The sequence below is a fragment of the Squalius cephalus genome, assembly GCF_949319135.1.
Source record: "Squalius cephalus genome assembly, chromosome: 7".
Classification (NCBI taxonomy): domain Eukaryota; kingdom Metazoa; phylum Chordata; class Actinopteri; order Cypriniformes; family Leuciscidae; genus Squalius; species Squalius cephalus.
This window is the reverse complement of record NC_137128.1, coordinates 30856077-31137623: the sequence shown is the minus strand read 5'-3', so window position 1 is coordinate 31137623 and position 281547 is coordinate 30856077. Positions and strand designations below refer to the sequence as shown.

The 281547-nt window shown below is 37.1% G+C and overlaps 19 protein-coding genes across 52 annotated transcripts; 11 read left to right on the top strand and 8 right to left on the bottom strand.

Annotated features, from left to right (window-relative positions):
- Positions 1-8407: 8407 nt before the first annotated feature.
- On the bottom strand, positions 8408-10686 carry tmem53 (transmembrane protein 53). Its single transcript, XM_079875589.1, has 3 exons — positions 10465-10686; positions 10149-10252; positions 8408-9441 (listed from the first exon to the last, which is right to left on the bottom strand). The coding sequence occupies exons 1-3, from the start codon at positions 10517-10519 to the stop codon at positions 8743-8745; spliced, it is 858 nt and encodes a 285-aa protein (XP_079731715.1). The 5' UTR covers positions 10520-10686; the 3' UTR covers positions 8408-8742.
- Positions 10687-11205: 519 nt separating this feature from the next.
- opn4.1 (opsin 4.1) lies at positions 11206-13183 on the bottom strand. Its single transcript, XM_079875571.1, has one exon. The coding sequence runs from the start codon at positions 13040-13042 to the stop codon at positions 11528-11530; it is 1515 nt and encodes a 504-aa protein (XP_079731697.1). The 5' UTR covers positions 13043-13183; the 3' UTR covers positions 11206-11527.
- A 1855-nt stretch (positions 13184-15038) lies between these two features.
- On the bottom strand, positions 15039-16876 carry pxdc1a (PX domain containing 1a). Its single transcript, XM_079875590.1, has 6 exons — positions 16588-16876; positions 16198-16440; positions 16010-16110; positions 15794-15908; positions 15596-15692; positions 15039-15472 (listed from the first exon to the last, which is right to left on the bottom strand). The coding sequence occupies exons 2-6, from the start codon at positions 16436-16438 to the stop codon at positions 15259-15261; spliced, it is 768 nt and encodes a 255-aa protein (XP_079731716.1). The 5' UTR covers positions 16439-16440; positions 16588-16876; the 3' UTR covers positions 15039-15258.
- Positions 16877-17482: 606 nt separating this feature from the next.
- On the bottom strand, positions 17483-23379 carry LOC307161070 (uncharacterized protein). Its single transcript, XM_079875543.1, has 8 exons — positions 23147-23379; positions 22410-22926; positions 21347-22052; positions 20791-20872; positions 18827-19051; positions 18343-18476; positions 17806-17880; positions 17483-17714 (listed from the first exon to the last, which is right to left on the bottom strand). Exons 1-8 carry the CDS (start codon positions 23155-23157, stop codon positions 17695-17697), a joined length of 1770 nt encoding a protein of 589 aa, XP_079731669.1. The 5' UTR covers positions 23158-23379; the 3' UTR covers positions 17483-17694.
- A 331-nt stretch (positions 23380-23710) lies between these two features.
- On the top strand, positions 23711-35446 carry prpf4ba (pre-mRNA processing factor 4Ba). 2 transcript variants are annotated; one of them, XM_079875541.1, is made up of 18 exons: positions 23711-23982; positions 24327-25496; positions 25931-26071; positions 26730-26876; positions 26960-27041; positions 27469-27676; positions 28684-28757; positions 29088-29178; positions 29274-29421; positions 29621-29758; positions 29850-30003; positions 30089-30203; positions 30289-30440; positions 30538-30624; positions 31018-31830; positions 32858-33357; positions 34785-34833; positions 35224-35446. In XM_079875541.1, exons 1-15 carry the CDS (start codon positions 23936-23938, stop codon positions 31219-31221), a joined length of 2958 nt encoding a protein of 985 aa, XP_079731667.1. In that variant the 5' UTR covers positions 23711-23935; the 3' UTR covers positions 31222-31830; positions 32858-33357; positions 34785-34833; positions 35224-35446. The 2 variants fall into 2 exon arrangements, with proteins under 2 accessions (XP_079731667.1, XP_079731666.1); XM_079875540.1 differs by having other exon boundaries at positions 31018-34833.
- A 186-nt stretch (positions 35447-35632) lies between these two features.
- On the bottom strand, positions 35633-38688 carry LOC307161081 (uncharacterized protein). Of its 4 annotated transcripts, none has more exons than XM_079875583.1 (5): positions 38460-38688; positions 38201-38243; positions 38033-38102; positions 37219-37301; positions 35633-36793 (listed from the first exon to the last, which is right to left on the bottom strand). In XM_079875583.1, the coding sequence occupies exons 3-5, from the start codon at positions 38057-38059 to the stop codon at positions 35770-35772; spliced, it is 1134 nt and encodes a 377-aa protein (XP_079731709.1). In that variant the 5' UTR covers positions 38060-38102; positions 38201-38243; positions 38460-38688; the 3' UTR covers positions 35633-35769. The 4 variants fall into 4 exon arrangements, with proteins under 4 accessions (XP_079731709.1, XP_079731710.1, XP_079731711.1 ...); XM_079875584.1 differs by lacking the exon at positions 38460-38688 and adding an exon at positions 38355-38431; XM_079875585.1 differs by lacking the exon at positions 38201-38243.
- A 5292-nt stretch (positions 38689-43980) lies between these two features.
- ccr9a (chemokine (C-C motif) receptor 9a) lies at positions 43981-49095 on the bottom strand. Its single transcript, XM_079875587.1, has 3 exons — positions 45714-49095; positions 45398-45465; positions 43981-45133 (listed from the first exon to the last, which is right to left on the bottom strand). Exons 2-3 carry the CDS (start codon positions 45449-45451, stop codon positions 44084-44086), a joined length of 1104 nt encoding a protein of 367 aa, XP_079731713.1. The 5' UTR covers positions 45452-45465; positions 45714-49095; the 3' UTR covers positions 43981-44083.
- A 90-nt stretch (positions 49096-49185) lies between these two features.
- On the bottom strand, positions 49186-57218 carry LOC307161079 (thread biopolymer filament subunit gamma). The gene is made up of 9 exons (XM_079875581.1): positions 56047-57218; positions 55862-55922; positions 55661-55756; positions 54963-55142; positions 54743-54868; positions 53321-53541; positions 52712-52749; positions 49475-49507; positions 49186-49335 (listed from the first exon to the last, which is right to left on the bottom strand). The coding sequence occupies exons 1-9, from the start codon at positions 56685-56687 to the stop codon at positions 49292-49294; spliced, it is 1440 nt and encodes a 479-aa protein (XP_079731707.1). The 5' UTR covers positions 56688-57218; the 3' UTR covers positions 49186-49291.
- Positions 57219-59884: 2666 nt separating this feature from the next.
- On the top strand, positions 59885-64748 carry bfsp2 (beaded filament structural protein 2, phakinin). Its single transcript, XM_079875582.1, has 8 exons — positions 59885-61602; positions 62044-62126; positions 62239-62395; positions 62473-62634; positions 63688-63813; positions 63923-64158; positions 64351-64436; positions 64578-64748. The coding sequence occupies exons 1-8, from the start codon at positions 61177-61179 to the stop codon at positions 64619-64621; spliced, it is 1320 nt and encodes a 439-aa protein (XP_079731708.1). The 5' UTR covers positions 59885-61176; the 3' UTR covers positions 64622-64748.
- A 1-nt stretch (position 64749) lies between these two features.
- On the bottom strand, positions 64750-75378 carry klhl18 (kelch-like family member 18). The gene is made up of 12 exons (XM_079875568.1): positions 75107-75378; positions 73298-73428; positions 73062-73202; positions 71158-71356; positions 70842-71002; positions 70053-70189; positions 69736-69958; positions 69485-69589; positions 68117-68228; positions 65780-68018; positions 65615-65680; positions 64750-65531 (listed from the first exon to the last, which is right to left on the bottom strand). The coding sequence occupies exons 1-10, from the start codon at positions 75239-75241 to the stop codon at positions 67632-67634; spliced, it is 1731 nt and encodes a 576-aa protein (XP_079731694.1). The 5' UTR covers positions 75242-75378; the 3' UTR covers positions 64750-65531; positions 65615-65680; positions 65780-67631.
- Positions 75379-129594: 54216 nt separating this feature from the next.
- Positions 129595-162305, top strand: nrbp2a (nuclear receptor binding protein 2a). Of its 2 annotated transcripts, none has more exons than XM_079875569.1 (18): positions 129595-130148; positions 154775-154897; positions 155076-155177; positions 155273-155362; positions 155488-155528; positions 156164-156258; positions 156680-156703; positions 157060-157143; positions 157305-157360; positions 157456-157551; positions 157643-157775; positions 157956-158058; positions 158159-158209; positions 158303-158438; positions 158846-158899; positions 158985-159048; positions 159334-159389; positions 160352-162305. In XM_079875569.1, exons 1-18 carry the CDS (start codon positions 130026-130028, stop codon positions 160448-160450), a joined length of 1530 nt encoding a protein of 509 aa, XP_079731695.1. In that variant the 5' UTR covers positions 129595-130025; the 3' UTR covers positions 160451-162305. The 2 variants fall into 2 exon arrangements, with proteins under 2 accessions (XP_079731695.1, XP_079731696.1); XM_079875570.1 differs by lacking the exon at positions 129595-130148 and adding an exon at positions 146033-146062.
- A 1440-nt stretch (positions 162306-163745) lies between these two features.
- On the top strand, positions 163746-176529 carry puf60a (poly-U binding splicing factor a). Of its 22 annotated transcripts, XM_079875562.1 has the most exons (15): positions 163746-163879; positions 164696-164767; positions 166002-166110; positions 167549-167644; positions 168448-168537; positions 168717-168785; positions 169088-169249; positions 169355-169447; positions 169552-169765; positions 170073-170263; positions 170556-170612; positions 172386-172463; positions 173113-173224; positions 175039-175286; positions 175645-176529. In XM_079875562.1, exons 4-15 carry the CDS (start codon positions 167564-167566, stop codon positions 175942-175944), a joined length of 1695 nt encoding a protein of 564 aa, XP_079731688.1. In that variant the 5' UTR covers positions 163746-163879; positions 164696-164767; positions 166002-166110; positions 167549-167563; the 3' UTR covers positions 175945-176529. The 22 variants fall into 22 exon arrangements, with proteins under 22 accessions (XP_079731688.1, XP_079731686.1, XP_079731687.1 ...); XM_079875560.1 differs by lacking the exon at positions 166002-166110; XM_079875561.1 differs by lacking the exon at positions 166002-166110 and having other exon boundaries at positions 163746-163885.
- Positions 176530-177008: 479 nt separating this feature from the next.
- Positions 177009-196323, top strand: LOC307161086 (cystatin-like protein). 4 transcript variants are annotated; one of them, XM_079875592.1, is made up of 4 exons: positions 177009-177260; positions 194828-194932; positions 195045-195110; positions 195228-195615. In XM_079875592.1, exons 1-4 carry the CDS (start codon positions 177084-177086, stop codon positions 195342-195344), a joined length of 465 nt encoding a protein of 154 aa, XP_079731718.1. In that variant the 5' UTR covers positions 177009-177083; the 3' UTR covers positions 195345-195615. The 4 variants fall into 4 exon arrangements, 3 of the variants coding, with proteins under 3 accessions (XP_079731718.1, XP_079731719.1, XP_079731717.1); XM_079875593.1 differs by lacking the exons at positions 194828-194932; positions 195045-195110 and adding exons at positions 185087-185191; positions 185310-185375; XR_013821677.1 differs by lacking the exons at positions 177009-177260; positions 194828-194932; positions 195045-195110; positions 195228-195615 and adding exons at positions 184666-184904; positions 185087-185191; positions 185310-185375; positions 185493-187283.
- Positions 196324-199448: 3125 nt separating this feature from the next.
- fastk (Fas-activated serine/threonine kinase) lies at positions 199449-213484 on the top strand. The gene is made up of 10 exons (XM_079875542.1): positions 199449-200080; positions 202454-203273; positions 206349-206822; positions 207760-207908; positions 208068-208284; positions 209217-209376; positions 209463-209554; positions 210436-211105; positions 211204-211318; positions 211765-213484. The coding sequence occupies exons 2-10, from the start codon at positions 202496-202498 to the stop codon at positions 211849-211851; spliced, it is 2742 nt and encodes a 913-aa protein (XP_079731668.1). The 5' UTR covers positions 199449-200080; positions 202454-202495; the 3' UTR covers positions 211852-213484.
- A 669-nt stretch (positions 213485-214153) lies between these two features.
- Positions 214154-227354, top strand: tmub1 (transmembrane and ubiquitin-like domain containing 1). The gene is made up of 3 exons (XM_079875588.1): positions 214154-214487; positions 218975-219543; positions 226417-227354. The coding sequence occupies exons 2-3, from the start codon at positions 219020-219022 to the stop codon at positions 226766-226768; spliced, it is 876 nt and encodes a 291-aa protein (XP_079731714.1). The 5' UTR covers positions 214154-214487; positions 218975-219019; the 3' UTR covers positions 226769-227354.
- A 1200-nt stretch (positions 227355-228554) lies between these two features.
- Positions 228555-249988, top strand: smarcd3a (SWI/SNF related BAF chromatin remodeling complex subunit D3a). 4 transcript variants are annotated; one of them, XM_079875573.1, is made up of 14 exons: positions 228555-228777; positions 233078-233265; positions 235452-235541; positions 238429-238471; positions 239803-239925; positions 240017-240139; positions 240606-240701; positions 244929-245030; positions 246480-246641; positions 246726-246823; positions 247255-247390; positions 247516-247638; positions 247871-247972; positions 248648-249988. In XM_079875573.1, the coding sequence occupies exons 1-14, from the start codon at positions 228766-228768 to the stop codon at positions 248699-248701; spliced, it is 1452 nt and encodes a 483-aa protein (XP_079731699.1). In that variant the 5' UTR covers positions 228555-228765; the 3' UTR covers positions 248702-249988. The 4 variants fall into 4 exon arrangements, with proteins under 4 accessions (XP_079731699.1, XP_079731701.1, XP_079731698.1 ...); XM_079875572.1 differs by lacking the exon at positions 228555-228777 and adding an exon at positions 230510-230775; XM_079875575.1 differs by lacking the exon at positions 235452-235541.
- Positions 249989-250265: 277 nt separating this feature from the next.
- Positions 250266-256642, top strand: abcf2a (ATP-binding cassette, sub-family F (GCN20), member 2a). The gene is made up of 15 exons (XM_079876688.1): positions 250266-250464; positions 251386-251569; positions 252157-252369; positions 252483-252665; positions 253077-253248; positions 253470-253565; positions 254057-254159; positions 254254-254349; positions 254463-254582; positions 254691-254780; positions 254884-254994; positions 255114-255176; positions 255591-255719; positions 255806-256009; positions 256130-256642. The coding sequence occupies exons 2-15, from the start codon at positions 251425-251427 to the stop codon at positions 256244-256246; spliced, it is 1842 nt and encodes a 613-aa protein (XP_079732814.1). The 5' UTR covers positions 250266-250464; positions 251386-251424; the 3' UTR covers positions 256247-256642.
- Positions 256643-257624: 982 nt separating this feature from the next.
- faim2a (Fas apoptotic inhibitory molecule 2a) lies at positions 257625-265579 on the top strand. 2 transcript variants are annotated; one of them, XM_079875832.1, is made up of 12 exons: positions 257625-257709; positions 259302-259464; positions 259613-259746; positions 261580-261644; positions 261732-261785; positions 261886-261936; positions 262077-262116; positions 262241-262278; positions 262937-263024; positions 263108-263203; positions 263745-263798; positions 263881-265579. In XM_079875832.1, the coding sequence occupies exons 2-12, from the start codon at positions 259308-259310 to the stop codon at positions 264025-264027; spliced, it is 924 nt and encodes a 307-aa protein (XP_079731958.1). In that variant the 5' UTR covers positions 257625-257709; positions 259302-259307; the 3' UTR covers positions 264028-265579. The 2 variants fall into 2 exon arrangements, with proteins under 2 accessions (XP_079731958.1, XP_079731959.1); XM_079875833.1 differs by having other exon boundaries at positions 257632-257709; positions 259305-259464.
- A 1119-nt stretch (positions 265580-266698) lies between these two features.
- Positions 266699-272232, top strand: ttc19 (tetratricopeptide repeat domain 19). The gene is made up of 10 exons (XM_079877251.1): positions 266699-266990; positions 267177-267262; positions 269239-269349; positions 269932-269970; positions 270091-270147; positions 270333-270394; positions 270501-270595; positions 270674-270828; positions 271014-271176; positions 271703-272232. Exons 1-10 carry the CDS (start codon positions 266720-266722, stop codon positions 271867-271869), a joined length of 1206 nt encoding a protein of 401 aa, XP_079733377.1. The 5' UTR covers positions 266699-266719; the 3' UTR covers positions 271870-272232.
- The last annotated feature ends 9315 nt before the right edge of the window (positions 272233-281547 follow it).

Below are 281547 nucleotides of genomic sequence, written 5' to 3'. Positions count from 1 at the left end.
TGGTACGATAACAGATATGCTGATAAGTGATGTGTGTCCAGGGGAAATGTAGAGGTTTCTTTTTAAACATCAGGCTGGTGTGATGTTCTAAGGAGGTGGGGCCCATCATCGCGGTGACATATCTAAATCTCCTTAGTTGGCGAGGTCTAACAGATTATCAGCCAGATTTGAGTAATAGACTCCTCATTTAGCCTTAATGCGTTTTGCATAGAGAGCAACCTCCTCTCATCATTCTTAAAGATGAATCGTTGTCCCAGGCAAAATTTTAAAGATATTAGTCTACCGGCAACTGCATAAATCATAAGATTTTTACTAATGGGACCAAAGCTAAACACAGTCCTACCCTCTTAAGCACACAAAGAAGATTATTATAATGATGTCAAGGTTGTTGCTCCACAGGAGCCTCTGTTATTTACATGAGGTGTTTTCGCAGGAATATAACCAATTTAAATAAAAAAAACATGTAATTTGTAAGATGGCTACAGATCATTTTAAAAATAATTCTTTATAATTGAAATAAATGTATGCTTTTAAATATAGATTTTTCATTCAGGATTGATATACAAGTATTTCTCAGAACATAACACATTGGCTATGCAGTGCACACCGTTGTTGAAAATAACAGCGTAATACACTAATTAAAAGATGAAAAACATTATGGCAAAAAAAAAAAAACATAATAATCCATGGTTCAGATGAGTCACTGAACAAAATGTCAAGGTTTTCTCTTGGCTCAGCTACCTGACACTGCTGAGACAGAGACCACTGCTCAGCCTCAGTCAGTCCAGATCTGTAATAGTGGGAAAATGTCAGAATGCCCACTCAGACTAATGCAATGCTGAAGGGCCTCTCATTAGACAAGAGAGCAGAGCCTAGTCTGAAACAAATCCAAGAGAACAAAATATTTTTTTTACACAAAAAAGTATATATATATATATATATATATATATATATAATTTTTTAGTAAAAAAAATATTTTGTTCTCTTGGATTTGTTTCAGACTAGGCTCTGCTCTCATATATATATATATATATATATATATATATATATATATATATATATATATATATATATATTAGTGCTGTAAAATACACACATGCATATATATATACAGTACTGTGCAAAAGTCTTAGGCATGATAGTATTTTCACCCCAAAAAATGGTTTCAAGCCAGTTATTTATATCTCTTGCTGTAGAGTGTGAGTAGGAAATCAGTTTACATTTGCAAACATTCCTTTTGCCATTAATTGTAATAATCCAGTGAGATTTTTGTATGAGTCTGACAACAGCCGGTATGCTTATGATCTGATCTCACCATCATCGAGTCCATCTGGGATTACATGAAGAAACTGAGGGAGACTAAATCCAGAAGAACTGTGGCAACGTCTCCAAGACCCTTGAAGAAACCTGCCTGCAAAGCTACAGTACTGTGAAAAGTGAGGATGCTTTCAAAAAATAATGTCATAAATGGATTTTATCAATCAACTTCTATTAACTAAATCAAATCAATATTTGCTGTGACCACCCTTTGTGTTTAAAACAGCTTTTGTCCTAGGTAACTTGCACATCATTTTTCAGGTAGCTTTGCACGCAGGTTTCTTCAAGCGTCTCGGGGACGTTGCCGCAGTTCTTCTGCATTCAGTCTCAGTTTCTTCATGTAATCCCAGTTGGACTCGATGATGGTGAGATCAGATCTCCGTGTGGAGCACCGGCTGTTGTCAGACTCCTTGTGCATACAAAAATCTCACTGGATTATTACAATTAATGGCAAAAGGAATGTCTGGACATGTAAACTGATATTTCCTACTGACACACTAAAGCAAAAGATATAAATAACTGGTTTAAAACCTTTTTTTGTGTGAAAATACTAACGTGCCTAAGACTTTTGCACAGTACTGTTTATATAAATACATATCTGTGTGTGTGTGTGTATATGTATGCATATATAGGCCTATATATATATATATATATATATATATATATACAGTGCTGGTCAGAATTATTTGCCCCCTAGGTAAATATGATCAAAGATGGCTATAAAAAATAAATCTGCATTGTTAATCCTTTTGATATTTTATTAAAAAAAATAGCAAAAATCTAACCTTTCATTGAAGTAAAATAATTGAAAGTGGGGTGAAAATCACATTAGGAAATAAATGTGTTTTCTCCAAAACAATTATTTGCCCCCTTTTATTAAATACTTTTTGCAACCTCCTTTTTCCAAGATAACAGCTCTGAGTCTTCTCCTATAATGCCTGAAGAGTTTGGAGAACACCTGACAAGAGATCAGAGAACGTTCCTCCATACAGAATCTCTCCAGATCCTTCAGATTCCCAGATCCATGTTGGCGCTTCTTCTCTTCAGTTCAGCCCACTCATTTTCTATAGGGTTCAGGTCAGGGACTGGGATGGCCATTGCAGATGCTTGGTTTTGTGCTCAGTGACACATTTTTGTTTTTGATGTTTGTTTTTGGATCACTGTCCTGTTAGAAGATCCAAACATGGCCCATTATAAGGTTTCTAGCACAGGTTGTCAGGTTTTGATTTTGTATCTTTTGGTATTTGATCGAATCCATGATGCCATTTATCTGAACAAGATGTCCAGAACCTCTGGCAGAAAATTAGGCCCACAGCATTAAAGATAGAGCAGAGTATTTCATTTTACACATGGGGTACTTTTTTATCCCTGTATGAACCAAACCCATCTTAAGTGTTTGCTGCCAAAAAAGCTTTTTTTTTTTCTTTTTCTTTTTCATCTGACCATAGAACCCGTCCCGTTTGAAGTTCCAGTAGTGTCAGTTACTTTTCAAACGTTCTAAGGACAGATTAAACTTTTTGGCAGCAAACACTTAAAATGGGGGTTGGTTCATACTAGGGATAAAAAAGTACCCCATGTGTAAAATGAAATACTCTGCTGTATCTTTAATGCTGTGGGCCTAATTTTCTGCCAGAGGTCCTGGACATCTTGTTCAGATATTGTTCAGATATTGTACTGGATTCATGCAATTGAAATTAAATGAATTAAATAAAATGTATTTAAAATTAAAAACGCAGTTATATAATACAAATATATAAATAGAAGTATGACCTAAAAGTGTTATACCTACTGGGAGGATTAAAGTCCTACATATATTTGTGTATTAATTTAACTATATGGACAGAACATGTTCAAATGCTTTTGCCCTAACCTAGGACAATCTCTCTGTTATTAATAATGTAATGCTCTATTTCTCTTTAAAATACATGCCACTGGGTTTGAAATGTAATGCACGTGACATTGATATATTTTTAAATGTGGCAAAAGTGTCCAGATACTTTTTAGGGCCACTCTATATTTCTTTGCTCTTATATCCGAGTATTATATAGGCCTACTTGAAAATCCAATAACACAGAACATATAACAAAGGGACTTCTACCGTTGAGAACAAGAGAAGCTGAAGTGTCGGCTGTACAGCAGAATCAAAAGCCTGATGCTTTGTTTCTGTGCCTCTGTAGAGCTTTTGTGAGCCCTTGCTTCTGGAGGGCTGTCACACAAGAGTACATCTCTCCCCTTCATTAGACATACTTCCGTCTGCGGCGCCCTATATCAGTCAAATTAAACACACCCCACGTGTGCTCGGGGACCAGTGTCGTCGCACTTTTACACTTTCAATCTTTCAAACTCTGCGCCGTTGAGGCACACACGTGCTCTCGAACCAAGTCCACCTCTAGTGTAGCATGGGTTTGTTTTGTAGATTTAATTCGACAGTGCTTTTAACAGGAGCCCGCTGCTTGTCAGATGCGATGGCTGTGAAGAGCCGGAGATGTTCTCTTGAAGGGGCTCTGTGAAGCGCAGTCACTTTGAACAATCTCGCGCAACCCACGCTCCGAGAGGTGCTGTTCGCACGCCGAGGGCCCCTCTCTCTTCCTTCACCCTTTCTTCTGCATTTCTCCTCTTTCTCATAAGTGGAAACTTGCAAGGGGGGTTGGAGAGGTCGGTTGCAAGCCTAGTCCGACTGGAAGCCCTTCTCTTTTCTCTGAGTGTCTAATTCCTCAAGTTACACACCAGGGAAGCTTTTCATGTTTGTCAAAGCGAAGACGACTTTGGTCATGTCTCTCTTACGCTTTCATCCCGAGTGGGAGGGGGGCCGACTCTCGATGTTCCTTTCAGTGGGACGCTTTGCTCATTAGTGGAAGGGACTTGAAGCTCCAACACAACATGTCTCCTCTGAAACAGGTGTGGAGGAAAAGGCCAGCGGGCCGGAATGGCCCCTGCAGGCTTACTGTAAGCGCCGCTGGTCGCTGTGCCAAAAAAGCGGGGGAGTGAAGGAGACGGAAGGACAAACATGGGCTGATGTGATGTGTCTGTTTCCTGACACCAGACATCCAAAGCTGCAAAACAAAAGATGACACATATACAGCTGATGGAAGAGGAAGCAGCAGACGGAGACATCGGCTTATGGTTAACCTCTAAACCTGAGACACCGCATAAAATACAACAGTGTTGACACAACCAGCTTCAGGAAAGACAGGTCATAACCCAGGCATGGGCAACAAGGCTTTAGAATTGACTGGGCTGGAAGTATCTTCAGTTCAAAAACATCTCAGCAGAGATTTCACGATGAGAGAGTTTATTAGAAGGATAGTATTCTGTATTCATTTACTCACCCTCATGTCAAAGCAGATATTTGTGGGAAAATGAAAAAAGTATTGTTTAAAAAGTTATTGACTTTCATTGTATGTTCCACTGGGGGGTAAAAAAACATGAGGGCGAGTAAATGATTGAGAGAAAATGAGAAAATTTTGGGGGGAAGTGTCCCTTTAAGAATTATTTAAAAAAATTCACCTTTAGGCATCCAGTATCCAGTTCCATTTAAAAAATATATATATATATTTTGTTCTGTTTTTATTTTGTTTTATTTTATTTTATTTATATCATCAATTTTCTGATTCTTCAGAAGGTATGTAGTTTGATCAAAATTTTAAATCCGATGAAATATTGAAACTTCTTCAGAGGCTATCAAATAACTTGCAGTCATGACAGATTTACCCATTTCCCTTTGGATAAGAGCATCATATCAGATATTGCTCTTCAGAAATGGAGCAATGAGTGCATGGTGATTGTATATGGCAGTATATCTTCACAAGCAGTCTATCTCAGTTATCCAAAGGGCAATGCATGTAAAAACAGATGTACGATTTGACATTAAACTCAAAGTAAAAGAGAGTGACAGTCACAAAATCCCAAAACAGATTTAGAAAATTCACAGACATCCCCCTCTGTGTTTGATGGCCATTGACTGTAAATGCCAATGCTGCAGGTTATCTTTCATTTCAAGGTATGCTCCAAAAAAAAAAGTTCTTCTGTTTTATATTGTCAAGAACATTACCAGCTGTCCATCAGCACCAGCAAAAAGAAAGTGCCACTACTAAAAATTGTAACATGCTATCATTAATAAAAAACATCTGAAATCACTGTGCATGTGATAACCTAATGTCTTCATCTCTCTTGTTTAGACAGCTAGACAGATATCTTTGACCGTAACTGCACTGAATAAATATAAGAGAAGTAAAAGCTGAGCCACAGGACTTTCGCTTTTCTGTGTTAAGGAAAGTGCATTCTAAGGGGTTTTGTTAGACACAAAATTAGACACATTTTTTTTAGGCTCTTAGCTTAAAAAAAAACAATGCTTTGGCCGATACTGCCATCTGTTGTTCAAGATTGGATATTACACCCAGACAGACCTACAGCACGGAAACAAGGTAAGTCTTACATGGATGTGTTCGTAATAGCATACTACCATAATACTCTTACTATTGCTTTATAGTATGTACATACAATGTATACTGTATGTATATTTTCTCTATTGAATACATGGATGAACCTACTAGCCTACATTTCCCAAAATGTGCTGCATACAGCAGAGCTTATTGCTTGGGTATAGGCTAATATCCCAAAATGCAACGCACTTATCTTGACCATCAATTTCTAATGCATTGAATGAACAGAAAGAATTTCATTAATCTCTTTCTTTATTCATTATTTGATTAGAAAAATTTGATTTGCACAAAATTGGATTAAAATAGCAAAATTACCATTTTTAGAGGTGGATTACTGGACAGCAATTTTGTACATGTGATGAGGTCATGTGACAACAATGAAGCACACTAATGTTCAAAACAGTTATTGAATAATATTGGAACAATACCAACTAATTCCGCTATTTAACAAAATAGTGTGCAGGATACACGTAGCAGTATTCGGTCGTAAGCTTTATATTCCATTCTGAATGTAGCCAGTGTTTTATGTATACATAACTGAAAAAAATATGTAATGTAAATTAAATGTTTTTTAAATGCACTTAATTACACAATCGTTTTCTATCTCACTGTTTCCCTACATTGAAAATTAGGCTTGTCTGCCAAACGCCTCTATTTTAAATCATTAATCTCTGGGCAAGTGTGCTATGTGGGCATTCAGAATCCCATAATGTTCGGCGGCTGACAGCAGCCATTTTCCATGGACGAGAGGGCTGAAGAGGCCTGTTGACCCCTTTCCACCACCACAATCTTCCCTCATCACACTGTGCGACTTCATTAACTCTCAGGGCAATTTCAGGACTTTTTCCAGGCGTCGCCATTATACAGTGTGCTGTCAATTACACATGCCTGCTGCTTAAAAGAAATCCAATGATAAAAGTTCTCTGAAAGCCAAAAGGTCGTCTTCTCCTCTTAACCTCAGATTGAATGTTTCTTAATCTTGGTCTGAGTGACATATTAGATGTGAAGAATAATATTAGCTCAGTTTACATCTTGTGCTTAATTATTTGGCATAGACATGTACCATCGCATAATAGAAAGTAGCCTATAGTTTGAGCCTCGAAACAACTGGGTCAGTGAAAAAGGACAGTGGTCAACACAAAACACTCAAAGGAAAAGGAATGGAGAGAAGGTGGCTTTGTTAAAAGCACAGCAGGTGAATCATGGAGAAATGCTGACCTCTACTGAAACGAATGTGCTACAGCTAAATACAGACAGAACTGTTACCATTACCAATGAACTTTAGCGAACAGTGACTCAAAGCAAAACTAAGGCATGAAGAAGCTACATAAAAGCATGTTCTTCCACAATACATGAAAATAATCCGAATAAAAATCATTTAAAATAGAAAATCACTAGTTAGGATAAGACAACTATATTATTTGATTGAAATTGGTTAAAGTAAAAGTCATACAACCATTCAATCATTTTTCAAGCAAGCACTTAACAAGCAACGCAAGCAGCTTGACCAACCAGGCAGAAAGTAGTTCGTTCATAATGCAGTCCAATAAGCGATGTTCATCTGTCTAAACATATAAATAAACTCCTCTCTTTCTCTCTTTCCTATCAGTGGCGCGAAATGATATATGAAGTGCCACAGACGGCTTTTCCAGAGAGACAAATGCCAGTGACTCGCTCTGAAATGTCAGACGTGACAGTCGGAGACATGCCATGAGAACCTCTGCCTGACCAATTTGAAGCCCCCCTGATCACAAACTGGCTGACTGTCAAGACTGACAAAGGCCAATTTTACCTGCCTGGAGTGAAATATCTCTCTATGACAAATTTGAGTGTAGCCTAGTGAACGTACTGCACACTTGAGAATATCCTATATGTTGGTATACAGGAATCGGATAGGATGTAGTAAGAATGTAGGCTCGTGATGACACAATTCCAGCCAGCTGAGCCAAAGAATCTTGTTAAATACTGGGCATATTCACAATATGAATTCAAAGAAGCATAGAAGTTATACAATGTAAGTGTTTGTTGCTGTAACGAGTGACCAGTCTAGTTCCAGTTTCAGGGATGAACAATGAATTTCCATGACCCATCCTTTCGTTTGTGATTGATGATGATTTTTTTTTTAAATATGAAAACCATCTTAAATCAAACCTGATTTCCTCATTGAATCGAATAGTTTTTGCTGCATTCTCATTGTATTTCCACCACATTTTCCACCAGATGTGCTTAATGTGCAGACAGTTTCAATTGATTTGCAGTTTTTAAGTCTCATCTTCCCATCACAAATGTACTGTATAATCACTATAAACCTTTTAAATTGTGTTACTTTCCCTTACATTTGGGGCCAGTTGCTGTTTAAGACACAATCTTAAGAACTAGCCAGAACAGCAAGGGCCAGATGCTTTAAACCAAGCAACCAGCAGTGAATCTAATCAGTCTTTTTTACTAAGGTCCAGTCTTAAGAGAAAAGCATTATATGACTAACTTGTAAGACTAGTCTAAGCAGTTTAGAAAACTGGCCACAGCCAGCAATTAGTCATTGTTTGTAAAATGATTTGACAAACTTGTAAGATTAGTCTAAGCAGGTTTTCCACAACCTTACCAGTACCACAAACTTCCATTTGGAAAGGTTGACAATAATCAAGTTTAGTTAACAGAAGCTTTTATTTAAGGAAGGCACATTAGTCAAATACATTAATACATAAATACATTATTCATTCACAATGTCTAAATACACAAATGTACTCATTCACAATGTCTAAAAGTCTCAATAATGTGACAAATCAATAACTCCCTAAATTACAATTTAATTCACAGCATAAGACAAATACATCAGAGATTTGGGTACAAATTGAACCCTGTTAAACTTCAAATTAAGCAGTTTGTTTAATTTATTAAACAGCAGTGCTTTTATTTCACAAATAGGATTAGCACATATACATTAACAGTGTGTATATTATATAGACGATCAAGAACTGTATAATCAGTGATGCACTTGGAGGCGCTTTTTCGCCAGGGTCTCCTCTGAAGTAGTCATGCAGCAGGTCAGAAATGTCCTGCACCTGTTGGAATAGTCCTCTGGACAGTCTCTGTACAGGCTCACATGGGCAGGGGTGATGAAATCAAAACTTTCAACTGTCAACCCTTTCTCCCGCAACACTTTCACCATCTTCTCCACATCCCTGTACCTGATCACCCGGTCTGCTCTGGAATAGAGGTACATCTGAGGCCAGGGCGCCGGGTGATCCGTCATGGCATCATAGTGGTTCTTGTGAAAGTACTTGGTCACAGGATACAAAACAATCCTGAGAAGGAAAACCGCCACAGCAAACAGTGCCAGGAGGAAGTACTGCAGTAGCACATTGACTTTAGGCCCTAAAGTGGTTTTGAGCGCTCTGAGCGCCCCTATAATGTTTTGGCTGCCCGGTGCACTGTCCACAACTGTGCCCACCACATGCAGAGTGCTGAACTGCTTGTGACTAAGCAATAACTCGACCATGTAGCGGTAGAGCATGAAGCCCCCATTGCTGAACACGTGGAAGAAAATTGGGTTGTTCTCCACCTCGTAGTCATACAGAAGTTCAAGTAATTTGTGCGCAGTGCTTCTTAGTTCCTTGTAGCCCAACGGTTCTGAAATAAAAACGGTCTTCAAAGGAGCCGTGTAGCGTAGAGTCACACATCCCTGCAAATAAATGAGAAGCTGTTGTAAGAACATTATACATGGGTGTAACTTCAACTTTTATTAAAACAAACCGATTTAAACGGTCTCCAATTATTTTCTTTTTTTATATATATGTATAAAGATCACATTAAAACTTTAGATAAAAAAATACTAAAATATTACAAAAAATATATATTAGACCTATGATGATCAAAGAAAATAAAACATTCAATATATATATTGTTTAAAAATTATTTATAGATTACTTTTTTTAATACTTTTTTTTAATTTTCACAACAAACTATTATACATTTAATAAAAAGTTCTGAAAGGTTATGCAAGTTATCATGCTTGATATTAAATATAAGACATATGCATGAATACAATAAATAAAAAAATATTTTATATTGTATTAGTAAGACTGAATGTGGGTATTCATGATACACAAAATAGTATGCCTGATTTAATCTACAGAATGGTTTTAAAGACTACATCATATCAGATGTTGTGAAAATTACATTGTGTGTAATGGAAATGTTTGTGACTGGGAAAATTTCTGGTAAAAATAAATAATAAAAAAAGACTCTGTGGTGCATGTATGTTAGTAGAAAACAAGCTAGCTAAAGTGTGTGTGTGTTTTTTTTTTAACTTTACAGGGCCAAAGGTGTCCATTATTAAAGAAACGCCAACATATGTATGTTTTCAAGGCCTTTAGGAAAATGTGTCACCTGTTCGTTATAAATGGAGCTGTATTTGGCGAGATGTTTGTCTCTGCTGCCTGCCCAGCCAAGGAGAATAACGACTGGCTCCTTTGATCCGCGCCAGTGTTTCTCTGTCAAGACAAGAATACCGTATCCATACAACACGGATTCAATGATACACACACCTAGTGGTTGACATGAAATCCCTATTATTATTAAAGCTCTCTAATTTATCGCCTATACGGTTATAAACACAATTTGCGCTGAATAGACTGAACATATCAACAAAGAATTAATCAAACAAACAACCCCGTGCGGCTGTCAGCCTCAGAACAACACTTACCTGAGATAAGTGCCTCTGGAAAAACTATGTTGTAGTCTATACCATCATCCCCCATATTGGCAGTTATTTCCTAAATCTTCTGTCTGCCATTAATATTTCGCTTCAAATGAGTGTCGCGTTTCACAGCTCTCGTGCGGCGGAGCGGACAATCACATACGAAGAAGATAACACAACACGAGTGAAGCCGACAACATCAGCGTGTCATTGTTTCATACAACATCCGGGTCACAATTCACAAGTCACAGTCAAATATTCAAAATAAAAGTCACTTTTCAAGCAAAAAGATTAATAGTTGATAATAAAAATTACATTAAAACCAATAGATATGCTGTTTAAAATTAATATGACCCCTTTAGTTCTGAGAAAAGATGCATTGTTTCATATTCTGTTTCTAATGCAATGAAATTCATACATTTTAAGTGTGTTTGAAGTGCCTTCATTTTTAGAGCAATTTTAGGAATGTACAATGAACAAAATGTGACCTCGTATTCTGTTTGGGAGATCTTAAGACTCTTTTAATTGGAATTTTTAATTGTTTAATTATTATTTTATTTATTTTTTTGTATATTTTTATTTTTATAGTTGTAGTAAAAGTTTGGTATTGACCCTATAAAACAGGCCACCACGTTTTTCTGAATTTGTTGTATTGTGGCTTCACTGAAATTTGAAATACAATTAGAATTAAATAACATTAGAATATAAATACACAATGTCAGAATAAGCAGGACTACTGATGATAACTGTAAATGCTGTTTTATTTAAATAAAAATTATGCCAAACATTATATTCATTTAATAACATTATATAGGCTATATGTAAACATTTACTCACACTACATGCCACAATATCTTGATCACACCAGAAAAAAACAAGATGGTTATTATTCCGGTTTTATAATTCAAATAATAATACATTTTCTAAGTTCACACATAACCTGGAAATCATTTCATCTCAAAAACAAAGTTCACAAAACTAACAAGACAAGGGTTGTTCACGACATGCAAAGAGTAAATAAGGACATCTATTCTTAATAAAAAATAATAGGTCAAAGCTACTAAAGTTACTAGTACCCTGCAGAGCTCCCTCCGAGGAGCAAAGCCTTTCCATCAGACAGAGACTCATCTGCTGCATCTGTTTCAAACGTAATTGACGGCACCGGTACACTTACAACTTTGTGGGCCTTCTCTGATTTCTGCCCACTGGCAGTGCTATTACTTGACCCTGGTGAAAGAATGACAGTATCTGTAGAGATCTCGGTGGACACACGACGACCAAACGTCAAGGAACTGACGCTGGAACCATCAGCCTCACTCTCAGTCCAGCAAGAATCACTATCTGAAGCAGAAGACAAGCGTTTCTTCCCCCAGCGGCCGTTAGCTCGTGCTGCATTGCCGATGCTAACTCCCAGGGAGCACTGGCTGGAGAGGGTTGGACGACGGGAACTAACGCTGCCGGAACTAAAAGAGGAACGGAGCTCCTTCTCTTTCACGCGTAAGATGGTGCGGAGTACTGGGATGTAACGGGCAATAGCCGCCCGATACTTTGGATGCGTAATTGCGTAGATGATGGGATTATGGATGGCTGAGGCCTTGGCAATCACAGCAGGTACTGAATTCATATAGGGGGTCAGGAGATGGGAATAGCCAGCCGTGGCGGTGAGGGCCACCACAGAGTAGGGCGACCAGGATATTACAAAAAGCAAAATGACCAGGAGGGCGATTTTCGCCATCTTCCATTCGTTCTGCATGCGTTCATACACCTTCTGCGTTTCCCCACAATCCAACTCTCTAATTTCCTTTCCCATTGCTCGGATAGCTTGGAAGATTCCAAAGTAGCAGCTGACAATAATGCCTAGTGGGATGAAGAACACAAAAATGAAGAGCAAGATGGTGTACGCTCGAACTGATGGAGTGAAGGTCATATAGTCCCAAGAACAGGAAGTCTGAAGACCCTCTGGAACATAAGCGCTCCAGCCAAAGAAAGGCGGAAGGCTCCAGCCCAGGGAGTAGAGCCACACAACGGCCAACACCGCGCCTGCTTTGCGTCGGCTAACGTTGCCCACCAAGGCAAGAGGCTGAGTTATGGCTAGGCAACGATCAGCAGCAATGCCAGTCAAAGTCATCATGGAACAGATCCCAAAAAGGGCACCACAGAAGGCGTAGAGCTCACAAATGCGCTCACCAAAGATCCAGCGCCTGTGCAGGCTGGCTGCAAAGAACACGGGCGACTGAGTGAGGGACATGAAGAAATCAGCCACAGCCAGGTTCACCACAAACATGTTCCCTGCAGTGCGAAGAGTACGGCTCCGGCAGAACACGTAGATCACCAGTGCGTTTCCAATCACTCCGGTGATGCCAACTATTAGAATTACAGCGCCAATGATGTAGTGAGCATGATCAGGAACATCCACGGTGGGAAACGGGTGTGGAGGCTCATGGTGGTGGCTGTGGGTCGGCCCATGGAAAGGTACATGGAGTAACTTGTAGTTCTTGCTGCCCAGGGACTCCTTAAAGCCTGCAGTGCAGTTGTTGTCTCCAGGGGCACAATGATGCCCTCTCCATGAAGAGTGATGGCTCATGATGTGTGGCTTGATGTCTCAGTCCTAAATTTATTTTTTATACAAAACTGAAGGAAATTCTGTTAAAATAACTGGAGAAAAAAAAAAGGGTCACATTCTTGTTTTAAATAAACAGTGCTGTTCTCCTCTTTGTGTCAGTCTGTGAATGGTGGCTCCCTACATTAGCTTTTTATATACTAATCAATGCACCACCAAGTGATTATTGATCAGTAAGTAGTTCACAACTTGTTGTAATGGTCAAAAAGTGTCACTTGGCCTATGGCAATGGTAAACAAAAACACTCAAAATGTTGACCTTGTTAAAATCATGTTGAACTATTTCTGGACTATTTTGCTTTATTATCAAATTTACCCATTATAAGATAATACTGCCTTATATATCTGAAATTAAAGTAAAATATATATTGGAGCATTAACAATTTATGAATTATATTAAATTATCAAACATATTGAAATAATAATATATAACAAAACAATAATATATATATAATTTTATTTGTATAGCACCTTTCAAAGAAGAACCCATTTTACAATAATAAAAATATTAAATTAATGTGCATTACAAAAGATGGAAGTTAAAACTAAGTGAAGTTTTTTTTTTTTTTTTTTTTTTTTTTTGAGACTTGAGAGCTAACATTGTATGTAGACTTTTCATATGCTTTGTTTTATTGTGTTTGATAATAAACGGCAATGACACAGAGAAAGAAGTCCCCTTCCACATGAATGGCCCTTTTTTCATAATATCATTTGAAGTTTGAATGTGTAATTATTTGAAATGTTGGCAAGCACCCCAGCAGTGAGTTGGACAAGCATGTGAGCGGTAAAGAGGTCAACAGGAAGAAATGTAGAGAGCTGTTTCGATTTTTAGAACTCATTAACTACAAAAATGCGTCCTTTGTTTGTTGTTTAGAGTAGTAAATTAGGCCAGATGTTGATGGAAACAACTCTTTTTGACCCAAAACTAAGGGTGTATGGATTGTCTGAGTGGTTGCAGTGAGTCAGATCAATCTATGCAATGTGAAAATGGAGCACAATGACAGTTTCAATAAGGACTGATTAACATCCCTCATCGTGAGAACTGCTCAGTGACCTGAATGTGGTCTGAAACGATTCTCCATGTTCCAGCTAAATAATGATCAGCCTATACTAGCCTTCAGTCTGTTTCAGGTTAGTGACTTGACCTACTTGAGAAAAAAAAAAAAAAATAGATGTATTTATCCCAACAGTCATTATTAAAACTGAATATAGTTTTATTTTGACCTTTAATTGTGTTTGAGTGAATCAAAAATTATTGTACCCTTAGTACTATAACACAGCACTACATGGAAAAACATATGTGAGCACTGCAGCTTCTAATTAATGGGCAAACTATTTGGCTAGGCCCTTTAATTCCCGGCAACAAAAATCTAAAATACAATGGCATTCTTTAGAATGTGTTTCCAAATTTTTGACAAGAGGGCTTTTTTGTCTTACAACATGACAATGCCTCCTTTGGCCACAAAGCAAGGCCCATAAATTAATGATTTACTGAAGAACTTGACAGGCCTAAACAAAAGTTCAGACTTGAACCCCATTGAACACCTGTGGAATAAACTTGACTGCAACGATCCCATCATTCATCTTCGGACACTGACATCAGATTGGGAGCATATCCCCATAGCCATGTTTGATGACTTACAAGGAGAGTGAAAACCATTAATGCCAAAGGGTTTGATATTAAATGCTCAACAAGAATATAAAGTGTGATGTTTGAGTATCAGCATACTTTTGGATATATAGTGTAAAACAACCTAAAGATATAGGTTGTGTGTGTGTGTGTGTGTGTGTGTGTGTGTGTGTGTGTGTGTGTGTGTCTGTATATAGTGTAAAACAACCTTCATTCACAATAAATGAACTATTAAAGCTATCAACTAAACATTTTATATGATTTATATGATTATATGATGATTTGTAAATGCCATAAAATGAACAGAGAGGGGGAAAAAACATTAATCAGACCTGCTTAACTTTTTTTTTATTAATATTACAGTTCATCTTAACATAGAAAATATGAATCATATAAATCTTAAAATTATTATTTTTTTATAAATCTTTGCAAATCATTTAGAAGTGTATTATTTTGTTTAAAAAAAACTTTAAAAGACAAAACTTTAAAAATGACAATATCTGTAGACTTTTAAAATAGAAAGATGTAATTACACAGTCAAGTGCATTATGTCACTCAAGGATGTCTGTCTCACTGGCTTGTTGGTGGAGGTAGGTCAAGTTGCTAGTGGTAATTTGTGATTTTTTAGGTTGATAGTCTGTATCTTTACTTTCAGTGGTACCAGGAGTCATGAAGCCCTTTCCAGGTTTGTGTACAGTTTCCTTGACACATCGGATTCCATGTTGAATTCTCGTTCTGTTCCATATCTGGGACTCAATCTCAGAGCTGGATGTGACGAAACAAAACATACATTTTGATTCCATACATGTTGATTCCACATAACTCACATGAGCAATATATCAATAGAAGAAATAGAAGAGTGACTATTAGGATGTGTCAGATATTTACTTTGAAGATGGCTCTGCTGCTCTTTCTGCTAGTAAATACGCATCAAAAATAACTGTTTCTGTATTGGCCAAACAAAACCCATTGGCCCTTCTGACATCTGTAGAAAAGCATCATATTATATTAGCTAAAAAACTTGATTATAATCCAAAATCAGTTCTCTGTAAGATCAAGAAAATAGGAGAATTCATGAATACAAACCAGCTACAGTGACAGGACTCTTGTTGAAAGGCTGGATTGGTTCATACATGGTTTTCAAGGTATAGTCAACAGGTGAAGTCTTGAAAAATGTAAGAACTGCCTCGGACTGAGAGAACTGTAAAGTAAATTACTTGCATGATTATTGAACCTATACAATAGGGCATCAATTCAATTATTATTGACATAGGGGATGGGCAGGCTAGTCTTTAGAATTACCTTTTGTGGCATTTTGATTATATTTCTCAATAATTTTTCCACTTCATCCAACCTGGTTTCAACATTATTATTTTCTTCTGCTTCCTTTATCCTCTGTAGTGCTGAAAAACATGAACACATACAACAAGTCTCCAATCAGTTAAATCGCCACTTATTTCAAATGTCATAAAGGCACATAAATGTCATACCATCAAGCATCAACAAACGTCCTCTGTCGTCTGGAAATGATTTGCTCAAATTCTTAACAAGTTTCACTAAATCGTGATATCTCCTTCGCAGATATGTTATGCTTTTTTCAGACCATTCGGTCCTAATCTCGAAAAATTCGTCTTCTTCTCCAGCAGGACCAACAGCGAAGCGGTCGAGCCCAACGACCCAGCAGTCATTTACGCTCAGGTGAGGCAAGAAATCCGTATCAACACCTGCCATAACTGAATCGTGTCATAAACACATTAAATAGAAATTATCTCGAAATTAAATTTGATATAAAGAAATAAGAAAAGAGAACATGCATTCCGCTTCAAAATCGAAAACCGGCTAAATATCCATCAAAATTAGAAAGCAAATCGTGGGATTACTTTCGTGGGATACGCAAATCTTCTGACACAACTTGTACAAACTTCAAACTCCTCCGCTTTCCTCTTCGCCTGCAGATAGTGACCTCTAAACGCCCCATTTGTGCGCAGTCCCTGTGAATTCCCATTCAAAATCATGAATTTCTCAAGTTCACACATCGACTGCAACTGTTAAAGGTCATCGAGTCTGTTATTCCTGTCGGGTTCTAGTGGGCGTTCCTATTCTGTCGTAGTATCCAATTGTATCAGGCGGCAGGTCACTAACGGCAATGTCATTGGTTGCCGCCGCTGCTCGTTTGCATAATGCATAGAGTTGAGCTCGAGGTGATGGTGAAAAGAAAAAAAAAAACAGTAATTAAAAGTAAACTACTTTTACCCAGTTTCCTTCTCATTACTCCAAAGTAAATGTTACAAATGTATGTATCCTAATAATTAAAACAAACATTTAAAAACGCCTACATAAAGCTTATAGTCCTCTGTGTAAAGTGAAATTTGGCTGATGGTGCACTGAGCAACAGGTTGGATAATCCAGTTTCTATTGGATTGCTAGTGGGATTTGCTTGTAGTTTTAAGCGCAGTATTACACTTGCTGTATCATGGCATTAGTCAATCCTTTCATCGCTTACTATTTTAAATCTATAATTAACCACCCAATGAAATAGAGTAAATTACATTCACCTATATGACTTTAATTACTGTGTCAATGCTGAGGTGATCAACATAATATTCCAATAGCAATGGTATATGGAATTTACTGATTTACTTTGTTTGCATAAGAAAACAATACTTTGCTCTGTCATTATAAAATAACTGACTGGAATAAAATAAGTGAGTGGAAAGAGAAAACTCCCAAGGCAAAGGAATTAAAATTTTATATAAAAAAATACATTTTATTTACAAATAATAAATATCACTTGGATGTCCGTGCTCTTTGAGAAGGTGCGGTTTGGGAGCCAGAACCAGAGCTGTTCCTCTGCCCCAGTGCGGCGGTTTGTTCGGCACTGTGATGTTTCCTCATGTGTCGCACCAGCAGCTGGCGGTCTGGTGTGGAATACTGGCACAGGTGACAAGGGAATGACTCTCCTGTGTGATGACGCCGTGAATGGAGGTCTAGGCTCTTCTTCTGGATGCTGAAGCAAAACGCAGAGGACTATTCTTAGCTAGAGATGGTGTATGAAACAAGTGTAGTCTGTCGACTTTATGACAGGCGAGTATATGTACCTGCTGTATGGACAGTACTGGCAGCAGTAAGGCTTTTCTTGTGTGTGCGTCCTTGAGTGTCGGCGCAGAGAGCTTCTGTCAATAGAAGCATAGGAACACTGTGAACACTTGTATGGCTTCTCACCTAAAGCAAAAAGAAAAACAAATCACTAGAATTCTCACACTCAGGGAGTGCAATGTCATGGCAACTGTTCTATGAGAACCAGTCTTTTGAAAGGAATTCCATTAAGCTTTAAATCTTTGCATGTCACCATGAGCCGTCTTTCTCCATATATTTGCTCCATTTCTAATTAAAGTAGCGTGGGAAAGTCATTTAATGGCCTGGCTCTGATAATAATCATTTCTGTTTAGTGACCAGGAATAATAAAGGAGAGATGGACAAGATGTGTGACTGTCATTCCGAAAACAATGATCTATTGCCACTGCAAGATTCATATATATATATATATATATATATATATATATATATATATATATATATATAAAAAAAAGTTTTAATATTAAAAGATGATATCTACAATGTGCTTGAAACTGCACCTGTGTGGACACGCAGGTGCTGTTTGAGTGAGGCTTTGAGACGAGTGCAGTAGTGGCAGTGTGGGCACTTAAATGGCTTATCTCCTTGATGAATGCCCATGTGACGCCGCATGGTCAACTTGGTAGAAAACTTCCTGTACAGAGATAGACAGAGGTAAATTATAGAAAACTGACAATCAAAAGTTATCGCAAAAGAAAAGGAAAGGCATGTTAAGCATGATTATTCTAGATATAATTTTTTTTTTTTTATTAATGTTTGGGGCCAGTAATATTTTATTCATACTTTTATTCAGCAAGGACACATTAACTTGATCAAAAGTGACATTTATAATGTTACAAAAGATTTCAATTTCAAATAAATGCTGTTCTTTTGAACCTTTTATTTATCACATAATAACAATCCTTTGAACAGTAGTGTATGCACTATAATATACGACCACATTAAGTCAAAATAATATAGCAAGGAAAGAAATGATTCTCGTACTTGTCACAGAGGTTGCAGCAGAACTCTTTCCGTCTGGAAACAGTGAGTCCAACAGATGTCTCACCCTTCAGGTGAACCACTCTGTCCTTTCCTCCTTCTTTGCTCTTTTCTCTTCCCGCAACCATGTTTTTCAACCTCTTCTTCCTAACCTGGGACCATGACTCTGGCTTCATTCCTCTGAGACATTCTGGGTATTTGGTGGATGAGTTAAGTTGCTGGTTTTCTCTGAGTACAGGCAAAGAAGTCGGTTTCAGCATTCCGACAGTCTCACCAAATACTCTTTAAAGCAGTGGTTCTCAACCTTTTTGACTCCGAGACCCCTGTCGTCCACAATCATTTTTGAATATATTAAAGGTCCCGTTCTTCGTGATCCCATGTTTCAAACTTTAGTTAGTGTGTAATGTTTTTGTTAGAGTATAAATAATATCTGTAAAATTATAAAGCTCAAAGTTCAATGCCAAGCGAGATATTTTATTTAACACAAGTCGCCTACAGTGAACGGCCGGTTTGGACTACATCCCTCTACTTCCTTCTTCAATGACGTCACTAGAACAGTTTTTTGACTAACCTCCGCCCACAGGAATACACAAAAAAAGGGGGCGTGTTCTTGTTGCGCTCCCACGGAGAAGAGGAATTGTTGCGTTTGTAGAGTGTGTTTGTCGCCATGTCATCGAGACGCTGTTATTTTCATCCCGGAGTCCAATCACCTTTGTTTGGCCTTCCCAGGGACACTGAACTTAGAGATCAATGGTTACAATTTATGCGCATGCATCTCCACGTTATAGAGCTGGTAAGTCCCGCCCCTTCCGCTAACCCTACTGGACCTCTAGGTTGAAAAATCGTCAATGCAAGTGAATGGGAGAAAATAATTATTTTCTGGTCCCGTTTGAATTTTGCCATGAATGTGAACATATGTTGTCTGTGAATTTTTAATATAATTTTTCGTGAAAAGAATGCTACAATTTAGCTGGTAGAAGTTTGATACGGTTAGACTTTGTGTGAGAGCACTTTGTGGACTACAACTCTTCGCTGCTTTCGACACGAATCTGAAGAAAGAACAGCCCATTTGGTTTGAATGTTGACATTTGGGTACAAAACACAGGCATCTCGATCTGTCTCCATTTATTATCGCAGCATTAGCACCGTGATTTGACAAGTGGAGGGAAATGTGTTATGGGGTGACGTCACATAGGCGACATGTAGTCTTTCTCGTTATGCCTTTTCCACAACTGCTAGCCAAATAATCCTACAATATACTGTCAAACTCGTAACATGAAAAATTATATAAAAAAATTCACAGACAACATATGTTCACATTCATGGCACAATTCAAACGGGACCAGAAAATAATTATTTTCTCCCATTCACTTGCATTGACGATTTTTCAACCTAGAGGTCCACTTGGGGTTTTACGGATGGGTGGGACTTACCAGCTCTATGGTAAGAGGCGTGACCTTTCCTGGCAACGTGCGCTAAGCTGCTGTCGAATCACAACACAGGAACCGCTGGCACAATCAGAACTCGTTACGTGTTTCTGAAGGAGGGACTTCATAGAACAAGGAAGTCATCAGCCCGTTCTTAGGACAGTGAAAACAGCGGTATACAGATAAGTAAATTGTGTGAAAAATACTGTGTTTTTTTACACGCGAAACATGAACACATGTTATATTGCACACTGTAAACACAATCAAAGCTTCAAAAACACACGAAAAACGGGACCTTTAAATCTATGGATACTCATTGTTTCTGTAAATTTCAGGATTCCAGAAGTTTCAAGAGCCGAATGTTCTTCCCACTCTTGTTAACCAATGAATTTGTATGACTTTCTTTTCATTTATTTGTGGTTTACTTAATAAAGATTAAGGATGAGGTTAATATTTTTTATAAATATTTAATAAAGATTAAGGATGAGATTAATATTTTATACATTTTATTTCTACCCGATGATAACACAAGATACTTACATACTGTGAGCAATCTGTTTTTCTTGATCAGCCTGTTTGTGTTGAGTGTGAATATGCTTCAGTGTTTTCTTCCATGACTTCTCTAAAAAATAAAATTAAAAAATAAAAAGATATAAGAAACAGCAAAATTCAACAGAAATACAGAGCAAGACAAAGAAAATAGCTATGAAATTTTTCAAATTATTAAACATTTTAAAGTTTATGATTTTCGGTGTCTGAGATGAAAAAGACTTTATCCAATATTGAATTAAAAATAAATTTCTAATTGAATGTTAAGGGTCTGGATAAAATAAATATTAAAAACACGTTAAAAAGAACAAACACTACTATTGTGATTATGCTTTGGATCACAACCAAGAACCAACTTTTAGGGTAAATCTAGCCCATCGATTCAGCAAAGACGATTTTGATCTGTACATCCTGCCAATACACATATTAATAAAATACTAGTTCAAAACGTACAATTCTTGTACTGGGGTCAAGTCTTTGAAAATGTGCACTCCAACATAGGCTAATGCTTGTCATACCTGTATAGCATACAGTAAATAATGTGTACCTTTGAAATCACAGTGTAAGCATTTAAATCCTTCTTGAAAATGACATTGTTGGTGTATTTCCCACTCCTTCCCTGAGTGACACGATTCCAGGCACAGAGAACACTGCACCAGCCCTCCAGACTCAGATCGACAGTGATGCCGCTGATTATGCCTTTCTTCATGTGCTTCACAAGAATCAGCTCTCCTAAATGTCCTGGGGCAAACACTACATTTATGCCTCTTTGAGCCTTTTCTTTTTCCATGTCCCCTCCAGTGTTGCTCCATATCAACCCACTCCTCTGATTCGCAACCGCAGCGAGGGCATCTGAAGCCTTGGTCTCCACTATGGCATTTTAGGTGCACCTCTAGCATGCTACGACTGGATGCAACTGTCTGGCAGAGGATACAGGCCAATCCGCCATCCTCCTCCTCAGACGGCTTCTGCATTTCAGCATCCATGCAGGTATCTCCAGCATCCTGCTCACCTTCTGGATGGGATAGGCTTTTTGTTGAATTTGCAGACTGAGGTAAACACTTAGTGCTTGAGATTCTGCACAACCCAAGAGTCATGAGATGAGCCGACTGGGCCATTTCCTCATCCTGAACTTCTGTGTCCATTCCACTGTTCAAAGGAACAGCCAGATCTGTGCCAGTATCCTCTAGCTGAAACACAGTTTCCTCCTCGCTGTCCTCATCATGCCTACCCTCCTCAAACAGTGTGCTCACCTTCATAAAACAAAAGTTTACATGTAAATTATCTAATATTTCAAACTAAATTAAAGGAATAGTCCACCCTAAAATGTGAATTCTGTCATCATTTACTTCTTGTTCCAAACCTGTATGACTTTCTTTTGTGGAACATAAAAGAAGATATTTTGAAGAATGTTGGTAACCAAACAGTTTTGGTTCCCATTGAACTGAAACTGTCTGGTTACCAATATTCTTAAAAGGATCTTCTTTTATGTTCCCCAGAAGAAAGTCCATCACACAGGTTTGGAACAACATGAGGGTGAGTAAATTATGACAGAATTTTCATTTTTGGATGGACTATCCCTTTAACATTGCAGGAATCTTTATAGTCACCTCACAAGTTTGTGCCACATGCAAGTTGCCATCAGAGTTGGAGCCCAGGCCAATGTCACATGACCGTGGGCTGATGTTTTGAAACATGCCGTACATCGGGAGGAGGAAAGACATACGCTCCATGTCCATCTGATCCTCGTTGCTTTTTGAGCCAGAATGGAGGTCGCTCTCTAGGTCGTATGGAGAGCTGTTATGGTCGACCTCATCTTCATCAACAACCCTCATTCCTACGCCCAAACTCTCCTCATCCTCTTTCTCCAGACATGGCAGATGGGGGCATGGGGACACTGGATCATGTCTTTCCATGACATGATGGCTAATCTTGGCTTTTTGGTTGCTGGTAAATTGACAGACTCTACATCGGTATACTTCAACTAAGAAAGCTTCCACTAAAGAGGACACATGAGCTTCAATGCCTTCGGCTGAGCTGCAGTAGAGACTGGAAGTGACATTTTCTTCTGCAATTCGAAGGGTTACTGGTTGAACGTCTTGATATGCATCTTTAAACCCACCCATTCTAGGAAACATTAGAAGAAGAAAATAGATCAGTTAGTCATTATACGGTCTTGTAAATTACCCTAAGTACGACATATTTATTGTTTTTTAATTAACAATTAATGTTAAATGAAGATTAAGATGCTTAAGTTGTGGTTGTGGCCAAATTATTGCACCAAGTGAGAGTGACAAATAGAAACAGGTCTTTCATTTTCCCGTTCAAAATCATTAGGCTAAATTACCTTTCTCCCATTCTGATGTTTCTGTTATTTTTGAAAGATCCTGCTGTGCTGAATTGTTTGACGAAGATAGTAGATTCACAATGTCTGACTGTGATACCAGTACTAACTTCAAAATAAACAATCAAACTGTCTTCCAAATATTAATTTAAAAGGTTCTGATTAGATATTTGCGAACAGGTGTACCTAATAAAGTGTCCGGTTATATGTGTAAAGGATGTGTAAATTATGTACGTACCTGCATCAAAAGAGTGGTGTCTTTAAATGACGTAGCTTGTGCTACGGAAGCAAACGTGCGGTTTAGGGACCACGGCGTAATTACAATCCACAGCATAAAATGTGACATTTGCTATATTTTTCTCTGTACTGACAAAATTAAACGTTGTTTTCGTGCTCGACCCTAATTTACAACTACTTTAAGTGTGTAGGCAAAACAGCGAACACTAAATCGATCACAACTGTTCGTAGACAAGACATTTTCTAAGATCCCTTCGTTCGTCAGCGTTTAATACACACTGCGCATGCGTTGTTTGGTAAAGAACGTCCCAATGAACTTAACCGATTAGTGTGTCGATTCAGTGATTCAGTCAGTTCAGTTAAAATTTCCCTTTGCGGATAGCCACTTTATAATGTATAGTGAGAGGAAAATGTTAAAACCCTTTTAAATTAATATTTGGAAGACAAGTTGATTGTTTATTTTAAAGTTATAAATGGCATCAAAGCCAGACTGAATTATGAATCGACTCTTTTTTTTTTTCAAACAACTCACTCAGCAAAGCAGGATATATCAAGATGGCGAACACGGACGCATTAGCCAAAACAATAGCGAAGGATTATGTGTAAGTTACACCATTACGGACTTTATATCGCATTATTTTGGTATTTAGATATTAAAATAATAGTTATATGTATTGAACATGAAAACGTTTCTGTACAACTGGTTTGACATGCAGTTTTTTGTTAATATCTGTTAACACTTCTGTCCGTCTCTGGTCGACGTAAACCAGCTGTGTTTTTCTATATACTTTAACGTTTAAACCAACAACAATGAATCATTAGTCTCGAATACCTTCTAATTGTAGACATTTATCATAATACATCCTAGAAAACCAGGCTATATCTTTCTGTTGTGCTTGTTGGAAAGTAGATTAATATCATATTACTATTCTCTACTCTTTTCCAGGGATGATATGGAGAGCTCTGACAGCGTGGATGAAAATGAACATGTATCCGGTGAAGATGGAGCTAGAAAAGCAAATAACATGGACTTCGCTAGGGTGGAAAGACACAAGAGAAAGAAACACAAACATCGAAGCAAGCACAGAAAACATAAATATCCCTCACCAGATGAGAAGGACCACAAACACAAGTACAAACACAAACATAAGCGGAAACACAGAGACTCATTCCATGATGATAAAAACTGTTCTGCTGGCTATGAAGGTGCTGTCATCTCTCCAAAGCGATCCAGATTTGATGACCTTGCTGCTCTGGAGGATCTGGAGAAACAGAGGGCCATGATTCAAGCAGAGCTTGATAATGAGCTAATGGAAGGGGCTGTGCAATCAGGTATGGGACTGATATTACAGGGTTATAACTCCGATTCAGAGGAGGATGGCGAGGTCCAGGAGGCTGTGCAAAATGGTGAACAACAGAGACAAGATCTCAATGACTATGTAATGGCTAAGGGACATGCTGAAAGATCTCGACAGGATTGCATAGATGGTGAAAATTTGTATTCTCTGCTGGAAGGCAGAAGCACGTCTGACGAGATGTCAGTCCAGGCTCATAAATCAGAAATTAGAGTTAGTAAGACTGGGTTAGATGTTAATATCTGTGAGAGGCCTAGTGGTCCCAGCCAGGCGAGAGAGCAGAGACGATCCCGAAGCATTGAGAGATCCAAAGACGGTGGTCAGAGGTCCAAATCTCCTGTGAAGTCCAAGGGATTGCCATCAACCAACAAAAAATCAGCTACACGACCCGAAGAGCAAATTGTAGACCACAGATCCTCAGCGAGAAGGAGCAAATCTAGATCTAAAGAAAGAAACACCAACTTGCTAGAAGCTGACAGGGAGAGAGACAAGAAATCAGAAAAGGCACCCTTAAAAGAGGCCTCATCAGGAAAAGAGAATCGATCTCCTAGCAGAAAACAAGGTCCAGAACAGCACAGCCCGTCTGTGCATCCCAGGGGCCTCCGCTCACCGGAACGCTTCCCTGTTGTGCAGAGCACAGACCGGGCATCCAGACAGGATAGATCTTCATGCCAAAACAGATCTCCTCCAAGGAGAGGGCGATCTCGGTCGGTTGAGCGGAGACGGAGAGAAGAAGAGCGTCAGAGACTCCCCAATGACAGGTTATTTTTCTTTCTTGCTCTGTTCATTTAAATCTTTGATAGAAACGATTGTGTCATTGCTCTAACTTTTCAAGCTGGCTAGAATTCCACCATACATTTTTTGTAATTGAGTCTGTATTCAATCAGTGTTGTTATTGTTTAATAAAACTAAATCTATAACTATTAAAAATATTTTTTGTTAATTAAAAATTTGCAATAAAATCAAATCTAAATATTAGATAAAAAAATATTAATATAAATTAATAAGTAATGAATAAATACTGTAATAGTATTTAAATAATAAAATAAAAAAAAAGATATAAATATTAGTTTATAAACACATTGTTATTATTAGGCTACTAATATTGTTTATATCGCAAAATCTTTTTTTTCTTTTACGCAAAATCTTTTTTTTTTTTTATACTCGTTTTCCTACTTTTTTGTTATACTCACAGGATGCGATCTCGTGATGAGGTAGGGGGCCATAGAGAGGAGAGTCCTTGTCTGAGCTCCAGACGAAGGTTAAACCACTCGCCTCTCAGACGAAGGTCCCGTTCTCCCAGAAGACGAAGCAGCAGGTCTCCTTTCAGATACAGGTGACTTGTGTACTGTAGCTTTTAAATCTGCAACTCCTCATTTAGAGGGTACAACTATCCAAGAGGCTTACAAATTTCGGTGAGCTGAAAATCGGAGAGCTTTCTGTCCCTCCATTGACAGCTACACAACTACCACTTTGACGCTTCAAAAAGTTCATAAGAGATCATAAAACGAATCCATATGAATTGAGCGGTTTATTACATAATTTTCTGAAGAGAAGAGACACGATTGCTTTATATGATAAACAGATTTTATTCACATAAAATATATATAAACACTCATAAACTCAGACATCAATTGTGGTAAATGGAAGCTCAAGCATGTTCGCTTGAACCAAAATTACGTTTAAGCTCCCTCAAGATGTTTGTTCTCGTGCATCAAGCAGGTTCGGTTGAGCTTCTGTTTATGTTTGCTGATTAATGTTTATATGTGAATAAAAGCCTAAATTAAATCTGTTCATCATATAAAGGGGATCAAGTCTCTTCAGAAAATCTGGACTAAACCGCTCGATTCAAATGGATTAGTTTTACACAGAATGTGTAAAGCAGATGATTTACCCCTACTATGATTAAGCCCCAAATTTGTGTGTTTCTTTCTGTTATGCCCTTTTTAATCTCTCAGTAGCATTAAAACTGCATTAATACTGTGTGGATGTAGGGAGCGTGACAGGATGGAGCGCAGACAGCAGGTGCGTTCAGGATCACAGGAAAGGCGGAGGAGAAGGAGCAGGGAAAGAGAGGACATGTTTAAGGGCAGTCTGTCTGAAGGAATGAAGGCTGAGCAGGAGGACTCAGATGATGAAGTGTGAGTATTAAGGAAAATTATGTTTTGCTTCAATGTTGTTGATCATATTTGGTTTAAATACGAATACTACAATCTGTGTCTAGGATTGAGGATTATGACGTTGATGAAGAGGACGAGGAGGCTTTGATAGAGCAGAGGAGGCTTCAGCGCTTGGCCATCATGCAGGTCAGAATATTTTTAATTTATACTATGGCTTTTACTTTGTTTTAGACATACACTAATGTTTGGGGCCAATAAGATTTTTTTGAGGGGAGAGAAATTTCCCTTCAGTCGTGACTTCATGGTTAGAGAGTCAGACTGGTAAGCCGAAGGTTGTTGGTTCGATTCTCAATATTGGGCCCCTGAGCAAGGCACCTAACCCCCAATTGCCCACTGCTCTGTGTGTGTCAGTTTTTTCAGTTTTTCCATCACAGGCATGTATTAAAATAGAAAACTGTTTTTTAAAATTGTTGTATAATTTCACACTATATCTGTTTTAGCATTGGTGAGCATAAGAGATGTCTTTTAAAAAAAAATTTTTTTTTTAATATCTTACCAACTCCAAACGTTTGTAGTATATAATGTGATTGTATTTGTAATATGTCCTGTACAGAAATATAAGCCAGAGAATGAGGACAGTAACATGTCAGGACTCTCAGATCACGGCAGTCCTCAGAGTAGCACTCGCAGCCGATCGCCGTCACCTGATGACATCCTTGAGCGTGTGGCTGCTGATGTCAAAGCATATGAGCAAGAGAACCTGGACACATTTGAGGATAATGTGAAGGCGAAGCATAGTCTTGTCTCTCAAGAAAAAACAGGTATGTCATCTGCAAAATAACCTTTAATTAAACATGTAGATGTCCTTTCCACTTAAAAATGTTTTACACAGCAAAGAAGTTGAAATTGATTGACAAACGTTTAAAATGATGTACACTCATATGGGAGAAAGACTTCAGTCAAATGAGTGGTTTAGTCCATTATTTTCATTATAAACAAAAAATATTGCGTTAGAATTAAATAAAAGACTGAATGGATTGCTACTTCTGTTACTTCTGCGGAGTGATTTACTCCAACTCTGAGCGAACTCTCTGCTCCTCACCACGGGGCTTCTCAGGTGCTGCGAGCAAATCACTCCGCCCAAGTAGCAGTGCTTCGCCTTCTGAGAATATAGTTCCCAGAATGTATACGGTTAGAAGATGGCTGTGTCTCATGTGACTTGTTATTTGTACACACTGTGACTATACAAATCACAACATGCAAATAGGAAAATGTTGGCGTTATTTTGTCACTTATTGGGAGCAGTATGCTAGCTGGAGCCGTTTACCTCTAGTATTGTGCTAAGCTAGGCTAGCGGTGGATGTGTCAGACAAAGTTACGGCACGCACCAAGATGAAAAGGGTATGTAGGGACTTATCTAACTCTGGGGGATACGGTGAATAAGATAAAGTCCCAAAAAGTCGGCGTGTTCCTTTAAAGAATACATGAAAAGAACATTTCAGCAATCACACTGGTAACTTCTATAACAAAGTAAAATCTCATAAGCCTAGAGAAGTCATTCAACTCATGTGATATTTAGAAGGAAATATATTGATTAATACCTTGATTATAATCACTCATTAGATATATATTGAAGCAGCAGTGGATTCCAGAATCCACCTTCAGTATAAAGTCCAAAACGGCTCTCATATTAGTTGTTTAGGAAGAAGAGGAAATGGTCATTAAAATATGAGACATGAAACATTCACTCTGATGTAATGCAAGGTGGTTTGATACATTATTAGCGATTTTACATTCCTTTCATTGCATCATTGTTCTTTTTATTTAGGTGCTAATCTGAAAAAGCCAGCAGCCCCTGATATGTTCACAGAGTCAGATGACATGTTCGCTGCTTACTTTGACGTGAGTAGCCAAGTTCCTGCTTTCCATTGTATAGGTCAGTGGCTTTGCAAGCCCCAGAATTTGATTGAATTTGTCCATGTAAGGGGATCTCTACAGGTAGAGTTGCATAGTCCTGTGCAAGCTGTTGTTTCTGTTCTGGAAACTTTGTTCAAAGCTTTTTTTTTTGAAGTGGGTAATCTGACTCTGTGGTGCTCACTGGATCTCGAGGCCTCTCAGACTTTGAAATGGTCTCTTACGGTGTCAGTCACTCATTCATGAATGAACGTTTTAATCAACTCTTTGAATTCAGTTGTGTTGACTGACAATTCCACATCTAATCTCTCTCCGCAGAGTGCCAGGTTACGAGCCGCAGGCATTGGAAAGGACTTTAAGGAGAACCCAAGTCTGAGAGATAACTGGACAGATGCAGAGGGCTATTACCGTGAGTTTGTCTTGTAGCAAATGCTGTATTTAAATCTGTAGAATCCATCTTAAAAGAGAAAATCAAAAACGTGATTGTTCTTTTAATGTATTCAGGTGTGAACATTGGAGAGGTGTTGGACAAACGGTACGGGGTGTATGGCTACACTGGACAGGGTGTCTTTAGTAATGTTATCCGAGCCAGAGACTTGCCCCGAGCCAATCAGGAAGTGGCAGTGAAAATAATACGCAACAATGAGATGATGTAAGACGCTTCCCTTAAAAGCTGAATGCTTAGCCTTTAAACATTTCTGTCTGGTACAGTTGGATTTCTTAACCAACACCATACATTGCGATTTGATGTGTCTAATTGTGTTGTAAAGATTTATTAAGACAAGAAATTAGATTTAGAATAGATGTGGATTTGGTCTTCATGTGACCGAAGCCCTTGGTTTGTCCCACAGGCAAAAGACGGGCCTCAAAGAGTTGGAGTTTCTGAAAAAACTGAACGACGCCGATGCAGATGATAAGTTCCACTGCTTGCGGCTATTTAGACACTTTTATCACAAGCAACATCTGTGTCTGGTGTTCGAACCACTCAGGTACATTAGTCAACAAGAATCTATGCATGTGAATCTATCAAGGCAGCTTGAGTTCTTTTATTAAAGCAACTTTCTTGTTTGCTTGCTTTAGCATGAACCTGCGGGAGGTGTTGAGGAAGTATGGCAAGGACGTTGGGCTTCACATCAAGGCTGTGCGTTCATATAGCCAGCAGCTTTTCCTGGCCCTCAAACTCCTCAAACGCTGCTACATTCTGCATGCTGACATCAAACCTGACAACATTCTGGTGGGTCACATTCTCTTTCTGTAAATATTGGACTCTAGCTTTCATTTCTGTCTTATAAGATGAATGTATTTGACTCTCCCTGAAGGTGAACGAATCCAAGACCATCCTCAAGTTGTGTGACTTTGGCTCAGCGTCTCACGTTTCAGACAATGACATAACACCATATCTGGTCAGCCGTTTCTACAGGGCACCTGAGATCGGTAAGTGTGCTGTGAATTGACCTAAGAAAGCAACTGTACCTAATTAAAACAAACTTAAATGAAATTCCTCTTCCTCTTTTTGTAGTAATTGGAAATTCATACGATTATGGAATCGATATGTGGTCTGTAGGCTGTACTCTATATGAGCTTTACACAGGAAAAATCCTTTTTCCTGGAAAGACAAATAACCACATGCTAAAACTTGCCATGGACCTGAAAGGAAAATTGCCTAATAAAGTAAGAATTAATTTACATTACATATAATGTTAGGAATTAAGGAAAATTAGAACCAAACATACTAAAAACTGACCAAAATATTATTTAATATTCACAGATGATCAGGAAGGGTCTGTTCAAGGACCAGCACTTTGACCAAAACTTGAACTTTTTGTACACTGAGGTTGATAAGGTCACTGAGAGGGTAAGTGTTATATATTTCATTCACGTTCATTTTGTTTTGTTTTTGACCTATTAACTAGGGCTTCATAATTTGGGGGGAAAAAATCATATTGCAATTTTAAGTTGCAAGTTTTTTTTTTTTTTTTTAGCTTCCGTTTTGTTGACAACATACCATTTATAAGCACTTCTAATTAGAATTTTGGCAAGATGGTTGGCACATGTTGTGATCACAAATGCATATTATATGCAGAGATGAGTGTGTGTGGAGCATCTGCCTGAGTGTGAAGAAAAATGACTGCGCTTTACTCTGAAAAACACAGTGCATATTATTATTTAATTAAATTGTAGCCTTTTTAATTTGATAATCTCCCTAAGCCATTTTGTGAATTCAGTTTAATTCCAATTAATTGTGCAGGAAAAGATCACGATCATGAGCACCATTAACCCAACTAAGGACCTGTCGATTGACATGGTGGGTCGCCAGGCACTACCAGAGGACCAGCGAAAGAAGGTCTTTCAGCTCAAAGATCTGTTGGACCAGATCCTGATGCTGGACCCTGCCAAGCGGATCACCATCAACCAGGCATTACAGCATCCTTTCATCCAGGAGAGGATATGATCAGCAGCATACCTCAGAGACTCATGATGGTTTTGTATCTGCAGATATGACTCAGACAACAAAAGACATTTGCATATTTTATTGCCATGCTATTTTATTTTCATTTCTGATTCAGTCATTTTTAGCGCAGGACACACTCAATATTTACTTTAATTATTTTTGTATTATTATTTTAGATGACCTACAATGCACCCCATAAAATGTAAAGAGTAAATTCTTTCAAGATAATCTATATTGTTCCGATTTCATGCGTCATACACAGCTTCTTGTAGCAGCTAAAATGATATTGCCAGATATATTTGATATTACGATCAAGGTTCAGAATGTAAGAATATCCATCTTTGTGCTAAGTTTGCACACCTTATATTTTGTATAATTCTAGAATTTGATGTAAACCAAATATTACTCAACCACCAAGGACTGTTTAGAGTGTGACATGAGTCAGGCCAGCATAAATGCTGTCTATATCCACCCTCCCTTAGGTGTGAGAGTGAGAACGCAACCTGGCGTGCAGGCCCGGCATGCCCCTTGCCCTAGGTGTGTTTCTGCTGAATCTGAGGTCTTGGGTCCTGCTTGACCTGGTCTGCAGGGAAAGCCTCCTCTGTAAAGGCAGGTTGTACACCTCTATTGGTACACTGAAGGTAAGCTAACCCTTCCAAAACAAACGGCATCATTTTGCACTCTTTTCAAGCCCAAAATAAAGCGTCATCAGGCCCTTTTGGCTGCTTCTGCTTTTAAAAAAAAGAAATTTGGAGAAATGGATGCCTATTAAAACCTTTTGTCTCCCTGTTGCTCTGTTCCAAAGCCTAGTGAGGCATCGTAGATATGCAATTTATTACCATTCAAATGTTTGGGGTTGGAATACATTTTTATTTTTTAATAAGCATTCAAGCATTTGATCAAAAATACAGTTAAAAACTGTAATATTGTGAATTACTACATTTTAAAATAAAAAGCAGTTGTGCTGCTTAATATTTCTTTGTATAAACCTTTTTCTAGATTCTTGATGAATATAAAGTTCAAAAGAACAGCATTTATTTGAAATATAAATATTTCAGAACTTTATAAATGTCTTAACTGTCACTTTCGATCAGTTGGAAGCATCCTTGCTGAATAAAATAATTAAAAAATATATATAATAAAAAAAAATTACTGACCCCATACTATTGATCAATTAAAAAAAAGTGTAAAATAATTAAAACCTGACTATTTTACCCCAAATATGACCGCTAGGCTGCTGCCTAAAATAGGTTTTGAAACAGAGCTTCTGTTGTGGTTTCTCACAGAGACAAAACAGTCTGAATGAATGAAAAGACTGACAGTTGCTGTCTCAAAAATGGTTGGCACCGTTTATGGTTGACATTGAGGGTAAGAGTGAATCCAAGTATTTGCAATGGACCAAGCACCTTCAGTGTACTGCCTCCGATAGACATACCTCACCTTTTTCAGAGTTGTCACACTTGTCATAGTTTTTGTATAACCTATTGAGTGCTTTTCAATATGCATGAGAATATGTATGGTTTCCAATGCACTACTGTACAACCCCTCTGGTGTGTTTTTCGCTATGTGTAGACAATTTAGATGTCTTTTTCTGTGACTGTTCTCGTGTTTGTGACCATGTTGTCTTTTGATACAGGGGTTTTCCTGCTCTGATCTATGAATCTGCTTGTTACAAGCGGTAATTGCTTCTTTATTCATATCTCAATTCCTTTAAGATACACCGGTCATAAAGTATAGCTCATGCTGGAAGAATTACCTGTTATCTTTTGCAAAGTCTGTCCTGCATGAAAATGGAATAATTTGAATTTATTGTAAATTCACATTATTTGTCATTAAACAACATAAAATAAAGATGTTTTGTGGAGCAAAAAACGCAAATTTATACTTCCCACAAGTTGTCTGTCTTTCAAGTTAATCTTAACGCTGTAAGAACATAATTCAGCGTCTTAGGAACCTTATGGTGGGTTTTGTTTCATCGACACTAACTGCTGTTTGTGCTATTTCTCCCATTGTTTCTTTGTGTTCGAGTATATTCTCTGGCCAATGGAGACACGTCTGTCCATCATCCTCCTGCCTGCCTCTGCTTTCAAAGGGACGAGACCTCTTCAAGGCCCTTTATCCAGGTCATTCCTAAAGGCATGTTTAGATCCAACACAAAGCAAAGCTCTGATTAGAAATAAACGGCTAGTTCAGAGCTGATGTGTACAGGATTTATGTTCCCATCTCATCTGTAGCATCACCAAATCTCTTTTTTATTAATATTTTTATAAAATCCATCTTTTTTGGCTTGAGCTGTAGATCTGTATAGTGATAATTTCTGTCAAGGACCACAAATATGATAATAAGGGCCCCTTTCTAAAATATAGAGGCAGCTATATATTTTCATGTATTAAAACCCTTGTATATTGCATGTGAAATGAAATGTGATGTTATAATGAAAACATACTATACAGTCAGGTGAAAAAGAAAGTACACCCGTTTGAATTCTATGGTTTTACGTATCAGGACATAAATAATCGTCTGGTCATTAGCCGGTGTCCTAAACGACATATTACACTGTGTCATTATTTATTTAACAAAAATAAAGCCAAAAGGGTGAAGCCATGTGTGACAAACTAAGTACACCCTATGATTTAATTGCTTGTAGAACCACCTTTAGCAGTAATAACTTGTAGTAATTTTCTAAATGACTTTCAGTCTCTCATATCATTTTGGCCCGTTCTTCTTCACAACGTTGCTTCAGTTCATTTGAGGTTTGTGGGCATCTGTTGGCAAATCAGCATTTCAATTGGGTTGAGGTTTGGGCCAGTACAACACCTTGATTCTTTTCTTTTTCAGCCATTCTGTTGTAGATTTGCTGGTTTCCTTGGCATCATTGTCCTGTTGCATGCACGTTCTGACCTTGGGGTGAATTTGGTCACGCTTGTAGATGATCAATTAATCAAAGACATTTGATTAGCAGCGCCTGACTGCTACTTACCCTCTTAATTCCTATGAAAGTAGTAAGGGTGCACTTATTTGTCACACATGGCGTCTCCATTTTGGCCTAGTTTTTGTTAAATAAACCATGACGGTGGTTAATCTGAGGTTGTATTTACTCTAATTTTAAGACCTGCCAACGGCCAGATGATTTTTTTTTTTTATGTCCTGTTATGTAAAATCATAGAATTCAAAAGGGTGTACTTTCTTTTTCACATGACTGTATATATATACATCCACTAGTAATTACCCAAGTTTAGTCCAAATATTCCAAGTTAATTTTGACAGCCCTAAAATAATCACATTTTCTGTACTTTTATCAATTCTATCTGCCAGCATTATTACTGGTCTGATCACAGAATAAACTGTCCATATTCAGCTTCATGAAAACCTTGCAGTCACTTTAGTTCGGTGTGAACCACAGAGGTTTGTTCCTGGAATTTGTTTTAAATCCAAGACCTAAATTGACTAATTTAGTCACTTTGTGTGTCAGCTGATAATTGTGTATTTCCCCAGGATATTTCAAGAACGTGTTCTTTATGTAATGTCCCAAGATACTGCTATATTTATTCTCTGTATTGTAGGTGCTGTCTGATAAAGAAGACTCTTTAAGGAAATCTCATCTGGAAAAAGGTTTCTGTTTTAGCGAGAGCTCTTAATGAGAATTAAGCTGTTGATTTTAAGTTGACTACAGTATTAGCCTTTAAACAATTTGACAAAGTTACAGATACTGTTGTTGTTAGTCTTCTCTAATCATTTGGCCACATCCAAATGTATTTATGCAATATAACACTTTTATATCTACATTTGCAAATTATAAGCAATTTATATTTGAGTGTGTATATTCCTCACAAATTAAATTATTGGCTCAACAAACATAAGTTTCAATTTGGTATTACACATTCTAAATTTATCAACCAAAAGGTAATGCTTCTCCTTTTTATGAAATGCATGTTTGCATGTCACCCACAAAAGTGACCTTTTCTTTAAACCACAACTAACCATTTTCAATTCTATTTTCAGGGTAAGTGTTAAAGTTTTCCCTACTGTCAGTGTGACTCCAAGTGTGTGAAAGATCCTGATGGCCAGCTGCTTTCCTACTCTATTATTGAAGTGCCTTTCAAGAGCTCATCTCCTCATCCACCCTTGGGGGAAATGATCTACATCCGTGCACAGCAAAACAATGTGTTCGTTTTGTCACATTATATAGCCAATATTGTCTGAATATTAATAAATAGTGAATTTTAAAATGACTTATCTAGTTTCAATTCATTTTTACGTAGCATTTTGATATATTGATAACACTGTAGTAGTTAGTTCTGCTGCTGTTTTTAATTTTATTTAATTTTATTTATTTTTTTTTAACTGAGGGAAAATTCAAGGTTATTTTCTGTGGTAACTGACTGCATGCCACACATGTTGTTGATGGAGCTTAACTTGTATTTAATTTGGAACATTAAATACAGTGACATGCACAGTTAATAACACACTGTCAATCTTCAAGCTTAAAACCCTTTCAAGATAATTATATCATGTCTTCCTACAAGGAGCTTTAACATGAACATTAGTCTATTCAGAGGAAGTCTTCTGAGGCTTTGGCATGCCTTTCTTTGTGGGTTTGCATCTCTTGAAGCTATTTGGACTATTGCATTTTGGTGACATACTCGAATGAACGTTATGATCATGAACAAGGGCATCAGTCTTCTTTAATTTGACCTCACCAGAGTGTGGCTTCTTGGGTAAAGCCGGTGGTTGCTGAAATCTAATCCACACCTTCCCAGCATTTGGCGAGGGACGATTTCGATGCATAGACTTTAAATGAGAGCTTGAAGAAAGTGTGAGTTTTGTAACTTCTTTTAAAATTGAATTACTGCCTTTAGTCCTCAATTGTTCTGTCTGAGAATAAGGGCTTTCCACCCGTCTCAGACGATTGTCGCTTCGCACCAAAGCAGTTGCTGGACGAGATCTGACTGCCTTTCCTTGTTCTTTCTGTATAGTCGCAGTCTGAAGTTTCTCCATCTTTATCATGCGTGCCGCCATAGCTGCAAGACAAGGGTCGGTTAAACAAACGTTGTGCTGGCTCTCCAAATCATCTGCTCTGGATAGCAACTGACTAAAGTCGAGGTCTTTGAGTGGAAATGGGAGAACCTCAGGATACACTTGCTCTCCTTCTCCAGTCTCTGTAGATCCTAGATCTCTATCAAATGAGTCCGGCCTCAGGTCCAATTCTACTGGAGTTTCCCATTTTAGTACAGGAATATTGTCTTTCTCTTGATCAGAGAGGTCACTGTTTTCAGACTCAACCGACACCTGGCTGGAGGGCTGTTTTGATGCATTTGCTTCAAGAGGTTCATTACTGCAACTCCTACAGCGATAATCGCTGATTGTCTTGATCTCATCTGGTCCTTCGTCCCTAGAAGAAACAATGCAGCTGACCTGTATGGGGTGAATTTCCAGTGCTGGTCTGGTTTCTACCTCAGGGCTATGTTCAGAAATGTGTTCTTGTGTGTCCCAGAGGATCGGAGGCTGAAGACCAAGCCTCTGCCATCTGTGTGACAGCATCCTTAACTGTGTTTTATGATGTTGCTTCAAGCTGAAGAAAATAATTTGTACAAAAGCAATTATAAAATAAATATTTCTCTAGATGCCATTTAACCTCTTCAATTGATATCCAAGCATTGTCGCATGGAGTATCAGTTCCAGGTTGCCAAAATGTGAGCAGTCTAGTGTTGCAGCATGAAACAAAGCAACATTCAGTTCAACAAAAGGTTAAGATTCCTGGCAAACACAGCAAGCCTCTGTGCCAAGTCCTGATCTACATTTCTAATATACCGGTACTCATTTTTCTAAGACCAAGATTTTAAATGCAAAGTGTTAAACATATCTGTAGGTAGCATTAATACTGCCACTGCCAGGGTAATTACTAATTACTGAATTGATTGATTTTCCAAAACACTCAGATGAGTATATCTGGCTGGCAATACCAGATGGGTTAGTAAGAAGTCAGTATCTACTTACACCTGGGATGATTTTGTTTGGCTGCAACAGGTGGTTGGTTCCTGTGCCATACAGGCATTGGAAATGCAGGCTGCTAAAGATACCTGCAAAATGCATTTAAATATACGATGACTTAACATGGAAATAAAGCAGTCAGTCAAGTTAAAGCTTTTAAAAAGGTACACTTTGTAACTTTTTTGTTCAAAATTAACTTAATTTAAATAATCAAATAGTCAATACACATTCAATGCTTTTGTCCAACCCTGATACCCTATCTATCCAGAGGGTCAAAAGTTACATAGTGTACTTTTAAGTATTTACATACAAATTATTTACAAATATAATTGTTACTGAATGTCACAAAACATTAAAACTAACTTCACTTTTTATTAAGTATTTTTAACCAGTTGGTCTCGAGGTAAATTTTAATGGATGGCAAACATCACATTAACTATCCACATCTTCCACTAAAGCTTGACAACCATAAAGTGTCCAGACATTTTTTGTTATTCATTTTGAACAATATTTCTATTGTTTCATAATTTAAAATGAAACAAATGCCTTTCTGTGAAATATTCTTGAAATGTGTGCTTTTATTTATTATTTATTTTTGTTAAAAGAAATGCCACTTGGTTTGCTACCTTGTCATTTAATGCAATGACATTCAGCCATTTTTAAGTGTGGCTTAAGTGTCCAAATATTTTAAATACATTTTGGAGCCACTGTTCAGGCATAATCTAAATATTTTTTTCAAAAATGATATAAACAGAATAATACTCATGTTACACTGGAAGCTCATGTAACTTCATAAGCAGCAGAAACACTATCATGATACCTGCTGTGCGTTCACTACCACAGACATGTGCAGACTTTCCAGTTGATGTACTAACAGTAATGTAGACGTCCTGTGAACACAGAATATTCAGACAAGAGTGTCAATAGAAAAAGGATATGTCATCTAAAGTTACCTCTCTAGACACCGTAGTAATATGAAAATATTTACCTTGTTTATTAATAATTGAAACTTCTTGTTGGTAGTTAAGTTTCTAAGTTTAAAACAAAAACAAGACATTTGCAACACTCCAGTTGATGACTATGATACGATATAGGCTCCACAAAGGTTTTGTTTCTTTTGGGTCCAAGAATAAACTCCTTACCTTATATTACTCTTCCGACGAAGAGGCACAAAGACTTGTCTAGATAAAACATCCCTTCAAGTCTGCAGTGCAACTATGAAAAGTGTATCGTAGACGTGCACTCACCTCCAAGTGGTGATGTGCGATCTTCCCGAAACCTGCCCTGGACCCGCCGGTTACACTAAAATGATACATTAGCCAAATTCACTGGACAAGTAAAGATAGTCCTCTAGTCAGTTATGCTCCACGAAGACACCATTCAAACTTTGGATTTGAAGATAATTTCTGTAAGGTTTTCAAGAAACCAGAAAGTACCCCACCGATACTTTCTGAACGCTTGGCAGGTAAATCATCATGACGCCACGCCAATATTTGCATACTTAAATGTGATTGGTTTTTATGTGTTCTTCTATTTACATATTAGATTGAGATTGTTTCCTCATGTACATCTATTTAACTTTATTTTTTCATATCCTCCTGGGACCCTTATTGTCCTCTGTAGTGGACATTATATTTCAGTGAATTTCTTCCACCATACATGTCACAGTTATAAAGTAAAGAGCACATTCAGGGCTTTTCAGAGATACCAAATGTTTGGAAGTTTCACTGTGAAAACTGCCTCTCCTTGTTCTTTAAAAGTAACTGACATTAATTTAGTGATCAAATTGAACACTCTTGTGGAAATATGATAATATTTGGTAATTATCATTTAAATCGGACTATTTTTTTAAATAAATCAACATCTCAGCAAATGTTATGGGGTTTTTAATTAAAATATGAGTTTCTGTTACGAAACAGCATATCGATTTCATACATGTCCACTGCAGAGGACACAAGGACTTAAATAATGTTCATCAGGCATTTTTGGAGACATTAAGAATAGAAATAAGAAACAATAAGAAATTATATTTCAAAAGGCTATTCCTATGAAATATTAGATATTATTAGTCAAGTCAAGTCAAATTTATTTATATAGCTTTTTTTACAGATACAGATTGTTTCAAAGCAGCTTTACAGAGATAACGAAAATAATGCAAAAAAGTTTGTTTCCAGAAGAAAATAGCGTCACAGTTTCATTTTTGTTTAAAAAAAAGTTATTAATTTAGTTCATTTATATATAGCCGCTCTGGAGTAAACCGTGATGTCATCGTCCAGCTCAGTTCTTGTATAATAGTGGCAATGCAGGCAGATCAATATTCCTGTTGAATTTTAAATTAAATGTTAAATTTAATGTCCCCAACTAAGCAAGCCAAGCCAATGGCAAGGTGGAAAAAGGCGACAGTGGCAAGGAACCAAAACTCCATCAGGTGTCAGAATGGAGAAAAAAACCTTGGTTGAACCGAGGCTCAGTCGGGGGCCAGTTCTCCTCTGGCCAATGAACGAACAGTATATGATTATGATTGAGGCAACATTATAGGTCAGAAGTCAGATTGGTTTGGAACAATCAGAATACTATCCAGTTCTATATCTGGTTTAAGATCAGAGTCATCACACCGGGATGGAGACGGGTTTGTTGAGGATCAGTGCCGATGGCTGTCGTGTCAATGAGGCCTTCACAGGGGAGAGTCTAGTTGACACGAATCTCTGCTGACACTTCAGGGATGCGTTGTGGTCGTGTCAAGGTGCAGGTCCTCCATCTGCAGGTGCACTGCCTGATGAGATACCGTAGTAGATGGTTGCATAGTTACATTTTCTCTCTAATATTATCAATCTTGTAAGTAAAGAAGTTCCTAAAGTCATTACTGCTATGCTCTTTGGAAACTTCAGAAGTAGAAGCTTTATTTCTTGTTAATTTAGCCACTGTGTCAAATAAATATTTAGGGTTTTGTTTGTTTTCTTCTAAGAGAGTCAAAAAATAAGCAGATCTAGCAGTGTTTGAGGCTTTTCTGTACGCAATAGCCTCTCTCCATGAAAATTCGAAAAACGTCTAGTTTTGTTTTCTCAGTTGCGCTCCATTTTTCTGGCTGCTCTCTTAAGGGCCAGAGTGTGCTCGTTGTACCACGGCGTTGGACTATTTTCGTGAATCTTCTTTAAACGCAAAGGAGCAACTGTGTCTAAAGTGCTGGAAAAGATAGAGTCAAAAGTTTTTTGCAATATCGAGTTCTTCTAAGCTATCTGGGATGCTGAGGAGATGAAACTCAGTCAGCTTTGCAACCTTGGCAACATTTTTATTATGAAAATGTTGCCTATAATTAGCCTACTCTTATTAGTACACTTCTTTTTTCATTAGGCTACATGTTGCCCCAAGAACTCATTAATATGCAAATTAGATACAGTGTATATACATTGTATATAATGGGAAAACTTGCTTATGGCCATTTCACCCACATATTGCATAAAGCAAAATGGTATATCAAAGCGTTCTGTTATAACCTAGGATCTTTAACCATCTTTATACAAAGTTTGCTATAAAAAAAATCCTGAAACCTATAAATTGATTGGTGAATTTTTTTTAAAAAACATTGTTTTTGCCAATTCATGTCTATTCATGTATTTTATTATTTTAATATAATTTTTCAAAAATGTAAAATTGCGCACGTGTGTTCGAGCGCGAATACCTGTGGACTGAACTCGTGGTGCGCATGTGCACGCCGTCGGCATTCTCACTGGTTCGCGTTTTTGAAGTTTGCGCAGAAAGAACTTAAAGCTACACTGTGTAACTTTTTTAGTTGATTCTTAGCAAAAAACACTTAGTTCTTTCAAAAATAGATGTGCTCATTAATGTATATTTACTTCTTTCAAGTAATAAAGTATTCTCTTAAGTTTATTATCTGCCATTGAAAGTACATACGGGTGAGGGGTTCGAATGCCGGTCGCCATGTTGCCCCTCCATCTTGAAACTACATTAGCCAAAGAGGGACATGCCTGTAAATTCAAGCTTCGCCTTTTGCGTTTTTCACTCACTGACACCGTGACGAATGCGAGGGGGAGATTACTCGCGAGCTCGCGAGTGCCGGCAGATTTGAAAAATAGTGTAGTGTGTGTGTGTGTGTGTGTGTGTGTGTGTACTCACATTTGAAAGAGAATTAAAACGTCAACGCGACAGACAAATCAGCAAGACCATAGTCAATATTGGAGTAACTTTTCCCAGATGGAAAGAGCTCATGAGGAGAAAAGATTTTAAAACGGACGCCGAGGTTGCCTGCTTTCTTCTCGACAGGTAATTCAGCCTGTTGTAATTCATTTGTGTAAATTCGAAGTTTTATAGTTGCTTGTCTAACCATAGCATAGTTGTGCATAACGGCAGAACGACCTCTAGTATAACTTCATCCTCGCGTCAATGGTGAAAAAGTATTGTTTACCTTGTAACATAAATCTGTGCTGCGACGGATCACAGGTAATGAATAGTTTCAGGTGCAATTTTTTAAGGTATATAAAAAAAAGGACACTGTAAATTTTAGTTATTTTTAATTGCTTTTACTTTGTACACATTGTAACGTTAGCCTAATCTGATTATGCTGGGATAGCCGATTCCAAGGGTGACGTTTACCTCCTGACATCTGTCCTGTAGTTTTATTCATTTTAGACGTATTGTTTATTATTGTCATGGACGAAGTCGATAACTGGAAGCCATGTTAATCTTGGAATAATACGGCCACCGTAGGAGTTAAAACGCCCTCGGAATTGAGAGGAACAGAAACTAATATTCACTGGGTAGTCATATACAATTTCACCGCTAGATGGGGGTAAAAATCACACAGTGTAGCTTTAAGAGTTCTCTGTTAAAACGGTGTCGTGTTTGCGGCCCCTAAGTTAATAACTAATGATCGTTGCGACGGAAGTGAATCAATCAAACTAACTTTAGCTGGACAATAACTTTATTCTAGAGCTGCTATAAAGCCAAAACACTTTACTTTAATTTATAACTTTAATTTACTTTAACAATCTACATTGTTAAAAGCGCTATATAAATGAAGATGACTTGACGACGCAGGATATAGGCCTATTTTGAACATCTGTTCCAAGATGGAAAAAATGTCCATGTCCACTAGGGGGAGTCATACAGTTAAACAAACGATAATCTGATCAAAATATTTAAATAAACAATAATATAATTTTTAAATTACTACGTCACAATGTGCGTGTAGCCTAGTGTTTATAGTTTTTATTGTATGTGTTTTAATATATATATTTTTAATGATATATTTAACCTCAGATGTATTGTTGATTGACAGACAGCGTCTGTCACTGTGGAAAGAACATGCTGGCTGGCTTGTCTGCCACTTCCTGCCGTAAGTTTAGCAGAGACATGGGTGTGCTTGTACTGTGTGGTTGTCTGACCCTATCTGCACTTCACTAATATATTTAAGAGCAGAGAAACAGAACATTTTGATCTTGATCTTGATCTTGATCTTTTGATTCCTTTTTTTAATCACCATAAAAAAGCCTATACTTATAGCCTATAGCTATTTTATTCACCAGTGTTTTTGTTTCTTTTTTAAATTAGTAGACATGGTAGGGAATTTTTGGTTTGTTTTTTAAATAATTTTTAAGCACTGTGAAAGTTACAGAAGAACCCCTTTTGAATCAGGTTTCATTTTAATAAGCAGATAGGCCTATATGTGGAAATTTATGTGATTTTCTGTGCCTCATCCTGTAGGTCTGTTGAATTCAAGGTACTTTTTGAGCACATTGTGTGTCGATTTTTGAAATGCCTGGGTAAGGTGTGTGTGTGTGCAATCACGTGTCTGTTTTCTAGTGAGTGTGTCTGTCTCCCCACAAGACCACATTGAGTAAACCAGACACATAGTGTACGTCACAGTCCCAACGGTTCGCACCACAGTACGCACTTGTGGCAATCTGCCAGATTCGAGTATCACAATTAAAACATCTTAGATACTCTCATGTCTTTATTAATAGAAGTATGCTTGTGTGCAAACATTGTACCTTGGCCTTGTCACTGAGGCAGTATCCTCAAAGTTACATATTTACCCATAAAAGGTGCATTTTGTGGAAAGTGCCCCAGTGATAAGCTGTTCTGGCCCTAAAGTAAAAAAAAAAAAAAAAAAAAACAATTCTGATGGTATACTTCCACAGTGATATCAGTGTATGATGGAGAAAATGTGTGTTTATGCATATGTGTGAAGTGAAAGGGAATAAGACTACAATTAAAAAGTCTGTATATCAGTTTTATTAACATTTTGTATTTTAATATACTGTTTGAAATTTTACAAAATGAGCAGCAAATATTTATACACATTATGTTTGGTGTGAAATGAAAACAACACAGATACAAAACCATGACTGTACAAAACGGGCTTTAAATCATAAAGAAAATTTTCACAGTTATACTTTTGCAGCAATTCAAATACCAAAAAAAAATTGCATCATAAAATAACATTCATAAACATTTTTTTTAGAAAAAAACACTTGTTATACAACATTTGATAAACTTAAAAATTAATGCTGAACAATAGATGGAAAATATTGTAACAGTTAAATGGGCAAATCCGTCCCTGCTGCAACCCTGTTTATACTGTATTCATAGAGTACACAATTATTTGATCAGGATTTTACTTTCATATTAACGGCCCAGTCAAACAGAGAGAACTCTTGTTATGCAATATTCAAAGTTGCAGCCATCTCATTGTGGTGAGCAGGTTACTTCAGCCCTCCTCCAGACAGTATTCAAGCATGCAAAGAACTCTTCTGGAACCTCGAACTTCTGTTTTGAGAATCAGATGCCAAGCACCTGCAGCAAAACAGAAGCTTTTGCTAAGCAAGCCTCACTGAGAGTGATCTGACCCTGTTCACAATGACAGCGCATTGGTGGTGTCTGTGTCCGACATAACAGATGGGCGGGGATGGCTTCCCAACAACGCCTTGGAGTTCTTCGGGGTTGGACAACAGCCAAGGTTTCGGAAAATTCGAATCACATCTTTTCGGAAACGCACTCCAACGAAGGCGTAAAGCAACGGGTTTAGGCAGCTGTGCATGTAGGCGAGGCTCTTCAGAACTTGGCCGGCGATGTCAAAGCGCTGGACCTCTTCGCAGTTTGTAATTGTCATATTGGCTGCCTGAGTGGCTTCCAAGACCAGCATGCCATTGTACGGGAGCTGAGAGATAACAAACACCGCCACAATTGCCATGATGACCCGCAGGGCCTTGTGCTTCTGGAAGTTTCTCGTCTTGAGCAAGGTGCGGATGATGTTGGTATAGCAGAAGATCATCACTATGAGAGGGATGCAAAAGCCCATGCAGATCTGGAGAACCAGGACCAGTATTTTAGTACGGTTGTTTTCATTGTTCCAGTAGACCATGGTGCAAAAGTGATTGTCCTCGTCATCTTGTTTCGAACGGGCAAAGAGAAACTCTGGAATGGACAACAAGGCCGCCAGGATCCAGACTAACACACAAATGAGCTTGCTGTACAAGAGACGAACCCTCTTGGAGTTTTGCGCCTGGGCAGTCTTTACGATTACAATGTAGCGGTCGACGCTGATGCAGGTAAGTAGAAACATGCTGCTGAAGAAGTTGATTTTGTAAATGGCAGAGACGATTTTGCAGAGAGCCGAGCCAAAGGTCCAGCCGTTGAAGGAATCGGCGGCCCAGAAGGGCAGAGTGCAGAGGAAGAACATATCTGCCAGAGCCAGGTTCAGTAGATAAACGTCCGTCATTGACTTCAAGCGGTTTGTGAAGTGTGTGTATATCCAGACCACCAGAAAGTTGCCAATGGCTCCCAGAATGACAATTATCCAATAGAAAGCAGGTTCGTAGTAGCTTCGAAACTGTCGCACCGCCGATCTGTCACACACCCCATCCTCATAATCACTCATAGTTGTGGAAGATTCACCATAATCCTGTGAAATATAGCAAAGCATGTGTCTTACTTAGCTTTTAGTTTATTAACCCCGATAATGTGCATTTTAACAACACTTTGTTGACGTTAAAGTTGCAGACAAACACCAGTCATCATTTTTTGTATATTTTACTGAGATGATGTAAAGCACATTGGTCAACATGTGTTGTTTTAATAGTGCTATATACAAATAAAAGTGAGATTGACATAATGAGACATAGAGTTGTCAGCATGCACTTAATGTAAATATTCAGATATCACTTACATATTCTGACGTCATATTGTCAGTGAATGCCGTCACAAGCTCGGTTATGTTCATCGTTGATCTCTGTTCTTAAAAAAGTAAAAAAATAAATAAATAATGTTTTTAATTAAATATAAAAAAACCTCATTAACAAAGATTCACTTATATTTCACTTAAGTACACTAAATATTAAATTCACAAATATCCACAACCAAAAAAAAGAGTGCATATCATTATTAATCAGTCTTTTGAATTTGGTCTGTTTATGAAATTAAGCATTAGCAACCTGTTCCTTTACATACTCTAAAAACTCTAATGATGTATAGGTAGTACTTACTTTACTATCTTGGAGAAAAAAGGGACTAGTAATAGAGATGAGCTGCTGTCTGCTGCCTTCCCGATCACTATGATCACTTTCACGTTGTTTTTGGCGCCGTCTGGAAAACGTCTGTTTTGCAGAAGCTTTTAAGGTCTGAGGTTTAACCACAGTGACGCACAAGAACTCAAGAACTCTTTTGACACTTTTTTTTTTCTCCCTCTCTTAGAATCACCTTCTAACACAACAGCCAGGTATGAAATGTTTATTTATGAGCCCATTTTATACATAGAGCAACATTAAAGAGAAAACTGTTTTGTTTTTATTTGATCATTTTTGGACATGCCTCAAAAACCATAATTACTGAGTTTTAGATTGGCTGCACTTGTTTACTCACAGTGTGTGAAAATGCTCCCCAATATCACAACTTATGCACAGCATCATGCAGTGTTATCTGTGGTGCAACACGCAAAGGACTAAAATGTGTTTTACAGTCATGCTCAACAAAAAAAGATAAATGGCACCTCTACCAACATCTTAACCAACTTTTCTGACTGTGAATGAAGAGTGAATGCCTTGCCTTACGCATGCCATATGTATACTGGACATCCAGGAAAGAATGTTGACACTTCGGATCAATCATTTCTATTATTATGCATCTTGATTAATTTAAAAGTAGGTATTAGTAGTCTTGGTATTGTCATGATTGCCATGAAATAAAAAAGAAAACAAGGAAGAACTGGAACTGTATTATCTTCCCTTTTTCACTGTTTTCTAAGGTTTGTTTGTCACTGTGTTCAGTCACATTGACATGACATGACCGGATCCAGAATTTTATCAACACAAGTAAAACACTAATCATTCGCTAGCTGATGAATTAGAGCAATAGCATACACAGCAACTTCTTTACCAACAATTTACGCAATACAGATGATACGTCAACACTTCTGATCCTGGCTATCGATAACGTTTAAAGTTTTATCATAAATAAGCTTTCATTTGCATTTTTTTACATGCCATCATTGCATGTATGGTTCCTTACTTAAGTGAGAATCTTCGTGCCCCAGACATCCTGTTTACCATTAAAACTGTCACCCAGACATTTATTACAATTATTTTTTTATGCACTATTATGCCATATCCTGTTTCAAAGGACAAATTTCCTCTTTCTCACACGTCAGACACTACTGCATGAAATATTTAATTTCATATAACAAGTGTTAATAAACAACCGTGATGCTTAACATAGATATGCAAGATAGTTTTTTTTTAGGTCATGCTGTTAGACGGCTTCTCAAAACAAGTAGTTTTGGGTTATCTTGGATCTGTTGTTGCCATTGCTGAATGCAATACTGAATACTGACATGATTGACAGTGACAAGATCAAAAACATGTTCTGTGTTGGTATAAACTATTTCTGTGCGAAAATGTGTTGGATATATTCATTTAAAGTGCAAACAACACTCTCAGAAAAAAAGTATACAAATTATACCTTCAGCTTGCCACTGGGGCAGTACCATTAAAAGGACAACTTTGTACCTCATGTAGCACCTCTAAGGTAATAATATGCACCTTTTATGGGTAAAAAAGGGCTTTTAAGGGGACTACCCCAGTTACAAGCTGTTGTACCCCTAAAGGTAAGATTTTTGCTAAATGTTTTTGAGAGAGAAGGTGTACGTCACAAGAGCAAGCGGTGATAGACCTTCATGCTCTGTGTCTATAATTATACCCTGCAGTGGCCTCCATAGATGACATTTACGCAAGCCAACCATAAACTGTTCCTCTTTCTTTGCAGTTTCCAGTGACCAGGTCAAACAAAAAAACATATGCACACACACATGCACTTTTAATCTGAGTTTTAGACCTTCCTCAAACTGTGGTTTGTGGCCTGATTAAAACTCAAAAAACTGAGGAGGTAGCATGTGATTCATGTTAGACTGCCTCCAAAACCCTTTCAATGTTAGCACTGCTAAAAAAAGAGCTAACTTTTACAGATTCCTTATCTGTAGGTTATTTCACTAAACTGAGGACTGTTATAAGTGTAACTAGCAAAAAGCTGATGCAATGCACGTCTTGCTTTAAATCAGTGTAAACTGACGTGAAAGTCAGTTGATTTAGGTGCTTACCCTCGTGGTACGTCAGTTTGCATGACAAACCTGCATAACATAGCAACGGTTGTGGCGCTGAGAGATGAGGACAAATGTCATTTAGTACCTTGTACTACTGAGAACATTCTGCGGTGAGCATTTGCACGACATGCTAAGACCACAAGGTTATATAGAGGAACAAAGCACAGATAATGCATCTCATACACCCCCACAAAACTTTAACTCTGAGTGTGTAGGGTTTATTAATTCACTTTGCCGAAACCAAAAAAATGCATTTTAATACTATTATGTGATAAGGCTAGAAATATTTCAGGTTGTTAGCTGGATGCTAACCTGTAGCTGCAATGCTTGTTTAGTTTTAGTCACTCACTCTTTTTGTTAACTCGCTGCTCTAAAGTAAGGTTGAATTGATGTGTACATCTATTTGGGTTTGTTTGTTTGAGTGCCTATGTTTCCATTATACCCTTCTCAGTCACATGATGTTTTGAATAGTGTCATGAGCCCTGTGGTATCACAGTGGTAAAGTGATAAATTAAAATAGAAAAAAGTGAGAAAAACAAATGACATGAGCGTGATTTCACAAAGCGTGACTTCCTCAATTTTTCGTCAGAGCAACATGAGATCTTCTAACAACAACCTTCTGAGAGAAAGCATAAAAGATTCTGAGGGAAGTTTATAGCATCATTGTGTCTAAAGAAGATAAGAGTATAGTTAATTTTGAAGATTTAAATCCACATGAAAAATATCACCAAATCTATTTTCTAAATGTGTGCTATAGATCTTATTGTGAACAATTAATCTGTGTTTAACAATTAATTAATTTCCTTCTTTTTTTTAAAAAAAATTCGTAATGTTTAATCAAAAGGTTATAACTGGACCTTCCAATGAAAATGACAGACTTCTCTCTGGTGATACCCAATGTATTGTGTTAATATAAGGGATTTTTCCGTATTGACTCTTCACAGGTGTTTGTTTACATTGTGTTGTGTTTTAGGGCTAAATGAAATGTATTGTGTAATTCCGTGTACTTTTGGGTTGTAACTCACTGAAGCATTACTAACTTTTTACTTTTTTTCAATAGCATTACCAACCAATTCGAGACCCTGTACTATGTATTTGACTCAGTTATGTAAATTAAGGTGCTTTTGTTGTATTTCATATTTACTTGTTCAAGTTTGATACTGTCACCCTAATTGGGATGTTCTTTCATTCAAAGAACAAATGTAGTTTGTACGTACTTGTTGTCAATCTGGCATTAATTTTGAGCAAGTAACTGTGCAAATAAATACAATTACACAATTTTTCATGAGAATTTTTTGCAGTAAACTAATGATATTGAATGCCTTTTACATATTATATTGAGAAAAACGAAACACCTATAGATTTAATCATAAATGCAGCTTTATTGAAGAAACAGCGAATGACACTCCACACTTTGGGCCAGGGGTCTGCATTCATCAAGACTGCATTGACTGAAGGGCCTCCCAGAATTCAAGAGGATTCAGTATCATCTGCATCAGAGATGACTGATGTCTCTGTGTAAGAAAGATGAGGAAAGTCTTGTTGATGACTGGTAAAAACAGTAAAGTCACATGGCGAATGCAAGGGCAGCTCATGGACAGCACAAATAAAAGTTGACTTCAAATCAAACAGTGGAAGTGATTGCGCACATACCTGTAATAATTTCTTTGACCTTTATTTGACCAGCTGTTGGTAGAAAAAAGGGACAATGGAATAAAGGCACACACAGTAATAAACAGAGAGAGAAAGGGACAAGGGATGAGCACTATTAAAGCTACACTGTGTGATTTTTACCCCCATCTAGCGGTGAAATTGTATATGACTACCCAGTGAATATTAGTTTCTGTTCCTCTCAATTCCGAGGGCGTTTTAACTCCTACGGTGGCCGTATTATTCCAAGATTAACATGGCTTCCAGTTATCGACTTCGTCCATGACAATAATAAACAATACGTCTAAAATGAATAAAACTACAGGACAGATGTCAGGAGGTAAACGTCACCCTTGGAATCGGCTATCCCAGCATAATCAGATTAGGCTAACGTTACAATGTGTACAAAGTAAAAGCAATTAAAAATAACTAAAATTTACAGTGTCCTTTTTTTTATATAGCTTAAAAAATTGCGCCTTTAAAACTATTCATTTCCTGTGATCCGTCGCAGCACAGATTTATGTTACAAGGTAAACAATACTTTTTCACCATTGACGCGAGGATGAAGTTATACTAGAGGTCGTTCTGGCGTTATGCACAACCATGCTATGGTTAGACAAGCAACTATAAAACTTCGAATTTACACAAATGAATTACAACAGGCTGAATTACCTGTAGAGAAGAAAGCAGGCAACCTCGGCGTCCGTTTTAAAATCTTTTCTCCTCATGAGCTCTTTCCATCTGGGAAAAGTTACTCCAATATTGACTATGGTCTTGCTGATTTGCCTGTCGCGTTGACGTTTTAATTCTCTCTTTCAAATGTGAGTACGCACGCGCACACACACACACGCACGCACGCACACACACCACACTATCTTTCAAATCTGCCGGCACTCGCGAGCTCGCGAGTAATCTCCCCCTCGCATTCGTCACGGTGTCACTGAGTGAAAAACGCAAAAGGCGAAGCTTGAATTTACAGGCATGTCCCTCTTTGGCTAATGTAGTTTCAAGATGGAGGGGCAACATGGCGACCGGCATTCGAACCCCTCACCCGTATGTACTTTCAATGGCAGATTATAAACTTAAGAGAATACTTTATTACTTGAAAGAAGTAAATATACATTAATGAGCACATATATTTTTGAAAGAACTAAGTGTTTTTTGCTAAGAATCAACTAAAAAAGTTACACAGTGTAGCTTTAATTGGCTGAAGTATTTGTCAACATTCATAAACCTGAAGCAGTTTCTGTCCTACACTGCCTTTGCATGTTAGAGTAAAACTTGCCTGTCAGGATGTATCTAGTTTGTATGTCCTTTGGGGCAGGGTTATGAGGGGAGTCCTGGGGGGTGCTGGTGTGGGGCAAAGCCCTCCCTACAGGATGGAAAAGCGCAGATGAGAAAGCGCCCCCCCCCCCCCCCCCTCCCCATGCCCCTGGACTTTTCTTTTCAATAAAAATGCCTATCATCACAACTACAGTGCTATGCATAAGTTTAGACACCCATTCTAAAGTTGACTAAAAAGAGGAATAAAAAATCATCTTTTGGAAATTGAACTTAATGCATTAATTAAAAAAATGAGGAAAAATCCAACCTTTAAGGACACCAATTTTCTTTGTGAATGAATGATGTATCGTAAATAAATAAATGTTCTTCCTTAAAATACAGGGTGCATAAGTTTGGACACCCCTATGTTAAATTCCCATAGAGGCAGGCAGATTTTTATTTGTAAAGGCCAGTTACTTCATGGATCCAGGATACTATGCATCCTGATAAAGTTCCCTTGGCCTTTGGAATTAAAATAGCCCCACATCATCACATAGCCTTCACCATACCTAGAGATTGGCATGGAGTACTTTCCATAAGATCATCTCTCAATGCAAATCAAACCAGCTATTAGGCTAACTGAAACAAAACCATGCCAATCTCTAGGTATGGTGAAGGCTATGTGATGATGTGGGGCTATTTTAATTCCAAAGGCCGAGGGAACTTTATCAGGATGCATAGTATCCTGGATCCATGAAGTAACTGGCCTTTAAAAATAAAAATATGCCTGCCTCTATGGGAATTTAACATAGGGGTGTCCAGACTTATGCACCCTGTATTTTAAGGAAGAACATTTATTTATTTACGATACATCATTCATTCACAAAGAAAATTGGTGTCCTTAAAGGTTGGATTTTTCCAAAATTTTTTAATTAATGCATTAAGTTCAATTTCCAAAAGATGATTTTTTATTCCTCTTTTTAGTCAACTTTAGCATGGGTGTCTAAACTTATGCATAGCACTGTATTTACATTTTATCTACATGTTATGGGTGAATATGCTGTTTTCCTCATAATTCCATTTGCTGAACAAGTGAAAGCCATTAAGTCAACAACCTGTGTCACTTTATCATGTGCATGAAAAGTTAAAACAGAATGATCATCCTATCCACTTTGTGAAATCAACGACAATTTGCATCGCTGTAGGGGTGTGTAGTAGGGATAGTTAACAAAGAAAAATTAAAATTCCGCCAATCATAAGTCATAAGAGTTTCCTTTTTCCATGGAACACCTAAGTGATTTTTTCAAGAATATGTTGACCACTCGTGAATGAGGACTGGGGCTGTCATGCGCTCATATGACTTGATATCATGAAATAATTCTTTTGATAATCCTTTTACATCAACTGGATTCCAGTGCACAAACCTATCTAAATGATTCACTCACAAATCGGACAGATCCGGTTCTCACTAAAGCAATGATGCTGTTAACAGCTCATTTGAAGATTAGCAGTAAAGTACCAACGGAAATTTTACTCAAAATGTGTGTTTACTATTACACAGAAGAAAAAACGTCATAAGGGTTTGGGATGACATGAGGGTGTGTAAAGGATGACAGAATTTTGAAACTTTGAAATCTATCTCTCTCTTATCTCAGATTGCAAGGAGATCTTTGTGTGTCATCTTCATCATCAAATTCACACTCATACGTATACTAACATTCTGTTGGTTTGAGCAGTCATGCAATGCGTATGCTGATGTAAATATAACAGTTTTGTTAACAGTAACCAAGCAAACACTCAATAAGATTCAACCGTCTGACCACATAAGTTTTCTAAGGTAGTCAGGAAACTCCCTGATGACTTTCCCTAATGCTTCTGATATCATTGTTGCTATTGGTCCTTGTGATTTGTTAAACTTACATAAACATGTGGTTTCCATTTACTCAAAGACATTGAAACTACAAAGGCAGCTCTCACCTGAAAAAGTGTAGGATGACTCTGTGAACTCAGGCATCCTGAAAGTTAAACAGTATGAATGAAAAAAAGAAAGAAAGAAAATGTAGCAAACAATGCAATCTCTATTTTACTTGACATACTAGTTTTAGAATTGTCCTGTGTTATGCTAACACTTTCCAATTTATTTATGATACCAATCAAGCAACTACACAGAATATTTGTATTTTGAAAACGTCATACCACAGACCATCACATTAAAATAAACTAGTGAAGGCAAAAAGGTGAGTATGGTGGAAAAAACTTGACATAAAATAGACACTTTCCTTGATCTGCACATATATGTAAATTTTAACCTAAGATCCTGGGGCCAGTTGCATAAGCTTGGCCTCTATGTTAAGACTATGTCAGTTAATAACTTACTAGTACAATTAGCAGCTATACAAGAGGTAATCACTCAGGTTCAGATTAGACCAAACTACCTTTTTATGTAACTTCAAAAAGTTGGGACCGATCTTGGAAGAAAAAAATTAGGTTACTAACTTTTAAGACTAGTCTAAGATGTTTATGCAACCGGCCACACTGACGTCCATGTTATATGTCAACTAGCCATATGATTATGACAATATTTACTTGAAGTCGTCTCCTTCCAGTAGCTTTCTGTAGGTGGAGATCTCAACATCCAGGGCGAGTTTGATGTCCAGCAGCTCTTGGTAGGCCAGGATCTGTTTGTGAAGGTCTGTTTTAGCCAACTCTATGGCTGATGTGAGGCTAGCAATCTGTGCCTGATACTCAGCAACACCCACACTAGACTGAGCCTGGGCTTCTGCTAAACTCTGCTCCAGAGACATGTTCTGAAAAGATAAACACAAACCAATGTTCTTCTTTATAGATGGCTGTCATGATATGTTATGTTTCAAAGACTAAAGGCCTATTCACAAGAATGATATAAGCGTCCGGACGATAACATTTTGTTTATTATATGTGCCTGCTGCAGTTTTGTTGTCTGCCACTTTAAATGCTCAAACTCTTTAAAGCAGGATAGATTCTAATTGGCTGTATGGATTTTAGCTAGAATGGATCAGCTGGAGAAAAAAAAAGCTCTGAAAGTGATTCCAATGATATCTTTCCTCTGTGTTGTTATTGATATAATTATGTGTGGACTCTACTATTTTCATAGAAGTAGAACCATTATTAAAATTTGTTATCAGTATAGTTATCGTCCTTGGTGTGTGTGTGGGCGGGTGGGTGGGTGTGTGTGTGTGTGGGGGGGGGGGGGATCCACTTCTCACTATTAACTAACTATTAACTTAAACTTTTGCCTCAATAAACTCATAATTGCTGCTTATTATAAGTTAGTAAGGTAGTTTTTAAGTTTAGGTATTGGGTAGGATTAAGAGATGTATAATATGGTCATACAGAATAAGATGCTTTATAAGTACTAATAAACAGCCGATATCCTAGTAATATGCATACTAATAAGCAACTAGATAATAGTGAGAATTGGACCCTAAACTAAAGTGTTACCTTTTTTTTATAAAGTGGTTTCATTGTCTTTTCATAGAATAATTGTCCAACTTTACCATACAGTAAACCAAAAACACCTAATTCATCAGCACTATGATATCTCATGTTCTCAGACATCGAATTTATTGTAAATGATGTCATAAAACTCTTGAAACGTCTGCGTTGTTTAGAAAACTGCCACTTTTGCAGCAGTGCAACTTCACTTGTGGCATTGGGGCTTTTGCTCCCAATTCAAAACGGCTGAGATCAATAAACCACTTCCTATGTAATCTGTTTCCTGTCTCAGACAGCTGTGATTTATTCAAGAGATGTTTTTAATATGCTGAGAACCTGCGCTGAAGCGTTTCACACTGCTGACGAACATTGTTTCTCAAGGGACCTGCCACTGTTGAGCGCTTTTACCACCTGAACAGTCCTAAAAATACCTTCCTCGTGTTTAAGTTGATTAAACTGCACTTCATTTCATTGCTGTCAAAAGTGCCTTGATTTGGCCAACATTACACATACTTTAGTAAGTCTAACACTTACTGCGGCCACAAGCCCTTGCAGCTCTAAATTCAGTGTCTGCAGCTCTTTCCTGGCAACTGTGATTTCTACTTTGGTCGATGACACGGCTTCGGTGTTTTTGGCATTGGTCGTCTGCATCTCATCCATCTAGATTCATAAGTAGAGAGTATAAGAGCTATTAGTTGGAATGCCAAAAATTATCGAAACATTCAGACAATGTGAGCACTTCTTGTGTGCAGACCCTGAGTTTGTAATAAGCCTCAGCCTCCTCTCTGTGTTGCTGCACAGATTTATCATATTCCATTCGCATCTTGTTGAGTGCTTCAGAGATGTCAAAGGACTTCCCGGTGTCTACTTCAATCATTGAGACTGAAGTGTCCATTGTTGTTGTGCCCAGTTTAGATTGCAAAGATGACAATTCCTAAAGTGATAGACATAACACACAGAGAGAAATTAATAAAAAGAAAGAAATACATACATGTATTTAGCTTGGATGCATTAAATTAACTCTTACATTTTTACAAAACATTTAAAAAATGCCGTTCTTTCAAACTTTCTATTCATTAAAAGAATCCTGAAAAAAATGTATCATGGTTTCCACAAAAAATAGTCAGCACTGTTGTCAACACTGATAATAATAAGAAATGTTTCTTGAGCAACAAATCAGCATTTTAGAATGATTTATGAAGGATCATGTGACATTGAAGACTGGAGTAATATGCTAAAAAATTCACAGTTACAAAATTTCTCCATATTAGTGTTTTTACTGTATTTTTGATCAAATAAATTTAGTCTTGGTGATCATTATTTTATTATATTATAAGTGAAAACAATAAAATAATATAAATATATCTGCTTTTTTTATATGTGCAAAATTTCACATTATCTTAATTACTCCTTGCATGTATGCATTTCAGATTTTAATTGACGGAAATGTACCTCCTCTTGTGTTTTGCTGACAAAGTCCAGTTCATTTTTCAGGCTGGAGAATTTGGCATCCAAATCGATTCTTAAGTCGGAGGCCAATTCAATGTCCTGAAAAGGGATACAGGCATTTGTGGTCAAAGTTTTGTCTACGAACAACAAATTAAACAGATCGTTTTTAGTATACATTATGTTACTGGATGTCATCCTGCTCACCTTTTTCATGGCAGCAATATCAGACTCAAGCTGAAACTTCACTCCTTGTTCAAAGTCAAGCCTTAGTGAAAATCCAAAAAAAGAACAATGTTATTTATTGACAATATGCTGTATAATTTCAAGTGTTTGAATAACATTTTAAGAAAAAGAAAAAAACTATGCCATTGAAAAAAGGAAACACTCACTTAGCCTTCAGTTCATGGGCAGTTCCACGGACATTGTCCAACTCAATCTCCAGTTTGACAGTGTCGATGGTGAGAGTTTCCAATGTGCTGCGATACTCGCTCAGCTGGGCCTCATACTCCACCGTGGCAGTCACGGATGACTCTTGGGACACATCCGTCCCCCCAGTCAGCTGGGACAGCTTGGCCTCCAGAGCTGCGTTCTCATGCTGTAGCGCCCGTACTTTGGCCATGTATGTGGAAAAGCGGTCATTGAGCCCAGAGAGTGTGTGCTTTTCAGCTGCTCTGGAAAGCGTTGGGGCCAAGGCAGAGCCTGATGCTGGACCGGAGGCGAGTGCGGCGCCTGCACCGAGTCCTCCTGCAGCAACGGCGCGACCCATAGCGAATGCAGGACTGGCAAACAGTGCACCACCACCACCACCTCCCAGTGCCAATCCTGCACCACCTCCAGCACCTCCACCAAGGCCAAGACCAAGGCCAAGACCTCCACCGGCTCCAAAGCCCAGTCCTCCTCCCAGGCCAAGAGCTCCACCTAAGCCAGCACCACCTCCTAGCCCTAGACCCAATCTTGCTCCACTACTTGCACCAAGACCTCCGTATCCCCCAGACATCCTGGAAGAGCCGAAAGAAACAGACAAAGCCATGGTGAATAGCTATGGATGAGTGCTGAAGGATCAGAGTCTGAAATGAGCAGGGAGTGCAGGCAGGGCGAGAGACTAATGCTCGCCGTTTAAATACACTTAAGGGAGGGAGGGCAGTGCAAAAAGAGACACTCTGTTGAGAAAGAATAAGCTGTAACTTGTCTCAGTGGCAAGGTATGGCGTCGGTTGTCTGTTAAACCTAAAAATATTCTCACCTGCAGGCATATTTTCCTTCAAGGATGGGACTTCAATCTAAATGCTGAGTTTGCAGTGACAACTAAAAGATGAATATCACCCTTAAATCTCACCCACCAAATTTTGAAATGGCCTTATTCTCTTTTGGAGAATCACTAAACTAAAATGCAAAAACAATGACTGTTTCCAAACAGGTTTCCCAAACTTTTATAATCTGCTGTATTTGCTTACTATAATAGAAATACTATAATAGTACATAGTCTTAAATACTCTTCATTAGGAAATATTCTGAGCTGTGACGTCAAAGGCAACAGACAGGGGAAATTACTTAAATATAATTCAATTAAAATGATAAAAAAATATATACAATCAAATATACAATTTTATGCTTTTAAGAGCCCTCCAAATAGAATCAGGCACTGGTAAAACATCTACTTTACTATAACAGAATAGTACAGCTGCTTGCATGTATATTTAATTAAATTTATTCAGATTACATTGCTACTTTAGACCGGTCAATGGTTCTTTTTAGAACCCACACACTACCAGACTTTCACGGTGTTCCGAACACAACAAACTCCCACAGAAGCATGAACCTTGCATGAAAAATGAAAACAATATGTGTTCTAAAATTGGCTCAATATATCAAACATGTTTGATCCACTGACTGGATGGAATCATAGTCTGAAGCTAAAAGGTCTGAGCACATCATACACTATGCAATTTTCTGTGAATTTTGTAAGCTCCAGCCTTTATGCAATTATTATCACAGATCTCTTACATAAGGTCAGTGCTTGGTATCAGTGACATTAATAAAATGTGAAATCTGCTTAGTCTTGAAAGTCTATGCTATGCTCAAGGGCAGACTCTACTGATAGGTTTGTGCCTGTTCTGATGGCAGGTGAAGCATACCTTCACTCATTTAGCAAATTCAAGGCATGCCCATGGCATCTCAGCTGCCACATCTGTGATTCATGTTAGAGCAATTAATTTTAGAAACCTTTATCGTATGAAGAGAAAGGCCAAGACAACTCAATTATTGTGAAAATGTGAAAATTAAATAATTCAATACTAGATTATGATCCCTGGATGCAGACACAGAATCAGACGTGAATATCAATGTAATGTATAATACAATTATTAACAATAATCCCTTCAACAATAAATGATGTAAGGGAAGGGGAAATCACACCCTGTTGTTCTGATCAGAAGAGGAATTGTCTGCTGTTCAGTGGAAAGCAATGTGACTATTTTTTTATATATATATAAATCCCAGAACAGTCTAAAGTGCACTATGCACTTCTCCCAGGGTTATTTAGAATAGGAAGAGGTTTTATTCCATTACTGATTATTCTGACACTTGGGGTTTATTGCAAGGGACAAACTTATAGGTTAGGTTAAACCTTCTTGATTTACATAACAGTACATTTATTCATAATGCAGAAATAACTAGTAGAACTCTGGTGACGAACTTGGCTGGAAGTAAAAAAGTACATCAAAATGTATGTGGTGTATCTTATTGGTTCAAAAGGCCCCTTTGAGCAAGAGCTCTTTGCTCTGAGAAACAATTGCAAAACCAAAGTTGAATCTGGGTTTCATACTAAAATGTTTGAGTTTCTTTCAAAATGTATTTTCAGTTTCAGTATAGGGCCTGAAAGCCCCTGAATTTACATACATGTCTTCAAACAAAACGGCAAGACAGACAGATAGACAGGCAGACAGAGAGATGGATAGACAGATAGACGGATACACTGTTAGACATTAAAAGGGTTTTTTACAGTAGTGTTGCCAGTAAGTTACTGTAATTAAGATTTACAGTACCATTAGCATATTTCAGTTTTACAGTAATGGCACTGTAATTGTGTTTTACAGTGGATTACTGTAAAATCCAAGCTAATCAGTACACTACTGTAATTATTTTTATTTGTTCTAAATATAAATTAGATTTCATAATTTTGATATAGAAATCAATTAGACAAAATTATTACAAAATACCTTCTTTTTTTTTCTTTCTTTTTTTTTAACATTTCATATCACAAAATAAACAGTCTGCCAATGCTGGAAATGTTGTGTTACATTTTTACACATTAATGGGTGAATTTAGGGACAACGTTTTTTGTGTTAATTTTAACTAATTCATTGTGTTAACGATTTTAATAAATATGTCAGAAAGGTTAGCACAAAGATGTGTAAACGTGTTAAATTAACACATTATGTGCTGCCCTTCACTGCACACATTGTTAAAAAACATCCATAAAACCCTAAAGAAAACATTAGCATTTGACAAAATGAATGTAGAGTCATTGGTTGTTTAGCTTATAATGAAATATCAACCCTAAAACTGCAGAATATAAATTCTTCATTTTTAAGCTGTCAAAAAGGAAATGTCTAACACACTACAAAACACAGTTCTTTTCACAATACATGACACATAAACCCACCTTCAAAATAATTTCACTTATTTCCAAAAAATGTGTTGGATTCATGTACACTGGTGGTGGCCAAAAGAAGTATGTAAGTATCTTAATGTTTTTGAAAGAAGTCTCTTCGATGCTCAAGAAACATATTATTAATGTCTGTCTACTCCTCCATCTTTTTCACAGCAAAGGAGTAAAAGTCATCATCACTTTCTTTAAAAAGCCAACACAATGTTTTTGTCCACCTTTGCGAATAAATGAACTTCTCCAAAGATTGGTTCCTGTTTAGAACTTGACTGACAACATCAGAATGTTCCCTGGAAATTCCATATTAGTTTAAAATTATTTTTAACCTCCTTTTTTCACATTTTTATTATTATTTTTACTATAACTTAAGAATATATATTTTGTCAATGGCATATTCAAACATTTCAGCTGAACTAAATTAAATTATATCAGATTAAATTTTAATACTTACATATCCTAAATTCTGTCCAAAAATGCTGAGATCCATATAGAGAGAAAGATTGAAATCGATGATTTAGGCCTTCCTGTTTGAGACAAATACACAGTAAGACACATGCAAGAAATCACTGTATGATGATCGTTCTCCTTCCTACAGTAGTTAACCCACCTGTGCGCTGATATTAGGTGGGACTGCAATGGTAGAAAGTCTTCTGCTAATCATTTCAGCAAACTTATGTCAAAATATATCAAAAATATGATTTCAAGTACAGCTTAGGTCTACCTAAGGAATCTTACTGGACGTCCAGAAGTCTAACAGTGTAGATAGATAGATAGATAGATAGATAGATAGATAGATAGATAGATAGATAGATAGATAGATAGATAGATAGATAGATAGATAGATAGATAGATAGATAGATAGCAGCAAAGCATCCTGGTGTGCCATACAGTTGCCATGTTTAATATGATTTCGAGTGTGATATTGTTATACAACAGTTCAATAAAGTTAATAATGTTAATATTGTTAATAAAGAAGTTAATATTGAGAAACTTACATTTTAGATATAATGTCATCAGAAACTTTGTCTATTTTGCTCTGCCAACAAACATTTCTAAAAGAAACCACCGCACTGATAGCAATACAACAACGCGTGACTGACGCTACTGAGTGAATCAGTGTTTCTGTAAGAATGAAACGGTTGCAATTAAACAAATGATTCAATGACTTGTGACTCCTGAATAAATCAATGTTGTTATCGGTCAGCACTGACCATATAAATGCAATATCTGTGATTAAAAAAGATACAGGCTAATGAAACCTTATCACTTTCTCGTGGGAAAAAAGTTCTTCTGACTTCTGTTTTGATGACAGTTGAATACATCTGCCACCTGCAAACAGGATGATGCGGTAAAGATTACTTATCAAATGCAAAATCGTCTTGTGAAGCAAGTAATTCTTTCTGTTGCCTTTTTTCCCCTCATTTACAACTCATATGAGGTTCTGTATAGCCTATATATCATAAACACATGGCCTACCACATACACATGTAGGCCTATACTCTCTTGGGTCATTGTGATGATAGTTTAGTTTCCCCACTGTCAAACAGAAAACATACTGAGAGAGGGGACCTGGATTGGTCCATAGAGCTTTCCTGAGAAGACCACTGTGCTGAGACAGCTGAAAACTGCCTAGCGGTGATGAACAAAGAGCAGTGACCAGCATCACCAGGTCTCTATCACAATAGTATTAAAACAAAGAGCCTGCTTTCCAGAAGGCCAGGCCACCATAAAGAGGCATGCACTGGTAGCTGTTGCCGTTTAGCTGAGGGGAGGTCAGTGGATATTTACGCTTGCATTGTGATCATGTCTATGGACTAATAGTGGTCTGTCACTTAAAAAGCATCAGGACAGGAATGCCTCTGCCACGACGTCGGTCCTCCTTCCTGGGCCAGGCTGCTGCGGAGCAGCCCGGTGGCGTGGGCCGCATGAGTGCAACAGGGATCTCTGCGCCTCGGGGAGTGTTTGTAGGCATGGCTCCCACCGGAGGTACCAGCAGCCTGGGTGCACGCGTGTCCCGCAGAGCTCTGGGCATCAGCAGCGTGTTTATGCAGGGCCTTAGAAGCACCGTTCCTGTGGTGAGCAAGCCCGGGGATCGAGGCCACCACTATGACTTCGACAGCCTTAACACGTGCCTGCTGGAGTATCGTCATAAAGTTCACGCTCTGGAACAACTCAACCAACAACTGGAGGAACAGATCAGACACTGCTTAGATAGGAAAGCTGTCAGCGCCGGGAAATGGACTGGCCTACAGCAAGACTGGGAAGATGTTTATACACAGGTAGGAGTTGGACTGTATAGATCAAGCATAGAGGTCAAAGAGCAAACTTTTAATTTAATTAGTTAAAACTTTTAATATCTTTTCAATTCAAATATGTACTTTTTTATTTATTTATCCTAAGATTTTGTTGTAGAGAAAATATCTTAAATTTAAGTTTACTTTTTTTTTACACCACACTGAAATTTTTTGTTTTAAACATAAATCTAACAAAATGTAGTGATATTTATGTTTGTTAAAAAAAAAACATTTGACCATTTACTTAGAGAATATTTGTTTATTTAGAGAAAGAGAGAGTATTGTCAAACTTTATATTTAAATTAATTTATATATGTTTTCTGGGAACAGGTTTTATAAAAAATAAATAAAAATGAACCTCCTAGTACTGAGGAGGTAAAAAGATACTCTACTGGCGCACATGCTAACATCTTCCTGCTTCCTAAGGTCAGTGAGGCCACCCTGGACAACGCTCGACTTATGCTCCAGACTGAGAATGTTCAAGCCAATGCAGAGGACTTCAAAGAGAGGTGTGAGTGTGCTTCATTGATTAAAACAGAGAAAAAGATTTTGATCGCTCTAGCATTTATCTGCATGAACAGATTTCCAGCAAAGAGTGTGTTTTTATTCACGATTGTGTAGGTACGAGAATGAGCAGCCGTTCCGCAAAGCAGTGGAGGAGGAGATTAACTCTCTGTACAAAGTCATCGATGATGCAAACCTGACCAGGATGGACCTGGAAAATGATATTGACAGCATGAAGAATGAGCTGATGAATCTGGAGCAAAGTCATATGGAGGTGAAATAAGACCAGCTCAGTGATAGAATTATCTTAGAGTTAGAGTTAAATTAGGATCTTCTTTTGCTCTTCTTTAGGATGTTAGAGTGCTCTATAAGCAGATGTCAGGACGTGATGTTGAAGAGCCGGAGACTCCCACTGAGACCAGCCTGGACCAGATTCTAGCTTTCATCCGTTCCCACTGGGAGAAGGTCATTGAGAGGAACCGTGCTGAGACTGACGTCTACCTTGAGTCCAAGGTAAACCATAGAACATGAATCATATATATATATATATATATATATATATATATATATATATATATGTGTATATATATATATATATATATATATATATATATATATATATATGTATATGTATACATATATATATATATATATATATATATATATATATATACATGTATGTATATATATATATATATATATATATATATATATATGTATATATATATATACATGTATATATATACTTATTGCTTATAATACACTTATTGCTTACATATGTATATATATGTGTGTGTGTATATATATATATATATATATATACACACTTGCCGTATATATTAATTTATAGATATTTACACTATCGATAGAAATTAATACTTTTATTCAGCAAGGATGCAATAAACAAAATAAACAGTAAAGAGATTTTTAATGTTGCAAAATATTTGGATTTCAAATAAATGCCTAAATTATCTAAGAATCCTCAAAAAATGATCACCATTTCCACAAAAATATCAAGCAGCACAACTGTTTTTTATCTTTGAAAATAATAAGAAAAGCCTCTTGAGCACCAAATCAGCATATTAGAATGATTTCTAAAGGATCATGTGACACTGAAGACTGCTGAAAATTCAGCTTTGCCATCACAGTAATAAATTACATTATGTATTAAAACAGAAAGCAGTTATTTTAAAATTTAATTAAATTTCACATTGTTTCTGTTTTTACTGTTTCTTTTACCAATAAATGCAGACTTGGTGAGCATAAGATACTTAAAAATCGTACGGTAGTGTAATTTATATGATCAAATAAATATATAAAAAAATATATTTTATTAGGCTACTGAAAATGTAAAAAAAATTAAGTAAAACTATAAATGCTGCACAACTGTTCATTGCTAGTTTATGTTAACATATAAAACTTTATTGAAAAGTTCAATAACTATTAAATATTTCCCTCAGGACCACGTTGGGGTCCCGATCACCTTGTTGGAATTTATTTTGTGATAAAGACCGAATATTATCCCTGTCATAAAATGAAAATCCCCTATGTGTGAATGTGCAACAGGCCGACAGAGTGAGCAGTAAGCTGAGTCGAGAAGAAGAGGAGCTTGAGAGTCTGAAGACTGAATGCAGTGATGCCGGGTGCAAGATTCAGAATCTGCAGGCCGAGACTGAGTCTATTAGAGCTCTGGTAGGACAACTTTCTCAAAGTGTGATGCAAAAAAAAAAAATTAATAATAATCATAAAGCACAACAATATTCAATTGACTGAACTTTGTATGATCCCTGATTCCCTGCAGAAACGAGGCCTGGAGAACGCCCTCAACGATGCCAAGCACTGGCACGACATTGAGCTCCAAAACCTGGGCTCTGTCATCGGAAAGCTGGAGGGCGAGCTCAATGACATCCGTGGGGACACCGAGCAGCAGCGTCGGGACTATGAAACCTTGCACAACAACAAGATGAAGCTGGAGCTGGAGATCGGAACGTATCATGGAATCCTGGACGGAGAGGAGAGCAGATTCCACACCTCAACGTGAGGCTCATTTTCAGTCTGCTTATGACAGGAGGACAAGGACTGTAAAAACAACTAAAGCCCTGACTCAATCTTCTTCCTCGTTCTCCCATAGTCTTAAGTTCTTTGAAACTCTCCCTAGTTTCAGTTTCTGTGATTCCAGACAGATCTCTCAGGGGATACTGTATGTAACCACAATGTTCTGTACTGTAGGTTCCCCGGTGGTTCTTCAGTACCTGAGGGACGAACTGAAACCACATTTTCCACATCTGAACCACAGAGCTGTCCACAGACGGAAGGTACTGTTTCAATGGAATATATTTTATCTACAAAAGATTCTCAAATGATCTGTAGTATGTAGTATGAATATTAAGCTTGATGAACAAGATGATCAAGGCTTTTTGGAGATTAAAAAACATGTTTTTGATTTCCTTCGTCAGGTTCTAATGCTCCTGGTGCTCCAGAAGAAAGAAAGAATGAATGAAATATAATTTTCTTGATTTTCATTTGTTTCTCCTCACTTGTAGTTTACAGCATCTATAGACTACATGATTGCTGTGCAGGTTAAGAAATGAATAAAAACATAAGACATAAATTGAAGATCCACTCATAAAACATTGACTTCAATTCATTTTTATTTAGCATTTAGCTGATTTTATATACAAAGACTCTCCAGTTGATTCTCTAGCCTCTATGATTCCATATCCTGATCCAATATGCCTATATTCTGTTTTACTCCCACGGGTACCAAAGCCATAAATGATAGTGTGGGAAATATGAATAATTGACTATGGTCAAAACTAAAGCTCCCTAACACGATAATGAGACCTTGTGGTTATAATGACACGTCTATGAAACTGCCACTTAGACATTACTTCAAATCCATGTTATCGTTCTGAACTATCATTTCTTTGTTTAGGAAATCCTCAAATAGCAGTTTACTGCATGCATGGGGAAAAAACACAAAGCTATAACAAAAGACAATAGCTGACTGACATTTCTAGTACAAATAGGTAACCATGGTGTGTTTTAAAGAAAACCAGTCCCACATTTACACTAATTTAAGCAGTTTAGTAAAAACGTATTGAATGTTTTATATATATAAAAAAAGTGCAAACTCATGCAAAATTAAGAAATGACAGTCTAACATAGTATACTAAAACATAGCTGCATAAACAGATTAAAAAACAAGTTATTCTTTCCAACAGAAACGAAATGTTATTCATATTTAGGTATATGAATTATGCAGAATTTGGACACAGCAGATTTCATTTCTCTGGTCTTGTTGGGTCTCCAATAACTGAGAAGCATCCAGCACAGTAACGGGCCGGTTTCTTTGTGTTAGCAGAATTCGCTCTTTTCAGACGGAATCCAAGACTGCTGACCCTCACGTCCTATGAACATCAGCACAGCTGTAATATTCGACATATATGAACAAAAAGGTCTGATTGTGTCACATCACAAACACACTTCTCACCTGTGAGTTTCCTAGTGTTACACTTTCTGACGGCTGTGGATCTGATGGTTGGACCAGTAGAGGTGTCTGTATGATGAACAACAAATGCATTGCATCAGTTTTTGCTATTCTTTTCAATATAACCAGTTTTAATGATATTCCCATTTAATAAAAAGATTCTTCTACCTTCTGAAGTGGCTCCATGGGAAAAGCAGCTGAGAAGTTCAGCATAAAGATGAGCAGCAACACCAGCAGGGCTCTTTGCATGTTCCCAGTCATCCTTCACTCTCAAACTAACAGTGAACAGGCACACGTCTGTTCAATTAAAACACCACTCAAAGGGTGTGACCCAAAGTAGTTGTGCGTCACAGGGAAAATTACAGCACAGGGCGGCATTGTGTCCATAAAATCAATGTTTATTTAAGACATTTAGGAATTACGCGAAAAAGAATATTTTAGTCCCACACAAAAGATCTGTTAATGCCGTTCATTCAGGTTAAATGGGAATGTTTTTAAAAGATATCAGGGCGACCGACTCGATATTTGTCCCTGTTGAGCTCTCCCATCTCATACAGAGGTAGCTGAGGAATATATTCAAACACAGAAAAATGTGATCTAATATATATATATACACACATATACATATATATATTAGATTTCTGTAAAACGTAAACTTGATTCTCATTTAAGTGACTACAATGTGCAATGCTATAAAAAGAATGATTACAGCTAATAATAAATTAAACGTAGAAATACTGCATCACAATTGGAAATTAATACAAAATAAATCATAAAATAAAATCAGCAGAGAAAAGCAGTATTGGTAATATGAGAAAGAAAATATAAACCGTGTTAAAAATTCACAGTCAGTAATCCTAATTTCAGATGGGTTATTTGAAATTAAAATCATACGGTAAAAATTCATACAGTCATAAACCATAATTTGGACATTTTTTGCACAAAGCACAAGGGAGCATTCTATTTATAGGCTATCTCCAACACTTTTACTTCAACATAGTAAATAATCCTGAAAGCACATATCGTTAGCCTCATAGCATAATTGCATAAGTTATATTAAAAAAAAAAAAAATGTAGGCAATTATGCTATGAGGATAACGATATCTGACAAGTTAATCATCAGTTAATGTCAATTTCACTCTCCCTCATTTTGGTATGTGTACTGATTCTCAAAAACACGAGAGAAAGTAAAAAAAAAAAAAAAAAGACAATGGATTAGATGCGCACATCACAGCCCATCCATCCAGTATACAGAGCCGGTGATCGGCAATCCCAAAATCAAAAAAATCTGCACATTAAAACCGGACACCAAAAAAAAAGAAAAAAAATGAATTCAAGTCAATAAAGTGGTGAAATAAAAAAACAGTCCCATGTAAAGTGGAAAGTCATGGCACATCTTTGTGCAGACACATTTTGCTCACATTAAATTTCCATCATGTTCTGCAAAACAGCAACATTCATTATGAGCAATATCCCAAATAACATACGGTTAGTACTTCTAAGAATTAAAAACATCTTTATCCTTATTAATCATACCCACTTGATTATACACTTTCTCCCAATTATGGCATGGGTTAACAGTGGTTAACTTTCACCTGTCTAGAAATCTAAATTGGCTTCCAGTTTAGAGGAATAAAAATGACAAATTTATATGTGTACATGATGATATTACCTAAAAACTGATGCTTAAAAGGGCCCACAACACACGCTATCTGTTAACAGTGCAAAAGTGTGTTTTTTAGCAGAAGTGCGGCCCAGTTGTTGTCAGTGTCTTTGAACGTACGTATGAATTCTACATTTGGTCGTCAAAAGAACAGAACAGGATTATGTCACCATTAAAGGTGTACTGGCATATCTGCTTTAGGCTTTTCTTAGAATAAAAGCCTGAATAATGGTACCTCTGATGCAAACATGTGAACCAAGGATCATGAGTGCATTTTGTTAGATTATTCAGTACAAAAACCTTTCGTTCTTTTTTTTTAAATAATTAAAATCCTTTTGGGCTGAGGGAGATGTGGCGTTAAGTTGGCTGTAAGGGTATACAGCCTACCCCTACCCCGCCCTCGTGGCAAACCATCGGTGTCATAAGTGTCCAGCGGTTCGTTTCTGGGTCGTACATTTCCAAAGAGCTGAGATTGGACTGTCCATCATAACCTCCCACTGCATAGAGTCGACCGCAGTTGGCTACTAGAGAAATGCGGCTGCGTCGAGTGTTCATGGCCACTAGGTGGCTCCACTGATCTGTTATTGAGCTGTACACCTCTGCTCCACTAAGGAACGCAGAACCATCATAACCTCCTGCCACATACAGATTGCTGCCCACGGCTGCAGCACCGTGCCGACAGCGCTTGTTTATCATGGGAGCAACAGGGTGCCATAATGCTGTATGCTGGTTATAGTACTCCACCTAGTGGCAGAGACATGAAACAAGGAACATTCACAACTTTACATATTGTAGTATTTTGTAACTTATATCCTGCCAATTGAATTATGATGTTCACTTACTGTGTTAAAGATCTGTAGACCATCATGACCGCCTGAAACGTATATTCTGCCTTCAAACACAGTAACACCAGCAGCACTGCGGCTTGCACTCATTTCTGTAACTATTGTCCATCTGGTAACAGAAGACACACGCACACACAAAATCAGACACATTGTGATTTCGAAAAACCACAGCAAAAACTTTGCTATTGAACACGTCTTTACATTAAATGTTAATATATTAACAAATTAAATTACGAAAATAAACTTCCTTGTAATAAGTAACCACTGCTTCAAGTAATTAAATAATCAGCCAATAATTTCAAATAATCAGCCAATCATAAAATGAACACAAATTATAATAACTAATAGAACAAACGATATTAATGACATTAATGTGCTATTTTAAACATAAACAAATTAAAAATTATTAAAAACCATGACATATAATAAGTAAAAAAAGGTATACTGTAATAATTACTTGGAAAAACAAAAAAATATATAAAACACAGAATAAATATAAACAACATCATTATTGATGATATAATAGACAGTGGCAAGTCTTTCTTTCTTTCATTCTTTATATAGCACTGCTAAATACAACCGAAGTTGACCAAAGTGCTTTACATAAAACATACATCTCACATTTCTCACATCACAGGCACCACATTGAGATTACCTGTTATAAGCGGTCAATGATAAATGTGCCTTAAGCAAGTTCCTGAATACTGATAAAGATTTAGCAGATCTAATAGAAAGAGGCAGTTCATTCCATAATCTCGGTCCCATAACTGCGAAAGCGTGATCACCTTCACTTAAAGTCTATTAGGCTGTACTTACACTTTCTATCATAAAGCAAAAAAAGCTCAAATACTGATCAGTGCATGAGCACCTTAAATATGTTCAGCCAAGATTAAATATGCATTAGATTTCAATAACATTAATAACGCTGTTGCACCACCTGCAGGCTAGACGGTGATGAAGACTTAAAATTAAAATGATTAAAATGATGACTATTTATTTTTATTATTAGTCTAACATATATGTATATATATATATATATATATATATATATATATATATATATATATATATGTATATATAATTACATAACGTAATGTATTTTAAATGAATTATTAAATAATGTTTAACATTAAATAATAAATAATTAAAACATTAAATAATGAAAACATTTTTGTATACTCTTTTTGATCCAAATATCATTGCCACATAATTATATATATTTTAAAAGCTACTTAGTTTGTTTGTTTTTTCAACAAAATATTTTCCATTACTTAAAATGTTGATTACTTGATTTACAAATTAATCGAGTGACAGCCCAACATTAATCCAATTTTCTAAACATTACCTAAAGAATGTATGACTCACCTGTCAGTCTCTGGGGAATAGCACTCGACTGAATTTAGAGAGGACTTGCCATCATATCCACCACAGACATATATATGGCCATCAACAACAACTGTTCCCATCGCACTAATGCAGAAAGAAGAGATGATAGACCAAAAGCATCAGATATGCATACATACATCACATGTACCTAAAATTCTTGGCTTAAATCCAGCTTCAAAACAGCTTTTCAAATAATATATATTAAATATATTTCCCTCACAATTTCTTACCTGCGTTGAGTATTCATGCTAGCAACTTTGGTCCAAGTGTCAGTTTCTGGGTTGTAAACTTCCACAGTTCTAAGCCGTGATTGACCGTCGTAACCACCAATGGCATAAAGCAGCCCATTCACAACAGCAACACCCACTCGACTGCGGGCTGTGCTCATAGGTTGGCATCGCTCCCAACAGTTTCCAATAGGATCAAATACCTCCACGACATTTAATGAGTCACCTGTGCATGAAACGTTGACTCATTAACAAAAACTGACACTTGACAGTAACTAGCACATGAGTTTTCTAAAAGGACAGTGTGAAGAAGGAGGTACCAGCACTGTTGAGGCCCCCGACCGCATAGATTAAACCTGCGATGGATGTGCAACATCTCTGTCGGGTCTTGTAGGCTGGGAGGTGCGGCCGTCGCTCCGGCATCAGATGGTAATCTTTTGCCTCATCAACAAGGTCCCTGTTGAGAGTAAAGGTCAAATGCATATTCATGCATGGATACTTTTGGAAACGCACAAACAATTCCCCAAATAATTAATCCCTACATCTTTTCAAAAGTATTACTAAAAAACTGTTACATAGTCTAAGCCATCAGCCACCTAATAATAATAATTTACATTACATACAACCATAAAGTCAACATGAAATCAAAATTGATCTTTTTTAATGGAATATTAAAGTATTTATTATAAATGATTTATCTATGCAAATTCTTTTTTACTTCATGTGCCCACATATTCTTTAATCAAAATAGCTCTTAATCAAAATTAATCTATTCTCTGATGACATGTTTTTTTGGTGCAAGGGCAAGACAACCTGTCACTCACATGAGATCATAATAGAAAACAACAATGATCCAATCAATTGACCAAAATAAAATCCACTTTGTTTCACTCAGTAATACAGTACATCACAATAGGCATGAAAAGATTATCACAACTACCGTTTCATGCTGACTTGAAGTACAATGGTACTCTTAGATATTGTATTGAAAATGTATTTACTCTAGATTTGGATCTGCAAAAATCACAATGTCTTAGTTTGGATTCGAAACGGTGTGTTTTTGCCAAAAGGTCCATTTATGGGGCATAAGTTATCTGAAAGAAACGTGCCTGCATTTGTGGCAGCAGCGTACAAGCTCATCTTGTTGGACTCGGTCAGCAAGGAACTGAGGTCGACATAGAGGCAGTCGGGTTTTAGACAGTAACTCCGGTAACCGTGGCTCACGATCTTCACGTGCATGTCGCACCCAAGCAAGCACGGCCTCAAACACCTACAAACAACAAAAAATATCAGATTTTCTCTAATTTTATAGTCTCTCATTAAAGAAAACACCCAAAACTGTGAAACAATGAAAATGTGTGATTTACATCCATCATTCAGTACCATCCTGTTCTTGTCACTTTATGTTAGTCATTAGAATCTGACCTGCTCCTCTGCTTGGACATTGAGCTCATCGCAGCCCACGAGCTCAAACACCTCCTCCGACCGAAGGGCCAGGAACTCCTCGGACAAAGATACCTCCACAAAATGCTGGTGAACGAAGATGTTGGCTGCATCGTAGAGTGTGGTGCACATCATAGTCTCTGCGAACTGCCGTACACCAAGGCAATTCTTTGGATGCAACCTGTTAATTAGGAGCAAGTCTAGAATGATCTGTATGTGAAATTAATCACTTTCATATCTCCTTTTTATAATCTTTATAACTCCATAACCTGAGAGAAGCATGTCACAGTTATCACTTCAAGGTGCTCTAAGCGATGTTGGGTGACGTCATTTCTTGTTGACGTTCGAAGTATTGTCAAATAAAACGGAGGCTAGCTCGACCCTGCTTCCTCCTCATCCCGTCCACTCCCCCTTCCTTCCATGCTTCCTGAAACAGGCTTTTCCGATGTAAATTTGGGACTTCGGCATTCCTTTTCCCTCTTCTTTGCTATTTGTTCATTGGAACGTCGTCTCTTTGGTCGTGTGTCGGCCATATCAAAATTCTCAAGAGAATATAATTCTGACGTTAGTCGTTGTCTAGGACATCGCTCCTCTAGCTAACTTCCCTCTTCATGCTTCTCTCTCCTCCACTCCCCACACCCCCCTTCATGTGCACGCGCACTAACCCCCACCCTGAAATCATTCTTGTCGGTTATTGGCTGGAACACTGTTTGTTATGTTTCGTGGTCCAGGCTGGGCCAGTTTGTTTTTGTTGCCGCTTGTGGAGTCTGGGCTGTCTACAGAGACCGCGTTTTTTACAGTGTGTTCAGGGGAAAGGCAGCTAGCGGATAGTGAGGAGATGTTTGCTGTATGTGACAAAAAATGTTTCAGCCTAAAAAACGTGTGACATCGCTTAGTGACATCCTATATTATTTATTGATTATACAATTATGTACACACATTATCATTCGAAGGTTTGGGATCAGTAATGTTTTTAATGTTTTTGAAAGAAGTCTCTTATGCTCACCAAGGCTGTATTTATATGAACAGAATCCAATAAAACAGTAATGTTGTGAAATATTTGAACAATTTAAAATAACTTTTTTATTTTAATATATTTAATGCAATTTAACGCATCCTTGGTGAATAAAAGTAATAATTTCTTTCAAATCATACTGACTCTAAACCTTTGAACCAGTAGTTAGTTATTACAATATCTATATCAGTAACACTTTACAATAAGGTCTCATTTGGTAACATTAGTTCAAGTGATAGGCTAGTTCACCCAAAAATGAAAATTCTTTCATCATTTACTCAACCTCAAGTTATTCCAAACCTGTATGTATTTCTTTGCTCTGCTGAACAAAAAAATATCTATTTTGAAGAATGTCAGTTGCTGGGCCCCATTGACCTCCATAGTATTTCAATGGGAACCATCAAGGTGTTTGCTTACTCATATTCTTTAAAATATCTTATTTTGTGTTCAGCAGAAGAAATAAATGCATACAAGTTTGGAACAACCTGAGGGTGAGCAAATGACAGAATTTTCATCTTTGGGTGAACTATCCCTTTAAATGTATTGACTAACATGAACTAACAATGAGCAATGCATTTGTTACAGTATTTATTCGTCTTTTTTAATGTTAGTTAATAAAATAACAGTAGTTCATTGTTTGTTCATGTTAGTTCACAGTGCATTAACTATGTTAGCAAATACATTTTTTTATTTAAATAATGTATATTAGTAAATATTGAAATGAACATTAAGATTAATGACGGCTGTAGAAGTGTTGTTCATTCTTAGTTCATGTTAACTAAAGAAGTTAACTAATGAAACCTTATTGTAAAGTGTTACCTCTATATCTATATTATATGTCATGAAGTAATCATAATTGTTTAAGCGGTACCTCTGCTGTAGAAAAGAGCAGCAGGCATCTTTGACATTTTGAAGCTGCAGGAAACTGGCCCCTATCAGGAGGGCCTGGACATTCTGTTGGTCTATGGCTATGTGTCCATTGTAGGCAAAGTTTATTAGGGCTTCAAGTGCACTGTTTAGAGGCAAAACAGAGATGAAAATATTAGCATACACTTACAAACAAAAAAAGACCATGTCTAGAGATCTTGATTGATTTTGTATCTTCACCTGGGATCCATGCCCTGCATGACGATCTCATCCTGTTTGCATTCCACCATGTCATTGGTAAACATGGCATGGAAGTACGGAATAGAAGCAGCAAGGACTATTCTGTGAGCACTGAATTTGTGCTCTCCTACCTGCATACACAGACGGGTGAACAAATCCTGATCAGAAATCATCTCATACACATAATACATAAAATGTCCTGGTTCAGTGTTAACGTGACATTCACAGCCAAATGAAAAATCTGAAACATTATTATCCCTCCACCCAAATTATCACAAAGCATAACCATTATCAAGGGCAAAATTAACAGACAAGTGAAATTTTAATGAATGAAGCTGCAAATGTGGGGGAAAAAGAACATTCAGGCATTAAGAAAACCTGCTATACTGAAAGTATACCATAATCCTTAGCATGATCTGTAGTATGTACTATAAGCCAGCTGTCAGTCAGCAAAGACATGCGTACAGCAGGTCAGGTGAAAGGGATAAATAGGATTATTGCTCTCTGCGACCCACATAAAGGGCTGATGATGCAACAGGTAAAGCACAGCAGCAGATCAGAGACTGTTTCATTAGCTGATGCTTCTACTAATGGTGCTTTATACAGCAACATAATAGCCTAATATATATATACACATCACTCAAAAATAAGGAGGCATCAGCAAACCACCTCTTTTTTCTTTTTGGTATAGAAAACGTAAGAAATGTGCACTATTTTTCATTGTTACACATTTTTACACACTTTCATATTAATATCTCAATGTTTCATTTTTAACGCTTCTGTCTCTATGTTCTATCAGCAAAAACAACATTTCTGTTCCTGCAATTACTGTTGCATGCTTTATTGAGATGCTTTTAATAAATGTACCTTAAGTTGACAAAGTAGGCTGAATTTTGCATATTATAATGAGTCTGAAGCAGTGGTTCTCAAATAGCAGTCTTGGACCCACTAGGGGGCCTCAGCACACTTCCAATGGGGCCTCAAATATGTTTAAAACAAGCTTTTAAAATAAACTTTAAACAGCAATTATTAACAGCATTTTTCTTATAATTAAATGATTATCTTTATTCATAAAAAATATTTTAATTCATTCCCTCAACAAAGTTCATTCACTAAAAAGTAATGAATATTTCAAATGAATATAAATTTTTTTCCAAGTTATGTCAAGATGTACAGCATTTTATTGCACTGAAATAGTTATTTGGGAGGGGGGGAAATAGTTTAAAAAATAACTAGATATATAGATACAAAGGAAATAGCTAGAAACTGTTGTTTAGAATAAGCCAAACAGTTCACGATATAGCCTATTGGATATCCAGCTCTCACGTGTTTCTATTAAACTCAGCTTGATAATATAACGTTAACTTAGTTAAACATTAAACATGAGGAAATGAAAACTTCTTAACAGACCATGGAAGGCGAGTTCACTCAAGTTACCCAAGCCGTTTATAATTTCTCTAAAAATAATAAAAATAAAAATAGCAATAAATAATAGCAGGATGTGTTGTTTCTCTTCCGTGCTTTAGTAAGTTAGTTTATAATATACAGCTGGATGTTAGCTACACGCTAACAAATAACACTGGAATACATCGCCTTCAAAATTTATACAAAACATAGAAAGATCAATTTCAAGAGATGTAAGTTATGCAATGAGACACATTAGCAAACGACCTGACATGATTGAAAATTACAGCTCTTCCTTCTGTTAACAGTGTCTGTACTTCACTAGCCTCTACCATGCTGACAGCCCAGTGCTACTTGGTTAGCATTTCACTAGCAAATTAACCCTAACAAAGAAAAGCACAGTACTTTTAGGGTAACATCACACAGTTTCCCTTGTCGTCGGATCTCCTCCATCACTGCATATCCACGAGCGGGCAAATCGGCGACAGAAAAATGCATCAAATCTTCTAATTCTTCAAAAATCGTGTCACCCATCGTCATTGATGGACTGGAGACGACACTTTTTGTCCAAACTGAGACGCCGTAGATTGAGCTGTTTAACTGAGTGCCCTCCACCGGCGGTGTCAGTTAGTGCCCTATCATGTAGGGGTCGTACACTGCTCACATCAGATTTATGTGGATGTACTCATGGATGTACTGGTCTTATTCATGTGATTCACACACGTCATGGCTTAGGTTGAGTTCAGCTCACGTGACACTTTTGCACAGCTTTTGATGACTCTCTATGAGACCAGACTAGAGTTCTTCACAGTAAACGGTTGATACTAATATACAGATCTATTTATGTCATATAAAGATATTTCATCATTTTTCTCTTGCTAGTATAAAGCAATGGACAGATCCAGAGTTAAAAGAAGTTAAGACTGTTGAAGTTTGAAATGGAGGTTTTTGTAGTCGCACAAGTAGCCTACATAACCGATTCTTGCAGTTGTAGCTTATCACAATCCACATTTTTGTATTTTTTATTAAATAAAATCATCCGTTCATTTCAAGAAGTTGTTGATATACTGTATCTGTCTTTCTTTGCTTTCTGCTTATATCTGCCAACACTAATTCTTGAGACGTGTCAAACTTTGACTTCAAACTTTATCTGCAATTATATTTTAAAATAACAACATTTTCATTTTTTGTTGTTGAATTAATTAAAGATGATCAATAAAATGTTCTTAACACAAATGTGCCATTTCATGTGATTTTCTCAATATGTATTGTTTAGTAAAATTATTACTTTAGTAGAATGTTTAGTAGAATGATTAATTCTTATAGGCCTAAATTATGCTGTCAGGCTGTCATGCTTTTGCTAACTTTTTGGAGGGAAAATACCTCCTGGAAAATCTTCTGTAAGCAGGAATGGACTACAGGACACTCGTCCTTTTGTGTCAAAGCAATGCAGAAGTTACAGGCACAGAAAGCTGGTTGTGGTCAAATCTACAATTGCAAAAACACAGCAAAATTCTAATCAGTCAATATTCAACTCTCCTCTGCTCTCCATTAGCTATTCTAGTGTGTTCCATCTAATCTCCAGAGCTGTATGCAGGGCCGGACTGGGACACAATTTCAGGCAAGGAAATCCCACACCCATCCAGGCCATCCCATGGACCCAAATAAAATTTAGAAACACGGACAACCCTATTTTTTCCTAAATTACATTTATTGGTCTAAATCCTTAGGATGGGGCCGTGTAAAATAATTAAAGGCTTTCTCTTGAACAGTATCCTCACTTCCCTTTTCCTTCTCTTCATTTACCCTAATATCTCTATGTCTCTCACTTCCACCAGTATCATCAGCTTCATATACTAATTAAAGTGGAGTACTAGTGTTATATATACATTTTTGGTTGAACTGTTCCTCTTCTAAGCTTCATGAACTCACCTCCCTCTGAGTTACTGTGCATACAGGGTTGGTTGGAGTTTGAGGTCTCTAGAGTAGATGAGCTGGGGGAAGACCGGTCCAGCTGATGTATGTCTACTGTTCATTACATATACATACGAAATTAATATAAATATTGCAAGAGAATTTCTGTTCATTATGTCACCATTGAAAAAAAAAAAAAAAAAAAAAGAATAAATTGAAAAACAAAACAGCACCAACCTCCCTTTATACTGACCATGATGGTCAGTGAGCAATGAAACTGTACTGACCAGCAGTATTGCAGGTTTCTTGTCCTGGAGGCACTGATCTATATAGAATGTCATTATATAGATCAGTGCCTGGAGGCATGTCTATAAAAAGTGTATACTAATGTCAAACTGCTGACTAGTTGTTTTGTTTAGAATTAAGCATGTATAATGTATAATGAAGGTTCTATGTCCCACTTGTCTTAAAACACTGTAGGATTTTCTCCCATCTAGCGGTGAAATTGTTTATGACTACCAATTGAATATTACTTTCTAGCCCCTCCCATTCCGAGGGCGTTTTAATTCCTACGGTTGCCGTATTATTTAAAATCTGCCGGCAGTCGTGAGTAATCTCACCCTCGCATTCGTCACGGTGCCACTGAGTGTAAAAACGCGAAAGGCGAAGCTTGAATTTCCAGGCATGTCCCTCTTTGGCTAATGTATTTTCAAGATAGAGACGCAACATGGCTGCCGCCATTCGAGCGACTCACTCGTATGTATTCTAAATGGCAGATTCTACGCTTACGAGAATACTTGATTAGTTGGTAGAAGTAATTACACATTAATGAGCACATATGATTTTGAAAGAACAAAGTGTTTTTTGCTAAGAATCAACTTAAAAAATTACACAGTGTACACTCAAAAAAATGCTGGGTTGTTTCTGTAAACAAATTGTTGGGTTGATTGTGCTGGGTCAAAAAGTTGGGCTGTTTGGGGTACTGTAAACACATTATTGGGTTGATCATGCTGGGTCAAATGAGTTGTAAGGGGGTCATTCACAAATAAACCGCTGGTTGGGTTATTTTGACCCAGCAACTGGTTACTTTTTTCATTCTTTGCGGAACTTTCTGGATTCTTCACTTCTGACTCGAGGAGCACGCCACTCGGAGCAGGCAGTGTTTTATGGTAAGTTAATATGAATGTTTACCTATATTTTTAATAAGTTGTGGTGGTAGCAGCAAGCTAATTTCACTGTTCAACATACAGTCTTTGATATGGAAGTGTGAGGGGTAACTATTTATTTCTGTGAAACATTAAATAGCCACAGCTAGCCGGTTAGAATTTTTTGACAAAATGCCACGTTAAATCCTTAGTTGAAATTAAACCAGCTATATCAGCAGCCTTTTTGAAATATGCAGTTTAAATTCTAAATTCATCATGTAATTATCGTAGGCCTATTCATTGTGGACGTTGCGTATTTAAAAGTGAGATAAGCGTTTTGTATGAAATCCATACGCGCACTTTCCTCACAGGGCTCGCACGTAAAATCAGCGGGAAATGAGTCTCTAATGTAGGCTAGCTAGTGAGTTGTGAGTGAAAAGTCTGCTGGCGTAGTTTTAGAAATACTCGTCAGAAGAAGTGACTGAGGTAAGTTCCAGCACAGTCTGCGTGTGTCTTCTGTACTGTCTGTCTCGAACCATCGTTTCTGCCAAAAAAAGGCTTTCAAGAGCTTGATATAGCCTAGTTTTTATTATGTAGGATATGACTTGCAATCTTTATAGGCTATACAGCGACTGAGGAAAGGAGAAATAAATGGACAGGCGTCAGTTTTGAGAAGAAAATTATACCCGTTTAGTTGAACGAATGATCGTCAATATTTAAAACTTAAAAAATGCAAACTTACATGATAGCCTACCCGAAGTATTTTATTGTGTGTAACATCTAAACGAGGCGATCATCAGCGCTGCCAGTCAGGAGATTACCCAGCAGCTTTGTGGGTTTGTGAGTTTTAACGTTAAAGACACTATCAACATTACAGTAATATTTTACTTTTCATAAAGTAATGTTTTATTTGAATGCCTTAATGTTGATAATATTTGTCCAAATTACTCTTTTATTACTATTACTATAATTCAGTTTGCAAATACTGAATACACATTTTGTTTGTTTTTCACATTTGGCCATTTAATGTTTGCAATATTTTAATTGCATATTCAATAATAAATTGATACTTCCACAAAAAAAAACTTAACTTGCATGTCAGTTTTATTGCAACTCTCTAAGTGATTGTCTGGGAAGCAGACACACTCTGTCAGTTTAAATCTAAACTAAAACACATATCTTTTACCTGGCATTCATATAGAACATTATACATTTCTATTATTCAAATCAGTTAAATGATTATTAGGCTGCATAGGTCAGCCGGAACCGGGGACACTTTCCTATAACACCTGATGTACTCATTATTTAATAAGAAGAATGGCATCTATGCTAATTTTTGTCTTTCTGTTCATTCTAAAGTTTACTGAAGTCAGCCGGATCCAGGCCATATCCAGATCAGATGGTAGACCTGCGCCTGGACCCATCCATGACATCCCTGAAGTGCCAGCCTCATCAGCCCAGTGAAGGCCTCATCGACACGACTGATCCTCAACAAACTCGTCTCCATACCGCTGTGATGACTCCGACTTACAACCAGATGGAACTGGATAAATATTCTGAATTTTCTTATTCAATCTGACCTCTGACCTGTAATGCTGCCTGAATCATAATCATACACTGTTCGCTCGATGGCCAGAGGAGAACTGAACGACTGAGCCTGGTTTCTCCCAAGGTTTTTTCTCCATTCTGTCACTGATGGAGTTTTGGTTCCTTGCCACTGTTGCCTTGGCTTTTGGCTTGCTTAGTTGGGGACATTTAATATTCAACAATATTACTGATTTGCCTTAAGGTGGACGATGATGCAATTTTCTTCTAGAAACAAACTTTGTTGTATTATTTTCATGTTACAGTATTACTGTGAAGCTGCTTTGATACAATCTGTATTGTAAAAAGTGCTATATAATTAAAGATGACTCTACTTGACTTGTGTAATCAACAGGTGAGGACCAACATGGTTGAATATTTACAAAATGAGATGACTGGTGAATTGCTGCACATTCTGTGCCTCAGGGATGAAATGAGGGGGACATGTCAGACCTTTGACATTGATTAACATTTGTATTCAATAACGAAAAGTATTAAAGAAATGTATAAAATTTAAAAAAAAAATTAAATGAGATTGAAATCACATATACTGTGGCCTCTCTGGTTTATTGTATTACAGAGATAATAATTATTTTACATTCGTAATATAACAAATATTTGTTACTAATTTTATTAAGGCAATGAGACAAGAAATAACCCAGCACATGAGTAAGACTTAACCCAGCAAGAGGGTTAATTTCACCCACTGGTTGAGTCAAATGAATGACCCAGAAATATGGGTTAAATGGTAAAACCCAGCACTTGGGTCAAACCAACCCAGCGCGTGTTCTGTCCAATAGTGACCCAGCGGTGTGGTTAAGGTTGGGTTATTTTTTAACCCAGCAGTTTTTAGAGTGTAGCTTTAAGCTTTCTTAACTGGTGCTAATGTGCTTGTGCTTGGCTTGGGCATATTTTGCCTTAAAGGGTTCAGGAAGTCAAAAGAAACTGACTTGTGCTCTGCGCGGACAGACCTGTGTCCCGCGAGCACGGGGCTGTGACGCACTCTCGCTACGCCCTAGCAACTGACTGAACTCGCTCGCTTGTCAAGTTGACTTTTGAGACTTTGGAGGCGGGGACAGTAGCTGATGTCTCCGCTCATTTGATTGGTCACTTTCACTTTCACTTTTTCATAGTCACCAAACAAAACAAACACATTTCAGCGCTAGAACGCCTCTTATTTGCGGAACGGACTAATGAATGCCCTGCTAGTTAACTGGAGATGTTTTATTTATTTGTATTAGGTACATCCATGCCCCGAGTTGTTTCAAAAAGTGGTGAGGACAATATCGACCCTGGCAAAAATCCATATTGCTCAGTGACGTGTGACTAGCTTTGGTCAGGTGGTATTTAAGTGACTAGGGCAGCGTTCCAGTCCACTTTTAGACACGCACTTGCAAACTTCCCTAAGCACTTCCCCTCGGGGGAATCCCTGCCACCATTTTGAAGTGCGTTCCACTTCCTGAAGTGGACGAGGGAAGTTTATATGGACAGACCCTCGTTCCCTCGATTTTGACCGAGGGAGTGAGTCTACTTCAAATGTACACTTCAGGCACCCACAATTGTCCCACAATGCAGTACGATTGTGATGTCACCACATATCTCGTCTAATCACCACCACAACAGACAACTCTATGATATATATTAAAAAATATATTTTATTTAAAACAACCCAAACACACCTATAAACATTTGGATGCTGCATTAAACAAATTCTTAAAGGAATTAAAAAAAAAAAAAAAAAATCAACTCCATTGCTGATTCCAAGTGATCAAGGGCTTAGGACATTCCAATTCAGCCCATTGCAGTTTCCGCCAGTAGAGGGCACTCGTGCAACGTAAGCAATGACGTACATCCGAGTGAACGAGACGGGGGGAAGTTAGCGAGTGAAGGGCATGACAATTTTGGACTGGAACGCAGCACGGATGTGGAGGTTGAACAAGTAGTTTTGAGAATTTTAATTCTGATCTGAGAAATGCACCAAAGCGACCGAGAAAAACTGTAAAAATGTTTCGATATTTGGACTGGAAACAAGACAAAAATACTATGTAAGAAAAGCATTTTTGCAGGGTGTGGTGCGTGTCTCATCCTATGGCTTCACACGCCTGTAACAACTGGTAAAAACTGCCAGATCGTTCACATGTACAAAAATAAGTGTCAGATGGACCGTAAGGCGCTGCAACACATTGCAATATTGATTACAACGGCTGCTTTCACAAGGTCAAACAAATCAAGCTTATAAATAGTGTCGCATTTCACTGATCATATTTAGGGGTTCAAGCATGTAGCGCAATATTGATAATTTTCCCATGATGCAGCATTCTCCATCTAAAACTGATCGGGCAGTCCGAACCGTAAGTCATAGAGACTTGAAACTTTGAGGGCTGGTAGTACTCACACCGCCTACAACGTCACCAAAGGCGCGCCACGAACGGAGGCGCTACAGCGGTCAAAAGTACGAAATGGCAATTTTTTTTGAAAAACCTACTTTTGCGAACTAGTCCTAGGTTTTTGGCCTGACCAGAACCAAACCAGTGCAGCAAGATTCTCTGGAGTCTGATTGTTAATACACTGTTCAAAAAAATTAAAGGAACACTTCGAAAACACATCAGATCTCAATGGGGAAAAATATCATGCTGGATATCTATACTAATATGGACTGGGTAATGTGTTATGAACGAACAGCCCGGTCTCACCCCAAAACGTCACATACTGACGCGTCTTGACCAAACGGCAATATACGACGAAAAGGGTACCCCTAAAACGTCCATATGAGACGAAGACATAAGCGCACCAGCAGCGCCTCTTAGCGGTACCCTAACGCATACCTAAACCTACCCATAACCCGAATAGTCACATACGGACGTTTTAGGGGTACCCTTTTCGTCGTATATTGCCGTTTGGTCAAGACGCGTCAGTATGTGACGTTTGGGGGTGAGACTGTGTTGCAACGAAAGGATGCCACATCGTTTGATGGAAATGAAAATGATCAACTTACAGAGGACTGAATTCAAAAACACCCGGAAATCTAAGTGAAAAAATGATGCAGCAGGCTTGTCAATTTTGCTGAAATTTCATTGCAGCAACTCAAAATGGTACTCAGTAGTTTGTATGGCCCCCACGTGCTTGTATGCATGCCTAACAATTAGGGATGCACCGATCCACATTTTTTCACTTCCGATCCGATCCCGATACCTGAATTTGGATATCGGCCGATACCGATACTATTCCGATACCAGAGCTGTGTTTGCTTTAATATTATTATTATCATTATTGTTTATTTTATATGATGCTGAAATAAACTTCTCTCAACAAGGAAGTAATGATATGTTATGTACGTATGCATGCATGTATGTCCCAAAAGGCAACTTGAGGTAAGTAAGTTATAAGGTCAGAAAAGGAAGTCAGAAAAACAGGAAATGCTGTTAACAGGAAAAATCCCATTCTGAAAACAAATATGCAACTGGGGTTTCAAATTGATTGTCATGATGTCAATATTTATTACATTTCCAAAATGTCAAATACTTGCGTCTTGAAATATAAGAAAAGTGCAAGTGTAACGTTAACGTTAAACATCTTACACACACACTATCTGAAGGGTGATCCTCGCTCCGATGCAGTAAATGCTCGATCAACGTCAGCATCGTGCAAACAAACAAGCGGATTTTGCCTCAGACGCGCGTCAATTTCGTTTCAAACTTTTGCTTTTTACGCACGTCAATTTTTCTCTGGACGCGTGAATGGATTCAAAATAGATGCGAATTTGACGCGCTATTCGCATTTGGTGTGAACGCACAGTAACGTGGTGCTTTTTTAAATGTTTGATTGCGTTCGTTGTGTTGTACGACGCGAGGAAGCTTCAAAAGACTCTGAATTAATGTTACAGCTTTGCAAACATTACATTTTGCTGTCTTGCTCTGCGGTGTTTTCCAGTGTGAAGTATATCCACACAGCAGACGTTGTTGGCTAGCCGCAAACTGCGGAATAGATTTCCTGAGCGGGGGCGTGTCTCATAACTCTGTCTCATTGAGCCGAGCCTCCGTTCAGGAAATCCATTCCACAGTTTGCAGCCAGCTAGCAGACTAGCCGGCGGGAATCACTTTTGGAGTCATTTCAGCAGACGTTAAAGCGAGCGCAGACATGACTCATGGATATCGGATATCTCCGCAGGTTGGATCGGTAAAATCCGATACGTGAATTACGCTGGTATCGGTCCCGATACCGATACTGGATCGGATCGGCCCCATTCCTACTAACAATGTTGGGGCATGCTCCTAATAAGACGATGGATGGTGTCCTGGGGTATTTCCTCCCAGATCTGGACCAGCGCATCACTGAGCTCCTGGACAGTCTGAGGTGCAACCAGGTGATGTCAGATGGACCGAAACACAATGTCCCAGAGGTGTTCTATTGGATGTAGGTCAGGTGAGCGTGGTGGCCCTTCAATGGTATCATTCCTTCATCCTCCAGGAACTGCCTGCATGCTCTCGCCACATGAGGCCGGGCATTGTTGTGCACCAGGAGGAACCCAGGACCCACTGCACCAGCATAGGGTCTGACAATGGATCCAAGGATTTCATCCCGATACCTAATGGCAGTCAGGGTGCCATTGTCTAGCCTGCAGAGGTCTGTGCGTCCCTCCATGGATATGCCTCCCCAGACCATCACTGACCCACCACCAAACCGGTCATGCTGAACGATGTTACAGGCAGCATAACATTCTCCACGGCTTCTCCAGACACTTTCCTGTCTGTCACGTGCTCAGGGTGAACCTGCTCTCATTTGTGAAAACCACAGGGCACCAGTGGCGGACCTGCCAATTCTGGTGTTCAATGGGAAATGCCAATCGAGCTCCCTGGTGCTGGGCAGTGAGCACGGGGCCCACTAGAGGACGTCGGGCCCTCAGGCCACCCTCATGAATTCTGTTTCTGATTGTTTGGTCAGAGACATTATGCTTGATGCTATTCTCTGATTAACAAGTGTTCCCTTTATTTTTTTGAGCAGTGTAGTTATAAAAAAAGTGGAAATTTCGGTTCACGGTCCCTAAGGGCCGTCAAAACGTTCGAAGTGGGAGGAGCCACTTTTACTAAATTGGCTATAACTCGTGAACATAACGAGATATTTTCACCAAACTCAGCACACCTATGTAAGAGCTCATTTTGTGGTCACGTGAAAAACACACAGCAAAAAACACCACATTTGCATGATTAATGAGCTGAAAATGCAAAAAGCTACCTTTTTCCTCTCTGAGACATTTTAAAAGGCTTGATAAAGACTTTGTAACCAGCAGCTCAAGCGTCAAGTGCTAAGACCCTATAGTTTCTTTTTTTATTGGCCTTTTTTAGGCCCTTTTCATTAGGGGTTCAAGCGCGTAGCGTGGTGACGTGAAACACAGACGCGCTACGCTATTACACTACGTAAAAAAAACTTGAGGTGCAGAGAGAAGGAAATGAAAAGTGGAATAAAATCGTTATTTTTGTTTGTTTTTGCACACAAAAAGTATTCTTGTCGCTTTATAAACTTAAGATTGAGCCACTGGAGTCACTTGGACTATATTAACAATGTCCAGAGTCAAGAGTTTCTACCCTCAAATACTTATACTTATATAAGTGAGGCTTGGCATACTGCCTCTAGTACGGTGTACATTTTAGGACATCCTCAGACCTCAGACATATGAAAACAAGGCATCATGCCTCAGACTAAAAGGCTTCAGTCATTGGACAAAATGGCATCGCGCCTCAGACTGAAAAGCTTCAGGTCTCAGGAAAAACAATGTCAGGTGTCAGGTCTCGTACAATTAGGCATCAGATGAAACATCCTCAGACAAAAAGGCATCAGACGAAACGGACTCAGACTAAAAGGCATCAGACGAAACGGACTCAGACTAAAAGGCATCAGACATAAAGGCATCAGACGAAACAGACTCAGACTAAAAGGCATCAGACATAAAGGCATCAGACGAAACGGACTCAGACTAAAAGGCATCAGACGAAACAGACTCAGACTAAAAGGCATCAGACATAAAGGCATCAGACGAAACGGACTCAGACTAAAAGGCATCAGACGAAACAGACTCAGACTAAAAGGCATCAGACATAAAGGCATCAGACGAAACGGACTCAGACTAAAAGGCATCAGACGAAACAGACTCAGACTAAAAGGCATCAGACATAAAGGCATCAGACGAAACGGACTCAGACTAAAAGGCATCAGACGAAACAGACTCAGACTAAAAGGCATCAGACATAAAGGCATCAGACGAAACGGACTCAGACTAAAAGGCATCAGACATAAAGGTATCAGACGAAACGGACTCAGACTAAAAGGCATCAGACATAAAGGCATCAGACGAAACGGACTCAGATTAAAAGGCATCGGACGAAACGGACTCAGATGGAGTTTGGAGATTCGCATTGCCCCGCCCCATGTGACATCACATGTACGCGATTCATAGCTCGAAAGAACGCTTTACTTGATACATTTCTGAAGTCTCTAAGGTTGATTAAAAACAAGAAAAGTGACAGATTCTTGAAATATTATGATGATATTTTTGACAATACCACTGATGCATAATGTTTCCTCTGTGTATGTCTTTTATTTATTTATTTATTTATTTTATATATGTGAAGCTTTACATATACTTGATATAATTTAATTCCTGTAGAAGTTCTATGTCCTTTATATCCACTTGTTATCTGATACATATTCAAGAAAAGAAAAAAAAGAAAAAAGAACGCTTTACTTCACGATAGTTTGCCAACACACAAGCTAGCTGAATATGTCATCTAACTTTTTAAACGTGCAAATAAAACTCATGAAATGCATGTTCTCTTCTGCATACAGCATAATTAGTGTAACATTTAATTAAAGCATATATATATAGGCTATATATATATTATATGCTTTAATGTTAAAACATGCACTCACGAAATGCATGTTCTCTTCAACATAATTAGTGTATATACAGTACAGGCCAAAAGTTTGGAATTATTACTATTTTTAATGTTTTTGAAAGAAGTTTCTTCTGCTCATCAAGCCTGCATTTATTTGATCAAAATGTAATATTGTGATATATTATTACAATTTAAAATGATTGGTTTTCAATTTATTATACTTTAAATTATCATTTATTTCTGTGATGCAAAGCTGAATTTTCAGCATCATTACTCCAGTCTTCAGTGTCACATGTGACATCCAGTCTATCACATGATCCTTCAGAAATCATTCTAATATTCTGATTTATTATGAGTGTTGGAAACAGTTCTGCTGCCTAGTATATTTGATGAATAAAAGGTTAAAAAGAACTGCATTTATTCAAAATAAAAAAATGTTTTCTAATAATATAAATCTTCTTTACAGGGGCGGATCTAGAAAAATATTTATGGTGTGGCGAGAGGGGTGCAGGAATTTTTGAGGGGTGGCAACATATGGCAGACGTATATATACTGAATTTAATCACAGTTAAATTGGCCATAACTTTTAATTTGTTGCTGTCAACTGGGGTGATCCGCCCCTGCTTCTTTACTATCACTTTTTATCAATTTAACACATCCTTGCTGAATAAAAGTATTGATTTATTTCAAAAAAAGAAAGAAAAAAATTACTGACCCAAAATTACTGACCAGTGTATATTGTTGTTACGAAAGATTTATATTTTTAAAACATTTGCTTCTTTTTTTATTTTTATTTTTTTACGTTTTATTCATCAAAGTATCCTAAAAAAAGTATCACAGGTTATGAAAAAATATTAAGCAGCAGAACTGTTTCCAACTTTGATAATGAATCATCATATTAGAATGATTTCTAAAGGATCTGGAGTAATGATCCTGAAAATTCAGCTTTGCATCACAGAAATAAATGATAATTTAAAGTATAATAAATTGAAAACCAATTATTTTAAATTGTAATAATATATCACAATATTACATTTTTTCTGCATTTTTTTTATCAAATAAATGCAGGATTGATAAGCAGAAGAACCTTCTTTCAAAAACATTCTCTCTGACCTAGCATGTATCCCATATTTGTATAGGGTTAACAACTTTTTTTGTAAAAAAAAAAAAAAAAGTGTATATGTTGCAAAAAATTTGGCCTGTACTGTATATATATATATATATATATATATATATATATATATAGTACAGGCCAAATTTTTTTTAACTTATACAATTTTTTTTTTTTTTTTACAAAAAAAGTTGTTAACCCTATACAAACAACTTAATTAGTGTAACATTTCATTAAAGCATATATATATATATATACAGTGTGTGCAGAATTATTAGGCACGTTGATTTTCTGATCATATTTTATTTCCAGGAACATTTTGCCAATTCCAAACCATATTAAACTTAATAACTACTATTAATTTTCTATTTAATCATGTATAAGTGATATATAATTGTTCATGAAGGCTGGAAATGAAAAATGTCTTATTTTCAGGTGTGCAGAATTATTAGGCAAGTTTTCTTTTACAGATAAAATAAGCCAAAAATGAGATTTTACAAAGACTGAAAAGTCAAAAATTATTAAATCCCCATGAGAAGAATGCAAAACTAATGCAATACTAGAGATTACAGTTAAGGCATGACCATTGGACAGTGAAATGCTCATTGGGTCAGCAGGGTCAGACAAAAACAGGTGGAGAAGAAAAAACACATGTTAACTGCAAAAGAATGAAGAATTAAGGTGAAGAATTAAGTGTGAAACCATCGGGAACCCTTTAGTCTCCAGCACCACCATTTTCCAGAACTGCAACCTACCTGGAGCCTCCAGAAGAGCAAGGTGTCAGGGTCTCAGAGACTTGGGTTAGGCAAAGAATCCTAAAAAATGACCCCCTCTTAATAAGAGTCACAAGCTGAAGTGTTGTTAAATACATGAAGACTGTTTTTTAATAGGCTTTATAGACAGACAGATTGAGAGTGACTCTTGAAGGACCAGCACCACATCCTCTTCTACCACTGTTTGAAGAATTCATCTTCCAGAATACGTTTTAATACGTTTTGTGAGTTTATTTTTAGTCCATCTCCTACCCTGAAGTCCGTTTTGCAGAGATGGACTAAAAATTAACTCCCAAAACGTATTAAAATGTATTCTGGAAGATGAATTCTTCAAACAGTGGTAGAAGAGGATGTGGTGCTGGTCCTTCAAGAGTCACTCTCAATCTGTCTGTCTATAAAGCCTATAAAAAAACAGTCTTCATGTATTTTACTACTCTTCAGCTTGTGATTCTTATTAAGAGGGGGTCATTTTTTAGGATTCTTTGCCTAACCCAAGTCTCTGAGACCCTGACACCTTGCTCTTCTGGAGACTCCAGGTAGGTTGCAGTTCTGGAAAATGGTGGCGCTGAAGACTAAAGGGTTCCTGATGGTTTCACACTTAATTCTTCACCTTAATTCTTCATTCTTTTGCAGTTAACATGTGTTTTTTCTTCTCCACCTGTTTTTGTCTGACCCTGCTGACCCAATGAGCATTTCACTGTCCAATGGTCATGCCTTAACTGTAATCTCTAGTATTGCATTAGTTTTGCATTCTTCTTATGGGGATTTAATAATTTTTGACTTTTCAGTCTTTGTTAAATCTCATTTTTGGCTTATTTTATCTGTAAAAGAAAACTTGCCTAATAATTCTGCACACCTGAAAATAAGACATTTTTCATTTCCAGCCTTCATGAACAATTATATATCACTTATACATGATTAAATAGAAAATTAATAGTAGTTATTAAGTTTAATATGGTTTGGAATTGGCAAAATGTTCCTGGAAATAAAATATGATCAGAAAATCAACGTGCCTAATAATTCTGCACACACTGTACATAGCATATATATATATATATATATATATATATATATATATATATATATATATGCTATGTATATATATATATGCTTTAATGAAATGTTACACTAATTAAGTTGTTTACAGAAGAGAACATGCATTTCGCAAGTTTTATTTGCACATTTAAAAACTTAGATGCCATATTTCAACTAGCTAGCGTTCTTTCGAGCTATGAACCGCGTACATGTGATGTCATATGGGGCGGGGCAATGCGAATCTCCAAACTCCATCTGAGTCTGTTTCGTCTGATGCCTTTATGTCTGATGCCTTTTAGTCTGAATCCGTTTCGTCTGATGCCTTTATGTCTGATGCCTTTTAGTCTGAATCCGTTTCGTCTGATGCCTTTTAGTCTGAGTCCGTTTCGTCTGATGCCTTTATGTCTGATGCCTTTTAGTCTGAGTCTGTTTCGTCTGATGCCTTTTAGTCTGAATCCGTTTCGTCTGATGCCTTTATGTCTGATGCCTTTTAGTCTGAATCCGTTTCGTCTGATGCCTTTTAGTCTGAATCCGTTTCGTCTGATGCCTTTATGTCTGATGCCTTTTAGTCTGAATCCGTTTCGTCTGATGCCTTTATGTCTGAGTCCGTTTCGTCTGATGCCTTTATGTCTGATGCCTTTTAGTCTGAATCCGTTTCGTCTGATGCCTTTATGTCTGATGCCTTTTAGTCTGAGTCCGTTTCGTCTGATGCCTTTATGTCTGATGCCTTTTAGTCTGAGTCTGTTTCGTCTGATGCCTTTTAGTCTGAATCCGTTTCGTCTGATGCCTTTATGTCTGATGCCTTTTAGTCTGAATCCGTTTCGTCTGATGCCTTTTAGTCTGAATCCGTTTCGTCTGATGCCTTTATGTCTGATGCCTTTTAGTCTGAATCCGTTTCGTCTGATGCCTTTTAGTCTGAGTCCGTTTCGTCTGATGCCTTTATGTCTGATGCCTTTTAGTCTGAATCCGTTTCGTCTGATGCCTTTATGTCTGATGCCTTTTAGTCTGAGTCCGTTTCGTCTGATGCCTTTTAGTCTGAGTCCGTTTCGTCTGATGCCTTTATGTCTGATGCCTTTTAGTCTGAGTCCGTTTCGTCTGATGCCTTTTTGTCTGAGGCTGTTTCATCTGATGCCTAATTGTACTAGACCTGACACCTGACATTGTTTTTCCTGAGACCTGAAGCTTTTCAGTCTGAGGCGCGATGCCGTTTTGTCCAATGACTGAAGCCTTTTAGTCTGAGGCATGATGCCTTGTCTTCATATGTCTGAGGTCTGAGGATGTCCTAAAATGTACACCGTACTAGTGGTTGGATCACTGTATCAGCACAGCTGATGCACACTCATCTATAGTGGGTATGGACATTTTGTATGGCAGCCACCTCTGATCACATGCCTGTGCTTATATTGATAAATGTTGAGGATATTCCAATGCTCTCTTGTGATAGTTATGATTGTAATACTGAATTTTTGGACTGGTCTACCCTTTCAAGGGAGGATATTGCTGGCTACTATGCTGATACAAATAGATTATTGAGTAAAATCAGTCTTCCCAGTGATGCAATCAGGTGTAGTGATCCTACCTGTAATGACTGGAAGCACAGGGAGGAAATCTCCTCTCTATATGATCATGTTGTGAGAGCCCTTTATGAAAGCAGTAGACCCTATTTTAAACGGAAAAACAAAAGGGGTAAAATGAGGCCTGGCTGGAATAAGTATGTGGCCGGATATCATGAGGAAGCTATGTTAGCGTTTAAATCCTGGGTGTTGGCTGGTAGACCAAGGCAAGGGCCGCTGTTTGAACAAAAGAAAAATGCTAATGCAGCGTATAAATATGCTGTCAGATTTATCTTTAAAAATGAGCAAGCTATGAGGGCAGAATCTATGGCCGAGAAGGTAATGGATAACAACACTACTGAATTTTGGAAGGAGGTAAAGGGTCTTAACAAATGTAGTATACCTCCCCCGTGCACTGTAGATGGTATCTCAGGTGTTGAGAATATTGCTGAGATGTGGAGACAGCACTACAGGACCTTGTTTAATTGTGTTAAAAGTAATATTTATATGTCTGATAATGTTAAGTGTGTTGATTTTAAGGCAATTTTTTCACATGAGGTATCACGCACTATAAATAAGTTAGCAGATAATAAAGCAAGCGGGTCGGATCACATCACTGCTGAGCACATTAAATATGCCAGCATGAGGTTAGCCCCCCTTCTTGGTATCTGTTTTAATTATTTTTTAATTCATGGTTTCCTGCCGGATACAATGATATCTGTCTTGCTTGTGCCGGTAATCAAGGATAAGTCTGGTAAGGTTGGTTGCTCTGATAACTACAGACCAATAGCCCTTGCCAGTGTATTGTCTAAAGTTTTTGAAAGAATCCTGTTGAGCAGAATTGTGGACATTATCCCCTCTACTGACAACCAATTTGGCTTTAAACCTAAACATGGCACAGATATGGCCATATATTCCTTAAAGGAAATTGTTAATACGTATAGAGATAAGAATTCCTCAGTTTTAATGAGTTTTATTGATGCCTCAAAAGCTTTTGACCGCGTCAATAACTACAAGTTATTTGACAAAATGTGTAAGAGAGGTGTATCTAAATGTATTGTGAGAATTCTGTCCTACTGGTATGCCAACCAGTCTATGTTTATAAAATGGGGATACTGTGTTTCTACCCCTTTTGGGGTCAGGAACGGGGTCAGACAAGGTGGAATCCTCTCCCCTATTCTTTTTAACATGTATGTTGATGAGCTCTCTGTCTGCCTGAATTCGTGTAACACTGGGTGTATGATAGGCAACACTTTAGTGAATCATATTATGTATGCAGATGACCTTGTGGTCTTCAGCTGGTCTTCAACAGCTTCTTAATGTTTGCTCTGACTATGGAACTGTTCATGACATGAAATTTAATACAGACAAAAGTGCGGTGATGATTTGCAGAACAAAGGAGGATAAATGTCTAATGTTTCCTCCTTTTAAATTGGCAGGTAATACCTTGAGAGTTTTGAGCAAATACAAGTATCTTGGGCATCTCATTACAGACCAGTTGAAGGATGACCTTGACGTTTACAGGCAATGCCGTTCTTTATATGCTCAGGCGAATAGCTTGGCTCGCAAGTTTGGTGGGTGCACAGATAGAGTGAAAGTTGCTTTGTTCAGAGCATACTGCACTCCTCTCCACAATGCACACTTGTGGTCTAGTTTTAGCAAAGCTAGCTTGCATAAACTCCAGGTAGCTTACAATGATGCACTGAGAATTCTGCTGAGAAGACCACGCTGGTGTAGTGCCAGTGAGATGTTTGTGGCTGCAGGTGTTAATACACTGCAAGCCACATTGAGAAATGTTATGTACAAATTTATATGTCGGCTGAATAACTCAGAGAATTACATAATTATGGCATTGACCAGCATCAAGTTTAGCACTACACGGTATAAGTCCAAGTTATGGAAGCATCTTCATGTCTCCTCTGAAGTTTTTTATTGTATTGTGTGTACTGTCTTGTTTTTATTTGGACCTGTGAGTCTGTAATAAAGTTTATTATTATTATTAATGTCTTTAATACATTTTCTGGGCCAGCAAGTTATAGTGTCCATAAGCCTGCAGGAGGAGTGATCCAGCACTCAGATTTCATCAAAAATATCTTAATTTGTGTTCCGAAGATGAACGAAAGTTTTACGGGGTTGGAACAACATGAGGGTGAGTAGCCTAATTACTGACAGAATTTTCATTTTTGGGTGAACTAACCCTTTAATTACATTATTACCACTTCACAGGCTTTAACTGTGATATTTCACAATATAATACCGTATTTAGACTTTTACTGTGAAAATAATGCAGGCGCGGGCTTTTACAAGAAACTACTGTGAATTTTTTCTGATTCAATTTTTTGTGTGGATGGACAGTATGGGATCAAGAAAAAATCCACGAGTCGGGACTTGAACTCAGGTCGTCCAAAGCCAAAAAGTGCTAAATGTCAGTACACTGACCAATTGGTTATCTGGGACAATTGTTTGACTGCATTTTGATGAATATGTGAACCTCACTGCTAAAAAACATGGGGGGAACAGAATCCGACGGCAAACAAACCAGCTGTTGGAATCGGTTCCCCCACTCCCATTATGAGAGGTGTTGATTTTGTGGCTGAAATAAGAGGCAGATTCAATTTTTTGTGTGGATGGAACTTAACTGCCATCAGTTTAAAGAATAATTTTGGGAGTTTTTGCCTTTTATTATGATAGGACAGTATGTGATCAAGAAAAAATTAACGAGTCTGGACTTGAACTCGGGTCGCCCAAAGCCCAAAAGTGCTAAATGTCAGTACACTGACCACTTGGCTATCTGGGACAATTTTTTGCCTGCATTTTGATGGATATTTGAATCTCACTGCTAAGAAAAACTGCTAAAAAATACAGCTGTCGGAATTATGAGAGGTGTTGATGTAATGGCTTAAAAAATGCTGATTTTATTTTTGTATGTGGATGGAGCTTAACTTGCATTTTTTTTGCCTTTTATTATGATAGGACAGTATAGTATCGAGAAAGTTTGACGAACTGGGACTTGAACTTGGGTTGCAATAAGCTGACATAAAATGAATTGCAGTGCAGAGTGTGCTGACCACTAGGCTATTGGGTTTGGTACTTAACTTCAATGTGATAAATATTAGAACCTCATTGTGTAAGAAACATGGGGAACAGAATCCGACGGCAAATAGTTCAGCTGTCGAAATCCGTTCCCCCACCCCAATGATGAGAGATGTTGATGTATCGGCTTAAAATATGCTTATTCTATTCTGTGTGTGGATGGAGCTTAAACAGCATCAATTTGATAAATATTAGAACCTCAGTGTGTCAGAAATATGGGGGGAACAGAATCCGACGGCAAAAAAAAAACAGCTGTCGGAATCCGTTCCCCCACTTCCATTATGAGAGGTGTTGATGTAATGGCTTAAAAAATGCTGATTTTATTTTTGTGTGTGGATGGAGCTTAACTTGCATCAGTTTAAAGAATATAATTTTTTGCCTTTTATTATGATAGGACAGTTTAGTATCAAGAAAAAGTGACGAACCGGGACTTGAACTCGGGTAACAACAAGCTGAAATACAATGTATTGCTGTGCAGAGTGCACTGACCACCAGGCTATTGTGTTTGGATATTAACATCAATGTGATAAATATTAGAACCTCATTGTGTAAGAAACATAGGGGGAACAGAATCCGACGGCAAATAGTTCAGCTGTCGAAATCCGTTCCCCCACCCCAATGATGAGAGATGTTGATGTATCGGCTTAAAATATACTTATTCTATTCTGTGTGTGGATGGAGCTTAAACAGCATCAATTTGATAAATATTAGAACCTCAGTGTGTCAGAAATATGGGGGGAACAGAATCCGACGGCAAAAAAAACAGCTGTCGGAATCCGTTCCCCCACTTCCATTATAAGAGGTGTTGATGTAATGGCTTAAAAAATGCTGATTTTATTTTTGCGTGTGGATGGAGCTTAACTTGCATCAGTTTAAAGAATATAATTTTTTGCCTTTTATTATGATAGGACAGTTTAGTATCAAGAAAGATTGACGAACCGGTACTTGAACTCAGGTAACATTAAGCTGAAATACGATGTATTGCTGTGCAGAGTGCACTGACCACCAGGCTATTGGGTTTGGTGATTAACTTCAATGTGATAAATATTAGAACCTCATTGTGTAAGAAACATAGGGGGAACAGAATCCGACGGCAAATAGTTCAGCTGTCGAAATCCGTTCCCCCACCCCAATGATGAGAGATGTTGATGTATCGGCTTAAAATATGCTTATTCTATTTTGTGTGTGGATGGAGCTTAAACAGCATCAATTTGATAAATATTAGAACCTCAGTGTGTCAGAAATATGGGGGGAACAGAATCCGACGGCAAAAAAAAACCAGCTGTCGGAATCCGTTCCCCCACTTCCATTATGAGTGTTGATGTAATGGCTTAAAAAATGCAGATTTTTTTTTTTTTTGTGTATGGATGGAGCTTAACTTGCATCAGTTTAAAGAATATATTTGTTTGCCTTTTATTATGATAGGACAGTTTAGTATCAAGAAAGTTTGACGAACCGGGACTTGAACTCGGGTTACAATAAGCTGAAGTATAATGAATTGCAGTGCAGAGTGTACTGACCACTAGGCTATTGGGTTTGGTAACTTATTTCATTGTGATAAATATTAGAACCTCATTGTGTAAGAAACATACAGTAGGGGGAACAGAATCCGACGGCAAATAGTTCAGCTGTCGAAATCCGTTCCCCTACCCCAATGATGAGAGATGTTGATGTATCGGCTTAAAATATGCTTATTCTATTTTGTGTGTGGATGGAGCTTAAACAGCATCAATTTGATAAATATTAGAACCTCAGTGTGTCAGAAATATGGGGGGAACAGAATCCGACGGCAAAAAAAAAACAGCTGTCGGAATCCGTTCCCCCACTTCCATTATGAGTGTTGATGTAATGGCTTAAAAAATGCAGATTTTTTTTTTTTTTGTGTATGGATGGAGCTTAACTTGCATCAGTTTAAAGAATATATTTGTTTGCCTTTTATTATGATAGGACAGTTTAGTATCAAGAAAGTTTGACGAACCGGGACTTGAACTCGGGTTACAATAAGCTGAAGTATAATGAATTGCAGTGCAGAGTGTACTGACCACTAGGCTATTGGGTTTGGTGATTAACTTCAATGTGATAAATATTAGAACCTCATTGTGTAAGAAACATAGGGGGAACAGAATCCGACAGCAAATAGTTCAGCTGTCGAAATCCGTTCCCCCACCCCAATGATGAGAGATGTTGATGTATCGGCTTAAAATATACTTATTCTATTCTGTGTGTGGATGGAGCTTAAACAGCATCAATTTGATAAATATTAGAACCTCAGTGTGTCAGAAATATGGGGGGAACAGAATCCGACGGCAAAAAAAACAGCTGTCGGAATCCGTTCCCCCACTTCCATTATGAGAGGTGTTGATGTAATGGCTTAAAAAATGCTGATTTTATTTTTGCGTGTGGATGAAGCTTAACTTGCATCAGTTTAAAGAATATAATTTTTTGCCTTTTATTATGATAGGACAGTTTAGTATCAAGAAAGATTGACGAACCAGTACTTGAACTCAGGTAACATCAAGCTGAAATACAGTGAATTGCTGTGCAGAAAGTACTGACCACTAGGCTATTGGATTTGGTAATTAACTTCACTGTGATAAATATTAGACCTCGTTGTGTACGAAACATAGGGGGAACAGAATCCGACGGCAAATAGTTCAGCTGTCGAAATCCGTTCCCCCACCCCAATGATGAGAGATGTTGATGTATCGGCTTAAAATATGCTTATTCTATTTTGTGTGTGGATGGAGCTTAAACAGCATCAATTTGATAAATATTAGAACCTCAGTGTGTCAGAAATATGGGGGGAACAGAATCCGACGGCAAAAAAAAAACAGCTGTCGGAATCCGTTCCCCCACTTCCATTATGAGTGTTGATGTAATGGCTTAAAAAATGCAGATTTTTTTTTTTTTGTGTATGGATGGAGCTTAACTTGCATCAGTTTAAAGAATATATTTGTTTGCCTTTTATTATGATAGGACAGTTTAGTATCAAGAAAGTTTGACGAACCGGGACTTGAACTCGGGTTACAATAAGCTGAAGTATAATGAATTGCAGTGCAGAGTGTACTGACCACTAGGCTATTGGGTTTGGTGATTGACTTCAATGTGATAAATATTAGAACCTCATTGTGTAAGAAACATAGGGGGAACAGAATCCGACGGCAAATAGTTCAGCTGTCGAAATCCGTTCCCCCACCCCAATGATGAGAGATGTTGATGTATCGGCTTAAAATATACTTATTCTATTCTGTGTGTGGATGGAGCTTAAACAGCATCAATTTGATAAATATTAGAACCTCAGTGTGTCAGAAATATGGGGGGAACAGAATCCGACGGCAAAAAAAACAGCTGTCGGAATCCGTTCCCCCACTTCCATTATGAGAGGTGTTGATGTAATGGCTTAAAAAATGCTGATTTTATTTTTGCGTGTGGATGAAGCTTAACTTTCATCAGTTTAAAGAATATAATTTTTTGCCTTTTATTATGATAGGACAGTTTAGTATCAAGAAAGATTGACAAACCGGTACTTGAACTCAGGTAACATCAAGCTGAAATACAGTGAATTGCTGGGCAGAGAGTACTGACCACTAGGCTATTGGATTTGGTAATTAACTTCACTGTGATAAATATTAGACCTCGTTGTGTACGAAACATAGGGGGAACAGAATCCGACGGCAAATAGTTCAGCTGTCGAAATCCGTTCCCCTACCCCAATGATGAGAGATGTTGATGTATCGGCTTAAAATATGCTTATTCTATTTTGTGTGTGGATGGAGCTTAAACAGCATCAATTTGATAAATATTAGAACCTCAGTGTGTCAGAAATATGGGGGGAACAGAATCCGACGGCAAAAAAAAAACAGCTGTCGGAATCCGTTCCCCCACTTCCATTATGAGTGTTGATGTAATGGCTTAAAAAATGCAGATTTTTTTTTTTTGTGTGTATGGATGGAGCTTAACTTGCATCAGTTTAAAGAATATATTTGTTTGCCTTTTATTATGATAGGACAGTTTAGTATCAAGAAAGTTTGACGAACCGGGACTTGAACTCGGGTTACAATAAGCTGAAGTATAATGAATTGCAGTGCAGAGTGTACTGACCACTAGGCTATTGGGTTCGGTAACTTATTTCATTGTGATAAATATTAGAACCTCATTGTGTAAGAAACATACAGTAGGGGGAACAGAATCCGACGGCAAATAGTTCAGCTGTCGAAATCCGTTGCCCCACCCCAATGATGAGAGATGTTGATGTATCGGCTTAAAATATACTTATTCTATTCGGTGTGTGGATGGAGCTTAAACAGCATCAATTTGATAAATATTAGAACCTCAGTGTGTCAGAAATATGGGGGGAACAGAATCCGACGGCAAAAAAAACAGCTGTCGGAATCCGTTCCCCCACTTCCATTATGAGTGTTGATGTAATGGCTTAAAAATGCAGAATTTTTTTTTTTGTGTGTATGGATGGAGCTTAACTTGCATCAGTTTAAAGAATATATTTGTTTGCCTTTTATTATGATAGGACAGTTTAGTATCAAGAAAGTTTGACGAACCGGGACTTGAACTCGGGTTACAATAAGCTGAAGTATAATGAATTGCAGTGGAGAGTGTACTGACCACTAGGCTATTGGGTTTGGTGATTGACTTCAATGTGATAAATATTAGAACCTCATTGTGTAAGAAACATAGGGGGAACAGAATCCGACGGCAAATAGTTCAGCTGTCGAAATCCGTTCCCCTACCCCAATGATGAGAGATGTTGATGTATCGGCTTAAAATATGCTTATTCTATTTTGTGTGTGGATGGAGCTTAAACAGCATCAATTTGATAAATATTAGAACCTCAGTGTGTCAGAAATATGGGGGGAACAGAATCCGACGGCAAAAAAAAAACAGCTGTCGGAATCCGTTCCCCCACTTCCATTATGAGTGTTGATGTAATGGCTTAAAAAATGCAGATTTTTTTTTTTTTGTGTGTATGGATGGAGCTTAACTTGCATCAGTTTAAAGAATATATTTGTTTGCCTTTTATTATGATAGGACAGTTTAGTATCAAGAAAGTTTGACGAACCGGGACTTGAACTCGGGTTACAATAAGCTGAAGTATAATGAATTGCAGTGCAGAGTGTACTGACCACTAGGCTATTGGGTTTAGTGATTGACTTCAATGTGATAAATATTAGAACCTCAATGTGTAAGAAACATATGGGGAACAGAATCCGACGGCAAATAGTTCAGCTGTCGAAATCCGTTCCCCCACCCCAATGATGAGAGATGTTGATGTATCGGCTTAAAATATACTTATTCTATTCTGTGTGTGGATGGAGCTTAAACAGCATCAATTTTATAAATATTAGAACCTCAGTGTGTCAGAAATATGGGGGGAACAGAATCCGACGGCAAAAAAAAAAAACAGCTGTCGGAATCCGTTCCCCCACTTCCATTATGAGTGTTGATGTAATGGCTTAAAAAATGCAGATTTTTTTTTTTTTTTTTGTGTATGGATGGAGCTTAACTTGCATCAGTTTAAAGAATATATTTGTTTGCCTTTTATTATGATAGGACAGTTTAGTATCAAGAAAGTTTGACGAACCGGGACTTGAACTCGGGTTACAATAAGCTGAAGTATAATGAATTGCAGTGCAGAGTGTACTGACCACTAGGCTATTGGGTTTGGTGATTGACTTCAATGTGATAAATATTAGAACCTCATTGTGTAAGAAACATAGGGGGAACAGAATCCGACGGCAAATAGTTCGAGACACCCCTCGCTGCAGCCTGTAGCACGATGACGTAGTTGGATCATGATCCAATACGTACTGGACGCGCATGCGCGGTGGTGCGTTTTGGTCTGTAGCCTACAAATAATAATAATAAAATAAAAATGAATTTAAGTTAAATATAAATGATCACTTGAGTGACAACTGCGTGATCTGACTGATGTGATCATTTTGTATATTAAACTTAAATTCAGGTTTTTTTATTTTTATTTTTTATGTAGGCTATAGGCATGGCATGATGTATAAAACTCCGTTGCTATAGAAACAAAGACGCTAAAATGCAATCATGCAATGAGCCTCTACTAACGTTACCTATTGTGAAATTGATATTTTTATATTTGCTATTAGTATTATTATCCATACTGTAAAATCCTTATGTTTTTATTCAACTATGTGTGGGCCTAATGAAAAATACGGGACAAATCCTGTCCATTATTGATTTGATATGGGACACATCATCTTACTTGTACGGGACGATTTCGTATTTTAAGGGACCTTACAGAGCACTGTGGAAAAATATAGCCATTAAAGAAGGAACTCTTACCAGGCAAAATATCATTAAGCACTTTTTTTTCTGACAAGATTTAGTTTCTTGATGCTATTATGTTTTGCGTTTGCGAATGTGTAGCCTACTGGTATTTTAAGTTGTTTACAGACCGTAGGCTATAGGCCTACCTCTTAAAATTACAGAGACAATTACTTGACTCATTTTTGCTTTCACTCAACAGAAAATATGGCCTACCTCTTAAAATTACAGAGACAATTACTTGACTCATTTTTGCTTTCACTCAACAGAAAATATGGCCTACCTCTTAAAATTACAGAGACAATTACTTGACTCATTTTTGCTTTCACTCAACAGAAAATATGGCCTACCTCTTAAAATTACAGAGACAATTACTTGACTCATTTTTGCTTTCACTCAACAGAAAATATGACCTGAATAAAATAAAATGGCTTTATTTTAAAATGTTCTGTATACACGCATTAAATTTAAAATGTTGTAAAATTAACTATTTTGCATGTATGTAGAGAGAAACTAGGAAAGCATCACATTTATCTAAATAATTACTTATTCATCAATAATTTGGCTACTTATTACTATTTATCAGTAGGCTACTAAACAGGTTAGAACATCATCTCACTTAAGACCAGCGCATGCGAATTATGTTCATGAACGTGACAAATGAACAAAAGACTCTTAGTAATTATTATGTTCCCTGTAAATTATTTTTGACTGCATTATAATGATTTCTTAATTCAGAATATGATCAAGATTGCGTAGGTGGATGTGTTCGGGGAATTTGCCAGTTAAAAGTAGGCTATACCATTTAAAGCCCCTTAAATGAACGAAATAACTCAAAAAAGATTCATTCATTTTGATGAACGAGATCGAACAAGAGAGTCAGCAAAATGATCCGAACCTCCCCATTCAGTACGTATTGGATCATGATCCAACTACGTCATCGTGCTTCAGGCTGCAGCGAGGACTTCTTGAATAGTTCAGCTGTCGAAATCCGTTCCCCCACCCCAATGATGAGAGATGTTGATGTATCGGCTTAAAATATACTTATTCTATTCGGTGTGTGGATGGAGCTTAAACAGCATTAATTTGATAAATATTAGAACCTCAGTGTGTCAGAAATATGGGGGGAACAGAATCCGACGGCAAAAAAAACAGCTGTCGGAATCCGTTCCCCCACTTCCATTATGAGAGGTGTTGATGTAATGGCTTAAAAAATGCTGATTTTATTTTTGCGTGTGGATGAAGCTTAACTTGCATCAGTTTAAAGAATATAATTTTTTGCCTTTTATTATGAAAATATACTTATTCTATTCTGTGTGTGGATGGAGCTTAAACAGCATCAATTTGATAAATATTAGAACCTCAGTGTGTCAGAAATATGGGGGGAACAGAATCCGACGGCAAAAAAAACAGCTGTCGGAATCCGTTCCCCCACTTCCATTATGAGTGTTGATGTAATGGCTTAAAAAATGCAGATTTTTTTTTTGCGTGTGGATGAAGCTTAACTTGCATCAGTTTAAAGAATATAATTTTTTGCCTTTTATTATGATAGGACAGTTTAGTATCAAGAAAGATTGACGAACCAGTACTTGAACTCAGGTAACATCAAGCTGAAATACAGTGAATTGCTGTGCAGAGAGTACTGACCACTAGGCTATTGAGTTTGGTGATTAACTTCACTGTGATAAATATTAGACCTCGTTGTGTACGAAACATAGGGGGAACAGAATCCGACGGCAAATAGTTCAGCTGTCGAAATCCGTTCCCCCACCCCAATGATGAGAGATGTTGATGTATCGGCTTAAAATATGCTTATTCTATTTTGTGTGTGGATGGAGCTTAAACAGCATCAATTTGATAAATATTAGAACCTCAGTGTGTCAGAAATATGGGGGGAACAGAATCCGACGGCAAAAAAAAAACAGCTGTCGGAATCCGTTCCCCCACTTCCATTATGAGTGTTGATGTAATGGCTTAAAAAATGCAGATTTTTTTTTTTGTGTGTATGGATGGAGCTTAACTTTCATCAGTTTAAAGAATATATTTGTTTGCCTTTTATTATGATAGGACAGTTTAGTATCAAGAAAGTTTGACGAACCGGGACTTGAACTCGGGTTACAATAAGCTGAAGTATAATGAATTGCAGTGCAGAGTGTACTGACCACTAGGCTATTGGGTTCGGTAACTTATTTCATTGTGATAAATATTAGAACCTCATTGTGTAAGAAACATAGGGGGAACAGAATCCGACGGCAAATAGTTCAGCTGTCGAAATCCGTTCCCCCACCCCAATGATGAGAGATGTTGATGTATCGGCTTAAAATATACTTATTCTATTCTGTGTGTGGATGGAGCTTAAACAGCATCAATTTGATAAATATTAGAACCTCAGTGTGTCAGAAATATGGGGGGAACAGAATCCGACGGCAAAAAAAACAGCTGTCGGAATCCGTTCCCCCACTTCCATTATGAGAGGTGTTGATGTAATGGCTTAAAAAATGCTGATTTTATTTTTGCGTGTGGATGAAGCTTAACTTGCATCAGTTTAAAGAATATAATTTTTTGCCTTTTATTATGATAGGACAGTTTAGTATCAAGAAAGATTGACGAACCAGTACTTGAACTCAGGTAACATCAAGCTGAAATACAGTGAATTGCTGTGCAGAGAGTACTGACCACTAGGCTATTGGATTTGGTAATTAACTTCACTGTGATAAATATTAGACCTCGTTGTGTACGAAACATAGGGGGAACAGAATCCGACGGCAAATAGTTCAGCTGTCGAAATCCGTTCCCCTACCCCAATGATGAGAGATGTTGATGTATCGGCTTAAAATATGCTTATTCTATTTTGTGTGTGGATGGAGCTTAAACAGCATCAATTTGATAAATATTAGAACCTCAGTGTGTCAGAAATATGGGGGGAACAGAATCCGACGGCAAAAAAAACAGCTGTCGGAATCCGTTCCCCCACTTCCATTATGAGAGGTGTTGATGTAATGGCTTAAAAAATGCTGATTTTATTTTTGCGTGTGGATGAAGCTTAACTTGCATCAGTTTAAAGAATATAATTTTTTGCCTTTTATTATGATAGGACAGTTTAGTATCAAGAAAGATTGACAAACCGGTACTTGAACTCAGGTAACATCAAGCTGAAATACAGTGAATTGCTGGGCAGAGAGTACTGACCACTAGGCTATTGGATTTGGTAATTAACTTCACTGTGATAAATATTAGACCTCGTTGTGTACGAAACATAGGGGGAACAGAATCCGACGGCAAATAGTTCAGCTGTCGAAATCCGTTCCCCTACCCCAATGATGAGAGATGTTGATGTATCGGCTTAAAATATGCTTATTCTATTTTGTGTGTGGATGGAGCTTAAACAGCATCAATTTGATAAATATTAGAACCTCAGTGTGTCAGAAATATGGGGGGAACAGAATCCGACGGCAAAAAAAAAACAGCTGTCGGAATCCGTTCCCCCACTTCCATTATGAGTGTTGATGTAATGGCTTAAAAAATGCAGATTTTTTTTTTTGTGTGTGTATGGATGGAGCTTTACTTGCATCAGTTTAAAGAATATATTTGTTTGCCTTTTATTATGATAGGACAGTTTAGTATCAAGAAAGTTTGACGAACCGGGACTTGAACTCGGGTTACAATAAGCTGAAGTATAATGAATTGCAGTGCAGAGTGTACTGACCACTAGGCTATTGGGTTTAGTGATTGACTTCAATGTGATAAATATTAGAACCTCAATGTGTAAGAAACATATGGGGAACAGAATCCGCGGCAAATAGTTCAGCTGTCGAAATCCGTTCCCCCACCCCAATGATGAGAGATGTTGATGTATCGGCTTAAAATATACTTATTCTATTCTGTGTGTGGATGGAGCTTAAACAGCATCAATTTGATAAATATTAGAACCTCAGTGTGTCAGAAATATGGGGGGAACAGAATCCGACGGCAAAAAAAACAGCTGTCGGAATCCGTTCCCCCACTTCCATTATGAGAGGTGTTGATGTAATGGCTTAAAAAATGCTGATTTTATTTTTGCGTGTGGATGAAGCTTAACTTGCATCAGTTTAAAGAATATAATTTTTTGCCTTTTATTATGATAGGACAGTTTAGTATCAAGAAAGATTGACGAACCAGTACTTGAACTCAGGTAACATCAAGCTGAAATACAGTGAATTGCTGTGCAGAGAGTACTGACCACTAGGCTATTGGTTTTGGTAATTAACTTCACTGTGATAAATATTAGACCTCGTTGTGTACGAAACATAGGGGGAACAGAATCCGACGGCAAATAGTTCAGCTGTCGAAATCCGTTCCCCTACCCCAATGATGAGAGATGTTGATGTATCGGCTTAAAATATGCTTATTCTATTTTGTGTGTGGATGGAGCTTAAACAGCATCAATTTGATAAATATTAGAACCTCAGTGTGTCAGAAATATGGGGGGAACAGAATCCGACGGCAAAAAAAACAGCTGTCGGAATCCGTTCCCCCACTTCCATTATGAGAGGTGTTGATGTAATGGCTTAAAAAATGCTGATTTTATTTTTGCGTGTGGATGAAGCTTAACTTGCATCAGTTTAAAGAATATAATTTTTTGCCTTTTATTATGATAGGACAGTTTAGTATCAAGAAAGATTGACAAACCGGTACTTGAACTCAGGTAACATCAAGCTGAAATACAGTGAATTGCTGGGCAGAGAGTACTGACCACTAGGCTATTGGATTTGGTAATTAACTTCACTGTGATAAATATTAGACCTCGTTGTGTACGAAACATAGGGGGAACAGAATCCGACGGCAAATAGTTCAGCTGTCGAAATCCGTTCCCCTACCCCAATGATGAGAGATGTTGATGTATCGGCTTAAAATATGCTTATTCTATTTTGTGTGTGGATGGAGCTTAAACAGCATCAATTTGATAAATATTAGAACCTCAGTGTGTCAGAAATATGGGGGGAACAGAATCCGACGGCAAAAAAAAACAGCTGTCGGAATCCGTTCCCCCACTTCCATTATGAGTGTTGATGTAATGGCTTAAAAAATGCAGATTTTTTTTTTTGTGTGTGTATGGATGGAGCTTTACTTGCATCAGTTTAAAGAATATATTTGTTTGCCTTTTATTATGATAGGACAGTTTAGTATCAAGAAAGTTTGACGAACCGGGACTTGAACTCGGGTTACAATAAGCTGAAGTATAATGAATTGCAGTGCAGAGTGTACTGACCACTAGGCTATTGGGTTTAGTGATTGACTTCAATGTGATAAATATTAGAACCTCAATGTGTAAGAAACATATGGGGAACAGAATCCGACGGCAAATAGTTCAGCTGTCGAAATCCGTTCCCCCACCCCAATGATGAGAGATGTTGATGTATCGGCTTAAAATATACTTATTCTATTCTGTGTGTGGATGGAGCTTAAACAGCATCAATTTGATAAATATTAGAACCTCAGTGTGTCAGAAATATGGGGGGAACAGAATCCGACGGCAAAAAAAACAGCTGTCGGAATCCGTTCCCCCACTTCCATTATGAGAGGTGTTGATGTAATGGCTTAAAAAATGCTGATTTTATTTTTGCGTGTGGATGAAGCTTAACTTGCATCAGTTTAAAGAATATAATTTTTTGCCTTTTATTATGATAGGACAGTTTAGTATCAAGAAAGATTGACGAACCAGTACTTGAACTCAGGTAACATCAAGCTGAAATACAGTGAATTGCTGTGCAGAGAGTACTGACCACTAGGCTATTGGTTTTGGTAATTAACTTCACTGTGATAAATATTAGACCTCGTTGTGTACGAAACATAGGGGGAACAGAATCCGACGGCAAATAGTTCAGCTGTCGAAATCCGTTCCCCTACCCCAATGATGAGAGATGTTGATGTATCGGCTTAAAATATGCTTATTCTATTTTGTGTGTGGATGGAGCTTAAACAGCATCAATTTGATAAATATTAGAACCTCAGTGTGTCAGAAATATGGGGGGAACAGAATCCGACGGCAAAAAAAACAGCTGTCGGAATCCGTTCCCCCACTTCCATTATGAGAGGTGTTGATGTAATGGCTTAAAAAATGCTGATTTTATTTTTGCGTGTGGATGAAGCTTAACTTGCATCAGTTTAAAGAATATAATTTTTTGCCTTTTATTATGATAGGACAGTTTAGTATCAAGAAAGATTGACAAACCGGTACTTGAACTCAGGTAACATCAAGCTGAAATACAGTGAATTGCTGGGCAGAGAGTACTGACCACTAGGCTATTGGATTTGGTAATTAACTTCACTGTGATAAATATTAGACCTCGTTGTGTACGAAACATAGGGGGAACAGAATCCGACGGCAAATAGTTCAGCTGTCGAAATCCGTTCCCCTACCCCAATGATGAGAGATGTTGATGTATCGGCTTAAAATATGCTTATTCTATTTTGTGTGTGGATGGAGCTTAAACAGCATCAATTTGATAAATATTAGAACCTCAGTGTGTCAGAAATATGGGGGGAACAGAATCCGACGGCAAAAAAAAAACAGCTGTCGGAATCCGTTCCCCCACTTCCATTATGAGTGTTGATGTAATGGCTTAAAAAATGCAGATTTTTTTTTTTGTGTGTGTATGGATGGAGCTTTACTTGCATCAGTTTAAAGAATATATTTGTTTGCCTTTTATTATGATAGGACAGTTTAGTATCAAGAAAGTTTGACGAACCGGGACTTGAACTCGGGTTACAATAAGCTGAAGTATAATGAATTGCAGTGCAGAGTGTACTGACCACTAGGCTATTGGGTTTAGTGATTGACTTCAATGTGATAAATATTAGAACCTCAATGTGTAAGAAACATATGGGGAACAGAATCCGACGGCAAATAGTTCAGCTGTCGAAATCCGTTCCCCCACCCCAATGATGAGAGATGTTGATGTATCGGCTTAAAATATACTTATTCTATTCTGTGTGTGGATGGAGCTTAAACAGCATCAATTTGATAAATATTAGAACCTCAGTGTGTCAGAAATATGGGGGGAACAGAATCCGACGGCAAAAAAAACAGCTGTCGGAATCCGTTCCCCCACTTCCATTATGAGAGGTGTTGATGTAATGGCTTAAAAAATGCTGATTTTATTTTTGCGTGTGGATGAAGCTTAACTTGCATCAGTTTAAAGAATATAATTTTTTGCCTTTTATTATGATAGGACAGTTTAGTATCAAGAAAGATTGACGAACCAGTACTTGAACTCAGGTAACATCAAGCTGAAATACAGTGAATTGCTGTGCAGAGAGTACTGACCACTAGGCTATTGGTTTTGGTAATTAACTTCACTGTGATAAATATTAGACCTCGTTGTGTACGAAACATAGGGGGAACAGAATCCGACGGCAAATAGTTCAGCTGTCGAAATCCGTTCCCCTACCCCAATGATGAGAGATGTTGATGTATCGGCTTAAAATATGCTTATTCTATTTTGTGTGTGGATGGAGCTTAAACAGCATCAATTTGATAAATATTAGAACCTCAGTGTGTCAGAAATATGGGGGGAACAGAATCCGACGGCAAAAAAAACAGCTGTCGGAATCCGTTCCCCCACTTCCATTATGAGAGGTGTTGATGTAATGGCTTAAAAAATGCTGATTTTATTTTTGCGTGTGGATGAAGCTTAACTTGCATCAGTTTAAAGAATATAATTTTTTGCCTTTTATTATGATAGGACAGTTTAGTATCAAGAAAGATTGACAAACCAGTACTTGAACTCAGGTAACATCAAGCTGAAATACAGTGAATTGCTGTGCAGAGAGTACTGACCACTAGGCTATTGGATTTGGTAATTAACTTCACTGTGATAAATATTAGACCTCGTTGTGTACGAAACATAGGGGGAACAGAATCCGACGGCAAATAGTTCAGCTGTCGAAATCCGTTCCCCCACCCCAATGATGAGAGATGTTGATGTATCGGCTTAAAATATGCTTATTCTATTTTGTGTGTGGATGGAGCTTAAACAGCATCAATTTGATAAATATTAGAACCTCAGTGTGTCAGAAATATGGGGGGAACAGAATCCGACGGCAAAAAAAAAACAGCTGTCGGAATCCGTTCCCCCACTTCCATTATGAGTGTTGATGTAATGGCTTAAAAAATGCAGATTTTTTTTTTTGTGTGTATGGATGGAGCTTAACTTGCATCAGTTTAAAGAATATATTTGTTTGCCTTTTATTATGATAGGACAGTTTAGTATCAAGAAAGTTTGACGAACCGGGACTTGAACTCGGGTTACAATAAGCTGAAGTATAATGAATTGCAGTGTAGAGTGTACTGACCACTAGGCTATTGGGTTCGGTAACTTATTTCATTGTGATAAATATTAGAACCTCATTGTGTAAGAAACATACAGTAGGGGGAACAGAATCCGACGGCAAATAGTTCAGCTGTCGAAATCCGTTCCCCCACCCCAATGATGAGAGATGTTGATGTATCGGCTTAAAATATACTTATTCTATTCTGTGTGTGGATGGAGCTTAAACAGCATCAATTTGATAAATATTAGAACCTCAGTGTGTCAGAAATATGGGGGGAACAGAATCCGACGGCAAAAAAAACAGCTGTCGGAATCCGTTCCCCCACTTCCATTATGAGAGGTGTTGATGTAATGGCTTAAAAAATGCTGATTTTATTTTTGCGTGTGGATGAAGCTTAACTTGCATCAGTTTAAAGAATATAATTTTTTGCCTTTTATTATGATAGGACAGTTTAGTATCAAGAAAGATTGACGAACCAGTACTTGAACTCAGGTAACATCAAGCTGAAATACAGTGAATTGCTGTGCAGAGAGTACTGACCACTAGGCTATTGGTTTTGGTAATTAACTTCACTGTGATAAATATTAGACCTCGTTGTGTACGAAACATAGGGGGAACAGAATCCGACGGCAAATAGTTCAGCTGTCGAAATCCGTTCCCCTACCCCAATGATGAGAGATGTTGATGTATCGGCTTAAAATATGCTTATTCTATTTTGTGTGTGGATGGAGCTTAAACAGCATCAATTTGATAAATATTAGAACCTCAGTGTGTCAGAAATATGGGGGGAACAGAATCCGACGGCAAAAAAAAAACAGCTGTCGGAATCCGTTCCCCCACTTCCATTATGAGTGTTGATGTAATGGCTTAAAAAATGCAGATTTTTTTTTTTTGTGTGTATGGATGGAGCTTAACTTGCATCAGTTTAAAGAATATATTTGTTTGCCTTTTATTATGATAGGACAGTTTAGTATCAAGAAAGTTTGACGAACCGGGACTTGAACTCGGGTTACAATAAGCTGAAGTATAATGAATTGCAGTGTAGAGTGTACTGACCACTAGGCTATTGGGTTCGGTAACTTATTTCATTGTGATAAATATTAGAACCTCATTGTGTAAGAAACATACAGTAGGGGGAACAGAATCCGACGGCAAATAGTTCAGCTGTCGAAATCCGTTCCCCCACCCCAATGATGAGAGATGTTGATGTATCGGCTTAAAATATACTTATTCTATTCTGTGTGTGGATGGAGCTTAAACAGCATCAATTTGATAAATATTAGAACCTCAGTGTGTCAGAAATATGGGGGGAACAGAATCCGACGGCAAAAAAAACAGCTGTCGGAATCCGTTCCCCCACTTCCATTATGAGAGGTGTTGATGTAATGGCTTAAAAAATGCTGATTTTATTTTTGCGTGTGGATGAAGCTTAACTTGCATCAGTTTAAAGAATATAATTTTTTGCCTTTTATTATGATAGGACAGTTTAGTATCAAGAAAGTTTGACGAACCGGGACTTGAACTCGGGTTACAATAAGCTGAAGTATAATGAATTGCAGTGCAGAGTGTACTGACCACTAGGCTACTGGGTTTGGTGATTGACTTCAATGTGATAAATATTAGAACCTCGTTGTGTAAGAAACATAGGGGGAACAGAATCCGACGGCAAATAGTTCAGCTGTCGAAATCCGTTCCCCCACCCCAATGATGAGAGATGTTGATGTATCGGCTTAAAATATACTTATTCTATTCTGTGTGTGGATGGAGCTTAAACAGCATCAATTTGATAAATATTAGAACCTCAGTGTGTCAGAAATATGGGGGGAACAGAATCCGACGGCAAAAAAAACAGCTGTCGGAATCCGTTCCCCCACTTCCATTATGAGAGGTGTTGATGTAATGGCTTAAAAAATGCTGATTTTATTTTTGCGTGTGGATGAAGCTTAACTTGCATCAGTTTAAAGAATATAATTTTTTGCCTTTTATTATGATAGTACAGTTTAGTATCAAGAAAGATTGACAAACCGGTACTTGAACTCAGGTAACATCAAGCTGAAATACAGTGAATTGCAGGGCAGAGAGTACTGACCACTAGGCTATTGGATTTGGTAATTAACTTCACTGTGATAAATATTAGACCTCATTGTGTACGAAACATAGGGGGAACAGAATCCGACGGCAAATAGTTCAGCTGTCGAAATCCGTTCCCCTACCCCAATGATGAGAGATGTTGATGTATCGGCTTAAAATATGCTTATTCTATTTTGTGTGTGGATGGAGCTTAACCAGCATCAATTTGATAAATATTAGAACCTCAGTGTGTCAGAAATATGGGGGGAACAGAATCCGACGGCAAAAAAAAAAACAGCTGTCGGAATTCGTTCCCCCACTTCCATTATGAGTGTTGATGTAATGGCTTAAAAAATGCAGATTTTTTTTTTTTGTGTGTATGGATGGAGCTTAACTTGCATCAGTTTAAAGAATATATTTGTTTGCCTTTTATTATGATAGGACAGTTTAGTATCAAGAAAGTTTGACGAACCGGGACTTGAACTCGGGTTACAATAAGCTGAAGTATAATGAACTGCAGTGCAGAGTGTACTGACCACTAGGCTATTGGGTTCGGTAACTTATTTCATTGTGATAAATATTAGAACCTCATTGTGTAAGAAACATACAGTAGGGGGAACAGAATCCGACGGCAAATAGTTCAGCTGTCGAAATCCGTTCCCCCACCCCAATGATGAGAGATGTTGATGTATCGGCTTAAAATATACTTATTCTATTCGGTGTGTGGATGGAGCTTAAACAGCATCAATTTGATAAATATTAGAACCTCAGTGTGTCAGAAATATGGGGGGAACAGAATCCGACGGCAAAAAAAACAGCTGTCGGAATCCGTTCCCCCACTTCCATTATGAGTGTTGATGTAATGGCTTAAAAAATGCAGATTTTTTTTTTTTTGTGTATGGATGGAGCTTAACTTGCATCAGTTTAAAGAATATATTTGTTTGCCTTTTATTATGATAGGACAGTTTAGTATCAAGAAAGTTTGACGAACCGGGACTTGAACTCGGGTTACAATAAGCTGAAGTATAATGAATTGCAGTGCAGAGTGTACTGACCACTAGAAAATTGGGTTTGGTGATTGACTTCAATGTGATAAATATTAGAACCTCATTGTGTAAGAAACATAGGGGGAACAGAATCCGACGGCAAATAGTTCAGCTGTCGAAATCCGTTCCCCCACCCCAATGATGAGAGATGTTGATGTATCGGCTTAAAATATACTTATTCTATTCTGTGTGTGGATGGAGCTTAAACAGCATCAATTTGATAAATATTAGAACCTCAGTGTGTCAGAAATATGGGGGGAACAGAATCCGACGGCAAAAAAAACAGCTGTCGGAATCCGTTCCCCCACTTCCATTATGAGAGGTGTTGATGTAATGGCTTAAAAAATGCTGATTTTATTTTTGCGTGTGGATGAAGCTTAACTTGCATCAGTTTAAAGAATATAATTTTTTGCCTTTTATTATGATAGGACAGTTTAGTATCAAGAAAGATTGACGAACCAGTACTTGAACTCAGGTAACATCAAGCTGAAATACAGTGAATTGCTGTGCAGAGAGTACTGACCACTAGGCTATTGGTTTTGGTAATTAACTTCACTGTGATAAATATTAGACCTCGTTGTGTACGAAACATAGGGGGAACAGAATCCGACGGCAAATAGTTCAGCTGTCGAAATCCGTTCCCCTACCCCAATGATGAGAGATGTTGATGTATCGGCTTAAAATATGCTTATTCTATTTTGTGTGTGGATGGAGCTTAAACAGCATCAATTTGATAAATATTAGAACCTCAGTGTGTCAGAAATATGGGGGGAACAGAATCCGACGGCAAAAAAAAAACAGCTGTCGGAATCCGTTCCCCCACTTCCATTATGAGTGTTGATGTAATGGCTTAAAAAATGCAGATTTTTTTTTTTTGTGTGTATGGATGGAGCTTAACTTGCATCAGTTTAAAGAATATATTTGTTTGCCTTTTATTATGATAGGACAGTTTAGTATCAAGAAAGTTTGACGAACCGGGACTTGAACTCGGGTTACAATAAGCTGAAGTATAATGAATTGCAGTGTAGAGTGTACTGACCACTAGGCTATTGGGTTCGGTAACTTATTTCATTGTGATAAATATTAGAACCTCATTGTGTAAGAAACATACAGTAGGGGGAACAGAATCCGACGGCAAATAGTTCAGCTGTCGAAATCCGTTCCCCCACCCCAATGATGAGAGATGTTGATGTATCGGCTTAAAATATACTTATTCTATTCTGTGTGTGGATGGAGCTTAAACAGCATCAATTTGATAAATATTAGAACCTCAGTGTGTCAGAAATATGGGGGGAACAGAATCCGACGGCAAAAAAAACAGCTGTCGGAATCCGTTCCCCCACTTCCATTATGAGAGGTGTTGATGTAATGGCTTAAAAAATGCTGATTTTATTTTTGCGTGTGGATGAAGCTTAACTTGCATCAGTTTAAAGAATATAATTTTTTGCCTTTTATTATGATAGGACAGTTTAGTATCAAGAAAGTTTGACGAACCGGGACTTGAACTCGGGTTACAATAAGCTGAAGTATAATGAATTGCAGTGCAGAGTGTACTGACCACTAGGCTACTGGGTTTGGTGATTGACTTCAATGTGATAAATATTAGAACCTCGTTGTGTAAGAAACATAGGGGGAACAGAATCCGACGGCAAATAGTTCAGCTGTCGAAATCCGTTCCCCCACCCCAATGATGAGAGATGTTGATGTATCGGCTTAAAATATACTTATTCTATTCTGTGTGTGGATGGAGCTTAAACAGCATCAATTTGATAAATATTAGAACCTCAGTGTGTCAGAAATATGGGGGGAACAGAATCCGACGGCAAAAAAAACAGCTGTCGGAATCCGTTCCCCCACTTCCATTATGAGAGGTGTTGATGTAATGGCTTAAAAAATGCTGATTTTATTTTTGCGTGTGGATGAAGCTTAACTTGCATCAGTTTAAAGAATATAATTTTTTGCCTTTTATTATGATAGTACAGTTTAGTATCAAGAAAGATTGACAAACCGGTACTTGAACTCAGGTAACATCAAGCTGAAATACAGTGAATTGCTGGGCAGAGAGTACTGACCACTAGGCTATTGGATTTGGTAATTAACTTCACTGTGATAAATATTAGACCTCATTGTGTACGAAACATAGGGGGAACAGAATCCGACGGCAAATAGTTCAGCTGTCGAAATCCGTTCCCCTACCCCAATGATGAGAGATGTTGATGTATCGGCTTAAAATATGCTTATTCTATTTTGTGTGTGGATGGAGCTTAAACAGCATCAATTTGATAAATATTAGAACCTCAGTGTGTCAGAAATATGGGGGGAACAGAATCCGACGGCAAAAAAAAAAACAGCTGTCGGAATCCGTTCCCCCACTTCCATTATGAGTGTTGATGTAATGGCTTAAAAAATGCAGATTTTTTTTTTGTGTGTGTATGGATGGAGCTTAACTTGCATCAGTTTAAAGAATATATTTGTTTGCCTTTTATTATGATAGGACAGTTTAGTATCAAGAAAGTTTGACGAACCGGGACTTGAACTCGGGTTACAATAAGCTGAAGTATAATGAACTGCAGTGCAGAGTGTACTGACCACTAGGCTATTGGGTTCGGTAACTTATTTCATTGTGATAAATATTAGAACCTCATTGTGTAAGAAACATACAGTAGGGGGAACAGAATCCGACGGCAAATAGTTCAGCTGTCGAAATCCGTTCCCCCACCCCAATGATGAGAGATGTTGATGTATCGGCTTAAAATATACTTATTCTATTCGGTGTGTGGATGGAGCTTAAACAGCATCAATTTGATAAATATTAGAACCTCAGTGTGTCAGAAATATGGGGGGAACAGAATCCGACGGCAAAAAAAACAGCTGTCGGAATCCGTTCCCCCACTTCCATTATGAGTGTTGATGTAATGGCTTAAAAAATGCAGATTTTTTTTTTTTTGTGTATGGATGGAGCTTAACTTGCATCAGTTTAAAGAATATATTTGTTTGCCTTTTATTATGATAGGACAGTTTAGTATCAAGAAAGTTTGACGAACCGGGACTTGAACTCGGGTTACAATAAGCTGAAGTATAATGAATTGCAGTGCAGAGTGTACTGACCACTAGAAAATTGGGTTTGGTGATTGACTTCAATGTGATAAATATTAGAACCTCATTGTGTAAGAAACATAGGGGGAACAGAATCCGACGGCAAATAGTTCAGCTGTCGAAATCCGTTCCCCCACCCCAATGATGAGAGATGTTGATGTATCGGCTTAAAATATACTTATTCTATTCTGTGTGTGGATGGAGCTTAAACAGCATCAATTTGATAAATATTAGAACCTCAGTGTGTCAGAAATATGGGGGGAACAGAATCCGACGGCAAAAAAAACAGCTGTCGGAATCCGTTCCCCCACTTCCATTATGAGAGGTGTTGATGTAATGGCTTAAAAAATGCTGATTTTATTTTTGCGTGTGGATGAAGCTTAACTTGCATCAGTTTAAAGAATATAATTTTTTGCCTTTTATTATGATAGGACAGTTTAGTATCAAGAAAGATTGACAAACCGGTACTTGAACTCAGGTAACATCAAGCTGAAATACAGTGAATTGCTGTGCAGAGAGTACTGACCACTAGGCTATTGGATTTGGTAAATAACTTCACTGTGATAAATATTAGACCTCGTTGTGTACGAAACATAGGGGGAACAGAATCCGACGGCAAATAGTTCAGCTGTCGAAATCCGTTCCCCTACCCCAATGATGAGAGATGTTGATGTATCGGCTTAAAATATGCTTATTCTATTTTGTGTGTGGATGGAGCTTAAACAGCATCAATTTGATAAATATTAGAACCTCAGTGTGTCAGAAATATGGGGGGAACAGAATCCGACGGCAAAAAAAAAACAGCTGTCGAAATCCGTTCCCCCACCCCAATGATGAGAGATGTTGATGTATCGGCTTAAAATATACTTATTCTATTCTGTGTGTGGATGGAGCTTAAACAGCATCAATTTGATAAATATTAGAACCTCAGTGTGTCAGAAATATGGGGGGAACAGAATCCGACGGCAAAAAAAAAACAGCTGTCGGAATCCGTTCCCCCACTTCCATTATGAGAGGTGTTGATGTAATGGCTTAAAAAATGCAGATTTTTTTTTTTTTTTTGTGTATGGATGGAGCTTAACTTGCATCAGTTTAAAGAATATATTTGTTTGCCTTTTATTATGATAGGACAGTTTAGTATCAAGAAAGTTTGACGAACCGGGACTTGAACTCGGGTTATAATAAGCTGAAGTATAATGAATTGCAGTGCAGAGTGTACTGACCACTAGGCTATTGGGTTCGGTAACTTATTCCATTGTGATAAATATTAGAACCTCATTGTGTAAGAAACATACAGTAGGGGGAACAGAATTCGACGGCAAATAGTTCAGCTGTCGAAATCCGTTCCCCCACCCCAATGATGAGAGATGTTGATGTATCGGCTTAAAATATGCTTATTCTATTCTGTGTGTGGATGGAGCTTAAACAGCATCAATTTGATAAATATTAGAACCTCAGTGTGTCAGAAATATGGGGGGAACAGAATCCGATGGCCAAAAAAAACAGCTGTCGGAATCCGTTCCCCCACTTCCATTATGAGTGTTGATGTAATGGCTTAAAAAATGCAGATTTTTTTTTTTTTTGTGTGTGTATGGATGGAGCTTAACTTGCATCAGTTTAAAGAATATATTTTTTGCCTTTTATTATGATAGGACAGTTTAGTATCAAGAAAGTTTGACGAACCGGGACTTGAACTCGGGTTACAATAAGCTGAAGTATAATGAATTGCAGTGCAGAGTGTACTGACCACTAGACTATTGGGTTCAGTAACTTACGTCATTGTGATAAATATTAGAACCTCAGTGTGTCAGAAATATGGGGGGAACAGAATCCGACGGCAAAAAAAACAGCTGTCGGAATCCGTTCCCCCACTTCCATTATGAGAGGTGTTGATGTAATGGCTTAAAAAATGCAGATTTTTTTTTTTGTGTGTGTGTGTGGATGGAGCTTAACTTGCATCAGTTTAAGGAATATAATTTTTTGCCTTTTATTATGATAGGACAGTTTAGTATCAAGAAAGTTTGACAAACTGGGACTTGAACTCAGGTAACATCAAGCTGAAATACAATGAATTGCTGTGCAGAGTGTACTGACCACTAGGCTATTGGATTTGGTAATTAACTTCAATGTGATAAATATTAGAACCTCATTGTGTAAGAAACATAGGGGGAACAGAATCCGACGGCAAATAGTTCAGCTGTCGAAATCCGTTCCCCCACCCCAATGATGAGAGATGCTGATGTATCGGCTTAAAATATGCTTATTCTATTCTGTGTGTGGATGGAGCTAAACAGCATCAGTTTGATAAATATTAGCCTAGAACCTCAGTGTGTCAGAAATATGGGGGGAACAGAATCCGACGGCAAGAAAAACCAGCTGTCGGAATCCGTTCCCCCACTCCCATTATGAGAGGTGTTGATGTAATGGCTTAAAAAATGCTGATTTTATTTTTGTGTTTGGATCGAGCTTAACTTGCATCAGTAAAGAATATATTTTTTTGCCTTTTATTATGATAGGACAGTATGGGATCAAGAAAAACTCCACGAGTCGGGACTTGAACTCGGGTCGTCCAAAGCCCAAAAGTGCTAAATGTCAGTACACTGCATCACCACTTGGCTATCTGGAACAATTATATCCGTGCATTTTGATGGATATTTGAACCTCACTGCTAAGAAACTTGGTGGGAACAGAATCCGACGGCAAAAAATACAGCTGTGAATCCATTCCCCCACTCCCATTATGAGAGCTGTTGATGTAGTGGCTTAAAAAAAGGCTGATTCAATTTTTTGTGTGGATGGAGCTTAACTGCCAACAGTTTAAATATAGTTTCATGTTATGTCACGCGAACCGCTGCAGAGAGAAACGATAGGCCAGGGCGGACCATATAAGTATGGAGCCAAATCAATCTCATTAATAATTCACGCAAAAAACATGATTCATACATGCCTAGACAATTTCACATGCATGAAACCTAATTTACGTACCCAAAAAAAAATTCACATGCGTGAAAAATATATTCACAAAAAGCATGCGCAAAATAAAATTAGGGGAGAGCGGGGCACAACCTAACACGGGGTTAGTTGTAACACGCTTGTTTTAAATACTTCCGCACATGCTTGGATGACGGAACTTTGTGTATTTACTAGTTGCCATATCAACACTACATAGAAAAAAAAATCCGCCAAAATTATTTCTATTTTGGAAGATATTCGTAGACATTTATTAAACCATAGCAAAAGTACATTTCTTACTTAAGTTAATTTTTCATCTCTATTTTTTGTGTTTATTTAAAATAAGACAAATCTGATATTATTTTAATCTCCAAGATGTTATTTAACAGTTGAGATAGTTCTTTAATGCTTCGCTAACTAGCAGAAGACACTAGCAGGGTTTAAATCCCAGTTGTGCAGGCGGGGGCATGTTGTAACACTGCGTTACAATGTGCCCCTATTAGAAATATGCTATTATATTCTATACTTTTATTAATTTTATTGAGAAAACGTGAGAAAAATGTGAATAAAGACTGAGAGTCAATGTTCAGAAATGACTAATTATTTATTTGTTTTGAACTATGTTGTATAGCTGTGTTTTCATGTGTTCGTAGTCAAAACTCAAAAATGAGTTTATATTTAATTATTAAAAATTGCCATTATTTTATATGAAAAAGTTTTTTAATTGTATTTTATTTAGAAAATATTTTAGATTGTTTTGTATTTTTTGTTTATTAGATCAGATAACATTTTAAGCTGTCATATGGTCATGTTACAATGTGCCCCTGCACATGTTACAATGTACCCCACCTATGTGTGTGTGTGTGTGTGTGTGTGTGTTTGAGACAGCACAATCCTCCTACATAGATGAATCGTACTATTTAGCCAATCAGATTTAAGCTTATCAATCGACCAATCAGTATCACGTGAGAGCGGGCCTACCTGCATGTTACGTCATCAGCTTTCGACCAGTTCATGGCTAAGCAGAGGTATGCTCGCAGGTTTCTCTATAGAGCTCCCCTCACATGAAGAAGTGATGGATACATTTTTTTTGGTAAAGAATAGCATTAATAAAGCAATGAATGGGAAAATAAATTTGTAAGTAATAATCAGTTTTTAATAGTAAGTATCAAAGGGGTAATAAATCAGTCTATGTGTGTGTGTGTGTTTAGCTCAAATGAGGAACTGGGGCTCGTTCTTCGTACGTCGCTAACTCAGTTAGCTGGATTTGATTGTTGACGATTTGGCATGATCTTGGATCGTTTGGTTCTTCGAAGCTCATCCTGGACTTGCTGTCATAGCAACACATGCGCAAGCTCAAACCTGCTCGGGAGCAGGCTTATTTCATGTAAACAGGATTAGATCCCGGCTTCATAAGCGGAGCTGATGCGGGAAGTCCAGCGCAGCGCGATAGTGCACTTTCTGAGATGTTTTTTTTTCTTTCTCGTGACTCGTGAGATTGTCGTTTACATTATTAAATTGTTGGAAACGCACATTTATTTTCGACTTGTCGGAGTCTGGCTTTAAATACAGCACAAACTGTTTGCATTGCCCTAAGATTATTTGCGAGTGGCTCTTTCCTTTACACTATTGGAGATGCGGAGAAGTTGATGGAAAGGGCTGTCTGTCGTGTCATTTGGAGTTTACCTGGCGCTTTTAGGTTTAAAAAACAGTTTTTTTTTTTTTTTTTTTTTTTTGGCATTTCCAAGCCACTTTAGACCCAATGTTGTAAAGCAGTTTTTTTTTAAGCAAATTTTTTTTTAGGCTATCATCATTTTTTATGAAGATCATACAATCATGACCATGCTGATTACAGTATGTCACTCAGGCTTCACTAACGTGATTGGTACCATAGACTATAGGATACCATAAGCCTCAAGGCCTCAATGAAGGGATATGTGAACAGAAAGGGGATTCACAATGTAAATGTGCTGCCCAGTTACTATTGTGATTCTTAATATTCCAGATTAGTAATATTATATCAAATAAAAAAAAGGCAGTTGACTAAAATCTTCCATATCACAAATGTGAAAGCAAAATGGCCAGGATCTGTACATGACTTAAGCATTTTCAGAGATTCACATTTATGCACAGTATTTGAAAGTGGTAAGAAAAGTTCCACAATTAAATATCAAGCTCACTGTATTACATACACTTATGCTGATCCTAACAGAACTGCATTTTTTCATAGGTGATTATGACATGTTCCTGCCTGCAGACAGGTGTTTTATGACCCATTCCCTGACCCAAACTAGTTACAATGCAGCTCTAGCCAGGACAAGGGCACACAATGAAATTAACTTTGGCTAACTAAAGGGAAGATGTCAGTGTCTGAAAAGTCTGAGGGTTGCACACCTGACAGGGCCTGTGACATTGTTGCATGTGCCATATTACACAACATTGCCACAAAAAAACACTTTTCATTAAATGTTTAATAAAAGACAAATATGCTTAGTTCCTTGAGTTTTATTTCAATTGTTCTTTGTAAAGAAAAGCCAGTGGTCAAGGGCCTGCAACAAGAGATAGACACATGCCTCATGCAACAAATAAAAAGGAAAAGTTGGCTATACACTGCCCACCTGTAGGCCTATGTCTCCTCTGTCTGTGCAGACTCTTCTGTAGATGTGGAATCCTGCAACTTATATTGCAGCCATAAAGCATACAAGTATAAATGAAGTAAAGTTATTTATGCACTTGCAGGTAGGCTAGTTCCTCCATATGACAGTTATCTGAGAGGGTTTATTCACTGTCCAGTGCAATGGAAACAAATGGACATTACAAAGTCTTATACATTCTTTCCTTTGGAAAGTTAGAAAATGTCCACTTACTGCACATATTTCAGCCACCACTTTCTTGGGAACAGATACAAGTTTGTATTATGTAAAAGTGCACAAAAGAGGAAAACACAATGTCATTACAATGAACTACACTGGGGAAAAATGTGATCAATAACTCATGGCAAAATATTTTTACATTAACATAAGTTTATCAGTTTTCACTTTCACAAGTCAAAGCAATTCATCATTACTCAAGATTTAACAGTTGAAATGACTATACGGCCTTAATTTAATGCAGCAAAAATTATTTTACAGTGTAGGCTACTAAGATCTTTTCTATTTTTTTCTCAGCCTTTTTCTTGGTTGCTTTTATAAACAGACAACCACTTATTTAACAGTGCCTTTTATAAAAGAGACTATAATATAACTAAAAATTACCATTATGTAGAATATTTTTGTACTTCACTTTTATTAGTTCCCATGTTCTAGTGTGGTGACTCTGACATTACAATGCACAAAGTAATTATTCAATTATTAAAATACAAAAATATAGGCTATTAAGTGATAAAAACATCTAACATGGCCACTTCTAACGGATTTAAATTGTCTGCTACTTTTTGCCAGCCCTCTCTCCTGGCTTTTGCCGACTTTGAGGTGTTCCCTGGCGTTTTGATTAAACATTAAAATTCCGAATAAACTTCGACTATTAGTTCTTGCTCTGCTGAGGAGAAAAACTGAGCGCGCTCTTTGGCCACACTGAGCAGCCAATAGCAGCGTTGCTGATCAATGTTTCTACTATCGATACATATCCCCTTTTTAACCAGCGCATGAACGCGCAGTTATCTCAGATAACTCAATCCAGCGATACTAATCATATCCGGCAAGTGTGTTCGAAGAACCGAGTTAGCCAGATCATGATTCGCACGATGATATCATCTTGGATGTGTCATTTGATCTCGGATGTAATAAGCAACGTACGAAGAACGGGCCCCAGTTCTTTTTAGTGGTATTAAGTTATGTTTTTTTTATTTTTATTTTTTTTATCTTTATTTACTTTATTTATTTACTTGATCTTTATTTGCTGCTACTAGTCGACAGAAGCTTTTAGAAGCACAATAGATCTATTCAGTCTATTCAGGTGTAATTGTAGGCCTACATTAAAGTAGCCTACTGTATATAATACTTAAAATATTGTAGTGTCCAATGTTTTCGGAGAATATTTGTTTATTCATGATGATTCCTTTGCATGTTAGGCTCTGATTAGGTTCAGCTGTTACAATTTAAAGAGAATACTAGCAAACGTGTGTGATATATTCAGCCGTCAAGAAAGTTTCACTTCAGGTAATCAAGGTTGGCAACCATGGCCATCACACTACTCATTGTTAGCATGATATACATTTACACCATCAAAATTAATGATCACTTAAATAAGAGGAATTTAAACTATATGAAAATTACAATCGTGGCCTGCTGTCAGATGATACATACCTCTAAGGGCATTTCATTACATATGTCACAGAAAGAATGTTCTTGTTGCCATTTTTTTTAAATTGATAATTGTATTTAGTTATTTCATTTAATTAACACTATCTTCTAACAATTAAAATTGTAAATATATTTTAACAATCATCAACCGTTTCAATTGTGAATTATACAACCAGTTAAATGAATGTAATTGAAAATATGAATTCAAATAAATTTACATTCTTTATTGTCACCAAAGCATATACACAAGTATCAGAGTGAAGGTCTTGGATGCAATTATGTTGTGACCGGAAAGACCAGAATCCACAAAACATTAACTGCATAGTAATTCACAGTATTCTCATGATATACATTGCTATACAAAATGCACAATTACAAATACAGAATACATATTTAAAATTAATATAAATTTTAAATGTTGCAATGATTCTGAGCAGTTCCTGTTGCAGTACAAGTAACAAAGCACTGCAGTGACTGGATACAAGCAGTACAAGGATAGTCCACCCAAAAACATGAGAATTCTCTCATCATTTACTCACCTTCATGCCATCCCAGATGTATATGACTTTCTTCTTCACATAAACATAGACAAAGATATTTAAGGAAATAATCCATCTCTGTGAGTCCATAATACAAGTGTATAGTAATCCATGTACGTAAGACAGTTGATTTTTAAGTTGATTTTTAATGGTTAAAACAGTCATATTATTAGTATTTTTCTTATCTAGCCTATTGTTTGACTTCAGAAGGCATTGATTCATCCACTGAGGTCGCATGGATTACCGTCACGCTCACTGTGTCCGGTTTTTAAAGCGTCTTTAGGACTCGCAGAGATGGATTACTTTCCTTACAATCTTAATTCGTGTTTATCTGTAGAAAGAAAGTAAAATGCATCTGGGATAGCATGAGGGTGAGTAAAATAAGTGAGAATTTTATTTTTGGGTGAACTATGCCCTTAACATTCATATTCTGTTGATATGCTAATCCAAGATCAGCATAGATTAATAAGAATAAAGTGCAACCTCTAGTGTACTTGTGAACTGTGTTTGTTTTAATCTAGAGGAAATTAAAATATTTGCTAGTTTATATTAAAATAAAATAAATCAGGTGTCTGAAGATCAAGATCCCAGTCATTCAAAGGTGATGTGTCTGAACAAAGTAAGATTATTGTCTGACATGGACAGTGGATCTCTGGTACTATCACTCCATCAGCATCACTCAGTGTCAGCATCAGAATTTTGTTTATGGAAAAGTTGCTCCACTTCCTGGAAAATGAGAGAGGAAATGTATTATAATCTAACAATACAAAATGCTTTGAACTCCCACATACAGTAACAAGTTGCAGACTTAAAATATTTATTATATATATATATATATATATATATATATATATATATATATATATATATATATATATATATATATTTAAGGGATTTTACAGTACTAAATATTTACCTCGGACTCAAGCAGCATTTATCATCTGTAATATGGTTGTGTAACCAGTAGATGGCTGTATAGCCCTATATATAAACATATATCCATGGCTGTGTATTCCCTAGAGTTGCTGGATGTTTTCAGTCATAATTACTTGCATGTATTAAGTTTTTAATTTGGACATATATTTATTATTAAAGACTATTAAAGATTAAACATTTTTCTCAGAAATGTTCATTTGAAGTGCACTTTTTTCATTATTATTAGTCAAATATGGACACAGAAAAAGCATTTTGTTACTCATACTAGCTACATATAATAGCTTTATCAGTCATCTTTATCACAAAGTAATCATAATAAATATTGCGACCAGGGCGATACTTCAAAATAATTGAGTGTTTACATATTATGAACAGAGACGTGTTCTGTGGTCAAGTCGTGTCTCTCCTCTTTCAAAAACTCTGCATCGCAAATTAATCAGCAATTAATAAATTCAGGTTTAAATAGCTTTATTGGCATGGTAAAAAAAAAGGCTTTACATTGCCAAAGTTGAATCAGGCAGTGATTGACAGCGCTCTGGTCCTATGGCATCGGTCATTGACTGATACAGTACTTTTTGTACTGTAGGTGTAACGGTCACCAGCTGGAGTGCCCTTGAGAGCCACCAGAGGGCACTCCACATAAGACTATTATCACTCACAAACTACATTTCCCATAACTCACTGCCCGGACTCATCATCACTTATCACTGATCACATTCACCTGTACCTCATTCACTGATTGCATTCACCTGTGTCTCATCATCCTGTTAGTCTCAGTCTATTTATACCATGTTCATTCATTCACTCACCGCGAAGTCTTGTTTAAGTGTTACACTGCAATTCCGAGCGTTTTCCCTGGTTTCTTGTCTTTTGGTTTATTTGGATTTCTTGCCCTGTTCCCTGGATTACTCTTTTGCCTCTGGTCCCTGCCTGTTTTGTTTGTTTCTTTGTTGGTTTGTTTGGACTGCCTACCTGTGTTTTGACCTTTTGCCTGTACACTGGATTATGCCTCTGGATTACCCACAATAAAGCTGCGTTTGGATCTAAACCTTTGTGTCTCGGAGCAGTTCGTGACAGAAGGCTACAGTACATATACTGTACAGTACTCTAGCCCAATGTTGTTTGGGGTGGCTGGGGGGAAATATGATGTAATCAAAGCAAATAAATATGATCTAATCGAAGACTGTAACCGAATGTAGATAAACAAGTCATGTAACGTTAGCCTAATGATTGGGCTAACAGTTAACGTTAAATCAAGACACAGCTGTATAACGTAATGTTATGGGCTCTCACTGAATTCTAAAATGCCTCACCTCCTGAAAAAAGCCAGTCTACTGTATTATAAATAGTAGCCTATTAGTATAGTATTAAAAAAAAACAAAAAAAAACACAGACTTACCATGAGTAGGCTACCGTTATCCAGTATCCTGATAGCGACGATGACTAATGATAATGATATCATTCGTCTGTACTATTCCTTCTATAAGAAATCATCTCAACAATATAGTGTAGCAGCAAATAAATACAGATATAAACTTAATATCACTCAAATTGAATAGAAAGCTGCGATTACAGACGCTCTCATCCACACATAAACACACCACTGACGTCTTCACTTCCAGGTCAAGAAGCTGTCACTCAAAAACTCAGTAGCCAATGAGAACACACTGCTACTAGCCCCGCCCCCACGAGAGAAATGTGTCAGAACCATAGACAGTATAAGAAGACATCCCCAGTCGAGGTCAACAGCTGCCCACCTCCACTGTAAACAGTGTTGGTAAGGCACTGCTTCCCCCTCCTGAGGCACCGGACGGTTTGCCAGAATCTCTTCGAGGCCGACCAGTAGTCCTTCTCCATGGCCTCACCGAACTCCTCCCAAACCCGATTTTTTGCCTCCACAACCACCCGGTCTGCAGTCTGCTTGGCCTGTCGGTACCCGTCAGCTGCCTCAGGAGTCCCACAAGCCAGCGTAAAGCCAGCTTTGCGGCATCCCTTACTCCCGGTGTCCACCACCGGGTTCGGGGATTGCCGCCTCAACAGGCACCGGAGACCTTACGGCCACAGCTCCGAGTGGCCGCATTGACAATGGAGGTGGAGAACATGGTCCACTCGGACTCAATATCTCCAGACTCCCTCGGGATCCGGTCGAAGCTCTGCCGGAGGTGGAAGTTGAAGATCTCTCTGACAGGGGATTCGGCCAAATGTTCCCAACAGACCCTCACAGTACGTTTGGGTCTGCCGAGTCTGTCCAGCCACCAGGTGGTGATCAGTTGACAAAGTCGATCATCGACCTCTGGCCTAGGGTGTCCTGGTGCCATGTTCACTGATGGACACCCTTATGCTTGAACATGGTGTTCGTTATGGACAAGTTGTAACTAGCACAGAAGTCCAATAACAGAACACCACTCGAGTTCGTTCCTCCCAATCACGCCCCTCCAGGTGTCACTGTCACTGCCCACTTGGGCGTTGAAGTCCCCCAGTAGAACGACGGAGTCCCCAGTCGGAGCACTTTCCAGCACCCCTCCCAGAGACCCCAAGAAGGCCTGTCCCTGACCCGAAGGCCAGAAGCGACCCTCTCGTTCACCGGGGTGAACTCCAACACATGGCGGCTGAGCTGGGGGGCTATAAGCAAACCCACACCAGCCCGCCGCCTCTCACCATGGGCAACTCCAGAGCGGTGAAGAGTCCATCCTCTCTCAAGGAGTGTGGTTCCAGAGCCCAAGCCGTGCATGGAGGTAATCCCGACTATCTCTAGTCGGAACCTCTGAACCTCACGCACAATCTCAGGGTCCTTCCCCGCCAGAGAGGTGACGTTCCACGTCCCTAGAGCTAGTTTACGTGTACAGAGATCGGGTTGTCGAGGCCCCCGCCTTCGACTGCCGCCCGATCCACTAAGCACCGGCCCTTATGGTCCCTCCTGCAGGTGGTGGGTCCACGGGAGGGCTGCCCCACGTCGCTCCTTCGGGCTAGGTCCGGCCGGACCCCATGGGGGGAGGCCCGACCACCAGGCGCTCGCATACGAGCCCCAACCCTGGGCCTGGCTCCAGGGTGGGGCCCCGGCTGCGCCATGCCGGGCGACGTCACAGTCCTCGAATTTATTGCCATTATAAAGGGTTTTTGTTTTCAACCACCGTCTAGGACGAGTTTTAATTTTTTTTTAAATATTCAAAATGGCGGAAAGATTTACATGACGGAAAATGACGTCATATGATGCAATCGAATCGTATTGAGCCAAGGAATATTGAAATTTGGACAAATGGTGGTGCTAGAGGGATTGAGTTAGAGACTCCAAATTTGCTATGGTGACTGTCAATGTGCCAAATTTCATAACTTTCCCACAAGCGGTTCTATGGGCTGCCATAGACTTCCATACGGAAGAAGAAGAATAATAAGAACCCCAATGATTTCAAGAGGTGCTTACGCACTTTCAGTGCTTGGCCCCTAATAATATATGATTTTATGTCATCATTTACTCACCCTGATGTCATTCCAACCCGTTTATCTTTGGAACACTAATTAGATTTTCGTACCTCCATAGACAGCTCAAACGTGTTCCGTAACATGAGAATGAACCTCATTGGTTGTTGCAGAAGATCAAACGTGCTGCGTAATACAATAATTAACCTCATTAGTTGTTGCTGAAGCTCAAACGTGCTGTGTTACACGAGAATGAACCTTATTGGCTCTTCCTGAAGCTCTAACTTTATTTGTGGCATCTTTATGATAGATAAGAATATACTCAGCATGATCATTTTCTTCAGAAGAACTGGAAGATCGGTCCCAACTCGGCTTTGCAGCAGCAAGACTGATTTCTTGGGTGACTTTACAAAACCTTCGCTGACCATTAGTCTTGAAATCATTCAAAGAATTTTTCACTTTGTTTGTGTTGAAAACCGAATCAAGACTAAACTGTTTTGTACACTGTTGATATAAACCCTGATGACTACAGAATACTGACTATACCTGTACCAGGTTGGCTGTAACCTAGAAGACAAATATCAAATATTGCCGTTTTCAAAAACTCAAACTTGTTTCTGAGACAGAAATTAATTTCATTTTTCCTTGCATTTGTCCATTCAGCATTAACACATTTCAGGATTTTACTTATTTTTGCTGTAAATTGTGCAAATTTCTAATTAGGCTACGGGATCATTTTAGCAAGAATGTCAATGTTTACTTGCGCCTGATTGCATTGTAGTGTGGCTAGATGATTGTTCAAGAAGTTACATTATAGATATTTAAATTGAAAGAGTTGCCTAAAAGAACCTTAATTGTATACTCTTGGTTATTGTAAATGTCTTCTTCCTGTTCAGGTGACAAAAACTACAGCTTGTACAATGAAACACAACCAAAACAAGTAACGACCATGATCGATAAGCATGGTTCAGTAATACTGAATATTAGATATATTAGATATGAGATATCAGAGCGTTTATTAGATATCCATACTCTTTTGTAACTACACAACTTTACCAGCAGGTGGCACAAAATATCCAGTAAGAGATGTCTGGAAATTTGTACAAATTCTATTTACAAAAATAAACAGAGAACAGACAGTCATTCTGGCAGGCATGAACTGGCAGGAAAATAAGTTGTTCAGAAGAGCTGTTACCTCAGGGGGGATTTAGTAGAAGTGCTTTTCTAAGAACGCACTAAGAAAGTTTTGGTTAAAAAAGAGGAAGATTATTGCAAATAATTCAAATAAATTAAATCGAACTGATGTAGGTGTTGGGATGCTTGGTGAAATAAACTTCCAGGAACTGAATGAAGAAATAATGTGGTAAAATGTTAGTATTTTCATGTATGCATTAAAATAAAATGATTAATGCCTTGTTCAAGTACAATTGCTGATGATTGATACATTATTAGCAACAAATACTATAGTAGACTTATGCAATTTCTCAATGGATTTCGCAAGAAAGAGTGTGAGAGGTAGAAAGGGTCAATGAGTGTGAGATGCTACACAAAGATATATAGTGAGAAGAAGCCCCAAACAGATATTTGGACACTTTTGGACACCTATAGCTATACTCTTAAAAATGTCTAAGTGTCATTGTTAACATCCACAAACGAATGATGTAAGACCTTTTCTCAGAATTAACTTCCCATTTCTTTGCAGTTTCTGTAATTTTTACTTTTAAACAGCTTGTCTCAAGGTCATTTCTAGTGCATATACTGTATAAAGTTTATCTCAAATTTCTTACAAGAGAAACCACATCAGTCCATCCGGTTAACTATGGACATGTTCCACTAACATTTGAAGTGTCCTATATTTGAAAATAAAATATCTATCATTTAAAGCAGAAAAGTATTTTTGTCAAGTGTGTTTATATATGCCAATTGGTTTGATGTATGCTATTGTATGTGATTTGAGAAAGTGTATTAAGAGTCTGAGGGAAGTTTTCACACATGTCTAAACCCAGTCACTCCATTTAAATACTAGTTTCAAAACTCATGCAAGCCTTGACTTGAGAAATACTAAATCACATACACAATTCACTGTTTACACCCACTGCTTACAGACTTCTCATTTACAGTTTACCCCACTGTTAGTGTTTATTTAGAAACTAAAGGGTTCTGTCAGGCACTTCATACATAGCCATTTTAAGGGCATGGGATCATTTTATGGATATAGTTGTAATGAATTCATGTTTTTTTTAAATAATTTTTAATCTTAATTATATGCTATGAATTAAACACCTCATAAACACTCCATCAATAGAAAGAAAATGAATAATGCAATCATTAAGGGCATGGGATCATTTTATGGATATAGTTGTAATGAATTCATGTTTTTTTTTTAAATAATTTTTAATCTTAATTATATGCTATGAATTAAACACCTCATAAACACTCCATCAATAGAAAGAAAATGAATAATGCAATCATTAAAATTTCATATATATTATTTTATTTTTATTTTTTTGGCATAAAGGTTTTTTAACATTGAGTCAAGAGCCCTATGGGTTCTACATATTGAACCCTTTTTTTTTCTTAGGAACTCAAAACTATTAAATTACATTTTAAAGCAAAATTACAAAACGCGTATTGCAGTTTAAAAGTGTAGGCCATTTATAGCCCAATCACCCTTTACACTGTTTAAATTATGACTGGGGTTGAGAAATCTGACATGCACTGAATAGTTTTATGACACAAGACAGTAAAAGGATCTCTGTGTGTGCATATTGTCTAAGCTTTACGGTAGCATGTTAAAAAGAGGAAATTCAGAAAGCTCCAGCCAGTCGGGAAAGCTGGACGGAGATGAAATGATGCATGTAGGACGGACTCTTTAGTGTACAACACTGAGTATGTGTAGGGTGGATCTGACTGCGACCCACGTCTCTCACGTACGACGCTGTCTGCTTTCGGTAGCTTTATCGTTTTTCTAAGCATTCGTCAGCATGGGATTAAATTGACCATAACAGTGAATGTTTTTGCCTCGCTTTTAAAACGCTTTTCGCGAATTGTGTCCTTTTAACGGCCTGTTGCAGTATTTATATGTGACTGATGACGGAACTGTAACTTGAAATCGTGACCAGCGGTATTCGTCTCTCTTCTATATTCAATGAAACACGTTTGCAGCTACAACATCGCTGCAAGCCTCAGGAGGTCCTGCGTGCTCAGTTGGTCTTAAAGGAGCCGTCAAAGCAGCACGAAAGGGTAAAATGACTATGTCCGTTCCAGAGAACATATCGGGGTCCGGGGGGAAAGAGGAGGAGAGTGAAGAAGATGAGAGTGAAATCTTGGAGGAAAGCCCCTGCGGCCGCTGGCAGAAGCGACGGGAGCAGGTAACGTTAGGCTACGTCCAATGGGCATAGGAAGCATCGCTGTAAATATCCTACATAGACGACTGGATCAAACAAAAATGTGTATTTAACAATTATTTAAGTTGCCTACTTAAAGGGCTCTGCAAATGAAAATACATTGTATGATTTGGTTGTGGGTGGCCTCGTGATAAACCAGCCCAGTTGGTTTCTCCACATGGAGAGTTTACAATGATTTGTAGCTGTTAAACTCACTTAAGAATGGCCGTTGTAAAAAAAACAAAAAACAACAACATGTAAAACGATGCATAAATGCTTTAACAACAACTATTTGTGCTTTAAGCACATTTAACATAATTTCAGAAGTTTTACACGTAGTTTTCGTATGAGATTCAATGTAAACATTTGAGTTCACGTACAGCCCCTCCCCCTCCGCCCACGTACACGCGCACGCGCACGTAAATACAGCGCATACATATTATGTCACTAATATTTTTATTCATTTGTGTATCATATTTGCTCTTTTTTTTATGAGATAAAATGGGCGTGGAGGTGTCAGCCCCCTCTTGTCGGCTTGTGTTGAAGCGTGATCTCGGCTTTCTTTGAGATAAGTCACAGATACAGTAAACTAAAGCTTATCAGTCCTGGCACACATTCAGGCTATCTATTGTACAGGACACTGGAAACTTGTAACCCCCTCTTTTAACCATGTGCTTCTAGTAGTTCTAATTGCTGAACTTTATTTGTATGCTTATTAATGCTAATTATTTATGCTTAGACAACCTCATCCACCTAGTGTAAAATCTAATTGGATGATTTTACTTTTAAGAAGCATGCAAACCCTTGACTTCTAATTAAGCATATTTATTTTACTATTTAAAATAAAGTGGACTAGGTATTGCATGTTTTTCCTCTGAGGAAGTAGGCTACTTGTGTCATCAAGTTTACCTAAGAGTGGATTTAACCATTTAAAGTCACGACGAAATCAAAATTGACAATTGGCAGCAAGAGCAGAATGAGGGGTGGCAACGAGTATGGTATGTAAAACCGGTTATACTATATTATGAGGGATGATACCCGTATTTTATAAAGATTTAAAAGGGGAAACAATAAAACACACTTGACAATAACAGTTCCTAACTAAATATTACTGGGCACATCAACAGTTGTTTGATTCCTCTACAATAGGGGTCTCTGCTCCTGAAGGGCTACGAACAGATTTGGCTGTAATTTTCAAGTAATCCAGAACACTTTCATTAGCTGCTTCAGGTGTTTCTGATTAGGATTTAAGATACACTGTAACCCTGCTATACTGCATAACATTAAAACAACATGAAAGTGAGTAAATGATGACAGCCTTTTCATGTTTAGGTTAACTAACTATCCCTTTAAATATGATCTAATCTACATGAAGAGTACAATACTGTTGCTGAAAATGAACGCACCATTGAGTCGTTCTGGAAATGGTGTTTCTGTCTTCCTAATACTGCCTTCTGCCACTCTGTTTTGCTCTTCTTCTGCATCACTTTCTTCTTTCAGTATATCCTTCTCTCCCTCCACTGTGTATCTCCTGCCTCTGCTCTTTGCTCTTGTTCTCCTGCTTCATCTGCATCCTGCTTTGATTTTTTTTAAAGAAAAAAATTGTGGTCTATGTCTCCCTTCCTCTTCATTTGGGCCTTCTGTCGCATAGAAAACAGTCACATAAAAACACATTGATGATGGCCAGCCTATTGCATATACTTTATCCAAAAAATGTACAGGCTAGCCTATATGAAAAGTGTATTGAGCAGCTAGCTAGTGCATTGAAAATGTACATAACTGTACTGTAGCAACCACAGCTCAGGTAATTTATTTAGATTAAGGAGATAGACACATGATTGACTGTACAGCTTCTGAGCATCAAAATGATATACATAATATTGAACTATTTGTTAGGTCACGGTAATGGCTAGTAGTGTGTGCACTGATAGATCTTGGTCTGGTAGTGTTAATTAATTATTTAATTTTGTTGGTGCCAGAAAAGGTTAAATAGTGGGGGAGGGGTGAAGATAAGCGTACAGTATGTATAGTGAAATCACTATATGACAACACTGCCCCAATAAAAATTATTTAGCTTGTGCATTTTATTGTGGTGTCATTTTGGTATTTGCTTAATATTTGCTTACATTTAGGCTAGATGCAATTAGTAATTAATCCATAAATGTTGTTCAGCTAATCTCGGAGATGTCACAACTAAATTGTCAACCATTTAAAAATTAAATAAATAAACTGGTAACATTTTTTTTATTTTTTTTTAATATAATTAAGATCTTCAATATATTGTTTATTTGGCTATTTCTCCACATGAATGCAAGTTTTGTCTCCTGAAATCACTGTGATTTGGACGTCAATTTATTCTAAATCATTACACGAGACGCAACTCAAATGAAAGGTTTGCTTTGGTATGTGTGGAGAAGATTCTCACTTACCCGTCTCTGGACAAGCAGGCCCTGTTCAATGGAAAGCAAGAGCACCCTCAGTTGAAACTGTAATAATAGTATATTGGCGGAACAGATTTGTACGCTCCAGTGCATATTTGTGTTTGTGCTCAGGGAAGCGTCAAAGGTTTCTATTTACAATGTGTTTTTGTTGTGTTGAGCAGTGTATCCAATCACAGTCATGTCCGTTGATCTCTTGAAAGCAATGGCCAATCAGAAGTGTTTAAGTTACTCAGAATCTACTCACCGTCAGAGTTTTTGTACAGTGCTAAGTTCTGCATGCTCGCAAATCCTCTCATTATAACAAAGTGTAGACACAATGTAAATAGGAGATTCATTGTGCAGTGTAGATAGCTTTATCGATTATATAATAAGATTACTTTAATCAAAATTACTTTATTGGATTACTTTGTGAGATCGCGATGAACTGAGATGAATGACTACTTTTTAGTGATTATAAAGGGAGCAGTCTTTTTTTTGTGCGGTTTTTGTGCACTTTCTAGGCTATATAATCTATTTAGATTTTTAATAAAAGTTTTGTTTTTAATGCTGCTAAGAGTTTGGAAGTGACATCCACATATAAATGCAGGATTCACTCTCGAAATTGCAGTGATTGACACTGGTAACCATGGCAATCGACGGGACATAAATGTATCAAAATAGATGTGTATTAATGTAAATGTAGACTAATAGATTAAAATATTAGAATTTTCATATCAAAATATTTTTTGAAATGCTGCTGCAATTAGGCTATTTGTAAAAGTAATAACTTTTAAGTCTTGTAAATCTCTCACTGTACATTGCTATTCCTGTTATGGTGGTGCTTAGGAGCTGTTGCTTACACATTACATCTGCACTCTACTAGAGCACCCTTACTAATTTCAGAAGCACTTTCAGCAATTTGATTGTGGAATCGGGCCTGTGGACAAGAGTGCGTTCTTCTCAGTTTCAACACTTCAGTTATACTGCAAGGGCGCAGCATGCCCTCCAGTCTGTGAAATTCACAGTTAGCCTTTTACACTTAGCCTACTGCAGAGACAGAAATGTGCCTTTATCTGAATGAAATAATATCAGACATGGTTAATATTCGATATGTGCTTTTAAAGTGACCTAATCAAGGTAAGATAATCTTTTATTATGAGCCGATGGAGATGTTGACTAAGTTGACGCCCCTCCATAAACCAAAATCGAAAATTGTTTGTGCATTATATCGGTATGTGAGCTGTGACGCTGGTCAGCTTTGGGGTGGCAAAACTAATTTTTAGTGTGGCCACGCCCCTGCACGAGGGCAAAGCAACCTATAACTCTCATGAGGTCAATTCAATTCACATTTATTTGTGTAGCGCTTTTCACAATACACATCGTTTCAAAGCAGCTTTACAGAAAATGCATGAGTACACATTGCAATTTAGAGTGATTTGTTATCAGAGGTAACTGTCTAAGTTATGTATTTCAGAAATGTACATATACAAAATCACAGTTAGCAAAACATTTATTAAATTAAATAGTGTAATAATTAAAGGCAGAAACAAAGAGCTCATTGAAGTAATGAATACTTGTTTGTTAACAAATGATTATGACATTTAGAAAAATGTAGCATTGGTGCACAGGTCACAGCAATAGCAAACAACAACGACCCAATGATCCAATCAATTCCCAATGGACAAAATCAAGTCCCGCCCTACATCTTTTCTTGTTCAAGAATCCATTTCACTTGGATATACATTGGGAATTGATTGGATCATTGGGTCGTTGTTGTTTGCTATTGCTGTGACCCAATGATCCAATCAATTCCCAATGGACAAAATCAAGTCCCGCCCTGCATCTTTTCTTGTTCAAGAATCCATTTCACTTGGATATACATTGCAATAGGGAAAAAAGCAAATTGCAAAAAACTTAAGTTTCATGTTAACTAGTTGCAACTAGACTTAATTCAAATCTGTGATTAAAGTAATATTGTTTTAACTTTTTTTTTATTTTCTCAAAATTATATAAAAATGTAACTGGCATATAAATATAAATAATATAGCCTAAATATGAGCAGGTAGTATATAATGTTTTGAATTTTTTTAGGTCTAGTTTTATTTTATTTTATTTGTACAGTTTTATTTTTTAGTTATGACAACTTTTGTGTTTACTGTGTAAAAGTAACTTAATTAAAACAAATAAAATAAGCAAACAATTGCACTTAAGTTAAGCCAACAAAATTGTTTAATTCGAAATGCCTGTTATTTACAGTGTACTCAAAAGCGTGAAATATAATACACTCACTTTATGTGCATATTTGTGAATGTTTTTCATTTTATGTTTACAAGCCGTCTGAAGTTTCTCAGAGGTCAGGGGTGAGCCTCAACTCGGTGCGCCTTATGTATTCTTTTTCCTTGACACTTGATTGTGAAAAGCAATACAGATGCAAAATTCTAAATTGGATAAAAACAGTGGGACAAAGTGGCTGGAACACAACTAGTAATTATTTTCTCTTTGTGAATAGAGCTTGTAAGTGCAAGAATGTTATTAGTATGTGGCTCACTCTCTTATTGCGTCAGTGTTGTTAATGGTGCCAAAGCGCAAAGTGTTGTCTAAGAGAAGGACAGACATGCTTGAACAACAAGAGTGAAAGTTTTGTTGGCGGTGGATGTTTTCTTTTCTCAATGACTCTGACATTTAAATGGTAAGACAAGGATCATGCATCACAGCCAGGGTTGCCAGGTTTACGTAACAAAACCTGCTCAATTGCTATTCAGAACCGCCCCCAAGCACGGTCAAAACTAGCTCAATCGTAATGTAATGTGAAATTATGTAATGTTGGGAGTTTTTTGGGTAGTTACAAAACTCTGGCATTAATGTTTCGACAGTTTCAACCTTGTGGCATTAGGCTTACCAGCTTTGTATGTTCAGTAGAGTGGGCTTTACTACATTAAAAAAAATGACAATTAAAAAATATGTTTAATCAATGCAAAAACTTCTGCAATTAATTTGAGGGATATGAACATTTTGGCCGATACGGATAACCGATAATTCTTTATTTGAAAGCCGATAACCGATATATTGGCCGATAAATCTAAATCCAAATTTTTTATATAATTTGAGAACCTGATTACAAAAACAAAAGTCTCACCATTAAAAGCCATGTCCCAACAACACAATTATAATGTTTTTATTATATTTTTATGTAGCCTATAGGCTAATATGACAGTCTTGCATTGCTCATGTTGCACTAAACTGTATTTTCCTTTTTTGAAGTGATTCCAATCATATTTCAAGTAATTCAAAACCATCATGGTGAACAGTGCGCATCAATGTGTCTCAGCCAATGGCAATAATCCATTATTTATCAGCTTTAATATATATCAGCCAAATTTTCTTATTGGGCCGATTATGATAACATTAAAAATGAACATATGGTGGCCAATATATCGTGCATCCCTAATTTTACTTGTGGATAGTTCTAGCACTCCCTATAGTAAAAAAAAAAAAAAAAAGATATGATATCTCAATTATTTGACCAACAACATTAAATGGTGAGCAAATCGAGAATGGAAGTCTAGTGCAACTTAGATGTTTCTCCTGAGAAAAAGTCTCCAGGAGTTACAGAAGAGATCTCAAAATCTCAAACTGCAAAAAAAGTCTACAATAGAAAGTTGGAAATTTCATTTTTTTTATGTACACATCACACATTCCTCCAAGATCAATTTATCAGAGCTATGTTGTTCACATTCACTTTATAGATCAAGACTTATTGTATGTCAATATTTTATTTTATTGCACGAGATACATCTGAGACAAAATTTCCCCCCTGGGAAACCACGTCAACAGAGTTTTTTGAGCAGACGTTTACCACAGTTCATTCTCTACACTTAATTAGCAGCGAGCACATGTGTGTGAATGAGAAACCTGAGGTGAAAATGACTCAGTGGACAGATGGGTGAGCAATGATGTTTTCTGGTGGTGGAGTGTTATTTTTCACATGGGAATGGCACATTCAAACGAGTCCAAATCAAGTATATTGTTGGTTTCAATTATATTTTATTCTAACTTTCTTTATATCGTTATTCTGTTGTGAATTAGCACATTGTCAAGTTTAGTAGTAATTGAGGCAGCAGAATAGAGTCATTATTAAAGAGATTTCTGTGAACACAGCCAGCTTGGCTTTGCTCTTAAAGACTTTTGTTATGCAACTGTTTTCCACCGTTTTGCTCTTTCTCATAAGACTTAATAAACTTATCTTGCAATTTCATCTGATAAATGGCTGATACACAGCATGGCTATAGGTACAGCCAGAGCCAATTCTGACCTCCCTGGGGCCCTAAAATTCTGTTAAGGGGCCCTCATACCTGACCCATGAGCCATGTAAACCATTTGCCTTTGCCACACAGTCACACCTGACACCCCAGTGCTCCCACTCCTTTAACTAGTACTAATGAAAATGTCATTTCTGCATGCGCGCATATGAACTCATGTTAACGCGTGACGCGGTTATCTTTTACGAGCTGCAGTTAATAAACAAACACCGTTGCCCTTTGTCGTTTATCAAACGTAATAAATGCTTGTATTTCACTCTCACTTTTTTTGTCAGGCACAAAGTCACAGAACACAGCCCTGGAAGTGGACGGCATTAGCAAGCAAGACACAGAAAGACCAAAAGATGCACTGCCCATCTGGGATAGACAGACAGACAGACTAGAGAGAGATGCACATCAACTTAAAGGGTTAGTTCACCCAAAAATGAAAATTCTGTCAGTAATTACTCACCCTCATGTTGTTCCAACCATGTAAGTCTTTCGTTCATCTTCGGAACACAAATTAAGATATTTTTGATGAAATCTGACAGAATTTTGACTCCTCCATAGGCTTCCAGTGTGACCGAAACTCACCGGCCCAGAATAGTTATTAAAACATCGTTAAAATAGTCCAAGTAACTACAGTGGCACTACATTAAGTTTATCATGCGACGAGAATACTTTTTGTGCGCAAAAACAAACAAAAATAACGACTTTATTCCACTTTTCATTTCCTTCTCTCTGGGCCTCGTAGTGTTTTTGCGCTGCGCGTCTGTGTTGCACGTCATCACGCAACACACACATGACCGGCGTCGGCCAATAGTGAGCCTACGTGGTGACGTGTAACACAGACGCGCTGCGCAAAAACACTACGCGAACCAACTAGACATCCAGAGAGAAGGAAATGAATAGTGGAATAAAGTCGTTATTTTTGTTTGTTTTTGCGCACAAAAAGTATTCTCGTCGCTTTATAAACTTAAGATTGAGCCACTGGAGTCACTTGGACTATATTAACGATCTCTTTAATAACTTTTCTGGGCCAGCAAGTTTCGGTCACACTGGAAGCCTATGGAGGAGTGAAACATGGCTCAGATTTCATCAAAAATATCTTAATTTGTGTTCCGAAGATGAACGAAGGTCTTACGCGGTTGGAACAACATGAGGGTGAGTAATTACTGACAGAATTTTAATTTTTGGGTGAACTAACCCTTTAAAGGGGTGGTTGATTATGATTTCACTTTTTTAACTTTAGTTAGTGTGTAATGTTGCTGTTTGAGCATAAACAACATCTGCAAAGTTACAATACTCAAAGTTCAAAGCAAAGGGAGATATTTTATTTTAAAGAAATTGCTTTTTAAGGACTACAACAAATGGCTGGTAGGGACTACAGGACATTCCTCCCGGGTTAGTGACATCACCAACGCTAGAATTTACATAAACCCGCCCCCGGGAACACGATTTATAGATTATCAACATAGAATATGCTAATCAATGACTAGAAGATAACTACACATAAGCTAAAGCTACATAAATTCATCAACTAACCAATCAGAAATGTTCTGTTGCATTCTACATGTTGTCACTTCTTCTTGAGTCTCTCTATCTTGGCTGAATCCGATTTGAAAAAAAGGCTAAAAGTTTTTGAAATTTTCAGGGGGGGGGGGGGGGGGGGGGGTACCATTATTTTTTTATCAGCTGTCTTCCCTAAAGTTTAAACACTGCAATAACTAAATCTATTACAAAGGAGTGCGCTGGGTTACAGATTACATAGTCAATGGAAAATCGGGGAAGGCGAAAAGTGTGCACGAGTTCTTGTCTGACCAAAATGAGCCACATTCCAGAAACTAAAAAAGCCCAGTCATCATCACTTTCCTAAGGACATCAGTGCATGCATAGGAAGAGAATAATTAGCCTGTGAAGGAGGCTCAGTAGGACTAAAGTTCACCTAGTCTCTGTGTTTAATGAGCAATGCTAATGAAATGTTCTAACAGTTAGATCTTTGACTGTAAAATTTTCCCAGAGGCAAGTGCTTTTCATGGCTGTGCCTGCATTTACGAACGGCTTTGCGTTACAGGCACCCTCATTGACACAAATCTGCGTACACTTACTCATTCTGCTCAGCATGCATATCATCTCTGTCTCCCTCTCCGGTCTTTCTGTCTTTGACTCGCACACACCAACACAAATGAAAGCACATTCACTAGCACGTAGTAAATGTTGTCTTTAACTGCACATTGCCAATGGATTAGCCTTGCCAACCCAATGATCTCATGATCATGTTTTTCAAGGAGACACTTTACTTGCTTTGACATGGCAATGTAATAGCCAATTGCATAGTAGCATTTAGTTTCATTGTTGTTGGTCTTTTTGACTAGTGGTTCTGAACTGATGGTTTGTGACAAACATCGCAGCAGATCTGTTCTGGCAGGGCCGCAGGAAACAATGGTAAATGCAAATGAGATGCAACCAGTAACCATATAACATGCACATTAAGGATACCAAAATAAATAGGCTTATTTTAATGTTAATAATTTAGCATTTGTGTTGGATATATAAATTACATTATGTAAAATTTGGGTCTTGAAGCAAAAACAGTTGAGAACTTACTTTTTCACACAGGCTAATATTACAGTGTAGGCTGTGTGATACAGATACTATTTATTTGTATAAATCATGTCATAAACAATGATAGAAGCATTTAAACCTTTCTAATATCACCTGGTATCTTGATCTATGATGTTCACTGTCAATAGTCTATTTTCATATAGCGTCAGGCAGTTGTTGCTTAAGGCAAAGTTAGTTTTGCATTTAGCCTGCCTTTTTAATTCAGTCCTCACAATGACAAAAGATTCCACAAGCATTTGTGAAAAATGCAAAATACATGCTTGAGGTCTAAAAGGTGAATAAGCTAATGGATAGTTTGCATTTTTCACAGTTGCTTATGGAGTCTTTTGTCATTCCCCAGAAAGGGAACGAACCTTTCTACTGGAGTGTAGAAAGAGAGGCTATACATAGTGATACTAGAGAGGAAAAAGATTGCCTTAAAATACCTCACTTTTCTGTCTTTAAGAGATTCACTGTGTTTCAGGCGAGCAGACAGAAGATTCCTGTGTCTGTCAGGCAGGGACGTGCACAGGAATTTTGAGGGGCAGTTGCTCTGACCTGAAAAAAGGTCTACATCTCTGACGTTTATAACAAACCAAACCGTTTGAAAATCGGTAGAAAATTGAGCAAGTTATGGTTATTTAAAAGTACATGCACCATTAAAACACTGTTACGAGTGAGCGAGCTGTCTGTGGCAAGATGGCCGCCACGTGCGGACGTCGACCTCCATTGGCCAGCAGCGCGCACGAGACATCTAGCCTTTATTATGATATCTATGGTGTTTATGTCCAAACTCAATGCCTCATATCATGGTCTTTTTATTATTTATAAAGATTGCAAAACGTCAGAGATGACAGGTTTATGATATACAACTTTGTAAACAGTATACAAAATGTATTAACAATATGTTAAATGTCACCAAAATACACGAGAACAAGAGTTTCTCATATTATTGTTTTTTTTTAAATTATTATTATTATTTTTTTAATTATTTTTTATGTTTTAAATTTGAAAAGAAATAATCTGGATTGAATTGACAGATGGGGAAAACTCGCTTCTAATAAAAAAAATAAAATATAAAAAAACCGCTTAAATTTCGGGAAAAAATACGATCCTTTTTTAACCTTTTGACTTCCCGTACATTCAGTTGTGCTTCTTGCTCGTATTCAGTTCTGATGGTACGTATGGTAACTGGGCAACTACGTATGATTTGTAGTATGATTGCGTAAAGGGAACAGGAATTCCGGTAGGGAACAGAATCGACTGCTACACCGGTCACGTGCAGCACTGCAGCCACGTAAACAGAGTTTGCCCTTCCCCTACTGACTTTCACTTTTGGTGCCCGAATGGAAGTGAATGAGGCTTTGGTTGTTGTTGTTTTTTTGTTTTTTTTAAATCTAGGCCTACGTGAAATTCTGCATCCATTGTACGATTTATTAATTATTTTTTTACCCCTCGGAAGGGCAACGTGAGTCGAGAAGGGCATATGGGCAGTTGCCCGGGCAACCTGAGCAACCCCCCTGTGCACGTCCCTGCTGTCAGGATTACAGATAGAAAACTATGTGTGTTGGCCACATTCACACAACCTTTCAAACTAAAGCAATTGTTTTGGATAACACTTTATTATGATTCACAGAATTGCTTTTGCACAGATCACCCATAGACACCCATGTTTTTAGATTGTATTTCTTTGCACTGTGTCTAGTAGGGCTGTGTGTTGTGACATTATAGCTGGGAAATGGTAGAGAGGGTAGAGATTCTGTTATACCTGTTTATGCCGTTGATGACGTCATCAGATTCAAAGATGCTATTTAGTGTTGTTGGTAAAGACTGTTTTCACTAACTCTGCCAACTATTGCTCAGACAATTTATCATATGTACAAATAGCATATCATGTCTATTTACTCTTCATCTAAATGGTATCATTTACTATTTGCACTTTTACAATATTTATTAAGATGCTATTTGTTGTTATTTACTGGAGCGATGTAAACAGTTTAGGCCACTGCCGACGGGTTCACTGATTATAATGGGAGCAACCACGGCACGGATGTCTGGCGTAAACGTGTGGAACTGTAAGTGGTGGTGGTTGCCGAGCAACATGACAATGCGGCTCATTAATAGAGAATTCTACTGTGCAGTCACACCGACACCGTCACTGTCAGGAAACATACGTGATTCATCTAGTCATATTTATAATGCATTACAGTTTGGAATCTCAAGCGTTATTAAGCTGATTTTGAATATATCTTATCATTCATTTGTTGTGAATAATGTAATTAGGGATGCACGATATATCGGCATTAGCCGATATATGTTCATTTTTAATGTTATCATTATCGGCCCGATAAGAAAATTTGGCTGATTATATGAAAGCCTAAATTATGGATTATTTCCTTCAGCTGAGACACTTCAGATGCATGCTGATTGGAATCAATTAAAAAGGAAAATACAGTGAAGTCTACACCATGTGCAGCGCAAGTCTGTCATAAATTGGCTACATAAAATTATGAGAAAATTATCATAATAGTGTGCTTGGGACATGACTTTTAATGGTGAGAGACTTTTGTTTTTGTAATCAGGCTCTCAAATTTGGATTTAGATTTATCGGCCAATATATCGGTTATCGGCTTTTAAAATTTAAAGAATTATCGGTCATCTGTATCAGCCGAAATGTTCATATCGGTGCATCCCTAAATGTAATGATATTTGAATTTCCATTTCAGGGTTGAGTTTCATGCAATGATATTTATGCAACTGTTCAAAAGTTTGGGGTCAGTAATAATTTTTTTATAATGTAAAGTCTTTTATAATGTTACAAAAGATTTCTATTTTTTTTCAACATTGATAATAGGAAATGGCTGCTGAAAATTCAAATTCCTTCACAGGAATAAATGAATTTAAATTGTAATAATATTGCACAATATTGCTGTTTTTACTGTATTTTTGATCCAATAAAGGCACCCTTGTTGAGCATAAAAATATTTCAGATCCCAAACTTTTGAACAGTTTATATTGAGATATTACTGTGACAAAAAAAAAAAACACCCTCAAACCATAATATAAGATTTTGATCATGCCGCACACTCCTGGTTAGGGGTGTAACGATATTCAAACCGAACCGAAAAACCGCGATACACCACCCACGATACGTATCGCGATACTCTCATGGCGTATCGAGGACGCCCCGCCCCCTGCTGTCCCGGCCCAGCGGACCTCATGTCTTATGTGTACACAACGAATACAGCGTTATAGCCTAACCACCATTAACACCCCATAATAGCAAGCTCCGTATTTTGTTACTTTCGATAATAAACAAGGTGTAATCTTTCAAATTCTGTCTATTTGTTCACGAAATTCAAACAATAAATGCCGTTTTGGCGCTCTTTGATGTGGCGTGACAGATCACTGCACTAGCTCCTCATTTAAAAGCGGCAGCGCGGAGCGCGAGTAAACGCGATTCTCTTCCTCAGTTACAGAATAAACATGAATGGACACCTGAAGGTATGTTAAAAGATACAGTATACTTACTGAAAAGCATTATAACTTGTGTAATCAATCGATCAGTGTTTCAGCAGCGGAAAGACGCCAATAAAACGTCTTAGTTTGTCACATAGCCTTATATTTACCTCAGGCAAGTCATTCAGTGCCCACAGCTTGTTGGTTCCTAAATGAACTCTTGCACTAAATAAATGCAATATATTAGCCTATATAATATATTTTACTTAACATGTTAATGATTGATATCTTGATTATTTAATGTAGCCTATGTTTTAAATATCTGTCATGAAAATGACAGCAACTGTGTAAATATTTATATTTCAATAACAAATTAGTGTAGAAAACATGTTAATGAGAAAACTGCCTTATGTGCAGTTTACATGTTTTCATACAATGTGTTGAGTGATTATTATATCTAAAAATAAATAGTATCTGAAATTAGGCTAAAAGTCTAGGCTCTGTTGTTAACCTTTAAGGTTATAGTAATGAGTGGGCTCCCTATATAGTTTACAGCATTATTTAGCAGATCTTTTTTTTTTTTTTATCCTTGCGAAAAGTTTAACTGTAATTGAATTATTTTAAAGACAAATACAGAATTTGTTCATTAAACCACTGTAAAAAAAAGAAGCAGCAATTTTAGCTTTCTAAACCCCCCACCCCACTGAACCGAACCGAACCGAACCGGGATGTCAAAACCGTGGGGCGTACCGAACCGTCAGTTTTGTGTATCGTTACACCCCTACTCCTGGTGTATTTGTACTGTCATTATCAGACACTCACAGGTAATGGACCCTCTCACCCAATGATAGGTGGTGGTGATGCATTTACACTAATTAAACCAGTGGAGAGGAACAGCAGACTAATTTGAGAGAGAGAGAGAGAGAGAGAGAGAGAGAGAGAGAGAGAGAGAGAGAGAGAGAGAGCAGACTAATTTGAGAGAGAGAGAGAGAGAGAGAGAGAGAGCAGACTAATTTGAGAGAGAGAGAGAGAGAGAGAGAGAGAGAGAGAGAGAGAGAGAGAGAGAGAGAGAGAGAGAGACTTGGCTAATGGCCAGTGTAAAGCAAAACCAGCAAACGCCATCTGTCTCACTGCATTAAGCCATTCAAATGGTATTTCTCTATCTCGCTTGCTCTTAGTGCATGAGCATTTGTCCAGTTAGGAAAACAATTATGTTGGCCTTATGCTGACCGCTGCTCATCTTTCTTCGACACACTATATTATCAAGATGGCTGTGTTTGGCACTGGGCTCTAGAAGATTGTGCCAGCCTCTCTCTAAGTCCCTGAAGACTAGCAGAGTTAGTTTCCCGTGAAACAAGGATCTCTTGTTTTAGAGATTTGTTTTGTACCCGTACATTACATTTTAATTGTATTTAACACAATTTTAATTTAGAATGGACAATGAAACATTTAGCTGAACCTTAACATTCGCTTAGGTTGAAGTTGACTTAAAGGGATAGTTCACCCAAAAATGAAAACTGTTTCATCATGCGCTCATGTTGTTCCAAGCCTGTCCAACTTTCTTTATTTTCTGTGGAACACAAAATAACATTTTGAAGATGTTCAGATCCAAACAGCATTGATTTGACCCCAATTACTCAAGCATTTGTCAAAATATCTTCTTTTGATATAATTTTCATTTTTGGATTGGGTTTTTGTTATACTGCTTTCAGTAGCATGGATTTGGATGTCGCAGAGACCCTATTCGAGACCTCTGATATAGATATTATTGTATTTCTAAACCACTTAGGTTTTCTGCATCACTTTTAAAGTTTCCTCTTTTCCGAATTCAAAGTAAAACTGAATGTGTCCTTTAAAAAAAACAGCCACACAATTTCAATTCCATCTGTCTGTTTCAGATGCAGAACTGTTTTTTTACCACCTTCAACTGCAGTTAGTGTAAGATTCACTTTTTTTGTCAGGAGTTACACTGATTAATTGTGCAAGAGTAATCTGCTGTGCTTCTTCAATTAGTTGAGACAATGCCTCTATTCATAGATGTGAATTTAGAGATGCTAGATGACAGCAATAGGTTGTTCGAACTTATTAGTGTCATGTGTGAGTCTACAGAATGAGCTTTTGATGACAGCTTGAGTATTTCAGCTCACTCATGCTCTTAAGAATCCCAAATGAATCTCATGTGACTGACTAGCAGTAACTAGACCAGAACTGTCAGATACAAGTTATAACTGAAATTCCATCCAGCTTTCAGCTTTACTTCCTCAGGTGAGGGTTAAATAATGGCTAAAATCATTATTTAATCTTCCCTAATGATTTATTTACATAGTTCCCATGGTCCTGGAAAGCCTGCAAATATCAAATTGTTTTCCAGGCTTGAAAATGTAAATTAATAAACTCTTAAGTTATGGGAAAAAAAATGTAGAAAATTAAATTTTCTTGTTTTATTCTGCTCTGTTTTTTTCATCTGCTAGATATTATATATATGTAAAGTAAAACTTGCTTGAAAGCCATCATTTTTGGTTTGTGAGCTTTTTTTTTAGTTCTTTTCAGTGAATCAGACAGATTCACAAATTAGTCTAAATTATTTATTAGCAAATCATTCTGAATTGTTTAAATTCAGGTGCATAAAATGCATTTCTGTGAAATATTAATTTGTGATAAATATATAGCTTCTTTATATGTTTACCCGCCCCTGATATTTTAACAAGTATTATGTATTTATAAAGAACAGGCATGGAGCAGATGGTATTTTTGATCCATTTGTGGATTATGCTGTGCTGTGCCTTTGTGTAAGCATGTGCACATACTTAATTCCCCTACTCATTTACATATTAATAACCATTGCTATCATTATACATTATATGAAACCCCAGACCTTTTGTGGCATAATCATGGTGTAATACATAAAATGATTTGCATGTCATTCCAAACCTGGTCCCATTCCCTACTTTTTTTTATTCTTCTGTAGAACACAAAAGAAGATATTTTGAAAAATGTCGGGATCCAGGCAACATTGGAGCCCACTGACTTCCATTGTATGGACAAAATACATATTTCTAAAAATATCTTCTTTTATGTTCCACAGAAGAAAGTCTTACTGGTTTGGAATGACATGAGGGTGAGTAAATGATGACAGAATTGTCTTTTCTTTTTTTTTGGATGGAGTATCTCTTTAGGGAGTAGAATGTGTTTTAGTATTTGAAATTGTTTTTCACAATGTCACAAGTAAGACAATTGACTCCTATATGCAGCTTCCCATATTCATGTGTCACTCTTGTAATCTAGGAGAACTTTGTTTACATGAGTTTAATTTGTTTTAAAGTCCCCCTGTAGTCAATAATTTTATCCCTTAAAACTCATATTTGATCACCAAAATAACATGTTTTTCCTGTGCATATGCATATCACACCAGCTCAGAGATTTACTCAGTCAACTCGTATACATATATCAGAATGGTAAAGCGTTTTATGTATCGCTCTCTACAACGTCGGACACATAACGGTGTGTCGATTAGACTTTTGCTTGACTACATTATCAAACATCGAATAATGTGTTGCTAATGTTAGACAAACCATGATCCCGTTTTTCATCTCAGAGTCAGACAGCTGCCTTCTAAAAATCAGCATCCTTACAAACGCTTTGAACAACTTAGATGGTCTGTGGAATATAGTTCATCATATAGTTCATCATAACTGTAATATAATATAAATCCGGTTACACTTTATTTTAAGGTGTCATTGTTACAGTGTAATTATATATTTAAGTACTGAGTAATATTAATTAACTACATGTACTTACTATAGGGATAGGGTAGGATTAGGATTTGGTTGAGGGTTAGTTGCATGTAATTATGCATAATTTATTGTTATTACTATGGTAAGTACATGTAACATGTAACAAGGACACTGTAAAATAAAGTTTTACCATAAATCCTATACTTAATTAACCTGCTATATTGCTAAATGTACCCGATTTTTCTTTTTCTTTTTTTTTCATATGAACAGGAAAATACGGGGATAACCTGGCTTCTCTTGAGACTTCCCTTTTAGTTTGCTGTAAATGATATGCTAAAGTATGTTGATGTGATTGGTTACAAGGTAGTTTGTGACGTGAGAAACACCAGCAGTTTCAAACCGCGTCTTTTTTTCCCTGCAGTTTTGAGGAGAAAATACTATACAATGGTGTTGACTTATGAATGTGCAGAAGATGGCTTGTCTTAAAGCATATTAAAAGCACCACGCACATAGACATATAAACAACATTAAAAACTTGATTTTCAAGGGGGTCTTTAAGACACGATTGTGATTGTTGCATTCAGGCTGATCTCTCAACCAACCAAAAACTAGGCTACTTGTTTATCTTATCAAAGCTGTATAGTTTTGGTTTGGTTGCTGCAGGTGTTCTTCGCTTGGCACAGCTTTGGAAAATACCAGTTTTCAGAACTTTGCAACAGAAAGCGAAAGCTAGTAGAGGAAGAAAAAGAACCTCTGGAAAAGGCGAGCTTTCAGTAGGTTCACACCATGGCTTCCCACATCTTTAGCGTCACAATGCAGGGCATTCATGAGTCGTGAGTGTGGTGACTAACACTGTTTTGTGTGGACATCACATCATGCTTTTATTCTATAATGCTCTTTGTTTACTTTCCTCTTTTTGTCCTGCTCTCTATTTCTCTTTTTACTAAGTCATCTGATGTCGTCTGCTACATATTGCACCTTTCTTTGTTTATGATCCCTACAAGTCCATCAGCATTGATCGTTTTTCGCATTAACCCCTCATTCAAAGCTAGAGCTCTCATCTCGGTTAATGCTGCAGACTTCAATCCTACAAGCCGGCTGTGACAGATCCTCACTTCAAAAGTGCCACTCTTGCTCAAACCCAGTGGTGCACTTGTCCTGATGTGGCTTTTAAAATGTTCAGGTTTATGTAATAAAGTGGTGCATTAGGCACCACTGGGCTTCTGAATCTTTATGTGTAGAACAATACCATCCTGCAGATCACAAACAGCAACTGAGCAACTCCTACTTTAAAAAACACACCTACTTTGTTCTGTTTACCCGAAAGCAGCGGTATTCATCACTTACTGCTGATTTTGCCTACTCTTTTATTTCATATGTGAGTGCAAGATAAAAAGTTGAGCGCTTTGGGAGAGGGACGCCCTGAGGCAGGAGTTGAAAATATGACGCATCTGTCAGCCTTCTTTCTTTGGTAGAAGTTGCACAATACAGCTTAAGCTGGTAGAGGATGCAATGAAAGCTTGATGAGTTTGACACTTTACCCGTAGGATTATCACGTTGAATAGTTCCTTTGAGTGACTGCCAAGTGTGTGATTCTCAGGAATGGTCCAACTGATAGCATGCTCTTCTCAGAGCGTCTAGGTACCTGACGATCAGCGGTGATTGTGATTCATTCCATTTTGACAGTTTGTAATTCTCAATAACTCTAAGGGAAATGTTTAACCAGTAATTTTTAAACCAGGATTAACAAGACCCTTGTTTTGGTCAGACTCACTGGAGTCTCTCAGTATGAGTACCTGTTCAATATAGTATGACTAGCTTAGAAAGTTATCCTGCTTTTGTGGAAGAAAAATACTACGCCCCTCTTTTCTGACTGGCTGTCCATACTCACTTCTACGTTACACCTGGAAACAATTAGATACACCATTTCTGGGAATTCTGTAAAATTCGACAAAAAGTGGGAACCAGTTTTTACTTTTTTGTCTAGCCACAAGGACTGATATATTTATTATTTATTTCAGATTTGTAACATTTACTTTTTGCAATTATTGTGATTATACTTTGTTATAGAGGTTGGCCTTGTATATCGTCATCCTCCCCTTTAGTTTTATTTTTGCATATTGCACAGATTTTTGTTATATTAAGGGTCTTTTTGTCTGTTTTTGATGTTTGAAAAACCATTTAAAAAAAAAAACAAGACCCTTGTTCCATTTTTTGCTGTTCATATTAAACCCTGGGTTAGCAATTAATCCTTGTAAGATTTTTCAAAAAGGTTTCACACTGCACTAGAGCTGCACAATTCTGGATAAATTGAGAATCGCGACTTTTCATTTAAAATCTCCCATGATTCTGAATAGACAATTGAACAAAATAATAGTAAATAAATACTAGAGGTTCTGACAAACTGTTAATTGCTGCAGTCTATTTAAAATATTTAATTAATGTATATTAACTATTTTAAAAAATCTGTTTGAATTAAAGATTCAGTGACTCAATCCTGAAGACTTCACTTTTTCATTACTGGATGAATCAGCGTTTTTAAACAAACCTCTTGAATGATTCAATGACAATTTTTTTTCTTTTTTTTAGCTTTTTTTTCCAAATATAACAATAAAACCAACGAACGTCAGACAAGGCACAAAGGAAAAACACACATACACACAAAAAAAAAGGGAAAAGGGAGATGCATCATAAAACAGTTAGAAAAACAACTCCATCAGATGAAATCATGTGTCAATTTTTTTAATGAAATTCAAAAAGGGTTTCCAGATTTTCTAAAATAATTCACCTCTGCCCCTCATTGAATATGTGATCTCTTATATTGGTACACAGCGGCAAACCTCCGGCAACCACAATCCAATTAGCACATCAATGTCTTGTTTCCATTTTTAAGCAATGCATTTTTTAGCTCAACAACATTTCAGCAAGCTTAATAGCTTGACTATGTGGCAGGTTAGAGTCGGTAAAATTACCTTATAAACACCTCTGGATCCACTGGAAAATCAATTCCATGAATCTGTGATATTAGATCACATACTTGCACCCAAAACACCTTAATTTTAGGACACAACTATAGAATGCTAAAAGGTTCCTTCTGGACAAGTGCATTTTTAACAGTCAGCCTTCACCAACTACTGGTGTAATGATACAATTGATGCAATCTTTATTTGAAGTGTCAAGTTACTTTTAAAAGGTAGATTTGCTACCGTAGACATCAGTGTTTATATCCTAACTGTATACTTTTATCCCAGTACTTATGTGAATAATGATACTGTGTGGTTGAAAAGACTGTTTCATACCCATAGACCTTAGTCAGGGTAGTGCCATTTTTCTTTTTTGAGAGGAATGAAAACGAGGCTGTGAGGGACAGAATGCAGTGCATTCAATGGATTGTACTGTTGTTTAACAACATTCCGACTGTTCAGCTGATGAAATGTCTTTCTGAAAAAATACTTTCAGTAGACAACAATTTTTAAAAGTTGAGTTGTGAAAAGTTTGACCTTTATACAGTGCGTGCCATTGACTAAATTCAAAATGGCAGCTAACCTGACTAAGATCTATACATGACAACTGCTCCCTCTGTGTCAGTGGCTGTGCGAACGCAGATTTGAATGTTCGCAGTGATCAAACTTATCAAAGTTTTAGATAGCTGAATCGTTGTCGTTTAGGAGTAAGATTGTGTAGGTTTTTGAATTGAGATTGTGATCATGCAGCTCTACATTGCACATTGGTAAACTGTGAGTAATTGTGTTTATTAATTGGGCGATTAATCAACTGGGTTAATTCATCGACTGCTCTTTCTTGAGCCAGTTTGATTTGGCTCTGATTGAGTTAAGTATATTTCAGTTATAATGTCTCTTTAGCTTGCATATAAAAGTAATTCTCTGTCAGTCAATGCTGTAAATTATACAGGGACACTTCAAACATTAACAACAAATAGTTGTGCTGCCTTTTTGGGGGGAGACAGATTTTTTTTTTAGGATTCTTTGATGAATAGAACATAATAACTTGATAATTCATAATAAATATTTTATAAATATACATTATATAATAGAAATGTTGTAAAGAAAACTAAAATTTGTAATGTATTTTTACTATGGGGCAGTTGAATGCTTGATTCTGATTGGTTGACGAACATTCTAAGGTGTGCAATTATTTTCAGGGAAACGCACGGCTAAAGTAGTTCCCAGGCAGGTCTTGATCGCACAACAGTTCCATATCACCTTGCCAAATGATTTAAGTTATTTCAAAGGTCTTTACAAACCACAGAAATAAAACCCACAACGGCACTGGCTGAGCACTGACCTCCGCTTCGCACGTGGTCGCATTACCACCTCGGGTGTGCATTATTTTTCTAATAATTCAATGGCCCGTTGTCAATTATTCCTTACATAAAATATCTGCTATGCTAATGCAATGGTTCACTATCTATTTGAGCCATTTTTAAAAGTTTCTGTCAGCTCATAAATTGATAGCATCAAACACTCTGCAGGTCAAAGTGTCTTGTTTTCCATTTAAACAGAGGGGCGGTGAATGACAGGGGGGAATACCAGCATTTCTGCTCATCTTAGGCAACTCCTCAATTCTTGGAGAGCTTTACCACAAAAATGCAGAGCAGCACGTTTGTATCTCTTTCATGTCGTGTCATGCAATGTGTTCATCTCCGCCCCCAGACCCCTGAGTAGGGTGGTCCCCTCAGGCTGTTTGCTGGTCTTGAGTGACACTGGCACTTTAGCTAACAAGGATTGCTTGTTTTCACATCTGGAACATCTGGAATGGGTCTCTCTCCAGCTAAGAGTGTTTCACAAACCATTTTGTTCCAAAATTACAGATATGAGTGTCTCCTGTATGTCAGTTAAAGTCAGTGCTCTATGGGGTGGCTACCTTTTTGATGGAGAAAGGTGACCTGACGCCACAGAGTGAGGCTCTTCTTTGTATCCAGACAAAGCGTTTAGTCTAGGGTAGGGGGCCCAGTATGCATCTGGGGTTAGTGTGCTGAATTGAAGCACCATTCTTGATGATAATTGTATATCTGAAAAGCTGTACCTGGATATAAATCTCTGATTCATTCAGGTATGCACGCAAGCCATTCACATTTTCTCTCTGTTAATCCTCAATAGGATGTAGAAGAGAGCATTCAGAGTCAGGTTTCCAGAGATGAAAGTGGTTCCACAGAACAGCTCATTAGATTTCTTACATTATGCAGGAAGAGGTAATACAGCTGGAAACGTATCTGTGACAGATGCAGGTTAGGGGATGAAAGGGCAGGAAATGAAGATTGTAATGTTTTCATTGGAAAAGCTTTTATGTGGGCTCATGTCAGAACAGATTTTAAAGCACTGAGTGTGAGATTATATCAGCTTTTTGGGGGGGGCACAGTGTTTCCTGATATTTGGTAAAGTTTCCAAAAACATTCTTTATAAACTTCACACAAGACAGACCCCAAACCCAGAACTTAACACCACAACTACATTTTGACAGTGATTTATATTATTTGTGGGTAGTTTGACGCATTCTACTAGATTTTTTTGTCTGTGCTGCAAATTCTTGATTGGCTATAAAAAGAACTGGCTCATAAGTTATTTGTTCAGTAATCGGATTACACTGGTCACAATGTATGTTGTTGATTCACTTAAAAAAACTGCTTATAAGAATCATTCATTCTAGAATCTGATTACACTGGTCACACTGTGTTTTGATTCACTTAAAATTGGCTCATAAGAGTCTTTTGTTCAGTTGGAGTACATTAATCACAAAGTTTGATTTTGATTAATCTAAAAGAATTTGGTCATTAAAAGTAATTTGTTTGGCAATTGGATTAAATTTGAAGTTTTTTTTTTTGTTTGTTTTTAACCAACTCAAGAATCATTTGTTCAGGAATCGAATTACACTGGTCATAGTGTATGTTTTTGAGTCACTTAAAAGTAACTGTTCATAAGAGTCATTAGTTTGGGAATCGTATTACACTGATTTCACTGTATGTTTTTGATTAACTTAAAAAAATCGACTCATAAGTGCCATGTGTTCGGGAATCAGACTTTGTTTGGTCACTTGAGGGCTGCGTCCGAAAGCTTAGGCAGCCGACTTGTTGCCTCGCTGGCCTATCAGTCAATGACTTTGCAGGCAGTGTTTGCACACGCACAAAGGTACCTCACAAAACTGATTTCGGACAGCGTTCTGGGGTAGCGTAATGGTTTAATGATCTACAGCAAAATAGAGTGAGCTTTGGAGAAAACTACGTGAATTTTTAATGACTGAAATAGTAATTTTTGCTAGAAATGACATAAGTGAAAAATATTGATCAAAAATGTACATTTACACACACTGACGACCAGCCGCAACTTTCAGAGGCCATCTTTATTTTTCTAGCTCAACTGTCACAGAATGGAAGCACAGAATTCTGGAATATCAAAGGCAGCGAAGGATACATCTATGCTGCCTTCAAAAATCGATCAGAAGAAGGTATCTCAGGAGACAGGAAGTGAAACTAACATTGCATTCGGACGTGCCTTGATGCCTTGGAATGCGTCCTCCGAAGGCAGCATTTATCAGTTTTCGGACGCAGCCAATGTTTCACACTAGATTCTGTAGCGGCTGTGTGCCGCAGAACTGGACGTCGTTCCATTCCCTTTTTTTGGTACTGGTTCTGTATAAAATTGGACTTAAAAAAAGGCTCCTAAATTAAATGATTTTAGAACATTGCAATAGTTTTAGGGCATGCTAAAGTAGACCTGCTGTGTCAACAACCCTTATGCATACTGCATTTTAAACATTAATTTAAAATGCACCATGGCTAATAGGCCATAATTTGATAAATCCTAGTAACATTATATATACGTCACTGGAGCACGCTGAGGTATAATACTTATCCATAAAATGGTCAGCCGCCTTTGATTGCCCATAATTTGTAGTCGCCAGCTGGGTAGAAGGATACTCTGGCTCTCAGAGGAACTTGAATGTTTTTTTTATTTGTTTTCAAAGACATTCCTTGTCTGTTTGTGCGGCATCTAGGGAATTAATTAACTCCAAATGTAATTGGACATGTTTTTGGTGTCCTTGTGTTCTCCGCTTTACATAACCCAGCTTTTCTGTGCTCTGCCATTATCAGTAAAAGTGTCATAAAACTAGTTCTGTTTTACTGTTGCCCTGAGGTTGTCCTTTTAATGGTCACTATTTAACCTCTGAGCCTGGAACACAATGGCGAATGACAATCAATGCGCTTGTAATACCAAAATAAACGTAATTTTTTAAGATGAACCTTCCTAGACTTCATAGGATATTGTAATCAATCAAGCACATTATTTGAGCTTGAATTGCTACTTGATACTATTTAGCGTAGTAAACATTATAATGACTCTCTAACATGTACAGCTTATTCTACTCCTATTTTATCGTTCCTGAATGCTCTGACAAATGAAAAAGCTCTTTGTTGAAACCTACCAAACCGTATTATCAATTTGTAGTCATGTTTTTAAATCTGAGATAGTTAAATCCATCCAAGGCCTTTTAGAGGGCAGCTGTATCTCAGCATGACTGGATCATGTTGTGTCTGTCTCCAAAATACATAGCTTGTGTTCAATGATCAGCAGGAGGGGAGCAAATTCAGGCTATAAATATAGAAAATCAAAATATGAAAACCCTGGACGGTTTGTTTTCCTTTAGACAGTTGTGATAATAAAAGGTCTGGTTCTGTCCAAAAAAGGTGGAGACTTGAGGTGTTTGGGAAGCAAACAGCAGTGTGCCCTCTTCTGTTTTGTGAGCTTCATTTACAGCATTACAAAGACCAAAATGGCCAAGAATTTACAGGCCATTCAAAGTCTGTTTTCATTCTCGCTCATCGCAGCCCAAGCCACAACGTGCACCATGGGAGAGTTGTGGAGCAGGGGGCGGAGAAGGGGGCGTTTCTTTCACAGAAATACAAATTTCATGTACTTACAATACCTAGAAGTTGATACTAAAATATCACATTTGCAAACATTGTAGAAAGTTGTGCAATATGAAGTAAATATTGCAGATATCACTGGCTAAATGGTACTTTGTATGAACTTGGCAGCACTAAAACTCTCTTTCCACTCTTTCCTCTCTCTCTGGTTTAGGTCAGTCAGGGAAATGTCCCAGGCATTGAGAGTGCGTACTTGGCCATGGACACTGAAGAGGGGGTGGAGGTGGTGTGGAACGAAGTGCAGTTTTCAGACAAGAAGGTTTTCAAGTCCTTTGAGGTAGGACCATGCTTGTTTTCCAACATCAGTATTCTGGGAGGGATACTTGGCATGCTACACCACAAACATCTGTGATATGTTACTGTATTGGAGCGTCATCATTCTGGAATGGTGGTACAGTGACAGACAAAATGCTTGAAATGTAAAACCAAGTGTGTATGTACTTTGTGTTATGCAGGAGCGGATACGAGAGATGTTTGAGAACCTTATGCAGGTGGAGCATCCGAACATCGTCAAATTTCACAAGTACTGGCTGGACATGAGAGAGAGCAGAGCGAGGGTGAGTCTCAAAACACACCTGATAAAAACAAACGCTTCTGTGAACTTTGCCCTGAATTCAGACATTCACGTTTTCTTTCTATTCGTGCTACACAGGTGATTTTTATCACTGAATATATGTCATCTGGAAGTCTCAAGCAGTTTTTGAAGAAGACAAAGAAAAACCACAAAACTATGAATGTGAAGGTGAGACGTTTCATCGAACATTGAAAGTGAAAACCCTTCATGCAGAAAAGCTGGAGGACTACACCACCTTCTGGCAGAAATATGACAAACACTTAACACACTGGTACTTTCTGTGTGTGTCTCAGGCATGGAAGCGTTGGTGCACACAGATACTTTCTGCACTCAGGTAGGACACTGCGAATTCAATATTATCTCAGAAAATCATCTGCAAATATGCTGTGAAAGCTGAAGTGTGTAGGTAAACTAAAAATATTTTCCCAGCTTAATATACAGAGACAGTTATATGTAGGTTGATTTGTACAAAAGTGTAAACACTGTGGCTCTGTCTGTGGCTCTCAAAACATTGCTTGTTTGTTTGAGCATCTTGACCATTCTAGCATAGCAACACTGACTCAACCAATGGTGCCAGTTTGGGGGCGGGGCTGTCTGTTTGTTTGGCCAATGGCAGAGTAGGGGAGAGTTTGAGGAAAAAAGTTTCATGGTGCTAGAAGTTACACACTTCAGCTTTTAAACCAGTACAATTTATTACTCATAATTTGTCTCTATATAATTTTACTTTTTTTTTTTATTATTATAAATGTTTTGGGGGTTTTTTCTTCACATTTTTTAAACATTCAATGTTTTGCAACTTTATATATAACATTTACATTTAATTATATTTACAATACAATTATAATGAGAGAAAAAGTTTAATGTATAAAAGATTCATTTGAATAGAAAAATAAATGTATAATGTTTTAAACACGTTTTTTTTTTTTTTATCAAGTGTGGGTACTGACATTTTATCCTTTCGTTCTTTAGTTACTTACATTCATGTGATCCGCCCATTATCCACGGTAACCTGACCTGTGACACCATCTTTATTCAGCACAACGGCCTCATAAAGATCGGCTCAGGTTTGACTGTAGTCTTTTACCTTTCATTAAAAGGGTTAGTTCACCCAAAAATGACAATTCTGTCATCATTTTCTCACCCTCATGTCGTTCCAAACCCGTAAGACTTTTATTCATCTTCGTAACACAAATGAAGATTTTTTTTCTTTTTGATGAAATCTTAGAGATTTCTGTACTCTCCATTGACAGCTACGCAACTACCACTTTGATGCTTCAAAAAGTTTATAAAGGGACCAAAGAGACACGGTCACTTTATATGATGAACAGATTTAATTTAGGCTTATTTTTTTCGAACGACATGATTAATGACATCATTTTCATTGTAGGGTGAACTATTCCTTTGAGCTCAAAATTATTTGACTTTTGATCCTCTCTAACATAGAATCTCTAACATGGATGTTTATGTCTTTTCTTTCTTTCACAGTTTGGCACAGGCTGTTTGTAAATGGTGAGTCCACTCTGAGCTCCATATGCCATGTGCACAGGAATGTGGTTATCTCGTCAGAAAGAAAATACAGGCCATACTTAGACTGTTTCTTTTACTTCCTTCCTTAAACAATGCTTTGCATATATTGGCCCAAAATCCTGGCAGTTGTGTAATGTTCTGTAACTTTTCTTGTCAGCTTTGACAATCTAAGACATAAAGAAAGAAAATAAGACCCACATCCCCCTTCAGAGTATTTATTTTGGACTCTAGCCCATGTGCTAGATATTTTATCTATGTATGTTTACTGGCTAAAATTCTTCCATCCATATAATGTTATAAATAGTTTAATTTTAATGTTGTGTCTCCTGTTCCCTTAGTATTTGCTGAGGCGATTCATGGGAATGTGCATCAACATCGAGATGAAATGCGGAACCAGCATTTTTTTGCTCCAGAGTATGGAAGTAAGTATCTGATGCCTTTACCATTTTTACACCTTTTGCAATCTGGAAGTTTTTTTATTCAACCTTGGAAATGTTTTTTTTTTTCAACAAAGAAAAGTTGTTTTTCTTATAATTTGTAATCAAGAAATCTACATTAATATATACTATTTCTTCTTCTCCAGTTGCTGAAGATGACTATGCCATCGATATATTTTCATTTGGTATATGTGCCTTGGAGGTCTGAAAATTAAAATAATAAATAAAATAAAATAATACTATTTTAATCAATACTGAATTATGACCTTTAATGTTGTATTCCACATTCTCCTTTAGATGGCAGTATTGGAAATCCAGGCCAATGGAGACGCTGCAGTTTCGAAAGAGGCCGTTGATCATGCTGGACAGTCACTTGAGGACCCTCTCATGAGGGTAAAAGACTTTAAGCCCATGTTTATAACTAAAACAGCTCTCCTTAATTCTTTTTGTTTAATTAAATGCCTTTATCTCTTCACACTGACAGGAATTTATCCAGTCGTGTGTACGCACAGAAGCCAAGTCGAGACCCACGGCTCATGACCTGCTGTTCCACAGAGTGTTATTTGAGGTCCACTCCTTAAAACTGCTTGCTGCGCATTGCTTTATCAATAACCAGTGTAAGTGGAACATGTAAAAAACACTGTTGTTCATGCCTTCCTGAAACCATACAGTAATAATGCTTTAATTTTGATCTCAGAAATGACAGAAATGTTATGAATGGCCCAATCATCCAAAAGGGAATTTTTGTTCCATTCCTCTTTGGTTTAAGTCTTAAACTTTATTTTTATTTTTTCCAGATCTCCTTCCTGAGAATTGTGTAGAAGAGAAGACCAAATCTTTTGACCCTAATGGTATCATGGCAGAGATTAATCATCGTGACCGACCTGGAGTCCATCTAAAGTGAGTTTCTCAAACAAAATGTGAAGTGTCTGGTGCTCTTCGGTGATTGTTTCCCACGTTTAGACATTTTTCTTTTTCTTTTTTTTCTTTTTTTTTAAAGGTATTCTCATGTCTCACCTCTGGAACTGGACAAATTTCTTGAGGATGTGAAGTGAGTCATGGAGAAGATCAGCTGATCCTTGATTTAGACTGTGTTTGTTTCCATGCTTGTGGATTTGAAACCTTTCCTCTTCTGCATGAACAGAAATGGCATATATCCCCTGATGAACTTTGCTTCCCATCGGCCACATCCTATCCCCCGCGCTCTTTCTTTGTCGCAGGAACAGATGGAGACTGTGAAGACCCCAACCCCAGAACCACAGGAGACTGAAACCAGAAAGGTTAGAAGAAGGTTTATGTTAGAACCAGTGTTGGGAGCAACTAACCACAAGTATTGATGCTATGCCTCATATGAAGCTTTAGGAAGTCTGAATATGTTAGTGAATCAGTTCATTTGTATAAAAAATCACTTAACAGATTTACAGTTCATTTTAAATGTTGTGTTGTATTTTTTGAAGCAAAATATTAGCCAACAAATGTTTGGATGCCTAATGGGAAGTGTGTCCAGTTATGACACTGATGATGAGCAAGGGTCATTTTGAAAAAGCTGACATTTGTTTAAACATTTCCCAGAAATGGTGATCAATGCATCTCATCCATGTACAAACAGTATTTTAGTTACTTTCTATTAGTTATTAGTAATACTGTCCTCTTAAAAACCTGGTGTGTTTGGCTTGTTTTCGTACAGGTTGTACAGATCCAGTGTAATCTGGAAGCAAATGAGGAAGGCACAAGGAGTCATGTGAGTTTTAATTTTTTTGGGGGGGTTGTAGCTTTACTTGGCTTCTGTAAGTATTGTGCATAATCTATCCTTTCTTTCTCTGTAGCTCTCTCTCTTTTTAAAGATGGATGACAGACTTCACCGTCAGCTTAGCTGTGATGTTTTGCGATGTAAGTAATTATCACATTCAAATTCAAGTAATTATTGTATGTATATTATTGTATTATTGTATTATCACATTCAAATTCAAGTAATTATTGTATATATATATATATATATATATATATATATATATATATATATATATATATATATATATATATATATATATATATATATATATATATATATATATATAATTTTTTTTTTTTTTTTTTTTTTTTTATATAAAAAATATATTATTATTATTATTATTATTATTATTATTATTATTTATTATTATTTTTCCCCCACAGCTGACAGTTCCAAAGATTTGGCTAGTGAGTTGGTTCACCATGCTTTCATCAGTGAGGTAAGCATGAGTTCTTCTAACCATCAAGCTTTATTATTTATCTGGAATACGCTTTTGTTCAGATTTTTGCCTCGATTTGCAGTCGATATAAGTTGACAATAGTTTTGGGCAGTTGGAGAGAAAATCACATAGTGTATGTTGGGCACAGACTCAATCTTATTAGCTTCAGATTATGATTCCATCCAGTTAGCAGATATCAAAACATGTTTGATATTTTGAGCTGATTTTAGAACTCGTATCATAGTGCATGACGATTAGCTACCGAAAACCGAAGCTGTCATCTGTCTACCAGTAATGATAAAATACAATACAATACAAATACAATAACAATACAAAATTAACAAATTAACACAGAAAAATTTTTGCATCAATTAATTGACTCATCAGCACAGATTAAACTGGCCCACTCACCTCTAACTCTCATTGTATTTTGTACAGTCCATACTGACTGCACCTACACACCTAAGAATGATCTAAACAATCAGGCAGTTGAGATTTGGTATATTTGCTGTATATAGAAGTAGGTAAAGTTGGATGCATTATATATCCAACTTTAAATATTTCGCCAATATAGTTTACATTTTGTGACAATATAAACAACCAGATTGGATATACTAATTGTATGTTGGAGTTTGAAATGGAATTTGGAAGTTTGGAGTTTGGAATTTGTGATGTGGTGATATGGAGGATTATGAAGCGTTTAAGGTTTTGTTTTAATTTATAACATATAGGTGTAGTGACAAGCCTAATTACTATTTAAAGATATGCATCACTTCCATGGTAAAAAAAAAAAAAGACGACGCATATAAATGAAAAGGTTAAAATTTGGAACACACCACCCAACCCTATTTTTAGTCCCCTAGTGTGCAATTCAAAGGCATCTGTGGTAAGGAATGAAAAACATAGCTCATGTAGTTTTGCTTTATGTGTGAATGTGATTGTCTGGTTTTTGTGTCCTGCAGGAAGACTGCGAGAAGTTGGCATGTTTTCTTGAGGATGCATTATGTAAGCACTGGTCAGGGACGTCCACCTCCCCTACTGCCATGGCTGTGATGTACTAAGCCCAGCTGGTCCTAGAATAGACAGACAGTGCTTGAAGACTGGGCCAGAGCTTGAGAAAAGAGAGAGCAAAAGACTGACTAGAGGGAAATAAGACCAAAAGTGCAACATTACATAATGAAGGTCATGACAAGATGGCTTGAGAATAAGCGATGGGCCTGGGGAGAAAGCTCGTCACACAGCATGGTACCTGCACAAACTCCAAAGAGCTCAAACTGTTTACTTTAATCTTGAAGTTTAAATTACTGATGTCATTTTACCATGACGAAGAAACACACTTCCATTACTTGCAGAGATTCTGCCTTCAGTGCCAGCATTTTGGGTTGTGACATTTTTTTTTTTAAAAGACGGATTAACTGATTTTTAAAAACATCTCTCCAAGTCATCGTGTCTATGGCATAATCCATCCTCATCTAGCAAAGGACAAAGTTTCACACAACCTGATGATTTTTAGGTTGACAGAGCTTCGGGAACCTCTGAGAGGAGGCTAAGTGTCTAAGAAATATTTGCTGCTTCCCATCAGGCAATATGATTGGAGTACGTTTGTTCTAGACTTAAATGTATTATTTATTATTTTAAACAATTAATACACAGCCTTGGTATACATGTTTAAAAGGAAAATGTATCAATGTTTAATTCTACATTTCTATATTATCTTATTATGTATGCTTTAACAGGCTGACTTTGAGCAAACGAATGTACGATACAATGGCAAGTGCTCTTGTTATAATTATATATTTTTTTCAACTTCATTTCTTGCTCTTAATGTGGAGTGATTTATACAGAGATCTCAGTAGCTTTTCTGATGCAGACGGTAATGAACTTTGCAAATATTTGTAAACCGTGGCAATAATGCTATCCTAGAATGGTATACTACCGTTTTAAAGTTTGGGGTCAGTGAGATTTTTATGTTATGAAAGAAATTAATACTTTTCTTCAGCAAGGATGCATTAAATTGATCAAAAATGACAGTAAAGACTTGCATTGTTACAAAAAAAAATCTATTTTGAAATAAATGCTGTTCTTTTGAACTTTCTATTCAAGAATCCTGAAAAAGAAAATCAGTTTACACATAAATATCAAGAAGCACAACCGTTTTCAACAATGATAATAATACGGAATGTTACTTGAGCACCAAATAAGAAATCTTGAGCATTCAGCTTTTCCATCACAGGAATAAATGACGTTTTAAAATATATAACAATAATATTGGACAATATTACTGTTTTTACTCTAGCTTTGATCAAATAAATGCAGCCTAAGTGAAGTTCGATCTGATATTTCCTAGTTTTTAATCAATAAAGCAGAATAGCACTTCATCCAGATGACTTTTACCAAGAAAATAAAATGAGTTACAGTACTCCAAATCCATTTACTTTTATTCATTTAGCAGACGCTTTTGACCAAAGCGACTGATACAAGCTCAAACAATAAATCATAAAAGCGTTTTTAGCAGCTAATAATAGGTTCACTAACACAGGGGTCCTGTTCATGGCTAACAGTGTTATCATGGGATTTTTATTTGCCTTCTTAATGTGAATATGAGCTGATCTTAGATCAGCTGACTGCTCAGAGGTGTTTAACATTTATCTGTTTCTTTGTCTCTTATATTGATTAATGCATTATGATTGCATACAATAAACTGACCATTGACTGAAACAAAGGTTTGCTTTTATAAATCCCTCCTTTGGGTATGAAGGGCTGTTATTCTATTAGGCATTTACATATTCCCACAGTATGTGTATATTTTATGTCATGTAAAATGAATTATACACTACTTTCTATGTATGCTACATGCAAATGAGAACTTGAACCATGTCAAAGCCAAATATGTACTGGGTGCTGTGATGGCAAGAATGGATACTACATTGCAAGTACAACTTGTCCTGTATTTGATTGACACTTACATATTCTGTGAAAACATCTATGTTGCCATGCCGTCCAGAGCAATAGTATCTATTTTAGGGATGCTTTCAGTACTGTGCTCTCCAATGACTTTGACTTCCCAATATCCCTTAAATATATATATATGCATGTCAGGAAAAGAATGCTTTGACAGAATTGTTCATTTTTGTTATATTGGCATGGAAGTATTGCAGCTTTAGAAAACCATTACAAGAGATTTCTAATCTCTGTTTATTCTTGCAAATTCAAATGATTCAGATGTCATGAAAAAAAAAACAGTCACCATCTTCCTAGTGTTATTATGAGACTCGAATGTCTTGCAATGTGATTCATTTGTATGTATATACGAGAGATATATGAATGTACAGTGAGCAGCTTTTAAAATGTACTCTTCCTAATTCCTGGTCTCCTTTCTCATCTGAATCAAATGCATTAACCAGACTTCTGTTTTGGGCCGTTTTATTTGATTTTTTTGTGATGAAGTTGTATACTGTGACATGAAATACTATAACATTAAAATATATTATTAATACTTTAATATGACTGAATTTATTCATGTTTATACATAGAAAATGTCTGATATAATGAATGTAGATATTAACTGAAACTTTAATGGTGCTCTGAGGACAAGGGAATTTTCAGGTCAGGTACAGTCAAAACAAACTTAAGCCTTTTTTCAAGATTTACACATTTCAGTTAATAGTAAAATTCCATCAAATTGAATTGAATAATCCTTACATATTGTTCATATTATGAATTAAGAATTTTAAATGAGTTCAAAAAATAGAGCTTAATAAAACATTTTGAATAAATTTAAACATTTTCATTTTTAAAATTTATGAATACGAATCACATAAACTAAATGGTCCATTCACTTTTATACAAAATGTTTTATTAAGCTCTAGTTCTTTACTCATTCTTAATTCATAATATGAATAATATGTTGTTGTTTTGTGTGTGTGTGTGTGTGTGTGTGTGTGTGTGTGTGTGTAGGGCAAGTCAAGTCACGTGTTTGAACAGTTTTACATTTATACAATTAATTAATTAATTAGAGAATGTTTTTTATGCATTTGATTTACGTTTTTGATGTTTATTGAATTTTGTTTTTCATAATTGTTTTACTGTTTCCGTGCTGAAAATCATAATAGGCTGCATAATGCCAGACAATATATTTATTAATAATAATTGTTCACAATGTGTGTCATTTTTTTCCCTTGGTGATGGAAATATGTAATAGTTTTGTTGATTTTGTTCATTTTTGTTATAGACAAAAAATACTTTTATAGTTTTTGGGAACGTCTTATCAGTGGTGCCACATATTATTACAAGAAAACTGAAAAGTTATGTTTTATTGCGCTCTCGAACGTACACTGTTTAAGCTCCAATCAAAGCCTGATCGGCCACACACTGCAGCTGCGCGCCTCTTACCTAATGCGCTCTCTGGATATCGCGAGATTTCGTAGTCTTCCTCGCGGTGTGGACGTTAGTGCTGGAAGGTGTGCTCAATGGCGGTGGCTGTTTCAGCGGTAAATGTAATATTTTGTTTATTTTCCCTCTTAATATAAACACAGTATTATTTCATGCGCATATAATAATGTGTCCGGATAGAGATTTAATTTAAAACAGCTAGATGCACAGGGGTATGGCTAACTAGCTTAGCGCACTGAGAGCGGGATTTTCTTCCCGGCCTGCTGCTGCGTGTCTCTTTTTAACCACAGTGATTATTTAATAATGTTCGACTGACTATGTCATTTCTGACAGCTAGGATTTACTTAGAACGGTTATTTTTAGCGGGTTATTACTAGTATAAAAACCTAAACGCATGCACTTACTCGCTCTCTGAAACGTTATTTGAGCTAACGCGTTAACCCGTTCACATTGTCTTCCATGAGCTGAATCAACTTCGCTGATGCACGCGTTAATAGAAACGAAGCGCTCTGTTTCCGTGTTTTACACCGAGGTTTGGTTGCAGTTACAATTCGCTTTTGAAAAAAATGTGCATCACCGTCACGCATCTTATTGAATACAGTTTAACCCAACATTATATAAGGCCTCGTGCCTGGTCAGAACGTATGGGATACATAAGCAGCATTTATTGAATGCTGCTCTTTTGGCTTCCTAGTCAGTGTGGTTACTTTATTTGTCAACGTTAGGTAATGTTTGTATTGCAAATCAGTACAGCACTGCATGAACAATTAAATTAGTCTATCCACCAACTACAAGTCTGTTCTACAGACATCTCAAAGCCCATGCTATGAAAAGTAAGGTGAAATTCACCCTTTTAAGTTGGCATGTGGGCACAGTGTACATGAGTTTACTGAAACCTCTCTCTTTCCTTGTAGACTCCGTTTTGAACAGTAAAAGCTCCCCCATATATAATCTCACAAGACACCCCAGCGGAGAGCAGGCGCTAGGTAAGGGGTCAATCCACTGCTCACCCCAAGACCACAATTAGCCTGTCATAAAAGGGGTTTGCAAAGAACTTTCGATGTGTCCTATTTCTTTTTTTAATTATTGAATTATTGCATATATTTGATCAACAAAAGGTTGCATTAAGCAACCTGTGCTTCCTTAATATATTGTTTAAATGTCACCAGTATGTGTGTAAAACGTACCAGAGCGGTAAGGGATGGTAAATAGTTTTTTTTGCATAGTCATTACAACAAAAACACATTTTCACTATCTTGTTGTTCATTATTTGTCAATCAATCCCGTTGTACCATCTTGGTAGCAGACATCCTGTAATTTTTGTATGAATACGAGCAGTGTTCGTGTTATTTGCACTAATATTCATGCATTGGGAGATTTTGTTTTCAGTCTATTAAAGGAATAGTTAAGCTAAAAATGAAAATTATTTGCTTATGTTGTTCCAAATCTGTATGACTTTCTTCATTCATTAGGAGAAACTGAGGATCGGCCTGGTTGCTCTTTTCCATACGACTGTAGTGGACTGGCTTTCAAGCTTCAAAAAGGACATGAAGTAGTCCATGCATCTCGAACCTTATATTTTAAACCTTCTGATGCCAAAACAAACAAATTAAAGTCATTAGTGAAAATGTTGACATCTGCCATTACTCTAGAAAATAACATTTGGTTTGGAACAACATGAGTAAAGGCTCGTTCACACCAAGAATGAAAACTATAGCGACCAACGAATGATGATGTTCTGTTTAAGTGTACGCTGCAGTTATTTCATCTAATGCTTTAAATGCTGGAGCTCATTACATTGGCTGGGATCTGATTGATCATTCATCAGATGGGAAAAAAAGTGTTTCCAATGATATTGTTTCACTGTGTTGTAACTGTGGTGTGAATTTCCTTGTTCTCATGGAATTAGAACGATTAGTAAAACTTTAGTTATCATTTTTGGTGTGAGGGGTCTTAAATGACAAAAGTTTCATTTTTGGGTGAACTGTCCTATTAAGAATCACTGCCACAAAACGTCTGTCTACAAAATATGTTGCCGTAAGGTTTGTCACTGAGGTTTTTTGGTCCTTAACATTAGAGGCAACTCTTTTTCCCTGGATTTGGATGTCAGTGAACTCAAATTGTTGTCTTCCTACCCAGTTCTATTGTTCTAAGTAGGTTTGTGTTTTTCTTTTCCTTTTTTCTTTTGTCGTTTCTCTCCATGTGTCGTCTGTGCTGTAGAACATATCTCTTGGTTGTACTATATTTCCAAAGCCAATGGCAGAACTTTTTGGGTTCAAACCTCCTTAAGGGGGGACAGTGCACCACTCTGGAGTTCATTTGAGCAAAGGTACTTAAGTTTTCTCTTGTGTAGTTTTAAATAAGAGGGCTCAATAACTTTAGCATATGCACTCTAAGGTTATATGGTCAGATATAACCAGATAACAAAATCAAGTATTTGTTTCCACTGAGGGGGAAATTCACCATGTTCCCCTTACAATTTTGTGAGGATCCTGTAAATTCAATGTATACAGAAGGCTTTTATTTCAACAGTATTTTTGATAAGCCCTAGGCTAAACTGAAGGCATCCAAAATGTAGAAAGCAGTTTGAACAAGCTCAAAATGATCTAGAATCATTTGAAATTTAATTATGTAGATGTAGATTTCTTTCCAGCACTAGCCCTAACACTGATTTTTTTTTTTTTAAATGCATTTATAAAGATCAAATAGTAAATTATTTGCATAAAATGCATAATTCGTAATATTGTTCAAGAGAAGTTTCCTGGGGCCGTATTCACAAAGAATTTTAAGGTTAAAAGTAGCTCCTAACTGGCGAATTTAGGAGCAACTCCTAAAAATAATGGGCGTGTCACTTGTAACTTTAGGACTCCTAATTTTTTTGACTAAGAGTAATTCACGAAGCATTTTAGCCCTAAAAGTAGCACCTAAGCCTGGGACAGCTTAAAAGAAGTCGAGAGGACTCCTAACTCACTAAGACCTATTCACAAACCGCTTTTTGTGGCATTTCACGTTGCAATGTTTTGAAATGCGTATGCGGCGCTACAGGAGCTTCCAATCGCGAGGGAACAATTCTGCATTGTAGGCATAATTAGGGATGCAATAACGCCACCAACAACAACCAAAACTAGGCTACTCATTGCATGTAAACTAATTGTAACGTTTCATTGTGAATCAAATTAAAATGTTCTTCTCTTTGCAAACGTAGGCGGAGGCATATAGTGACAGATTAATTCAATAATGTTGCAAAGATATTGCATCAATCCATATGTTTCATTAGGCTACTAGGCTATTTGTTTTGCCTTACTCTTTATTCATTTAGGCACACGCATTCTCAGACCTGTCACCTGTCACTCATCATCGTAGGGGAGGTGTTTGGAATCATTCCCGCGTTACAATCATCAGCCAATCAAGGTGGTCACTTCAGTCAAGCTCGTGCATGAGTAATGACGTCATCCATAGCAACGAAGACTCACTCTTAGTTTAGGAGTTGTCATTTTTCTTTACTAAGAGTAGGTCTGAAAGGCGTTGTGAATAACTTTTAAGAGAAAACTCCTAGCTAAAATCTTTGTGCGATTTAGGAGTACTCCTAGTGGTAAGATAAAATGCTTTGTGAATACGGCCCCTGATGTATTTTATGACTAATACCTTTTTAGTTTGCTCTTAAATTAGATGGTCTTAAAAGCTGTAAGGAAGTTGTCTAGTGTGAATGTACAGTTTCGCTGCAGCTCACAATCGTCAGGTCTGACAGATGCCTGTGCTCTGTGCAGGGAGGCGAGGCTCTGATGATGGAGAATGGACAGAGCACAGCCTCGAAGCTCGGCCTGCCGCCACTCACCGCTGAACAGCAGGAGGCGCTGCAGAAGGTGAGACTCCCCAGATACTTCTGCTGCACATTTGTAGTGAAATCAATGATTGTGTATAATTTTTGAGGGTGGGATAGTGTATCAGACAGGGGCCATCATTTATATTTTTGTGATTTTGTGATGTCACTTCGTTACATTGTGATTAGGTTGATCGGAGAGCAATTTAGGGTATGCGCTTAAGATATTTAAGGAAATCAGCATGAAGAGCAGAAAGAGACTTGTTTCCTGTGCTGCCTTTTTTTCTTGCTGTCACAAAATGACAATAGTAATGAATAACCTATAATAATCAGTGTACATGATACTGAAAAATAGTTGTATCGTTTAAGAACCATCTTAAGTGCAGCCTTGTGTGATATCTGCACATTTAGCTTGAAGCCAAAGTTTCTATAATTTGTCATGTTGAGTCTTTATTGATTTTTCTTTTTCCATGTCCTCTAGCTTTATAAGCATGTGTTTGCTCTGTGCACATGTAAGTAAGCAGTGGACGAGAGCAGAGCCAGTGCTATGCCTTCAGTACTAGTGGCGTCTAACTATCTGCTAGTACTATTCTCAATTGCTGGTACACTATTTTAAAGTGGGGGATCATTCTCATTTAACTTTTGTGAATTTTATTTTTATCTGATCTTTATCTTTGTGATATATTATTAATGACATATACTTTAGTCAAATGAACTAATAGTTTCATCTCGTAAAATTGAATATTATGTCTAGCAAGAGCCCTGGCTATTTGTGGTCTTGCTGAGGTGTTGAAGTTGTTACTTTAGTTATGAAGTTATGTTTACTTTATGTGCTCTCAATTGTAGGCAAAGAAGTATGCCATGGAACAAAGCATCAAGAGCGTCCTGGTCAAACAGACCATCGCCCATCAGCAGCAACAGCTCAGCAACCTACAGGTAAAACTGCTCAAGAACTTGGGAAATAGTATTTTTAAACTTTCAATGTGTGTATTCATAAACGATTGTAATGTATCATAATGTGAATGTTATCTCAAGGACCCTTTCTAAACTCAGCTGACAAAAACATCCCACTGTGGTACAACAGTCAATGACAGTTGGTTTGTTTTTCCTGACAGATCCCTAATTCCCTTCAGATGGCCTCATTAACGATGGGCTTTGGAGATCCCCTCTCACCACTACAGTCTGTAAGTCCAACACAGTTTCTCCAAGTAACTCTGTAACCTTCATTCCTGTTCTATTTGTGAATGTAGTGGTAGTAGTAAATGTTTGTTTTCCCTCCTTTTCTTGGCATACATGTGGTTGTTTAGTACTCATGTGTGTAATGTTTGGAGGTAAAGAAAAGCCAGTGCTATGTCTTCGGTGCCAGCATGTTTATTGTCTGCTGGTTCTATCCTCAATCATTGGTACAAGCCTATGAATGAGAAACACCTTGAACTAGCATATGCCTGGCTTGGCACCATCTCATCATATCAGTTGTCCATTACAGGTTGCAGCACAGAGGCAACGAGCATTAGCCATAATGTGCCGTGTTTATGTTGGGTCCATCTACTACGAGCTAGGAGAAGACACCATCAGACAGGCCTTTGCTCCTTTCGGTCCCATTAAGAGCATTGACATGTCCTGGGACTCTGTTACATTAAAACACAAGGTCAGAAGGTCTTTTTTATAGTTGTGAAGTGTTTTATGAATTACCATTTTATGTTTATTGATTATTGCTGTATTTTTAACTGACGATAATCTGCTCTTTCTGCAGGGTTTTGCATTTGTAGAGTATGAAGTACCAGAAGCAGCACAGCTCGCTTTAGAACAGATGAACTCCGTTATGCTGGGTGGTAGAAACATTAAAGTGAGCACTTTGTAAAAATGAATATTAATAACTTGTGAGCCAACTTTTTCCCCTAAATATTTCAAATGTATGCTATAATTTCTGATCTGTTTCAACACTCATAGGTGGGGCGACCAAGCAACATTGGTCAGGCTCAACCGATCATAGACCAGCTAGCCGAAGAAGCGCGCGCCTTCAACCGGATTTACGTGGCATCCGTGCATCCTGACTTGTCCGACGATGACATCAAGAGCGTGTTCGAGGCCTTCGGAAGAATCAAGTCTTGCACACTGGCGCGGGACCCCACGACGGGAAAACACAAAGGCTATGGCTTCATAGGTGAGCGGGCGACTGCTTCACCCATTCGGATGAATATAAATGTATCTGACTGAGAGCAGTCAGTCATGGCAGAATGCTGTTCTCTACATGTCTCACAGGGGATAGAGAAGGGTGGGGGCAGGTTCCTCACATGCTTTCATAGTAAGTTTTTATTTCTGTTGTCGTTGTTTTCTTAGGCTCTGTTACGGACATTTGTGCCATAAGTACCCGCTGGTAATTACACAGTAACTGTCTCAGAGCTCTGGTAGATTTATGCTGAGTCTTCTTGGATGCTGTTGAGTCTTAGTCCTCCCTGTTTCCTCTGTAGAATATGACAAGGCCCAGTCTTCGCAGGATGCCGTTTCCTCCATGAACCTTTTCGACTTGGGTGGGCAATACCTCCGAGTGGGCAAAGCCGTCACGCCACCCATGCCCCTTCTGACTCCAACGACGCCGGGCGGACTGCCTCCCGCTGCTGCCGTAGCCGCTGCAGCCGCCACTGCCAAAATCACAGCACAGGTGAGCATTTACACACCTCACCCATCTATTGTTAGTCAGGGAAAGTGTGTGTGAGAGTGTGAGCTGCTGCTTCCTTTGACATTTAAAAGCCTTCCTTTGTAAAGTAAGGCAGCGTGATTTTTAATTCGCTTAGCAAAGCTAGTGCAGACACTTGGTCCTGTATGTGAGGGCTTGATTTGAATCAGCTAAGGCATTGACTGGCATGAAGACTCAGTTATGACACAACATTACTTATTTGAGACCGAGGTTTTACATGCAGAAAGATAACATAGCGTGTAAACTCCAAAAACAGATGGCATGGAATCTGTCCCAGCCGGAGAATCGGACAGAAGACTTCCTCAACTGTCTGGTAAATCCTTCAGGAAATTCTGTTCAAAGCACGCTGGTGCCTTTTTGTTTTGTGTAGAATGAGTGTGGGGAGAGACTTGTCTTCAAGACCTCCCAGTAACAGTGATGCTAGGTAGTGAATGTTTACTAGACAGGCCCAAAGCTGAGCAGATTTAGTCACAGGTGACTTTTAAGTAGCACCTCTGCCAATATTTTTTAGCTACATTATGCCTCTTATCTGTAATCTGGGTTCTGGCCCACATAATGATGAATTTATTATTCTGGATGTCTGCTTAATCTCTTGAGGCTTTTATCTCTTGATAGTTCTTTGTTAATAGGTGTGCCTATAATATTTTAATACTGAGATAACATTTTGGCATTTTCTATTGTGGATTACTTCCATTTTAGTTAATTTTATTGCATCTATGCTACAGCATAGATCATGCTAAAATTGCCATACTATATGCTACTCAATATATTGTAAATCTGTATGATCAATGATGTAATTGTTCTATGTTGTCTCATGCTTGTCATACATAGTTTAGTTTAAATTTATATTGTGTAAGCAAATAAATGCATAGGTTTTTAACTTGTTTAGCAGTGTCTAAATTAAATTTATAATTTATATTTAATGATACAGATTTCTAATAATAATAAATTTAGCTTGTTTTGTTACATGTTCTTGACCTTTATTTCAGGTCTTGGGCCTAGTTGCATGAAATGCCTGAATGGTTAGATGCGCAAACCCTTCAGAACAGACACTGCACTATTGTTTAATGTCAATCAACTTTCTATTTCTTTAAGCGGTTAGTTTTTCGCTGCTTTAAAAAAAATTTTTTTTACATTAACTGTTCAAAGTTTGGGTTGGGAAGATTTTTTTTGTGTGTTTTTGATAACTCTTTAATGCTCGCCAAAGCTGCATTTATTTGATCAAAAATACAGTAAAAACCGTTTTGTTGTTTTTACAATTTAAAACTTTTCTATTTTAAAATGTTTTTTTTTTTTTTTTTTTCTGTGATGGCAAAGCTGAATTTTCAGCATCATTACTTCAGTCTCACACGATCTTTTAGAAATCATTCTAATATGCTCATTTGGTGATAAGGAATCATTTCTTATCAATATTAAAAACAGTGAATTAAATTGTTTAATTTAATGCATAAAAGTACTAACCCTAAACTTGAGCAGGTTTTAGTTCTAGGTTTTATATATATATATATATATGTATATATGTATGTATGTATATGTCCGATATAACCCAACTTTGCTTTAGAAATCAATTAAAAAAAAATTGTCATTAGAGGTATCCACAAAGTTGAATATTTGAATATTCGATCTGCAATAGTTCAAAAATTAAAAATACTATTCGAGTTTAGCTAAATGTTGATTTGCTGGCCATAAGTGCAGTGGGTCCATGATAGGTCTTAAGCATGCAACCTAAAACTCATTTATAACTAAATGCACTGATTGGCGCTATGGAGTGTGAGAAAGTTGATCATATTTAATGACAGAATGGCGTCGTCTGTCTCTAGGCACAGCAAAGTTTGGTCAAAATGTCATGTTGGGAGCGAACTTTGTGAGGTGAAACGGAGTTATAATAATATCACCAACGCGATAAGTAATCACATGAAATGCAGGTAGATGCAAATGTACCCCTGAGCAAGCTGAGAAGACCATTAATTTGATCTCGAAACATCCTTTAGGTTTTGTTGAGGGAGACTTGTTTCAGGGACAGAAATCATAAAGCTTTGTAAGAAACGTGGTCGCTTAGCACACTATTATCTTTGTGTCCCTGCAGCATCTGTTGGTGGAGCGCTTTTTCTCCTCATCCGGCCTTATTGTTGACGGACTAAACAACCGACTTTCATCCGAGCATGTAGATATACTTGTTTTTCTCAAGAACATGTGAAACAATATAAACACGATAACCATATGCTGACTCAAGTGTATATATACATTCTGTATGATAATTGACAGTCTGGTTTATAAGTGCACTGCGTGAGCTTAATGCTTCTGTTCATTTCATTCTTGTTTGCACACATTGTTTTAAGCTAAAAAAAACAAAACACCATGATATAACATAAGCTTGAGCTTGTTCAGAAATGGTGACAAACGTAATGATTGAAAAAATGACGTCTTTCTCGTTAAACTTCATTTAAATAATCGAATATTCAAATATTCGAATACAATATTTTTGAAATGCCCATCCCTAGTTGGAATAAATCTTGTATACAAAGGCTTAAGGGACAGCTGAGCATATAGCGTAAACTGAACATGTATGTTGAGTATATCTTCTGCTCTGGAGACAGTACAATACATGTAGATATGTTTTATATATTAATGCTGACAAAAAAAATCTTAATTTCTCAATAGCCCATTAGCTCCAACTGCCGATTTTTATGCAGCTGGCCCAAGGCTTGTCTGTGTGTGCAAAGGTCTGTTTGTCCACTAGTGTTGGTGTTATGTGTGCATTTAACGGGCGCTGTCCAGGCGGTGTTTCTATATGTCCCACTCTGTTCTTCCAGGAAGCGGTAGCGGGAGCATCTATTCTGGGGGCGATGGCCGGGGGTACGGGCCTGAACCTGCCCCAGATTCCACAGGCCGTCATGGCTGCTCAGGCCCCAGGGGTCATTACAGGTAGGTGCAGTCAGAAGTGGTTTGTAGTATTTTGTCAGTATTGTGGCCCTCTACAATCAGTGTTTTCACTTGTGTGCCTTAATCGTGCTGTACGTTTTCAGTATTTTGGTTCTGCATGTAGTTGAATTGTGTGCGAGTGGGGCCCTTTACTTGGATGTCTTTTGCATGAATGATAGCATTTCATGTATTTTTTAAAACAGGATTGTTAGGAACATTTACAGGAGTCCGACCAAAAGATAATTAAACAAACAGGCTTTATTTTTCTTTCAAAGCCTTAATTTGACAGGCATGACCGCCCACACATTACTTAGGTCTACATCATTTAGAACGGATCACTAATTTTAAGTGGTTGTGCTCAGACCTGTTTGTTTTAGTTGCAAAGCTCATTCTGAACGCCCACCATGTTTTCCCATTTCCACATTAGCTTTTATGTGCACAATCTCTCTCTCCCTCAGGTTTCTGTTGTCCTACACAGTACTCAGTTTAACGTGCCCTGTCGTGGGTCGTGTCCACTAATAGATTTCTCTTTTATTTTCTCTTCTCTCCTTGTCTCTTTCTTTCTCCTTTTCTCTCTCCTCTCTTCCCCTCCCTGTCTTTATTCTCCAAATTCGTCATGACCCTTCCCTTTTGCTGCACACTGATCAACCAAGTTTGAAGAGGACTGTTTCTAACCCCTCCCCTCATAAACAAATCTCTCATTCCTATTGGCCAGTGAGTCTCTCAGATCTCAGATGTTTTTTTTGTGGAATTGATCATGAAGCCGAGCCAAGAGGACGGATGGGGTTTCAAATAAAAAGGGGAAAAGTAACCCCAATCTTAAATCATCTTTTTTTTGTTTCAAACTAAAAAAAAAAATACAGTCACCGAGGCAAGAAGCGAGCAGGTACAGAGGAGGAATGCTTAAGCAATGCCAGAACTGTCTGATTTCTACATGTTTTTTGTTTTTGTTTTTGTTTTTTTCACCTTTCTTTTTTTAATGAATCATTTACATGAAAGATAAGTGTTTCCTGTTACTGCTGAGATAAATATTTTCTTTAAGAAATAGTTCATTCAAATTTAAGACATTATTCAGTGAAAGTCTTGATATCCGCTCTAGCACTCCTTGGCACTTTCATAAGTGTAGTAGTAATGCTGGATTCATGTACAAATCATACTTCTCAATCAATTGATTGATCCGTTTCATTCACAAACTGAATGTATCATTGACATTCTCAAGGTCATCTCCCTAATACTGGGATCCAGTCATTAGTTAACGTCTCACTGTAGGGGAAGATGATCAATGAACAACTTATATTTTGATTTGTATCATTATTTCTGAACATTGTCATGCAAACAAGTGGTTTTCAGCCTTTTTTATTTAAAGGCCCCTCGTTGTCCAGAGAAATATTCTAAAGCTCCCCAAATAGCAGCTTTTAATTGACAGCTATTTTCAAACTTTTTTTATTATTATCAGATACTGGGGCTTATGATATTAAATTATGATTTATTTTGGGATTTCAGATTTTTTTTTTAAATATTTGTAATGATTTATTGTGCCCTGCCCACCTATTATCTCCATCCGACTAATATATTGCTCGTAGTTTTAAGATTTCCTTTTTTGTGTCATTATAAAAAGATGTGGGTTTGAAATGTCAGCCTAGATGACAATTTTTGGGTGAACTTTTTTGTGTTTTTTTCAGGGAACAGTCCTGTAATGGCTGTGTAGTCTGGTAATAGTCCATTTCGCTTGCATAGAGAGGGATTTATAGGTGTCTAGCAGAGATTCAGTGTCAGACCACAGTTAATAATATACTGACTCCTGTGTTTTTGTGCAGGGGTGACGCCAGCCCGGCCCACGATGCCTGTTGTGCCTCAGGTGGGTCTTGTGAACCCGGTGTTGGCCTCTCCGCCGTCACTCTCAGCAGCTGTGGCTGCAGCCCAAGAGGCAAAGAAGGAAAAAGAGGAGGAGGAATCCGCTCAAGACGGCACGGGCCAGGAGATGCTCAGTGAACAGGAGCACATGAGCATCTCGGGCAGCAGCGCAAGGCATATGGTCATGCAGAAACTGCTGAGAAAACAAGAGGTTAGTTCTCAATCACTGATGTTTGGGGTTGACAAGAAATGGTTTGAAAGAAGTCTTATGATCAAAAAACGTAGAAACATTAATATTATGACATTTCTATATAAATTAACTGGTTGTCTATTTTAATACATTTTAAAGTTTATTTTTTTATGATGGCAAAGCTGAATTTTCAGCAGTCATTACTCCAGTTTTAAGTGTCACATGGTCCTGATCCTTTGTTATCTTTACTGAATAAAAGTACAGACCCCAAACTTTTTAATTGTAGTGTATGCAAGTTGATCATTTTGCAATGCTATAATGGAGAGAGGTGCTATAATGGAAAAGGTTTTAAACGCTTTTCTGTATGCTCTTTCCTCAGTCTACGGTTATGGTGCTCAGGAACATGGTTGGACCTGAAGACATAGATGATGATCTGGAAGGAGAAGTAACGGAGGAATGTGGGAAGTTCGGAGCCGTTAATAGAGTGATAATTTACCAGGAGAAGCAGGGTGAGGAGGAGGATGCTGAAGTCATTGTAAAGATCTTTGTAGAGTTTTCAGCAGCATCAGAGATGAACAAGGCCATTCAGGCACTCAACAACCGCTGGTTCGGAGGTCGTAAAGTGATCGCTGAGGTGTACGATCAGGAACGGTTTGACAACAGTGACCTCTCTGCATAGACTGTCAAATACATCCTGCCCTACATAACCTTTTCTCTCTCTCCATCTCTCCTTTTCCTCTTTCTCACTTACACAGAAGCAGCCGCCAGCCACTCTTCCCAGTGGTACTGGCTTCTCTTTATAACTTGTAATTATTTTTTATCGATGTTGATATTAATATTATTAATGATCCCTTCTTGGGACAGGCAAGGAAATGCTCATGAATATTTTTTTTATTGTTGCTGTACTTTAATGTGAATGACTGGATGCCCCCCCCCCCCCCCCTCCTTTTTGGTCCATTGGTTTACTCCATCAGATGTTGTTCAAATTCAGTTTTTGTTGTTTTTGCCCCCCTCTTATTGTTTAAAATATTGTCAATAGTCTGTTATGATGCTCTTGGTTTCAAATGCCAGAACAATAAATTCTTCAAATATAACACTTGGGTCTTTTCTCTTTATGAAATTGTATGGAAGCTTGTTTTGTTGAAATGTACCAAAACATGGAGATTTTTTACTGATGGTTTTCTTGTGCTTTGTCCTCTGTTTAAAAGAATAGCAGGAGCTGGAATTATGGTTAACGTGAAATAAACAAGGTATGGAGTGGATCTAAATGCAGCCATGAGCCAAAGTTTATATTTGCATAATGCTCTGAGTTCAAATCAAACATTGAATGTTTTATCAGGAGATGTGTAAACTTTCCACTTGTACTTTGAAAGCAGAAAAACAAATGGTAAACATTAGCATAAATCTGAGGTCTTAATTCACCTTTTTGTGAATCAAGGCCTTTAAAATGTCTTAAATCAGAGCAGAAAGTCTTAAATACTTAGTCATTGCATTAAAACTTGCATGAGGGATTTTCTCAGGTTTTTTTATTGAGCTTCCAAGTTTTTATGACCAAAGTATGTTTGAAAACTTACTGACAGTGTCCTTTGATTAATTACTTAAAATTTCCTGACTTGGTCTGAAAAGGGTCTTTTAAAAGGGATTCTTAAATTTCTCTTCATAAAACCTGCAGAAACCCTGTCTTATTTCATCATCTTGGGGAGGGCCTCTGGTTACAAAGTAGACCAATCACAGCTGATGTGGTCTGAAGACGTGACACCAGTGACTGGTTCTGACTAAGATCAGTCTAACAGCGCAGAACATCAGTTACTGTGCAAGATGAGAGGTTTACTGTTCCTGCTTAGCGCTCTGTTTCTGCTGGAGTCAACAGACGGACACAAAGAATATCATCAACTAAGCCCACATGAGAAAAACATCATTGACAGGGCAATACAACTAGCCAATGAGAAACATGGAAAAACCAAACACCTTGATTTTGCCTACATTTCAAAAGCTGTAAGTTATTTAATTCAAATGTTAAACCTTTATCAAGTTGATGTAATTTGTGTTTGTTTTCTGTGCTTATGCATCTGCCTTAAAGTGCTTGGTAAAAATATTTAAACATCTACATTTAAGGTTGTCATCTTTATGCTTTACATGTATCGCTCCCCTATATGACAGGATTTTTATAGTCGCATGGTTGTGATATTAAAACCCACCTCATGTGACAAGACAACACCAAATGTCCATCGGAAAGACTGTAAAATCCAAGATAAGGCCAGAGTAAGTAGCTTACTCTCACAGAAGGACTTTGATAGTCTAAATGCCTATAGGAGTCATTGTAGAATGTTTTAAAAAAGCTTACAGTTTCACACAGCTCTATTGTATTTTTCTCAGCCTCAAGTTTCTTGTGTTGACTGTCGTGGATCCATGTCCTGTTTACGTAGTTTCAGAGAAAAAGACAAGGTGCTACATCACACATTAGTCACATATTGGGGACAAAGACCTTTATTCACCATCATGATCCAACCTATTTGTTGTCAAGACATTCCTGCACTAAAAGGTTTCAACTGTTCTCATTGCAGATTAAAGAAACTTTGTCCGCATGTTCAAGGAGTCATCTTTATGGGGAAGGACATCCGATGGCACTATCAATAGGAAATGAGCAAGAACTGGATGTCTGGGATGCATCTGATAAATAAAAACGATCGAGGATCTTTGCAACTGGCCATATGATTAAAAAAAAAACTATCCTACTAATGATATGTAACCTATAAAATTGACCTCTCAGGTCAAGTTTCTTGAATTTAATTATGAAGATTAATGTGTATTGTCCAATTATCAGTTTTCTCAATGTGTTTCAATTTAATGACGTAATTTTGAGAGAAATATGGAAAATACAGTAGTTTTCATTAGTACGTAGGCACTCAACAACCGCTGGTTCGGAGGTCGTAAAGTGATTGCTGAGGTGTACGATCAGGAACGGTTTGACAACAGTGACCTCTCTGCATAGACTGTCAAATACATCTTGCCCTACATAACCTTTTCTTCTCTCTCTCCATCTCTCCTTTTCCTCTTTCTCACTTACACAGAAGCAGCCGCCAGCCACTCTTCCCAGTGGTACTGGCTTCTCTTTATAACTTGTAATTATTTTTTATCGATGTTGATATTAATGTCTTTAATTATATTAAAGTCTGTTATGATGCTCTTGGTTTCAAATGCCAGAACAATAAATTCTTCAAATATAACACTTGGGTCTTTTCTCTTTATGAAATTGTATGGAAGCTTGTTTTGTTGAAATGTACCAAAATATGGAGATTTTTTACTGGTGGTTTTCTTGTGCTTTGTCCTCTGTTTAAAAGAATAGCAGGAGCTGGAATTATGGTTAACGTGAAATAAACAAGGTATGGAGTGGATCTAAATGCAGCCATGAGCCAAAGTTTATATTTGCATAATGCTCTGAGTTCAAATCAAACATTGAATGTTTTATCAGGAGATGTGTAAACTTTCCACTTGTACTTTGAAAGCAGAAAAACAAATGGTAAACATGAGCATTAAGTAGCATAAATCTGAGGTCTTAATTCACCTTTTTGTGAATCAAGGCCTTTAAAATGTCTTAAATCAGAGCAGAAAGTCTTAAATACTTAGTCATTGCATTAAAACTTGCATGAGGGATTTTCTCAGGTTTTTTTATTGAGCTTCAAGTTTTTATGACCAAAGTATGTTTGAAAACTTACTGGCATAGTGCACTCAAAAAAGTGCTCATGGGCATTCATTGGATGAACATAAATCACTCATTTTAGATCAATTCAAATATTATACATTTATAAGGAGATGTATTTTTGTTTTTTTGAAGAAATGTAAATTACCTAGGTTGTACATGTAATGAGAGTGAATTTACTTGGATCAATGACTGAAATTTACGTTTGTGGCCTGACCCCGCCTACTGCGCGTGTCACTGAGAGCTGTGGACTGTGTTCGAGAAACTTTTTTTGCCGCCATTGATTGGAGTCGAGAACTTTCGACGGATCCTGCTAAAGTTGGGTGAGTAACGTTATTCAAGACATTTCTAACAATAACAATGCAATTTCATACCCAGTTACAGTTAAAAAAGTATTTTACCCCCTATGTACACTTTGTTAGGCGAAGCTGTATTCCATGGTGAAAAAAAAACGTTTCCGTCGTTGACATTGAAATCAGTAACTTAGTTTTACCATTAGCTTTAAGTCTGTGAGATGTTACAATTGTCTGTATTCTGAGGTGTTTTGTTTTGTGTATTGTTTAAACTATAAGAATCTCATTTTCTGGTGATACAGTAAGGAAGCGATCGCATTACTGACAGTTCTCCGCACTTTGCAACGGTCGTGATATGACGTCACATTCTGCGGCATCTTTTTTAAAAGCATAAATTCAGTAATATATAACAAATAATGATATATATCTAAAATGTAAAAATATACAATCTACTCCAGTGATGGGTCGTTCATTTTGAACGAATCTTTTACTCAGTAATGAGTCGCCAGAGTGATTCGAAGTGCGTTCCAATCGACCGTAACAGAGGCGATTCCGCCATCTGAGTGAGAGATTCGAATCCAAAGGGAGCAAACATGTTTAGTTCGAAGGGCACTGCGAACCATGCTGCGGACGGCATAGGGAATAATGGAACATCCATAGAGAGGTAAATGCGCACCGTGTCACCATCAGTCAACACTTACGATGGTCGACTGGTGGACCTCTTTCATATGATTATGAATGGGTATAACAAAGTAAAAGTGTCCAGAAGAAGCTGAGACTGTCATTTTTTTGTTTGTCTTTATTTACCTGAGGAATGTATTATGAGGCAGCTACAATGCAATTATTATGACCATGGATTAAGAACACATTCACATGATTAACTAATGATTAACTAAATCAACATTCATTTTCATATTGCTTGCAGGCTCATCAAAGTCTCTTCTGCAGTGCCCAAGGAGTTGTTCAAATAAAGATATACAACATTTTGGCTGTGTTGGATGAGGTATGTTATATTTAAGCTATGCTTAAACACATGTAAATATGTATATCCAATTTCTACACATGAACAGCTATTTCTTAACTTTTGTGTATTTTTTTCTAATATTAAAGTGTTAGTTCACCCAAAAATGAAAATTCTGTCAGTAATTACTCTCCCTCATGTTGTTCCAGCCCTCGTAAGACTTTCGTTCATCTTTGGAACACAAATTAAGATATTTTTGAGGAAATCTGACAGCCGTCTCACTCCTTCAAAAGCTTCTATGTTATTTAAGACAATGTTTTAAATAGTCCAAGTGATTACAGTGGCTCAACTTTAAGTTTATCAAGCCACGCAAATTTTTAGCATCTTTTAGTGCGCAAACAATATACGACTTCAGTCATTACTCCAAAATAACAACTTTATTCAACTATTCATTTTCTTCTATGTGTGCCTCTGAGTGAGTTCACATAGAGCTGGTAAGTCCCGCCCCTTCCGCTAACCCCGCTGGACCTCTAGGTTGAAAAATCGTCAATGCAAGTGAATGGGAGAAAATAATTATTTTCTGGTCCCGTTTGAATTGTGCCATGAATGTGAACATATGTTGTCTGTGAATTTTTTTATATAATCTTTCGTGTGAAGAATGCTACAATTTAGCGGGTAGAAGTTTGATACTAGGGCTGGGTAAAAAATATCGATTTCTCGATTTTAATCGATTCTCATTTTTACGAAACAATATCGATTCTTAAATCCCAAGAATCGATTAGTCATCCTGTTTTCAGTTGATGAATGAATGGATCATTGTTGCGCGCATCCCATCCAATAAATCACAATAATCTTTGTGCTTTGTTATTATTGATATGAAACAAAGTGTCAGATTTCAAATTACGTCCATTTTCTTACGAAATTCAAAAACATAATTACCGTTTTGGCGCTGTGGCGCAGCTCAGCTCAAGAGAAGCAACAGAAGCAACGGATCAACTCTTCCGCATTAATAACACCAGTTACAGCTCGAAATAAACATGAGTTAGCTTCTGAAAGTGTGTTAAAAGATAGAGTACAACTTATCGAAGTCCGTATCATGTCTCATGGAATCGCTCAATCAGTGTTTCAACCGTGCAAAGACGTTAGTAAACAATGTCATGTAACGTCACATTTACCTCAGAAAAAACATATCCAGTGACCATAAACTCGTTAGTCAGCTAGAAAAGTTAACTCTAGAGAGAGAGGAGCATTTTGTTAAATATATGCACCATATTATATATTCATTATAATTTTTAATGTTCTTCAATATTTAATGCATGTTTGAATAAATCTGGAAAGTTTTTTTATGACAGCCATCATTTAAAATTTTATATAATTTCATATAACTTTATTATTATAAAAATAAATAAAAGTGTATTTTAAGTGTTTGTATACAAATCAGTTAATTTACCTTCAACATTATAGTAGGCTAATGAAGCCTATAGGCTACAACTGACTCCCATGGTTTACAGCATTAGTTAAGAGATTTGTTTTCCTTGAGAAAATTTGCAATGTATTGTACCTGATATCCAAAATAATCGATATTGAATCGAATTGAATCGTAATCGAAATCGAATCGAATTGCAAGCTTGTGAATCGAAATCGAATCGAATTGTGAAATTTGTGTCAATACCCAGCCCTATTTGATACGGTTAGACTTTGTGTGAGAGGACTTTGTGGACTACAACTCTTCGCTGCTTTCGACGTGTTTGAAACGTCACCACCACTCGCACACGGACACTAGCTCACGGATCCCGCTAAACATGGCTGTGTCTTTGGTGCACATCACCGCCTTCTTTCAGGGAGAGGACAAAATCGTTGAGGTTGGCGAAAACCATGGGTAAGTCAACATTATGGGGTGACGTCACATAGGCGACATGTAGTCTTTCTCGTTATGTCTTTTCCACAACTGCTAGCCGAAGAATCATACCATATAGTGTCAAACTCGTAACATGAAAAGTTATATAAAAAATTCACAGACAACATATGTTCACATTCATGGCACAATTCAAACGGGACCAGAAAATAATTATTTTCTCCCATTCACTTGCATTGACGATTTTTCAACCTAGAGGTCCAGCGGGGTTTTACGGAAGGGGCGGGACTTACCAGCTTTATAGTGCAACAACGCAGCGCTTATGTGTTGTATGTCACATGCATCACACACATGACCAGCGTCAGCCAATAGTGAGCCTACGTTCTGACGTACAACCCACCGCGCTGCGCTGTTACACTATGTGAACTCACTCAGATGCCCACATAGAAGAAAATGAATAGTTAAATAAAGTTGTTATTTTTGTATGTTTTTTGCACACTAAAAGTATTTGTGTCGCTTGATAAACTTAAAGTTGAGCCACTGTAGTCAATTTGACTATTTTAAACATTGTTTTTACTAACTTTCTGGTCTGGCAAGTTTCGATTACAAAGAAGCCTATGAAAGAGTGAGACAGCCCTCAGATTTCATCAAAAATATCTTAATTTGTGTTCCGAAGATGAACGAAAGTCTTACGGGGTTGGAAAAGCATGAGGATGAGTTACTGTACGTTCACATGGCCGCCGGCGAGAGCGGCAAAATTCACTCCCGCCGCCCTGCCAAGGACGCTGGAGAAAGATTCGGGGACGCTCCGATGCTCTGACGTAGAACCAAGGCTATCTTTTGATCCAAAATACCACAAAAACAGTAATCCACATATCCAGGATCCACATTCTTTAAATTGTAATTTATTCCTGTGATCAAAGCTGAATTTTCAGCATCATTACTCCAGTCTTCAGTGTCACATGATCCTTCAGAAATCACTCTAATATGCCGATTTGCTGCTCAAACATTTATTATTATCAATGTTGAAAGCAGTTGTGTACAATTTCTTTTCACGATTCTTTGAGGAATAGAAAATTCAAAAGAATAGCATTTATCTGAAATAGAATAAACATAATATTAATAACATAACATAATAAATGTCTATACTGTCACTTTTGATTTATTTAATGCATCCTTTCGGAATAAAATTATTAATTTCTTTCCAAACGGTATAAGATAATGTTATAAAAGCTTTTATGTGACACTGAAGACTGCAGTAATGATGCTGAAAATTCAGCTTTACCAACACAGAAATAAATTGCATTTTAAAATATATTAAAAAAGAAAAGTTATTTTAAATTGTAAAAATATCTCACAATATTACTGTTTTTGGATTAAATAAATGAAGCCTTGGTGAGCAGAAGAGACTTATTTTAATACATTTATATATATATATATATATTTCTGTTTGTAATGCAAGTTTAGTGGGATGTTTTGTTGTTTTGACCATTACACACACACTGTTTGTGTTTCTTGTGTTCTCCAATTTCAAGGATTGTGAGAAGGCTGAGAAAGCAAGCTGAGATGGTCCTAAGGATCTGTGTGGTCCATGCGGAGGGTGCACAACAACCACCAAAAGAAGTGTCAATTGTAATTCAGACTGTGCTGTGTGCCATCACTTTGCTTATGGACATAATTTATTCTCTGGATCTGAGGTACCCATCCAACCTGCAGCATACTTTCGAGGTCTTTCAAAAACTGAATCTGGATGGACAAAGGCTAGCTGAAGATGTTTGGTTTGAGTAGATCAGTTTTTAGTTGTTTTTTTTTAGTTTTGTCTGCATTTCTGTTATAACTGTTTATAGCATTATGAAATGAATAAACTGTTTGACTTGCTATTTGATTTGTTTGCTTTTTTGGTGTGCATACTGTAATGGCATATTTTTAATGTATGCAACAATGTGAAAGACATGCATGGAAGCAATTCTATGATCAGCACAATATAGTCAATTTTGAATATTTGCCATTCTGTTAGACCTATAGAAAAACACATTGGTCAGTGTAATACATAAGTTATATTTTACTTTGGAAAAATTACATTAGTTCAATGTAATACAGTAAGTTTGACTTTCAAGGAAAATTACATTAGGTCAATGTAATACAGTTAAGTTTAATTTTCAAAAAAATTACATTAGGTCAATGTAATACAGTTAAGTTTAATTTTCAAAAAAATTACATTAGGTCAATGTAATACTATTAAGTTTGATTTTGAGGAAAATTACATTAGGTCAATGTAATTGTGATAATTCAGATAGAAATAGTTTGATTACATCCGACAGACATGATTACAAACAGATTTATCAATGTAGTAATTTTATGTGGAAATTTGCCACATGATTAATATACATTCAACTGATGAGGTATTTTTTTGAGTGTGTGTCCTTTGATTTATTCTTTAAAATGTCCTGACTTGGTCTGAAAAGGGTCTTTTAAAAGAGAGTCTTAAATTTCTCTTCATAAAACCTGCAGAAACCCTGTCATATTTCATCATGTTGGGGAGGGCCTCTGGTACAAATTAAACCAATCACAGCTGATGTGGTCTGTAGACGTGACACCAGTGACTGGTTCTGACTAAGATCAGTCTAACAGCGCAGAACATCAGTTACTGTGCAAGATGAGAGGTTTACTGTTCCTGCTTAGCGCTCTGTTTCTGCTGGAGTCAACAGACGGACACAAAGAATATCATCAACTAAGCCAAAATGAGAAAAACATCATTGACAGGGCAATTCAACTAGCCAATGAGAAATATGGAGCCAAACACCTTGATTTTGCCTTGATTTTAAAAGCTGTAAGTTATTTAATTCACATTTGATAATTTTACTGTAAATTTATAATTTTACTGTAATTTGTTTGTTTTGATTTTGTTTTCTGTGCTTATGCATCTGCCTTAAAGTGCTTGATAAAAATAGTTAAACTACATGTAAGGTTGTCATCTTTATGCTTTACCTGTCTCTTTCCTCTATATGACAGAATCATGACAAGCACATGCTTCATGTGCTATTAAGATCCACCTCATGTGACAAGACGAAACCGAGTGTCCATCGGGAAGAATGTAAAATCCAAGATATGGCAAGAGTAAGTCTCTACTCACTCAGGATCTTAAATTTAATTGTCAAAATGCCTATAGGAGTCATTGTAGAATATATTTTAAAAAAGCTTACAGTTTCACACAGCTCTATTGTGTTTTTCTCAGCCTCAAGTTTCTTGTGTTGACTGTGATGGATCCATGTCCTGTGTACTTCTCAGAGAAACAAACAAGGTACATCACATATTAGTCACATATTGGGGACAAAGACCTTTATTCACCATCATGAACCAACCTATTTGTTGTATAAGATATTCCTGCACTAAAAAGTTTTAACTGTTCTCACTGCAGATTAACGAAACTGTATCCAAATGTTTGCATGGCTCATCAGGGAAGACTGATGCACGTCATCCTGGGGGAGCACATACATTGTTCGTAAAAGCAGAAAATGAGCAAAAAACTGGATGTCTGGGATGCATCTGAGAAATAAAAACGATCGGGGATCTTTGCAACTGGCCATATGATTTAAAAAAATATATATATATACTAATGAAATGTAACCTATAAAATTGACCTCTCAGACCAAGTTTCTTTATCTAAAATTTTATTATGATGATTAATGTGCATTTTTGCTCAACTGCCAGTTTTCAGTTGTCATGATGTAATTTTGAGTTAAAGCCACACTAGGTAAGAATTCCGTTTTGGTCAAACAACGACCCCTAGAGTCGCTGTGGACTACTTGTATTTAACGTTACTGTCGTAAATACCACTCACGCAGAGCAGTCTCTTCACTCACGGCCTGATCCCCTCTCCCCTGTATACCGGTCCCTGTTCAGTCGGATGGAAGCTTTAACGAGTGGCAATAAGGTGTGGCCCCTTTAAGAGCTGCGCGCGCCCTGTTTAACTGACTCGGCACAGTCTGTATTGTATGTGCGCCTCGAACACCCCGTAAGCGGGTTGTTTCTGTTTGATGCTCATTCTTGTCCTATTTTTGTCTATCAAGTAATGCTGTGGACGGTAAAACGTGTGACAGACAGTTACACGAGTTCGATTGGGGAATAAACACAACGCGTTTCAAATCGTCGGACATCGAGCTAGCCTCCGAAGATGTCTAAGTTACTAATCCATCAACAAGAACGCTGTGCTTTTTAGCTCACACCAACGAGTGAAAGCTTGTCCGAGTGATAAACAATATAAGCAATATACTTTCAAGTCCAACAGCATGCGAGGACGTGTTGGGGGAAGTGAGGTAGCCTATGCCGTAAAGCAGTCGAATTTTGTAGTTCTTTCTGTGCGCGGGTGTTACTACCCGAACCCCGAAGTTTAAAAGTACGATTAAAAACTATACAGACCACGTCAGGCTATGGCAGACGTGTCATTCAACCTATTGTAAGTCGATGTACCATCACAAGAGTCTTGGAAATATATTATGAAGGTTGAAATGTTACCTAGTGCTGCTTTAAATATGGAAAATACAGTAGTCTACATTAGTACGTCCTGTATTGAATAACATACAAGTCAAATTAATAATTGTTTAAAAATGTCTAAATATTCTTCATAGAAGACATTGTAAAATTGTCCCCAGGTTTCCATTAATAAAATGTTACAAATCTTGATCTTTAGACAATTTATTGGCACTGAATTTGAGAGGTCCAATATAATCTTGAAAAGATCTGTAAACAGATGTCCTGCAGTGTGACACTGTTATTATTTCGGTTTTCATTGTGTTTTAAATTGATGTAGATCAATACAAATTATATTAAGGGACTTGAAGGTCAAATGCTAACTGTTGGCTTTGTTAAGGAATTATTTTTTTTTAATTAAATTAATCATAACTAACATTCCTTTTTCTTTCAGGATTAACATATATATATGCTTTTGAAAACTAAATATCCCCAACACTTCTGCCAAAGTGTGTCTGAATATGTAACAAAAGGGGAAACAAAACTTGACAGCTGTCTAAATATATAACCTGATTTGAGTAACAAGCTGAAGGAATCAAATAATCCAGATTTGCTTTTACGTAGTAACAGAAGGGTTTGCTGAATTATACTAGAACTAATCATATTGTAGAAAAATGATGTAATAAATCATGTCACCTTTTGCATGCTCCTATTCTATAAAAACGGTTGTACACTTTTTGTGGAGGGGATTCTCCCTGAAAGTGGTCTGAGATCCTCCCGGCCATGATTAAAGCATATTCGAAGGCATTGTCTGGAGTCTGTCTGATTACTGTTGCGCATCTTACTTCTATTCTCAAGTGATAGTGCTGAAGGGGAACACCATTATTCCCAAATGATAATGTTCATAAGGGACGGAACATTGTCCGACTCAAACAGGTTGAAGTGGAGACGGCTAGTAGAGCATACATTTGTCAAAGTCAGGTGTATAGGGGAATTTCTACCACATCATTTTCATATATTAACTGAGAAGTTACAGGGAATATTTACCCCTTTTACAAAAACGTATTTATCACACTGCATGACAGATGAAATGAACTAGTGAAATCAAGAACGTTATTAAAAGTAAAAAACAACAACGGAATTGGTTATAGCGTACCTTTCACAACCATATGTAACAATGCGTTTATTTCTATAATAAGTTGCTGTATTTTACAGTTGTTCTTTATCGCTTTGGCTAAATTCTCAAATGAGACTTTTTTCTTCTCAAAACAATAAAGTCTCTGAACAATTAGTTACGCATGTACTACATTTCTATATGAGACACAATGCACTATATATATATATATATATATATATATATATATATATATATGTATATATATATATATATATATATATATATATATATATATATATTTTTTTTTTTTTTTTTTTTTTTTTTTTTAAACCTGCATGTTATTACAACTAATTACAGTTTTTCTCATTTGCCAAGACACACTAAATGAAACTGGGATCCGCTTGATCTTCATCATCACATTATTAGCACAGCAGAAGTCTTCTCTTGCAAATGTTTTAACACTTTTTAATTTGTTTCACACATTTTCACACCCTTAGTCAAAACAGTTACCACAGATCTCATTGAAAGACCCCGAACTTATTGGATTCACTGTGTTGAACAAAAGGAAAACATCTATTCACAGCTCATAGAAAGTACTTGCATAATTATAAATCTCTATGCACCTGTGTGAAACTCATTTGCACAACTCTTCAATCAGCAATCAGTCCTCATCCATCTATAAAAGATGCCACCTCTGTGTTGCTATTTGCAAGCATGGAACAAAGAGGCCATAGGCACGGAAGGAGAGTAAGATGCCATGGCAGAGGGGCCCGAGGAAGAGGAGCCCGTATGCGTGGTGGAGGAGCTGCAGCAGCAAGAGGACGAAATCAAGCTCAAGTTTCAAATGAAATTCGGGCAACAATTATTGACCATGTCATCAATCATGGCTTGTCCTTAGAGAGGCTGGACAAAGGGTCCAGCCCATTCCGAGTCGGAGCACTGTGGCATCTATTGTCAGGCTTTTTCAGAATGAGAACAGGTAATTCGCAGTGTTACTGTAATGTATACCACTGTGTATTTCAGCTTTACTGTATTGCCCTGTTAGCAGATCAAACTTTGTCTAATGCAGATGTTTTATCAATCCCATTTATGTGACTGTCATACAGTAATGTCAATTTTGACATGCTTTTTGCTTTTACTTTATAGAATCCACACACTACCACACACTGGTGGCAGAGGAAAGATATTTAGTATTGAACAGGAGTCTGCCATTGTAGATATGGTAGTGGCAAACAATGGACTGCCAGGGATGGATACGCCATGCAAGTAGGTATTTCCCTCGGTGCATTGCAAGGGAAACATTCAATGCAATGTTGAGAACCTGTGGCATAATCGTCAAGAACGAATGGACTAAATGTGAAAGATAAAATATATCTATATATATATATCTATATATCTATATATATATTAAAGGTATTTCCACCCATAAGTTTCCTTTTGGTTTCCTTTTTTTTCCAGTAGGCCTATCCATTGGAGTTTGTAAAGTATCATATTTCATATTGATGGCTGTATTTTGTATTTTGTTGTCCATTGTGTAATGATTGATTGAAAGAATAAATTAATTTGACCACAAGTTGTGGTGTTTGATGGAAATATTTGCTTATGTTGCATGTTTTTAATGTTTTGTGAGTGTTAGAGCATTTTGCTAACAAAATTAGTCATTTTGGCCATTGAGCTTCAGTTTTATCCTGTGTGTTAACTGTTTTGAAAATGTGATGTCAGAGTGGGCAAATGTGTTTAAGCAATCGAGAAAAACTGTAAATCTAGAATTACCAAGCCTGTCCCTAACCTTACCCGTATGCCATCTCAATAGCAGCAAAAGTGTTTTTCAACACAATATGAGCACAATAACAATGACCAAATGTCCATTTTCTTTTTGTGTACTACAGTAATGACTTTTCCTAGTAAATTTTTACCTACTGCTGAAATCTGTATCTAAAAAACTCAGTGTGACACACAAGAACATTCAGCTAAAACTGACATTCTTGTATAGTGTGTAGAAAACAGTCAGTGTCAACTAAAAAGTAGAAAGCACATGCAATTTGTATTTAACAAATATTTCCATGGTGAAAAAACATCTAAACATTTTGACCAGTTTGGCTCACATGATGACAAAAATACTTTTTATTTTGGTGGCACTGGCCAATTTACTGACACAAAAACTAGGTTTTGAAGTATGAATGAAATGTTTTGGGTGAGTAACTACATTTTGCAGACATGCAATAGAGTTCTGATGCTCCAGCAAACATTTGTGACAATTGAGATTACAGTTTAGAGAATGTTAAAACTGTTTCAAAAAAGGGGCCAAAGCAATTGAGAAAAACTGTAAATAACTATAAGTAACCATTTATAATATCATTTAACCACTTATAACCCTTTTACACAAGTAAAAAGAACGATTCAAGTCCACTGGCCGTCAAAATAATTCTAATTAATTTTTATTTATGTGTTCACTGAATAAATGATTCACAGGATCAATACTGGAGAGACTTTGGCTTTAAAGACCATTTGTTTCAGTAATGCCATATCTTTACAAAACGTCCCAGAATACACCCTAAAAACTAAATAAAGGCCTCTGCTCAAATGTTTTCTTTTTTGCAGCCTTGCATTTATTGCATGGCAACCTGTAGAGAATGTAGAAAGAAATCATATTATTTGTTTATTAATTAAAAACGCACATTTTTGACTTTGTCCATGTGACCTCAATCTCTAAAAGGTCAGATTTCCTTACTTCCAATTAGCAGAGTTCTGATTTTGTCTCTGAAATATCAGGGTTATTTTAAATGAAGGTGATTTACAGGGCTTGAAATATCAGTGACTTTCTACAATTTTATCAGTTTTCATGACAAATCATGGAGCTTTCTATAATAAATATTACGTTTTAGTTAAAAAGTGGCTATGCTCAGTGCAAAAATATCTATTTTTCAATTGAAAAATATTTTTAACAAATTAAATTAATTGTTATGAAATATTAGGAAATAATGTTATTATAATAATCATTCAAGAAAAGAAAAAATTAAAAGCCTGAACACAATATAAAAATATATTTAAGAGAAAAGAAGGTGCAACAAGCGCTTAATGCAAACACAAAATACAATTACTGTGCCAGCTCAAGTGTAAGCTGTTATTAAAGCAAAAGTACATGGAAATACGAAGTAAATTATTTACAAATTTGAAAAATGTTTTTTTATTTTTTATTGTTTAACATAACAAAACAATAGAACAGTGACAGAGTACATTCCAACATAAACCATAGATACATGCATCATCAACAAACAACAACAAAAAATAGGTTCATGTTGACCTGCCAAGGTTTTGCAAAAAGATATGTGAAATCCTGGGAACTATGTAAGGGATAATGTAGAGCGAGGTGGTTGTTATAGCGAATACAACCCCGACATGCTGATCGGGACCCAGACGCGAAGCGGAGGGGTCTTGAATCAACATGAAGGGGTTGTATTCGCTATAACAACCAGCTCGCTCTACATTATCCCGCTTATTACATGGCTAACCACCAAACAAATCAATAATTTGACATAAAATATTGATTTAAAAAGGAGTTTATTGATTTAAAAACGATTGTATTGCTTCCACTAAAGAAAATAGTCTGTTCCGTCTCTACGGTTAGAATCTTGCGTCCATAGCAACGCTCTGTTTTTCATGGCAACGGTGTGTTATCCTTAGCAGTGGTCTGTTATCAAGAAATAACAGACCGCATTCTACATTAGAATTCAACCAAATGTAATAAATACTAATATACTAAATACTACCTATATGCTAAAAAAAGGGGTCCATGTCTAATAAAATGTAACCATTTTCCCTTTTGACCAGTAAGTAATATTTTACAGTGAAAGAAAATCAAATATCACATCACTTTATGCCACTGATGGCGGTTTACACATGCACTTACACATTACTGGTGTGCATCTTGAGACAAAACAATGGCACTGATATATTATAAGATATGTCAGTGCAGGATACGTTCCGTTAAAACAGCTCAAATATGCATTTAGGCTGGGCCTAGGCTTAAGCATTGTCTGTGAAACTGCCGGTTAATCTCTTACAAATCTGTACCCAATAGGCTTTAATATGTATGCATTTCCAAGTGTTTGAATGATAGCAACACCTCTTTTTATCAAACAGATCCTTTATAGTGGTTATACCAACGTCTCTCTACAACGTGAAACCATTATCCATTATTCCAGGCTGAAAATCAAAATGTCCCTGTATTGGAGTAATAGGCGACAGAGTTTTGGCTTTTCCTTCCCAACTCCTGATTAACTTCCACGCATGTAATGTGTTACTAACAATCCTGTTCTGCCCTAGACCAGATATTTTTTAACGTCTAAAACAAAAGGAAGACAGGCCAATGAGATTGGTAAACAATTGCCTAAGTGATTCAATGTCCAACCAAACTGAATCTGGATCATCTTCACCCATTCAAAAATATACCGCAACTGTGATATCCGGAATCGCAAGACATCCTTTATTTCTGGGAAGTTGCATCTTAGTCAGTTTCAGTCTTTTTTTCTTCCGATTCCCAATAAAAGAGCTGAACTAGCCATTAATACGTTTATTTATAGTGCAATTTAGAAGAATTGGGATCATGTGATCATCTTAAGAGGCATCACTATTGTTATTGATTACACCTCTGCCTTTAATACTATGCAGATACATTTACTCTTGGAACGTCTCCTTGTTAGGTGTAAATGGAGGAATAGTACATTGGATAAAGAATTTTTTAACAAGACCACAGCGAGTTGTGTTCGGGGGTTTAAATCAGATATTATGTTTTTAAACACGGGGGCACCCCAAGGATGTGTCCTGTCACCTCTTTTATTTTCTGTTTATACAAGTGGTATAAGAGTGCAGCATGAGAATTATAAATTATACAAATACGCTGATGAAGGTTTTGAAATTAGAAAAATGGTGTGAAGCAAGTTCCTTATTGATTAATGTAAGTAAAACAAAAGAGTTGATTTTAAATTATTCAGAGCCTGTAACAGAAATAATGTTATATGATCAAACAGTTGAAATTGTGAAGACTTTCAAGTATTTGTTAACCATGATTGACTGTAAATTGAATTTTTCTGATAATGTGAATCTTATTTGTAAGAAAGCAAATCAAAGGCTATTCTTGCTAAGGAAATTGAGAGAATTTTCTGTAAGTCAGGATGTTCTGCAAAGAGTTTATATAAGTTTAATTGAGAGTGTTTGATATAATATAACTGTGTGGTTTGGACAAGTTACATCTGTGAATAAAGTAAAATTAGACAGAATTACAAGAGGAGCAGGAAAAATGATAGAATCTAAGCAAAAATCAGTCGCACAGTTATATCAAAGTGCTGTTCAGAGAAAAGCCTTGACTATAGCAAGAGACACAACACACCCCTTGAATCATGTTTTTGAATTATTGCCATCACGTCGTTGCTACAGAACACCAAAAGCGATCAAAGCAATATATAAACAAACTTTTGTACCAAATGCAATAAGTCTTTTGAATAAGAGGAAGGAGATGTGAATATTTTTTAAATTGAATGTATATTGTGTATTGTTAATTGTTTTGTGATTGTATGGCGAGACCAAAGACCAATTTTCAGCTAAGGCTGAACAATAAAGTACTACTAACTAACTAACTAACTAACTAACTAACTAACTAACTAACTAACTAACTAACATTATTGCTCATACTTATTATTATTAGTGGTGCTTGCCAAAGGCAAGGCATCACTAGTGTTCTCTTGTATACTTATTCTTCTTTCTTTTTTTATTACAGACAAAAGTTTGGCGCGTAACTCCTTGGCCGTACTAAAGGCACTCGTTATTAAAGATTTTAAGAGCTCTATAAAAACTCCATAGTAACCATCTTTGACAACTACCAACCACCTAGTAACACCATAGCAACCACCAAAAATACCTTAGCAACCACCCTGAACACCCTAGCAATGTCTAGAAACGCTCTAGTAACCACCCAAAATACACTAGCAACCACCCAGAACACCCTAGCAAACGCATAGCAATGACCTACAACCACCCAGAAAACCTTAGCAACCCACTAGAAACACCCTATAGCAACTGTGCCGAAGTTTGCCACTGCAAGCACCACTCACATTTTCTTCAGGAAATGCACATTCTAGAAAGTACAGAGCAGAAAGTCTTAAATACTTCATCATTAAATCTTGCATGAGGGATTTTCTCATGTTTCATTTTAAAATTTCTGCACCATGTGGCTTAGATTTAATAACTGTCTGTAACTCTGCTTAGAGGAACTTGATAAACATCCGCGCAGTTTCATCTTTTTTGAACACTGCGGCTTTGAGATGTTAAATTGGTGTATTAAATTGAGTATTTGCAATGCTAGTTTTAGAAATGCTTTTAGTTTCAAATGGTTCACCACCTTATAAGTTGGGTTGGAGTCATGCTGGTCTTTATATTATAATGGCTAATCTAAAGACATTTAGATTGACAAATCAGAATGTTCTAATAAGAAAATTAAAGGTTTTTTATTGAGCTTCATTTTTTTTATGACCAAAGTATGTTTGAAAACTTACTGGCATAGTGTGTCCTTTGATTTATTCTTTAAAATGTCCTGACTTGGTCTTAAAAGGGTCTTTTCAAAGGGAGTCTTCAATTTCTCTTCATAAAACCTGCAGAAACCCTGTCATATTTCATCATGTTGGGGAGGGCCTCTGGTTACAAATTAAACCAATCACAGCTGATGTGGTCTGTAGACGTGACACCAGTGACTGGTTCTGACTAAGATCAGTCTAACAGCGCAGAACATCAGTTACTGTGCAAGATGAGAGGTTTACTGTTCCTGCTTAGCGCTCTGTTTCTGCTGGAGTCAACAGACGGACACAAAGAATATCATCAACTAAGCCAAAATGAGACAAACATCATTGACACAGCAATACAAGTAGCCAATAAGGAACATGGAGAAACCAAACACCTTGATTTTGCCTTCATTTTAGATGCTGTAAGTTATTTAATTCTTTTTTGATAATTTGATAATTTTACTGTAAATTTATAATTTTATTGTAATTTGTCTGTTTTGATTTTGTTTTCTGTGCTTATGCATCTGCCTTAAAGTGCTTGATAAAAATAGTTAAACTACATGTAAGGTTGTCATCTTTATGCTTTACCTGTCTCTTTCCTCTATATGACAGAATTCTGACAAGCGCATGCTTCATGTGCTATTAAGATCCACCTCATGTGACAAGATGACACAGAGTGTCCATCGGAAAGACTGTAAAATCCAAGATAAGGCACGAGTAAGTCTCTACTCACTCAGGATCTTAATAGTCAAAATGCCTATAGGAGTCATTGTAGAATATGTTTTAAAAAAGCTTACAGTTTCACACAGCTCTATTGTGTTTTTCTCAGCCTCAAGTTTCTTGTGTTGACTGTCGTGGATCCATGTCCTGTGTACTTCTCAAAGAAACAGACAAGGTACATCACACATTAGTCACATATTGGGGACAAAGACCTTTATTCACCATCATGAACCAACCTATTTGTTGTATAAGATATTCCTGCACTAATATATTTTAACTGTTCTCATTGCAGATAAAAAAAATGAAATCCGAATGTTTAAATCCCTCAAAGCGTTTTGCTGGGGAAGGACATCTGTTGTCACATAAAGCAGGAAATGGGCAACAAACTGGATGTCTGGGATGCATCTGAGAAATAAAAACGATCGAGGATCTTTGCAACTTTGCAATATATGAAAAAAAAACCCTGCCCATTTAAAAAAACAAACAAAAAACAAAAAAAACTAATGATATGTAACCTATAAAATTGACCTCTCAGGCCAAGTTTCTTTATCTAGAATTTAATTATGAAGATTAATGTGTATAGTCCAATTATCAGTTTTCTCAATATGTTTCAATGTTATGATGTAATTTTGAGAGAAATATGGAAAATACAGTAGTCTTCATTAGTACGTCCTGTGTTGAGTAACATACAAGTCAGATTAATAATTATTTAAAAATGTTTAAACATTCTTCATAGAAGACCTTGTAAAATTGTCCTCAAAGTTTACATGAATGAAATGTTACAAATCTGGATCTTTAGACGATTTATTGGCACTGAATTTGAGAGGCCCACTTTAATCTTTAAAAGATCTGTAAACAGATGTCCTGCAGTGTGACACTGTTATTTAGTTATTTCGGTTTTCATTTGTGTTTTAAATTGATGTAGATCAATACAAATTATAGGAACTTGAAGGTCAAATGCTAACTGTTGGCTTTGTTAAGGAATTTTTTTTAATTAAATTAATCATAACTAACATTCCTTTTTCTTTCAGGATTAACATATATATGCTTTTGAAAACTAAATATCCCCAACACTTCTGCCAAAGTGTGTCTGAATAATGTAACAAAAGGGGAAACAAAACTTGACAGCTGTCTAAATATATAACCTCATGACTTGAGTAACAAGCTGAAGTAATCAAATAATCCAGATTTTTTTTTAACCTATAGTAACAGAAGGGTTTGCTGAATTATAAAGAACTAATCATATTGTAGAAAAACGATGTAATAAATCATGTCACCTTTCTCATGCTCCTATTCTATAAAAACGGTTGTACACTTTTTGTGGAGGGGATTCTCCCTGAAAGTGGTCTGAGATCCTCCCGGCCATGATTAAAGCATATTCAAAGGCATTGTCTGGAGTCTGTCTGATTACTGTTGCGCATCTTACTTCTATTCTCAAGTGATAGTGCTGAAGGGGAACACCAGAGACCTTATTCCCAAATGATATTGTTCATAAGGGACAGAACATTGTAGAGCATATTTGTCACCAGAATTTCTACAGCTTTAAAGCTGTAAAATGGCATATCAATATTACATCTGAATGACAATGTCTGATACTTGTGTACAGTATCATATGAAACATGCAAAGCTACTTTTCAAGCAATTTAAAGTAATTCCATTTAAAGCAACATTTTTCAAACTGTTATTCTGCATACATTCTTTTCATAACTGAGAAGTTACAGGGAATATTTACCCCTTTTACAAAAATGTATTTATCACACTGCATGACAGTTGAAATGAACTAGTGAAATCAAGAAGGTTATTAAAAGTAAAAAACGGAATTGGTTATAGCATACCTTTCACAACCACCGCGTTTATAAGTTGCTGTATTTACAGTTTTTCCTTATCGCTTTGGCTAAATTCTCAAATGAGACTTTTTTTTTTGCTGAAAACAATAAAGTCTCTGAACAATTAGTTTCTTGTTCACATCAGATTTGGATTTCTTTTTAAGCAAATGACATGTGTTTTGGCACGTGTGCAAAAGAGTTAGTACAATTTGCACAACATCTAAAAGCACAGGGCTTGTTGATCAAAAGTTGATTCTCAGTGAAACTGTCAAACTCTTCACAACTTCTAAACATTCTTTTATCATGTGAGCCTTCATATGCAATATGATCCATTCAATTATCAAAATCTGTCAGACATGCATGTAAATTTCATAAATACCTATGACATGGAATATTTGTAAAATGTGCTGAATTGGCAAATGGCCTGCCATTGTAATTAAATAGAAATGACAATATTACCAATCAAGTTTGGAAGCATAGGCTATATGTGCAACCAGCAACTGTGAATTTTCAGTTTACATTTACTACATTTCTACAAATATGTGCTGTATAAATAAAAATGTTCAGTCCCACTTTATATTAGCTGTCTTTAACTACTATGTACTAACATTTAAATGAATAAATTGACACAATGCACTAATTGTGTACATTTTTACATTTTACTCATTTTTTTAAAACCTGTATGTTATTACAGCTAATTAAATCTAGAATTACCAAGCCTGTCCCTAACCTTTCCCGTATCCCATCTCAATAGCAGCATAAGTGTTTTTCAATACAATATGAGCACAATAAGTTCACTGTACTTTTTTTTTAATGTAAGTACATAGTAGATAAGGACACCTAAAATAAAGTTTGACCAAATGTCCATTTTCTTTTTGTGTACTACAGTAATGACTTTTCTTAGTAAATTTTTACCTACTGCTGAAATCTGTATCTGAAAAGCTCAGCGTGATACACAAGAACATTCAGCTAGACAAAACTGACATTCTTGTATAGTGTAGAAAACAGTCAGTGTCAACTAAAAAGTAGAAAGCACATGCAATTTGTATTTAACAAATATTTCATGGTGAAAAAACATCTAAACATTTTGACCAGTTTGGCTCACATGATGACAAAAATACTTTTTATTTTGGTGGCACTGGCCAATTTACTGACACAAAAACTAGGTTTTGAAGTATGAATTAAATTTTTTGGGTGAGTAACTACATTTTGCAGACATGCAATAGAGTTCTGATGCTCCAGCAAACATTTGTGACAATTGAGATTACAGTTTAGAGAATGTTAAAACTGTTTCAAAAAAGGGGCCAAAGCAATTGAGAAAAACTGTAAATAACTATAAGTAACCATTTATAATATCATTTAACCACTTATAACCCTTTTACACAAGTAACAAGAACGATTCAAGTCCACTGGCCGTCAAAATAATTCTTATTAAGTTTAAAATAGTGAAATATTAAGAGATAACAAAAATAATACCAGTGAATAATGTCATATCTGACAAAAGGTTCATAGATGGATGGATGGATAGATAGATGGATGGATGGATGGATGGATGGATGGATGGATGGATGGATGGATGGATGGATGGATGGATGGATGGATGGATGGATGGATGGATGGATGGATGGATGGATAGATAGATAGATAGATAGATAGATAGATAGATAGATAGATAGATAGATAGATAGATAGATAGATTTGCAGATAGCATTGATACTTCAGCTGTCTAGTTTCGTTTCCCCTTTTTTATACACAGTCATGCAAAAAATGTAGGAGTCTATTTTGATCCTCTTCTCCTATTTGACAAGCATGTAAATGCAGTTGTAAAGAACAGCTTCTTTCAACTCAGATCTGTAGCAAAAGTAAAACACTTTCTTTCTAGTAAAGACCTTGAAATTGTGATTCATGCACATTTCCTCTTGACTTGATTACTGTAACTCTCTGTATGTTGGCCTACCTCAATCTACACTGGCTCGGTTGGTGGTTCAAAATTCAGCAGCCAGATTGTTAACAGGAACTAAGAAAAGCGATATCTCCCCTGTCCTTGTCTCATTGCATTAGTTACCTATAAAATTTAGAGTCGACTTTAAGATTCCTCTTTTTGCATACAAGGCACTGCACAATTCGGCCCCGAATTGTGATCTTATTAAGCCAAACACAGCCTCTAGATCACTGATCACTGTTCATTTTGTGAACAGAACTGTCACTCGTTCATAAATCAAAAGGTGATTGAGCTTTCTCTGTAGTCTCCCCAAAGCTTTGGAACAGTCTACCTTTGAACATCAAGACCTCTCCATCACTGGATGCTTTTAAAACCAGTTTAAAGACTGTCTAGCGTTTTACTCTCTAGTGTAGTGTATGTATTTTGAATAGCTGGTGTTCTACATTATGTGTGTATGTATTGTATACATTTTGATTGATTTTGATACTTGATTTTTATCTCCATTTCTGTCTCTTTTTTTCTTTTCTCTCTTAAATTACATAGATAGATAGATAGATAGATAGATAGATAGATAGATAGATAGATAGATAGATAGATAGAAACAAAAAAGAAAGAAAGATAGAAAAGCCTATCGAGACTTTAATTGGATGATAAAACAAATTATGATATAACGCAGAAAAAACTAATATTATGGAAGGAAAAACTGTCCGTCTGACAAACACGTGTTTCCGGACTGTCTCTGTTGACTTCCTGTAACATGGCGAACACCGGGGCGGCGGACGACCACTGGCGGAGTGCAAGGGGAGTGTAGCGGAAGACTGGGCACCCCGAGGTTACCAGGCCCTGACAGACGAGTCCGCCGCGGCGACATGAGATTATGAGTCTGTATCGAGATCATACAGAGAAATAGTTCCGATCAGGCAGCTTTACCTTCACCTACACTGATAATCACTGACTTTAGCTGCTGGGGAAGGAGGCGTGCATGTTGATCAAGCCATGTCCTACCGGATCGTACCAGATTCACGCTCTGTATTTTTAGCCATATTTTAGTACAACTCTCAGTGTTTCGCGACACGGAGCAAAACAACTGCAGCTTCAACACGCAGATACTGTGATATCATCGGTGTAGCAGCTCGTTAGCAGCGCCAGCTCTGCTCTTCTTCCGGGGCCTCAGCAGATGCTCCATACATCCAGCTTTTACAACATGTCAGTCCCCTTAAAACGTTTATTTAAGACACATTTTTGAATCCACACCGCTGTGCAACACAGTCAACCGTCGAATCGGCAATAATCTTGCCAATGCCACCGACTCCTGCGGGCAAAATCCTCCTCCTGACCCTTCACATCCATCCACGCGCCATCCTCTGAGATAAACATGTAAGCCTGCTTTTAACCATCACGCGAGGTCGTATGGCAGCAATTGTAACGTTTAATCTGTTTTATAGTGGTGTATTTTTCAAGACAAATCAAGCTTTTCTGACACGAAACTATTAACAAGCGACAAAGGGAATGCTAGAAGTTTAGGTCAAACATCTTGTCATTATTTACTCATCGTCTTGTTCCATAACAGAATTACTTTTTTTTAAAATCTTCGGTGGCACAGAAGATAGAGAATGAGAGCTGTCAAGCTCCATAAAAAAAAAAAAAAAAAGCATAATTAAATTAGTTCATATAACTATATTGCAAGTCTGTAACCATTATTCTAGTCTTCAGTGTCAAATGATCCTTTAGAAATCATTCTAATATGGTGCTCAAGAAACATTTCTTATTATTAACCTCTTAAGTGTCACCGGCCCACCGGTGGGCCCAAAATCATTACATATTTAAAACAGTAATATCCTATAATAAACATAAACTAATCTTGACAAACTATATATCATTTGAAAGCTTACAAACTCTAGTTTTCATATTTGGTGAATGATTTCCAAAATAAATTAGAGAGGAGCTGTAATTTATCAATTTGCAACAAGAATATTTTCATATTCCTAAGGCGTGTTCAGACCTTTATTTTGAAATAGCAATGAACATGAAAAATCATGAAAGAATGGATGAAACCTCAGTTTGTTTTCATGCCAAGAGTTCAAAAGATATCATCCATTCAATTATTTTAGAAAAAAATATATTAATATGTTTTTAATAACGCATATGGAAATGGAGGCGCCCTTATATGGGCAGTAATGGAGTCTGGTTGTCACCTAGTGAAAATGTTTGGTACTGCGCCCAAACAAAATATCACTGAAAGCTCATTTTTTGAGATATCAACCTAAAATTTGAAACACAACTTATTCAGATTTTTGGCTTTGATTTTCTAGCAGTTTTAGAGTCGGCCAGGTTTTAAAAATATATATTTTATATAAAATATGAATAATTAATTTTTTTACATTGTACATTTTCATAAACACAAACTTATATAACTTTTTTTTTTGTTTCACTTTCTTAATTTATTTCACTTCAACAAAAATCTGCCAAATGTCTTCTTTAAAACAAGACCAATTTTACATCTATATTCCAAAGCATTCTTTAATTACAACCATTTAAAGTCGAAATGTGAATTTTCATGTATATTTAAAAAAAGGGGGGTGACACTTAAAGGGTTAATGTTGAAAACAATTATGTTGTTGTTTTTATTTTGTGAACCATGATACATTATTTCGATTTAAAAAAGCATAATTAAAGTGGTTCATATGTCTATTTTCTAATTCCTGTCTCTTTAAAGGAGACAAATGCTGTGGAAATGGCATATCATAGTGACTAGTCCAACCATTGAACACCAACATGAGGCAATGACAGCAGAGGCATTTAATGTCAATCTCTGTTTACAGCAGTTGAACTCAATAAAATATTCAATATCCAATTTTTGCATTAGTGCTTGTCTGATATGCATTTTTCAGTGCTTTAGTATATTTGGTCCCTCTGATCCTGAATATGTGATTACACAACCGTTAAAACTGTTGAAAGGTTTGGGGTTGATAAGGCTTTTTAAAGATGATGTTGAACCCCTACTGGAGTCTCTTATGCTCACCAATGCTGCATATTGTTACAATTTAAAATAACTGTTTTCTATATTAATGTATTTAATGTCTTTAGTGTCATTTGATCCTTCAGAAATCATTTTAATAGGCTGATTTGGTGCTCAAGTAACGTTTCTTCTTCTTATTAATCTAAAGACTAAGCTACATTTATTAATCTTAACTAAAGTTCCATATAACAGTTTTTTACTTGAGTGAGAATTTTTTTGTAACATTACAAATGTCTTTACTACCTTTACTATAAATTGAATGCATCCTTGCTGAATGAAAGTATTCATTTCTTTCTTTTTTTAAATAACCTTACTGACCCCAAGCTTTGGTATACATCCAAGTCTAGATGCACATTTTATCTGTTTTTAAAGTTTTGTATCTGGATCAACCTCATTAATTAACCTCAATAATTGTATTGTTGTGTAATGAAAATTCATAAACGTATATCTTAATTAATAAATGAGGTCTGATTCAGATGTGAGGATGGGATATCCTCTCCTCCTCTCAGCCGCTGAAGGAAAGGGAACATCAGTCTGACAATTCTCAAGTTACCTTCTATTTCTGGAGCTGCTCCTGCCTGCTTCATTGGTGTGGAGATGAGTTAGCATAAGTGCTGAACCATAATTTAGCATTTCACTGTGGTTCAGCACTAAATTCTGCTGTATACAGATTGAAAAAATCATTTGGACTATGAAATGTACTTAATAAAGGATGTGCTTTCTATTTGCAGGAGTGTTCTCTTGAACTTCACATTTGGACCACCCAATATACCATGCTGGGGCTGCCTGGTCGCTTTGGCCTTTTAACCTGCAGGAGATTCTCCTCACCCCACCAGCCTTCTCGCCTACTGAGTCTAGGTGCTCTTACTAGTATGTACACCACACGCATGTACAGCGGTGGTGGGGGCAAGCCAGGTCGGCGCATCAGCCTGATGGGAGGAGGGCCGCCCATGCTGGAGAACCACCATCATCCACTCCCTCCACATCACCCTCATGTCCATCATCCTCAGAGCTACCCACCCGTCTATCAAGCCCGTCTAGATGCCCACCGGCCCCATTACCAGACCCACCAGCACTACCACACGCACCCTCAAGTCGCCCCCCTTCCCCCTCCGCACTATCAGCCTCATGCACATTTGCACCATGGCAAGAAGAAGACCTGGAACTTCATCCATGAGAAGATGAGCTACGACACCTTCTTCACCATGAAGCGACTGATCGATCGCTCGCGCACCGTGGATGAAGTCCTCCGCTGGGTCACGCAGAATCCAGGCAAGATCTCGCACAATCATTACCCCATTGCCCTACAGAAGATCGGTCAGCTCCTGGTACTGCAGCAGGCTGGAGGTCAGGCGGGTGGCGGCGGCAGTGGTGGAGGAGTGGGCGAAGTAGCCTTGCCAGCGACCTCTGTTGGAGGTTCAGGGGAGAACGCTATACGACACATTCTGGATAATCAGGACTTTCAGACTCTCTGTGATGCCATTGTCAGTGACTGCTCCAAGTTCGACAACTTCAGCATTGTTAACTGCCTTTATGCTGTAGCTGCTCTTGGTGAGTTCTTCACTTTCAGTTCAATGACAATGTAGTCAGATTACATCAACGGGAACTTTTAGCATATGTTTTTTTGCATATTTTATATTTATTGCATATTTATATTTATAAAATTATAAATGTATTATATTACAATATTATAAATCATATTTATATTTATATTGCATATTTGTTTATTAATTAAAAACGCACATTTTTGACATTGTCCATGTGACCTCAATCCTTAAAAGGTCAGATTTACAGGGCTTGAAATATCAGTGACTTTCTACAATTTTATCAGTTTTCATGACAAATCATGGAGCTTTCTATAATAAATATTATGTTTTAGTTAAAAAGTGGCTATGCTCAGTGCAAAAATGTATATTTTTCAATTGAAAAATATTTTTAACAAATTAAATGAGTTGTTATAAAATATTAGGAAAGTATGTTGTATAATAATCATTCAAGAAAAGAAAAAAATGAAAAGCCTGTACACAATATACACTCAAAAAATATATTTAAGAGAAAAGAAGGTGCAAAAAGTGCTTAGTGCAAACACAAAATACAATTACTGTGCCAGCTCAAGTGTAAGCTGTTATTAAGCAAAAGTACATGGAAATACTAAGTACATTATTTACAAATTTGAAAAATGTTTTTTTTTTAATGTTTAACATAACAAAACAATAGAACAGTGACCACAGATCACAGTACATTCCAACATAATCCATAGATACATGCATCATCAACAAACAACAACAAAAAATAGGTTCATGTTGACCTGCCAAGGTTTTGCAAAAAGATATGTGAAATCCTGGGACCTATATACTTAAAAAAAGGGGTCCATGTCTAATAAAATGTATCCATTTTCCCTTTTGACCAATAAGTAATATTTTACAGTGACAGAAAATCAAATATCACTTTATGCCACTCCGACACTGTTGGCGGTTTATCAGAGGTCCATTTAAGAAAAATGCTCTTACACATTACTGGTGTGCATCTTGAGACAAAACAATGGCACTGATATATTATAAGATATGTCAGTGCAGGATACGTTCCGTTAAAACAGCTCAAATATGCATTTAGGCTGGGCCTAGGCTTAAGCATTGTCTGTGAAACTGGCGGTTAATCTCTTACAAATCTGTACCCAATAGACCTTATGTAGCCCTGCCCTTTTTCAGCGCTGCACGCGTTGTCTTTTGACTTCCGATCTGTATTTTTACAGCGATTTTGCGTGTTTATGAATGAACGGCTCGTTTTGAAATCTTACCGGTCGACTGACATTTGTTAAGTCATCTGCTTTAAACATTACAGTCCTCATGATAACTTTCGTTAACTTTACATTAAGTAAATCCACTTCAAAAGCTAATTACTCCTGGACAGCAATGCCATAGAAATATACAGAGCAACCGCAAAAACGGAAGTTAAAAGACAATATTCTAAAGATGGCGGCCCCTCGTTTCTCTGGCGCATAAGGTTTATAGGCTTTAATATGTATGCATTTCCAAGTGTTTGAATGATAGCAACACCTCTTTTTATCAAACAGATCCTTTATAGTGGTTATTACCAACGTCTCTCTACAACGTGAAACCATTATTCATTATTCCAGGCTGAAAATCAAAATGTCCCTGTATTGGAGTAATAGGCGACAGAGTTTTGGCTTTTCCTTCCCAACTCCTGATTAACTTCAGTTTATATGTTTAAAATGGTAAACCATTGCCTTAGTTGAGTGATTCAATGTCCAACCAAACTGAATCTGGATCATCTTCACCCATTCAAAAATATACCGCAACTGTGATATCCGGAATCGCAAGACATCCTTTATTTCTGGGAAGTTGCATCTTAGTCAGTTTCAGTCTTTTTTTTTCTTTCAGTCTTTTCCTTTTTTCTTTACTATCGGTTCCCAATAAAAGAGCTGAACCAGCCATTAATACGTTTATTTATAGTGCAGTTTAGAAGAATTGGGATCATGTGAAATAAGTTGAAGAAACGAGACAAGTCTATCATCTTGATCAAAGCAATCCTTCCTAACCTTGACTATAGCAGGAGAGTGCATCTATCCGAATCCTCATGCATAGTCCTATACATTTGCTGTAATTTTATATCCTGAAACTTGAAAAATATACTAAACTGTTCAATAATTTCCATAATCACTGGAATAGACTTCTCCGGTTGAGTAACAAACAAAAGGATGTCATCTGCATACAAAGCTATTTTATGTAGTCCTTTATACAAGTATTCAGTGTAAAATTTTGTTAATTAGAATACACTCCCCTATAATTTGAAGTAAAAGATGCAAAAAATACATGGCACAACACAGTCTCTCTGGAGCTTCATCTTGAAGCAGAGCTTTATCAACCTTTTCATTCTTCAAAAAGGAAATCACTTTTTTCCCTCTTAATGGGATCATTATGCATGCCCCGTACATTCCACCATCAAATCTTTAACGTTGATTGGTCCATTGCTGTAGAAACATTTCTTTGTTTCATTTTCAAATTGTTTTATGTCAGCTGAAAAATATTTAATTTAAATTATTTAAATAAATTATGAAATATTTGAAAAAGCAATAATAAATATTTATTTAAAGAAAAGAAAAAAAATCGGTAACACTTTATTTTAGTGTCTTTGTTACATGTTACATGTACTAACCATAGTAATAACAGTAAATTATGGATAATTACATGCAATTAACCTTCAACCAAATCCTAATCCTACCCTAACCCTAGAGTAAGTACATGTAGTTGCTTAATATTACTCAGTACTTAAATATATAATTACACTGTAACAATGACACCTTAAAATAAAGTGTAACCAAAAAATCTTTAAGAATATTTATTAAAAGGGAAAAAAGTGCTCAGTTCCAGCGCAAAATGTTTCCCGTGCCAGCTAAAGTGTATGCTGTTATTTAAGCAAATGTGCTTAGAAAATTGTTTTAAAGTAGAAAAATGTTGTTTAAATTAGTTTTAGGTGAAATACAGCATCTGACGCTCCTGTCACTGCTTGATGTGTCATTCAGCCACCGAGTTACAATTTATATTTTGTATATCTATAGTTTCTAAAACTTGACTTTTAATCGTATGTGCTCTCCATCTCATTTAGGGCTGCCCAGTGACTCTCAGATTGTGCAGGTGCTGGAGGAAGAGTCCCAGGCGCGTCTGTCCCAGTTCAACCAAAAGGACATCTCCATGGTTTTCAGCAGCAGCATGAAGCTGCATCCGTCCAGCCAGCATCCGTTGATTGAGTCGTGTCTCGCCGGGCTAGAGAAGAACATCGAGCGGGAACGCCACCCCCAGACGCTCTTCCTCCTGCTCTCCTACTACCGCACTAAATGGAGAGCGCTGCGGGCGGCGGACGGAGCCTCCCCGGAGCTGCTGGTGGTGAACCGGAAGATCCTGCGGCTGGTGAAGCACACGCTGGCCAGCGTTAGCAGCGTCAGGGACCATGAGATGGCTCTGCTGGATGAGATGCTGTCAGCATGTGCCAGGGAGGCTAGCAACAAGAGCCTTGAGCTTATCTTCAGCTCTCACCTCTTCTACCAGAACAGGCAGGAGAAGTTTGTGAGCAGTCTTGCAGGTGAGTTAATGACACATTTGTCTTCATAAGGTTAGCCTGTAATACACTTACTTCACTTAAGTAATTCTCTCTGAGCCCTGTAATTTATATATACGCTACCTTTCAAAAGGTCAGGGTCGGTTTTTGAAAGAGTTTCTTAACTCGCCAACCATGCTTTTATTTGATCAAAAAATACAGTAAAAACAGTAATATTGTGAAATATTATTACAATTCAAAATAACTGTCAAAAAGCGGTTATAAAATGTTAAAAATCTGTTATAAAATTGAATTTATTCCTAAAATGGCAAGGCTGAATTTTTTATGCATTCTTCCTGAATAAGAGTATTCATTTCTTTAAAGAAATACAGTGTGGTTGTGTTAGTGTGTATCTATCTATCTATCTATCTATCTGTCCGTCCATCCGTCCGTCCATCCATCTCACACACATATATATATATATATGCATGTGTGTGTGTATAAAGCATATTTTCATATAATATATATATTTGTATAAAGCATATTTTCATATAATATATATATATATATATATATATATTTCATGTATTATATCAGTATATTTTTCAGCATATTTCTGAAATGTTTTCTATGTATTTCATATATTACATGAGCATTTTTTTAAAGCATAATAGGTGTGTGATGTGTGAAAAGTGAAGTATTTAAAAAATCCATCATAAAATGCTTTTAGAAGCCAAAAGATACACTGTCGTGGTAAACAACATTTTCTGTAATAATTCAGAAATTTCTGTTAATAATCTTTTATTACTTAAAATTTGTAATTGTGTCCAAGGTGAAATCTAATGGTGATCTTCCAGCAGGGGCCAAACATTGACCGCTTGATATTTATAATGCTAAAAATGTTTGCTAAAATTATGCTAAAAATGTATTGTTGCCAAGAACTGAATGAGGCTAACGTTAAATCCTTTTTTTGTCTTCTTAGAGGAGTTGCCTAAAAAGGTTGATAGCATCACGCCTTACACCATGGCCCTCATTGCCAAGTACATCGCTCGCCATCGTCTCAGAGAAACACGCTTGCTAGACACTATCGCTGACTTCTTGGTCAAGAAGGGTGAATACCTGGACAGCAAGGTTAGGCAAATTGACTGGTTTCAGTACTAAAGGGTTGTTTATGTATTTAATAAATAATAAAATAAACTAATAACTGGCTTCCTTTTCTGTGTTATGTAATTGTGTTGAAACCAGTGTATTGTATTTAAGATTTCCTCTTTCAATGTTTCCTCTGTCTAGGTGATCCAGAAGCTTGTTTTCCCATTCAGTCGTATGAGTTATCGGCCAGCTAATGAGGCTCAGTTTTTTTCCAAGCTGGAGATGGTGCTTGAACTAAAGGCTCTGAGCTCTCCACTGGCAACTGTAAACATCCTCATGTCCTTGTTCCAGCTGGGACATTTTCCTGGGCTTGTTCTTCACCGTGTCTTTTCTCCATCGTTCATAAGCAATGTCACCAGTGAGTTGGAGTTTGTCATTACTGAATGCGTGTTTTGAAAGCAACCTAACTGGCATGTTTGTTGAGTGAGTGTCTAAGAAGACCAGCACTTCTCTCTTGAGAAGATAAAATAGCCAGTCCTTATGTACTCAGATAGTTAATGGCTTCATGTTTGTTTTTTAATGTTTAATGTTTTATTTATAATATCCTAGCCACCCATAAGTAAACACTGAAATTGCTTTGGAGCAGGAAACACTCATACAAACACATCATAGGGAACATATATCAATGGTGACCTCTGCTGGTGGATTTATTTCTTTAAAAACATTAAAAATGAATTCCTCAAAGGATAAAGAAATGTCTAGAAATCTAGACTAAATGTCTGGAAATTAAAATTCTGTGCAATTCAATTTCATATGAAAATAAAGAACATTCTAAAATTATTTTTTGTCTTTGTAAAGTAAGGAAAAAAAGTAATTTAATTTATAATTTGTAAAGCTTTTATGCATCATGGCAGTATTTGCTGCACTGAATTTAATTGATACACTACTATTCAAAAGTTTAAAAGAACTTATTTTTTGTTTTAATATATTTTAAAATGTAATTTTAAACTCTCTCCAGTCTTCAGTGTCACATGATCCTTCAAAAATCATTCTAATATGCTGATTGGGTGCTCAAGAAACATTTATTATTATTATGTGAAAACATTTGTGCTGCTTTTTGTGGAAACCCTGAATTTTTTTGTTTTTCATGATTCTTTGATTAATAGGAATTATTAATAATTATTAATAGGAATTCATTATTATTTGATTAATATCAATTGCTTTTTTTTTTATTGTTGTGGTTAGTGAAATATCACCCAGACATGTTTTTGGCTGGATTGTCGAGTGGAGAAGACAGTTATTTCTTTCCCCTTTGCAGTAAAGTTTGATCTTAATTCTTTTTCCATGTAGACAGCCCATACGCCCTGATCGTACGTCGGTACCTTTCACTACTGGATGCAGCCGTAGAGCTGGAATACAGGGACTACACTGGACCTCGCCTTCAGGACACCCACAAAGTGCTCATGTTTGACCATGCTTTAACTGCAGACGAGGTGAACCGCAAATACAGGTAAGTGACTTTAGAAGTCTGCCAGTATCCTGAAATAGAGAAGTGGCACAAATTTGTCCAGGTAACAGTGAGTATTTGTGTTTCAGTTATAAAGGTCTGGTCGCAGAGGCACTCCGGCAGCTTGTTGGCGAGCACGGCTACAAACAAGATGAAGTTCTCGCACCAGGATATTACACGGGTGATTTTCTTTTTGCAATCCAGACATTTGTTGGGTTTTGACGAATTTATTTAGTTCCTCTTTTGCCTCTTTAGTGGCTTTCGCACTGAAGGAACCTTTTCATAGTTCCTAGAACTATTGGCGTAAGTATCCGCTTTTTGGCGTGTTCACACTGCAGGAATTGGGAACGATTTTAGTTCTAGGAACGCCTTTGGGGGAACTAACTTAGCTCCTACTTCAGAGTAACCCAGCACAATAGGAACTACCAGTGATGTAAGTGTACGCTGATTGCCAGAACGCACCAAACACTAGCACCTGCCATTTAAAAAAAATCTATGTACACAGTCACACACAGTTTATAGCCTATATATTTACTCCACAAACTTAGTCTGTGAACATGGAAAACTGTGATAGATGGACCTCTCAACCTTTACTCTAAGGAGAAAATCCAACGTGACTTTGAGGGGACCAAGCCAAACATGATTATGTATTTCTGCTCAGCTAGCGACATTGGGCGAGAGGTACTGTTTACTTTCTTTGTATAATAGTTCTATCTAATAACGTATCAGACAGGACTGTTGTAAACTAATGAAGATGGAGATTGGGAGTGCTGTGTGCTCAGGCTCTGGTGTTCTCAGTGCCGTCAAAATAAAAGTCACAACTACATCACTTCAGAGTCCTAGTGGCGGTGCGAATGCAACCAGGAAAATGGCCCTAGATCATTTCAATCTTGAGGAACTGCCCTGGTGGCTAGTTCCTCTAACTAAGTTCCTATAACTACCCAGTGCAAAAGCCCCTTTTGTCCATCTGCTAAATGCATAAATGTAAATTTGTGCCACAAACCTCAAATTCTATGAGTGCATTTTCATATGAAATTGATGTGCAGTTTTCTCTTACAACAGATTTCCTGCTGTGGATCGACAGCACAGGCCGCGTCCTCCCCATCAGAACGGGCACACCAGCAGCATTATTAGCCGCAGGTTCAACCCCGTGTGTAGTATTGAACCTTAAATCTCCAGATGGGTCCGGCTCTGTCGCGGCCCTCACTACCGACTTCCATAAGTTCTCTCCCTTTGCCCCGTCACTGGAGGAAGGGGCTGACAAACGAGCCGGAGAGGAGTCTGCCTTCCTCTCCGCTCACATGCGTCCTCCAGCAGCAGCAGCAGGATCTCAGAGGGTCGGCCCTAATGGATCGGTCTCGCTGGACTACAACCCATATTACACCTCTTCAGATTATTACTCGACTCTAGCCAAGGAACACTCTCTGGAGAGCCAGGACAGCTCCACCCTCAGTAGCCCCTCAGACTGCCTGACCCAGACAGGACCCTCCGTTCCAGGGACGGTTGCACCCCAAGACTCCCTGTTCCAGTTCTCCATTGGAAAAATCCTGGAGGACGAGGGGGGTGCTGCGTCAGGAGCGAACCCGGTGCCGGACTGTGAGATCACTACGTTTTACGAAAGTGTGTCGTACCCAGAGGGTGGCGAGAGTGATGTAGTGGCCGGTTCTCCACTGCAGCTTCACAACCCTGACAACCCTGAAGCTGACCGGACCACAGGAGAGCAGGTGAAGAGGTCAGTCCTTCCTGAATCATTCAAACTGTGTGTCATCTGGGCTTGAATGTCTTGCTCATCATCTTTAACACATTCTTTCTGTCCTTCCTCATGTGCAGGGTTATTATGTCTGTAAATGATAAATGGCATTATTGCCATAATTCTGACGTGCTGGTGGGATCCAGGGCCATGAGAGATCGTCACCTGCACTTACTGGGCTACGTTATACTACAGGTGAACACTGAACAATTTAGATTTATTCTGTTATTAATTACTCTTTCAGGCTTAAGAGATCATTTTGTGTTATGCTGTCTAGTTTATTTAAAACAGTAGAGATTCATTTAAATTATATATATATATATATATATATATATATATAGTTAGTTATGGGGAATATAAAAAATCTGTAATCAAAATCTAATTATCTAATTTCCTGTATAAAAATAAAATAATATACTAAAATCAACACTTGGAGTAAAAGTCAACACATGTACATTAAAATACATTTGAAGACTGCAGTTATTCTAAAAAAAAAAGTCTGTTTGAATGGGGAAAATATCAGTAAAATTCTTTTTAAAGAAATGAATAGTTCTATTCAGCAAGGAAGCATTAAATGAATTAAATAAAACTAATGCATGCAGAAATTCTCGGTGTCTTATTTAACTCTTATTTTATCGTAGTTGCCCTATCTGGAGTTGGAGAAGCTGAATGGGATTGAGGAAGTGAAGCAGTACCTACACAAAAAGCTCCTGGAGGTTCTTTTATGACGACATAAATGAAGCGAGTGTGTGTTCATGTGCTTCAGTGAGCATGTGCGACTTCTGCATTTTCAAGAGGTTTTGTTGTTTTCAGAAAGACTATGGTGTATGTATGTGTCTGTGTGTGTGTGTGTGTGTGTGTGTGTGTGTGTGAGCATCCGTATGTGCGTTTGTACTCACAGGATGTGAAGAGTCCTTGTTTTCAGGACAAAACATCAGTTGACACAAGGAATCTGGGTGGGTGTTATTGTCATTCTTTAATTATTCAGAGGTCTCCTCTGGGCAAAAATCAAAAAGGTTAATGTAGTAAGTCTAACTGTGCCTGGAAAACAGCTTATTCAACGTCATAAAGCATACAGTACTTCCCTCAGTGGGTGATCAAGGACCATTTCATTCTCAATGAACAGTATATTCAGCAACACTTCTGAAATGTTTTATATTTTGTCCAGAGTGAGTGTTTTTGGTATATATTCGGGGGTGAGAGGAGCGGGTGGTTTATTATATGTTCCCCAGCATTTTATTTTTGTTTTTGATGGTGTTCCCACATCCACTTTCATGTCCTCACTGTTATTTTGGTGTGTTTAGGTGCAGGCTTGGGAGTAGGCAATAATTTTGTCTTTTGGGGCAAGGATGAGGAGCATAATATATTTTATGGATGCGGACACAAGTGTGCAGAGGTCTGGTGATGAGCCACAGATATTTGTATTTCAGATGCTGCCACCACAGCCACTGCTGCTCTTTGGTTTTAAACCTAAAATAATTGAGGGTTTGGGGAAAAATATGGACATATATATCAAGAAATAAGTGGAGATGTTGATTGAAAGTCTTATGATGTGAACTGTATGGAGTTAGAGAATAGAAATGTTGGAATGTACAAGAATTATTATATGGAGGAATGGGTTATGTTTATATATTTTATTTTCTCAAAATAAATGATGCTTTGGTATCACGTGAGGGGAAAAGCAATGCACAAAGTTGACTGCAGGATAGTTATTAAATAATGTTTTCATCTCCCATGTGGAGAATGTTGCATTTTTAGATTGTGCCTTTAGCGTATGGATCTGTCCTCAAAATAATCTTCAGATAAATTCTAAAGAAAACGTTTAATGAAAGTCTTATGAATAGACAAGTAAAATTTAGCAGCAATTAAAAAATGTATGTTAATTTAATCATTAAAAAGAATGTAATACATGGAATCTTGTTGGATTTGTCACATGATTTTATTTTTTTTTATCACCGTGACAGGCAACAATCAAGTGTAATATTTAAGTATTATCATAATCTATTTTACTAAGTACAAAATAAATTTTGCATAGTTTGTTTTAACTAAAGCCATGAAGGTTTGTTAAATCAAGGCATTGCTTGCCTCTACATGAATATGAAACGTATAAAGATCTAAAAGTCAGATCTTATTAATATGGAAGATGTAGTTTGTGCGAGTCAACCATGTACCACTTTATCTGTGTGCATTTGCTTTGCTCTTTATTTAGAGGGAAAGATAATTTATTATGGGAAGTGAATGTAAGTGGACTGTGTGAGTGAATGTCTGTGTGTCAGGTAGCAGGTGGGGAAATGGATCGAAATGTCTGTTTATATATACATATTAAAATGTCTATATAAAAAAGATTATTAAAAATGAAAAAGCAGATAACTTTGTCTTGAATTTTTCTTTTTTTCAAACTAGGAAGAAATCATTTTAAGTTATCCCCTGCTTATATCTAGTTGGAACTGATATGCAGTGTTATTTTAGTATAATTTATATACTATTATAGTATTTATTAACATTTTAAATTAGCTTTTTATAGTTTTAGTTTTGTGCTTTTTAAAATTTGTATCTTTTTTTTATTTGTCAAATTTACTTCTGTTTTATTTTTAGTATTTGTACTGCTTTACCTTAAAGCCACCATGAAATAAAATAATAACTTATTTTTTTATAGAATATTGAATTACTATAAATTATGAACTCAGCTGAAGTTTTTCAGTATTTATTACTATTTCAGCTTCTTTTCAATTATCACTGCTGATATGTCCTATTAATGTTCCCATCAAAAGTTGAATATGTAATTATGAAATGATTGTCTTAAAAAGGTATTCTGCAGTGATCTTCAACATAATGGATTCTGCCTGTTTAACAGTCTGATCAGATGGTAGTGGCAGCTCGAGTTTGTCATTTACTGTCTGACACATCTAAGCATCTGTGTGTGAAAGGACAGACAGTAAAGACAACATCTTCAGATTATCTAGTTGCAAAATACATGCACCACGTGGTAACTGAGGAGCAGTGCATGTTCATTTGAATGTAACTCAGAAGCAATATTGGCACAGGCAGCACACTTGACCGGTAAAGTGCTGAGTTCTATTGCATGTGTTTATATGGACATTGTATTTGTATATTGTAGACAGAAATTGTGGTTGAGTAAATTTTGACAGGATTTTCATTTTTGGGTGAAAAAATATCGATTAAAATGGTTTAATTTTTGACTATTATTACTTGTAGGATTTGCGTCAGACCAATAAACCTTTATTTTGAAGGGAGATTTTTTAACCGGAAGTAGTATTTGTGGCATCGTTCTAGCCTGCCATCAGGAAGCGCATACGTTAAACGGTGTGAATCATGGACCATCATACGAAGTGATATGACAACGGTAAGTAATTTGGGAGCCTCATATATGTTGTTTACAAAGTTTTCATTCTACTAATTTCGAGGACACGTTCAATTGAGGCGTAACAGCTGTGTTGAGCGCGTGTTAGCTGCTCTCGAGCTTGTTTCGTGGCTTGTAGCGGTGCGCGAGCGCTCACCTGCCTGTACGTTCACAGACAGAGCTTCACTAATAAACACACACCTGATGCTCCTGACCCCTAAACTCATGGCTTTAGAAAATATGAGAGCTGGACGTTTTTGTAAAAAAAAAAAAATAGTTAACTTCAACTTTTTCTGTAGGTAATGGCTACGTGGCTGTTGACATTTTGACATTTCCTGTTCTTATTCGTACCTTTACATTATGTTTAATGATTTAGACGCGCAAATTCACCTGCTGTTCATGTCACCACACCTGTTTATTTAAATATATTTAATTATATCTATATATATTTAAAAGGTATTGCTTTTAAAGCGATAGTTCACCCCAAAATGAAAAGTCTGTTATCATTTACTCACCCTCATGTCTCGCTGTATGGCTTTATTTATGTTTTCGCAGAATGACAGCCTCTCTTCACGTTCATTGTATGTAAAAAGATGCCATGAAATTGAAAAGACTGAGGCGGTCAGCCCCTGATATTCTGCCTACTTTCTCCTCTTTTGTTCTATCGGTAAAAGGAAGTCTTAGAGGTTTTAAATATATTCTGAGAAACATATTTGACCCTTTTTGCTTTTGAGAAAGGTGCTGTGCAGTTGACTTCATGCATAATGAGAGGAGCTGTCTGTTATCAGGAGGCATGAAATATGGCCTGAAACTTGCTGACAGCCACAGTTAAAGAGGGGGGAAATATCTGGTTTACTGAAGGGACCACTTCACTGCTTTTGTGTTCAAAGGTTGCGGCTTATGCTTGTAACAGTTTAAAGGACTGTACACCGAGATTATTACTGCTTACACAGTCATGCTCTGGGAAAACATAGTAAACTTTATAGACCAGTTTATTAGCTTAATTATCTTTAGTTTTTAATGCAAGACAAAAAACATATTTTCATGCACTGGTCAATTTTGAGATTTTGGGCTTCCATAACATGTCCTCTTTCAAATTAGTGGAAAGAAAACATCCAAAATACACATTTAAGTGTTTACTTTTGTACACTTTATCTATTTGCGTTTCTAGATTTCAATTACACTTCATATCTGTAAAGGCCATTTTCTCAAAATTAGTTTTACACTGAGCCAGAAATCTTTACTTCAGTATGCCTACAAAATGAAAGAATAATTTTGAATCTGGCTTTGTCCAGTGTTCAGATTTTTTGTTCTGGAAATGTAGATAATGCCGTACTTGATTATTTAAACACAACCTTTCAGAAAACGTCTAATACAATTGTACTTCAATTTGGGAAATATGCTGATATCTATTAGTTAAAATTGTGTACCCTATTTAGGCTACCTGTTGTCTTGCCTTAATTAAAGATGATCTCAATCTTTACCAAACTCATGAATCCTTGATTTGGGTACAGTGATATAAAGATGACTCTTGAGCCTTGATGGGATTTTTTTTCTGGTTTTATGGGTAAAATAAACACTTATTGAATATTAATGGGGTAAGAATTTGTATTTAAAAAAAACACCATTTAGGTTTTAATTTCAGCTAAAGGTTTTTCGATAATTTTTGGAATTTCATATTTTATAATATGAAAATTTTGGAATTTCATATTTTATTTCATATTTTATAACTTCCAGGCTATATCATTCTGCTATTAGTTACTGAATGGTGTACATCTTAAAGGTCACATTCATATTTCACAAATCAATCTTTGTTACCATTGTAACCTAAAGGTGCAGTAGGCCTAAGCGATTTCTGAGAATCATCGTTGAACACTGTTGATATTTGAAATCAACCCAAACAAACACACCCCTCCCTTCATTGCTCCGCCCCCACAAACACACAATGCAAGAGTTTATATATCTCATCATAGCAGAAGCAAAATAAAGCTTAGCGAAAAATAAAGCGAAGATGACAAACGCATGACAAGGATAAGCACACGAATATATAAAAGCAAGAGTTTTTTAGTCGCCAGCAGCACACCCACAAAACCAATGTTACTCACTTATGGAGCAGAAACAAAGCAACCTCAGCGCCCTTTTTTCACGCCTTCCCGCTGGAAAGCTGTTCTATAATAACTGTGGGTCCTAAAGCTCATAACCCTTCTTTTTCCAGTGATATTCTTTTGAACTTTTCTCTTTTGTAATGTCTCTCAGCCATCTCTCTTTCTACAGTCTTTCTTCAAATCTCCCTCTTGTGCTCTCTCTCCTCCCCCATCATGAGTGTATACTAGGGCTGCACGATTAATCGCAATAAAACCGCATGCGATTTGGCGAAGGCTGCAATTATTGTATGTGCAGCTTGTCAGTGGAGTGAGGCTGATTGGTAGTAAATACTGCCCCATTTGAACGCCAGAGGGCGCTCTCATGCAAACACGATAAATATGCCCCGCCGCAGAAGTACAATAATGCGCATCATTCCAGGAAATCCCTATCGCTGTAGCTGAATTAACAGAAGATTGAAACGCTTTGATTAAACATGACTTATAAATACACGACTGCCTTATTCTGTGTAAGAAGGCACATCATCTCACAGAAGGATGCTCAACTGTCGTTATGAATTGAGTTTGGAGTAAATGCATGTTATTAAATTTAGTCTGTTGTTGGACAAGAGGTTCATAAATGCTTCTCATGTTTTGGAAAGATGTTTGACGCGTGTTGTTTTTTCAAATGCACGTTATAAGTGACTCAAACTCACAGTGATGGAGCAACGTTTACAGAGCCGTACATCAATGACAAGCTGCGCATAAAAAATAATCGCAGCCTTTGCGATTTTAAAATCGCGATAAGCCATCTCGCCATTAAGTGCGATTACATGTAAATTGCGATTAATCGTTCAGCCCCAGTGTATACGCCCCTAACTGCTGATTGGCTACAAGTGTGTTGTGGTGCTCTGTCCAATCCACTTTAAACAGCGTTTTTCAGAAATTGCTTACTGCACCTTTAAGCAGACAATATGAGCGTGAGGGCTAAATCTTAGTAAATGTAAAATAATATGGAGTCAAATCTAAAGCTGTTAAATGCTGAAAGGCCATGCATGACTAATGATGCTTTTCCACTGCATGGTACGGTACGGCTCGGCTCACTTTGTGGCACTCTTCCACTGCATGGTTCGGCTTGCTTTAAATGGTACCACCTCTGTTGAGGTTCCAAGCATACCGTACCGATCCTAAAATGTGTCGTGAAAACACTACAGATCACTGATTGGTCAGAGAGAATCGTCACTACCAGCGTCATTGGATTTGCAACACGAGACACCAAACCCGCTAGATTTAAATACGGTAGTCAGCAACAGCCACTGCGGTATTATTTGTTCGCAATATTTTTAAAAAACGACTTGCTTGAAAAAAATTATAATAAATTAAAGAAAAGTAAAAAGAAATGGCTGAATTGTGGTGACTGGTCAGTAGACGAGGTGCAGACGTTCCTCTCGTTGGTAGCCGAGGAGCGGATCCAGCGAGAGCTGGATATTGCGACCAGGAATGAAAAAGTTTTTCAGCAACTTTAATGAGCAGTCTACAATCCCACCCACTTTGAAGCGGTACTAAACTGCAGCGGAAAAGCAAAGTGAGCCGAGCCGAATCGTATCACGCAGTGAGAAAAGCAAAGCGTGCCGTACTGAGCCATACCATGCAGTGGAAAAGCATCATAATTCTTCCAACAAGGGTCAGGTTTGACCTGTATAGACCACAGGTGGAACTTTCTTTAAATTGGTTATTTTTAAAAGAAAACTGGAAATTTGTTTTTGTGTTCCACCCAAGACAACAGAAAAGTTCAAATCTTTGTTTCATGTCTTATTAATATGATCAGGGTTCCCACAGTCATGAAAAACCTGCAAATATATGTGAATTTTAAACGTGTTTTCATGAAATAGTCAGAAAACAGTTTATTGAATTTCTTCTCTTCTGAGAAAATTGCTTTATTCTCTTGGTACCCTTAAAAAGTGTTTTAATCAAGTTATTCGAAATGTAGTTTTAGAATTTATAGGAAAAATTGGTAAATAAGTAAATAAAGTTTTCACCATGAAAATATCCAGAGAAACTGTCATGGTATTAAACAGACAAAATGAGGCAGATCTTTCAAAGCTATTTAAATTTGTATAGTGAACATTGATTGTTCTAGAATTGCTTCAAAAAGTGCTTGTCCAGTAATAAGTAGCTATAGTTGTAAATCTATTAATATAAATGGAAATATGCCTGTGCAATCTCTGTGATTATAGTCTGTGATTAAAAATATTGATTTTAAAAAAGCCTTATCCAGTAATGACTGGAAAGGTCAGGATATTTACTGAAAACTGTAGGAACCCTGAATGATGCATAATGCAGACCTTCCATTTGATAGAAATAATGAACTGCATGAATATGATCAGTAATTGTGAACATGTGCTGTAGGTGCCTAGTCTGAAGTTGCCTTAGTCCAGGACACAGCAGACCAGGATGGCTCTAATAGAGGGGGTGGGTGATGAGGTCACCCTGCTCTTTGGAGTGGTGTTCCTGGTGCTCGTCCTGGTTCTGGCCTGGGCTTCCACTCACACTGTTGAACCCCCTGAACACCTCCTCTCACCCAGCCCAGGGACCTCCCCCTCCACAGAGACTGACAGCCAGGACCCACTCCCCTCGGGTAACACGGACTCGTCGCCCAGCGGTGTCAGGGAGAATGATAAGAGTGAGCCTGGAACAGAAGCAGGAGCGGTGGGACAGTCCTCGGATGATAGTAGGGCTGAAGGAGGTGAGGGTGGCCTCCTGGAGGAAGCAGGGATTGAGAGGGATGGGTTGAGACATCGAGAATCAGCGGGTCCCTCGACTCAACCTCCAGCCAGCGCCCCAAGTGCCACACAGCCTTCGGCCGAAGAAGCACCGAATGACACCCAAAGGAACATGGTGCTCAGGTTGAAGTTCTTGAATGATACAGAGAGGACAGCGCAAGTGAATCTTCAAGACACGATTGGTTACATTAAACGGTAAGCAACTGAATACTCAACTCAACCTAATATAAGTTTGGTGTCAAATGTTTGTTCTATTTAAGATAAGACACTCAAGGCAGCATACAGTTTGCAGCAGATGGAAACAATTAGCCTATTTGGGTTAAATGGGTTAAAAACAAAACAGGGCGAGGGTTTCTAGTCTGCAAATTTCTTTTATTTTTTTTTTTAAATTCTATGTCCTTAAAGGGATAGTCCACCCACAAATCATCATTTACTCTCTCTTGTCATTCCAAGCCTGTATGTATTTCTTTTTTCTGCTGAACACAAGAGAAAATACTTGGAAGAATGTTGATAACCAAACAGTTTCAGTACCCATTAACTTCCATTGTATTTTTTGTCCAATGAAAGTCAATGAAACTGTTTAGCTACTAACATTCTTCAAAATATCTTCTTTTGGCTTCCACAGAAAAAAGAAAGTCATATAAGTTTGGAACAACATGAGGGTGAGTAAGTGAAGACAGAATTTAAAATTTGGGGTGGACAATCTCTTTAAATTTCTGCTGTTCTGTGTCCTGTTTGGTACAGTACCTCAATTCAAATTCAAAACTTCAATTGGATTTAAACAGGTGTCCTCAATTCAGTACTAAATGCTTCTGCTTCTGTTTTCACATTTATAACAAGATGGTAGATGTATAGTAACCTTAAGAAAGCATTTTTGGTGTTTATTTGAGTTTTGCATATGAATTGTATCCTTGGCTACCTGCTAATTGTCATCAGGCAACATACATTTTGTCAATCAATAAGAAAGTTTCTGCCAAGAAAATTTCAGCAAGGTTCAGAGACCTTTTGTTCCAACACCACTTCTCTTTCCTATGCAGTGTGTAGCACCATTCTTTCAGTAAGAAAAGTGAACCAAAAAAACAGACCTCCTTGAGCCTCATGAGACACAATTATCCATTCTTACAAGCAGTAACCATTCTATTAAAATCAGGCAGAACAGTCCTTCAACGTCTTGTGGAAACATGAGGCATTGAGTGTGTGGGAGTTCACATCATGTTTGCAGTAGGTGAATGCACCCTTTTAAGAGGTCAGATTGGAGAGTTTCAGTTTTGAAAAGTTATTCATTGGGAAGGCAGCTTGTGTGTTTGCAAGGAAAATCGATGCACAATCCTCTACATTTGTTGTGGAGTTTTTCTTCTGTTTTAAATGGAATTTAAACATTGCTGAGCAGCTTTACAAAATATCTACATTCTCTGCAAATTATAGTATTTAAAACAGTAGGCCTATTTCATTCATTTTTTTGTTTGTTTTTAAATTCTTCAGTTATTCCAAACTATTCCAAACTACCTAAGAATGTTCCATTAAAATAGTTTAAATGCATCAGCACAGCATTTTTAGATGACAAATAAAAATGCATTTTTGTACTTGCATTTTTGCACGGTGTGAACTTGAAAGTTTTTTCGGAACTTTTTTTTTTAGGAGTTCTGAAGGCTGTGAGGCCTTTTGTTATTAATTATTGTTCTTTGTCAATTGTTTGTCTGGAGCTAAACAATTTGACCAAAAAATCATATTGCGACTTATGACATTGTGTTTTGAACTTAAATATGGTAAACTTTTTACATCTCATCTCATTTTGCTTTTATATCAAAGCTAAAATAAAATCAGAATGAAAGAACAGCTCTTTTATTCTCAACCCAACATAAACTGCTTTTAGAACCCCTGTTATTTAAAGAGGCTAAATAATATATAGGAAATGTTCATGGATTACTCACTATTTTTATTGCCAATGTGTAAACAGCTTGAAATGAAACTTAAAAAATGAGACCTTCCCCGACTTCCTAGATTGTTTATGAAAGGCTGTAGACGAATTTTTATGTGATGGCCTCGGGACGTTTCTGCCGGGAAAATGAAAAGGTCTATAGTCTCAGAGCCAGATCTATATAGGCAATAGTCTCAAATAGGCCTATACTTTATAATCAAACTATCATGAGTGTAATTTTAATTACATTTTATGTCGACAATGCCGGTGACATGCAGAGCTTGCTCAAACATATCTACGACGCTATGATCAGATGCTTTATTAACTGCTGTTTTCTCACCGCTGTCATTTCTGTTGTTTATTTTGTTATTTACATATTCATCTTAACGCCACTCTTAGCAGCGTGGGTGGTGTCTGGATGTTTACTAACAGCAAAGGTATTTCCAACTTCTTATTGCTTCTAAGCAAAGAACAAAACAAAATTGACGTAAGTATATCAAGGCACTTGTACGTTGCGTAACGTGTGCTCAAGTACGAGCACAAGCCATGACTTGTTGGCTGCAGTTCACTTAACGGCCACCGGTCCTTAACAAGGGTTTCTGAATTCTTCATATAGAATCAAAAAAACAGCCCAGTTCTATATGCATTCACAATGTATACCTGTCCTGTACTTGAAATTTGTTTTGTTCACTTTATTTAAAGTGCCCCTATTAGGCTATTTTAAAGTTTCTTAATGTTGTTTTGGAGTCTCCTACAACAATTTTACATGCATCAAAGGTCAAAAAACTGTTTAATTTCCTCATAATATACATTTGCACATCACCACATTTTTCAATGATTCTCAAACGACTCGTCAGATGAATCAATCTCTCTAAATCCCGCCTTTCCGCGAGCTACTCTGCTCTGGTTGGCCAGACAGCTCAGTCTGTCGTGATTGGTTTACCGCATGTGGCGCGCGTCGAAAACAAAAACGCCCATTGCCATAACAACATCAGCTGTCCTGAGGCTTCCTACACCGTAAACTAAACACAGAAACGAACAATGACGTTGATTTTACCATATCAATGCGAGCGCGAGTCCGATGATGAAATACTGGAAGAACCTCCATCGCAAGGACGACTCGAGCAGGACGTTTCTCAGTGATACACTACTCAGTTTGAAGCACATTATAAGATGTTGCAACTGTAATTCCTCACCATCAGCATTAACAAGTGCATGTCCATCAACAAACCGATTATTTTACTTGTACTAATTTATTTACGGAGTATTTTTCTAATATATTGCGGCGAACACGTGGAAACTGTATCAATAACAGTGCATGTATGCAATGTATACATTAGCCGAGCCCTAGCGTGAATGACTGATGTAACAAACGGTGGTAAAACAAATCTTGCTCCATGCTTAATCTTTCCTCAAAGTAGTGAGAACGACAGACAATCTGCATTAAAGGCAATGTAGGCAGGTTTTTTCTAAAAAACTTTTTCCCAAATTTGTATAAACTGGACTACAGACACTCGATCTTTTTCAGAGTACTTACATTTTAATTATGTATTTACTCTGAAAAAGAGAGTATTAAAATCGAGTGTCTGTAGTCCTCTCAGAACTGCAATAAACCACGAGGAAAGCACTGTTGGCCGATATCGACTCTCGTCTGACTTCTTGCTTTATCCAAAGACTTTTTGGTCATAGCCTTTTCGAACACTGTCTTCCTTTTTTTGCCTTGTTTGCCTTCGCTGACTGTATATGCAGGTACTGGGAATTTTGACTGCTCTTTCTCTGCCATAATTGTGATTCTTCCTAGCTTCCGTGCCTCTTCGCCTCCTCGAGTCAAATGGGTGCGCGCATGTGGGCAGCTCCTGTAGCAGCAGGGGTGGTAGCCATCAGTGATGCGCGGGTCAATGCATAAACAACCCGCACCCGACCGACGTTTTCAACTAACCCGCCCGCAACTCGGACCGCAAAAAAAAAAAGTAGAAAATATTGTACCCGACCCGCTTCCTGACCCGCATTTTTGGACAGAGCGCAGAGAGGCATTTTTAAAAGGACGGAGCGTCGCCCTATTTCCCTCTCCAATTTCGCTCCGCGCACACCACGATTCTGAAGCATGCTCAGTCAAGCCTGACTCAGGACCGTGTTCAAAATCCTGCGGCGCCACAGAGCGCCATTTACATAGTTTTATATTAAATTTACATTTATGTGTCTCAAATCGTAGTTAATGTATATACGGACTTATCCCCGTGCTGCAATATACATTTAGTTTTATATTTATTTACAGAAATCAGAAAATTGCTGATGCTAACGGATTTTCAGGTGAGAGTTGTCCTAGACGTGGCGCGGCGCGGCGCTGAGCTGCGCGTCCGGTGTGCGACCCACTTCATTCTACTGTTGATGACTGCAAGATGGATTCTATTTTCAGTCAAAACTTGGCTCAATAATGGAGTTCAAAAAGTAGGCTACTTCAAAAAGGAAAATAAGAAGTCATAGGCTACAGGTGTAGGCTACTATAATATAAAACTAACTATAATGTGGTAGAAGAAAACGAATGTGGAGACATCGTTCCAGTCAGTAAAGGTTCATTTTGGAATCTAAAAAGACACATCTCTCGTAAACATGCAGTGTGATGTGAACACGCTGGGAAGAAAGCAAAAGGTTAGCAAATTGAATACAGTAACCTGTAACAAAGTGTAAATTAAATATAGCGTAATATTCAAACAATTGATACAAGCCCATTTAAATTTTAATCCTGTGTGCTGCGCAAAAGTTCAGTTATAAGAATGTTGGCCTAATAGTTAGGCTAATAATTTAGCCTACTTTCGAAACGTTTATGTATATTTTTTTATATTTTTGTTTATATAAATTTTATTTATATTATTAGGCCCATTTATTCGTTTTATTTTACAGCAGTTTGTGTGTACAATGGATATACGCCCATTTAAATTTTAATCGTGCGCGTTGCGCAAAAGTTCACTTATCAAAATTCTGGCCTAATAGTTTTTAAAAATTTAAAAAAAAAAGTTTAAAAAAAAACTTTTAAAATTTTTATGTAGGCTATATTTTTGTTTATATAATTGTTATTTATATTATTAGGCCCATTTATTCGTTTAATTTTACAGGACTTTGGCTATATTCCTTCTTACATAGGCCTAATTTGTAATTTGAAATAAAACATTTCTATTTGAAAAATGTTGTTGTTGCTCATCAGTTCTTTAGGAGGTAAGGCTGTGGTCTAAGCTAAAAGTGATATACATGTAGATTTTTTTTTTCCTTTTTTGGAGCGAGCGGGGGGCGATTTGAGTGGAGCGCGGAGCAATTTGCGTTGAGCGCTGATGAGCGGAGCGGCCTGATGTAGCTTTGAGCGGGGGAGCGAACATTTCCATGAGCGATGATGAGCGGAGATTCTCACCGCTCCACTCCGCTCATATGCTCTCTAGTACTATATAAATTACAAAGGTTTAATTGGCATCTTTATTTCAAACGACCCGACCGACCGCGACCCGAATATCATTAGAAATATTTTTGGATGCCTCATAACCGCGGGTAACCGCGGGTGACCGCAGGCCGCTCATTTCGGATCAACCCGCACATCACTGGTAGCGAGGGAGAGTGACAGTCGTCCAGCCAATCATTTCATTCGTTCCGAATTGAGATAAGTAGCTGTGTTTATTGCAGCCCTGAGAGGACTACAGACACTCAAATTTGATACTCTCCTTTTCAGAGTACTTACATTTTAATTATGTATTAATATATAAAGACAGTTTAAACAAATTTGGGAAAAAGTTTTTTTAGAAAAAACCTACCTACCCTGCCTTTAATAGACACAGTTATAGGTAATAGTGGCCCACAAACTGATTAGCAGAAGTATTTAAGACAGTGATAATGTGAGTTAGCCAGTTAGCAGGAGACCTACACAATATGAAACTCAAAGTATTTTGAACACCATCTTTCAAGAGCAAGCGGTTTGTGAATCCTGCATTGAACTCTGAGATTTGAGAAGCAGTCGTCAGTAAAATAAAGGGAACACAGCAAAAGTTTTGGATTATACTGCTGTGATATCGTGGTAAAGATGAATTTTAACCACTGATTCTTCACATGCTCGTCCTTGGGCAGTGAAAAAAAAAACTGGCTTTACCTTCACATTGTTGAGCACAGCGTCTTCTGGACATGATGCTATCCAGTATCCACAGGAATCAGCTGCTGGTTTGAGGTTCAAGTTTTCCCTGGTGTCTGCGCGCACAATCAGTGGGCGGGCAATATGCTTATGTTTCGTCTTGACGTCACAACGAAACGGCTTATGACTTGTTTGAAAAACAATTCATTTCATTGACTCAGAGTCGACTCTTACTTTTGAAAAACAATAACTTTATATACGGTGCACTTTCAGATTTAAAACTTTGCAGGATGTTTTCATTCACTTAGAGCTATGTTACACACTACATGAAAGGTCATTTTCAAAAATCCATTATAGGGGCACTTTAATTCTTTCCCCACCTTTGATGGAATTTTCTGGCTTTCCGTGTTTTCAGTGTTATATGGTAGGGGTCGCTATTAGGCATCTTCTGTAAGAGTACTGAATATCCTGATCAAAACAGAGGCAAAGAAGAAGCAGAAACAAGTGACTGCATATGTAAGCAGATGCATGTAATTAATGCGATCATCGATATTAAACGGCATACGAATCAAAACTGGCTAATGTTACCAAATGAAATGTTGACCCAGGACGAGCTCTAGGACTGTGAAGCCTTTAGGGCTGTTGATGGACTCGATCTACTCCATCTATGTTTTGATCATCGATCTGAATCCAATCCAGACGTAGTTTTTGACAACAACGTGATTTTTTTCAGCTTTTTGCTCAAAATTATGCTCTTTTTTTCAAACGTAGTTTTTTTAAACCTCAGTCTACTTTTCATTTACACTCTTATATGGTAGAATTATGATTGTATTGATTATTGTTAGTGTAGCCTATATTTCTGACAATTTTCATACAGTATTGTGAGGCGGTCTGCTTAAACCATTTTCTGTTTGTGGTTATACAGTAATTATTAATATTCATAAGTCAAGCAGCATTGTTGTGAGCACAGATTCAAGCAGACCAGTATGTGTAGGTGTTTGTAATTGTGTGTATATAAACTTCTGTTTGATTGCATTTTCAGGACTTACTTTGCTGGACAGGAGCACCAGGTACGTCTGATTTATCAGGGCCAGCTCCTTCAGGACGATGCCCAGACGATGGCCTCTCTCAACCTGGCTGACAACAGTGTTCTGCACTGCCACATCTCGCAGCATGCCACACGGGCCATGCCTGCCGGGGCACGGGCTGCTGACCAGGTGCATGTGGCTCTCAACGTGGGGAGCCTCATGGTGCCTCTGTTCGTGCTTATGCTGTCTGTGCTCTGGTACTTCCAGATCCAGTACCGGCAGTTCTTCACTGCACCTGCCACCGCCTCACTCGTGGGCATCACCATCTTCTTTAGTTTTGTTGCGTTTGGGGTATACCGCCGTTGATGGCTGTTTCTGTCCAGTTATATTCAGCATATACGTGTTTGCGCACATACAGATACTCATTCTTTGCACTTGCTCACTTACCAGTGCCAGTGGCAATGTCTTCTGGGATTTCTGGACTTCTCAGTTTTGCTGAAGGCTGTGATATCAGAGAAACATCTCTGAGGTCGTCTCTTTTTTTTTTTCGTTATTGTGGTTTTCGTTTGTTTTATTTTTTGTTCATCACTTTTGCCATTTTTCATCTGCACCAAGTTTATGCTTGTCACACAGATAGGAATATGCTATATATTTGATTTTATTTTTAAAGAAAACTAGAGATGTTTATTGTGCCTGTCCTCTTTTTCTTTTCTTTTCTTTTTTCTTTTCACATGCATGCTGCCAGTGTGAAACTGGGGCTTGCTTGTAAGAGGGTGTATGAAATGATGGTGTTCGAGTTTCAAGTAGAGGCTCGTCTGGCTGCCTGCCGGACTCAAACTGTAGTAAAGCAGGTCAGTAGAGCTGCTCTTGTATGTTGGAACAATTCAAATAATTTGTGTACAATAAGGCTTTTGAAATGGAGATATAATCTATTAAATCATTCTTTTATTTACTGCTGACTTGTCATTTCTGAAATGCTTTTAATTATTATGAGAATGATGTGTCCGTTTTGTCCAAAATGGTGCAGATGTTAGTGTATACTATAGCCCCAAAAATGTAGACACTTCTGGACACTAAAGAAAATGTCTGAATGTCATTAAATAAAAAAATATATATATAACACCAAATGGCATCTGCAAACAAATGATCAGTTTTTCGTCAGAACTAGATTCACTTTTTCTGACCCATCTCTCCACTTTTAACTGATTGGTGTCAGAATGTTTGTTTTCAATGTTAGTTTCACGTTACTTCCCCTAAAGTTTGCAATGAGGTCCTGGTAGAGTAAGTACAGGTGTAGTTAATTGCATTTACATTAACATGATTCAAAGTTTGAAAAGAAAATGTGCCAAATGTGAAAATTACCACAATAGATTTTGTCCTCATTTTGAACATCATATAATTTATATATGAAGAGTTCAGATGCAAAAGCCTCCAAGTTCCATCTGAAATTTTCTTCTAGAATGGTCATTTTTATCAAGCTTGTATATTTAAGTTCAGTAATTTCACTTAAATTGTCATTGAAGTGAAATTACTGAACTTAATACGAGCTTGATAAAAAATAACCATTCTAGAAGAAATTTTCAGATGGCACTTAGAGGCTTTTGCATCTGAACTCTTCATATATTTATATTATATATTCATATAAAAAAATGTGCTTGTGCTTATTTTCTTAGAAATAAATGCCACTTGGTATGACGTTTTGTTACATACAAAATCCATTTCGATATTATTTGTGAATCAAGGGGGGTTTAAGTATCCAAATAGCTTGCAGGGTCATATGTTAATATAGGCCAATGTGTGAGTGAGCAATGTAAATGTAAAATAGGCTATTTTTAGAAATTTGGGTGCGTTAATGTTTAGGTAAGTAGGCATCGGTTCTCCCTCAGCTTTCTTTGGCCCTCACATTTGAGTATCACTAAAAAACCTTGTAGTATTTACACAGGAAAGATTCTCTTTTTTTGCACTGTGCATTTTAGTTAATCTCGGTGGTGGTGAGTACAGAAAATGTCCTTCATTCTTAATACGATAATGTACATTTTTAGTTATCTGGCCGAAATGTACAGATTGCTTCAATTTTCCTGTAATTTGACGACGTTCCCTTAAACCTTCATTGAATCGCTTGTGTTGGACGATCCCCGCGCCTGCGCTGCTGCGTCTGCCGCACTCACCGCCGCCAGAGCCCGACTGAAATCACAGACACGGGGCCTTCCTCGCCTGCATCCCTCCATCCAGCGCTCTTTCCCAGGGGAGGGGGGAGTAACCGAAAATCTGTCTGGAACAACGAAGAAGTTGCCGGACATCGACCTCGTGTAATTCACGGGTTTCACCTCTTCAGCTGAACTGAGAGCATCAAACTTGCAGCAATGGAAAGAAAGGTATGAATGCAACGCCATCGCTCACAGCGTCATTATCCGCTTCAATCTCAGATGCGTTTTCAGCATTCATTATTTCTTGGAACGAGAGTGCTATTCAGACGTCTGTTGTAATTTTGCTATTTTTATGCATTGATAATAATTGACAATCTTATTTGACTATAAACAGTCCTGCGCGCTTAATTGACACCTGTCTATTGAACTATTGCTCTTGTCATTCAGTTGTTTTTTTGTAGGGAATGCATCATCTTTTTTTGCATCCATATGACTGCTCTGTTTTGAATAGAAATACCATATCTGGTTATGATCAACAATAGTCTGTCTAAAAACTTCTTCCAGCTGCTTTGATACTGATGTATCATGTAACTTGTATACACTGCTGATGAACGTCCTTGTTTAGCACAACATCTGCATTGCATTGTGTCTGTGCTTCCAGACAGTGTTGTTTGCAATACTGAAGTTTGTAATTCCAGTGGCCTGTCCCTCAGCAATACCACATTATTTTACTCCTTTAGCGCAAGAACTGGGCTATTCAGTGTGCCTTTCTCATAAAGAGACCATATGACTAGAAAATATGTAGGCTATCTAACCACACTGAAATTAATAGGAGAATGATTGAGCTTTTAAGCACATTTTCTGTGTGTGCACTTGGACAACTGAGCTCACATCTTCCCAGAACCTGTGTTTTCCCTCTGCAGCACCCCTTTCACTCTGATTGAATGGGGCAATGCCACTCTTCTGTATTAGCCTTTATGGGGGTCCTTAAAGGGGGTCTTCTACTACAGGAAGATATTGTTCTTTCTCTTCTATATAATATTTGTAATTGCTTTTGTAATATATTTTGTAATAGTGCTTGCTTGGTGCAAACAGTGCAAAACTTTATGCAAATCAGTACCATGCTAATTATGACAATTTACATATTTAGGTATTATAATGAATAATTGAGATATTTGGATGTTTATATCACAGTCTCTTCCTCATTGTTCCTTTTTTGGTTGAACAATTTGTCCCCAAACCTGCAAAAAAATATATATTAGTTGACAAACATTTTATTCATGCAATAATATCTCATCCTTTTAATGTTTGTTTGGACCATCTGAAAGATTTAGCAGTATATTTAAATCCAACAGCCTCTTGAGATGTGCTTGGGTTAAAGGGAGAGTTCATGCAAAAATGAAATTTCTGTCATTATTTACTCAGCCTATATGTCTCAGTATTTTTTGTCCATACAATGAAAAATTAATTGCGGACCAATGTTGTTTGGACCTCATGTTTTTCTAAATATATTTTGTGTTCCACAGAAGATAGAACACCATACAGATTTGGAACGACATGTAAAAGATGACAGAATACATTTTTTGGGGTGAACTATCCCTTTAATTGCTTACGTATAGACAAAATCTAAGCAGTCCCATTACGTCAGTTCACAGACAATTCTTCAAAACTCTGCTAGTAAAAACACTATTTCAGAGATTCCGTAAGGTTAGTCATTCAGCCTTTACTCTGATGTAAATCTCGGACTTAATAACCAGCTTTGAGATCACACAGGTACTAATTTATCGCCACATAACTGTCCATTGGAACAGCACAGTGTCTGGTAGTCCTGCTTGCCGTGTGTCACTATTTTCAGCGGCATTCCCCAACACATTGGTGGTCCAGCGACAGCCCCCTTCACAGACCCCCATCCTTCCCAACCCAGTGTCTGTGAGGGAAGCTACACTAAAACAGAGAGAGAGAGACTCGACTCTGGCCACACGCTGACATGCTTTAAAAAGAGAGAGAGAGTGGAGAAAGGGAACGTCAGAGGGAGGAGAAGGAGGGAGTGAGCACTCTCTTTTGGAGGAGAGGAAAAGTGAGGGAAGCGCACAGTGGCAGAGGTACCCAGGAATAGAGGAAACAAAAGAGGGACTGGGGATTTTATAAATGGACATGGAGGATTCTGCCGGAGGAGCTCGTAAAGCCACCAAGAGTAAACTGTTTGAGTTTCTCGTCCATGGAGTGGTGAGTGAGTGAGTGAGCGTGTTTGTGCAAGTGGAAGCGTGTCAATAGCTCTGTGGCTCTGCTCACGGGAGAACTAAGATGCAGACGTTGTTACTGCTCATTTTTATCTAGATTATAAAAAAAACAAAAAAACAGGAACAGCTGAGGAGGACAGAGTGTAGGAGAAAGGATGTAAGGTTATTGTGTTTAACAAATGGAGGAGGATACACAAGGAAAGAGAAACGCCGGCGCTGGAAGTATGAGAAATACTTGTATTTTGAGGGACGAGTACCAGTATGAAATAAAGGATGCTCTTTTGGTGTGTGTGCAGGAGGGTGTGTATCAGGAACACCCTGAGGGTAGATCACACATAAAAATCCTGCTGTGTTATTTTATTCAGTCCTGAACATGTAGTGGAAGCAAACTTGATGTATGCGTTTCAGGGTGTTTACTGCTTACAAATGTGGAAGAATTAAAGGTTATGGAGACTTTTGAGAACTTTTGGTGGTGATGCAACTATTTTGAAGCTGCATTCAAGTGCCATTTGATATCAGACCAAATACAAGGTATTATTTCTTGAGGCTTATTGCTAAAACAGCCTTCAAGACATACTAATCCTCTATTAGTAGTATATTCCAGAAAAGGCTATTTATGAATTTGAAAGCACAATGGCTGGATTGGGGTTGAATGCAGGCTCTTTAGGGGTGGTTTCTGGTGATCTCCATGGTTTATAAATAACGATCACTTGGCCTATGATTGCTAACTGACCTTGTCATTTTTTTATTTATGTATTTTTTTTATTTAGTTTTTAGTTTATCAGTTTTTGAGTTAAATACCTTTTCATTATTTAACAGGTTGCACCACTACAAACACATTGATATTTTTTTTCCCTTTTAGTAAAGATTGACATGGTTATTAAGTCCAGAAAGTGTTCTTCTGTAACTTATCCTCTGTGATAGTCTCCTCCTGTGCCCTGAACACATCCATTGCGACCTTGAGAGCTAGGGATTGGCAGAGACCTGCACTGGTTCCCGCTGCGTCCACATGTTCACATCCCACTGCCTCTTCACTCAGATGTTCTGAGATTGGACCAGGCCTGGACACCCCTGGAGCTTGGCCTGCTTTGGAAAGCGATGATCAGGTCGTGAGGGTCACCGCACCATACGGGATCATCTCCATCAGGGATGTACTGTACCCGCACTGTAGGGAGGACTGGAGCTGGGGACGTTGGCTCACGTTCTGGATGTTTCCACAACTTTGGTGCACATCCAGAGTCACAGGGACTTTGCAACTCTGCCATTATGAGTCATGAACAACAGACCTCAAATCTCCTCTGCAACGCACAAACTAAACTGAGAAATAATAACAGGACAAAAACCATAAAATTGCTCTTTTCAGTCTGGTAACACTTCACAATGAGGTTAAATATATATATTTTTTACATTAATTGATTCATTAGGTGTTATGAACTAACAATGAACAACATTTTACAGCATTTATTAATCTATGTTTAGTTAATGTTTTAGATATACTGTTGTTTCTATGTTATGTTGTAAGTATATATGTTATGATGTTAAAATATGTTTTAATTTAATTTAATTAAATAATAATTTATACAGATTTGTGAAACAAAAACGTTGCATATTTGTTCATGCATAAATGAACAATAACCTAGAATAATATATACTGTAAAATTATTATTTATATACATATTTAATTTTGGCTATTGCATTAACTAATGTTAACGAATTGATTCTTATTGTAAAATGTACATTATTGTGATTTCTATTCAATTCCCTTCAGATTTATTTATATAGCACTTTTCCCAATACAAATCAGTCTAGGTTTATATTGGAAAAATAGAAAAAAAGAAATTCCCTGTTTAATGTCTAATGGCAGAAAGGACAATGTATGTGGTCTAAATGAAATGAGAAGATATTTGACATCACAATTTGCACAGTTGCCGTTTAGACTGCGTTTGACTGACTTTCCCAGCACCTCTGTGTTTCGGTAGAGAGCGAGCAGCTGTCGCTTCAGAAATGACAGGCACAGGTGCGAGAGGCCCTGGCCTAATTCAGCTTCGGGTACTGGAGGAGGAGGAGTTCATTGCAGCACCCTGTAGTGCCTTAGCGTAAAAGGGTCTTTGTGTATTATGTGAACTTGCTTTAATTGTGAATAAATACACATGTATCTTCATATGTATTGTGTGTCAGAGATATTTGGGGTAAACTTCCTATAACACGTCAAGTGAGTTCAACAAAGAAATGGTTTGGTACCTGACCTTTACTCTACTTTTTTTTTTTTTTTTTTTTTACCCCCACAGCGTCCAGGGATGACCTCAGGGGCACGGATGCCCCATCAAGGAGCTCCCATGGGGCCTCCTGGACCTCCATATGGAGGAACACCGCCCATTCGACCAGGGATGCCTAACCCAGCCCTCGACCCCAACCGAAAACGTCCTGCCCCGACCCAGCCCGTGCAACCTCCCCCTGTCCAGAGCCGTCCCAGAAAGTGAGTGACACTGTTCTCTGACCTCTCACTTTTTCTGTTGATTTTAGATATGTGCACACAACAGATGAGAAATAATAGACATGTATTTCCAGAGCCTTTCTTGAGGGCAAACTGGGCGTATTGGTTTTTATGCACTTCTTATGCCTGTATGAAATTGTATTAAAGGTTTTATAGTCTTTTTCTTTGCTCCTACAATTCGCCAGGGAGCCCTTACCAAGTGTAGTGATCTGATCTCTAGTGACTGGAATATATTATGTTTGGCTAGTTCAGGTGCTCTAACTTTAGACTCTAACATTTTGATCGCTATTAAATGCCAAAATATTTCTTGGTGAATATTAATAGTGCCACAGTTATCACAAGTAATCACTTAAGCACACTTACAGCTAATGCATTTTAAAAGTGAGGATCACAGTTCCCTATCTACTCAGAAGTGCAGAGCACTTGAAATGAAGTCTGAAGTCTGCAGTGCATTACTGTCTCATATGTCCAAGTACAGGCTGTACTAAATGGCACATATGTCACTGACACTTCAAAATTCGTTTATAGATATTAGAGTTGTAGCCAATAAGACCTAGCATCATATGTTGAATCTTTATGTCTTGTTTGATTCGCACTGCTCTCTTTGTGGCATTTGCTTAAAAAACGTTTTACATGCGCATCAGGATCACGTGATCACAAAGGGCAAAATTGTGTCCTCAAAGTCACGCTCGCCTTTAAACTTCACTAACAGCAGTGCGGTAGGGACCTTCGTGAAGGGATTACATTGCTCATTTTCATTTAAAACAACCCTGCTAATAGCATTCCCTTCCCAAGGGCATAAAAGTGACTTTTGAAATTTGCTGTTAGTTTTCTCAGCTTTTCATCTGTCTTGTTGCTGTACTCTATTGTCCTTGTGTTTTTATTTCAACTGTTTATGCTTGTAAGCGTGTCTGTTGTGATCACTGATGGGAAGCTTACTAAATTCAGCAGATCATGTTTAAAATTCAAATGGTTTAACAAATGTTAGACTTTGATTATGAAAATACAAAACATTAATCCTAATGCATTCTGAGCTAGAGTTGCATCAAATATTATTTTAATGTTATGGTTGTTAACCGATAAATGGCCCTTAAGTATATAAATATATCTACTATTTTGTCTAAATAAAAAAATAAAAAATAAATACTAAAAATAATTTTCAATGCTACATGTGAGGCATCAAAACATTATAGCATACAGTATGAAAAATGGATTGTTATGGATATTCATTCAGTGGATATTGAAATAAAGGTTACATTTTTGGCCTTATTAAATTATTAGTGGCTTTAAAGTGTACATTTTCAGTAAGAAAAAATAAGTCTCACCATTAAACTCGCCAAGGCTGCATTCAATAGTGTTAAAAAATACTATTTTCATTTTCAGCAGTTACTTCAAAAATAATTCTAATATGCTGAGTTAGTGTTCAAGAAACATTTCTAATATTGAAAACCTGTTGTGTTACTTAATATTTTTGTGATATATTGGATGCATTTTTTTCAGGATTATATTATTCTATCAATGGAAAGTTCAAGAAACAGCATTTATTTAAAATATTTTTTTGTAGCATTATAAGTGTCTTTACTGTCACTTTGGATCAATTTAATATATTATTGCATTAATTTGCATTAATTAAAAAAAACCTTTGAATATAGTCAGATATTGTGCATAATATATATATACTAGGGCTGTCAAACGATTAATCGCGATTAATCGCATCCAAAATAAAAGTTTGTGTTTACATAATATATGTGTGTGTATGGAGTATAATTATTTTCTATATATAAATACACACACATGCATATATATTTAAGAAAAATGTGTTATTTATATATAAAATATTTATATATAATATAAATTATATATAATATAAATATATATACACAGTATATACATGCAAATATTTCTTAAATATATACATGCATGTGTGTGTATTTATATATAGAAAATAATTATACACCGTACACACACATATATTATGTAAAAACAAACTTTTATTTTGGATGTGATTAATCGCGATTAATCGTTTGACAGCCCTAATATATACACGTGTACAATAGTGACTGTTACAGGAAAAAAAAAAACTCTTAATATCGGCCAATATTATTCCATCTATAATGCATCTCTACTGTTTAAGTAACTAACTAGAGGTACCCCAAATCAACCTATAGGAAACCACTTGGATTTCCAGCAACAAATGAGATATCCGCGAGACAGATGGACATGAGAGAAGCCCAGTCAGATCCTGCAATTGGATCCAAGTAGGCTGTTTACTCTGCTGCATGTTAGTTTGACAGTTTGTGATGGACATGTCGCTGCCTGATTGGTTTGTTCCCGTTTGAAGCATCAAACTTGACATATTTCCCCCAATGCATGTGTGCACTTAAGGTAACAGATTAAAGTAAAAACCAATAAAAAATGACTTTCACTAAATGGACACAATAGTCAATATGACCTGAGGATGAATGTCCTGTTCCAGTGCATGTGAAGTAGAACATGCGCTTGCGGTTCTTTAGCTGTGTATGCGGACTGCATGACCCTTCTGTCATGCTGTTTGTGTTAATTCCGAATTTTCTCTTTTATTGTTGCCCTACGTTCAGTAACACACATTTTTTTTTCCACCTAAATGCATTAATCATTAATTGTAGATCAAGAAAATGTGATGAGGCATTCGCTCTCACACCCGCCACTGCATATCGGACTCTGCTTCTCAGCCTCTCCCGGAGGAGCAGTGTGGCTTGGGGTGGACGAGTCGGACCATGAGAAAGTTTATTCTCCAGAGGAATGTGGATGTGAATGTGGACAGGCATTTCCTGCTCCAAAGGGGTCATGTGCTCCTCGGCTCTGGACCTGAGGAGCTCTCGGTGTCCGTAGGAGTGTGGCATGTCTGTCAGTGGAAAACGAATTATATGCATCATGTTTGGGAACGTCTTTCTGTAAACGGCAACTGGATTTGACTCCAGATTTTGTGGTCCAAATTGATGCTGGGAATTACATTTTAGAAGTCTGTATTTTCAGACATTTGGACCGCAAATATCTAGTTTTCCCAAATGTTATGGGCTGCTCACACAGGACATGTTCTTCTGTTGATCTGCACTGTTTTTTTTAAACTGTTTTTCTACACTTTTCTACAAAAATATCTCATTAAATTTACAGTAAAACAAATGGCAGCTCTATTTGCCTGAAATCCACTGTGACAATGTTTCCAGTACTACAAGATGACATATTGGTGCCTGTATATTTTTCAACTTTTAACGCTATATTTCATTAAGGGTGTGTTCACACTTGGCATGTTTGGTTCATTAAAATGAACTCTGGTGTGATTGCTCTGTTAGTGTGGTTCATTTGAAGTGTGAAAGCTGCCATCCAAACAAGTGAACACATGAACTCTTAACGCATCAAGGACCAAAGACATGTAAACGAACCAAAAACAGGAAGACAAGACCCTAAAAAGGACAAGAATGCTCTATTATACCTGTTTTTTCTCGTCATTGTCGCGATGTTTCCCGTCACAGTTCGGTACAGGCTTTAGAACCGCGGATCTTTGCAGCAGATCTTCATTTGTGTGTGTGATGGAGGGATTCCTGCCACTGTTTTGACTCCTTTACACATTTTCTAAGCTCTTTACAAGTTCTCAGCTGGTCAGAATACCATCATATGTAGGCTACGCACATACAACGAGCGCATTTATCCCAGCACACAGCACTGTTTTGGATGTAAGGCAAGTTCAATCTCAAAATACGTCATAAAAGCTGACCAGTCAGGTTGTGACACATCCCTTCCCTGTGCCTTTAGGTTTGGTATCTTTCAGTTTGGTGTTAAAAATGCCAATGTGAACGCTAAGCGGACCAGGACTAAATGTTTTTAGCGCAATTTTCCACCGGACAAAATTGCGATTGTTAACTCATGATTTCTGTTCTGTCTGTGCGCACCAATCTTGCACTTCTATCTACTCCTCAACCAGACCACCTAGAGACTTCGGGTTTTCGGCATTATGTTAAGGAAGGTCTAATCTCGGGAACGCACAAAAAAAATCCAGGAAAAGATTTACTATCTCTTAGTGTTGTGATCCCATGACGTGAGAAAATTGCGCTAAAACACTCACTGAGTTTTTATTACTTGTTTTTTTTTTGGTCACAAACCAAGCGAACCGAACCACAAGTGTGACCACACCCTAAGTGATACCAAAATCTGCTTTTTACCTGCTTTTTTCACGCAAGTATTAAAACAGAGAGCCACATGATGAATCAGAGTTATTTGAAAATACAGTGCACACAAAGACAAAACACTATCAGGGTAACACATATGACAATAAAATAATGCAATAAATATTAACTAAGTTACATCAGTTGTGACACAAATCACTGTACAATCAATGTACGTTACTAATACAAATTGTAATAAAATATAATCAGCTGTGATGTCACCTAGGGACTTCTGGGAATGTCCTCTTACTGTTTTTCCCAGTAAATTATATGGTAACATAAAAAAAACATAATCTTGACAGATTTTACAGTAAAATGATATAATGCAACATTAAACCATTTACACTTTTTAACTGTATGTGGTACGGTAACTTGCAGTTAAAGAGTTCATAGGTTTTCCTGTAGCATTTTACAGTCCCTTTCTGTAAAAATGACAAACATTTGTATGGTATGTTAACACAGGCAAGAGGGGTGCATTTGACTGTTCCGTCATGTCTTGCTGTTCTTTCAGCATCTTGTTACATGAATGAAGATGTTTCGAGACATTCTGTTACATCTTTCGAGTTTTGAATGCAAGAACGTGTCCTGGGTGAAATGTGTCCCCTTTACAATAACTGAGACAGCCAGATGTTAAAGCAGCAAGAAACCTCTCCCATAATTATGATAGTGTTATTTTCATATTTTCTGTGTCTTATTTCTTCTTATACTCTCTCTCTCTCTTTCTCTCTCTCTTTCTGATCACACACACTTACACACACACACAGCTGGAAAAACGTCTGGATAGGTCCCAGTTATTCAGCAGATGGCCTGTGGACTCTGCTATCAGTCACCATAGTAACATGCTTTTTCTCTCTCTCTTCTCTCTCTCTCTCTCTCTCTCTCTCTCTCTCTCTCTCTTTCTCTCTTTCTTTCTTTCTTTCTCTCTGTTTTCCCCCATCCGTAGTGCCAAGAGAAGAAAAATGGCAGACAAGATTCTCCCTCAGCGGGTGAGGTCCATCACTGCTGCTTTTATCTGTTTGTCTGTGTTTGGTTATTCATCTCTTAATTTTCAGTGCCAAGTCAAGAGTGATCGCACGGTACAGGTAATTGTACTAGGTTCTTAATTTTTTCCCGGGGGTAAAAAAAAGTGAAAGGGGTGGGTAAGAGGAGTCCAATGTGTCACAAAGACTTCTCTTGTGTATTTGGTGTTTTCTGTCAGTGGAAAAGGGTTTGATTCCCACGGAATGTGAGGGTGTGTGGTTGCATGGAGAAGTAGGCTGTGTGCAGGAACACGACTATTTTGGTAAAATGTCTCCATCGGGATGAGATACGCACAATAACAGGAATTGGAGGTGGTGGTAGTTCTTGAAATGGGCAATCCTCCTAATGTCTTTGTAGGGTTTTTTACAGGCAAGACAAAAGGTCTTAATTCATTGTGATTGTAAAATACTGGTGGTCACATGGGATGGAGAGAATGATGCAACACTGTGAAAATCAGGAGAGAGTCAAGTTACAATTTTGCTGTGTATCACGCAAGGACATACATGATTTGTTTCAGTAACAAGTAACAAATGAGAATCAGAATGTTAAACTGTCATTGACTTAGTAAAGTGGTGCAAACACATGGTGAAATCATTTGATGTTCGATCAGTTCGCAAAGCTTTAATATAGGCCTTGAATTTAGCTAAATATAGACTAGTGTATTGTCAGAATCAGGATATGAATACTCTTTTCATAATACTTATGGAGTTTTACCTTTAATCATTTCCTAATTCTAAGGTAAGAAAAAGAATTACACTAAATATGAGTTCAGTTGAGGATAAAATGTGTTTTAGGCAGTGGGTTTTTGAGCATGAAACCATTGAAAGTCAAACCAAAATGTTCAGTTGTCAGCTTTGTTAATAATTTTGCATATACTATATTTATGCAATAATTCTATTAGTACAATAATGTTATAATTGAATGTTATCATTTATTATTAAAAAAAAAATGTAATTTTTAAATGCATAAAAATACATTCATATAATATATTTCATATATAAATATAATAATAACGGTAATATACCCATGTTTTTTTGTTATATTGGTGCACAATAAAAATACTGTTTTGAGTTTCCACTTAATATCCAAAATCTGGGACCTGAAACAAAAGCAGCTGAAAACCACTGCCCTAAGCTTTAGTGCCACATCTTCAGTCATAACTGAGATTTATAATAAACCAGAGAGTTAATGGTTCAGGGAAAATATTGTACTATACCATACACTTTATGTGTTGAATAACCTCGAACTGCTTAGAAAACATTTAAAATGAGTGATGCATTGAATCCCTTTTCATTAGATCCGTGAACTGGTGCCAGAGTCCCAGGCGTACATGGACCTCCTGGCCTTTGAGCGCAAACTTGACCAAACCATTATGAGGAAGAGGGTGGATATACAGGAAGCCCTCAAAAGACCAATGAAGGTATGTGATTTCAGTTAAAGTACACATTTATAGTGAGATTTTACTAACTCATAGTTAACTACGACATGGAAAATGTGCTCTTCTGTTCTAGCAAAAGCGGAAGCTGCGATTGTACATTTCAAACACTTACAACCCTGCTAAACCTGACGCAGAAGACTCAGAGGGCAGCATTGCATCCTGGGAGCTGCGTGTAGAGGGCAAGTTGTTGGATGATGTAAGCACTGAGTTTGCATTCATAATCTTACCATCTGTTCTATAATGCAGTGTTGAATTAATTTGTCTTGAATGATCGTTGTTATTATTATTTAAAATGTTAGTCAGAAAAATGAGCAAATGTAACAATTCCTCACCATTTTGTCACAACTTAATTTCATTGCGTGCAATCAGTTGCTGTTTAATCCATGCATGAATAATTTTCATTGACCATAACCGAATCCAATTTAGTCTTTTTTATTGCATCTAGCATACATAATAAAATGTATTTAAGCTTGTAGGCTAGAAAAAAATCTATTCAAATTATTTTTCTTTCCTGAAAAGGCTTAATTTAATTGCATGGAACAATTTAATTTTTTTTGGAGATATTATTCTGCTGATACTAATCTTTGTTTAGGCTTCATTCAATTTGCTAGTCCTTTTTAAGTCCCTTTAATTTTTTATCTTTTATTCCCTGTGCACTTTAGCCTGGAAAACAAAAGAGGAAATTTTCATCTTTCTTTAAGAGCCTTGTTATTGAGCTGGACAAGGATCTATACGGCCCTGACAACCACTTAGTGGAGGTGAGCATTAACTCACTCGACATACAACAATAAACCATTGCCAAACCATATTTGTCTTAACAAAAGTTGAAAGCATTTATAGTTGTGGTTAGAATTATTGGCGCCCCTGTTAAATATGATCAAAGATTGCTGTAAAAATAAATCTGCATTGTTTATCCTTTTGATCTTTCGTTCAAAATATTCACAAAAATCTAACCTTTCATTTAAGTTAACTGTATTGCTCATGACGTCATAAAAAGTGAAGCCACCATGCCGCCATATTGGTATTCCCTAGTAAGCTCACACATTCTATAGATTTAATAGGAAATTAAATGATTTTACTTAGAAAACATTGCCTAATGACACATCGTTTTTATATCTGAAGTCCCTGTACAGTCTTACAACACAAACGTCCTAAACATGTAAATGGTTATTTGTTTAAAGTTGGGAATTTCCCCTGCTTATTAAAAAGTTCATAATCATTACAGTCAGTGGTGCAAAAAGTGGGAATGCGCTATATGCGGCGCATAGGGGTGCAGCACCATAGGGTCGCCAAAGCGATGGTAAAAAAAATATATATTTTTTTTTTGGTCTTTTCTAAATGTAGCTGCTATTGTGTGTTTCTAAATCATTTCTGCATTTCTTCAATGTTATATAACATTTTAGAGGACTAACAGGCTAGAGTAGGTGCCCTCAGGGTGTGTGTGTGTGTTCATCTGAGCCTCACTGGTCTGTCACTGCTCGTCAATGTCAGAATATTTGAGATGACCAATCAAATCAAAGTAGGCGGGCTTTATGTTCACAGAAGCTGCTGAGCGCGAATTATAGCCGAGCACCTCGATAAGTTGTAAGTAGCTAAACTAAACATTTCATATTTGACATTTTTTTAGGTCATAAATGTTAAACGAATGACACAAATAATCAGGCAAACTAATAAACTTTTGTCTAATTTCGCCATTTTGAACTGAAACTTTGAACATTTTTGAACTGCCTATGTAACGTGACGCATGTAATGTAATAATTAGTTTACTGTCATTGTGAGGTGACAAGAAAAATTAACAAAGCTGTTTTCATCATGTTAGGCACAAGATTAATAATGAATGTGTACATATTGAGAGTTAATATAATACAATTTGTAGCCTTCAGCAAATTAAATAAAAAGCTCAGCTTTAGGAGGGGAAGAGACAGGGCAAGATAAGGAGACTGAGAGAAATGAGGAGAGAGCAGGTATTGACAAATAATCTACTGCCCGTTAACATGGTTTTAAAGCTATTTTTTCCCCTCAAACATCTTGAAATGCACATATCAGAGAAATAATAACTCCCTAACAACCTCAAATTTAGGACCTCTTTGATTTTAAAGCCCTGTCTACGGCCCTGTATTAGGCATAAGATCAATAATGAATGTGAATTTAATAAACTTAGTTACCTAGATTCCCTAGTAGCTTTCAGTAAATGAATGCTTCTGAGAAAATGATTCATAAATCAGTTGACCCTATGTTTACTTTCTTCATTGACAGATAAACGTGAAAAGCCTATATCAGTCAAAGCCCTTTTGAAGGTCCAATCATGTCTGACAACTGAGTATGCTGGAGTTTGTTTTTGGATGAGTGAGGAGGATGTTTCTTGAAACACTCCCAAACAACATGTGGGGATGTAGGAGCTGTTTGATCTTTTTTTGTGTGGCTTTCTGACCCCAAGACTCAAGTAATCTCTGCAATTCTCCATCTGTGATCCTTGGAGAGTCTTTGGTCACTCGAACTCTCCTCCTCACCATGCATTAAGATAATATAGACACACGTCCTCTTCCTGACAGATTCTAAACATCTTTAGTTGATTGGAACTTCTTAATTATTGCCCTGATGGTGGAAATGGGGATTTTCAGTGCTTTAGCTATTTCCTTACAGCCACTTTCTATTTAGTGAAGCTCAACAATCTTTTGCTGCACATCAGAACTATATTCTTTGATTTTACTCATTGTGCTGGATGATTCAAGGAAATTTGGCCGCCTTGTTTCGCAGGAGTATAAATATGAGGACACAACACAAAGTCATAGCTTGACAATTTCAAGTTTCTAGTCACCCTGGTGTGCTAAAACAAAATTATATTAATGGGAATATACTTCAGAGATATTTTACTCATAAAAAATTCTGGGGGGGGGCAAATATTCTGGCCAATGTGTTTTGGAGAAAAACATTTATTTCATCCCGTCCCCGTCCCCCCCCCCACACACACACATACTTTTTGCGTTTTTTTTTTTTTTTTTTTAAATGAAAGATCAAAAGAATAAACAATGCAGATTTATTTTTACAGCCATCTTTGATCATATTTACCAGGGATGCCAATAATTCTGACCACAACTGTAATATGGGAGAATACCAAGAGTCTTCTTCACATTTCAAACAAGGTTGAGGACAGTAACAGAGTGAAATCGTCACATTTCAATGTGTCTACGAGCATCTCTTGTCCTCTACTGTGTGACGCATTGAATTGAAATGCCATAGAAAAGTCAATGTCATAATGAAAAGTTCAGTGAAACATTCTTCATGTAAGACATGTCTTAGTGGTTTCCATAGCAACAGGTTACATGAAGAAGTTGCCCATGACACTGTGGAGTGATGACACTGCAGCCAGCACAGAGTTTTGGGCAGCATTAACGGGAGAAAAGAAATGCATTTCGGAAGACAAACACTTAAAAAACCTTTTACAGCACCCTGAACTCTGAGAGGCTTTGTATTCAGCAAGTGTGTTTTACTCTATTTTAGTGGAGGAACCATTGTGCATAGGTGCTATTCAGACACATTTATTTAGGCATTTACATAACACAAGGGAGCCTTCCCAGCTGCCTCACGCACTTAATATTTATATGCACTTTGTTAGGGACATTCAGGTTTAGGGAAGGCATATTCACAGAAGTGGTCTGCGGCTCTCGAGGAGTGACCCTCGTGCCTCCGGCCCATTGGAACTGGCTGTACGCACCGCATTTGAGTTTATTCATTCGGCAGCTCTTTAAATTGTCCTTGGTGATTGTGGGTTTTCATCACAACACACACCAGATTGAGCCGGGTAATAAAAAGAGTGATTTACCTGTGTAGAAGGACAGCATTGAAAACACCTCCAATGTCAAGCAAAGCTAACTGAGTTGAGCTGCGAGTCCTTGCCATTATGTTGTCTTTCAAATAGCGCTGAAATGTGATGGTTTTGGGAAAATGCAAGTGAGATCTCATAAGTGCCTAATCATTTTATTCACTCTCAAGCTTAAATGTATTCTGCATGCATAAACAGCGCATGAGGAGGGAGGGTTAAGGTTTTCAATCGCTAATGTGGCTCAATAAAAATGTACTGGCAAGTTATATTACTGGTGTAACACTTACTCGTAATCAGGGTTGCAGATTTGAACAAACACATAACCTTAAATATTAAAGGGACAGTTCACCCAAAAATGAAAATTATCCCATAGTTTACTCACCCTCAAGCCGTCCTAGGTGTATATGACTTATTTCAGACGAACACAATCAGAGTTATATTAAATAATATCCTGGCTCTTCCCAGCTTTGTAATGACATTGAATAGTGTAGATATTTTCTTTACAAAAACCCATTGCTTCACTTCAGAACGCATTTATTAACCTACTGCAGTCGTGGGATTACTTTTATGATGGATGGATGGATGTGCTTTTTTAAGCTTCAAATGTCATTACAAAGCTGGGAAGAACCAGGATATTATTTAATATAACTCTGATTGTGTTCGGCTGAAAGAAGAAAGTCATACACACCTGGGATGGCTTTAGGGCAAGTAAATTATAAGATAATTTTCATTTTTGGATGAACTATCCCTTTAATGTTGGGTGTGTAGCTCTGCTTATTGAGAAAAGTCAGATTTACGATTATCGCCTTGTGGGCAATAAAAAGGGCAAAAATCACACATACTGAAGAAAACACTAAAGAAAGTACCCAGTCATATCAAGTGAAAAGAATATCATAGAGACTACCTAAAACTACCCAGAATACTCTAGAAACCAACTAGCAATTGCATAGCAACCTGCTAAAAAAATCATTCTGAACACCATAGCAACACTCTAACAACCACTAAGAACATCTTAGCAACTGCATGCCCTGGTAAAACACTCTCAACACAGACGAACACTACTAATATAAAAATCTTGTTTAAAATTGCAGTGCACATCTTGTGCCGCAGTTATATATTATAGACCTTTTGTTTAGATTGAGTATGTGTTTAATCCTAATAGTGGCACCGCACCGCTACAACCCAGGAGACCGATGGCTTCCAGGTGAAGAGGCCCGGCGATGTGAATGTGCGCTGTACCCTCTTGCTCATGCTGGATTACCAGGTGCGTGCGGGAATGCTGGATTATTACTAGACGATTCCTATGCCGTAGTTGGTTTTATGTGAAAGTCTTTAAATAACAACTATGTGAAAAATCTACACTGGGGTCTAAAAGTCTGAGACCGTGCTGAAAATCTGGGATTCAAAATCTTATTTAAACCTTGAAATAAATTTGATTTTTTTTTAAAACAAATAAAAGTTATTGTAGCAATTATTTTGCAAAAATGTGTAGCACCAAATAAATGTATTGAGAAAGACACCAGTTAGAAATGAATCTGCATAATGATAGCTTTAGCTTCTCTTTTTCATCTTAAAAAGCACTGTTAACACCTATATTTGAGTCATTAATCCCTAAAACTTTGATTGCCCTTCTCTATTCACTAAAGTAGCTATACAGTGGCTAGTGAGTAAATGGCTCATTTAATTACAGCAATTTTCACGTTGCTAACTACATCCTGATGGGAATAAGCTTGATCTGTTGGAAAACTAAAGCTATGTTTTTAAACAATGGAGTTTAAAATCGTGAAAAAGACTGAAATAGATCTGCAATTGGGTTGTTAGCATGCAATTTCCTGTTTCTAGCTGAACCACAGGCTATAACCATTATCTAAAACTAGTTTATATTTTTCTTGAATCTTTTATAATTATCATACATGAAGTTTTTGTGAGATTATCATTTTTAAATGGAATATTTGTATTTTTCAAAATTATTTTGTCACAACACAGAAGCATTTAAATGAACTTGTGAAGTCATTATAAAATAAATAGTTTACAGCAGCTAAGATGTAGACGTTCCCTCATATTGTATATACACTACCTTTCAAAAGTTTATTTTTGAAATAAGTCTCTTATGTTCACCAAGGCTGCATTTATTTTATCAAAAAAAAAAAAAACAGTAAAAAAACCCAGCAATGTTGTGAAATATTATTATATTTTAAAATAATTTAATCCAATTGAAACATTTTTCATTTAATTTATTTTAAAATGTTATTTATTCTTGTGATGGCAAATCTGAATTTTCAGCATCATTACTCCAGTCTTCAGTGTCACATGATCCTTCAGAAATCATTTTAAATGCTGAATTGGTGCTCAAGCTACATCTTTTGTCATTATCAATGTTAAAAAAACATTTCTTGTTATTATCAATGTTAATAAAACTGTGATTCTTTGATGAATAGAAAGGTCAAAAGAACAGCATTCATTTGAATGCATCCTTGGTGAATAGAATATGCATTTATTTAAGAGTCTTACTGATCCCAATTTCTTCAACAGTAGCATACATTTTAACCTTAAACCTTGCTGTTGAATAAAGGTCATGGACATGTTATGTCAGCTACTCAAGTATACTGAATTGAAATTGTAGTAAATATGTGCATGTTTTATAACTGTACCGCTCTGTTCAGATATTTCTGAATGCGTTTATTTCATTTAATTTATCCATTGTGCATTTCAGCCTCCTCAGTTTAAGTTGGATCCTCGCCTCGCACGTCTCCTTGGCATCCACACTCAAACCCGCTCCTGCATCATCCAGGCATTATGGCAGTACGTCAAGACCAACAAACTGCAGGATCCTCATGAAAAGGAGTACATCAACTGTGATAAATATTTCCAGCAGGCACTGACATACTTTTGTCATATAAAATACTCTCTTCATTTTGGTGTTAACATTTTGCCTGATAAGCATACCTGATTTTTCCAGATCTTCGACTGTCCTCGTTTAAAGTTCTGTGAGATCCCTCAGCGACTGACCAACCTGCTGCTGCCGCCTGATCCTATTGTGATCAATCATATTATTAGGTAATTAGTCAAAAATGTACAATGTATTTCTATTTATTGTTTCCTCAAACAATAGCAGTTTTAAGGCCTGTGACACGAATGTACCTTTTAGAGGGCTGATTTCCTTTAGAATTTAAAGGGATAATTCACCTCCCAAAAAAACTAATTTTGTTGTTTACACACCCTCATATTGTTCCAAACCTGTATGCTGTTATTTTGTATGGTATACTGTAAAAGAAAAACATATTTTTTTATAAATGGGTTCAGAAGTTCATTGTGTGAGGCTCCAAAAAGGACAAAAAACATAAGTTGTCATGTATTATTGTGTTACACTCGAAAAAACAACAGCATATAGCTTTAAAATGGCATAAGAGGGAGTAACTAATGACATGATCTTTATATTCAGGTGACCTGTTCCTTTAAATGCCTTTTTGATTTTTTTATTTTATCAGTGTGGATCCAAATGACCAGAAGAAGACAGCCTGCTATGACATTGATGTTGAAGTTGATGATCCTCTTAAGAGTCAGATGAATGGATTCTTGCTGTCCACAGCCAATCAACAAGAGATCGCATCCCTAGACAACAAGGTCAATAAATAATTCATCATTTGAATATCCTCATTATGTCTCCATATAAACCCTATGGCATGAGTTTCTGCATAACATATGTACATTCATAGCTGAAATTCACATCATCACCTTTTCTCCTTTAGATCCATGAAACTATCGAGTCCATCAATCAACTTAAGATCCAAAGGGATTTTATGCTCAGCTTCTCCAGAGACCCCAAAGGCTACATCCAGGACTGGATCTGCTCCCAGAACCGGGACCTTAAGGTGAATGTTAACCATGTGCTCTGCTCTAAATCATGGTCATATACTGTATTATTATATAAAATATCAAAACATTATGCATCTTTTATGTATGTCCAAATTAGGTTTGTATAAGTTAAACATTGAACATTTTTTAAACAATGTCTACACCTAGTGGTGGAAATGATGTAACTGCTTTTAAAGAAATGGTCTTTTTTGGTCGTTTGAACTGGACTGGATTTTTTTTTGGTTGCAGCTGATGACAGATACAGCTGGTAATCCAGAGGAAGAGAGGAGAGCAGAGTTTTATAACCAGCCCTGGTCTCAGGAAGCTGTCAGTCGCTACTTCTATTGCAAGGTGAGGGGAACATGACTGAATCATGTTAGATACAAAGGTTTGGGCTCAGTAAGATTTTTTTTTTTAATGAATACTTTTTTCAGCAAGGATGCATAAAATTGCCCAAAAAAGTGACAGTGAATAAATCTATAATGTTTCAAATAAATGCTTTTCTTTTTATACTTTCTATTTATCAAATAATCCTAAAAATATAACGTCTTGAACAGCAAATTAGCATATTAAAATGATTTCTCAAGGATAATGTGACATTAAAGACTATGGATGGTTGTTTCCGCCACTGAATAAAAAGGTAATTGTGACTTTTATCTCAGAATTTCGAGATATAAACTTTGCAACTGTGAGAAAAAAAGTCAGAATTGTGAGATATAAACTCGAGAAAAAAAGTCAGAATTTGCGAGTTTATATCTTGCAATTCTGACTTTCTGACTTTAAAACTTTTGTGAGATAAAAAGTTGCAATTATATTTTACGTTTTTTATTATGTGGCGGAAGCAAGCTTCCATAGAAGACTGGAGTAATGATGCTGAAAGTTCAGCTTTGCCGTCACAGGAATAAACTACAATTTAAAATGTTAAGTTAAAAAAGTTATATTTAAATGATATTTCACTTTTCAAAGGAAGTGTATGTCAGAATGCTCTTTTCATTTACAAATGTATGTTTTTTTTCTGTTATGTAGATTCAACAACGAAGACAGGAGCTAGAACAAGCTTTAGCACTGCGAACCACTTAACTCAACTAATCTGTTTCTCCTGTGGCTTGGCCACTTTTATTCTGGCGTCTCCACACTGGCAGTTTTTTTTTTTAATGGACATGAAAGTATTAGACCCCCTTCTCGGTATTGAGGTTTGGACTGATTTTAATCAACGAAAAGTGTAATTGTACTCTTATTTGATGTATGTTTAATGTACAGTTGAATGTATATAATCTCACAATACAATGAATTTAAGAATGTAGCTTGGGAATGACACGTTCACACTGACTACACACAAATACAGCGGCTATTATAATTGTTTATCAGTTTTGTGATGCACATGAAGTGCAGATATGCTACTGTGTCTCTTCTTGGAAAGGTAAAAATACAATGAATGAAACTTTTATGCCTGGGACATTTTTTTAACCATTAATGACATGCTAAATGTTAATATGTAAGTATAGATATTGAATCTGTCATGTTTTTTTCCATCCGTTTGAATATGACGTTACATTCTTCTTGCAGCTTTCTTCTATGTTTTTTCTGTCTTGAAATTTGCACTGTGCAAAAAGAGATCATGAAGAAGTCCACTGGATTAAAATAAGCCAGCTAACTTTATTTGCAATAAGTGACATTTATTGTCATAATTTTGAAATGTTCTATAAATGGAAATTAACACTAAAGATTCACGCTACGAAAAGCTAAATCATTCTGATTTGTGAACACTTGTCTTAACAATTCAGATTTTTGTGAATTGTTAACGACTCTAAACATGATTTCTCATATAAGCAATCTTTATAAATGATGGTTGAAAATGTCTTCAAATCCCAGTAAAACAAAAATGTGTTATAAATATGTTGTGTTGAAAAAACAATAATGCATGTTGCATGTGAATATCTTTGTTTTTTAGGGGTTTCTTTTTTAGCATGATTCAGAAATGTTTTATTTTTATTTTTTATCTTTGTTGCCTTATCACTGAGATGCACAGGAAGCATTAACCAAAGGTTAAGTACAGTTACATCATCATTGCGAATGCTAATAAATGACTTAATTTTACTGAATATTCCATCACATAAGTGATGGCATTTGTATTCCTGTGGCCTGAGGTGTGCTTGATGCACAAGTGTAACAGATGTGAACTAAATCTGGTATAGCCTACATGAATATCAAAAGGTGTTCATATTTAGAGGCATTGATTGACCCTTTACCTTTCTACAATACATTCTTATTGTGTTATGTATTTTATTTAAATACAGGTGCAGTGTGTCTGTAAAGGACATTTTGAACAAGATTAATAAAATTAATAAAATCATTATTGTGATTCTTTCTTTTAGTTGAAAAGTTGGTCCAATTCATAAAACGAGTCTGAATGATTTTTGTTCCACAGATGTAGTAAAGGGGAAATATGAGAGTGAGTAAATACTGACAGAATTATCTTTTCCTCTAAGAAAAAAAAAAAAGAACAATAAATCATGAGCAAATAGCATAACCTTGTAATTGTCCGGGCTGTATGATTCACATTAACTGCTGTTTGAACATTACTAATTTTATGTCATTTTGTGTGACTCAACCGGGAAACAAGACAGGCCCAGAGATTACGAGTGATTCTACAAGAAAACTGCTAACAGAGAGCGGCTTTGCTGTTATGCAAAGAAGTGGGTGGAGATTTATTATGCATCGGCATCTGATTGGCTGCCGTGCCGGTATTGGTGACACGCGCCTCACACAGCTTGTAGCGCGGGCCATGAGATGAGACCGCTTCTCCGGTGCTGCTAGTAGCGCTTCGTCAGGAATAGATCTAGGTAAGATTACGGCCTAATTCAACAAAAGTTCGTTATTTACTCGTGATAGTCATCTATCTCTGTGATGATCGATGTCTATAAAAAAAAAAAAATCATACCTCATTTATTAATTTAGTTTTGTTGTCCGGACATCTTTCGGATTAACAGGCTAGTTTTACCGGCTGTTAGCTCGCCGGCTAGCTCGTGGGGACAAGAGAGTCGCGTGCGCCCCTCAGCCAATTTAACATTGTTTATCGGTTGATAGCTCTTTTACAATTGTTAACGCATTTTTTAAAATATAAACAGCAGTTGTTCTATGTCCAGGGAGTAAGATTTTCTCGTGATCTGGGATACACCGTTATGGCTAGAGTTAGCATGGTTGGTGAAGTGGCACATTGGTTGGGCCTTTAGAGTTAACCGACACCTTTTTTCCTCTTGAGAGCAGCAGCGATGGTATGTCGCTATATCATCGGTCATTTGTGCTTTCCGAACTCCTTACGATATTGTTCGTGTAATAGGTTATTTTCTTTGCCGGTATCACTTTATCATTGCCGTAATACGCCTAGACTGCGTCAGGGAAAAGTACTGGCCGACTGTAACGTTACTCCACGTGAGCCGAGCCGAACCACTGCCCTCTGCTGCCTGAAGCTTGGTTTGTTAAAACAAGACCTTTTTATTTTTCTTGCAAAACATTAGAGAATACATGTTTATGATATATACAACTTTGTATACAAAATGTATTAACAATATGATCAATGTCATCAGAATACAAATGAGAAAAGAGACCTTAAGCACAAAATCTGCGTAAGTGACTAATCGAGTGTCGATTGAACCGGAAGTCGTTTGGGAACAGTGTGTACTATGTAATGTTTTTTTTTTTTTTTCTTTAGTCCTAGTAGAGCATCTTAACCTCCAACTAATCTTTTTGTATCTCTCCCTCAGATTTTCAGAAGTGCTCTGTTCCTCTGATCTGCAGCTAAAATGCCATCCGATTTAGCAAAAAAGAAGGCGGCAAAGAAAAAAGAAGCAGCCAAAGCTCGCCAACGTACAAAGAAACCAGAGGATGGAGTGGATGGTGATGAAGAGAAACCAGAGGACCAGCAGAACGGAGCAGCTGAGTTCAATGGTAAGGGGAGCCATTAAAAGACCGTTCTAAGGCCTGTTCACACCAAGATGAATATTTGGTGTTATCGTCTCTGTACTCTTGAATTTGGTGTTATTTGATAAACCTTAAAGAATGGGCATTTGAAAACTATTAATAATGCTTGGCTTAATTCAGTCACATTTACCGTTGTTGAGAGAATTTTTGCAGGCAAAATCCCGTTTTATTAATAATCCATGCCGTTGGGAATTTTGTGGGAGGGAGAGAAATTTTCCACCGGTTGAGTCCATGATTTTTTGCCAAAAAAATTGCTAATGTGACTACACCTTTACGAGGATATTTCTGCTTTTCTATAATTGCCTATAAAATAAGAGGGCGACTTTGCATTTTTGTTCTGCTGTTTTTTACACACTGATTTGAACTGACATCACATTGGAATATTGGACCAAATTTCATGTTGAACATTTGTGTTTGTTTAACCATGCCTTTAAACTTTTGTAAATCTGAGTTTCCCCCTCACCCATTGGCCCACCAAGTGTTTCAAAACATTTTTTTTTATCTTCCTCCTTGAAATCTATTTGAATCGTCGTCTTTTTCTCTCTTTATCTTAGGGGTTGCCAGTTTGACGAAGGAGCTGGATGAGTTTGAGCTGAAGAAAACTGAGGCCCGTGCAGTTACTGGCGTGTTGGCATCTCATCCCAACAGCACTGATGTGCACATCAGCAGCTTGTCTCTCACGTTTCACGGACAGGAGCTGCTCAGTGACACTAGTTTGGAGCTCAACTCTGGCCGCCGATATGGCCTTATCGGACTCAATGGAACTGGTAAATGTAGAATCTGTTCATGTTGGGCTAATAAATCTCCACTTGTTGGCTTAAGAAGTGATTTCAGTTTACATGCTCATAAATAACTGACTTGCATTTAAACTTTTGTGTAGGTAAATCAATGCTGCTGTCAGCAATTGGTCACAGGGAGGTGCCGATTCCAGAGCACATAGATATCTACCACCTGACCCGTGAGATGGCACCAAGTGAGAAGACCGCTCTGGAGTGTGTGATGGAGGTAGATGAGGCGAGGATCCAGCTGGAGCGAGAGGCTGAACGACTAGCTCATGAGGACTGTGAGTTTCAACAACTGATCAAATGCACACGGAGTAGTTTGAAAGGAATAGTTCGCCTGGAAATGAAAATTGGCATTTACTTGTTCAAAACCATCAACTTTTTTCAACATCAATTGTTTGATCCCAAGATGTGTGAGAACCAATGAGGGTAAATATGTAATGAGTGTATGTATAGTGAACATTTTTCAAATAATCTGTTAATTGGTCAGGTCAATACAACTTTCCACGTTTTCATAGGAACTGTTTGTTTTGTAACAGCTTCCTTTCCTAGGCGTGGTATATTGAATATCTCAGTTGGAGAAGACTTCTTAACTCTGCACTGTGTTTAAGGAATCTCCTTGAGGAACACTTATGTGTTTATTATGCTTATTTGAGTGTTTGTGAATTTCGTTTAAATTTGTCAAATTTTAGCTGAATGTGAGAAGCTGATGGAGCTGTATGAGCGTTTGGAGGAACTGGATGCTGATAAAGCGGAGATGAGGGCCTCGCGGATCCTCCACGGTCTGGGCTTCACTGCTGCCATGCAGCAGAAGAAACTCAAAGACTTCAGCGGTGGCTGGAGGATGCGTGTTGCTCTTGCTCGGTGAGTCTTGAGAATCTCTTTCAGAAGTTCAAAGCTCCTGGGAGATGATGTAATAAAAGGCCGAATGATAGCGCAGTTGGTTTGTGCTAACTGTGCAATGACAAAAACTGTCCGAAGCGAATTTTCTGATCCCTTTAGCTCTTTCAATGAATGCATTTGCATATCTTTCAACAGTCTTCGGAGTCTTGGTTCATTCGTGGTTGTTGTTTTTTTATCTTCAGGGCACTGTTCCTCAAGCCTTTCATGTTGCTGTTGGATGAGCCAACAAACCACCTGGACTTGGATGCATGTGTGTGGCTGGAGGAAGAGCTCAGCCAGTAAGTCTTTATTTTTTAAAACAAGTCTATGACAGAATATTAAATCAAATGGTTTTTTAGAATTTTTTTTTTTTACTATGGGTTTCTGATGACATGATGTAAACAAAAGGCCGAATTGTAGCTCTTCCATCAAGCAGTTTGTTCTTGTTGTGGATAGAGCTTTGACAAAAACTAGACCGAAGCGTTTAACTGATCTGTCAGCGCAACCCAGATGCAGTTTTGTTTTTGAAGATGTTACGGTAGCACTTTATTTTACTGTGTCTTTGTTACACGTTACATTTACTTGCTGTAGTAATAACAAATTATGCATAACTAAAATCTAAAGTAAATTCATGTTAATTAATGAAACTCATTACTTAACTGTTTAAATGCACTGTAATGGACACCTTGTCATAAAGTGTAACCGTTACATTACGAAATGCATTCTGTTATTGTTGCAAACGCCATGCTGAGAGCTGTATGATCAAGTTTGTTTCTTTTTCCCCTGACAGGTTTAAAAGAATTCTGGTTTTAATATCCCATTCCCAGGACTTCCTCAATGGCGTTTGTACCAACATTATTCACCTGCACCAGCGCAAGCTTAAATATTACACGGTAAAGAGACTAATTCTTTCCCCCGTAAAGCTGTTTTCCTGTAATTGCAAATGTGCAATTTCATTTATTTTGTCATTCATCCTCTTGTGTAAAGGGTAATTATGACCAGTATATAAAGACCAGAGAGGAACTGGAGGAGAATCAGATGAAGCGGTTTAACTGGGAGCAGGACCAGATAACACACATGAAGGTAAACAATCTCTATATGTACCTTTTGTAAATATTCAAATCTTCTATGCCCTTTTCTAATTGCTCAGCTTGTAATTGATGTGGTTATTTAAACGTTTTCCTGTTGATCCGCAGAACTACATTGCTCGGTTTGGTCACGGATCTGCCAAGCTGGCCAGGCAAGCTCAGAGTAAAGAGAAGACGCTACAGAAGATGGTCGCCTCTGGTCTTACTGAGCGTGTTGTGAATGACAAGGTGAGAAAAGAGCTTTCTGTCTTGATCTTGATCAGTCATTTGCCTTTTTAATCCTTTGTTTAGTCAGTAGTAGAAATGACTTATTCTTTTTTTTTTCTTTTTTTTCAGACCCTGTCATTTTATTTTCCTCCCTGTGGGAAGATCCCCCCTCCTGTCATTATGGTTCAGAATGTCAGCTTCAGGTATTCGGATAATACGGTACGCAGAACCGTCTAATCTTCAATAACACATTTTACACATTTCTGTTGTTGCATCCTTCTCTGGATTGAGGTTCTCGCATGTCTCCTTTTGTCTTATATAGCCGCATATTTATAATAACCTGGAGTTTGGAATTGATTTGGACACACGGGTGGCCCTTGTAGGGCCCAATGGGGCTGGCAAATCTACTTTGCTGAAGCTCCTTGCTGGAGAGGTAAGGAATGTTTTAACTTAAATGTATAAAAACCTAAAATCATACCAAGGGGTGCATGTATTTTATGTGGTTTGGAATCTTGAGTATCGTGGTTTGTAAGGCATCATCTCTTCTTTCAGCTCCTGCCTTCAGACGGTATGATTAGAAAACACTCCCATGTGAAGATTGGGCGATATCATCAGGTCTGTTCAGACAATTTGTCATGACATTTTTTTTTTTTATATAATGGTTGTTGATAAAAATAGTGAAGATGTTGATGTATATAGATTTTTAGGTTTTTTTTTTACTATGGGTTGTTTCTGATGACATGATGTAAACAAAAGGCCGAATTGTAGCTCCTCCAAGCAGTTTGTTCTTGTTGTGGATAGAGCTTTGACAAAAACTAGACCGAAGCGTTTAGCTGATCTGTCAGCGCAACCCAGATGCAGTTTTGTTTTTGAATATGTTCTGTTTTTGTATGTATATGTGAAAACTAAAGTTTTTAATTAATAATTATTATTATTATTATTATTATTATTAGAATCTGCCACATAATTAGTTCTGTGGCACTTAGACTGATTTTTAATAGTCTTTAACTTGCGTTTTTTTTTCTTTAGCATCTAACAGAGCAATTGGAACTTGACCTTTCACCTCTGGAATACATGATGAAGTGTTATCCTGAGATTAAGGAGAAGGAAGAGATGAGGAAAATCATTGGCCGCTATGGACTCACTGGCAAACAGCAAGTAGGTTTTTTTTTTTTTCTTTTGGACTGACTTTGATTTTTAATCTGTGAAGCCCAGACATTTATTTATTTATTTTATTAAACTAGGTGAGCCCCATTAGGAATCTGTCTGATGGGCAGAAGTGTCGTGTCTGCTTTGCCTGGCTGGCTTGGCAGACTCCCCACATGCTCTTTCTTGATGAGCCGACCAATCACCTTGACATTGAAACCATTGATGCTCTGGCTGAGGCGATCAACGAGTTTGAGGGTGGAATGATGCTGGTTAGCCACGACTTCAGGCTTATTCAGCAGGTAATGTGAAGCTTTTAGTTAGGTTTTTGCCCATCTTGTACAAGTCATTAATATTTTCTTTGTCAAGCTAATGCAGTTGATTTGATTACATTTTAATAATATTGTTTTGTTTCCTTGCAGGTGGCTCAGGAGATCTGGGTTTGTGAAAAGCAGACCATCACAAAATGGAGCAGGGACATTCTGGCTTACAAGGAACATCTGAAATCAAAAATCGATAAACAGATGCATGATTTATAGCCAGTAGAGCGCCTCCCCATCACATAGATGACAGTTCGAACTTCCAACATCTCTGCCAACCAGACTTTTGCTCTCCAGGAAAAATACAAGCATGCTTGTTAGACCTGAGTCAGTTACTGGGCTTGCAAGGGGAATTCAGTCATGTTTTCTTTTTTGTGTGTTAACATGCATCACACTATTTGGACTTTACTTTTGAAAAACCTATTAAAAACCATGGTTGTGCACTTAAGTTTTTTTTTTTTAAACTAGTGGAGGGCAGGTCTACAAGACAAAGACTAATATGAACGATAAAGTAAACTTCAAGGACTCTTCATGAGGTTTTTTTTATTGTATCAATTATTGTTTAGAGCTGTATTTGCCATAAAGATGTCTAATTAAAAAGCGTACATGAATTGATTTGGCTTGTGCATTTTCTTTGGTTTCTGTCTTTGTACAGTTTTCTCAAGAACAGAGCAGAGAATCTACGGTTCTGTGTCTACCTAGTTGAAGTATGCATCTGTACCTTTGCAATCTAATGCAGATTAATAAATGTACAACAATCTTTATTCAGAGAGAAAAATAATATTTTACAAAACGTTAAAGAAAAAAATATTTAAATAATTCACACCACCTTTCCTTATCTTTTCTCTAATTAACTATTAATAAATTTACATTTTGTGTGTGTGTACAGGCTTGGCTATACTTGTGAGGGCCAAATGTATGGAAGCCCATTCCCGCCACATAAGAGTCATAATTCAAAAAAAGTCATAATTACAAGATAAAAAGAAATTTTACATAGCAAGTCGAAATTATGACTTACTATGTCGAAATTATGAGATAAAAAAAACACGAAATTATGACTTTAACCCATGTCCTCACTAATATAGTGAAATGATATGGCAACTCACTAGTGAGGACATTTTACTGGTCCTCACTAGTTAAAAAGGCTTTTGCTATGGTGACATGTCTCTGAGTAGCCTTTGTTTTAGTGCTAGTTTAATTCAATGTAATGTATTCTTAAAAAAAATACTAAGAGGCATTGTTTCTTTCCTGTGAATTTACATTTATGGATAATTTTTTTTTTTAAATTGTCTATATATTTTGTCTGTTATTCACATCTTTAATTTCTATTTTACTATCTGTATACTTGTTGTTGTTGTTGTCTGTGTACTGGAAGCTGCTTTGTCACCAAAACAAACACAACATATGTGTATGCAACATATGCCAATAAAGCTCTTTCTGATTCTATTAAAAATATATGTGTGATAAATGTGAGTTATTTTTTCAACTTGCATTGAGATCCAACAGGACATGTTTTCACTGTGAAAAAAACATAAAGAAATTCTACCAACATCGCTTCACATTTTCCAGGTTGCCAACGGTTCGCGTTTGTCATTTCCGGAAACACCGGAAGTACGTCATTGAACGATTGAGTTCATTGTTTTTACTTGGATCTCGAGTGTCACATTAGCAGTTACAGTAAGGTAAGTTAAAATACAGAGCTTACTCTAGAATTAATTTGTTAGAGCCTACATTTTGATGTAGGTTCTAACAACGTTATTCGTATATGCGCAAAGCATTTGTCGTCTCCTGCACGATAGAATGGGCTTGAAAAGTGTCACCGAGGTGCTAGCTAAGCTAAGCGCTGTCAACCTTTATATCAGTCCTGGTGCAAATTATTTTATAACAGCATAACAGTACTCCCCTCGTTAAGACTAATAATTTAGAATAAAAGACTGTTGTGCTTTGTGTTTGATAGCTCTACATGCACTAGCCGGATCAATATGAGTCTAAACTGATGTTCTCTTTACTAACGTTACTTATAATAACTGTATAACTGTACTGTATATCTGAAACAAGAATTTCTAACGCCTCTTAATTATCAGTATGATTTACAACTTTGCTGAAGAAAACCTGTTGTGCACAATTGTTCTACATGCCTTCTGTCCTCTTATTTATAGTTTGTATATATATATATATATATATCAACAGCAAAAAAAAACTTTTAGTATAATTGTAATTGTACAAACATGTATCTTTTTGCTGTCAAATATTTAGTGATTTTTATAAAGTAAACGTAAGAATAATTTTTATGTTATTAGTAATATTTCAAAATGAACTTTTACTAGACTGTAGCAACCCATGTTTACTTAATTATCCACATATATACATATGTATACTGTACATATCAAGTGTGATAGGCATCTTTGGAACGTTTATTTCTCTCAGTTATCACTGCATTATAACTTTTGTCCCCCAAAATAAAACTACAGCCTTGATCATAAAACTAAGCATTTAAATATCATCTTACTAAGACGTATTATTTGGAGAAATAGTATGACACATTTAAAAAAAAAAAAAAAAAATTGACTATTAATTCATATGGTATGTCAGGCTTCACGTGGTTAATTTATAAACATTATAAATTATAATCTGTGCCCAGTTAAAAGAAAAAATAAAGAAGAAAAAAATGATCGGAATGGTTCAAAACTTGATAAAGGTTTTGGCACTTGCTATGTGAAAAAAAAAAAAGAAAAGAATCATGGACATGATTCGAAAAGGTTAAATGGTCTGAAAAAAATATTGCTCTTGTGCTTTTCTCACAATCAAAAATTACAGCATTGGAAATGAATGGGAAACAAATTTCATCTAGTGGAAACGTTTGGTACTGCGGCCCAAACAAAAGATTTTCTGTTTTGGAAAATCATATAAAAATTTTAAATAGTATTTTTGTGAATTTTTCATAACAATAAACTTACATTTCTATAACTTTTTAAAAATAAAATCATAAAATCCCCTAAAATACAAAATATTAAATAAAACAAAACATGATTGAACTAAAATATAGCACATTTATTTAACTGGAAAAAAAAGGTTAACCTTTTTTTCTGCCATTGGCTTAAAATAGGAAAGGATCCAAGTTTTAGGTTCATAAGGAATTCATGTGGTGAAGAGTTGCAAAGTTCCATTGGCCTTGTGGCATAAAATATTAATGCTAGCCAGGGTGCTGGAATAACAGATCTACTTGTTCTTGATTCCATTCTCAGATGATTTTTTGAATGTTATTGTTTTACAGTAGACCATGAGTCTGCCAGCAGCCCCACCCAGCTATGCTGAAGCTACAGCAGGAGATAAAGAACAAGGAGCTGACAGCTTCACTTACGCTTCCCAGCTGCCCCCAATGCCACCACCAACCATGCCCATGCACCCCAGCTGGGCTTATGTGCATCCCGGCCCTAGTATGTGACATTTTATTACAGCAATTTTGGATATGCATGCACAAATGTTTATATGCAAGGAACCTTATCTTTACTGTAAGAAAAGTCTGAGGATAAAATTATGTCTTTCTTCTCTGAACGTTGTTAATAGTGCAAAATGTCTCTTTAGGTCCAGGATATTCCAACGCTTATGCTGCAGACATGTCCTCACCCTTCTCTGATCCGAGCTCCAGCAGCAGCTTCGATGGCCTGAGTGGAAGCACCTGGGAGGACAAGAATGTCCGCCGCATGTTCATCAGGAAGGTGTGAAAGTTCTCATTTAATTGTTTTTCTATTTGCAGTCTGCTTGACAGTTCAAACATTATTAACTGATATGAATTGGGTTGGATGCAAGTAAGCAGTCTATATCTTTTAATGTGTTTGTTGCTCATTTATAATTAAAAAGATGTTCAGGTTAATTAGGTCTCATGAGGCTGTTATTTGAGCATTTATATTGGTCTCACAACAAACAAAATGCATTTTATTCATAGCAGCATATTTGTATATATTTGCTTCTATATATACAGTAAATATGATTAAAATATTATACAATTTTAAATAGTGTGGGGGGGGGGGGGGGTGATTATACAACGCAATTCTATCTTCTGCTGATTCGCATCGATTTACAAATAAAAAAAATCGTTTTTCTAAACTGTTACATGTCTTTAACTTCGCAGTACTACTTAAAGTTATTGACATGTAGAGTGTTATAAATCACAATAAGCCGCAAAAAAGGACTCAATCCGGTGCTCGCGTTAATGGACACAGCCGAAGCGTGAGTTCAGATGTCGCGTCTCAGATGCATGTGATCCCGAATTCAACTGTCTTTACATTTATATTACATGTACATCTTTCACAGCTTATTGGGCTTGAATGGTCAAATACACACAGGATTATGTAAAAATGCACATCGTGTGAAGTATTCACATAAACATAGTCTGTTACATCCTAGGCGAACATAAACAAATCAGATGTGTAACATTATTTTAGATCTATGCATTTGTTCTTAAAGGGAAAGCAGTTTAATAAACTGTTGGTGTCTGTTTTGTTCATTTAATAAAAAAATAAAATAAAAAAACAGAAAATGCGGTATGCAATAACTTGTTAAATAATGTGATATTCGATATGTGATTCATAGGATTTTGCTTTAAGTGTGTAAAATCAATTTAAATTGTATTTAAATATATTTAAAAACTGAAAATGATATAACCAATGTATATGTTTCACATTCTTTCTGGGAAAAGAAAGCATCACTACAACGTCTGACAATGTCATTTTAACAAGTTTATCAGTTATGCCTACATTAGATCTATTTAACGTGATCATTTAATTGTGACAAACAATACAGAAACTGAGTAATCAAATGTAAAACTAAAACACTGCATAGTCTTCAAATGAATTGAATATACATTGATTTCAAAAGTGATTGTCAAGAGCAGTGAGTGATTTTCTTTTGTTTCACAGACAGCAGCATTAGCAGGTTTACTGTTTTAGGCTGCTGTCACTTTAAGACCTAATGCACAGATCCTATTGACACACATCAGATTTCTTTCCCAACTGTTCACTACATTCACTTAAGACATAACTGACTGTGTTTACGTGAATACTCGCCAAGACAAGCATTTTGACATTACTTGACTGTTAGAGTGCAAGTAGATAGGTAAATTTTAGGGTTAGTGATGTCACTAACCCCTTGAAGAAGCTCATTGTAGTCCCTACCAGCCGTTTGTTGTAGTCCTTAAAAAGCGATTTCTGTAAAATAAAATATCTCCCTTTGCTTTGAACTTTGAGCGTTGTAACTTTGCAGATGTTGTTTTTGCTCAATCAGCAACATTACACACTAACTAAAGGTAAAAAAGTGAAATAATAACCAACCACCCCTTTAAAATATTTAAAAATAGAAAACAGCTGTTTAAAGTTGTAGTAATATTTCAAAATATTACTGTATTTTTTTATCAAATAAATGCAGCCTTGTTGAGCATTGGATACTTTAAAAATATATATATATATATATATTTTTAAATTGTTCTGACCCCAAACGTTTGAACAGCAGCGTACGAACCTTCTAGTTATGAAAAGCATATATATTCTTTGCAGGTCTTCTGTATCCTCATGGTTCAGCTCATGGTCACATTTAGTGTGGTGTCACTCTTCACATTTTGGTAATTGATACACACAACTCAATTTTATCCATTTATTCCACTTTTAAAAGAAAGCACTGTCACTGAAGTCTGTCCTATCTTTCACAGTGAGCCAGTCCGGAAGTTTGTACAGTATAACCGGGTTTTCTATCTGACCTCATAGTAAGTGAACTATACACTGTGCTCTTTCCTCTTTAGAGGCTTTAGAACTTATATGAATCATATATGAATTATGTTTGTAACACTGCTATGTTTTGTCCAGCATGACTTTCATGGGAACATACCTGATGCTTGTGTGCAGCACAAATGCACGGTAAACAGATACTGTTTGTTATACATTGTTCTTGTATTTGAGTTCACCTTCTGGCTTACATAGGAGATGTGTGATATCAGGAACTCTGAGGTTCTTTGATATCCATCACTTATTGAACAGTGTTTGTGTTTCATCTGCAGACGAAGATACCCAACAAATATGATCCTTCTAGCCATTTTTGTAAGTAATCTCGTTCTCATTAGTTCACCAGTTAAATGATAGTAAATGTTATAAACAAGTATTCACTATCATTTACAGTAACTTTAAAAAGAAAAGGATGCATATTCTTGTTTTATATTTTTAGACTTTGGCAATGTCCTATATGGCTGGCATGCTCGCCAGGTAAGACAAAATGTTATTATATTATATTCTATTAATATAAAAAATGGATCACTGTTAGAGGTGAAATATTCTTTAGAATTATTAAGATGAATTATTTTTAAATTTTTAGATCTCTGGACTAGAAAATGTTAGTGGATGTTCAAAATTTGAAAGTTTAGAGTCCTTGCTCTTATTATACACAACTATCTTTGTGAGGACTATCTTTCTTAGGCCCTGTTTACACCTGTTATTAATATGTGTTTTTGTCAATCCGATCTCAAGTGAACAACGCTAAATACTGGTGTAAACTGGGTCTAAAACGTTTTGAGCTTGTCTAGTTTAGACCACCGCCATAGGTAGTCGAAAACGCATTAGACCGGATTGCTTTCGTAGTGCAGACACTCGTGTGGTCGAATGTGTTTGAACTGCCACAAAAGACGCCTACTCTCCACCTACTGTGTAAACATTACGAGAAGCGTGCTAGCCAGACGTGATTTAAACTTTGTCGGCTGAAGACGAAAAACATACCGAGCGCAATGTTCTCTCACCATTCTCGATTTCTAACACACACTCACAGCTAGAGATTGCATTGTGACAATGAATGTCCTCTCAAAGATAGATGTACAAGAATATGTGTGTGTCTAATTTGCAGTACTAATTTCACTCTTTCTATATACAGCTACCATAATACCAAAGTGGTGATGTTGAGTGTGGGCATCACAGCACTGGTGTGTCTGGCCATCACACTCTTCTGTTTCCAGTCCAGGGTGAGCTCATTTCATCTTAAACGGCTTCTGTCAAGTGCTTAATTTATGTGTCATTTGATAGAGCATTGTCTTCTGTCATCTAGGTTGACTTCACCACCTGTCACGGATTACTTTTCTCTCTCATGATGGTGCTGATGATAACTGGGCTTCTGCTGTTCTTTACTGCACCATTTGGATATGTAAGCTGCTAAATAGATATAGATTACTTTGAAGCTGTCACTATTATGATGTGCCAATAGCTTTATTCACACTGTCAGTCCGAATCCGATTAATTGTGTATCCGATTGGAATCTGATCTAAATTATTGACTGTCCACAACTGTTCTGATCTGATTTGTGTGTCCTGAATGGTAGGTATAGGCCATAAACAACAACAGCAGCGTGGAGGGGTTTGATGTTGTCTGTTTTCTGTTCAATACAGATGTTTACCTGGCATGAGAAAGTGACATAACGCAAAATCTGATCAGAGCAGTCAGACTGAAACGTATTTCCAGAAAAACCACATATAAATATAGCTCAATTTCATATGATTTTTTTTGCTGTTCACACTTGCTATGCTAAGTAGGATTGCATTCCAATCAGAAATGCATAAAAATCTGATCTGGACTGACACTCTGAATGAAGCTACAATCACTAAAAACGTATTATATTAAAATCGTACTGAAGCCATAATTTTGATATCGGTCCAGCCGTAGAGTGTCTACTCTGTCTGTTGTTTCAGATACCCTGGTTGCATACTGCTTATGCTGGATTTGGCGCTCTGGTTTTCACTCTGGTTAGTACCCTTGGTTATGCAGTATTGTCAGGTTTATGTGTTTCATACAAGATCTAATAATCTTCCTTTTGTTATGCTTTAGTTCCTGGCGTTCGACATGCAGCTGCTGATTGGCAACAGACGGTACTCTCTGAACCCAGAGGAGCATGTGTTTGGAGCCATCTGCCTCTACATGGATGTGGTCTACATATTCCTCTTTTTCCTTCAGCTCTTTGGGAGCCGGGAGTGAGGTGTTCATGCTATGCCTGGGCTTGAGCCTTTGTCCTCTGTTACATTCATACACACGCACACACACACATACACACACACCCACCCTTCTCAGTTACTCCAAGGTTTGGTGAGGAGTGAACAGTCTTCCTTCATTCTGTGTGGCAGTTGAAGTTTGATGTGTGCTGTTATTTTCCTTCTGGTCATGGTTAGGCAGCTCTTTGCACACCTAGTATGCACCCTTGCTGCAAGAGAACCATACTACCAATCAGATGTACACACGCAGGGTGTAGACAATCACTGCACATCATTTTTGTGATTTCACTTAAAGTGATTTGAAATGCCCTAGGTCATCTGCATAAAAATGTTTAGAATTCCAGCATTCTATAATACGTAAAAAAATCAGTGTGTTTTTGAGTGTGATTTAGTGGGGAATATAGTGACAGTACTTGTCAATGGTTATTATCCCTTCGTTTGCACGTTGTATAGTTGAAATGAATCTTAAACCTTGCTGGCACTAAATGTGTAACAGTCTTTTCAAACTGAGTTTTGTCAATCAGCAACATTGTGCAGTAAAATTATACCAGAGCCAGAGAGGCCCGTGTGTGACACTTTGTTTTCATCTTGTGCAATAACCTGCTCTTGACTGGGGGTCTGAAGCTGGACCTTACAGGAACTTGTTGCGGTCAGTAAATATTTTGTGCCTCTGAATGCTGGTTACTAATGAGGTTTCAGTCCTGTTGTATGAAGCCAGTGCAGATTTATAAAAAAGATATATTGTGTGCCAAATATAACATCCTTAGATGATGGCACTTGGTCCAAGTCCAACGGGTCAGTTGTGAGGTCTGCAATATATGTCTATAAATTCCCTGGTAAATTAACTCATAAGTGTGTGATGCTTGGGAGTTTTTACTCATTTTCAAGACTCTTAATTGCTTTTATTCACCTTTAAGTAAAATGTTTTAGATACTAAATTATCAGGTGCTGACTTATTTGAAAAGAGACGACTTGTTACATTCAGAAGAGACAAAAAATGATCTAATGTACTTAATGATTGGTTTCAAGCACATAGGGCTTATTTTCCATGGGCTTTAATATACCTCTCTTGTCTCTTATGAACGCATTGATGTAAGAGTGTGTTAACATTTTAACTTGGGAAAACATTCCTTAATTTTGAAAACTGAAATAGGTTTTAAAGTAATTTACACTCTATCGACATTCCTCTTTGCTTGCATTTTGTTCTGTTTCTGTAAACTACACATTCATCTTTTTGATGGATAGATGTTGTATTTGTTGCAGTGGATTATAAGAGATTTGGGTAGAAAGCCTTACATACCCATACACTTTATTTCTCGAATGAAGGCTATGCTAACCTACATTATTATTATTATTCAAATAAATGGCAGTTTAAAGAACAGAAATTTATGTTTTGCTTTTAGATGGACATTTCACATGTGCAACTTTGATCCCGTTTTTAGATGAAATGTATAAAGGCTTTACAGACAGCTTAATTTAAAGCTTTTTTTCAGAGGAAGGATTGAAATATGAGGTGATTTGTATAATTTTGTTTTGTGAAGTTATTATTGTTCATGTGAATATTACGTGTGAGTGACTGTGTATATGGATCACCCTATGCCTTTCCTATCTCTCTCTTTCTGTGTCTACAAATGAATACGTTTAACCTAAAATTATTGCATGAACTGTGATGCAGAGACCCGCTGTGTGCTAACCTAGAACTGAAAAGACATCAGTACAAAGCATTCCCTCTTTTTCCTGTTAAAAAACTAATGGCCAGTGGGTCATAACAGGATATTGTGTTGTTTTGTAACCTCATTTGTGCTTTAGTAAAATAAATAAATAGAACAGTAAATCATAAATCGATGTGTCTTTTGTATGCTTTATTCCTTGTATTCAGTAACTTTTTAAAATAAGTATTTTAGGTCCAGAATATAATTTGTAGACCTGATGTTTAAAGGAATAGTTCAGTTAAAAATTAAAATTCTGTCATAATTTACTCACCCTCAAGTTGTTTCAAACCTGTATGAGTTTCTTTCTGCTGAACACAAGGGAAGATATTTTGAAGAATTTTGGTAACCAAACAGCAAACAGTTGATAGGACCTCAATGACTTCCAGTTTTTTTCCCCCCTACTATAGAAGTCAATGAGGTCCATGATCAATTGTCTGGTTACCTACATTCTTCAGAATATTTGTTATTTGTGTTCAGCAGAAGAAGAAAGACATTCATTCAGGTTTGAAATTACTAGAGGGTGAGTAAATGAATGATGATTTTTTTTAATGAACAATTCCTTTATGGACTATTTTCAACCTGTTTGTGCTGTTGTTTTACCTACAACCAAAAATTTAGTCATTTCCTGCAGGATGATGTAATTAAGCAACTGGTTCTTGCCTTGGTTTTACCAATTAAAACAATATTCTGGAGAAAAAAAGGAAAAAATAAAACACCTATTTTATTCTTAGAAAAGGGACAAAATCTATCAAAAAATAGTAAAAATATTTTTTAATGAAACTACTGATTTTACAGGAATGTCATCTGAACTGCCAGACATTAAAGATAATAGTGTAATAAATAAATAAATATATAATAATAGTGTAAAAAAATCTACATTCAGTGCGCAATTCATAAAGAAAAACATAGAATAAATCGGGCGGGTCACGTGACCACCACGCCTGACGTCATTGCATAATCACAAACATGGCGCTGCGCTCTTACTGTCGGCTGCTGGCTGCACAGGTAGCTCGTTTGAAGCATTGTGTAAATGACTGTACAAGAAATGTATCCGGTTCCAGTTTATCTTTTGCAAGAATGAAATCGCTGCGTGAGTCGGCTGGGGTGTTTGTGCTGTCGAGCCGCGGGCACAGAAGGTCATGGCATCCGTGTGTCAGTTCTTCTCAATGCACCAGAGAGAAGCGTCACTCAGACACGGAAGGGTTCAGCAGGTGGACTCTTGCGTGGGGAGTCATGGGTGAGTTTACATGCGGATTGTGTGTGAATTGAAAACATTAGCATCTGAATTTGACACATGACGTAACGTGCGTGATGTCATAACAGTGTTTCATGATATTTACGTAATGTATAAACCACCTCGACCCAGGATGACCTCTGTATAATGATTGAAATGATCTGACACTCTGATTTGCTTTTGCATCAGCCTTTTCACTTTTTGGAAGCTCTGATGAGAGGACTGAGGAACAAAAACTTGAGGATGAGCTTATTCTGCTCTTGAAGAAAGCCAAGGTATACTGTGATGCTTTATTGAGTTCTCTCTTATCAGACATACAGGTATCACATCAAGACAGTTTGATCTTCATTCGTTTATCTTAGCGTAGTCTGTGTGAAAACAGAGGAACAAAGCAAATACTACGATTTTTTTTTTTTTTTTTTTTTTTCAGTTCAAATTATTGCTTTGTTATTCTGATAATGTCATTTGTGATTCAATAATTTTTGTTAAATAAAAGAAATATGTAAAATAGAAGACATTTCAGTAATGGGCACTGTTTTTTCTAAGAATCTGTTCTAAAAGGGAACAGATTTTAAACACTAGTCATCATTCACTTTGTAAATATATTATTATTATTATATAGATACACTTCGAAATTTTCTGGTAAATCTGTCATCCGAAATCTGCAGACTGGCTCTGACTTTCAACAACTAGCGCTTCCTCGTCTAAAGTCATGACCAAAGGTTTTGGCAGTGACACATTTTGTGTTTTGCAAAGCATGCTGCTTGAGCATTTTAAATCATTTGCAAAAAGCAATAGCTAACATCATTTCACTGATTATCATCTTTACATGGGAAAGTGTGAACGAGTGATAGTCTGGTAAATCACTCTATCATTCTGATGGGATTATAAGAACAGACTGAGTGCTATAAAAGGAGGAGGATAGAATTGCTTCCAATCATTGTGTTCTTGTCTTAGCAATGGTTACATCCAAAGAAAGGCGTGCAGCCATCATCTTTTTCATCAAAATGGTCTTGCATGCAAGGAAGTTGATGCAAAGAATATCACACCTGAAAGAACCATTTACCACATCATCAAGAACTTCAAGGAGAGAGGTTCAACTGTAGTGAAGAAAGTCTTCAGGACATCCCAGAGTGTCCAGCAAGCAGCAGGACCGTCTCCTCTTGAAGAGTTGAGGGAATCGTCTCACCACCAGTGCAGAGCTGCTCAATATTGGCAGCAGGTGTGGGTGCGAGACTGAGAGTACATATGCAGCACAAGACTTTCGACAACGGCCTGGTGTCAAAGAGGGCAGCAAAGAAGCCACTTCTCTCCAAGAAAAAACATCAAGGAAAGAGTGAAATTCTCAAGAAAGTACACGGATTGGACAGCAGAAGACTGGTGCAAAGTTATTTTCTCTGTTGAAGCCCCCTTCTGACTGTTTGGAACATCTGGAAAATCTATTGTCCAGCAAAGAAAGGGTGAACGATACCATGTCGTGCCAACAGGGAAGCATCCTGAGACCAGCCATTGGTGGAGTTGCTTTTCATCCAGGGGAGTGGGCTTTCTCACAATTCTGCCCCAAAACAACACCAGGAATAAAGAACGGTATCAAAATGTCCTGCAAGAGCAACTTCTGCCAACGATCCATCCAGGAGCAATTTTGTGATGATCTGTGCATTTTCCAGCATGATGGAGCGCCGTGTCACAAGGCAAGAGTGATAGTGAAGTGGCTCGGAGATCATTACATTGGAATTTTGGATCCGTGGCCAGGCAAATCCCCTGATCTTAATCCCATTGAGAACCTGTGGTCAATCCTCGAAAGCAGAAACCCACGAAGTGTGATAAACTCCGATCATTAACAAAGCAAGAATGGATTGCCATGAGTCAGGAATTGGCCCAGAAGGCGATATCCAGCATGCCAGAGCACATTGCAGAGGCTAGAAAGAAGAAGGGTCAACAATGTAAACATTGAATCTTTACATATATTGAATATTTTTGCCAATAAAAGCCTTTAAAATCTTATGCAATATTTATCTCTGTTTTACAGTTTACCATAGGAACATGTAAAAAATAATCTACAAATACTGAAGCAGCAAACTTTGAAAAACACAAAATTTATGTCACTGCCAAAACTTTTGGCCATGGCTGTAGATTGTAAACGGGGAAGAAAAATCTTGTTGTGCATTTCTGTCTTTAATATTTAATATATAACATTCATTCTTACATCTTACATTCAATAAGACTGAATGTTACTTAACCTCCTTCACAGTACAGCATGATGACTGGGGAACTGGACGCAGCCAATGTTTTCTTACACAAAGCTGTCAGGCTGGCACATCAGATGCACAGTAATGATGCCATTATATATACGTACAGCCTGGTATGTTTTTTTTGTCCTTTGTCTTGTCCTCCTTTTTCACCTAGCCCAGTCCATTTTTTCCTAGAGTTCTCCTTGTTAAACAATATGTGACCCTGGATCACAAAACCAGTCACAAGTAGCACGGTTATATTTGTGGCAATAGCCAACAATACATTGAATGGGTCAAAATTAGCGCTTTTTCTTTTATGCCAAAAATCATTAGGATATTAAGTAAAGATTATGTTCCATGAAGATATTTTGTAAATTTCCTACCGTAAATATGTTAAAAAATATATTTTTGTGAGTTGATGCAGCACAATTGCAAACATAAATGGACAACTTTAAAGGCGATTTTCTCAATGTTTCGATTTTTTTTTGCACCGTCAGATTCCAGATTTTCAAATAGTTGTATCTCGGCCAAATATTGTCCTAACAAACCATACATCAAATGGAATTTATTTATTCAGCTTTCAGATGATGTGTAAATCTCAATTTCAATTTGACCCTTTTGACTGGTTTTGTGGTTCCATGGTCACATATATTACATGACAATGAAGATTAAATGAGAGCATAATTTAGCTTAATGTTCCTCTCTCTTCACAGATGGCAAATCTTGCCTTTGTCCAAGGTCAGCTGGATAATGTGAGTATGGTTGAGGGAGATCTTCCCTCTGCACTACTCCACTGACTCGGTGCTCTACATTAGTATGTACATCTGTAGTGAACGTCAGCATGTGACTCTGTCGGTTGTTCTTTGTTGCAGGCTGAGAAGCTGTTTAAAGCAGCCATGAGTTTCATGCTGTCAGGGGGAACACCACAGGTAAAAACACTCAATGCTGGAATATTTTTTTGCATTTAATTACTTTTGTATGCAATGCTCATTACTGATTCCTTCATTTCTGAACAATGGTTGACTAATTATCCAATAAAGAAATCAGAAACAATGAGAAATGCGATCAGTCTTTCTTTTTTTTTTTACCGTCTGTACCTGTTTTATCTCAAAAGGATGACAATGCAGTGATTGAGATGTCGCTGAAGCTGGCCAGCATATATGCCACTCAAAACAAGTGAGTTCTGATCCTCTGCTGAAAGAGTGAAAAGGGGGATAAACAGTTGACTCATTTGACCTGTTAACCTCTGCGCTGTTTAGTAACTCGTACTTTTCATTTCCAGGAACGAGTTGGCGGAGCATGGCTTCCAGTTCTGCACTGAGTCTTTAGAAGCCAAGATTGAGAAACAGAAGGACCTTCTTCCAGAAAGCCTGTCAGGTATGTTCTGTTGACTTCCTGTGCAAACAGGTTATTTGTGTTTTATTCGATCTCTTACTAAATGTTTGTTTCAATTAGATGAGGAGCGCAAAGACACCAGGCTGCTGCTCGGTCTCAGTCTGGATGCGAGGGCACGTTATTTGGCAGCTAATCGTCGTTTCACAGGGTCTTGCAGGGATTACCGGCATGCGCTGCTGATCTGCCAGGAGGAGCAGGGAGAGTCCCACCCACAGGTGACGTTCCCTTTGTAAGACATTACACTGGTTTGGAAGTATAAATGTACTGGTGGTACATATATCTTATAGTCATATTTATTCAATCAAAATATTTCCAATCATTTTATAAGATCTTCTGATGGTCTATGTGGCAAGAAGGTGTTTGTCCCATTAAATGTTATTGTGTAATGAATCTGTTTCAGACCCTGGTTCTGATGAGTGATCTGGCAACCGTTTTGGACCTGCAGGGGAAGCACGATGAGGCGCTGACTCATGTAAAGAAGGCCGTTGAGCTTGCACAGGCAGCGGGTCATCCTGATCAACATGTTCTGCTTGGGAATATGGCAGGAATTCTCATGCACAAAGGTTCAACTGCTCGCTTTAGTTACACTGGCATTTACAATTTTAAAATCGTTTTAATATACAAAAACACACACTACCATTCAAAAGTTCAGGGTAAGGAGGAGATATATATATATATATATATATATATATATATATATATATATATATATATATATACACACACACACACACACACACACACACACACACACACACACACACACACACACACATTATCATTGTTAAACAGTTGCTCAACTGCTTAATATTTTTGTAGAAATCATAATCGATTCTTTGATTAATTGGAAGTTAAAAAGAACAGCATTTGTTTTTGTTTTTTTAATTCTGTAAGTTTAATGCAGCTTTGCTTAAAAAATAGTGTTGATCCCACACTTGTGTATGTTATATTATATTATATTATATTATATTATATTATATTGTTTTATAATTACAAATAAAAGGATTATAATATAAAGATTAAAGAATATTCTAGAAGATATTCTCAGGGATACACAATTGTCAATGTTGTTTGTCTTTTGTTTACCAGGGGAGTTTGAGGAGTCTGGTAAACTGTATGAGGAAGCCCTGGCTCTGGCACGTGCAGCAGGAGATGAAGAGGCTGTTGAGCAGCTTCAGGAGGGACTGAAAGAGCTCACCCACAGGAGAGACGGCCAAACGGAGAGCAAAACTGATGAACAGGAGATCAAGCAATGATCCAAAAAAAAACCACTCCTGACTGGAAGTATAAATATACTTGAGTAGAGCACAACATTAGGACAAATTTATCAGTTTTGTGCAACCTCTAATTCAGTACACAACATACATTGTCTAATGCCCTTTTTATACCTTTCCTCCCATTAGACTTATTTTGTAGTCTTGCTCTTGGTCTATATTAAATTATTTCTCTGTAAAACAGAATCAGGGAAGATAGACTGGTGGACTGATGACTGAGTGATAAGTCAGAAATACTGTACATCATTTTGTCTGTTGAAATAATGTGCAATGAAACATGTAATCTTATTTAAAGCCAGGTTGTGTTAATGTGTTTGATGTGAGAAGTGATTTGATAAACCTATGAACAAATATTTGTTTTTTTTGCTTTCTTTATCAGGAACATTAGCAATGCCCTGTAGAGGTCAGTATATGTTCAGATTTCTTAAAGATTTCTTTGAGTTGTTCAACCCAAGTCTAAAAGGTTGAATTAAGGAGTCAATACTTTAAACATCAAGATGTAGGAACCTAAGTTCAGTTTCTGTTCAGTTTGTCTTTATTTCATTTATCAAAGGATATTTGGTTGTGGATTTTGAAGCAATACATAAAAAGCACAAAAACCCATAATACATAAAACCTTAAATATCTAATTTAAAGGTATAGCGGAGGATTTTCCCGAATTTTAGAAAAGAACCGCCCTCTCCACTTTTTGAAAAAATGCACATGCACAACACTCTACCTGCTCCCGAGAGGGAACGCCTATTAAACGTGTGCACGAGAGAGCATGCACGAGCTAATCATAGCTTACATTAACTTTTACTAGCAGTGATTTTAAATGGATTTCTCCAAATATCATGCCAAACTTTACCTGTCAAGTAGAAACTTCGCGACTGAGGCATCAGTGGGAAGCCCAACCTGTGTTTTGAGCGCACGCCATCATGTGAATCGTGTGCACGAGCACGTACGACGGCCTTACATAAACATATCACCAGAATGATTGACACTTGGGAGGACCAATAGTCTTGATGATCCACCCGGAAAAAGAAAATCCTCCGCTATACCTTTAACATCCACACTGAAACATTACAACTGTTTAGCTGACAATATCTTTTTAATGAAAATATCAAGTGCTTTTCAGAATGTGCGACCGAAGTTAAGCTGGTGCCTAGAAGCTTCTCTGCTATTTTTAGTGCGTCAATTTAAAGGAAAATTAGATTAACTTGGTTACTTAATAACTGGCCTTGAATCCTTTTCACTCTTTAAACCATTAGTCAAATGTTGGTCTTATTCTCTGAGAAGATGCTCTTTTTCTCAATAAAAGTTAAATATTGTCTCATTCTACAGGTTAAAAAAAAACCCTTAAAAGATCCAAATCAGCAACTCCGTCCGATTTGTTCTGTGCTTCACTAAAGATGTTTTCGACAAGTCCTTTTAGAAGACCTACTGTGTCATCATGTTACCAATGTATTTGAATCCACACATGATATTTTAAACCTGTAATTATTAATAGTGGGAACAGCGAATGCCATCTTAATAAAGAAGAAGGATGCATTTGGGCTGAGTGTGGTCTTGCCGTATGCCTGGGTGGTAAAAGATGCAGTGGGATCATGAGGCTGAGATCAACATGACTCAACTAGTAATTAAGAATCTCATAGAGTGTGGCTCATCAGATAAGAGAAGCTCATATTTTCATTTAAACGCCAATCTTATATCAGTCTTAAGGGGGAGGGGGGCATAGGGTGAAAGAAAAAGTTTATATTGGCACAGAAATTAATGTTGTGAGTCATGTTGTGCAATGCCTTTAGGCCTGAAATCTTGTTGCTTTTGTGCTGTATTTGACTTTAACCTCCCTTTGGAAAGTGCAGTGGGAATTGGAATAACACATAAAATCTATTTTTAACATGGACATTTATGACATTCATCAATTTATCCAAATGCTTTTTTAGGGCCACTGTGTATACAAATATTAATTTGTGTATATCCTCCTCTCTGAATTTTCTGAATTGGTGATTTTGTTTATTCCGTTTTGCAACTAAAATAACTTCTCTTGCTCTCTGCCCTCACACATGTGAACAATAATTGCTAGTTAGTCAAGTCTGAGGGGAGGAAAATTATAATTTACATGAGCTTTCCACTGTGCTGTGATCACTTTCCTTTCACCGCATGATTTCCTGTCCTCTTACTCTCACGGAAGTATGAGAGAATGACTTTTGACTGTTTTTGCAGTTCAATTGTTAGTCACCATGAAATCAAAATGAACAATTCCTTTTTTTTTTTTTTTTATGGAATATTGCATTGTTTATTATAAATGATTTATCCCTGCACATGTTTTTTTTTGTTCATATGCCCTGGTAATCTTGAATCAAAATAACTTACCCTCCCTCTTGCAGCGACATTTCTTATCTTCCCTTATGACGTTTTTACTGGCATGATGGCGGGATCAATCTGTCACTCACATAAGAAATACATTATAAAATACTTAAATAAATCTGTCCTGTTAACTCATCCATTTCTAAATATTCTGATATTGATTAAACTTGCTCTTTTTGTGGTTTTGTTGAAGAAACAGCTGCTCATTTTGTAATTGTAGTATAACCAATACATTTTGGGCTGAGTACTTATGTTTTTAGCCCTACTAATGTGAACCATACCTTAAACTTTAAAGAATTTTTTTTTTTATTATGAAAACCCAAAGGTGCTGTCCCTTGAATATGTTGTTAATCTCTTTATCTTGTGTGCAAAACTCTTCATTAACAAGAAAAAATGGCTTGTTGTTTCCTCTTTTTCTTGCTGAATTTAACTCTTTTATTTCATCCCTTAGACTTACAAAAAAGAATTATGCATTATGATGACTTAGATATGATTTAACCTTATTATTGTGCTTTCTTTTATTTATTTTTATTTTTTTCAAAGTAATTATATATTTTGATGTACGCAAATCCAGGATATTTTTGTTGTTGTTGTTGTTAATTGAAAGAGATACAACCATGTTTCATTTCCTTGATCATGTATACATAAAAAAAAACAAAAAAAAAACAAAAAAAACACGTGAGTAAAAAAATAAAAAAATAATAAAAATAATCTGCCACTCACATGAGTTTGCAGCAATAGCAAACAACAACAATCCAATCAATTCCCGATGGACAAAATCAAGTCCCGCCCTACATTTTTTCATGTTCAAGAAGCCGTTTCACTCTGATATACACAGACGACCCAAAACATAATGACCACCTGCATAAATATGCTGTTGGTCCACCACGTCCTGCCAAACAGTGCAGATCCACGAGGAATGCACTCTACAAGACCCCTGAATGTGTCCTCTGGTATCTGGCACCAAGACATTTGCAGCAGATCCTTTATTCCAAGGTGGAGCCGCACTGGATTAGACTTGTTCGTCCAGTATATCCCACACGTTCAGTCAGATTGAGATCTGAGGAATTTGGAGGCCATGCATCATGAACTCTTCATCATGTTCATCCTGAACAATGTGTGCAGTGTAGAAGAGCGCAACATCCTGCTGTAAGAGGCCACTTCCACCAGTTAACACCGCTGTCATGATGAAGATGTGATTCCCCATGTGATGTAAAAGAAAATGGGACTTATCAAACAAGGCAACCTTCTTCCATTGCTCCAAAGTCAGTTCCAACACTTGTGTGCCCATTGTAGGGGCTTTCGGCTGTGGACGGGTCTGTGACTATAGCCCCATATGCATCAGGGTGCAATGCACTGTGTGTTGTGACAGATTCTTCCAATTCCTTCCTAATCATCATTAAAATTTTGTGTGACTTGTGCCACAGAAGACATTCTGTCAGTTTGCTCAGGACAAGATAGCCTTCGTTGTTCTTGCGCATCGATGAGCCTTTGGTGCCCAATGCCCTGTCACTGGTTTGTGGTTTGTCCCTCCTCAGACCACTATTGGTAAATTCTCACCACTGCTGACCGGGAGCAACCCACAAGCCTTGCCGTTTCAGAGAAACTCTGAAGTCTGACCATATATATTTGGTCAAAGTTGCTTAGGTCTTCATTCTGGCCCATTTCTCCTGCATGCATGCAACACGTTTTCTACAAGAAAATGATTGTTCACTTACCATCTAATCTACCTAGTGGCCATAATGTTTTGGCTGTACATCACAATAGGAAAGAATTCTGACTAAAAACTTGCAGAAAGTATGAATGAAAGAGATATTGTTGCATAATGATACATCTTTGAAGTCAAAATGATGTATTTTATATTGTATTTTTATTGTTTTTGGTTCATTATTTCTCTATGCACTCACTTTTAAATTCAAGCCGCCAGGTGCCCAGAACCATGTAAGCTATTTGGCTGACAGTTTATAACAATAATGTCTTCTGCTTATTGAATTCTTGCCCTATGCACACATGGTTAGTGTGTAGCTTCAGGCAAAAGCTCCTGTTAGTGCAGTAAAGCAGCAGGTCATTTTTCCAACAGCCCCTCTGATTATTTTTTTATGCTGAGTTATTATTGAATTTGCTGTTTTTGTTTTTCTTTTTGGATGTGTATTATGAACAATGTCAAGCCAGGGTTAATTTTTATGAACGCTTTACTGCTTCTGTAAAATATGGGTTTCTCTCACATGGAAGAAAAAAAAAAAAAAACTTTCCAGATGTTCATTTATCCATGTCTTTTTTTAATTTATGATATCTGCTTCAACAAAACTTCTTTGCTGTTAGGCACTGATGAAGGAACAAGACCATGTTATGACTGCCATTTATTATCTTTTTGGACTAAAACTAGAACTGTTAAGTGATCATAATATCACTTTGGTATGGTCACATAAGTTTAAATAAAAATATTTTTGAGGAGGAAAATGTATAAGAGCATAATGTGTTATTATTTCAGAAGTTAATCGCACATTTTTAATTATACCGACACCTAGTGGTGTGGATGCAGCTTAGCATTAAAGCAAAGGTTTTCACTTACCAATGCAAATTTAGAAATGCCATATTTGCAAGTATATTTGTGCAAATATGACATTATCTCATTGTGAGATTCATTTATTTTGTGAGTGAAAATGTTTGAACAAGGGAATAAAGTGTTTGGCTAGTCATATGACTTCAACATGGCTGGCATCATGAGAGAGACCACCCTGTGCAAACTGTAAACTGAACACATTTTAAAAAGTGCATCTTCAAGCTGGGTTAAATAACCTATAATGAAATTACTGCTAAAGATTCAGTCTGTCATCCTATGTAAAGCCTAGATAAACCAAGTATGCATCTCACATTTTATTGCTTGCTAAATGGAACATGTTCTCGAACAACTGAGCAATTCAATTAATTTAAACTTATGGGTGAACAGAATATTTGCTGGTTTATTTTCAAACAAATTAGTTATTATACTAGATATAATTCTACCAATGGCTTCTCTCAAATGTTTTACTTTCCCGACCTTTTAGAGTAAAAAAGCCATTATTTATGCTGAATCAGAAGCCTTTAATTATCTAGATATTTGTGAGGCAGGTTTGCATAACACTGTTCTGTCACAGGATCCCTAATTATTAACAACACTGACACAGAGACGATTATTCCCACAGAACACCTGCACAAAGGGTGGTCATTTTTCATTCTGCTTCACTCTCATCAATATTTGCAGATGCGTAAGGCCTAATTATATATTATCCCTTGCTTTCACAGGATTATTCTGTGTTGGAAAAGAACTGCTTCTTTATTTGCAGTTAGAAAAGGGTACCATGCTCTTGTTGTAGTGAGATCAATATAAATGACCTTGATTTCATGCAAAACAAACAGTTATGCTTCCACAGTTTTGTCTTAGGTTCACTGCGTGCTGATCTGTGATAATTGTACCTCAGCAGAATAAGTTCATTCTGAAAGGGCACTGCAAAACACTGATAACTCAAACTAGTATTGACCCCTGACTATTTTTTGACTAAAGGTCACTAAATTGACCTTTTAAGTTACATGGTACCTGGCTGTGCAGAGCTACATGTGCATTTTTTGTAAGAAGGAACAATTAGTCACCAGTATATACAATAGATCAGACATGCAGATCACACTAAACTTTGGGAAATAACTGATTAGGTCATTTATTAATAATGGGTATGTATAGCATTTCAGCTGTAACAGGGGTGACATATTTTGAGTTTGAATTTGTGTTATTTTCCCAAAATGTTGCCATTAAAGGGATAATGTACCCAAAAATGAAAATTCTGTCATTTACACACTCTCATGTCAAATCTGTATGACTTTCTTTCTTCTGTGGAACACAAAGCAAGATATTTTGAACGTCTCACTGTTTGTTTGTCCATCCAGTGAAAGTCAATGTTGTTTTGAACTCCACTGACTTTCATTCTATGGACAAAAACTTACTTTCTTTTGTGTTCTGCAGCAAAAAGAAAGCCATTCAGTGAACAATCCCTTCAAGAACCACTCAAATAATATAACAAACTCATTCCACATTTAAATCAAAAACAACGTCAAGACTAGACCTATCCCATAACACAGCGACGGACACGATGGATTGTTCGTTTGCGGGTTAATATTTGTGCTGTGAATCTGTAATGTGACTGCTACGTTTTGCACTTCTTCCCCAGGGATTTAAAAGCTGACCAATTAATCACACGCACACACCATGCACCACTTCTTGTATATAAAGTGAGTCTTGAGTGCCCTTTGCAAAAAAAAAAAGTTGACTGATTCTTCATGAGAGGGCAAGCAAAGGTTTCCAGGCGAAACCTCCCTCTCCTGACAACAGCAATCACTAACAGCGACTACATAATCTTTTTGTTACAAGAGCACAAATATTCAGCATTTGGAAACCTGGACACCTCTTGCATGACAGGTGAGTTCTGTTTTTTTCCCGTCTGGTGAGACTTGCTGTGCACCACAGGAATAGACTGTATTCTGTGAGTATGGTAGCCTACAATTTCATAATTTGTTTTAAAATGTCTGTCTTTTTACTATTTAATGTATTATTGTAGGGTGGGTTGATGCTCAATCTTTTTTTTTTAACGTCCTTTTCAACCGGTCGTTTCATTAACTTCTTGTGAATTCTAGTCATGGTCAATATTTGACTGAAGTTGACGGAGCGTGCAGCTCAGAATGCGATATTGTTGGAGCTTATTTAACATTTAACATGTTTTCTTCGCACGGTACATCAAGTTCAGACAAATGATGAGGTCGGTAATCGTTTGAGCTCTAATGTTCACTATTGTCATCATATTTATTTAACACACCCCCGATAAACACTGCTTACGAGCGACGCGACGCTGCTATCAAACTGCGTGCACTGCAAGCGCGTGATGTCAATTGTAGGCTAAATAATGCAGTATTGATCGCTTTAAACAAAATGCCAATAATGTGAGCCTCGTAGTTTTGTCGCGTCGCTTGCAGACCGTGTAGATGGTTGCTTCAAACCTCTGAATGCCGCATCATGTCCACGTTTTTCTGCGCGTTTCGTTTCGTACTGAACGTGAACACGTTTGTTCTCTCCAGACCGACCAAATGACATGAAACGAGTTAATTCAGTCACGTGCATTGACTCGGTTTGTGACCTGTCATAAACGCGTTCTGGAAGAGCGTTTGGCAATATGACGGTAAATGAAATACGTTAGTTAAACTAGACAGAGGAGTAATCAGTGCAAGAATGAACATCATATATCTATGTGAATAGCCTAGGCTAAGCATGGTAAGAAGAAGGGAAAAAAAAGAGTCAAATTGGACTGCTGTTTGTTTGAAAGCTCATGGTCATTACAATACCCTGTTAACGTGATTCCAAACCTTTAATGAATTAGAATGGGCTTTTAAAGCATTTTCCAATAACTGCAGCATAAAATATCTCATAAGACTTTATTTAAAGGTGATGTACACATTAGCCAACTACATGTAGGCTACTTAGGCTACTACAACAATTTATGCATACAACAAGTAACTAACCCTGAACCAAACCCTAACTGTAACTCTCTAGTAAGTATGTTACATGTAGTCAATTAATATTACTCAGTACTATTTGAGTAAGTACAAAAACTATGTCACCTTAAAATAAAGTGTAACCAAATATCTTTTTATAAAGTCTTAAACGTGGATCTTAATTGGACAATGATGTGCATGTAAACATGGTCAGAGCATTGTTCATTGTACACAGAGTTTCTCTTGGTTTGTTATTAGGTTAGCTTACTAAATAGACATTATGAATTACTGTTTTTCCAGATCATTGATTTTTTTTTCAGGTCAGTTTGACTTTGTTCATCGGAACATACAGAAATATACTTTGCCATTCTGGATGGTTGCTGAATGGGGAATTGGCAGGCTTGTTTTTGGGATAACTCCATTTGTAAATGAAGACCTTAACAACAAATATTTGTCGCTGTAAAAATAACTCCCTCTAACACCCTGCACCCTCCCTTCTTCTGCTCCCACCACAGCTGCTGGAGCTGAAAAAATGTTTTGACAGGGTTATGGTTATCCCAAAGCACTAATTATCCATAATAAGCCCACCAGTTGCTTGTTCCAATTTACAGTTCCAGTTTTTATTGCATAATATTTCATAATAAACAATATTATTAATTTCATAATGCTTGTGGATAGAAAGATTTGTTTATACAGATTAATCTAATCAGCATAATAACATTTGCACTTATTTTTATGCTTATTGCTTTGATTTTTCAAAGGTTTGTACTGGGACAGGTCTTTCTCAAGTACCATAATCAGAAAACAGACAGAATCAGCTTGTGGCCAAACCCTTGACTGCCATGCAATGAGTCGTGATTGCTGAATGCATCAGGGTGTATTTATGAAAAGAAAATCTGCATAGGTCAAACAGGAAATGACAGTGTTCAGTTATAATTTACCATTATAATAGCATCCTTGTAATATGAAATTAAAACGTACTGTTTCAGTGCTGGTGGCTGGATTGCATGTTGTGGAACAATTCAGCCGTGAATTCACGTCATCGCAGGATCACGGTTATCCATTATTTCATAATGTTCAAGACTAGGATTACGTTTATATGTTAAATGCGTTATGAAGACGTCATTTTGCAATTAAGACTATAACCTCAGGAAACAATAAAGATATGAGGCAAATTTCCTAGAACAGTGCTGGACATATAATCAGTTAAACACAAACTGTTGTAGCCTACTACAGTTTGTCACAGAGACTTAGTAACGTCCAGTGACCGCTGAGGTCATTATCAGGATAAAGCGTATCTCCACTGATAGAAGAAGCATGCGAATTTGGTTGCTTGAAAACATTGTTTTGGCTAGAAAAGCTACTGAGCTTCTCTGTTTTATTGTTTCATAATTTAACTCTCGATTTTGAACAATAGTCAATAAAATAATTAGTTTAAAGTAATATTCCAGGCTCAATACAACAGCAACAGTATTCCAGGCTTAATAAACAGCATTTGTGGCATAGTGTTGACTATCACAAAAAAAAATAAAAAAAGACTCATCATAATGGAAGTGAATGGGGACATTTTTTTAGGATTTAAAAGCAGAAATGTGAAGCTTATAATTTTATAAAAGAAATTACACTAATCCTTCTGTTAAAACTTATTATTATTAAACATGTTTATATCATTCTTCCAGTTGTTTAAGGGTTTCTGTTTTTTCAGGAACAAGGTTGGAAAACTGGATTAAAGTTACATAGAAAAGGTTAATATACGATTGTTTTCACACTAGGATCATGTTAACTCTCACAAAA

Coding starts and splice junctions, on each gene's coding strand:
- tmem53 (XM_079875589.1), bottom strand. CDS start 10,519: ATGGGGGATGATGGTATAGACTACAACATAGTTTTTCCAGAGGCACTT. Junction 10,253..10,464: donor TCCAGAGGCACTTATCTCAG/GTAAGTGTTGTT, acceptor TTGTCTTGACAG/AGAAACACTGGCGCGGATCA. Junction 9,442..10,148: donor GCTCCATTTATAACGAACAG/GTGACACATTTT, acceptor ATTTATTTGCAG/GGATGTGTGACTCTACGCTA.
- opn4.1 (XM_079875571.1), bottom strand. CDS start 13,042: ATGAGCCATCACTCTTCATGGAGAGGGCATCATTGTGCCCCTGGAGAC.
- pxdc1a (XM_079875590.1), bottom strand. CDS start 16,438: ATGGCAGGTGTTGATACGGATTTCTTGCCTCACCTGAGCGTAAATGAC. Junction 15,693..15,793: donor GAGTCCTGTCACTGTAGCTG/GTTTGTATTCAT, acceptor GCTTTTCTACAG/ATGTCAGAAGGGCCAATGGG. Junction 15,473..15,595: donor GCAGCAGAGCCATCTTCAAA/GTAAATATCTGA, acceptor CGTCACATCCAG/CTCTGAGATTGAGTCCCAGA.
- LOC307161070 (XM_079875543.1), bottom strand. Junction 20,873..21,346: donor CTTACACTGTGATTTCAAAG/GTACACATTATT, acceptor TTTATTTTTTAG/AGAAGTCATGGAAGAAAACA. Junction 18,477..18,826: donor TGCTGCAACCTCTGTGACAA/GTACGAGAATCA, acceptor ATCTCTGTACAG/GAAGTTTTCTACCAAGTTGA.
- prpf4ba (XM_079875541.1), top strand. CDS start 23,936: ATGGCGAACACGGACGCATTAGCCAAAACAATAGCGAAGGATTATGT. Junction 25,497..25,930: donor CAGAGACTCCCCAATGACAG/GTTATTTTTCTT, acceptor TTATACTCACAG/GATGCGATCTCGTGATGAGG. Junction 27,042..27,468: donor AGCGCTTGGCCATCATGCAG/GTCAGAATATTT, acceptor TGTCCTGTACAG/AAATATAAGCCAGAGAATGA.
- LOC307161081 (XM_079875583.1), bottom strand. CDS start 38,059: ATGTCTGTGGTAGTGAACGCACAGCAG. Junction 37,302..38,032: donor TGGTAGTGAACGCACAGCAG/GTATCATGATAG, acceptor TGCATTTTGCAG/GTATCTTTAGCAGCCTGCAT. Junction 36,794..37,218: donor CAAACAAAATCATCCCAGGT/GTAAGTAGATAC, acceptor TATTTTCTTCAG/CTTGAAGCAACATCATAAAA.
- ccr9a (XM_079875587.1), bottom strand. CDS start 45,451: ATGAACATAACCGAGCTTGTGACGGCATTCACTGACAATATGACGTCA. Junction 45,134..45,397: donor ACAATATGACGTCAGAATAT/GTAAGTGATATC, acceptor TATATTTCACAG/GATTATGGTGAATCTTCCAC.
- LOC307161079 (XM_079875581.1), bottom strand. CDS start 56,687: ATGGCTTTGTCTGTTTCTTTCGGCTCTTCCAGGATGTCTGGGGGATAC. Junction 53,542..54,742: donor TGCAAGGGCTTGTGGCCGCA/GTAAGTGTTAGA, acceptor TTATCTTTTCAG/AACATGTCTCTGGAGCAGAG. Junction 49,508..52,711: donor GTCATCCTACACTTTTTCAG/GTGAGAGCTGCC, acceptor TTCTACCAACAG/CTGGTCAAATAAAGGTCAAA.
- bfsp2 (XM_079875582.1), top strand. CDS start 61,177: ATGCCTCTGCCACGACGTCGGTCCTCCTTCCTGGGCCAGGCTGCTGCG. Junction 62,635..63,687: donor ACGTCTACCTTGAGTCCAAG/GTAAACCATAGA, acceptor AATGTGCAACAG/GCCGACAGAGTGAGCAGTAA. Junction 64,437..64,577: donor GAGCTGTCCACAGACGGAAG/GTACTGTTTCAA, acceptor TTCCTTCGTCAG/GTTCTAATGCTCCTGGTGCT.
- klhl18 (XM_079875568.1), bottom strand. CDS start 75,241: ATGACGATGGGTGACACGATTTTTGAAGAATTAGAAGATTTGATGCAT. Junction 69,959..70,052: donor CGGGGGCCTCAACAGTGCTG/GTACCTCCTTCT, acceptor TTTCATGCACAG/GTGACTCATTAAATGTCGTG. Junction 69,590..69,735: donor AGCATGAATACTCAACGCAG/GTAAGAAATTGT, acceptor TTTCTGCATTAG/TGCGATGGGAACAGTTGTTG.
- nrbp2a (XM_079875569.1), top strand. CDS start 130,026: ATGACTATGTCCGTTCCAGAGAACATATCGGGGTCCGGGGGGAAAGAG. Junction 158,210..158,302: donor AAATTTCTTGAGGATGTGAA/GTGAGTCATGGA, acceptor CTGCATGAACAG/AAATGGCATATATCCCCTGA. Junction 158,439..158,845: donor AGGAGACTGAAACCAGAAAG/GTTAGAAGAAGG, acceptor GTTTTCGTACAG/GTTGTACAGATCCAGTGTAA.
- puf60a (XM_079875545.1), top strand. CDS start 163,859: ATGGCGGTGGCTGTTTCAGCGGTAAAT. Junction 167,645..168,447: donor AGCAGGAGGCGCTGCAGAAG/GTGAGACTCCCC, acceptor TCTCAATTGTAG/GCAAAGAAGTATGCCATGGA. Junction 169,448..169,551: donor TGGGTGGTAGAAACATTAAA/GTGAGCACTTTG, acceptor CAACACTCATAG/GTGGGGCGACCAAGCAACAT.
- LOC307161086 (XM_079875591.1), top strand. CDS start 194,461: ATGAGAGGTTTACTGTTCCTGCTTAGCGCTCTGTTTCTGCTGGAGTCA. Junction 194,933..195,044: donor AAATCCAAGATAAGGCACGA/GTAAGTCTCTAC, acceptor TGTTTTTCTCAG/CCTCAAGTTTCTTGTGTTGA. Junction 195,111..195,227: donor TTCTCAAAGAAACAGACAAG/GTACATCACACA, acceptor TTCTCATTGCAG/ATAAAAAAAATGAAATCCGA.
- fastk (XM_079875542.1), top strand. CDS start 202,496: ATGCTGGGGCTGCCTGGTCGCTTTGGCCTTTTAACCTGCAGGAGATTC. Junction 209,555..210,435: donor CGCACCAGGATATTACACGG/GTGATTTTCTTT, acceptor CTCTTACAACAG/ATTTCCTGCTGTGGATCGAC. Junction 211,106..211,203: donor ACAGGAGAGCAGGTGAAGAG/GTCAGTCCTTCC, acceptor CCTCATGTGCAG/GGTTATTATGTCTGTAAATG.
- tmub1 (XM_079875588.1), top strand. CDS start 219,020: ATGGCTCTAATAGAGGGGGTGGGTGATGAGGTCACCCTGCTCTTTGGA. Junction 219,544..226,416: donor ACGATTGGTTACATTAAACG/GTAAGCAACTGA, acceptor TTGCATTTTCAG/GACTTACTTTGCTGGACAGG.
- smarcd3a (XM_079875572.1), top strand. CDS start 230,698: ATGGACATGGAGGATTCTGCCGGAGGAGCTCGTAAAGCCACCAAGAGT. Junction 240,702..244,928: donor CTGACAACCACTTAGTGGAG/GTGAGCATTAAC, acceptor TAATCCTAATAG/TGGCACCGCACCGCTACAAC. Junction 247,391..247,515: donor TCGCATCCCTAGACAACAAG/GTCAATAAATAA, acceptor TTTCTCCTTTAG/ATCCATGAAACTATCGAGTC.
- abcf2a (XM_079876688.1), top strand. CDS start 251,425: ATGCCATCCGATTTAGCAAAAAAGAAGGCGGCAAAGAAAAAAGAAGCA. Junction 252,370..252,482: donor TATCGGACTCAATGGAACTG/GTAAATGTAGAA, acceptor ACTTTTGTGTAG/GTAAATCAATGCTGCTGTCA. Junction 254,160..254,253: donor GCAAGCTTAAATATTACACG/GTAAAGAGACTA, acceptor TCTTGTGTAAAG/GGTAATTATGACCAGTATAT.
- faim2a (XM_079875832.1), top strand. CDS start 259,308: ATGAGTCTGCCAGCAGCCCCACCCAGCTATGCTGAAGCTACAGCAGGA. Junction 261,937..262,076: donor GTGTGCAGCACAAATGCACG/GTAAACAGATAC, acceptor TTTCATCTGCAG/ACGAAGATACCCAACAAATA. Junction 262,279..262,936: donor ATGGCTGGCATGCTCGCCAG/GTAAGACAAAAT, acceptor TTCTATATACAG/CTACCATAATACCAAAGTGG.
- ttc19 (XM_079877251.1), top strand. CDS start 266,720: ATGGCGCTGCGCTCTTACTGTCGGCTGCTGGCTGCACAGGTAGCTCGT. Junction 266,991..267,176: donor TCTTGCGTGGGGAGTCATGG/GTGAGTTTACAT, acceptor CTTTTGCATCAG/CCTTTTCACTTTTTGGAAGC. Junction 270,596..270,673: donor TCTTCCAGAAAGCCTGTCAG/GTATGTTCTGTT, acceptor TGTTTCAATTAG/ATGAGGAGCGCAAAGACACC.